A 244,890-nucleotide genomic window follows, 5' to 3' on the forward strand; every position below is an offset into this window, starting at 1 on the left:
TAACTAAAAATAAATCATTTTTAAGTCTATCTCTTTTAACATGTGTGCATTTTATCATGATACTCATTTTTTTTGTCCAATATATTATTTAAGTGGTTTCATACTACATTCAACCGTAGTGAATTTCAATAAAAGCAGGAGAGCTCATCCAGCATAGACAGTTGAGAAGACTTTAATGAATTTGACTATTTTCTTATTACAGGAAACAATCGTATTGTATCTTAAGAGAAATATTTTAACAGCTCCTAAAGTCGGGCAGAAAAGGGAATCAAGTTTGGACCCGTCCAAGTACCTACAATAATACGATAGAAGCATTCACCACCACCATCTCACACTACCTCAGTCTGTACTTCTAATAGCAAAGCCTTCTCACTAGAAGTATTAGCACTGGACTCTCAAATTGCCAGGTGTGAAAATCACTTACTTTTTTTTTTAAAGTGTTAATTATTTTAGGCTGGTCAAGGTTAAAATGGCCTCATATTATTTCTAATTTCAGCTCTAAGCTCAGAGATGTGTTTGCATCTGATCAACGAAAATGAGAATTTGTTTTGCTTATATCCAACAGAATAAAATGATAAATTAGCAATAAGTTTGTCCTTTTCCAAAAAGAAATATGTTCTAAATTTATATATTATAAACTATATAATAAATCATATCCACATAATACACATTTCATATTTACATTATGCACCATTTAATGGAAGAAAAACTTCATGAGGGTTTATTCAAATGACGTATAATACACCAAGAATGTCAATTTATATGTATGAATTCTGTATAAAGTGTAAGCGGTCACCTTAGCAGAAACATAACAAGTCCCTATAATTCAAAAATTAATTCTAAAGACACCTTATAACGTGATGAAATTCATACAACTTAGTCATATTCATTCATATAATTTACTTTTCTCTTCTCTAATACAAAGTCATCTGGTAGTCTTCATTTAACTTCATGCTAAAACGTTCCAAGTTTAGAATCTTTACCAATAAAATAAACAGGCAAGAAATAATAGTTTTTTTAAATTTCAGGTTAGAGGGAAAACACTTATCACACAGTAATAAAACCCAAGCAAATGGCGAGCTGGTGACTATATGAATGCCTATCATTAAGATATTATTCAAATTCCTCCATGGCACTTAAACTGTAGTTTAAAACCCAATAAACAAGAAACCATAAGAACAGGACCAAACTCTACTACGAAATGAGGCATTGTAATAAACTAAATATTTAGGGCTGAATAGACTTTAAGACAATGAACAGAGTAGCACACACTTCATCTAAATGACACCATTTAAACAGTGCTATAATATAATGTTACTTAAGACTAACCAGTGTGGTGCATCATGTGATTCCAAGCATTCTGAAAAAAAGTAGTAACAAGTAACAACATCCCCACCAGCTTGGAGCCTACAGAATCAATTACTTTGGCCATATCTTTCCAAATGATTTAGTAATGCCTTTTAACATTACAAACATAAATCTATCACAGTACTGGAATTCTGATGCATTTTGGTGCTTCTAGGGCTGCCTAAAAATGAGAAGGCATCCACGCGAAATTCATTATACAGTTATTAAACAATAGCACAAAATCTCAGTGCCTAAAAATGTGAAATAATTCTCTACCATTTAGCTGTCTGCCTTACACTATATTCTAGATTTTTACTTCCAGGATTTTTATTGCACTTTGGGAAATCAGAGGTAAAACATGGTTTTAAAAAAACAGTATGTCAAATCATTACACTGTACACCTTAAATTTATACAGTGCTATATGTCAATTATATCTCAATAAAACTGGAAGGAAAAAACTGTGACTGTGCTTAAATTCAAATAAAAATAGCATTTTTACAACCATACTGAAATTTAATCCTTTTACACAGGTTAACAAAATATATCACAGAAAAAACCTAAACAAAAACAAAACTTTTGCAAGTGGAGCAATGCAAATTTATTTCAGGAACTCAAATTATAAAAGGTCACCTCTGAGTCAATTCACCACACTAAAGGAACAAAGTTGTTAAAATACAGATATGCTCCACTGAGCCATTTATCCACTCTATAGTATAAAACTTGAAATAAATCCTAAAGCCAAGGTTTAAAATCATTTTAAGAATCAAGATCCTAAGTGTTTTGCTATCTCTGTAAGAGGTGCTCTTCCTTCCCAAAACACAGTTTAATTGAAAAGTTGACTATATTTAAGGTTTTTGTCCTCACCAGCTCTTCAGTTCAAAATACTATTATCAATGTGAATATGGTCTGTATCTTGTCTGATCTGAGCAATGTGATCCAGAAAGTGGGGTTGGGGAAGGTGGACCCTGTGCTGGTGAAGGAGGTGAAAGTCCTTTCGACAGAGGTCACATACCAGGATTTGTTCCATCCCGTTGTATAAACGGAGGGCTCAGAATTTCTTGTTCTTCGGTGAACTGGGATAAAGAGTTAGGATTATGACGGTCAGAAGGGAATTCACTTACAGGTGGACCACCATTATGAGACAGAGGAGATTCCGGCAGAGAAGGATTTATATAGGGTGGCACCAGGGCAATAATACATCCAGGGGAAGAAGGTACTGGTGATGGATCAGAAGTCATGGGTGGAGGTGGCACTTGACTACAAACCAACTGAGGAGTACCTGAATCCTGGAGAGAATATGACATTGGATGGCTTACTGGTGGTGGAGTAGATGGGGGTAGTGCATGTGCCTCTGGAGGCATAATATAAGGGGGCAATACCACTGGCTGACTTTGATATTCAAGATGCTGGTGAGCCGGTGCTGGGGCAGGAGGTGATAGTTCTTTGGCACCAGAATTTGAGTCACCCTGAATAGGGGTGATTACTAAATTGCTGTTTTCCCTTGTTGAAATACTAACGACTTCCTGATGGAGCAAAGGAGGTGGGGTGGCGACAATTCTGCTGGAAGAGCATAAAGATCCTTGCGTGGCTGGTTACTGCGCTTGTGTGATACACACTGCACAGGAGATGGTGACATAATGCTGCGCAACTCTGGTGGAATATGGCTCATATGGTCCTGGTCTAGCAGCATTTCAGGGATTTCAGTTGTTGGTGAAGCAATACGAGGGTGAACTTTTTTTTTTTTTTTTTTTTGTGGTACGCGGGCCTCTCACTGCCGCGGCCTCTCCCGCCGCGGAGCACAGGCGCCAGACGCGCAGGCTCAGCAGCCATGGCTCACAGGCCCAGCCGCCCCGCAGCACGCGGGATCCTCCCGGACCGGGGCACGAACCCGCGCCCCCTGAATCGGCAGGCGGACTCTCAACCACTGCGCCACCAGGGAAGCCCGAGGGTGAACTTTTTTAAGCGGAGCACAGTTAACAAGTTATTTAGCTCTCTTATGGTGGTAGTTGATACGAGCTTCTAACTCTCTTTGAGACAAATAAGTTTTCCTGCACGCTTGGCCAGCGCTACACATGAAGACAGAACCTCGTGTATGCTCCACAATTCGCAGCACAGGAATACTACAGCCTGGTCATATCTTACCTCCTTTTCTTTCATATAAATTAGCACAGTCATAGCAAAAAAGCATACTTGCACGGAATTATACGCCCATAGATTTTAAAAGGCAAATCACAAATTTGTCACAGAAATGAACTGGTAAATCAAACTTTTCACCTATGATGTTTATCTTAAAGTCCTCCCAAACGCATTTAGGAAATGTTTTCTTTCTTCCCAATAGCTCACCCCCTTTACAGTCATACCGCCCTCCTCCATTACATTCAAATTCTTTTCCACCAGCAGGCGACCCACTCATAGTCCTTGGAATATGAGACACAGATTGCTTTTACTCACCTGCTTAGAAATGAGCTTTAAAGGAATTCGTCTTCGAACCTCAAGGCCACCGGATGATCCAGAGCTCTGAGCGCGTGGTGGCCCACAGTCAGCGTCAGCAGGATTCGTGTTTGGCTATTCGGCTAGGAAGGAACCCGGGCGCGGAAATCAGAGTCCGCATGCGCGGTACGAGCTTGCCCGAGCTTGCCCGAGCTTGCCCGAGATTCCCCGAGCCCAGGAGGCGAGAGTTAGGTCAGATTAGATCAGATCCCAACCCCGTCTCTGTAGCTTTGACTTCCGAGGGGTTTCTTCTCCTTTTCCCTACCCGACCTCACTACTCGGGTGAGGGAGTCAGACATAGTTTGGACAAGGGGGAAAGAGCTTCACTGTTGAGGTTGCTAAGGCTGCTCTTTATGTGCCATGAAAGTGACCTTTAACTGTGGAAAAAGAGACTGATGGGAATGGGGAAGGGGAGCGCAGCAGCCGCCAAAAGAATACGTTCCCAGCTTATTAGAGCGCTGCCTTCTGGGGCAGCTTTATTTTTATCCCACTGCATTTTTGTAACCTGCCTTAAATTGCTCAGGTGCGTGTGTGTGTGTGTACATATATGTATGTAGTCAGGCATACACACACCTCTAAGATTTCGTCATGATATAATGAATGTAAAATCAACTTTGGAGGAAGGGAGCACTGTATGTATCTTATCAAGGAAAAATCATGTAAAAAGTAGTGAACATGGTAATCTGACAGTGCTAGACATTTGCTGTTCATGCTTAGAGAATGATTTTGGGTATTTAAGCCAAATTTCCCCAGGTCTCACCTTCCCGCAAGTAGAAACTGGACCAGAAAAATAGCAACAAACGGTATTTACTTGGCTCCACCCCACCCATAATTGTGGCTCCTCTGCACCTGACGGCGGGGGGCGGTCTCTCCCGAATGTGTACACATTCACCCTTTTGGCTATGTTGACCGTCAAGTCTCCCCAGAAAACACTAAACAAGAAACACTGATCAAAGTTTTTTAGACTTACTGCAACATAGGAGAATACTACCTTAACAGAGTCTAAATAGTGTCTCAGAAGAGGGATGGCAGGATATTAGGGGCTGGGCTGGGTGATTTTAGGGCAGGTCTTGCAAGGAGAATTACGCAGATTGTATAACATGACACCTAAAGACTGGCAGGCACAGGGAATTGAGAATATTGACATGAGTATTAATGGGAAATATGTTATTCTTGTTAAGTAAACTCTTTTTTTAACATCTTTATTGGAGTATAATTGCTTTACAATGGTGTGTTAGTTTCTGCTTTATAAGAAAGTGAATCTGTTATACATATACATATGTTCCCATATCTCTTCCCTCTTGCATCTCCCTCCCTCCCACCCTCCCTATCCCACCCCTCTAGGTAGTCACAAAGCACCGAGCTGCTCTCCCTGTGCTATGCAGCTGCTTCCCACTAGCTATCTATTTTACGTTTGGTAGTGTATATATGTCCATGCCACTCTCTCACTTTGTCCCAGCTTACCCTTCCCCCTCCCCATATCCTCAAGTCCATGCTCTAGTAGGTCTGTGTCTTTATTCCCATCTTACCCCTAGGTTCTTCATGACCTTTTTTTTTTCCCTTAGATTCCATATATATGCGTTAGCATACGGTATTTGTTTTTCTCTTTCTGACTTACTTCACTCTGTATGACAGACTCTAGGTCCATCCACAGCCATAAAAAGAAACGAAAGTAAACTCTTTTGGTTGGCTCACAATGTTATCTTTCAGGAAAAAGTACTTCCTGCAACAAGTAGGTAAGTTTGCTTATTCCCAGAAGTTTTTAACATAACAGAAAACTATCCCCAGTTCAATTATCGTTTTACATGGTGACAGGGAACTATGTTGGTTTCCTTTTCCCTGGCTTGTTGGGGTGTTGCTTCTTGGCTACACCAATGGTGAAAATACAACAATGCCCAGATACCCACCAAAGGTACCAGTGCTCACTAATGCCCAAAGTTAGTGCTGCGCCAGCAAGGAAACAAGGAAACATTGAAGGTGCTGTGTAGTCTAAGAAGATAAATGGACTTCCTTGCCCTCTTTTCTTTCACTCTATTACATGGGCTACAAAGCACTTCAGATTAACACTTGCCAATGTGTTAAAGAGATTTTCCTGAAATTGCTGTTAGTTTTTACTTGCTCTTAATTATTACTCCCCTAGTAAGGACAGAGGCAGTGCTAGCTCATGGTAGCTAGTTTAAATTTGAATATACAATGCCACTCGCCTCTGACACTCTCCCCTAGTTCTGGAAATGTTTCAGTATTCCAGCAATGCTGTCTTCTCTTAGGATTCATTCACTCCCAGGAGGCAACTTCATTCCTCATGCAAATAAATTTCTTATGGGCCCATCTCCTGGAGTCTCCTAACCTGCCTAAACTCTAAAGACAACACGCTTTATTCTCTCAAACTAAGCCTCCCATTACATGTTGATTTAAATTTTAGGTAATTTGAAATTTTGTTGGCTTTTAAAAAAAGCAGTACATTTTAATAAGTCAAAGTGGTTCTTATTTACTAAGCCATGGATGTTCTGCCCCTATTGTAAGCAATAAACCAAAATTCTAAGTAAAACCTAAAATTTAGAGCATGAAGGCATATGCAAATGTTCCTGTTTTACAATTACAATGACTTGTTTGCAGGCTCTTTAAGAAGGTTGTGTGTCGGGGTGTGGGTTAGTGGTATGCATATAATTCAAAAACAATAAATATAAAGGGGTAAAAGTCTGTCAAATAAAATATCCAAATCTTATTTTCCCTTCTTCCCTGGAACTAGTGTTCTTCTGTCTAAACTGTGACATTCTCATATGACAGAATGCTGTCCTTACACATAACCCTGGGTGAAAAAAAGCCAGCTCTCTTTCCTAGTTGGCTAAATTTACTTTTGTTGCTCATTAGGTCAACTTCAAAGTGATGAACGAAAGCAGCTCCTGGGTGGAGGTTGTCTAGAAGTTAACAGGACTCAAAAGCTGAGCTTAGAATTTATTTCTAAAATAATCTGAAGTTGACCTAATGAGCAACAACCCTCAGAAGTGGGTTCCGACAGCTCTGCTTGGAGTATTTGCTTGTTTATAGCTGAGAAGCCTGACCTGAATGCCCTTAATAAATATTTTTTGGTGAAATTGTTGATAAGATAAAGGGTATTGACCCTCCATTTATCCACATCAGATATGAGAAGCTAACTTTGCCACACTAGAAAAGCTGCCTTTACAAATTGATCCTTATTTAGTGCCCTTAAACAAAAAGTTAAATGGGCTTCCATTCAGCCACCTCCTTCAGGGCAGAGAGACTCTGTCCTTCAATCTCACTGCTCTTAAAAGTTGCTAGACTTAAATTCGATTGACAAAACAGAGATTCAGTGTCTGTCTGCCTGTAACAATGATTGGATATAAAAAGGTTTGAGTTTGGAGATTTAAGAGAAATTGGACCTTTTGAAATTGCTTGGATTCATGGAGTCTTGTTAGAATTCGGCTACCTCAAAAAAATCTAAATGAGGGTGACAATGAAGAATTATGGACTGCACAATGAAGAAGTATCAACGTGCACAATTAATGCTAGGAAACAGGTTGAGACATCTCCGCTTAAGCCACATGCCATCTGGCCCAGAAGCAGTCATTCTACCAGAATGACACCAAAGGTCAGCAGGGGCTCCTGGATTTCCTTTCTCCTTTAAGGGAATCTGATCTGTCATTCCTTTGGCTCCTGTGGGCTTTAAATTCACATAATCAACATATCACTGCCAGAGACTTAGTAAGAGCTGAGGCAGTTTAAAGGTGAGTGGAGAATGATCATGTTCCCAAGCCAGATGCCTTCAGTTCTGCAAAGAAATAAAAAGTCCATCTCAGGTTCCAAAAAGTAAGGCAAACTGCCCTGTGTGAAAAAGACTTCAGCTCTTTTCCCATGTGTGCCGGTAGCTATATTTTACATCCTGGGAGGGCCAGCCATTTGCAAAAGTTTAGAGCAGTGTTTCTCAAAATGTGGTCCACAGACCCCTAGGGATTCCCAAGGCCCTTTCTGAGGGTCCTGGAGGTCAAAACTATTTCCATAATAATACTAAGATGTTATTTGCTTTTCCACTGTTTGACATTTGTCATGATGATGCAAAAGCAATGGGGGATAAAACTGCTGGCTTCTTAGCACGAAACAAGGCAGTGGTATCAAACTATCCTAGTAGTCACTGTATTTTTTACTGCCACACAGTAAAGAGAAAATGCTAGTTTCACTTAAGAATGTATGTGATGAAGCTCTAAAAAATATTAACTTTATTAAATCTCAACCCTTGAGTACACATCTTTTTCACATTTTGTGTGACAAAATGGAAAGAAAGTACACCGAAGTACTTTGGGGGCATACCAAAGTACAGTGGCTATCTCAAGGAAAAGATTTATGTCATCATCTGAGTTGGAAGGTAAACTATCGGCTTTTTTGTGTGGAACATTATTTTCATGTGAAAGAACAAGTGACAAACTATGACTATTCAAACTTGGGTATGTGGCGGACATTTTCTCAAAACTGAACAGACTTAGCCTGTCAATTCAAGAAAAACAACTGACAGTATTTGTTGCCAATTATAAAATTCAAGCTTTTGAATGAAAATTAGAATTTTGAAAATCTTGTATCTGCCACGATCCTGGCAGCTTCCCAGTACTAAAGACTTATCTGATGAGATCAGTGGTAATTAATAATGAATGTAATTTTTTGAAACTGTATAATGAAATGTGTCAACACTTGGAAGTTCTGCATAACTCAGTGAACCAATATTTTCCAAATGACCAATGGTTGGTGTTACAAAATCATACATAATTAAAAGACCCATTTAAAATCAAGACAGGAGTAGATGTTAGTGTAACAGAGTATGAAAACTTCATGGCTGTTTCAGATTCCATATTGCAACTAACCTTTAAGAAACTACCATTTGTAGGGACTTCCCTGGTGGCACAGTAGTTAAGAATCCTCCTGCCAATGCAGGGGACACGGGTTCGAGCCCTGGTCCGGGAAGATCCCATATGCCGCAGAGCAACTACTACTGAGAGCCACAACTACTGTGTCTGCGCTCTAGAGCCTGCAAGCTACAACTACTGAAGCCCGCACACCTAGAGCCTGTGTTCCACAACAAGAGAAGCCACCGCAATGAGAAGCCCGCACACCACAATGAAGAGTAGCCCCCGCTCGCCACAACTAGAGAAAGCCCGCGCACAGCAACGAAGACCCAGTGCAACCAAGATAAATAAATAAATTTATAAAAAGAAAAGAAACTACCATTTGTTGAGTTTGGTTTCATTTCAAAGAATATTCACAATTATCTGAAAGGCTATTCTAATACTCCTCCCTTTTCCAACAATACATCTGTATGAACCTAGATTTTCTTCTTTAATTTCACCAAAACCAAATATCACAAAAATTGAACTCAGAAGCAGATGTAAGAATACAGCTGCCTTCTATTAAACTAGACATTAAAGAGATTTGTAAAAATTTAAAACAATGCCACTCTTCTCAGTGACTTTTTTTTCTTTTGGAAAATATATTTTTCATAAGAATGTATAATTTATATTAGTGTGTAATGGCTTATTATTATTTTTAAATAAAATAATAAATATTTTAAGTTTCTCGATATTCCACATAAACAAAGGCTCTTTGAGGTCCTCAATAATATTTAAGAGGGGAAGGGAGTCCTGAGAGTAAAATGTTTAAGAACTGCTTCTCTAGGTGATCTTTAATGCTCTTTCACCTTTCCTCTGAGAGACACTGCCTTCCCCACATTCACTCCCCCAAACTCAGTCCCATCCAAATCAAATTGCCCAGAAGGTCCCAGAACTTCCTCACCTTCAAAATTAACTGACGGTGACAAGGAGAAGGGAAAGAATGATCAGGATCACTTAAACTCCAAGCATTGTGCCATGCACCTAATATATGGTATCTCGTCTAATCCTCACAACAGCCCTGTGAGATAATAATGATGACGTAACCAAATAATGGGGCAGCAGGGCACAGGGGACCCGATCTTACTGTTAGGGTCAGCAAAACCACATTTTCACTAAGAATCATCTATAGACCAAATAAATAAAAACATCTTACAAATACCACACTACTTATTTTCAAATACATGTGGGTGTTACTATACCCAAAATTCCATTGTAAAGCATCACCAAATGCACAAAAGCTTTGATCATTGTTTTTTTAAAAATTTCAATGAATCAGGACATCAATGTGGGAGATAAAAAATTTTTTGACAATGAAAAGGGAACAAAGTGATCCTCACCTTTGAAAAATACTGAGAATCACTGCATTGTAGCACTATAACTACACTGAATCCACAGCAAAATCCCAACCTTCAGGACAATGCTAAGCTGTTTAGAGTGATATCCTTACCACTAAAAGCCCACTTTTGCCATCAAAGTACTTAAAACTCTAGACAGGGAAGTCAATACACACATATGAAAGGCCAGCTAACAGCCTGGTACCATACAGGGTTGGATGAGGGAAATGGACACGAAGTGCTATAAGAATTCTGGGGACGTAGAGAACTTCTGGCCAAGATGATCTTGGATGAACTAAGACTAGATCTGCATCCTTAAAGATAGAATTTAAATGGGCATAGAAGACAGTGACTAGGGAACCACATGGACAAAGACAGATGTGGAAAGCAGATGTGTTCAAGGGCAATACGCTTGACTCAATCGAGGGCTCACATACGGAAGAGATGGGAGATACAGTTGGGAAAGGGCGTTTAGGACCAAATGTTGAAGGGTCTGGATGGAATACTGAGGAGTATAAACTTATCCCTCGAGGCAATTCAAAATCATCAAATAAAGATATAAAAGAAAGGGAACAGAGCATAGTGTAGGTTGGCAAACTGGGACAGGAGTCAGACAGTCCTATGAGGAAGCAATTCACAGTTCAGGACTGAGGTTGTTCAGGTCTGAGTGGGAAATAGAGACCAAAAGAAACAAGTATGTGGGAGACGCCGAAAGGCCAGAGTTTGGCGACTAACTTAATGGGACTAACTGGCAATGGAGAGGAGGCAAAGGGAAATGACTCCAAGTTTTCAAGCCCAAAAGACTATCGCATGATCCAATTAGGAAGGAACCATTTGGCATGGACCACATCTGCTTCGTCAACATCCTCGTAAGTTTGGCCCTGGTCCACCAGAGGGTCTGAGGCCTATGTTTAGTGACATGGAGGAATTTTGTCTTGGTCTGAAAAGGTAATCAGAACAGTATCCTGAACTCACTACTGATCAATTCTTCAATCGTTTGGGAGATATCCTCCCCTCCCCACCCCATGACAGTTAAGACTTGAATTTTAAGGCTGCAGCTACCCACTCACTACCCCAGCCCACGTCCAGGCTGCTCCCCTCACTGAGCAATCCTGCTGGATTTTCCCTGGGTTTTTGGATCAGCAATACCTTTGGACTTGGCTTTGTTTTTTGAGGATGCTACCTCGGATTGGGGGCCTTGATTTTGTACTGACATCTGGGTTTTCTGATCCATGACTCAATTGTACTCCACAGCTGCGGGTAAGAGGCACCTGCCTTGACTTTCTCTGTTGCTCCCCCGGACTCTGTTTAACTCTACCTTTTCCCCATCGATTGGAGAGCAAGGTCAACTGGGCTTTTTGCATAGCAGGAGGTCCAGTTCTGAAAAGTGCTTGGCAATAGTGAAAAGGAAAGGGATCGAAGAAATAACAAGAAGGAGAAAGACAAGAAAAAGCTAAAGATGAACATTTTCAGTCTGGAGAAGGGGAAGGAGGTTGGCCTGATGATGAGCTAATTGTCTTCAGGTACAGAAAGGGCTCTCTCTGTTGGAGAAAGGAAGCCTGGCTGTCCTCCCATCCAGCCAAGGGCAGACCAAGGGCTTAGTTACAGCGCAGGGGATTTACAGAAGATAAAAACATTTCTTGGACAAATACAGAAATGGGTTTCAGAGGGGTTTGTGTAATTACCTTTGCAGGAGATGGCTAAGAATAGCATAGCTCCTCTGGCAGCCGGAAGGTGAAGAGGTGTTATGTGGACAAGCAGAAGGTGAACTTGGGGCTTTTCTTGCCACCCCTTCCATAACTCTCCCTCTTCCTTTACTGCAGGAATAGAAATTTCTGCACTCTGTCAGGCACCCTTGGAAGAGCTCTGAACCTTCCTCCAGAGGAAAAGCACTTGGCCAATTCCTGATATTTTTAGAATAAAATCAGCAAGCAAAGCTGTTGTCCCAGTGGTCACCAGAGCACTGTAGTGGTGATGATTCCAAAAGCCATACAGGCAATTTCTGACGAAATGATATCAAAGGCAGACTAAAAATTGTTTCTTTAACTGAAGGGTTGCATGACTGGTTTTTAATTAGAATGGATTAATACAGTGTTCCCGTTTATAAAAACCAAAATTGAAAGGAAGGAATTGCAATGAGGTAATTAAAGTAAGGAAAATAGCCTCCAGATCCTCTCCCACCCAAATATTATGCTTAAAAAGACAGAGAAAATTAAATAAAACTTTGTTATTCTTTATATACCTAGATAATCTCTGTATCTAATATCTCAAGGGTATTACATAGTTGTATAAGTTCCTAGTGTGTATATATGTTTGTGTGTATATATACATGTGTACGTTTATTCATATGTGTATACATATTTTTGTACCTATATAATCATATAAACACATGCACAAATTGTTTTTTGTTTACAATAGTATATGACAATATATATAGGTACCGCTTCTTTTCTATTTCCAGAAGGGCATTAACACAGGGCTTCTCAGATAAATTACCATTTCCCTTTCGACTGGCTTATTTGGCAAAATCAAGAAGTTTGTGTGCTAGTGCACAAGATGACCTACCTGATCCTCCACTGAAAAAATACGACATGTTTCATTGAGCCTTCATTCTAAGAAGCAATGGTAAGTAGCTGGTAAGCTTTCTCTTCCTTGTCACGGCAACATCCTTTGACCTATGTAACTGTAGGAAGGTGTTAAAGGGGGAAAAAAAGACAGGAAGAAGGCTGTATGTGTTTCACCATTTACTGAATGAAAGGTTTTACCTTTTTATGTATGTAGCACCACGCCTACATATCAACTCCAAACCCATCAATTTACCAAGTCCCGTCAGAACAATTCTGTCTCAAGAGCTCTCATATCTATCCCTACGTCTCCATCCCATGCCACCAGCATGTCATATCTCCCTTCGATTACTGCAGTGGCCTCGTAACTGGTCCCCCAGGCTTCAGTCTTATCCCTCTCCGAGTGTTCTCCACACCATCACCAGCTTACTCTTCATTAACCAGAAATCTATTTGTGTCAATGGTTTGATTTAAATTGTTCAGTGGCTCCCAGACGCCTACAGGATCAAGTCCAGACTCAGCAGCATAGTCCTTCAAGGCCTTTCTCCATCTGGCCTCTGCCAAACTATCTTGCCTAACACCAACCCCTCCTCAGCCACTCTTCAAGCTCCAGCTCTAATAAGCCATTTCCAGCCCCTCCCAACAGGTTTTTTCCCCTTCATCTTGTTTTCCAGAAGCCTGGCCTTTCTGCCTGGAACTCTCTGCTCTCTGTTAGCTCCCCTGGCTGTCTCCAATGGATGCTACAAAACTCAGGTCCAGCTTCATCTCTTCCAAGAGACCCCCACACCCAGTCTTGTCTCTTATGTATATTCCCATGACAACTGCAGGATTGCCCAAGAGTACCAGCAAAGCAAGAACTCAAAAAACAAGCAGAGAAAAGATTTTGGAAAGAATCTGATATTCATTATTTCCCTCAAAAAGCATCAAAGTAGTTATGGGGAAAAAAATCAGAACTTACATGGACTTCCTTGTATTTATTTTACTGTTATTTAAAACACTTTATAGTGAAATATACATATATAAAAGTGTACAAATGGTTAACGTAAATAGCTTCCAGATCAAGAAACCTAATATTACCAGTAGCTCAAGAGCCCCCTTGTGGGACCTTCCAGTCACTAACACTGAAAGGGCAACCATTCCCCTGACTTCTAATAGCACAGATTAGTTTTACATATTTTTGTTTCATATAAATAGAATCATAAAATTCAGCTTCTTTCATTCAATATCATGCTTGTGATAAACATATGTATGTAGCTGTAGTTTCACTGTTATTGTAGACTAATATTCAAGTATTTACTCTACTCTACTGTTGATGGGCATCTCAGTAGTTTCCAGTTTTGAACTACTACAAATACTGGTGCTTCTATGAACATCTTCTACAATGTCTTCTGATTAACATATGTGTGAATTTCTGTTGGGTAAACATTAGGTTGAACAATATGAAATTGCCAATATTCAACCATTTTCGACCTACTAAGATGGCAACTTATTACTACCTAGAAGTGGAATTGCTGGGTCATCGGTTACACGCATATTTACCTTTAGAAGATTCTGGCCTAATAGTTTTCTACAGTGGCCATACCGATTTATAATCTCATCAGCATTATATGAGAGTTCTGTTTGTCTAAATCCATTTTTATTTTAGCCATTCTGCAGGGAGGGGTATACAAATGAGTCACATTATGGTTTCAATGATTAGTGAAGTTTAAGCACTTTTTCATATATTTGTTGGCAATTCAGATATCCTCTTCTGTGAACAAGTGCAAGTCATCTGACCAATTTCCTATTGAGTTGTCTGCCTTATTAATTTATTATTATTTAGATTTCACAGCTGAGGACATTGTAATTCTTTCATTGCTTAGCTCTAGAAATGTTTTTATCCAGTCCTATGCCCAAAGAACCCTGCATTCAACTCTGTTCTATGATATACTACACTGCTGAAACTGTTATTTACATATCTACTTTTCCTTATGAATTGTTAAGTAATTTTTAAATCACTAAATAATTAGCAGTTAGAGCTCTTATTCATCATTGTATTCCAAGCCCTAGAATAATATCTAGCAAGTGGTTCAATAAATATTTGTTCAGTTAACTGATATGCATTTAACATAGTATTCTTCCTAAATTTGTATTAACTATCTTTATACTCCTTTGTCTAAAGCTTATTCCAACAAGGCAAACCATGTAAAGTAGAGCACTCTGCCCTTTCTCCACTACTTGACAAAAGAACACTATTGCTGTATGCCTGAAACACAACACTGTAAATCAACTATACTCCAATAAAAAATTTTTTAAATAAAATTTTTTAAAAGTTTCTAGCATTGAAAAAAAGAATACTAGTTGCAAAAGTACAAAACAATGATCAGAGCATAGAAATAGAACTTTTCTGTTTCAATTAATGACTAAAAATAATAAGCAATAAAAATCTCATATAATTGAAAAGAAAAAAACAAGATCTTAATAGCTTAAAGGGCAAAAGGCATTGATGTGCAAGTAATTTACATCAAGAGAAGTAAAAACCAAAAAGCTAATTACTAAAATTAAACAACCAGTCACACTTTTATATATTTAATAGATGTAAAGTATTAGTAAAGTTGAAATTAATAACATGTAGAACTTATCAGGTTTTACTAAATGTGGCACCTTCTTATACTGTTCTTCATTATGCTTGTTATTACAGTTTTTGGCTTACACATCTACTTCCTCCAGTATACCATAACTTTCTTATGGACAGGACCCTTTCCTGCTCCAGTTCCGTTGTAAAATGAAGTATGTACCCTCATATATACAACCGTGCTAAAAAGCAATTATGTCAGTATATTTCAAAAGCTTAAACATGCCCCCTTTGGTCAAGTAAATTCACTCTCAAGTATTTATTCTAAAGGAAACAATCAAGAGGAAAGAAAAAAACTCTACACATTAAGACACTTATCTCTGTATTGTTTACAATAGTTACAAATGAAATCAATAATAAACTTCTAACAATAAAGAAATGATTGAATAAAATGTCACAGAAACGCTAAAGAATATTATGCTGCCATTAAAATGGAAGATTATTAAATACCATGGATGCATGCCAATACTATTAAATGAAAAAATATCATGCAAAATCATATAATGCTCTAAGATTATACCATATAATCATGCATGGATCCAGGGAGCAACATAGAAAACGACAAATGAAAAAGAAATACTTGGAAAGTTTAAGGTTCCGGACCATAAAAGAGTTTCTTTTTTAAATGTCGTTACTGTGCATTCGTTCATTACCTCCCCAGCTACTCTCCTAGACACAGTCACTATGATCTCTCACCTGGATGAGTGCCACAGCCTCTGACTGGTCTTCCTACTTCTTCCCTTGTTCACCCACAGTCTACTCTCAACACAGCCAGAATCGTCCTGGAAATCAGGAGGCAGATCTTGTCACTTTTCCGCTCAAAAGTCTCCAATGTCTTCCCATCTCACAGAGTGAAAACAAGAATTCTTACAATGGTCTACATGACCGTCAACTATCGGAATGCCACTTTGCATTCTCACATGACCTTGTCCCGCACTCTTCCTTGCCTCACTAGCCTCCTTGCTCTTCCTCAACATCCTAGGGACACTCCTACCTGAATACTGGAAAGTTTTATTTTATGCAGAAGCCAATCCTAGGTTTTTTTCCGTTATTTTAATAAAACAAGCACGCGTAAGCATTTGGTATTTCCCATTTCTCCTAAAGCCATATAACTTAGTCTTTGGACAATTCAGTTGGAAGGAACGTATCTCTGTCTACCTTCCAGAGTTGCCTGTGAATGCGTCTAGGAGAATGCTAGGGTGGATTTGTCATGAATGCTCCAGAAGAAATTTTTACTTATCAACAGGGGCCAAGAAAGATGAGGAGGGGAGGGAAAAGAACACTGGTAACTGTGGTTAGATCTAGGGAGGTGTAAGCTAGGTGAGGGGACGGACTCTAAAGTAAAGGGCCCTAACTTCAACAGGCTTATACGAAAGACACGCAAAACTATTTCAGGCAAAGCTGTAAAGTCTCTGAGACTGAGAAGAGAGGAAAAAGCTTAGTAAATTGGAGAAACAAAAAGAAGACCTGTGTAACTAGGAAAAAATGCAACGGAGACACGGCAATGGAAAAGTGGAGAGCCAGGTTATGCAGGGCCTTTAGGTCAGGGTAAGTTGTTGGGATTTATTGTAACTGCAATGGAAAGATCACTGAAGGGTTTTAAAACATTGGAATGACAATTCTGTTATTATGATATTGCTTGTGAACTCTGGGGTTAAAGTCACCAAAGTCCTGGATTAATCAAAATCCAGTATGACAGCTAGCATTCTGCCTCATGTATTGTAGGCAGATCTTAAATGACAGTCGATTTTTCTTCTTATTCTATAGCAAATATTACTTCGTACATATCACCAGCATACCTAGGTGAGGGAGTACCTTCGTTATTACTCGTGTTTGTAGTTTTAACATGCTGAATGCTTTAAGATGGTTTTTATTCAATGCTTACAATAAAATTGAGGCACTCAGCTTTCAGTTCCTAAAGAACCATTTATGCTTTAAAAGGCTTTTGATTGATTTCCTCCCAACAAGCTATGTGCACTAACTCAAACTCAATCTGCGCCGGAGCCTGTTGTGTGTGTGCAGATGAGAGTTGAAATGTGAATCTCCAAGGACTGTGCTTGGCCCTTGTTGATAAGTAAAAATTTCCTCTGGAGCTTTCGTAACAAATCCAACCTAGCATTCTCCTAGACACATTCCCAGGCAACTCTGGAAGGTGGACAGAGATACATTCCTTTCACCTCAAACGAATTCTCCAAAGACTAAGTTATATGGCTTTAGGAGAAATGGAAAATACCAAATGCTCATGCATGCTTGTTTTATTAAAATAACTAAGAAAAAATAGGATTGGCTTCTGCATAAAATGAAGCCTCCAAATATTCAGCAGTTTAAAGGAAGCTTTAGACTCTTTAGTTACAGATATTGGTGGGTGAAGGCAATAATTCAGTAGAACTGTATCTATAGCAGCATTTCTTTTAAAAATAATAATTTTTTGGTACATTTTCCCTTTAGAAAACAAAACATAGACTTCCAGTTACTCAGATATGGATCTACTTTCCCTCTCACAAAAAGGATACTAAAAATATTAAAAAGGCCACATGGGCAAAAATAATAGACCCCCTACTAGAAGCAAGCTGAAGTGCCCTGCAGACTACCAGAAGGCCTCAGGCCTTGGAAGCTGTAGGTAACAGTGAATGTCAGTAGGCATGATGGGGTTACGAACAAGGTGATTGCTTTAAAGTCTTTAACTTTCACAGGCTCTCAACTACCCACAAGCAGAGTCACAAAGGTTTTCTCTGGAGAAAGTGACCTGGAGACAATCTGGTTTCAGAAGACCTGAACACAGAGGGCACAGGCAATCACAGGGCTGAACACAGGTAAACTGAGGGGGAGTCTACCAACTAAACTGAGACACCCCAGCCCAGAAATCTAGGACTTGGGGTCCCCACAGCTATATGTTTGCCTAAGGGAGCACATGGATAAAAATGGATTCAAATCTGGCCCTGTTGCTTGCTAGCTAAATAATCATGGGCAAGTTGTTCATCTCTCCAAGCCTTTGTTCCCTTACCTATAAGTGGGGATAACTATAGATGTCTGAGTTATCCTAATGACTAAATTAGATAATATACATAAAACATCTAGTGGATGTCGGGCAGATGGTTCATGCTTACTAAATGGTAGCCAGCATTATCAGTGAAGAGCAGCTTCTGGAGAGCTTTCTGAAGGACTCAAGATGGAACTATCATCAGGTACAAACACCTGTAAACTGACTCCTTCACTTCTTTTCTAACAGATGACTACAGAACACAGCCTGAAATCTTCAATAATTCACAGGTCAAAAGCAGGTTTGGAACGTTGGTCCAACTGCCCAGTAGAGCATTAGAGAATGGGCTTTGAAATCAGACAAAAATGACTTTATTCCTGGCTCCTCCAATTACAAATGTGGTCTTGGCGAGTCACACAAGTATTCCACAGCTGTGAAGTGGAAACAGTAACAAGTATCTGCAAGGTTGTTGTGAGGACTTGCTATAAGGCATGCAAGACCCTAGTGGAGTGCCTACGACATGGTAGGTGTCAAGAAATGTTTGCTGTTTTCATCGTGATCATTTTTTAGGCAAAAAAACAATCATTTATAAATGCCTGGACAATCTTGGAATAAATTTTCTCTGGGTTATTTTCTTCATTCATCAAATGTCACTGGGGTTGGAGAGTCATGTGACCGTTACCAGTATACAGATTCCACTGACTTCTATTCTAACTCAGTTTGGAAATAGATAGAGTTCAGTTCTAAATGGTAAACTGTACTGCTCTTTTCGCTTAGGACATATGCAGACATTTCAGCCTAACTGGCAGCATAAGTGATACCTAATATTTTAGGTAGCTTTTACATTGGGCATTTTAACTTAATCACTTAGTGCTTCTTCCTCTGTAAAGTGGCATCTCAAGCCAGCATTAATTCTAACAGTACTTTTGTGGCTTGTACATGGACACTCATCTTTGTTTCTTGGACTCTGAGCCTCGATTTTTCTTTTAAGTGGAGAAAGCATAAAACATGAATATAAAGAATAGCATTTCTCATCTCTAATCAATGGAGAAGTAAAAATAATTTTCTTTTTTTTTTTAAAGGTCTTTTTTTTTTCTTTTGGCTGCCCCACATGGCTTGTGGGACGGACTTTAGTTCCCCGACCAGGGATTGAAATCAGGCCCTCAGCAGTGAGAGCGCAGAGTCCTAACCACTGGACTGCCAGGGAATTCCCATAATTTTCATATAAATCCTCTAAAAATCCTAGAAGACATAGCACATGTTATTTCATAAAAAATATTTTATTGGGCTTCCCTGGTGGTGCAGTCGTTGAGAGTCTGCCTGCCAATGCAGGGGACGCGGGTTCGTGCCCCGGTCCGGGAAGATCCCACATGCCGCGGAGTGGCTGGGCCCGTGAGCCATGGCCGCTGAGGCTGCGTGTCCAGAGCCTGTGCTCCGCAACGGGAGAGGTCACAACAGTGAGGGGCCCGCGTACCGCAAAAAAAAAAAAAAAAAATTATTTCCCCTCTCAATGGGATATATTTTAAAAGCTTAGAACGTATTGTAAATCCATGGCATAGCCACATAATCTTATATTCAGTTACCTTCCTAATTGAGACAAGCAACAAAACAAAATATACATTCAAATGAAACATGCAGCTAAACCATTTATAAATAATTAAAGTTATAGATGAGGTTTTCTTTCACTGATCACAAATTATGGTAATGCTTTTGTGGTGCTCATTTCCGGGCTCACTTTGGTGTGTTTATTAAAGCACAGTATTGTCAGATCACAGGGAATATCTCATTTTCATATTTCCAATTCTAAAGGGGATTAAATTATCCAATTAAACTGTTAATTAAAAAGACTCCTACAGAATAAACTCCAGGTTACCAGTGGCATTTAAAATTTTCATTGTGCTGTGCTCAAAAGCAATTTCCTAAATTCAGAAGAGCCCCAAGTTACTGGCCGGTATTTTACTTTAGAAGGTGTGGCTGGTATCGCTAGGTAATAGCCAAACCCATTTCCTCTTCTTTCTGGGCACACAGCTAGACTATATATCCCAGCCTCCTCTGCAGTTAGGTTTGGCCATATGACTGAGCTCTAGCCAATGGAATATGAGCAGAAGTGACGTAGATAACTCCTTGGACTAGACCAAACCTTCCACTCAATATCTTCCATAACCTCTTCCCCTCCACCAGCTTCTTGTAGGTAAGCATGTATTCAATAGCATTGAAAATGGCAGAATCACAATATGGAAGGAACCTTGGTCCCTAAATCACCAACTGTAGGAGAGAAGCTCACTGATCATTAATACCCATTTTGTATGTAATGAAAACAATAAATTAACTTAAATTAGGTTAAACCATTGAGATGATCTGTTTCAACATCTAGTGCGATCTTAATTAACAAAGAAAGCAACTGAACTTGAGGGACATGCAAAAACCTTAAACCTAATTGGAAACATCAGACTCCTTCAAATATTGATCAGGTCCACTAAGATATATATCTAAAAACTGAGGCACACTGAATACCTCATAAAGTCTATCAAACAGACCATAGCAAGAGAGGTTCTAGACTTCTTGCCTCCATTACCCCAAAGCCTCTCCTTCCTGTCCACGCCTCAGAGATCACTCATAAACTCTGTCATTTCTATACATCCTTCCTTCTGCCACTACCCTACAGACAAAAATTCTTATTTCAAGGATCAGCTCAGAAACTGGAGTAGACGCTCTAAGAGGGGCACTAACAGGCCATACTCAAACACTTACTACCTACCAGCTCCACAGTCTGTCTGATGTCTATCACCTGTACATGGACACCATGGCACACCTGCTACAAACGAGTACTTTTCCACATCTCAGAACATATCAGTGTCAGAAAGATGTTTAAAATAATCAACAGGGGACTCTACTTGCACTGCCAAACTAATCCCAAAATGCCCCCCAGAGAACTTAGTATGAATTCTATGATATGCCTCTGGATTTGTCTAGACCCAGGCAAAGCAGTCAGGCTTTCACTGTCCTGCACCACTCACTCGTTGTCCAAAGGTGGCCAGGAAATATAAACTCCAGGCACTTCCAGTTCTCTGGAAGTACACGGGGCACAGAGGCTCCAGTAGTATGAGGGCAGCCATCCTAGAGATCTACAGCCAATGAGGAAGAAAAGCACACAGAAGGTGAGGTTAGGTGCCTGGTAAAAGGGCTGGGATCTGGGCAGAGAGAACTCCGACAGCATCCACCGGAGGAGAATTGAATAATTCCTTCTCTGTGCACCAAACCACAACCTGATGTCCTTGCATTTCATCACACTTGTCATGAAATAGGGTGACTGTAGCAGTTTACGTATCTGTTTCCCATGTTAGACCAGACTGCATGTGGTCTGCCTAAATACAGCTAGTTCAGTGATTTAAATATAATGGTGCTCAGTTACTGTGTACTGAATAAGTGACCATAAATCGACTTGATTGTTAAAGAAAGGTGATAGCACATAGAGATTCTTTGGTTCGACAGTAACTGTAATGTTCATTGTTACTTTTGCAAGACCAGCCGTACCATGGTTGATAATTTCCTCAGAAACCTCTCTTTTCCTCAATAGGAATATTATTGCACAAGCAATAAACCACATCTCTTATATTCTGGAAGAAAATACAATGACCACCTCGCAAATCTCTCATTGTCTACAGAGAAAGTTACTGCATTCAAATCCCACTTTCCTAAACCAAGAAACCTAGCCCTCTACAGTGCTTTGTGTACTTCTTAGGCAAATATTGTCTAAAACGGAACAGAGTATGTTAATCAATGTAACAGGTTTCAATATTATTTTTAAAAAGAGAGGAAACAATATCTTCAACTTTTTATTGTCCTTAAAATGATTGCTCACATTGTTTCACAAGTAGGGGAAGAAAATACAATGACCATTTAGATAAGAAATGCATAATCCAAGAACACCTTTCTTCAAACCAGTGGGGCACTGCCACTGGCAATGAGAATGTTGTTGCTTGAAATAATCATATATTCTTCCATAATTTAATATGCAACTGAGACATTATGTTAAAAATATCAAGGAAGAAGCCTATCAAATGCTAAGTGATTACAGAAATACTGATGGAATAAATGTATTCAGAAATAGGGTAATCTACGGGATGAAGGTTAACGCAAAGGTCAGCAGCCCAAAGAACAAAGGCTCTGCCTTTCCTGACTCTGGGATACTTGAGAAGCAATTTCAAACCTCTCCACTGCTCTGGCACAAGCACAACCAGTGTGGCAAGCCATAGTTCCTAGTTGCTTCTTACTGATGCTCCAAGGCTAAATTAGATAAAATTTATGTGCTGTGCTTTAAGCTCCACTGAGGAAAGGCACTGAATAAACTTAAGGATAATTTACGAATCCTGAGCTTGCAGTAATCACTTCCAAGTCCATCTCATAAAAGGAAAAAAAAAATGGAAATAGGAGGCCAATGCTATGTGGTTGGTAAAAAGCTCAGGAAACTTTGCGCAATGATGATAAGCCCAAACAAGATCATTTTATATACATAAGACCCTTGACTAATCCAGGAGACTTTCCCCAAAAAAACTAATTCCTTCCATTGCCCAGACGATAGTTCACTGGCAGAGCATCTGGTATATGAATCAGAGAAGTTTGGTCTGGCAGTCCTAGTCTGAGATCCAATATCTAATTTCCTTTTAATTTAGCATAATTATTTTTGTAAAACTTTATGGCCCTACTCCAGTGGATGTGCTTGGCAAGGACTGCCAAAATCCTGTGTTCTCTTCAGAGTCACATTCTTAGGCCAGCTTCTCCCTACTTTTTCTCTCTCCCTTCCAGTTGCATTTTACCTTCCTCCCTCTACCACTTAATCAGTGTCTGATTCTTTTATGCTAATCTGTATTGAAGAGAAGGGACAATAAGAATGTACTCTGAAAATTTAAACATGAGCATGTATTTGGAAATTCAATCTACTAGAATATTGTTCCAGTTAGTAGTGATGATTTGGGCTTCTGTGAGTTTGTTGTAATAACAGCCATCCTATCTACAGCTTTCAGTATAGTTGAGTTACATCAGGTAAAGTTAGTCAGGACAAAGTAGCCACATCATTCAGAAACTGTGAGGGCCCCAACTGTTCACCAACCAGTTTTCCTAAACCATTAAGTGACTGAACGAGTCCCATTTCCAAACTCATAATTCTATGCTTTTATCAAACACTTTCTCTGACCTGCAGGAATGTGTTTATTTGGAATTTAAAAAGAGAAATCTAGAAGGAAAATGCTATTCATGTAAGCCTTAAAAATCTCAGCTGATTTTAAATGTCCAGATACAGGAAAAAAACAAGGAGAATCTTCTAAGTCTAAACCAAATCAGAATGATTCCTCTGGAGAAAAGACACAGTAACTGCTTGTTTTCAAAATACAAAGTAAGGTCACATTAAGCCATGGTTAAGGAGGAAAAGGTAGCCGCTCTTCAGGAGTCTGTCTATTCAGAGAGCGGGAAGTCAAGGGGAAAATCACTCTCCTCTGACTAACGCAGTGGAATTGTTTTCCTCATGATGGTGCCCCTGCATTTTTCTCCCTTCTTAAGTTCCCATGGTTACAAAAGGACATGGCACACACTTTTATATATATATATATATTTTTTTAAATGACAAATCCCAGGGATGTAAAGTGGCTTCCTCTGGTTAGCCTGAATTTGTCATTTTGCTTCCGAGATTTTCCTATTGGCCTACTTAACCTAGAACCACATGTACAAGGAATAATGTGAAGGGGGGATGGCTATTTTAAGAAACCGAAAATGCCAGGTAACCACTTTAAGGCCATTACAATTTTATCCTACACACACGCTGAACACACACTTGAAAAGTGTGAGAGCTTGAAAAGACAGAGCTCTGAGGATCAAAAACGTAATACTGCTCTTTCTTACAGACTCTTTAGAAGAAGACTTGAAGAGTAAAAATTATGTTTCTTTAGACTATGAAGGGAATTTTCAATTCAATCAACAGATTCTAAAATGTCTTTAATCAAGAAATTTTTCAAAAAGGTTCTTTAAAAGAGAGGTAACTTTAACTGAGCCACTGTGCGCCCTCCTCAGTGTGGGGTTTGTCTCTTTGCACTAAAGGAGAAGGAAAGCCATACATTCCTAAAGGGGAATCAGAAAATCATTTTCTCGATGCCTACTCATTTCAGAAACAGGAGAATGCACATATATGAGGATAACAAGACAATCAGGAACTGGACTGAAGAGAAGTATCCAGCAGATGACATAATCTCCAAGGTTTGGGCAGACTAGATCAAATTTTGGAGATGTCATTTCTTAGTGTCCCCACTGTTGCGTGACTAGGTGTTTTGGCTTCTTCTGGGACTTACAGATACAACCTTGTCTTTCTATTTGACGAACTCAAACCTTTACCAAGCAGCCTTTCTGCCAGCTTTGCTCATGCTGACTTGAACAGGGCAATAAGCTACACCAGATACAAGCTGTGAGGCACGTTTTCATGCCAACAGACTCCAAAGCTGAAGGCAAGAACTTCATCAAATATTGTAAAATGAGAATTCAACATATTTCTAATCTAACTACCTTAGAGTTAATCAACGCTATGTAATGACGATGTGTGAAATCTCACAGTGCGCTCCACAGTGCAGAAAGACCTCCCAGGTATCCTCGCACATGTCCACATCACTGAGGGTTGCAAGTGTAATAGGCTGAATTTTCTTCTGGATACGTTCTACTTAGGGCCCCTGCAAAGCTGTAGATTAAAATGATATGGACCACTTAGCTGTGGCTTACACACTAAAATGGACAACAGCAACAATTCAGCAGACAGCATTTTAACAAAAGCAGCCTAGGGACTTATTTTTGTTGGTTTGGTTTTCTATAGAAACATACTTGATTCGATTTTTTGCATTCCATTTTTTTAAGCCTTACAACTCTGAATAGATACTGTTTCGATCTAAGCAATACCCAAGTAATGAAGATGCATCAAAAATAAACAACCTCAGGGGAACACAGGCCTAAAGCAGTAGGTGATGAGCACTGCACAACTCTCTCAGGATGGCATAAACCAACAGTCCAGCTACCAGAGTCGGCAGGAGTCCGTGCCTCTGTTCATCGTGGAATTGGATGGACAGTTAAAAGCCTTCTGGAATTCTTCAAAGTTGCTAACTGCACCATTGACCCTGAAAAAGATATGTCAAAGTCCATGTCATTTAATTCTTACAAATCAACAGGTTCTGGATAAAACTGTATCATTATATTGCTTGATATGATGTTGCATTCATTTAATCTGTTTACAGGGAGATAACTGAAGCCCAAAATGGTTAAGTAAATTTCCAAAGAAATTAACAGAGCCGAGACTAGAACCAGACAAATGCTATTAATCTTCCAAATATCTTCAAATTTCTATAAACTGTAGGATCTACAATTCCTATAAATTGTATATAGGGTCGTACATTCCTATAAATTCACAAATTCCTACAAACTAGAAGATTTACCAATACTTAGCTTTTCTAACTATTTTTTAATTTAGCTTTTTAAGGAAGATATAACTGATAGAGAGTATACGCATTTAAAATGTAAAGCTCATTTAGTTCACATGAATACACCCATGTTACTACCACCCAGATCAAGACATGGGATATTTCCAGCACCTAGAAGGCTCCCTTGTGTGCCCTAACAGTAGCACCTCCAAGCATAACTACTAGTCTGACCATAGATTAGTTCTGCCTGTTTTTTTTTTTTTTTTTTTTTTTTAATTTATTTTTATTTTTTGGCTGTGTTGGGTCTTCGTTTCTGTGCAAGGGATTTCTGTAGTTGCGGTGAGCGGGGGCCACTCTTCATCGCGGTGCGCAGGCCTCTCACTGTCGCGGCCTCCCTTGTTGCGGAGCACAGGCTCCAGACGCGCAGGCTCAGTAGTTGTGGCTCACGGGCCCAGTTGCTCCGTGGCATGTGGGATCTTCCCAGACCAGGGCTCGAACCCGTGTCCCCTGCATTGGCAGGCGGATTCTCAACCACTGCGCCACCAGGGAAGCCCAGTTCTGCCTGTTTTTTAACTTCACATGAGTGGACCACATAGTATGCACTCTTTTGCCTCTGACTTCTTTCATTCAGTATTATGTCTGTCAAGATTCATCCATGTTGTTGCTATCTTTAAATTACCTTTTTTTAAAAAAAACATTTTATTTATTTGGCTGCTCAGGGTCTTAGTTACAGCACACGGGATCTTCACTGTTGCGTGCAGGATCTTTAGTTGTGGCATGCGGGATCTTTAGTTGTCGCACGCGAACTCTTAGCTGCAGCATGTGGGATCTAGTTCCCTGACCAGGGATCAAACCCGGGCCCCCTGCATTGGGAGCACAGAGTCTTAGCCACTGGACCACCGGGGAAGTCCCTAAATTATCTTTAAAGAACTCTTTCAATCTACAAAAACACTTTTTATAAACTCCTATTATGTTTGAAGGCTCATATTTACCTAGAATTTGGTTTATGCAACCGTAAACTAATGAACGGTGTCTAGCTGTTATTGATGAGTAATGCTTTACTGGAGCTAGCTCCAAAATCTGGTGTTCTTGCAAGTTCCCTGACTGCAGTAAAGACTGCGGATTCCTACTCAGCACTTTGATTCTAACTGCCTTTTGGAAGTGGTATTTCCATTGTGTGATTTCTGCTGCACTCAAAATCTACAGTTACCGCAGAGATCACTAACAAGCCAGGAAAAAACCTCCCCCCTCATCTATTTCTTACTCGACTGCATGTTCAAAAGGCTGACTAGAGACAGCATTCTCGGCCACTGACTGTTTCTTCCCTAATGACTTTGTTCCCTATGGGCATTTGAATGAATATAATGGCCTGTATCCCCGAATCCCCATAACCTCTTGTGTTTTAGCTGGGATGTATGGGGAGGGATGCAGGTTTCATAGTATGATTCACCCTGGGAAAGTGTTAAGGATAGAATTTAGCTGACAGTCAGTAAGTATACTCTGCAAATTATCAGCTAAAATCCAACATTACAGGCAACTAGTTAGTAAAAGGAAATTAGTTTTCAAAAACTTATCTGTTGAGTAATTAATCCACTGTGTGGTTTCATCTGCACCATTTGTCAGTGGAATCAAATTTTAGTCCATTAGAGACTGTCAGCATTCTTGACAGTTTAGCCCAGCGGGGGAGAATTTCTAACACAATGATTAGATTTTTATGCTATTGGGTAATTTATAGTCAATTTCTGAAGCATTTCTAAGGCAAGGCTTTGGGAATAAGACTTTAAAACAGGAGAAATTTTAGATGACTTTCCTGCAATATGCTAATGGATTCGTTTAAACATTAAATATAAAGATATGCAGATGTAATATGTTCTAAGTAAAGAACAAATAAATACAAATTATTACGGTTTCTTGCATTTACTATTATAACTCTGTCCCCTACTATAGAAAATTTCCCTCAAACTATGCTAGAAACCTAGCATGGGTTAAGTAATATTAATCTTAATTTTATTTTTACTTAATATTTTATACATTCTGACAATTAAATAAGATTGTAATTCATAATTCTTTTCCCTTCATATATAAGCAATTGTTTCAAAATATGACTCAAACTAAAAGCCAAAATATAGAGCTTTTGCCTCCAGATATGAATTACAATAGCTAAATATCACTATATATCCTCCTTGGTGTTCAGAGCTATTCAGAAAGTGGGCACTTATTCATGTCTGTTGGTTGGCTGTATGAAAGAACAAGAGGCATTAACTAGGATATTCTACAACACAAATTAAACCAGAGCTCTAGGTGTTTTAAGCCACAGTGCATAAGATCTCATCCTTATCTAAGAAAAGAGACTTTTGGCCCATGTTTCTAAAAGGTAGGCAGTTGGATACATCAAACATGCCAGTTTACCGAGCACCTGTGGTGTGCTCAGGGCACCCATGGATTGCTGCCTTTCAAAAATTGGAAGATAATAAATGGGAATTAATACTAAAGCTATGATTTGGATTCTAAATTACCTTTGGAGTCTTGTACAATCTCATAGATCTCTTGATACTAGAGGTGTGTACAAAAGCCTACTACTGAAATTTAGGTGAGAGAATGCTAACTAAACCAGCTTCCTACTAATTAAAGAAAAGATGCTTAGTTTCTGTTTGGCCAGATTTTTTGGGGGGGGCCGGGAAATGGAGCTATCACTGTTCACAATGCAGGCTTTGGTCAGATCACCTATTTTAGACCCCTGGGATGGCCGGGTAGGGGAGGAGATGGAGATGCGCAGTTAAAACCTAGTGTCACAAGGGCTTCCCTGGTGGTGCAGTGGTTGAGAGTCCGCCTGCCGATGCAGGGGACACGGGTTCGTGCCCCGGTCCAGGAAGATCCCACATGCCGCGGAGCGGCTGGGCCTGTGAGCCAAGGCCACTGAGCCTGTGCATCCAGAGCCTGTGCTCCGCAATGGGAGAGGCCACAACAATGAGAGGCCCATGTACCGCAAAAAAAAAAAAAAAACTAGTGTCACCCATGTGCCTATTTACCTAAACTGAGGGGGGCTGTGAGCACCAACTTGGATTTGTTCTCGGGCAGCTTCTGGTCTGTAGGAATTGCACCTCACCTAGAAGAGAAAACATCCCGATAATTATGTTTCAATTACACATTTTCTACTGCCTTAACTGCTCCAAATTATACTGAAGAGTAATTTTAGACTCAACGGATGACAAGCAGTTTTAGTAGATCAGATAACACCTTCATCAGTAGTAACATCTATTATTCCAATTCCCAGAGTAGAAAGTTTTATCATTGTGAATACTTCCAGAATTTGAGTAAATTAAGAGAGGTTTCCAAACAAATGCTTTAAATCAAGAGAACAGCATATGTGTCCAGGAATCAACCAATGTGTTCATTCAGCTAACATGCTTGGAATAGCCCTTATCAAATTTAACCACATTCGTTTGAATCAATAAAGTGAATCAATCATCCATTATTGAATATGGTCATGAGAAGTAGGTATTTTGCACCCTGGGTGCTTTGTTTGCTTCATCCTAGTTCAGGCCTTGGATAGAAGGACACTGCTCCATCTCCTTTGAAGTTAGGCATGGCTATATGACTTGCTCTGACCAATGAAATGTGAGCAGAAGTGATATATGTCACTTCCTGGCAGAAGCTTTAAAAATCTGGCAGAAGTTTTAAGAGTATTAAGAACAATTTAAGATGCTACAATTAAGGGCCAGTGCACATTTCCTCGTATTTCTTCCCTACTCCTATGGTGACCACGGAAGCACATGTGGAGATAAAGACTCCAAAACCCAGGTCCTTGGGTAGTAACTATGAGCAGAGCCCCAGTGCTGACCCATGCTGGACATGGAACATGGACAAGAAAAAAACCTTTCCTTGCACTGTCTGTTCATGTACCCTCACCTACTTAATCCTGATTTGAACTGTGTCTTGAAATATGATATAGCTTGACGTATGAATAGGACTAGGAAACATGAATATGATGGGGGGAATTCCAGGTGGAGGAGAAAATGGAAACAAAGACATATCTGAGAGAAGAAAAAGCAAGACAGTCAGCTTGGCTGGACTGTGTGGTGCATAGTGGGCAGCAATGGGAGACCAGGGGAGGGTGAGGATAGGGCCAGATTTCTGAAGTCCTGAGCAAGAGGCTACAGTGTTTAGACTATATTTAAACATTGGTTTTGAGCACAAAGGTGATAAAAAATATATATTTTTAAAAGATTTATCTGGCAGGGGTATTTTAAAAGATTTATCTGGCAGTAGTTTGAAGATTATTTATGGGCCCCAGGAAGGTTCCCAATGAATGTCTACTAAATAAGTAGCAATGAGAAGAGAGAGAAGAAGGATAAGAAGAATATCTGAGGAAAAACTGATGGGTCACAGAAACTACAGGGATACAGGAAGCAGCAAAGGTGATACAATGCTATTGCTTTATTGCTTTTGATGAAGATAAACCAACCGTCACTGTGGTTCTGAATTTGACTTTGAAGATGTTTTTGTAATGGGAGTACTTAACTTCCTCAGAAGCTAGCTAAGGTGAAGTTGTTTCTCACAATTTTACCTCACTTTTTCGTATGTTATTTCCTCTTACATTCTTACATTATTATGTAGTATTGTCTTTGCTTCATATATCATTTATGAGATTTCTAAAAACACATTTTTGTTCTTACTGTTTTCCTAGTATCTTCCCAGGAGAGAAAATAATTTTACTCCTTATAAGCAGACTTATTTCAATGTATAGAAGGTTGAAAATCTCCTCAATCCGCTAGTAGGAAAAGCTCCAAGATAAATTTCTCATTAGTAATATAAAATATCTTGTCATTTTTTTCTTAATCTCTTTAAAGTAAGTCATATATAGTTTGAAATTTTATTTGGAGACATTTCAAAACTATGACTGTAACGTTGATATCAGTTAATTTACTTCATCTACTAAGATGGACCTTAAGTTAGAAAGTAAGAACCTAAATAAGAACTGACAGACCTTGTACTTTGTCCTCTAGAGTAGAGGACAGCAAACATTTTCTGTAAAGGACAGATAATAAATATTTTAGGCTTTGCAGATCGTAAGTCTCTGTTTTAACTACTCAACTCTGCCACTGTAGCACAAAAACAGCCATAGACAATGTGTAAAGTATAGAGCATGGCTGTTTTCCAATAAAACATTATTTACAAAAATAGACAGCAGGCAACATATGGCTCACGGGTTCTAGTTTGCGAATCCCTGCTCTAGAAAGTTCTAACTATATCTGTGTTCTTATTTTAGATATCTGGCCCAGTACTGACCCAAAAGAAAGTCTCCTTAATTGAACTGTGTTAATCTCAGTGTTTTCAAGCAATTTAGCTAAAAATGTCAAGTGTCTTCAATATATCCAGCCTCTTTGCTGGATGCTATGGAGATAAATAAGAAGTGTATGAAGATGTACGAGCTATGAAGATAAAAGTAAAAGTCTTTTACATTTTGATAACAATTAAGTATTCAACTGCATGGTAATGAAGATAAATGCAAAGGAGTTGGAGATTTCTTTTTAACGAGAACTGGAGTCCTTGGGGAAGTTTGTGGAAGATGCGGAGGAGGTGGAACTTGACATGGATCCTGAAGGTAAAGATGGAACTGAATAATCTGAGGGGGAGGAGTACAAAGGGGGTCGTCACTTTGTAGAAGGAAAATCAAAAGCAAAACCACAGACACAATAATGAACAGAACATTGTGCGGTGGAAGTGAGGACACCTGCCGGCTAAGTGTGAGTCTGGTGGAGCTATGGGAATTTAGAGTTGGTTGGGTAGAGTTGGATAAGACTGAGGAGAACTTTGAAAGGTGTTCGGTCTCAATGTGGTGGGCACTTGGGAGCCACTGCAGTTCTTTCGGCAGGTCAGTAATGAAATAAAATGCTATTTCAGTGGCATGTAAGACAGACAGTGGTAGAAAGACGCCGAGGTCAGGAAAACATGCCATAAGGCTGTTGGGATAATCCAGAGTAGACGAGATCGAGGCTGACAGTCTATAGATGACGAAATAGGGTAATGGGGAGAAAGGGAGGCTGAATCTGAAGAGCAGTTAAAAGGATGAAACATCAGTTTTTGGGACACATGTCATAAAAATGAGGACAGGTAAATCAAATAAGACCTAAGAATCCAGGTTTCTTAACCAGGAAGACCCAAAGACTGAGGGTGAGGGTGTGTTGATAGAAGTGAGAAAACTAAAAAGGAAAGTCACTTTGTTGTTGACTCCACTTTTGCTGATGTCAGGTTGATAAATGATCATTTATTTAGTGTTGTCATGTCAGCTTTAAGAAATAAAGACCCCAGACAGATGAGAATTCTTTAGCCAGAGTCAACCGAAGAAGACGTGGAAATGAATGAGCTTACTGAGGAGTGAACGAAAAGAGGAACAGAAAGCTGTACTGATGAAAACTTTTGCCCAGTTTTGAGCATACAGATACAGATTTGCCCACTGTGAGGCCATGCATCAGAACCGTCATCAACCCACCCCAGACTTGTTTGAAAATGAGGCTACATATTGTGACATAAACCAGTGCAATAACCGAATAACAAAGAACTGGCACTTGGCTCACTGGCCAGATACTCGAACTCAGAATTGTACCTTATTTAGGGCACATCTTTCAATTTCTGCTCAGAGAGCCCATTAAACTCACAAAAGGGTGACATGACTCTCCTTGCCTTTGTTGTTGTTGTTTTCAGCTCTAGTTGTCTTCACATGTTCATTTGGCAGTTGGGAACATAGCCTTGAGGGTCCCCCACAGGTTGAGAGTGGTGGGGTATAGTCAGCAAATGAGGTGAAGGAGGAGAAATGCAGGAAACCACAGGGCCAAGAAAGCCAAAGAACAAGTCACTAGAAATGGTTACAAATAGTATCAAATACATTAAGAAGTCAGGATATACTAAAAATCAAGTGAGTTACCACAAGGCTGGTAACCCACTTGATGAAAAATACCAATAAACCTTGATTCAGTCAGTTAATTAATTATGTCCCATAGAACATAAAGGTGATATTTGTCCAGAAGATAAGCAGCAAGATAAGACTGCAGCTGAAATCAAAGTTATGCCATTAAACTTTGGTGCCAAACCTTTGATCTAGGGAGCAAACCAAAGCCCCGCAGCTCATCTTTGATGCCCCTTCCTTGGTCTTACTCACTTGAGCATAACTCAGGAAGAAAAGCTGGCTGTTGGTGAATTCAATGCCGGGTAGGAGAGGCTCCTCAACCCCCTGCCTCTTGTCATTTATCCATTTCCTGTAAGCCTGGGGAGAGAAGTAGAAGAGATGATCTGCTGCAATAATGGCTTTTCTCTTTTCTCAGCCAGTGCAGAGATATTAAATATATCCTCCACCATGTGCAAAATGTAGCCTATCAAGTTTTCCTTTAAGAAAACAAACACCTGGAAATGCAAGTCAACGTTGTATTGCTTAACAGTGAAGCAGGTTCACCTGCAAAAAGACCTTTCACTCAATAGATATCAAAGCAGCTGGGCCAAAGTGGGCACATGTTAAATAATGCCCCCTTCCCCCAAAAAGCTTTTCTTTGTATTCCTACCAGGGAACAAACAAATCTAACACAATGGCAAGCCATATGGAAATAAATTTGGGGGCCAATCTATGGGCAATTTTTTTAAATTTTGCCAGGTAAGAGGGAAAACTATAATCTTCAATCATCATCATTTTATAAAATAAAGTATATTTTAACTAGAATAGAGGAAAGATATAACCTCAGAATAACAGCTTGGTCTTTACACTGAATGCATTTAGCTTTATGAATGTCTTTCTACATCACCCTCTTATCTTGCTGCTTATGTGTCTTGTTTAACCATGGACCAGTGGATGATGAAAACATTATTATGGACTCTTACCTGGCCCACTATATGAGAACCCCTAGCCTCTGACCGTAATTTAGAAGTTTGGTATTTTAAGAGAAAATTATAAGGAGGGCTACAGAGACTGTACTCAAGAAAACGTCTATGAACCTAGCCCTGAGATTTCTGTAGCATGTTTTAATATTACACTGAATGTACCTTCTGAAAACTATCCTTTAAATACATGATTCTTAATAACAAATATTACTTTTAGGGTGACTTTACTCCCCAAAAAGGAAAAAGAAAGAAATGCAGCCCTATTCATATAATAGAATGTAATAGAGTCAATGGGGAAATATAATTCAATTTACAGAAATTCACAGAATTTACAGAACTCTAACTCCTCAAGAAAATGTCTGTGGTGTAAATTGAGGTGCACCCGTATGGTATTTTATAGTTTAATTTTTAAAATCACAGCAAATGTTGCAGTGCGTACCCTAAAAGCTTGTCGCAGACCTCCATTATCGGCAATATTTTCTCCCAGGGTCCTCTTCCCCTTTACCTAACAAAATGAAAAAAAGAGTGTTTGACAGCCAACTGTCATTCAGCAAGAGGCATAAATATGATAGCAAGAGAAAGTGCCATATTTTAAAGAGAAAATTGCATTCAATAAATCAGAGGTAGCCACAACACATTGTGAGATGGCACGCTGACCCCGGCAAGGCGCTCCTGAACGTAACTTCTGTTCTTTCTCGCCCACCTCCCTATTCTCACCAATTTAGCCAGCTCCAATAAAATGTTAACATATGCTGAGTGACTCTGGTTACGTGGGGAAAAAATAGCAACATACAGATTACTTTCTCTGATTAACTCACCTAATTTGAGTATTCTTTTCAGTGTGCTTTATGTTTCCAAATATCTACCATCCACACAGGAGCAAGGCTTTAAGACCAACAATTACCATTTTACCTTCAGCAAATTCCATGAAAAATTAAAAAGAGGATAGTTCTCATGGGGAACAAAAATCCAATAGAAGTAGTGCAGACCACAAGGCCAAGGTTTGCAATATGTATGACAACCGGCCAAGCACAGTGAAGAAATTCTACCAAACATTTGAAGATTGTTTCTAAAACCCTTAAATAGGCTAGGACAAAAAAATATTCTAAACCAAGATGGCCCACAAGCCAAAATCCAACCTCCTGCGTGTTTTTCTACAGGCTGCAAGGTGAGCCTGGATTTAACATTTTTCAACAATTGGGGAGCAAATAGAAAGAAGGATAATATCTTGTTGCATGTGAAAATTATACAAAGTTCAAATTTCAGTGTCCATAATTCAAGTTTTATTGGAACACAGGCACATTCATTCAAATACGTATTGTCTGTGGCTGTTTCCTTCCTACAGTGGCAGAGTTGAGTAGGTGCAACAGAGACCTTACAACTCACAAAGCCTAAATTATTTATTACCTGGCCGTTTACAGAAAAAGTTTGCCAATCCCTGCATCAGAGACAAAATAATGCCCTATAATAATAAAGATGTCTATGTCATAAAAAAATTACTGTGAAAATATTACTTTATGTGGCAAAAGTGACATTTAAAATATGATTAAGGATCCTGAGCTGGAGACATTAGCCTACATTATCCAGTTGAGTTCAATGTAATTACAAGGGTCTGTACAAATAGAGGAAAAGGAAGTTAGGAGAGTGAGTGTGTCCGAGGGATGCAACGTGAGGAGACTTGACCAGTCACTGCTGGCCTTGAAGAAGAAAGGGGCCAGGAGTCAAAGAATGTGGGCAGCCTCTAAAAGCTAGAAAAGGCAAGGAAAGAGATTCTCTCCTACAGCAGCTAGAAAGGAAAGCAGCCCTGGTGACACCTTGACGTTAGCTCACTGAGACCTCAGTCAGAAATACAGAACTGTAAAATAATAAATTTGTGTTGTTTCAAGTCACTAAGTTTGTGGTGATTTGTTATAGCAGCAACAGGAAACTAATACACATTGTTCTAAACTTTCAAGCCACAGATGCTACCAACTCTTTATTAAGCTAGCCCAATCCCCCAGGTATCAAACAATACCAATGAATAAAAACTAATCTTCAGAAAACATTAATCTCTGTAATCACCCAGGATCCTCCTAGCTTCAGTCCCCAAAAGTTAACACTCCTGCTTTACATACCTTCTTTCTTTTATTACACTCCTACGAGGTAAGTGCTATTATCACCATCCTTGCTTAACAAATGAGGAATCTAAAGCTGAGAGTGTGTTGCAGATGTCATTGGTGCTACACCAAATCCCCTTTTCTACCAGGACTGTGAACCCAGTCCTGTAACTGCTAGTGGCTCAGGAAGATTAAGCTTAGCTTAGGGGAATCCCCTCACCTTGAGCTTGCTGGGAGGTGATATCCCCACCTCTCAGTAACTGACTGATGTACAGTTAGAATAGCCCAGCCCCTTATCCTAGGCTGAACAATTCCTGTGATGCAATTCATGCTCCAGAATCCTCTATGGGATCAAACTGAGGCTAAACTTCTGAAACCAACAGGTCTTCCTTGCCACCTTACAGGTTTCTCCTGAAACTACTTCTGCAACGAACCTTTTTATCTAAGAAACCCCTATCTTGGGCTCTGCTTCTAATGGACCTGACCTAAGAGTGATTAACTGAACTGCCCATATTTCACAAGGATTCGAACCCAAGCAGTCTCTGTCCAGAGCCTTTGCTCCATAATGTTACCTTCTCAAGTCTTAACTCCTCTTGACTCTAGTGCTTCTGTTTATAAACACTCATGCTCAAATTTAATCTCCTTCCTTGTTCCCCTAAGCTTTTCTTTTAGAGGTTTGAGGACTAGCTTCACCCCTCAGGCCGCTCCCACTCTGGACCGCCTCAGTAGACCATATGGCCCTAGATTTTTTTTTCAGTATTTTTTCTTTTTCATCATTTTTTTTTTTTTTCGGTACACAGGCCTCTCACTGCCGTGGCCTCTCCCACCACGGAGCACAGGCTCCGGACGCGCAGGCCCAGCAGCCATGGCCCACGGGCCCAGCCGCTCCGCAGCACGCGGGATCCCCCCAGACCGGGGCACAAACCCGTGCCCCCTGCATCGGCAGGCGGACCCCCAACCACTGCGCCACCAGGGAAGCCCTCATCAGTATTTTTTTTAAAGTTGAGAATTATGTTTTTGTTTTTTTAATTTATTTTATCTTTGGCTGCGTTGGGTCTTTGTAGCTGCATGCAGGCTTTTCTCTGGTTGCAGCGAGCGGGGGCTACTCTTCGTTGTGGTGCACGGGCTTCTCATTGTGGTGGCTTCTCTTGTTGCAGAGCACGGGCTCTAGGCGCGCGGGCTTCAGTAGTTGTGGCACACAGGCTCAGTAGTTGTGGCTCGTGGGCTCTAGAGCGCAGGCTCGGTAGTTGTGGCACACGGGCTTAGTTGCTCCGCGGCATGTGGGATCTTCCTGGACCAGGGCTGGAATCCGTGTCCCCTGCATTGGCAGGCAGATTCTTAACCACTGTGCCACCAGGGAAGCCCCATGGCCCTAGGTTTGCCTCTCAGGACTCAACAGCTGCTAACAGCCCGTTTCTCTGATGCTCCATTGGAGCTCCCCCCAGTCCAACGCAAATAATGGTTCAGGTACAGAGGATTGGCCTCCACAAATGGAGCCAGAAAAATAAAGCATGGCCCTTTATATCCACAAAGGAAGCCACCCCCTCTCCTTGGGGAATGAGACTGAAGCTGTTTTCTGACGGTTGAATGGATTTATGCTGAGACAGGCATGCCCTTTCTATCGTCCTTGTTGCAAAGGTACACATTTGTCAGAATTCAGTTTCAGTATCTGACACTTTGGCCAAAATGGATGTTGTAGAATAGTCTCCGCCCAATACATCACCCAGGTTTAAAATGAACTTCAAATAAGAGAACACGAGCATGATATGGGGGGAGCCGTAGTGATGTTGGAGTCATACCAATCTAAGCTCTAATGTAGATTCTACCATGGGTTTTAATCACTCTGAGCCTCAGTTTCCTCATATGTAAAACAGGCTAGTAATATGCACACCTCTCAGAACCAGTATGAGGATTAAATATGTTTCAATTAAGTGTAAAGTCTAACTCCCATGCCTGCATATAATAATCACCAGGAAATATGCATTCCCCTTCCTCCAAGAAAACTGCTCTTCTATTGTTTTTTGGTTTTTTAGCCCCTATTGTATTGTTCTCTCCTGGGATGGCATACCTATGAGTATGTCACAAAGTATTAGGAATATTAACTACAATTTATTGAGCACTTATTGCATAGCAGGCATCATGCCGGTGCTTTACATTATCTCAGTCATTTAATTCTTAAGACAAACTAACGAGTTCAAAAATAGCTGCCCATTTCACAGATGAAGACTCTGAGACACAGGAATGTTAAATAACTCGCCCAAGTTCAAAAAAAACTTACAACCTGCAACTGGTTGAACCAAAATTTGGAGCTGTGTCTGACTCTAGAATCCCTCCCCTATGCTTTTTTCTTTTTTAGAGGTACTTTGCTAGTTTCTGTAATCAAACCCATGCAGATAAGACCTTACAAACTTAATACAGTGTGTTACCCCTGTCCAAATGGAAAAATTATGTTTAATGTTTCTAGACCAATATGGCTGTTAATTTCTATACAATGCCAACCCAACACGGTACAACTGGGATAATTTCTCCAAAGTTGACAGCACAGATAAAGTTTCCAAATATTCAAATTATATATATGTGTGTATATACAGAGAGAGGTATAGATAGATAGATAGATTTATATAAAAGACCAATAGTAGTATATTATGCATCAGTAGCAGCAACAGCTTATCCAGGTTCTACGGTCATCTGAACAAAATTATAGAGACATCTAGCACATGCTATTAAAAACAAAAAGGCAAAAAACAAACCCCCAGAAAACAGCAATGTTCTGTTACTGTTGTGGTACCTGGCACCATTTTTTTTATTAGCTTCTCAATCATCATCTGGGAAGAACCCTATGCTTTTCTTGAAGCAACATATATTCTAGATGGATTTTCACAATGTGATAACCCCTGAATTGAAAACAGATACACAGAAGCGCCCCTTTTAGGTCTTCCCATGACACAGTTGTAGATATTTTTAAAATATATGGGCAGAGAAATGGCTTTCCAGGACACTGATAAAGGAGCTAGAGATACTATTCAAGGATACAGAGTCTGGTTTCTCTTCCTGGATAAGGGATGGTCTCCCTGGTGCTGTATACACTTTCAGAACCAGGAGAACCGGCTCAGTGTTCACAAACGTTCCCTTTAAAAGTGCACAGACTGTTATCTAAATTCTTCTGGAATGGTGAAATAAACCCCAGTATAATAGACTTGAGGCATAGTGAGGTTTCAGGTGCTTTCCCAGCCCAAGTTGTCAGGATGGAGCACGTGCCTGACTAACAGACCAAGAGACTCTGGGGAAACTACGTGTAAATACACTGACCTACTCCAGTTCTGTGTGGTCCCCTGCTTCTCTTAGGTGTTGTGCCCTTGACTAGATGAATTAGGAGGACACAGTTTGCATGTGCGTTTTAGAGGAAGATCTTCATGCAGAACCATACCTATCAACAATTCTTCATTATTGGTCGCACTGTCAAACACAGTGAGAGAAATCTGTGTCTTGTAACTATGAAAGCAGGGACAGAAAATACAATGGAAAACTACAAGAAAAAACGAATAGTGGGGGAAGGGAATGAAAGATAACCTGATCAAACCAGCAAAATAAGAAAAGAAAAAAGAAGTAAAAACAATGTACAGGAGATAAACTATAAAATCGTATTTCAAAACCGAAAACAAATACCAAACAGATGCGAAGGCATACCACGTTCTTGAACAAGAAGACTATGACAAAAATGTCATTCCATACATTTAATGCGATTTAACTTAGAATCTCAATGGGATTCTCTTGGGGAGTGGGTGGAGAATGGGCAAAATGATCTTGGAGTGTATACAGAAGTATATTTGCCTGAGAATGGCCAAGTATATAAAAGAAGAACAGTGAGGCAGCGCTTGCATTGGCAGATACCAGAAAAATCCATAGAGCCATAGTAATAACACATTGGTATAGAAATCAACAAATAGATCAGTGGAATAGAATATAGAATCCAGAAATTTATCTCAGTATATATGAGATTCTAATATTTGACAAACATTCAATTAAGAAAAAAACGTCTTTTAGTCACTGATGCTGGATCAATTGACTATCCTCTTGGAAGAAGATAAAAGTGAACTCTCGTATTGAACTCCACAGCGAAATAAGTTTCACACGCTTCAATATTTAAATGTAAAATAACAAAACAGTAAAAACCTTCCCAGAAAAGCTAGGAGACTACACATATGATATAGAATGGAAATGCAGAAACAATTTTTTAAGAGAGATAGGTATCTTTGACTATATGGAAATATTTAAATTTCGTTTGTCAAAAGATACCATATACAAAGTACAATGGATGAGAAATATATTGAGGAGAAAATAGTATAATATGAATGACAAATAAAAATTTTAACATCTATAATATTTTGTAAGGTCTCATAAACTGACAAGTAAATAACTCAATACATAAATGCTCCTCCATCCATCACTGGTGGGAATATGAAATATTATAACTTCTTAATAACATTAGGAATCTATCCTCTACAGAAAAAAAGAATATATACCTAATAAGAGTATTTAGTGCAGCAGCATTTATTGTGGAGAAATAACTGGAGACACAGTGTAACCCTCAACAAGACATTAGTCATCTGTGTTAGAGTACATTCACACCGTGGACTTTCAGGCAGCCACTGAAAACAGTGAAGTAAAAGCACGTGCGTGCACACACACGTGCGTGTGTATGTATGTGTGTAACTCTACATGAGCATGGGAAAAAGTATATCAGGGTTATTGAGATGGATTACAGGTGGAGAAGATAAAAGTGATGAGAGGGAAAGGGGAAGGAGGTAGAGGTGAAGACAAAAAAGGAAAGGAACAACATTCCATACAGAAAAGCATGTATAAAATTACATTCGTGCCTTTATAGGAATGTATATATATATAATAGAAAATCAGCATTTTAAAAGTCATTTCTTTTGTTCAAAATTCTTTATCTAAGAACTCTTAACCAATTCAGAGTCATTAATTCAAATGAGTGACGTTTTATCTCAGTGAATTAAACCTAAGCAGTAGTTTGGGAGGAAATCTTTTTAATGGTATACAGTGTAGATTTGTGAGAATTTTATTGTTTATCTTTGCTACAGCTTTTCTGTACTAATCTGAATCTAGGAGAACAGACTAATGTTTAGGCCTGTGATTTTGAAACTTTAGCTTATATCAGAATCACCTGAGGGCTTATGAAAAGACAGACTGCCAGACCCCACGCTCCCACCCACCCCCCGCTCCCCACTCCCCACCCCCGAGATTCTCAGTCAGTAGGTCTGGATTAAGACTAAAGAATTTACATCCCTGACAAGTTCCCCAGGGAGGCTGATGCTGTTGGCCTGGGAACCGCACTTTGAGAACCGATGGTCTAAAGCAAGCTAGTGTCTTCGTGAGGAAGAAGGACTCACAAGATGCCCCCTTCGCCACAGCTGTACTCACGTGTAAGCCAGCTTTCTTCCAATAATAGTTGCTATACTGGCTAATCATGCACTTTGTTTTTTCCTTAAACTTTTCTTCTGAGTCAACAGACCACCAAGGGTCCAGGTTTCCATTTTTATCATATTTTCTACCTGGCAAAAAGCAAAGTTAAAAGATACTCGTATTATTTATGGAAACAAATTCATTTCTTCATCTTCCCTTTCCCTCACTTCAACAAGCCTTGAAAAGACAGTTCCAGCAGCAGGGAGCACTCCTGGAAGCAGTTCCTGCCTTCTCTCCAGTGTCACAGGTTAATTGTAAAAAGCAAGGAAAGGAGAAAGAGGTCTGAGGAAGTTCTTTCCTTCTAAGCAACAAAGAACACTTTAAGATTTATCAACTTATGGCATGTACCATTCTTGACCAATCTTAGATTCTTTGTTTTCACCTGCTCTGACCCAAAATATTCTCTAAATTATGAAATGAAATGGCTTTCAGAAAGCCCATGGAAGGAGTCAAAGCGCCACTACCAGTGAAATTCCAAACAAACAAACCATAGGAACAGCCTCGGTGAGTCACTCACACCCTGCGACCACAGCCCCTGACTCAGCTCTAAAGGATCGTGTTTCCTCCAAGTTGCCAGGAGCCAAGAGACACATAAAACCTCTGTTATGAATCATTCCACAGCCATCAGTGTAGATGGAAGGCCCATCTGTCCTGCTTTGACAAGGAAGGTTGCTGTAAAGAGAGAACTTGGAACAAGAATGGAAATCTCCAAAACATAACAGAAAAAAAGATTAGTTATACATGCTTTTTTTGCTACAGGCTCACTCTTCATTTTCTCTACATCCCTCAAAAAAAAGTCTGGGTGTATCTGGACTATCTTCTACACTCAAGGTTACTATTGGTTTAAATTTAATTATGCAGAGAACTCTTCACTGGGCTTACAAGAAAGTCCCCTAAGCAAAGGTGTTAACTGAAACAATCCGAAGCTCTTCAGCAAGGCTGGATGCCACTACCACCAACCCCTGGTAGAGCACAGTGTCACTGTCCCCTACCCACTAACCAAGCGATCATTAAATAGTTACTGTGCAATGCACTGTTCTAAGTATTGGTTACAGAGTGAAATGCCATCTTTAGATTCCGTCCTTTGAGAGAGAATCCAAAAGGCTTCCAGAAGATTCTGAGGGAGAACTATACTTAAGTTTCCCAGGAAGAAAGGCCCAGAACCAAGAGACCACTACTGTCTTTTGTTTCTTAGCTAAGACTCTCCTCTCAGATAACCCAAACATGCAATTCAGAAAGTGTAGCTCTGGGGATTCAGATGACTACAAGGCAGCTACGTTTTAACAGGGAGGGGAGGCCAGGGGGCAAAAAACTTAGGTGATTAAGGAAAGGCTGGTGGGAGTACAAGAAGAATTATCCAGAAGCAGAGGAACCAAAAGGGTCTCTGGCCCTGGGGTAGGCATCCAGGAAAGGATGTTAGAGACATCACAGACATGGAAGAAAGAGGTCCCTCTATACAGTGTTGCCTTGGGCCAGGCAGTTCTTGAGTCTGCCCTGTAAACTGTGTGGATGTGGATGTGATCGCAATTTGCTGCTAATTCCTAAGTTTCGGAGATTTCATGTGGCTTTCCAATAAAACTCCAAAGTTAAAGGAGAAAGGAGTTCTGATTAAAAATGATGACTCCCAAAGGGCAATCATTTCTTTAGTTTATGCCATATTCTGCTCTTTCCTTTTGCTTAAATGTCATCAGGATACATAGCATACTCTATATTATTCATTATTAGGAAAGCATAGCCTTTCTAAAAAAATTCTGAATATATGACAGCATAGAGAAAAACAGAGATTAAGCATTGCATAATCCTTGAAATAGTATAAAGGAACTAGTCAGCCAAGCTCCAGAGTCCTAACTCGCTGAGGCCTAACTTGGCAGCACGTATAATCATCTTCAGAGCAGAGCTCACACCTCCAGGGAGAGCATCTCAAAATGGTGAATAAAGAAATAAAAGGAAGAGAAGCTACAAAATAATTCCTGTAACTACTGTGGCAGCTACAGCAACCCAGATCTAAATGCAAAGCTAATTTCCTTGAAATTACAAGGTCTTTTTTTTTTCATTCTACCCCATCTCCAATGGGAACAATTATTTTTTTATTGCAAGCTATCACAGCAAGACATGGGGGAAAGTTTTCAATCAGCAATCATACTGCTTTGGATAATCTTCAATCTATGATGATACCACTATGCAAAGATAATAGCAACAATTAACATCCATATGGTCAACATGACCATAAAAGCATCAGCTTATACACTGAACCAGTACTTACCATTATTATCAAATCCATGTGTAAATTCATGTCCAACAATTACTCCTATAGCGCCATAACTCAGAGATCTACAGCATAAATGTATAATTGGGAGAAAATTATAAGCATGAACGTCAGAGCATAATCCTTCAATATTTTCTCAACAAAAAGCCAAGATAATCTGTTTACTAACCACACTCACAAAATTGTAAAAAAAAAAAAAAGTAAACACATCCTTCTCATTGAAATAGACAAAGAAAATATAATTTCTAACATTGTCATTATGAACATTTATGGGCCTTAGTTCCTACCCTGTGAAATTAGGGATGTGAAAGAGATGTTTTTTAAAGTCCCTTCCAGCCCTAAGGCTTCTATGGTTCTATATCTGCTCTAGCTGTAGTTTATATGTATAAACACCCAAAGCAGCAGCAGGGTTTGAAAAGATCCTGTCAGTAAACATACCGCTTATTTTTTATCTGAGAACCTGTTGAAAAATCACTATGGACTTAGAAGTTAAATTGTTTTCCAAACGGAGTCATGAAACAGGAAAAGAGCAGAGATTAAAAGGGATCACGCTGCTTTCAAAGGTAGTCATGTTCCTCTGCTTCTGTGACAGACAAATTCACAGCTGAACAGCAAAGACTGTGAAGCCTGAACCAGATCTGGAAAAGGCGTGATATTATTTCTCTTCACCCCTAAAGAACCACGTGGTAGGTCACCTACAAAGGTGACCGCCGACAATGCCACCCACCCTGAACGCATGTGCTCCTCCTCCCGCCAAGAGGAAATCTATTTCCTCCCCCCTTGAATCTGGATGAGCCTCGGGACCTGCTGTGGCCAACAGAATGCAGTGGAAGGGGCCGCGTGTGACTTCTGGGCTGAGGCCTTATAACTTCCATTTTTGTGCCTCCTTGGAAGTCTGCTGCAGTGTAAAGAAGTTGGGGTAATGAGCTGGAGAAAAAGAAGCCAAGCGAAGCAAGTGAGAGATGCCAAACGTCGAGAGACCTCTAAAGAAAGAGAGAGGCCCAGCCAGGCCCCAGCCATTAGAGCCAGCCCAGCTGAGGCACCAGACACGTGAGCAAAATCATCTTAGATCCTATGGCCCCCATCGAGCTGTCTGTCCCAGCCAGTACTGCACAGAGCAGAAACAAGCTGTCTCGGCTGACTCCCGCCCAAATTGCAGAATCATGAGCGAACAGTGGTGGCGCTTTGTTATGGAGCAATAGGTAACTGAAAGAGAACATATAAATCATATATCAGGAAATCAATAGGGGGGCTTCCCTCTATGTGTGTCTGGGATCTTCTCTCTCAACTAAAAGTCCCCTGAAGGCCAAACCCTTATCTACTTGATTGCTGCTAAATTCTCTGTACCTAGTACACAGTAAGTAATAATGATTTAACTAATTGATTAATTAACTTTACCATTTCTTGCAAGTGACAGATCAATGTGTAACTTATTTTAGTCATTTAACGTGTGCATGAGGATTACAGACAACTTAAAATCCTTGTTATAAGGATTCTTCCTAAGATTTGTAATTATACTAAAAATATTTCACAGTTGGTTCCTGATGCAACATCAAAGTCACCCAGCAAATAGATAGGACCTATAAGTGGAAGGAACAAAAATTTTTGAAGCAACATGTTATTACAGGACATAATGATCCTTAACATGTTAATTGTTTGTCTCAACTATACCCAAGGAAGTGTTCTAAGATTTAATTTTTCCCTTTGGTGGCAGTTCCTTCCTTTGTTATTTCTCTCCTGCAAGGTAATTTGCATTTGAAAAAATGCTGTCCTACTATTTTTCCATCATTGCAAACCTTCATTAAAGAAGTAAGAGTAGGGCTTCCCTGGTGGTGCAGTGGTTGGGAGTCTGCCTGCCGATGCAGGGGACACGGGTTCGTGCCCTGGTCCAGGAGGGTCCCACATCCCACGTGCCACGGAGCGGCTGGGCCCGTGAGCCATGGCCGCTGGGCCTGCGCGTGCAGAGCCTTGCTCCGCAGGGGGAGAGGCCACAGCGGTGAGAGGCCCCCGTACCGCAAAATAAATAAATAAATAAAAGAGTAAAATTATGCAGTTCAATCATAGATCTATCAGAGCAGTGTGGGGCAAACTTGTAATTTTACATAGTGCTAATTTTTGCAGCAGTAGCTATCACTATGCAGCCTGCAACATTTCATTTTTTCCAGGACTCTCAGCTGAGAATAGTACTCAGTCCTCTACAAGCCTCGGTCAATGCTGTTGACTGGACGAATTTAAGGGATGAACAATGGAAGCTTATAGCAACTGCTCTGCAATAAATGTCCCTTAAGAGGGACTGCTCCAACGAGCTTCCTATTTGCAAAGGGTAATAGAGAATTCAGAAAATGATTGAATCATTGCAAGTTCCAATTCTCAGTTACATAATCACAATCTTTTGGGCAAGAGCCAAAGAAAAAGTAATTTTAGATGACTAAGCCTGACAATGATAATGTTTCATAATACTAAATTCACATCTTCCGTTTTATCAATGGACGTTATTTAAATTAGCATTTGATAAAAATAAATAAATAAACTTGTATGCCTTTTAAAATGTGACTTGCTGGCCAGAAAAAAGAAGACTCCTGCAGAGAAAATCTAGCCTTCCAAAAATAAAATGCAGAAGATGACAATTTTTCCACCTACTCAGTTTCTCTTTTGTTCTTACTACCCGATGGGTTCAACATAAGCACAGGATTTGCTGTCAACAACAAAACCACCGTACTGCTGTCTGGAGCAACCATGAGCTCGTGCTGTCATCAAGTAGAGGCTACTCTATGCCTGAAGTGGAAATTCATAAAAATCTCAGAGTTACAAGCAGCTTTAAGGTCACTTAGTTCAATTCCTTAGCAAAGGTCTACAAAAACCCATTCAAATGGTCCTAAGACTTCTCCCCTTAGGCATGTCCAATGACCAGGAGCTCAACCCCTTCTGAGGTGGATCACTGCCTCTTCGACTAGTTCCGAACAAAACAGTGCTCCTAATGTTGATCTGGAATCTCTCTTCTACCTATTGGTCTAGTGTAGTGGTCTAAGGTATTCTAAACACCCCTCTGGCCTCCCCAAATTTAGTAAATGATTCTGCTACCTTAACTTTCCTTAAAAAATGTGAAAACAGTTATGAGGTTACCCCTCAAGTGTTCTCTTCTCAAGTTCTTTCAACTCTTTTCTCTTCAGTCATGAATTCTTGACCAGCAGTTCCCAAAACACAGGAAAAAGGGGAGTTTAGGGACTTCTGGCAGGACTTCTTGGGAATTTCTATGCTGCTAAGTACTGCCATTCTCCAAAACAAAGGGAAGGGGAGGACAACTCACCTCTATTACTACTTCATGGAACACACACTTTGGGATATTTTGTCTTATGCCGTTTACAATCTTGATTCTTTCCTCTGGAAATAATTCAGCTTGTTTATGTCACCACAATTAGACCCAACACTCACCGGAGGGCTAAGCTGACCAGTGTGAGCAGAAAGAATAGCCACTCCTTGGTTCTGGAGGAAATCCATCTAGAACAGATGCATGTATGGGAACCCATCTCACTGGACTGTGATCTCCATCTCTCCAGCACCTCCACATTTCCAATGTTGAGTGCCCAAACGATGCTTAATAATTATTCATTGAATGGGCATGTTAATAGAGGATGAATGGCTTCAATGCAAACACAGAACACTTAGGAAAAAAATAAAAATCTCGGGAAGAGGGGAAGATGGCCGAAGAGTAAGACACGGAGATCACCTTCCTCCCCACAGATACACCAGAAATACATCTACACGTGGAACAACTCCTACAGAACACCTACTGAACGCTGGCAGAAGACCTCAGACCTCCCAAAAGGCAAGAAAGTCCCACGTACCTGGGTAGGGCAAAAGAAAAAAGACAAAACAGAGACAAAAGGATAGCGACAGGACCTGCACCAGCGGGAGAGAGCTGTGAAGGAGGAAAGGTTTCCACACACTAGTCTTCGCGGGCGGAGACTGCGGGGGGCAGAGGGGGTAAGATTCGGAGCCACGGAGGAGAGCACAGCAACAGGGGTGCGGAGGGCAAAGCGGAGAGATTCCCGCACAGAGGATCAGTGCCGACCGACACTCACCAGCCCGAGAGGCTTGTCTGCTCCCCCACCGGGGCAGGTGGGGCTGGGAGCTGAGGCTCGGGCTTCGGTCGGAGCACAGGGAGAGGACTGGGGTTGGCGGCGTGAACACAGCCTGCAAGGGGTTAGTGCACCACGGCTAGCCGGGAGGGAGTCCGGGGAAAAGTCTGGACCTGCCAAAGAGGCAAGAGACTTTTTCTTCTCTCTTTGTTTCCTGGTGCGCGAGGAGAGGGGATTCAGAGCGCCGCTTAAAGGAGCTCCAGAGATGGGCGCGAGCCGCGGCTAAAAGCGTGGACCCCAGAGACGGGCATGAGACGCTAAGGCTGCTGCTGCCGCCACCAAGAAGCCTGTGTGCGACCACAGGTCACTATCCACACCCCCCTTCTGGGGAGCCTGTGCAGCCCGCCACTGCCAGGGTCCCGGGATCCAGGGACAACTTCCCCAGGAGAACGCACGGCGCGCCTCAGGCTGGTGCAACGTCACGCCGGCCTCTGCCGCCACAGGCCCGCCCCACACTCCGTGCCCCTCCCTCCCCCCGGCCTGAGTGAGCCAGAGCCCCCGAATCACCGGCTCCTTTAACCCCATCCTGTCTGCCTGTCTGAGCGAAGAACAGACGCCCTCCTGCGACCTACACACAGAGGCGGGGCCAAATCCAAAGCTGAGCCCCTGGGAGCTGTTAGAACAAAGAAGAGAAAGGGAAATCTCTCCCAGCAGCCTCAGAAGCAGCGGATTAAAGCTCCACAATCAACTTGATGTACCTTGCATCTGTGGAATACGTGAATAGACAACGAATCATCCCAAATTAAGGAGGTGGACTTGGAGAGCAAGACTTATGATTTTTTTCCCCTTTTCCTCTTTTTGTGAGTGTGTATGTATACGCTTCTGTGTGAGATTTTGTCTGTATAGCTTTGCTTCCACCATTTGTCCAAGGGTTCTATCCGTCCTTTTTATAAAAAATTTTTTTTTCTTGAAGTTGTCTGCTCAGGGATCGCGCGTCACTGGGCAGCTGCGGCCTCGCCCGCTCCTCCCGAGCTGCGAAGCAGTCGTAGAGTTTTTTGAAGTTCCATATTCCTGGATGTTCGCATGTTACGCTCAAGGCTTCACAGCCACGAGGAGGCAGTTCTAATGAAGCCCTCTGTGCCTGCAGAGTAGACCATCCCTTGGGGCTTCCAACTTGACGGAACCAGGAGCATCTCTCCTATCCGGAGTTCCTCCCAGGTATCCTTAGGAGATAGTCCTACTGCCTCCTGGAATGAATGGGCTTTGTTTTGACGTGGGCCTCATACTAAGGTGAGAAACCTGGAAGTGAGCCGGAAGAGGCGAAGCTGCAGATCGCCAGCAAACAGATTGTGCAGAATGCCATCCTGCGGGCTGTGCAGCAGGTCTCCCGGGAGAGTCGGCAGAGGGAAGCCGGGGCTGGCGACACCCCTCGGGGCAGCTTCCGGCCAGGCGCAGGGGAATTAACCAAGAAGCATGAAAAGAAGTAACACGGTGGATGGGGCTCTTGTCACACGCTTGGTTTCCAGCCTTTTTTTTAGCATAGGATGCGTTGCCAAAAATGTTGCCAGTAAAGCGGACCGAAGTGTCAGCGACACCTAGCAGTAGGATGAATTCACACTAGGCCTTGGCCGAGAAGCACTGTTCTGCAAAAGTGCATTAGATGCTTCTGTTTATATTGATGCAGTGCCTCTGAAACGTAGTCGGGCCAAACATGACACTGTCATTGCAAACGTAGTTTTGCAGCACAATTCATTTCTAAAGTTCTTTTTTTTTTTTTTAAAATGATTCCCTATGTTTATTTACTTTGGCCTTGTATGCATTCTGTCTGTGACCTTAACCAGCAGTTCTTTCTGCTGAAACACCGAGAGCTGTACTGTGATCTTTATAATATTTAAACAAGATGTGCTGGAAAGGTAAAGGAATGGTGTTACAGTCCTCCTCAGATATGGAATTGAAGGCTTTACTAAAGTGGGTTCAGGTCCAAGATCATATTAAGAAAAATCTTCCAACAAAGAAAAGCCCAGGACCAGATGGCTTCACAGGCGAATTCTATCAAACATTTAGAGAAGAGCTAACACCTATCCTTCTCAAACTCTTCCAAAATATAGCAGAGGGAGGACCATTCCCTAACTCCTTCTACGAGGCCACCATCACCTTGATACCAAAACCAGACAAGGATGTCACAAAGAAAGAAAACTACAGGCCAATATCACTGATGAACATAGATGCAAAAATCCTCAACAAAATACTAGCAAACAGAATCCAACAGCACATTAAAAGGATCATACACCATGATCAAGTGGGGTTTATTCCAGGAATGCAAGGATTCTTCAATATACGCAAATCTATCAATGTGATAAACCATATTAACAAATTGAAGGAGAAAAACCATATGATCATCTCAATAGATGCAGAGAAAGCTTTTGACAAAATTCAACACCCATTTATGATAAAAACCCTGCAGAAAGTAGGCATAGAGGGAACTTTCCTCAACATAATAAAGGCCATATATGACAAGCCCACAGCAAACATCATCCTCAATGGTGAAAAACTGAAAGCATTTCCACTAAGATCAGGAACAAGACAAGGTTGCCCACTCTCACCACTATTATTCAACATTGTTTTGGAAGTTTTAGCCACAGCAATCAGAGAAGAAAAGGAAATAAAAGGAATCCAAATTGGAAAAGAAGAAGTAAAGCTGTCACTGTTTGCAGATGACATGATCCTATACATAGAGAACCCTAAAGATGCTACCAGAAAACTACTAGAGCTAATCAATGAATTTGGTAAAGTGGCAGGATACAAAATTAATGCACAGAAATCTCTGGCATTCCTATATACTAATGATGAAAAATCTGAAAGTGAAATCAAGAAAACACTCCCATTTACCATTGCAACAAAAAGAATAAAATATCTAGGAATAAACCTACCTAAGGAGACAAAAGACCTGTATGCAGAAAATTATAAGACACTGATGAAAGAAATTAAAGATGATATAAATAGATGGAGAGATATACCATGTTCTTGGATTGGAAGAATCAACATTGTGAAAATGACTCTACTACCCAAAGCAATCTACAGATTCAATGCAATCCCTATCAAACTACCACTGGCATTTTTCACAGAACTAGAACAAAAACTTTCACAATTTGTATGGAAACACAAAAGACCCCGAATAGCCAAAGCAATCTTGAGAACGAAAGAAGGAACTGGAGGAATCAGGCTCCCTGACTTCAGACTATACTACAAAGCTACAGTCATCAAGACGGTATGGTACTGGCACAAAAACAGAAAGATAGATCAATGGAACAGGATAGAAAGCCCAGAGATAAACCCATGCACATATGGACACCTTATCTTTGATAAAGGTGGCAGTAATGTACAATGGAGAAAGGACAGCCTCTTCAATAAGTGGTGCTGGGAAAACTGGACAGGTACATGTAAAAGTATGAGATTAGATCACTCCCTAACACCATATACAAAAATAAGCTCAAAATGGATTAAAGACCTAAATGTAAGGCCAGAAACTATCAAACTCTTAGAGGAAAACATAGGCAGAACACTCTATGACATAAATCAAAGCAAGATCCTTTCTGATCCACCTCCTAGAGTAATGGAAATAAAAACAAAAATAAACAAATGGGACCTAATGAAACTTCAAAGCTTTTGCACAGCAAAGGAAACCGTAAACAAGACCAAAAGACAACCCTCAGAATGGGAGAAAATATTTGCAAATGAAGCAACCGACAAAGGATTAATCTCCAAAATTTACAAGCAGCTCATGCAGCTCAATAACAAGAAAACAAACAACCCAATCCAAAAATGGGCAGAAGACCTAAATAGACATTTCTCCAAAGAAGATATACAGACTGCCAACAAACACATGAAAGAATGCTCAACATCATTAATCATTAGAGAAATGCAAATCAAAACTACAATGAGATATCATCTCACACCAGTCAGAATGGCCATCATCAAAAAATCTAGAAACAATAAATGCTGGAGAGGGTGTGGAGAAAAGGGAACACTCTTGCACTGCTGGTGGGAATGTGAATTGGTTCAGCCACTATGGAGAACAGTATGGAGGTTCCTTAAAAAACTACAAATAGAACTACCATATGACCCAGCAATCCCACTACTGGGCATATACCCTGAGAAAACCAAAATTCAAAAAGAGTCATGTACCAAAATGTTCATTGCAGCTCTATTTACAATAGCCCGGAGATGGAAACAACCTAAGTGCCCGTCATCGGATGAATGGATAAAGAAGATGTGGCACATATATACAATGGAATATTACTCAGCCATAAAAAGAAACGAAATTGAGCTATTTGTAATGAGGTGGATAGACCTAGAGTCTGTCATACAGAGTGAAGTAAGTCAGAAAGAAAAACACAAATACCGTATGCTAACACATATATATGGAATTTAAGAAGAAAAAACTAATGTCATGAAGAACCCAGGGGTAAGACAGGAATAAAGACACAGACCTACTGGAGAAAGGACTTAAGATATGGGGAGGGGGAAGGGTGAGCTGTGACAGGGCGAAAGAGAGTCATGGGCATATACACACTAACAAACGCAGTAAGGTAGATAGCTAGTGGGAAGCAGCCGCATGGCACAGGGATATCGGCTCGGTGCTTTGTGACCGCCTGGAGGGGTGGGATAGGGAGGGTGGGAGGGAGGGAGATGCAAGAGGGAAGAGATATGGGAACATATGTATATGTATGACTGATTCACTTTGTTATAAAGCAGAAACTAACACACCATTGTAAAGCAATTATACCCCAATAAAGATGTTAAAAAATAAAAAAATTAAAAAAAAATAAAAAAAATAAAATAAAAAAAAAAAAAAAAAAAAAAAAAAAATTTTTTTCTTAATAATTACTTTATATTTTAATAACTTTAGTTTATTTTACTTTATCTTCATTCTTTCCTTCCTTCCTTCCCTCCTTTAGACAACGAATCATCCCAAATTGAGGAGGTGGACTTTGAGAGCAAGATTTATGATTTTTTTTGTTTCTTTTAATTTTTTTTAATAATTATTTTTTAACTTTAATAACTTTACTGTATTTTATCTTACTTTATTTTACTTTATCTTCTTTCTTTTTTTCCACTTTCACCAAGGGACAGATCAGCCAAAATGAAAATAAATAAGGAAACACAAGCTTTAAAAGATACATTAAACAAGATGGACTTAATTGATATTTATAGGACATTCCATCGAAAAAGAACAGAATACACATTCTTCTTAAGTGCTCATGGAACATTATCCAGGATAGATCATATCTTGCATCACAAATCAAGCCTTGGTAAATTTCAGAAAATTGAAATCATATCAAGTATCTTTTCCGACCACAATGCTGTAGACTAGGTATCAATTACAGGAAAAAATCTGTTTAAAATACAAACATATGGAGGCTAAACAATACACTACTTAATAACCAAGAAATCACTGAAGAAATCAAAGAGGGAATCAAAAAATACCTAGGAACAAATGACAATGAAAACACAACAACCCAAAACCTATGGGATGCAGCAAAAGCAGTTCTAAGAGGGAAGTTTATAGCAATACAATCCTACCTTAAGAAACAGGAAACATCTCGAATAAAGAGCCTAACCTTACACCTAAAGCAATTAGAGAAAGAAGAACAAATATACCCCAAAGTTAGCAGAAGGAAAGAAATCATAAAAATCAGATCAGAAATAAATGAAAAAGAAATGAAGGAAATGATAGCAAAGATCAATAAAACTAAAAGATGGTTCTTTGAGAAGATAAACAAAATTGATAAACCATTAGCCAGACGCATCAAGAAAAAAAGGGAGAAGACTCAAATCAACAGAATTAGAAATGAAAAAGCAGAAGTAACAACTGACACTGCAGAAATACAAAAGATCATGAGAGATTACTACAAGCAACTCTATGCCAATAAAATGGACAACCTGGAAGAAATGGACAAATTCTTAGAAATGCACAACCTGCCAAGACTGAGTCAGGAAGAAATAGAAAATATGAACAGACCAATCACAAGCACTGAAACTGAAACTGTGATTAAAATCTTCCAACAAACGGAAGCCCAGGACCAGATGGCTTCACAGGCGAATTCTATCAAACATTTAGAGAAGAGCTAACACCTGTCCTTCTCAAACTCTTCCAAAATATAGCAGAGGGAGGAACACTCCCAAACTCATTCTACGAGGCCACCATCACTCTGATACCAAAACCAGACAAGGATGTCACAAAGAAAGAAAACTACAGGCCAATATCACTGATGAACATAGATGCAAAAATCCTCCACAAAATACTAGCAAACAGAATCCAACAGCACATTAAAAGGATCATGCACCATAATCAAGTGGGGTTTATTCCAGGAATGCAAGGATTCTTCAATATATGCAAATCAATCAATGTGATACACCATATTAACAAACTGAAGGAGAAAAACCATATGATCAGCTCAATAGATGCAGAGAAAGCTTTCGACAAAATTCAACACCCATTTATGATAAAAAGCCTCCCGAAAGTAGGCATAGAGGGAACTTTCCTCAACATAATAAAGGCCATATATGAGAAACCCACAGCCAACATTATCCTCAATGGTGAAAAACTGAAAGCATTTCCACTAAGATCATGAACAAGACAAGGTTGCCCACTCTCACCACTCTTATTCAACATAGTTTTGGAAGTTTTAGCCACAGTAATCAGAGAAGAAAAGGAAATAAAAGGAATCCAAATCGGAAAAGAAGAAATAAAGCTGTCACTGTTTGCAGATGACATGATACTATACATAGAGAATCCTAAAGATGCTACCAGAAAAGTACAAGAGCTAGTCAATGAATTTGGAAAAGTATGAGGATACAAAATTGATGCACAGAAATCTCTGGCATTCCTATACACTAATGATGAAAAATCTGAAAGTGAAATCAAGAAAACACTCCCATTCACCATTGCAACAAAAAGAATAAAACATCTAGGAATAAACCTACCTAAGGAGACAAAAGACCTGTATGCAGAAAATTATAAGACACTGATGAAAGAAATTAAAGATGACACAAATAGATGGAGAGATATACCATGTTCTTGGAATGGAAGAATCAACATTGTGAAAATGACTGTACTATCCAAAGCAATCTACAGATTCAGTGCAATCCCTATCAAACTACCACTGGCATTTTTCACAGAACTAGAACAAAAAATTTCACAGTTTGTATGGAAACACAAAAGACCCTGAATAGCCAAAGCAATCTTGAGAACGAAAAACGGAGCTGGAGGAATCAGGCTCCCTGACTTCAGACTATACAACAAAGCTACAGTATTCAAGACAGTATGGTACTGGCACAAAAACAGAAAGATAGATCAATGGAACAGGAAAGAAAGCCCAGAGATAAACCCACGCACATATGGTCACCTTATCTTTGATAAAGAAGGCAGGAATGTACAGTGGAGAAAGGACAGCCTCTTCAATAAGTGGTGCTGGGAAAACTGGACAGGTACATGTAAAAGTATGAGATTAGATCACTCCCTAACACCATACACGAAAATAAGCTCAAAATGGATTAAAGACCTAAATGTAAGGCCAGAAACTATCAAACTCTTAGAGGAAAACATAGGCAGAACACTCTATGACATAAATCACAGCAAGATCCTTTTTGACCCACCTCCTAGAGAATTGGAAATAAAAACAAACAAATGGGACCTAATGAAACTTCGAAGCTTTTGCACAGCAAACGAAACCATAAACAAGACCAAAAGACAATCCTCAGAATGGGCGAAAATATTTGCAAATGAAGCAACTGACAAAGGATTAATCTCCAAAATTTACAAGCAGCTCATGCAGCTCGATATCAAAAAAACCAACAACCCAATCCAAAAATGGGCAGAAGACCTAAATAGACATTTCTCCAAAGAAGATATACAGACTGCCAACAAACACATGAAAGGATGCTCAACATCATTAATCATTAGAGAAATGCAAATCAAAACTACAATGAGATATCATCTCATACCAGTCAGAATGGCCATCATCAAAAATTCTAGAAACAATAAATGCTGGACAGGGCGTGGAGAAAAGGGAACGCTCTTGCACTGCTGGTGGGAATGTGAATTGGTACAGCCACTATGGAGAACAGTATGGAGGTTCCTTAAAAAACTACAAATAGAACTACCATACAACCCAGCAATCCCACTACTGGGCATATACCCTGAGAAAACCATAATGCAAAAAGAGTCATGTACCAAAATGTTCATTGCAGCTCTATTTACAATAGCCCGGAGATGGAAACAACCTAAGTGTCCATCATCAGATGAATGGATAAAGAAGATGTGGCACAAATATACAATGGAATATTACTCAGCCATAAAAAGAAACAAAACTGAGCTATTTGTAATGAGGTGGATGGACCTAGAGTCTGTCATACAGAGTGAAGTCAGACAGAAAGAGAAAGACAAATACAGTATACTAACACATATATATGGAATTTATGAAAAAAAATGTCATGAAGAACCTAGGGGTAAGACAGGAATAAAGACACAGACCTACTAGAGAGTGGACTTGAGGATATGGGGAGGGGGAAGGTTAAGCTGTGACGGAGCGAGAGAGTGGCATGGACATATATACACTACCAAATGTAAAACAGATAGCTGGTGGGAAGCGGCCGCATAGCACGGGGGGAACAGCTCCGTACTTTGTGACCGCCTGGAGGGGTGGGATGGGGAGGGTGGGAGGGAGGGGGATGCAGGAGGGAGGAGATATGGGAACGTGTGTGTGTGTGTGTGTGTGTGTGTGTGTGGCTGATTCACTTTGTTGTGGGGCAGAAACTGACACACCATTGTGTGGCAATTATACTCCAATAAAGATGTAAAAAAAATAAAATAAAATAAAAAATGAAAATAAAAATCTCTCTCCCACTCAGCATAAGGTTGAACACTAACATTTCATAAGTCTCTATCATTTTGACTTTTATATCAGAAAATTATCTCGTGGACCCAGTAAACAAATACATTGACCAATAAATTCAAAACCCAACCAGACTATGTCCAAGTGTTCAGGTATATAACCACAGAAGATCAGTTAAATTGCTAATGATAAGCAGGATCAAAGACTTCTAGGACTTTTTTAGTTTGAAGCAAGCTTAGCAAATATTTAGCCTAAACCCTTAATTTTATGGAAATATATATAAATTTCTAATCTTAACAACGGAAAAAATGGATTCCAAATACCTGAACACTGATGAAAACTATGCAGCTGAGACCTGGGATGATATTAATGGATTTGGTCAATACACACGGATAATTTTCATTTATGCTAATGATAGCGCTTCCCTATAGCAGGCTTTGTCGATGCCTGCTGCTGTCCCTGGGCACTCACCATTTTGAAGCACACCAATCTGACAGCTTCCAACTGCCAGCACCTGAAACTAGTCACCCGAGGGCTTTCTCTGGCCACCAGAGCCCTCCAGGCCTATACTGGGCAATGCCAGGGAGTTAATACACCTGCTGGCAGTCCTCAATTAATGATGGAAAGTGAGTTGGATGACAAATACCCCAGCTCCTTTGCTCCTGAGATGGAATCATGCTGAAGCATATTCTACAGTTCCCCAGCAAAACTGAGCCCCAGTTGTCCACAGTAATAACTGGCTTAAAAAAAAAAAAGTGGAGGAGAAAGCAGAAGAGGAGAGTCAGAAGGAGATGTGACTCAAGCAATGAAATTGAAACTGTAATTAAAAATCTTCCAACAAACAAAAGTTCAGGGCCAGAGGGCTTCACAGGTGAACTCTATCAAACATTTAGAGAAGAGCTAACACTCATCCTTCTCAAACTCTCCAAAAAATTGCAAAGGAAGGAACACTCCCAAACTCACTCTATGAGGCCACCATCACCCTGATACCAAAACCAGACAAAGATACTACAAAAAAAGAAAATTACAGACCAATATCACTGATGAATATAGATGCAAAAATCCTCAACAGAATACTAGCAAACAGAATCCAACAACACATTAAAAGGATCATACACCATGATCAAGTGGGATTTATCGCAGGGATGAAAGCATTCTTCAATACACACAAATCAGTGTGATACACCATATTAACAAATTGAAAAATAAAAACCATGTGATCATCTCAATAGATGCAGAAAAAGCTTTTGACGAAATTCAACACCCATTTATGATAAAAAAAAAAAAACTCTCCAGAAAGTGGGCATAGAGTGAACCTACCTCAACATAATAAAGTCCATATATGTCAAACCCACAGCAAACATCATTCTCAATGGTGAAAAACTGAAAGCATTTCCTCTAAGATCAGTAACAAGACAAGGATGTCCACTCTCGCCACTATTATTCAACATAGTTTTGGAAGTCCTCGCCACGGCAATCAGAGAAGAAAAAGGAATAAAAGGAATACAAATTGGAAAAGAAGTAAAACTGTCACTGTTTGCAAATGACATGATACTATACATAGAGAATCCTAAAGATGCCACCAGAAAACTACTAGAGCTAATCAATGAATTTGGAAAAGTTGCAGGATACAAAATTAATGCACAGAAATCTCTTGCATTCCTATACATTAATGATGAAAAGCCTAAAAGAGAAATTAAGGAAACACTCCCATTTACCATCGCAACAAAAAGAATAAAATACCTAGGAATAAACCTACCTAGGGAGACAAAAAACCTGTATGCAGAAAACTATAAGACACTGATGAAAGAAATTAAAGATGATACCAACAGATGGAGAGATATACCATGTTCTTGGATTGGGAGAATCAATATTGTGAAAATGACTATACTACCCAAAGCAATCTACAGATTCAATGCAATCCCCATCAAACTACCATTGGCATTTTTCACAGAACTAGAACAAAGAATTTCACAATTTGTATGGGAACACAAAAGACCCCGAATAGCCAAAGCAATCTTGAAATCTGGAGAAAGAAAAACCGAGCTGGAGGAATCAGGCTCCCTGACTTCAGACTATACTACAGAGCTACAGTAATGAAGACAGCATGATACTGGCACAGAAACAGAAATATAGATCAATGGAACAGGATAGAAAGCCCAGAGATAAACCCACACACCTATGGTCACCTAATCTATGACAAAGGAGGCAAGGATATATAATGGAGAAAAGACAGTCTCTTCAATAAGTGGTGCTGGGAAGACTGGACAGCTACATGTAAAAGAATGAAATTAGAACACTCCCTAACACCATACACAAAAATAAACTCAAAATGGGTTAAAGACCTAAATGTAAAATTGGACACTATAAAACTCTTAGAGGAAAACATAGGAAGAACACTCTTTGACATAAATCACAAAGATCTTTTTTGATCCACCTCCTAGAGTAATGGAAATAAAAACAAAAATCAACAAATGGGACCTAATGAAACTTAAAAGCTTTTGCAAAGCAAAGGAAACCATAAACAAGACCAAAAGACAACCCTCAGAATGGGAGAAAATATTTGCAAACAACCCAATCCAAAAATGGGCAGCAGACCTAAATAGACACTTCTCCAAAGAAGACGTACAGATGGCCAAGAAGCACATGAAAAGCTGCTCAACATCACTAATTATTAGAGAAATGCAAATCAAAACTACAATGAGGTATCACCTCACACCAGTTAGAATGGGCATCATCAGAAAATCTACAAACAACAACTGCTGGAGAGGGCGTGGAGAAAATGGAACCCTCTTGCACTGCTGGTGGGAATGTAAATTGATACAGCCACTACGGAGAACAGTATGGAGGTTCCTTAAAAAACTAAAAATAGAATTACCATATGACCCAGCAATCCCACTACTGGGCATATACCCGAGAAAACCATAATTCAAAAAGACACATGTACCCCAATGTTCAGTGCAGCACTATTTACAATAGCCATGTCATGGAAGCAACCTAAATGCCCGTCGACAGATGAACAGATAAAGAAGATGTGGTACATATATACAATGGAATATTACTCAGCCATAAAAAGGAACGAAATTCGGTCATTTGTAGAGACATGGATGGATCTAGAGACTGTCATACAGAGTGAAGTTAGTCAGAAAAGAGAAAAACAAATATCGTATATTAACGCATATATGTGGAACCTAGAAAAATGGTACAGATGAACCGGTTTGCAGGGCAGAAATAGAGACACAGATGTAGAGAAGAAACGTATGGACACCAAGGGGGGAAAGTGGCCAGGGGGCAGTGGTGGTGTGATGAACTGGGAGATTGGGATTGACATATATACACTAATATATATAAAATGGATAACTAATAAGAACCTGCTGTATAAAAAAATAAATAAAATAAAATTCAAAAAAAAAAAAAGGAGGAGATGTGACTATGGATGAATGGTCAAAGAAATGCAACTTTGCTCGTTTGGAAGATGGAGGAATCACACTTGGACCAGCCAAACCAGACTCTTTGCTATTTGAAAAGCAATTTTCTTTCCTTTTCTCACGTTGTTTCCTCCCTCTGGAATTGTATTGGACCCATCAACTCAAATCCTAAGAATCCTTCAAGGTCCGCATTTTTCTAGTATGAGTCAATGTATAAGTGAACAAATGCATAAAAAATGAAAGCTACCTGTGTATAGGTTGGCTTTCCTACCTCGTCATACACCCTGGCAACAAGAATCAGAAAACAAATACCTAACATGGCAAGAGTGGGGCCGACCCATGCCAGGTTCTATGCCTTCTTTTTGCTCAACAACCACTAGCTTTGTTCCTTTGACTTTATATTCTATGCTCTGCCAAAACATCATATTCTTTGTTACTTGTCAGTAAGTGGTTTCTTTATTAGTTTACTTACCGAGGATATTCTGTTCCCCAAAAGAAAGGTTTCTGGAGCTCTCCTGCTGGAAATCCTGGGAGAAAGACAAACAAAATTGTAAGGGACATAGGGATTGATTTAATGATGAGTACCTGGTTCTAGCTTTGGCACTGAAGTTCCAAAGGCCCATCTTAAAGGTACTCCTCATGGAGCTGGGATCCCTCTAAGAGATCCAACTATCTCTAAGATGACATTAATTCAACTGAGTTTGAAATCAGTGCATTCCATCAGTTTCAAGGAAACTATTTCGCACGGATACACTATTGGCAGTGTCCAGGTTGCCGTGAACTGGGTTCCTTCATAAACAGCGCATGCAAGAGGCTTCCAGCTGTCTTGTGGCTTCCCCTGATACAGAAAGGGCCAGCTTCATGGGCACACAACCAATGCAGTCACACGGGGCCCCCGTGCAGAAGGACCCTGCAATGAAATTAATGCTCTGCTGTCACTGTATGAAATGCTTAATAAATTTATGTTTGAATGTGATTTTGGAAGTGGAGACCAAGGGGACAAGAAAGCATGCATGTGAGCAAAGCAGCCACGCAAAATATTCCTGTCCACGGTTCCTTTTATGCTCCATTTGCATGCAGCATCCAAGATGCTCCCTGGGAGCGCAGAACTCCAGTAGACCCACAGAATGTGTGAATTCAGCAAGACTCAAAACGAGTACAAGGTAAGCATATTACATCTAGGACTGAGTATGTGGGAGCTCTGACAGCCCTCTTCGGGCTCTTTCTGTTGGAAGCAGAATTTTCTTTGATCACCAAAGGGCAGCAGTGGCATTCTAAGAAACATGAATGGCCAAGGAAGTCTGTCATACTCTTTCTTACTCCTGTATCAGTCAACCACATATACCGAAATGATGACGTAGAAGGAAAGGGAAAGACAGGACAACCCATAGTTTCTTTTCCTTTCAGTCCTTTCTTACTCATCAGTAAGCCAAAGGTAGAGAGTGTTGGTAGAATGTACATGTATATAAGAAATGAAGTAAAACCAACTGAGTTAGTTTTATGCAGTGTTTCCACTGTTCTGGCAAGAAGAAAATACATACTCATGTACAAGCTAGAAAATATAAACTACAATTTCGTCAATTTTACATCTAAGTTAAAAGTTCTTTTATCTGGGGAGTTCCCTGGTGGCACAGTGGATAAGACTCCATGCTCCCAATGCAGGGGGTCTGGATTCGATCCCTGGTCAGGGAACTAGATCCCACATGCATGCTGCAACTAAGAGTTCGCATGCCTCAACTAAGGAGGCTGCATGCCACAACTAAGGAGCCCACATGCTGCAACTAAGGAGCTGGCGAGCCACAACTAAGGAGCCCTCGAGCCGCAACTAAGGAGCCCACCTACCACAACTAAGACCCAGAGCAACCAAATAAATAAATATTGTTTAAAGAAAAGTTCTTATATCTGTATTTGTTTTGGCATTGCACAATATAAAGATGAATGGTAAAATTACGCTGATGATTTAAATTTTTAATTTTTCTTACAACTTACAATGGTATTAAATAGCAAATTAAAAATACTGTGACAAGTCTAGAGAAAGAAAGGCTGTAGAAGACAGGACAAAGCTATATATTTTAGCCCCTTTACAGCACTTTTTCCTGCTTTCTGAAAAAGAGGTCCCCATATTTTCATTTTGTACTAAGCCCCACAAATTATGTAGCTGGCCCTGGGTGCAGATGAGTGGGAGAAATGCCTTGTTTTGCTGTGCCATTGCAAGTCACCACTAAATTTTGTTCCCTGGGGTTGATCCTAGGAGCTGCACTTACAAGCCATCACAACTGGGAATGCAAAGAATAGTAACAAAGAAAATGACAGAGAGAGAGAGATACCTTCTGCAACATCCTTGCCTGCTCCAGAGCCACTGCTCAAAGCTGCTGGAGACTAAAAGCTCTTTTATAAGAGTTCAAATGTTTTATCTTCCCTCTCTCCTTCTCAACAATCTGTCTACCTCTCCTCCAAGACAGGACACTACGAGAAGTGAGGGTAGGAAAGCACATTCTTAATTTAGAAGTGAAATATTAATTCTATGTAATTCATATACATATATTATTTATATTTTTTTAATAATATCATAGTTTGAGATTTCAGCGTGCAAAAACCTAATTGTAAAACAGAGCTGGATCCAGCTAGTAGTCCTCTCTCTTCCTGCTGCTTTCACATAAAGGAAAATGCATCTGACTCTGGAGGGGCAATGTCATATTAATCTTCATAATTTCCACATTTTCTTAAATATCTTTGGCATCTTTATATCAATATTCCATCATCTTTTTGGTGATTACTTTTAGTAAGTCATTCTGACTTGGATATATATATGCAAATATATATTACATATATATGCAAATCACAGTTTTTATATGAAAATTCTGTCTCACATAATATATCATCAAAAAGCAATGATATTTCCCAATAAGAACAATGATCATAGACCAATGTGACTTAATTATTAAATCATTATGGCTTTCCTGCTTGGTAAGGTGCCCAGTTGGAAGCATTTATGTTCATTGCCAACCCCTTTACAGGAAAACATCTGACACCTGCACGAGCCTCCTTTCTGCCGCTGTTGCTGTTAGAGGCCCCAGACTCGCAGACCGCAGCCATCACACTCCCCTGATCAGCTGTATCTTCGCAGCTTGTCAGGGCCATGGAACCCAACACTGATCAACAGAAGAATCTGATGCCCTTAGGACCATTTTGCTGAAGTGAATGGATTAACTGTTTAAGCTGCATTTTTGGAGATGTCAACTGGCAAGAGTGATAGATCAAATCCCAACAGGGCCAACTCAGTATCTTATCTCATAAAGCGAATGAGCTCTATTTAGCAAAGGTAGAAGTGAAAAATAATTAAATAAATGGAAAGGGAATTCTTTTTCTTTTCCTCTCCCTTTTTAATAGGCTTTTCTTATCTTTTCTTGCATATCCATTTTATCTCCTCTTCTTCCCATTTCAGCACTGCCTCACCACCTATTTCACACTTTTCAAGCTCCTTTTTCTATCAGTATATTTATGGGAGACATTCCTCACAATGTAAGTGTGTGTGTGTATATATGTACGCATACACATGAACATGAGAGATAGGAGAGAGGGAAGGAGAGGGAGGAAAGAGAAATTTAACTATCGGACTGGCAAAAATTCATAAATTTAATAATACTGACCAGGGTGTAGGAAGCATGTTGGTGGGAATATAAATTCTTGCAAGCATTTTGGAAAGCAATTTAGTCATCTCTCAATGCTTTAAATGCCATTTAAAAAAATGAGTAACTGCAGGCTGATAAGGAAAAGGCTCTAACAGATATTATTAAGCAAAAAAATATTAAGTGTAAATACAGCATTCTGTCACGTATGAGTCCTTTTATGTGTACTACATGTGTAAATGTATGCATAGGTATATAGAGTCAGGTCTGCTATAACGCTTGTATTGAAAAGGTAAATTTGTTCCAACATGATTGAAGTAGCAGGGAAAAGACTGGAACGTAACTCCAATTTCACATTTTCTTATGCACAATTTTGTCCATGAGAAATGCTAGATGAAAGCAGAAAACTGCACCCAAATGAACTGAGCTGCTTAAGAGTACACGAAATGCACACATCCCAACATGGACCAGCTACCTCTGTCCCCCATGTGTTAGAAGCCCTACCCATCCACATCTGGTGTTAAAACTTTTCAGATAAACCTCCTTCCACCACTACACAGTAACTCACAAGCTGCAGGCCCTCCAATGCCAACTTCCCCAAGCAAACGTCAGGTCTTTTTTTTAAGGGAAAGCACCATATTTACTGTAGAGTTTATGTATTTACCCATTTAACACGTGTAAAACCGTGCTATAGTTTTTATTAGGCTCCTAGTTTTTGTTTTCACGTGTCACTGATAGTTTTTGATTGCTGTGCCCCAGCCCCATTTGTCCCATAAGCCTTGTGGCTTTTATTGCACAGTTTTGCATAGTGCAGTGATGTTTAGGACCACATGTCGCATTACAGCAGAACTGACTACGTATATACACATCTATGTGTATATGTACACATATATATTCCCACCAGCGGTTCTCAAATTTTGTCATGCATCAGAATCACCTGGAGGACTTACTGAAACACAGATTGCTGGGCCTCACCCTCAGAGCTTCTGAGTCAGTAGGTCCAGAGAGGTGGCTAGGAATTTGCATCACTAACAAGTTCCCCTGTGATGTGATGCTGATGGTTTGGGAACCACACTTCAAGAACCACGGCCCAGTCACTGGCTGTCATGCACTGTGGTGCTATGGCTAAATATGTTTATTGCTGCATTGCTGTAACTGAGGAAAGTGTGCAACAACCTAGATGTTCAACAGGAGGGGAATGAGTTAATGATGGTATAACCATATTATGGACTGCTGTGCAGCAAATGAAAAGAAAGAGGCAGGTCTCCATATTGTAGCGTGGGAAACTCTCGAACAAATGCTGTTAGAATAAAGCAAGGCATAGATATAGATATATAAATGCCATTTATATATTTAAGATAACTATCCTATCAGTTTGAGTATATGTATGAAAATTCACAGAAAAGGTCTGTAAAATACATACCAAAGTGGTCATAGTGGTTACTTACCTCTTGGAGCTAAATGGGATTTGGGGTGGTGGGTGGTTAAAGGGGCTTTGGACATAAATGTAATGTTTTAAATATTGATTAATCAAAGGTAATCAACTTGTATAATTAAAATGAACTCTTTTAGGGACTTCCCTAGTGGTCCAGTGGTTAAGAATCCGCCTTCCAATGCAGGGGACGCGGGTCTGATCCCTGGTCGGGAAACTAACATCCCACATGCCGCAGGACAACTAAGCCTGCGCGCCACAACTACCGAGCCCGTGCGCTCTGGAGGCCGTGAGCCACAAGTAGAGAGAAGCCCGTGCGCCGCAACAAAGAAAGATCCCGCATGCCGCAACGAAGACCCAACACAGTCAAAAATAAATAAATAAATACATAAATATTTAAGAAAATAAAATGAACTCTTTTAGAGATAACAGGTGTGTGTATTACAGAAATTTCTTCTGAAGGTTATTCCAAACAGTTTATAGTTAACTAAGCTTACATAGTAGTTTTTTGCTCATACATTTGTCAATACCAGCAAATTCCTATTTCAAGCAAAAATACAGACTGTGGTTAAATAATTCCAAACACTAACATTCTGACAAAAGAAAATATTGGTATCTATATGTTGTAACAACCTCACTCTTTGGTAGCAAAAAATTCTCTTTCTCAAATCTGTGTGTAGGAAAATCACAAGGCCTGCTTTAGGCTTTCTACTTGGGTCAGCCTTTTGTTTCTACTGGCATTTCTCATAACTCTATCAATGAATACTGACTAACCTAGTTGGAATCTTAGCAAAATGGTGACCATAGAGTGCTTTTGTTTAGGACACGACTGCCAAACAACTGATCACATTCAGTGGGTCAGGTTCAACTAGTCGGTCTTTAAAGTCATAAAGTTATATCCTAACTGCAGCTGTATCTTTCCAGGAAAAGTTAAATGCCTCAGTGTGTCTGGGTTTCAGTGTCCATTTTACTAGTGTAAAATCACATTAATTAGGTTTTTTAGTAGAGGCGAATATAGAGGAAAAAAACAGAATTAGCCCATTGTCCCACAGCTCAGACCTAAGAAAACAAACATATAGCCTCAGGTATAGAGAGTTCAAACTGTATGGAGAGATGGGGAAAAAATTAATAATTTCCCTTTTTTCCCACCCCTCTCCCCCCCAGCCCAGAACTTCCCACTACTATGTACAAAACTAGCTTCAGATATTTACTCAAATGTCACCTCCTTCTCATTAAGGCCTTCCCTAGTGCTTTTTAAAGGAGGAAAGTATTATTCTACCCCCCTTTCTTGCTTTATAGCTCATCATAGTACCACCATCTATGATACTCTAAATTTTACTTATCCTTTATAAAGTATTGTCTGTCTTTCCCCAACTGGAATGCAAGCTCCATAACAAAAGGACTTTTATTTTTACCATTCTCTCACTGCAATATCTCCAAAACAATGCCTGGCACGTGGTAATCACTCAATAAATATTTGTTGAGTGAATGGAATCTGCACTTTGTGAAACTCTAAACGGTGACTGGGGTTAAACATTACCTATAACTATGAGTGCGTGTTAGCCAAAGTCTAAAACATTACACGACACTATTAGTACTACCAATGTGCTACTCCTTGAAGTTTCCATATTCAATACCAGAATGGGGCTATGTTCCATTATTCAAGTTCTGGTTTTCCTTTACCTTCTAGATTAGGTACTCTGTTGGTTCCATTCCCTTACAATCATGGCCGAGCTAGTGCGGTTTTGAAGTTTGCACATTTTTTTCAATAAACTCTTAATCAGAATGCAAATATTAACAAGATGAAAAGCTCTGTCTAGCTTCATGCAAATTCCATCACCCTATGTCCTCTTAGCCCTCCGTAACACCAAGGAATAAAAGTAGGATATTTTCCCTTTTATGGTTTTATGGCATATGCTACAAAGAGAAAATCACACAAAATACTGATTTAGATCAGAGTCCTTTGGTCCTAACAATACTGAATGAAGATAATCTCTTTTCCCTACACTCTTTGTATGCTTTCACATAACTGCCACATTAATTTTAAGTTCCATATCCGTAAGTGTGTGGTTCAAGAAAGTTATCATGTGGCAAGTATTCTGAAAGCATTTTCTTCCAACGTTTTGTTACTTGTAAGTTTTGGGTTTTGTTTTTTATATATTGACACTTACAAATGGTGATTTGTAAGTGTCAACTGTAGTTGACAACTTTAAGACAACTGTAGTCAGACTGGAAACATGTTGTTTCCGTGTTTGGTCAGATTTAACAAGATGGGAGACCTCCAACTTTCAATACCAGTCTTCAAAACCCAGAGCACCTGCTTCTTCCCTTTCTCTCCATCAAACTTTTGAAAATTTACTAATACCCTCCATATCCAAGGGTGGAATTCAATCCTCAGTTGGTTGAACCTTCGGATGAAACCTTTAGATATGGAGGGCCAACTGTATGGTGCAAGGCAACTCAAATTCCATCTAAATTTGGGAGCAGTTCACTCAAATTCAGTCTCTCTTTTGACTCCTTTGAAGGAAGTAGCATTATTTGAATTTGTTCAGTTAGGATCTCTCCAGCGGCCTCAGGGGCAGAAGTGGCACAGCCAGGGGCCAATGACAAAGTAAAGTCAGTCCAAAAGAAGTTGACAGCGGGGAGGTTCTAAAGGAGAATCCAATGGGCTTGAGAATGTGTAGGCCAATGTGCACACTCAACTGTTTAATTAAATCTGTTTCCATATTTGCTGTAGGTGCTTTCCCCAGAGAGGTACTTCGGTTTTCCATTGAGTGTGTATCACTATGGGTGTTTGTCATACTTTTATTGAGGGGCTGACTGTATCAATACATTGTATTATATTATTAGTCTTGTCAAATAACAGAATGTTTGGTCTTTTGCATGGATTTATTGGTGTATTAATGTGACTTTATTCTAGTACATGTCATGACAGTTATTTTCAAAAGCATTAAGTATATGCTTATATTACTGAACTAATCCATGTATCAATCTACATTCCAAGGCTTACTGCTGATGTACCATCTTAGCAACATTATTATACTTCCTGGTGAGATTCACCTGTAGTTAATTCTGCTGACTTGTTTATTTTATTTGTCCTGCCCAATAGCTCCAAGTTCTATAGTTCACTAAGTGAACATAGTTTATGACTCTAATTTTAGAGATGTTAATATATTTAAATACCATCATAAAAACTACTGGGAGAAGTTTGGTTTGGTTATGATGATGCAACTTCCATAAATAACCAGTGACCACTAACATTTACTGAGCACCTATGATGTTCCAAGCCACTCAGGTAAGTTTTGAACATACAAATGTCCTCAAAGAACCTACAATCCAGTGAGGGGGAAAGGACGTAACTAGAAAAAAAATTCCATTTTGCAAAATCTAAACAGGAAGATGAACTGATACCAAAGCTCTCTAAAAGTGTATTTTTAATTGAAATGTCTTTTAAAGTCAGTAAAGAAATACTGGATACACGGGAGTAGACGCATAGGCGTGTTTTGGAAAAGGGGTTATCTGTACACGTGTGTATGCTAATGGGTAAAAAATTTGTAAGATCAGTAGGGACCAGAGCTTTCAACAGGCCCCCAGTTATTTCGGTGCATCTCCTAGTTGAGACCCACTGGCTTCAATCAGAATAAGGATTCTCAACCCCAACTGTACATTAGAATCCCTCGGGGAGGTTTTTAAAAATATACCCATGTCCAAGCCCCTGCCCCAGACCTATCAAGCCACAGTGTCTGGGGTGGAGCCCTGAGCAGCAGTATGTTTTCAAAGTTCCCCAGATGATTCTAATATGCAAACAAGTTCAGAAACCTTGGTTTAGGAAAAATAACTGATGTATATAAATTAGCCCTCCTGTCTCATTCTCCTCTCTTCACTGCTCCTCAACACTGTGCTCATAACATATGACTAGATATTTTTATTATAATTTTGCAGACTATTCTTTCAAAACTGAAATTTTACACGGCTTATAAATTATGATTGTACAAAAGGACAAAAACAGTTTTAATTGCAACTGCTTTGGAAAATCCAGGATGAATGCTCACTCTAAGAGAGAATGAGTGTTACATCTTATTCAGGATTAGTTCTTATAATCAGATAAGCCAGATACCATTCTTCTAGAATCTAGGGGGCCATCAGTAGGGACATGGAAATTGCTGCAGTTACAAAGCACTTTTGGTTATGTTTTTTGCTGTAAAGGGATTTCATTGTCATCTCACTGCTAAGATTTATAGTGGCTTTTTTTTCAATTTGGCATCTTGCAGTAATTTGGTGAATGCCAACCCTCCCCTTTCCAGAAAATATCAAGTTCTAACAGCTGTGACTCATGTCAAGGGATCCAGCAAGATGCCCTAGCCATCTGCCGGCTTCCTGCAGGTAACCTCCTGCCACCAGATCTATCAGCCTAGAACTGACGAGCTGAAAGCAGCTTCTAAAATCTGCCCTCCGTCTTGAAATCTACTCTTCGGGCTCTTCTATTCTTTTCCTGCCAGAATTACCTCCAGGCTGCAACATAGAGAACCCCTTCTTCTTTACCAGCATAACCAACCATCCCTGTCTGCCCAGGCCTGAAGGGGCTCCTGGGATGTGGAGCTTTCAGTGCTAAAGTTGGGACAGTCCCAGGCAAACCAGGACAAGTTAGCCTCCTTACCTTTACCCAACCAAGTTTGACCTCTTTTGCATTTGAACTGCAATTTTATAGCTCAGCAGTTCTCGAATTTCAGCATCTAGTGGAGGTTTGATGGTTAAAATCTTCTTAAAACATAAATTGCTGGGCGCACCCCCAGAGTTTCTGATTTGGTAGGTCACGGATGGGACCAGGTAAAGCCCATTTATCACAGGTGATGCTGATCCAGGGGCCACACTTTGAGAACCACTATGCAGCTCAGTATCTCTTACTCTACTCACGTACCAACAAGTCCTTTCATGCACACAATTGCTGTCCTAGGTATTCAAAACTGACACTAGAGGAAGTGATGTTCAGTCCAGGCCTGGGAAAACAGCAGATGCTCAACAAATGCCTGTGTGGGGTCACTGAGCCATATCTGGGGGTGAGATAATGGTCTCAAGAATGAAAATGTGACTAACATTTTCCCCTTATCAATTAGACCAAAAAAAAAAAAGAAAAAGAAAAAAACTGAGTCTCTATTCATCTCCTCCAACAGTATCTTTACGATGCCTAACAGTATCTTTTACGATGGTAAAAGAAACCCATCTCATCTATTGTTAGTGAAAATATAAATTGGTACCACTTTTCTCAAGAGAAGTAGGATAATATATATTTTTAAATCCCTTAAATTGAGCATACCATTTGACTCAGCAATTCCTCCACATCTAGGAATCTACCCTAAAGAAGAGTCTCAGATTTGCACAAAGACTTAGCCGCAAAACTCATCACAGAGTTTTGGGTTTTTTTTTTAACAATAGTGGAACAGCCTTAACGTCTTTCGGTAGGAAATTAAAGAAAGTAAGGTGCTTTTATATGGTGGAATACTCTGCATGGTAACTTAGAAGAATATGTGACAAATGAAAAAAATACTTGTTACAACTTTCAGTGGGAAAAAACAGTTTAACTGGACGAGTCCATAGTTAATTTCAATTTTTAAGTATGTAGATAAACGTAAGTTTGAGAGAGATTCAACAAAATTATTAACTGTAGCTATTTTTAAATTATGATTAACTTTAAAAATATTTTTAGCTTATCTAAAATTTTCTAGATTTTCCACAGTAAATGTGAACTACTTTTGTATTAAGGGTCAAAGACAATTGATTTTTTTCAAGGGAGGACAAGTGAGACTGTGACCTTCAAGACCAATTAGTGAGACTGTTCCCCGACTCCCTGGCCATGGCTCCTTTCCAGCTTCCTGATGCTCTGCTCACTTGGGCTCACAGCCAGGTCGCTCCCAGTGTGTGTCCCACTCACCCCCCACCTCTTGAATCAAACTGACCCTGAAAGCCATTCTGTGCTTTCTGCTACCAGCCCTGCAGCGAACCTGCCCAGTCCTCTGCCTGGAAACAGCGTGCGTCCTGCCCCACGAGAGTGTTTTCACAAGTGCACAGCAGGTGGTAAATGCGTCCCTCCAGGCATCGGTCCTGGGACTCAACAGTTACAGGAATGCCATGAGACTGCAGGGCTTCCCACTGAAAGGCAGCTTGTCCCTCGGTGGCACTACCCAGAATGTCATTCTCAGCCGCCTCCTTGGTCGGGCCTTAGAGACATGGGGCTGTATTAGGGCGTCCAGAGTCCTTGACTAGACCAGGACAAGAACATCTGAAAATAGTTGTAGCAGGTGTCCCACAACCTTGCCAAGTGCATCATGTGGCAATTCTGCAAACTATTTGAACTTTGCTCATGACTTAACTTCAACTCACTTAACAAATTTTTTTTAAATTTCAGAGTAAATTTTGTGAAGGACAACGTTTTGGGAGAGTAGCTCAAAATATTCTTGTTAAGGTAGCTTATGAAATCTCTCAAATAACGTCCCCACCCCATCGGAATCCAAGGATGGAAGGAGATCACGGGCATAGCCAAAGGGCTTGCAGAGAACAGCACTCTTAGAGACGGCAATAATCAACTGCTGCTTGATGCGACAGCCCTTTAAGACATGAAATCAGCATGACCTGGAGACCGCCTGACCTTCTGATCCTCATCCCCTGGCTGTCCCCACATCCCATAATATCTTGTTTCCATACCAAACAAACAATCCCCCACTACACGGGTGAGGGCAGAATATAATGATTACTCTAACATACAATTATACCATGCTTTCAACTTTTTCACAGTGTGTTCACATGTATCATTTCATGTAATTCTCACATTTCTTATCTGGCACTGAACAGTGTAGGCTGAAGACCTAGAGCACATAATCAGAGAAGCTGGGTTATACTCCCATCTCCGCAACTTACTAGTTGTGTGCTCTTTTGCACGTTACTTGGCCTCCCTGAGCTTCAGTTTCCTCTTCTGTAAAATGACCCATAGTATCAAGCTTATAGATAGACCTACTGAAGATTAGAGACAACATATGCTAAAGTATCCAGCACAATGCTTGGCACATTAATGGTTCTCAGTGAAGAATGGCTGCACAGCGCAATTATGCTCTCCATTTTATGGGAGTCCTTCAAAGCATCAGTGGAAAAGTTGGGAAACTACCTGTATTATCACTACACAATTATTTGAGAACAATCTTTTGGGATTTAACTTACCCATTCCCTATTTCCCCTCACCGCTGCCACTGCCTAGGTTTAGACCCTCCCCATCCTTCTCTTGAACCACCTGCCAAACTCCTAGCTGGCATAGGGGGTCTCAATCTTTCCCGTCTCCAAGCCATGATCTTTAAGACTAAGACCAAGGAACCAAAAATTAAGTTTCCTGCCTCTCAAAGAAAACTATACCAGTTCCCTATGGCCTGTTCCTCAGTATGGCTTACAAGGTCCTCATCTACTTCTGCTACATTTCACCTCGCGTCATGCCTTCTGCCCCATCCCCCGTCTACCACATGCAGTCTGTGCCCCAGCAACTGTGAGCATCTCACCACCCGTTCCTGCTCCATGCTCCGCGTGTGTTGCCCTTGCACCAGCCAGTACTTCTGCATGTCCCAACCTACCTACTTTGCCTACAGAATTTTTCTCCTTTCAAAGCCCACTCAAATGCCATTTTCACCGTGAAGCCAACCTTCACTCCCCTAGATAGTTAACACACTGCTCCGCGGCTCCCAGGATGCACTGCACAGCCTTCTGTTGCACACTCACCATGATGTCTTATAAATGACTGGTAACAAGTCTGTCTCTCCCTGCTTCTCAAAAGCAAGGAATCCTAACAGCTAAGATTTATTGACTACCTACTACAAACCAGTTTCTCTTCCAAGCATTTTGTATATATTATCACCTTGAATCTTCACGACAACCCTATAGGATAGTCACTACTATTATCTCCATTTTATAGATAATTAAACTGAGGCTTAAAGAAGTTAAGTAACGTGCCCAAGGTTGCAAGTTATCAGTGGCCAAGCCAGGGTTCAAAATCAAAGCCCACACTCTTAACCACTACACCATACTGTATTAAAAACCTAGCACTGAACTCAGTACCTGGAAAGTTGTAATGTCTGTATTACTTATCTCTTGCTATATAACAAAGGATCCCAAAACATAGTGGCTCAAAACAATAAACATTTACTATCTCACAGTTTCTCTGGGTCAAGAATTCGGAAGCAGCTTATTTGTGTGGTCTGTCTCAGGGTCTCTCAAGCGGTTGCTGTCAAGATGTCAGCGTGGGCTGCAATCACCTGAAGGCTTGGCTGGACTGGAGGATACGCCTCCAAGATGGCATGCGCACACAGTGCTGGTCATGGGCAGGAGGCCTCAGGTCCTTCACATGTGGCCCTCTCCACCAGCTCCCTGAGGGCCCTCATGACATGGTTGCTGGCTTCCCCCAGAGTGATCAATCCAAGACAGCAAGGCAGAAGCCAGATGTCTTTTATGACCCAGCCTCAGAAGTCACACCCTGTCATTTCCACAGTATCCTATTACTTACAGAGGTCAGCCTTATCCAGTGTTGGAGAGACTACACAGGGGTGTGAACACACGGGAAGCGAGAATCACTGGGGGCTCTATAAATATTAAGTGAATAAGGCGAAAAAATTACTAAGAATTGCTCTGTCAGGATCTCTTCTAGATAATGAGAAGTCTGGATTAGGTGGCCACTTAAGTTTCCTTCCTTGTAGCTCCAAAACTATGGGAGATTATTTTCCAATTCTACTCAAATAGATTGTCAAGTGCATTCAGGGATTTAATTTCATTAAAGTCCAGTAGAGGCCACAGGTGAGTATTTGCTAACTTGGCTTCTACTTTATGGTTTTAGGCAGAGTCAGCAAAGTATGAGAAGTTCTACCAGTCTGAAACACAGTTATTTCCCTAACAGCAAAACAAATCTATGCTTGATTTCAGGATTAATTTTATAGTTAGATGCCAGCGTTAGCCCAGCCTCTGCACAAAGGCTTATCTTCCTTAGCAGAGTATCTGTGATTAAACTGAGGCAACTAAATCCCTTGTGTATAAGAGCAAAGATAATAAAAAATCATTGGTTTTAGCCCTTAGGCCTTGCTTGTTTTCAAGCCAAGGTTTTGTTTGCTTAAAATAATTCCTTGATATGATTTGAGACCTACGAAGATAAAAAACTAATATTGTTATAAGGCACTATGCAGATACACATTGATACTGAATACGTGAAATGAATTTTATTCTAAAGACCAGTCTATATTAGCGGAAATGAAAACCAAATGTAAGCGGCTCTCCCCTCAGGCTCACCCTCCTGCCTCCCGTAAGACCACCTGATTAGATCCAAAGTACTTTGGAAGCTGGGTCAGAAACACGCTATGAGGGTCCCTAGATCCCATCCTCTCACAGTGCTCTACATCACAGATTGGCAAACTACAGCCATGTAAACAGTTTCACGGGAGCACAGCCGCACTCATTTGTTTATGAATTGTCTATGGCTGCAATGGCAAAGGTGAGAATTTGCAACAGAGACCATATGGCTTGCAAAGCCAAAAATATTTACTATCTGGCCCTTTATAGAGAACATTTGCCGATCCCTCGTCCACACCTCTGGCAGCTTGGCCTGAGGTGAACTGTCATAAGCCCAAATGTCTATGCATGCTACACGCTATTCTAAAAATCTTTAAGGGAGAATGGGGGTATTACTGTTTATGTTGAGGTGTTACATACATACAGTAAAGGAACAAATTTTAATGGTAGAACACAGTGAGTGTTTTACACAAGTATCACCTGTGCAACCACCTCCCAGATCAAGGTAATGTTTCCTATGCCCCCTCTCAGTCAATACCCCCCAAAACAAAGGTAGCCATTATTTTAACTTTTATCACTTAGATCACAGATTTGTTTGCCTGTTCCTGAACTTCATACGAATGGAACCACGCAGTGTTTCACTCACCATTAAGTCAGCGGCATTCTTACACACTGCAGCATGGAGCACTTCGTTCTTTTCCCGTGCTGTGCAATATTCAATTGTATGAATACAGCACAATTTATTTACCTACTCTTCTGTTGATGGAAATTAGGTTCTTTCCAGACTTTTGCTGCTATGAACATTGTGTACATGTCTCCTGGTGGGCATCAGGATCCATCCATCTTATCAAGAGTGGAATTTCTGGGTGATAGGAGACATCAACAAACTGCCAAATACTTTTCCAAATGAGTCGTAATTGTTTAATGTACAAAAATATTGTTTTAATGTATAAAACCTTCTGAGAACAAAAGTTCAAAATACGCCCCTCCCACAATCTTCATATACACGCTGTGTATCCTGTGACAGACTGGCTATCCCAGGCATTAGTGGCGGGCGTGCCAGTTTTTGATATACAAAACGCTGACCTTGACAATATGCTGGCACTTTTCAAATTGATCTTGTTAAATCCTACCAAAAACTCTGTGGACTGGGTAACCTCAACATGTGACAGATGAGGACAAGAGGGGTCAGGAAGGAGAAACACCTTGACCAAGGTCATACAACTAAATCAGTGGCACTCAAGGTCTCCCATCGAGCTTATGTCTTCCTACTAAAAGCAGGAAGACCTGGGACTTCCCTGGAGGTCCAGCAGTTACGACTCCGCGCTTCCACTGCAAGGGGCACGGGTTCGATCCCTGGTCGGGGAACTAAGATCCTGCATGCCACGCAGCATGGCCAAATAAAATAAAATAAACGCAGGAGGACCAGCTTTGCATTTATCACAGGGTTAGGGAAGCACAAGCTTAGGCACCAATAACCTCAGCTCCTTGTTTTCCTGTTTAACCACCTTATCAGGTCAAATATAATTAAATTCTGCAACAGCTCCTGAGTATAACTCCCCGTACAGCAGACTTAAATCATCATTATTTCACACTACACTCTGTGTCTGAAGACATTGCTACCCAGCTTGACAAGGGTAGAAAAATAAGAAGCTATAACCACCCTGCAAAAATCTAACATTGAAAGATCACCACAAATCATAGGGTTTCACATATAGGCATGGATTTGCCAAAACAAACAAATAAACAAACAAAAACCCTACAGGTTTTTCTATTTTCTACTCAAGTCTCTACTGCATGCAGAAGCTGACTTAAATGGCATAAATCAGAAAATGATAATGTGAACTGAATGAAATTCTCATAAATCACGTTACTAAGTATAGTTACATCTTAGATGTGAAACCCAATTAAACAGATGGCCACATGCTGTCAGAATCAGCCCCTAATCAATAAAGATGTTCATTTTAGAAAATCACCTCCATTTTTCACTTCTTCAGTGAAGCAAAAAGGTGGTACTTGGGGGCTGGGGGGAGTCCCAGGAAACCCAGTGGGGAAATGTATAAGGAACTCCACCTGTCTTAATTTATAGTCCGGAAAATCAGAAAGGAGGGAGAAAAAAATGTCACCCACAGGATTCCTTGTCATCTTGCCTGGGAATGCAATTTACAATGAGAGCAAGCACTGGTCATTAGGAAAACAGAAACAGCTTGAATCTCTTAATTAAAATACTGCTTCAAATTGTTCATTCCAAACCCCCTCTGCTCATGAGCTTTAGAGAAACCACTGGGTTACCCTGAAATGGCTGCTCCCTCAGTAAACCTCTGATAAGATCAGCTCTCCCCAGAAAGAAACAGGCTGAGCAGGGGTGAATCCTGGAGGCAGGATTTAAACACCCCAAGAGCAGTGAGTATTCACTGACATTGGATAGCCAGTGTGGAAGCACTGCTGAGAAGTCTACCTCAGTGCCTTGTTTAGCATAAGAACTGATCTATTACATTCACCAGATTGATGAAAATTTTGTCTACCAATGCCAAGAAGTGATGAAAATGAGAGCTGGTGAAAACACTTCTGTACTTTGGAACACTCACTCTGGAAAACATTTGGTGTCATCTGGTAAAGTTGAATATTTGCATACTCCACAAGCCAGTAATTCTACTCCTAGTATATGCCCCGAACACTGGTTTCAGGGGACATGTATGAGAATATTCAGAGCAACGTAGTTCATAATAGCAAAAACTGGGGGAAAGGGGAACGCTTAGGTCTGTAGAACAGATAAGTAATCTGGGGTACAGTCACACATGGAATGTTACAGAGCAGTGAAAATGAAAAACCTACTGCCACATGCTACCTGGATGAATCTTAAAAACATGTTGAATGAAAGCACAATTGCTTAAGATTGCATGCAATATAATACCATTTTTATTATGCTAAAAATAAGTAAAAATAAACAGTATATTGCTTAGGGATACATATGGTTTAAAATTTATTTTTCAAAATACAAGAAAATAATAAACACAAAAATCAGAATAGTGGTTACGTAACTGGTGAGGAGGAGGAAACTGAGGAGGAGCGCAGACAGAGGCACTGACATCAGGAACGTTCCAGTTCTTGGACAGGTGGTGGGTTCATAAACGTATATTTATTTTCTCATATGTTTTCTTATATACTTTGTAACTTTATGTGTTCTAGCATGTTATATATATAATCTTTTGCATGTACAAAGTAAACCATTTTCTTTGAAAATAGATAATTTAAATAATTTTCTATCACCCAGTAAGTTATTCCAATTGATATCGGTATAATTCGTGTTATATAAATATAACCTATATTATTATAAATAGTATTTATAAGTAATATCTAAAATATCATAATTTCCCATTAACGCAGATTACTTTTCAACTTAGAGCTATAGAAAAGCATCATGTTGTATATTTTAAATATATAAAATTTTTATTTGTCAATTATACCTCAATAAAGCTGGGGGGGTGGAGAAAGCAATGGTATTTTTATGATAATAATGCACTGCCAGCTAACTGTTTTCCTGTTCACTACTCTCCCAGACCAGTCCAGCAGAGGCTGCCGTTCTCCAAGGTGGCCACACGAGGGCGACTCTAAGAAGGTGTGCCTGCTGGGAGTGGGCTGTCCCCTCTGGCCAGGGAGTCCTGTCAGGATGAGGGCCAGCACAGAGGACCTACCACAAGTGGGTAGACAGGAAGCCTCACTGAGAAGGTGTCATTCAAGCAAAGATTTGAAGGAAGTGGGAGCGCGAACCACTTGGATCACTTGGAGAAGTTTTCCAAGGCAAAGAGAACCCCGAGTACAAATGCCTGTAAGGAAGAGTGTCTCCTGCTCTAGGAACAGGAAGGAGGTGAGCATGGCTGGAACAGAGGGGAGATAAAGGCAGCATCATAAGAGGCCTCGGGGCCATTTCAAGTAATTTGGCTTTTATTCTGTGTGAGATGGGACGCTGATAACGGGTTCTGAGCAAAGGAGGGACATGAGATGACTGAAGGACATCTTAAAATGGCTGTGATATTATATTTAGAATAGACCAAAGGGGGATAAGTTCAGAAGCAGGGAGGCAAGCGAGGAGGCTATTACAGGGGTTCGGGGGGAGACGGTGAGGGCACAATCAAGGGGAGCAACTCCTTATAAATTCCATCTCCCGCGCTCAACAAACAGCTTAGAGACATGCTTAACACCATGAGATTAGAGGTGCTCACCACACGAGGGAGTGAAGGGGGGCACCGGAAGACGTGCAGCAGCAGCCCCCCTCCCACAGCAGGTCACTGGCAGCCTGCACTCGGGCTCTGTCATTCTCGTCAACGTCTTCAGGCTTTTACATGTGGATGTACCTCTAGACAATATATAGAACTGTTCTGCATGCTTTTGAACTCTATTTATATGATATCATACTCCACATATTTTTCCAAGTTTTTTTTTTCACACACACAACCTATTATTTGTGAACTTCATCCACGTTAATACATGTCGCTCTGGTCACTCATTGTTCGCCACTGTCTGGCATGCCCTTGTGTGAACATGACACATTTTGATTCATTCTCCTTTGGAGGGCCACATAGGTTATTCCCCTTTTGCTGCTATTATAAACAACACTGCTGTAACCATTCTCACATGGGCCTCCACATGTGCGACTTCTCTAGGGCACTGCTTCCCCAACTATGTTAGACTCACCTGGAGGGCTTAATAAAACAGTTTTCTGAGCCCCACGTCCAGGGTTTGTGAACAACAGGTCTAAGGTGAGGCCCAAGATTTTGCATTTCTAACAAGTTCCCCTGGGACTCTATTGCTAATAATCATGGGACCACACTTTGAGTAACAGCATTAGTGCACATGTCAAGAGCTCAAGTGACATTCACAGACACGCGTGCCCATAGTTGGCTTTTCTAGGTGTTGCCCAATTGTGCAGCAAAGTGGGTGGACCGATGTACATTTCCACCAGCAGTATGTGCCCCTGTCGCCAACATTTGGTGCTGTTAGATTTTTAATTTGTGCCAATCTGACCTTTAATAATTTTTAACTTATCATCTTAGTTATAATTATGTACCTAATACATGTAAATAAAAGAAACTCAAGACTTTACATCCTAGGATTAATTAGAGCACTTCAAAGCTTTTCTAACAGCCTCTAAATTCTCCCCAGCTACCTGATCGTTTTTCCCATCAATCCTAGTAATAAATAAAACAAAAATCAGTAAGACCACTATGAAAGAAAAGTGGAAGCTTGTTCCTTTTCATGGCCAACATCACTGCAGTTTTATTTACTGTAGCTGTTTTCTTTTTAACTTAATGGTTATATAAAGCTTTTTTAAAAAAACTTATAAGGTAATGAGGAAAATTGGACATATGGGTAGGGAAACAAACTCCCTTCACCAACATACCTGGTCACTGCTGGGAGGAAATAAAGAGTGCCCTACTCTTAAGTCACAGTCATGGAAAAGTTCCATCCATTTTGTAGCACATTAACAAGGAGACAAGGAACCAGTACTCACGGATCTGGTTGGTGGATGCGCTGTAGAAGGCATTGACAGTCGTTGGATTTGTAAACCACCTGTAGACAGAGAAACAACCACCACCAAGTGATCATCATTATCCAGGCAGGAGGGCAGTGAAACACATACAATGTGGCGGGATTTATTAGCAAATAACCAGGGAACAATGGGGAAGCTCGACACGCAGGGAAATTATCACCTCAGTTTAGGGTTATTGCTCTGCTCAATGAACAATCTCATCCTAAACTGAACATGCCTGGTTATTCACTGTTACTAACGTAATGTAAAAAAGCACCAGGGCTTCTGAAACAGCTTTAATGAAAAATTCTAGAATCTAAAGGGATCTCCCCACAGATGGAAACACAGCACAAAGCTGATGTTTGCCAGGCCCTGTTCAATGGGTCCATGGGACAGCTGAGTTTTCCATGCTGCATCACCTCTGACCTGTCCATTAAAGGTTTGAGATTGGTGACAACATAGAAGTCCATGTAAAGAGAGATAATAAAGCACAACCATGGTACCTAGAGGGTCTGCCTGCTCCAGTAGAAAGTTTACTGATTTAAGCACCAAAAGATCTAATGGCTCATCCTGCCTCTATCACTAACTAGCCGGGTTGTGGTGGAAAAGTGGCCTATCTTCAGTTTCAGCTATAAAACTAAGCTATGGCATTAAGATATCTTGGGAGTACCTTCCAGCTATGAAGAGTCTACACTGCATTTTAAATGCACAGGAAGTGACTTAGATCAGACTCAGCAAATTTCTTCTGTAAACAGATGGTAAACATTTAGTCATTTCATGGACCAAGAGGAAAAATCAAGGACATTATATAGGTACTTCCATAGTGAGAGAAACTTTTCTATAAAATTTTATTGATGAAAGTCAAAATATAATAATCTAGTACAGGGCTTCCCTGGTGGCGCAGTGCTTAAGAATCCGCCTGACGATGCAGGGGACACGGGTTCAAGCCCTGGTCCAGGAAGATCCCGCATGCCATGGAGCAAGTAAGCCCGTGCACCACAACTACTGAGCCCGCGCGCCTAGAGCCCGTGCTCCGCAACAAGAGAAGCCACCGCAATGAGAAGCCCCAATACCACAACGAAGAGTAGCCCCTGCTTGCCACAACTAGAGAAAGCCTGCTCGCAGCAATGAAGACCCAACACAGCCAAAAATAAATAAATAAAATAAAGTTCCCTTTAAAAAAAAAAATCGAGTACAATTTTTGGTAATTCAGGCCTAGTAATGAGAAGAATGAAATTCCTTAGGGGCAGGAGAACGTTATGCTTTGAGGTTCAAAGTTAGTGCTTCCTACCATCAAATCAACCACAGACATTTATCTCTAAAGATCACTCTTAGCTCATGGGCTGTACAAAACCAGGCAGCAGGCAAGATTTAGCCCTCAAGCCACAGTTTGCTGACCCCTGACTTAGATGTCTGTGAGTTTCAGGCACTGCTGTTTATGATTAAAACCAAGCATTTGTCTTAAGCTAAACTGCTCAAAATAAACTTCTGTAAATCCTTTTCAGAACAATCATTTTACCAATTTATGTCTAATAGAATAATTGTGTCAGACTGATAATTTATGTCAGACTAACATGAAACTGGTAGGAAATCCAAGTGTGGATTCTAGTTGGTCCACCCATACCTTCTCCCCTTATAAAGAAGCCCATGACTGTCATCCTATTATTATCACTAGTAGTAGTAGCAGCAGCAGCTACCATTCACGGAGCACTTACCACGTCCTACGCACTTTCTAGTCATAGGTTTTCCCCATAGAAACTACAGGAATTATTAGCCTATCTCACAGGAGAGGACAATGAGACTTACAAGCATTATATGCTCGCACAAGGTCTAGTCTGTCTGACTTCAAACCAGTTCTCTTAAGCATTATATTATACTGGAGACATCACTGGAAATCAAAACAGAGTGCCTCCTCTTGTCAAAGCTGAAACCTGTACTCACTTCCATAAAATGTATATTCTTTTCCGTCAAATTTAGGATGAGTATTTCAATAAATCCTAATGTTTGACACACATTTACTGGCTGGCTTATTTTTCTGAGGAGAAAAGTACAGGGAAAGCACTTTTATTGCCCTAATGTCACTACCTGTAGTAGGTAATATTATGGCCCCCCCAAAAAAATGTCCATGACCTAATCCCTGGATCCTGTGAATATGTTACATTACATGGCAAAAAGGACTTTGCAGATGTAATTAAGGTCAAGAAGCTTAAAATAGAGCAATTATCCTAGATTATCCCAGGTTAGCCCAATCTAATCACATGAGTCCTTAAAAGTGGGGATCCTTCTCTGGCTGGAATCCTAGAGATGCAACAGGGGAGAAAGTCAGAAGAGATGCTGCAGAACGGGAAGTCAGAGAGATTCCAGGGGTGAGAAGGATTTGACATGCTGTGGCTGGCTGTGACATGCAGCTGCCACGTGCAAGGAGTGGGGAGAGAGTCCTCTAGGAGCTAAGAGTGGCTCCCAGCTGACAGCTAGCAAAGAAGTAGGAACCTCAGTTCTACGATGAGAATCGAAGAGGATTCTTCCCAGAGGCTCCTGCTAAGAGCCCAGCCAGCTGTCACCTTGACTTCAGCCTTCTGAAGACTGCAGCTGAGAGCCCAGCCAAGCCATCCCACATTTCTGACCTACAGAACGGTGAGGGAATACATTCGTGTTGCTCTGAGCTGCCGATAAGGCTGTGGTGATTCATTACAGCAGCAACAGAAAACTAACACGCAAAGAACCCAGCATTTGTTATGTCTGCTCTCTGGGTCAAGAGGGGAGAATCCAGGTGCCTCTCAACATGGCTTCTAAATGACATTGGACTGAACCATAGTATGTACCAAAGATGATGTGTATTCCTAGAGCTCATCTCTTCTCTTCCCATCCCTCCCAACTCCCCTCCCTTTAGCAAAGAATAAACTTTCAAAACATTAGGCTAACAGCCATATGTAGGAACAATGCTTCTAACTTCTGACGGACAAAGGCAGACAAAACAAAGAAATCAAACAACCAGAGGGAGCCTGATGGGGCCTCTGAAGTTTCAGCGAGAATTCCTAAAACATCTTATACAAGATGCATGATCTCACCTTTCCTGACTTCTCAGAGCTCCTGCTGGCTCTAGGACATGTTTGGAGCCCTGATTATGCCCAGAGCTGATATTAAGTAGCTGCACTAACAGAGCCTACCAGTTGTGGATGCTATTATTTCTTCTAATTGGACAGTTCCCACACCAAGCCAGCCGTTAAATATCTTGTACATCTCCCTGATTATATCTGAGTTTATTATATATTTAGTTTTACTATTCTCTAACCTAAGCCTACCTGTGCTGGTTTTAATACGTGTTTGTAATTTTTTTTACACTCCTCCCATTAAGAAGTGGACTCTAAATTCCTCTCCCCTTGATTATGGGCTAGTCTTGGTGACTCACTTCTAAAGCATAAAATGCAGTGGAAATGACACCACGTGACTTCCAATGCTAGGCAATTAAAGGCAATACAAGTTCCCCCTGGTAAACTCATATTTACCCTCCCTCCTTCTTTTTCAGGAAACTTGCTCTTCAAAGTTTCTGGCTCAATCAGCATGCCACAAAGAAGCCCAGTACACATGGAGAGGCCTAGTGGGCCTTCCAGGCAGCAGCCAGCACCAACCACTAGACTAGGAGAGGAGGCCTCCCATGTGACTCCAGTCCCAGCCACGATCTGACTGAAACTACATGCAACGCCATGAGCAACAACCACCCAGCTGCGCCTAGTGACCACCAGAACAGCGAGAGAAAAATGAATAATTACTGTTGCTTTAATCCTCTAACTTTGGGGGTGGTTCATTATTACACAGCTCATTACAGCAAGAGATAACTGAAACACTGAAAAGCTGGCTGTCCACAGATTAAGTCCTACCCAACGGGTTGAATTTTCCCAGAAAAATGTTTTATTTGCCCAACACAATGGCTTTTAAAAGTACCGAACTGGAATTCCTTTAAATGAGGCATGCAATCACTAGAACTGGAATTCCTTTAAATAAGGCATGCAATCACTAGTTCTCTATGGTCTCCACCACTCCCTATCATTTACACTTGTCTAGGTCAACATCTGTTACCTGATTGGGCTGTGAAGGCATATGAGTTTGCACAACTTACCTCCCAACAAGATTTTAAGTTCCTTATGGGCTAAGACTATTGTCCAAGTGGTATATGCTGAGCAAAAATTCATTAAATTGGGCTTCCCTGGCAGCGCAGTGGTTGAGAGTCTGCCTGCCGATGCAGGGGACACAGGTTCGTGCCCCGGTACGGGAATCTCCCACATGCCGAGGAGCGGCTGGGCCCGTGAGCCGTGGCCGCTGAGCCTGCGCGCCCGGAGCCTGTGTTCCGCAACGGGAGAGGCCACAACAATGAGAGGCCGGCGTACCGCAAAAAAAAAAAAAAATTCATTAAATCTATTTAAATGAATGTATTGCTATGTATACATCTACTTAGATAAACAAAGAGTGTCATTCAAGTGCTTTAAATTCTTTTTATTATGTCTTTAGGGTGTTCCTGCAGTCTGTGTTTGGGAAAGGATTTAGTAGATAAGGTAGGAAGAGGTCTCATATAAATTTCAAAAACATATGGAGATGAAATTATACTGGACAATGGATACATAAAAAGAGTGTGATGATGAAATGCAATAATCTAAAGCAAAAGACACTGATACCCTGATTTCTTTGGACCATATAAAATAGATATACATCAGGCTAAAGTTTTACATTTTACCTATTAACTCTTAAAGATAGTCTAGGGAATATGGAATGGAAAAACCGTAGAGTATTTATTGCTTTATTTCACACATCCTGTAGATTGTATCCATCCCATTCCATGCTGTAGATAATTCTGGGCAGGACCATAATTTGTATAGACATTTGATGTATTTTTACATATTTTTCAGAAGATAGAGAAAAAAATCCAGGCATGTTTGGTCACAGTAGAATGAGAGTGAGTTAATAGGGAGGCTGGCTTAAAATCATTTCTGTCAAAGAAAGAGGATCCTGAGGGAAAGAAATTACTTTTGACTCAAGCTGAGCAGTGAAGTAAATCCTCTATTTTTAAGCAAGCTGATGAAGTGACAATTCTGAGAACCAACCCCTAAATATGTACCTTCAGGGATGACTACCCAATTAATTTCATTCTTGCTGACATTTCCCATCGTGTTAGAAACTTCTTAATGCACATTAGTGCAGCTAAAATGGATTCCATGAGAATGAAACATAAAGGGTGTTTATCTCCTATACCCACAAAGAAGCAAAATGTTATTTCAGGGCTTTATGGAAATATAACCAGGATGTGCTGTTCAAAGTGAACTAGTGTAGTGGAGCTACTCCAGAATCATCCTCATTCGATTAACTCATGAATTTTCAGACCTAAAAGATGTCAATTAAAGTCGATGGGTATCATAAAGCTAAAATTCCCCACAGTGCCTGAAAAAGGACCCACCTGAAATTTCTTCTAAAAAAATGACTATCACATCACTTTACCATGCAAAAAGAATCTTAAATTTCCTAACATTGCTTTCCCTGATATAGACATATGGTCTGAGGAATTACTAGCATTGCACTGATTTTCATTCCAGGAGAACTCTTCCAGAAATATTAACCAATTTAATGTCCTTGTGAAAGAGGTATTTGTTTTCATTGACAGAGAAAAAAAAAGACACAAGTCACACAGTTTGCTTAAGCCCACAGTCAGCCAGCACTTTTCCAAGGCATAAATATTAGAAATAGTCAAGGTCATTAGAATCTTACAGCCCATCAGTATTTTAGGATGATGTTAAAAATGACACATTTAGGAGCTTTTCAATTAGCAACCCAGGCCTTGCTACACACCCAAATGAATAATGACATTCTGAAATTAAAGAATTAACTTGGCAGCGTCTCCAAAATAGAAGAATCCCTGAGAAGACCCTGAAAGTTCACAAAAATACTGGTGCGAAGTTTGAATTTTTCACAAGTTGCAAAGAGAAGAGTTTGAACTTATCTGAAGTAGACCTGAAAGGGCAGGATGATTTACATACTACATGTAGATGCTCACTGAGATACTGGAAATTATCTGAAGTCATGAGATTTGAGAAGCTGGTTTTAGAACCCTAAATCTAAAATTTCTATTGAGTAATTTAGGCTTGGAATGAAACAGGCAAGATGGACTGAGAGATACTGTGACGAGAGGAGAACATCAAGGACAATGGGGCAGGTGGCTTCACATCAGCTCTCTGTCATTGCCAAAGAAGTTCTAAAGCCTTCTGCTTTCTTCCTTTGGGCTTTGGAGGGGAGTCACGGATAGGCCAGGGGAATGGCTCAGCTTTAGGCCTACTCCTTAAGGTCAAACACTTTTAACTTACTCCGTAGGCGCATATTGTAAGAAGATTTGAAGGGCAGAGGGCAGGATGGCTAGATGGGACCCATGGCTAAGAGGGAGAGGCGGTAATCACAGCTTAAGCCAAGGGAGGGTAAAGGGCCTAGAGTTTTTCTAGAGGCCAGAACAGAGGAGGGAGTTGGAAGAGGGAGTAACGAGAGACCCATAGGGCATAAAAAGAGCCAGCCAAAGATCTGGAGACCAGAATATCAGACAAGGTGAAAACGTGGGCCATGGAAAAAAAAAAAAGGGCCATGGAAGTCAGGCTTCCAGCTCTGACACTATGAAAAGGTCAACAAATCCTTTCCATAAAAGCCAAGTATACCTTTCCCCTGGCTGGCAGCTTGGAGGCCGCAGGAGGCCTGGAGTTACTGTAAAAGACGGGAACCAGCGGGAGTTCGTCAGAGCTCTGGCAGCCTTCCTCAGAAAGTCCGGGAGCTGCAAGTTCCTGAATGGGTGACGCTGTCAAGCTGGCCAAGCACAAAGAGCTCGCTCCCTATGATGAGAACTGGTTCTACACACGAGCTGCCTGCACAGCACCTGTACCTCCAGGGCAGCGCTGGGGTTGGTTCCATGACCAAGATCTATGCGGGGCGTCAGAGAAATGGTGTCATGCCCAGCCACTTCATCAGAGGCTCCAAGAGCGTGGCCCGTCGGGTCCTCCAAGCCCTGGAGGGGCAGAGAATGGTGGAAAAGGACCAAGATGGGGGCCACAAACTAACACCTCAGGGACAGAGAGATCTGGACAGAATCACTGGACAGGTGGCAGCTGCCAACAAGAAGCATTAGAACAAAAGATGTTGGGTTAATAAATTGCCTCATTTGAAAAAAAAAAGTATAAAAATGGACAAAACTGTCAACAAACAACCATTTTAGGGCCCTGGGAATTGATCAAAGGCAAACAACACATTGAAAAATGTTTAATTTTGAAAAACTGCTACAACTTAAGAGGAAGTAGAACAGGAGTCTGTGGCCTTCTTGCCTGGGACTACTAGCCTCCCTCCCAGCTCAATCAGCAAGAACTTATTTTGTTAGGATAGGGCTGGCTGGAAAACCAGCAGCTTTGCTGCCGCAGCGAGTGGAGGTAAAAACTTGCAACTATGCCAGCCGGAAGTGATAAACCCGGTAGAAAACAAACGAGGACAACCCACAGCTTTGTGAGCCTGCAGTTACAGCTCCCATTGGGGAAAGTGACAGATCAGCCAGCAATTTAAAAGGGAGACAGTGGAACTGAAAGAGTCATAGAAGGATGAGATCAGCTCTCCACACATCCCTGGCTGACTGGGAAACTAGGCATGTGTACAGGGGAGACTCAAGAGAGCCCAGGAGAAAGTAAACTCCAACGGTGACTGGGAAGGGCTGGTGACTTTGATTGCACACCCAAGCCCCACGCAGATCAACTGGCAGAGGGCAGAAGCCCTACAGGTTCAAAGTGTCTGAGCACAAGCTCTGCCCTGATCCCTGGCTGAGGACTAAGCTATGCAGACTCAGGGACAACCTCCATGAAGTGAGGCTAAAAAATAAAAATGAGGATTTAAAAAATGAGTAGACATCTATGGCCACATACTGTAGCAGAGACAGATTCTACTGTGTTAGTCCAGGAAAGTTACTTTTTAAAAAGCCTCAGAAAAATAAATCAGAATCCACAGTTGCTACAATACATTATCCTAAATGTCATTTTCAACAATGACAAAAAATGATGCTGGAAGAAAAAGTGTAAAGAAAAGCGATCAATAAAAACTGACTCTGACTGAGCCCATATGTTGGATTTAACACACAAAGACTTGAAAGCAGCAACTGTAAATTAGTTCAAAGAATTAAAATAAACTGTATTCAAACAATTAATGGAAAATATGAGGACAATGACAACAAAGAGTCGTAACAAAGAAATAGAAACTATTTTAAAAAAAACAAATGGAACTTCAGGAGTTGAAAAGTGCAATAATCAAAATGAAAACTGTATTGATGAGTCGCCAGCAAATTTGAGAATACAGAAGAAAGAACTGGTGAATTTGAAGACGGATCAATAGAAATAATCCAATCCGGAGAAAAGAGAGAAAACAACCTTGGAGAATTGGGTCATATCAGAACAGAGTAATACCAGCAGGCAGAACAGAAAGTAATCTAAACCTGAGTTGAAGAATTTCTCAGTTGTAAGCCTCTTGTTCATTTTGTAAAATGGGGATAATAAATAGTACCTACACCTCACAGAATTGACTAGAGGATAAAATGAATTAAAATATGTAAGTCACTTCCTGGAACATTATAAACACATAATAATTTTTAGTTGCTATCATCATCATCATTCACACTTTGCTAGGGAAGAAAATCATGACTGGCCCTGACCCCAATAGTTCCTAGTGAAACTTCCCTACCTGTAGGAAAAGTTCCTACCGCTTGCTGAGAAGAGGGATATAAATCATAACTGCTACTGAAGGAAAATAATAGAGCTATCAGTTCTTTGACACGCATTACCTAACAAAGATCCTATAGTTACTTCATAATCATAGGCATACCTCAGAGATTGTAGGTTCAGTTCCTGACCACCATAATAAAGCAAATATCACAAATTTTTTGGCTTCCCAGGCATACAAAAGTTATGTTTATACTATATGGTAGTCTGTTAAGTGTGCAATGGCATTATATCTAAAAAACTGTATATACCTTAATTTTAAAATACTTTATCTCTAAAAAATTCTAACCATCATCTGACAACACAGTGTTGTCACAAACCTTCAATTTGTAAAAAACGCACTGTCTGCAAAGTTCAATACAGCCAAGTGCAATAAAATGAGGTATGCCTGTATACAATTACTTCTACATTTGTAAACATACTTTACTTTTTAAATATTTGGTTTTTAAGATATTCAAAAGTTTCTGCCTGAGTGTGAAATTCTAGAGAAATTTGCTTATATATATATTCATAACAAGATCTAGAAATGATTTGAACATTTGCATCTGAGTAAGCCTTCTTTTTATATGTGTTGATGCTAGGAGTAGGGCAGTCATAATTAGACTGAACAACTGATTCATACAATATCAGAAATAAGAGTGCCAAAACGTAACACAAATTTTGCCAAACAAAAATAACTGGCAAGCCAGCTACTCTGACTTGAGGGGAATTACAAAGTTTGATCTAAAGAAACTCTACTTCCCACCAACATATTTATCTATTTCACTTTTTTTTTCTTTCTTTCTTTCTTTTTTTTATTTTTCTTACTCACTCTGTTTTTGGAACAGCTTTTCTCAGCCAGAAGAAATCAGTCTGTGCTAAATACTTGCGGGTTTGCAGGACGTTGCCGAAGTAGTCAGATTCTGAAAACTTGACCTGAATAAAACAAACCACGACCATCACTGTTCTAAGTGCAGATAAAAGATGGCTCTGAAAAAAAAGACTTCAGCGCACAAATGAGCGCGCAGCGGAGACGCTGCACTCCTCACATCATCTCTCAGCCATCACCGGTTAACCCAGTCTTCACAAAGCCATGAAATTTAATCTCGCCATGAAATTTAATCTCAGTGATTTTCTTTTAAAATAAAAAGCTCAAAAATCAATACGGTCGTTTCTGGATGACAGTAAAAAACGAGCAGCTGCAGTAATTTACAATGCATTTCATTTGCTTTATAACTGAAAAATCTACTTTAGCCTTTACAGAACATATTATCTTAGGTTTGAAATTTCTTCGCCCACATGAGTCCTTGATCTTTTCTAAAAATGTGTACTTTATTTATTTGTCACATAGGTTCTTCTAATAACATTCAGTTTATTCAGCTGAAACCTCGTTTAGTTCACAGATGATGATTTAGTCAAATGTTAAAATCTAATTTACTGTAATCAGTATTTGTTCATGAAGGAAAAAAAATGAAAGTGATTCAGACTTACTTTCTACCCTAAGCACAATGGAGTCACTAGAATAGTTTGATTATTAATTGAAATTTTCTATCAACGCTCAAAAAATGCTCTGGTCACTGAAGATTCATGAAATTACAGAGGCAAATCATAGATTATAGCTCGCATGGAAAAAAAGGAAGTTGATGGCTCACAACAATGTTGTCTATCAAAATAGGGAGAAATACATAATTGATTCTTGAGTTCCTTTTCTTTTTTTTGGAAGGAGAATGGCAGACAGTTTTAATTCTATAGGCACTCTATCTACAAAAGTAGCAATACTTAACCTAAACATTGTAAATAATATCCATGTAACAGTAAAAGCAGTGGTTTGTAGTGATCCCTAATGCTTTGGTTTTAAAATATATTACTGTGGCAAATAAAATTGAAAAAATACACATTTGAATGAGCAAATAACCGAGAGTAATCATTCTTATTAGCTGTAATATTTTTGTAAATTTAAGCCATGATACTCTTTTAAAAGCAAAAATTAAAATATGGCAAATGAAGGTATATGAGACCCACAGGCATCACACTACAGATATGAATGAATATACACAACTTGACAGTTACAGACTTGACAGCAGCCTATGTGTTGGCCAGTGTCTCGCTCAGGTTTATCTCTTCCCTAACATATCATGGGTACTCATTTTGTCTGCAGAGTAACTTTTGTTAATGACTCATCTTAGCAATCTTTCCAGGGGACCGGGCCAAAATATAAAGAGAAGAATAAAATAACTAATGGCACAGAGAGAAAGGCAGGAATGAAAGTATCAATTCCTGGCATCTTCGGTGTTCTCCTTGGCCAACAAGTTACAGAGATGAGACTTCAAACTGTCCCTCCCTCACTCCTCTTAGGGGAGGTGGCTGATGAATAAATCGTGGTATAATCACATAATGGAAAACCACACAGAAGTCTAAATAAATGGTCTGTATGTGTGAACATGAAAGAATCTCAAAAGCAATGCTGAGTAAATAAGACAAGTTGTAAGTATTAGAGAATTTAAAATTTTAAAACTTATAAAACAATATTATATGCTGTTTATGGGCACATACCTATGTAGCAGAAGCATAAAGAAATGCATGGCAATGAGAAACACTGAATTCAAGAGAGCGTATCTAGGGAAGGAGACAGGCAGGGAAGAAGGACATTAGGTCAAGGAGGACTACACAAAGAATTTCCAATGTATCTGCTTTATTCATTTAAAATGTGTGTGTACATGTATACAGCTAATATGGCAATATGTTTAATACTTGTTAAAGCTAGAGGTGTTCAAAATACGATTTTACATACTTTTCTGATGTTTGAGATGCTCCATAATAAAAAGAAATCTTACAATCGATTGTATTTTAGGTAGATGTTTATACTCAGCCTCAGAAGAAAGAGAGTAAGCTCCTTGTTTTAAGAAGCCACCCTAACTAGCAATTCTAATGTGTTCCCGGATCACACAGTTTAAAGATGTGTCCAGTGTTCAACCTTTTTTCAGCTTTTGCTCCGAAGACAGCTCTGCCAGAACTTTCAGAATATGATTGTAACTGACAGAAAATTCAGATACGTTCTTGGGTTCAGAGCGTGCTCCAGAAAATGCTCCCAAAGGAATTTCCTTCAAAAATATTAACTTTTTTTAGACGCAGACGTAGAGAATGGACTTCAGGACACGGGGAGGGGTAAGTGTAAGCTGGGATGAAGTGAGAGAGTGGCATGGACATATATACACTACCAAATGTAAAATAGATAGCTAGTGGGAAGCAGCTGCATAGCACAGGGAGATTAGCTCGGCGCTTTGTGTCCACCTAGAGGGGTGGGATAGGGAGGGTGGGAGGGAGACGCAAGAGGGAGGGGATATGGGGATATCTGTATACCTATAGCTGATTCACTTCGTTATACAGCAGAAACTAACACACTATTGTAAAGCAATTATACTCCAATAAAGATGTTGAAAAATATATTAACTTTTTTGTACTATCAATGGGGTCAGTTGTTACTTCTAGAAGAGTCTGCTAATAGTGGTACTTTCCTGTTCCATTCGAAAACAAAAACTTGACATTCAGGTTGTTCTACAGACATTAAATGGAAAACCACCCAAAAATTTCCTAAAGAAGAAGAGTTCCAAGTCTAAAAATACTTTACATAAATATGGTCCTACCATAGCCATGAAAATGGTCATGGGGAGCAAAACTCAGAGGCAAGAGATTACAAATTTGCCAACATCTTACCTATGTTTAGAAGGATAAATTTTAAATTGTTTTAATTATTAAACTGAGCATATTTTCTATTTCTTAGCCTGGTTCAGTTAATCTATTTCATTTATTTAATGGACATCACAGGTAACAGGGGACAATTTTTACTTTTTCCTGTAAGACAGGTTAAGTGTTTGGGAGTAAGAAAGGGCCAGACGCTGTTATTCCCATATGACAGATGGGAAACAGCGATGGAGAGATTATGGAACCTGGCCAAGTCACACAGTCCAAATCATTAGGCTCCTGCTTCAGTGTTATGTTCATTGGTCCTAATAAGAAAACTGGTGATTCAACAAAGAGAGTACAGGGAAGGAGGAGGAGAAGGTAAGAATTACGAGTGGGAGGAGAAGTAGTGATTAAATAAATCAGGGTACAGTTTACTTAATATCAGACAGCTGTTAAAATAACGGTAATGAAGGCTACGGAAGACAAGGACAAAACAATATGTTAGCTGTAAAGGTCAGTATACAAAATTATATATAAGCATCAATTACAGCTATACAAAAATAGATAAAATAATACACTAAAACAGAAGTACATACTATTATGTTCAAGTACCAACATTCAGGGACTTTTTCATTCCTTTTCTCTATTTTTCAAATTTTCCACCATGTGATAATACTTCGATAATTTCAAATATTTCAATAGGGCCTTGAGTGAGAAAAAACTATGAAACCTAGCAACCATCGGGGAAGTTCTGCTTGTTGTAGAGACAGCAACAAGAATGAATGTGCATGAATATTTTAGAACCACTTGTAATCTTCAAAAAAAAAATGTTTAAACTGTGAAAGCGACAATAATTGGCTCAGAAGTCTCTTGTCCTTTCAGTTACTGGTGAAAATCTAGGTCAAGTGGATAATGACTTTCAATCAATTCCACCTCCTGACTTTTCAATTGAGTGACCTTTGGGGAATTAATTGGGGCTCCCGTGTCATTTAGCTGTCCAGATCATAAAATTTAGGGGAATCTGACGTTCTCTTTGTGGAAATCCTATCCTAGATGCCTAGCACAAACACAACAGACTAAATGGAAGAATAAAGCTATTACCCTCCCCAAAGGTGAGGAACACATAATAAGGGCAGAACAAGGAAATGTGTTCAGCTTCTCTGTAGAACCAGTAAATACAACTTGATAAGATACTACATAAGCCAATAGGAAGTATAGAGTCTAGAACACTTTTTAAGCTAAATCCATTTAAACATACTCAGTGATATATCCAAATACCTCTAAGAAAGATTTTATTTTAGGCACCCAAAGAACTCTGAATACTTAATGTAATCCAGATTTTAGAATTATGCTTTCCCTTATTTAAATAGCAAAGTCGGACTTCCCTGGTGGCACGGTGGTTGGGAGTCTGCCTGCCAGTGCGGGGGGCGGGGGGGTTCCGGGCCTGGTCCAGGAGGATCTCACGTGCGGAGATCCTCACGCGCGGAGATCCTCACGCGCGGAGGGGCTGAGCCCATGCGCCACAACTACTGAGCCTGCGCTCTAGAGCCCGTGAGCCACAGCTACTGAAGGCCGCTCGCCTGGAGCTCGTGCTCCTTAACAAGTGATGCTGCCACGGCGAGAGGCCCACGCACCTCTATGAACAGCCGCTGGCTACAACTGGAGGGGGGTCCTCGCGCAGCAGCGAAGACCCAACGCAGCCGAAAATTTTTTAAAAAAGTATTTAAATAAAATAAACATATAAATAGCAAAGTAATACACAAGATTGCTGTGTTTAGATGGCTTTGCCGTACGTAGTATGTAGTATACATATATACACACCTACATACGGGGTGGTGTTCAAAATGTTTAACAACCTAAGTACACAGAACACTGTGGAAGATACAGTTCCCACAGGCATTCACATAAGGGTGACTCTGAGGGAGCACCAACTAGCACACCAACCAGGAACCAGATGAAACCAGATGCCCTGCTGCCACCACCGGGGGTAAGGGGAGGTCTTGGTCTGCTGCGGCCAGTGGAACACAAAGATGGGACTTCGTGTCCCATCTCCGTGTGCGGGAGTTACGGAGGACTGGCTAGAAGGCCAGTGGGCACCAGTGCACCTCCCTCCAGTGCCCACTCTTGCTCTCCATGGTCATGGGGGGTCAGAGATCACTTGAGAGAGCTGGTGGCAATGCTTCATTTTGTTTTTTTACCAAGTAGTACAGAATTATTTCAATATTTTAACAACTAGTTTTTCTGGAGCATTCCACCTAAATATCACCTCACTCTTGCATAGTGGCAGCAGCACTCTCTGTCATTTATGCACACAAAAAACATATACACACATAAACACACAAGTGTTCCACTAGCAAGAGCAGACCAAGACCCGCCCCAAAGAATATTATGGGGGTTCACATATTATATACATATCTCCATGCGCATATTTATGTTGATGTATGTATCACTCACCAGAAACATGGATCTTTTCTGAAAAATTACCCACATCCAGTTCTCCTAAGTAAATGGAGGCCAGCTGTGATTCTGACTTTAGCTCCTACTGCAATTTTCCATTGGTTTTCACAATGAGTGACGTGCCTAATAGGGTCAAGTATTTACCTACTGTCTCTCAGATACATGCCCACCCTTTCACTCCGTTCTATAATATAATGCTAGGCTGTGAATCTGAAAACCATGTTTCCCAGGCTCCACTGCAGTCGGCTTCCTGCCAATAGGAGGCACTGGCGGAAATCCGCAGGTGGAGGGGGGGAAAGGATGCTGTGTTTTTCCTCTTTCATTCCCTCTCTCTCCTCTTTCTTCTTCCGACTATGACTCTGGAAGAATCTTCAGCCCCTCTTCCACAGGCCCAGCTCTGCTCTGGAGTGGCAGTTCCTCATCTGCTCTCGAAAGCAATGGTACCACCACCTCCTCCCTTTTGTGTCCCTAGACACAGGGGTGGTAACTGCTTCCTAAAAAAGTTATTAATCTCTGGTTTACCTCGCCTTCCTGATTTTTGCCTTCCAACCTATTTCCTGTATTATATCTCCTCTCTTTGAAATACCTGATGCAGTGTGGTTTTCCTGGCTGATACAGAAATCTTCCCAAAATTGGTATCAACTCACTCTTGCATCTGTCTCCATCAAAGAACAGTGAAGGTACACCTTATAAGGTTTGTCTGAACATGGACTGATGCCTATCTTTTTAGGCTAGCTAACAGGCTTTCCTGCATGCTACTGGGGGCTCACATAAAGGGCACATCCTTTTTCCTGTTCTTTTCAAAGACTACAGAAAGACTGTTGTTCAGCAATATTTTACTGGGTATCTCACTTTACCCTGTCATCCTCAAAAGAGAAAAAAAAATTGTTTTCTAATTCTTTATATCTGCCTCTAAGTTCTTTTCCATTTTCTCCTATCTCCATAAGAGCCCAACTTGAGTTTTCAGCCTTTCCCTTGACCTTCATCTAATCCATTCTCCAATCTCTATCCTCTTTCCTTTTGTGTGTGTACCTGATGAATCACACCTTCACTTGCATCAAATAAAGTAAGCTGTTTTTCATTTGTAACAGCCTGTCATGCTCAGAGTTTGTATTACCAGAAATTTCTCATAAGCCCAACAGTAGTCCTTATCTACATATTCCTCAAGACTGAAAACACAGTCCCATTGTGTATCAGCAGTACTTTAGTCCTTTTGCTATTAACCTCGGTGACACTATTACTATCACATCAAGCATCCTTTACCTATTTTCCGGTTGGGTTTTATTTGTTTTCTCTATCAGTTTCTGATCATGAATGTATTTTTACTTCATGTATTTGGATTTTTTTCACTGTCTTTTTTAAACTGTTAGAAACTCTTGGGTGTAATTGTGTCTGCTTTGGCAATGAGTTGGGTGAAAGCCGTTTCTTCACAAAAGTACTTAAAAATTTTGGTATATAGTGGCTTCAGTTCAGGCCCTGGAGACATGAGGAAATACACCTAACACTGCATCCTGTTTGGCGTCTGGTTTCTTTTCACAAAAGATACTACATTTATTGAATCATTAAATTTGGGGCATTCACTTTAAACAGCAGCAGACTGCCAACAAAACTTGATCAACTAAACACCATGAGTGAGCCCTGAATGCTATCTTATTTGATTAAGGCCTGAGACTGTTCCATCTGTATAGCCTCTTAAATCAATTTCAGGCACATGGATACTGTATGTGTTAATTCGTAATGACCTTTCCAAACCAAAATAATTTACTATCATAAGTGAAAAATTGAAGAAGCCATAACTAACACTTAACAGTGTGCTTACTCTGTGCCAGGGTCAGTTCTACATACTTTAAATATGTTAACTTATCTGATCCTCATAGCAGCCCTATAAGGGAGGGATTATTACTATCTCCATTTTGATATGAAGAAACTGAGGCACAGAGAGGTGGCATAACCTACCCTAGGTTGCACAGCTAGGAAATGGCAGAATGGGGATTTAATTCCAGACACTTTGATTCCAGGGTCCATGTTCATAACCACTACACCAAACTGCCTCTCAAATTCTCACCCGCATTCTTCAAGTATCTGCCAATCACATGTAATTATCCAGGTTCTACCGTTGAGGTACTTTGTGCCCTGGTGATGCCCTTCTTAGCAGCAATAGTTCTCATACTGAGAAACAAAGTTATAGCTATCATTTATGGGGAGATGACTTATGTGCCACACATTATGCTAGGTGCTTTTACAGTTATATAATCTCATTTAATCTTCTCAAAAATACTAAGACTTGGTTATTATTATCTCCAGTATCCAGATAATCAAAGTGATGCTAACTGAGGTTAAATAACCTGCAGAAGATCAAACAACTAGCAAGTGGAAGAGACAGAATCACTTCTTCGTCACTTAACAGTATGACCTCCCTTCTCTTCCTCACCCCATCCCAACCAGCTCTGGGAAAGCAGTTCCCAGCCACTCTTCAACTCACTCCTCTGTTCCTCCAGCAGAGCTGCCTGACAAGAACCCTGCAAAACCCCTTCTCTGATTACAAGTAGAGCTTCCTGGGCCCAGATTTCAGTCCTGGCTCTGACGCTTGGCATGGCACTGAGGAAATCACCCAACTTCTTTGAGTCTCTATGTCCTTTTCCGCAGATGGGGATAAACACCATCTATTTCACAGGATCAGTGTGGGGCTTAAAAGATAATGTACATGAATGTGACAAATGTGTCAGTATCTTTAATTATCATGCTAATAGTGAGATTTTTCAGGATCAAAACAATGTATAATGGGCTGTGTGAGCTTTGGGATACTGTGAAGCACAATTATTTTCCTCCACAGTAACTGGATCAATACTTTGGAAGGCTATATCTTGGAGCCCAACTGAGAAACTTTCTAATTAATGCTTTCGCTCACTTTTGAATAATCTTATAAAATTCCAATGTTCATCTATAAAGCTAGGATTGCTTACAGATATGCAACTTATTAAATCACAGTTTCAGGAAAGAGCTATACCTCAGAACCACTGTTATTTAAATGAATTCCAAAAAAACTACTTTTTCAAGAAAATCTAGTGAATGATAAAAACAGGGGTTTTTGTGAGGAAGAAAAGTTCTTTACCAGAACTATCTGTAGGAAGGAAAATAACAGTGGTTATGATTAGAAAGGCCTGTAATGAATGCGTCTACTGGAAAATATATGTCCCAAAATACTGGAATAAAAAAGAATGACTATTCCTCCATCAGTAACTTACTGCAAATATACAATCCAACTCACAATAAATTATAGAGTCATATGTATATGCACTTAGTTTGTCAAAACACTCATAAAGTTTAATGAAGTTAACTTCCAACAGGCAAGATTTAATATGAATGAAGCACATAGAGACTGTTTAACAACAAACATCATACATTCACCATTAGAACATGCTCGCTAATTGTAAAATACTCAATTTGCTTAATTCTTTCCTTTATGATCAGTGTAGACCAAATCCAAGTCCATTTGCTTTATGGTACCCACTCAGCTACACATTCTTTCTGACACTTCCTTTATTTTGAATCTGCTCTAAATCTTGTGATATGCCTGGCATAATGAGGCTGATATCTAGCCAAGGAATGAATCAAAAGTTGGTGCTTTTTGGCACCACCAGATTTAACTGCCTGGACTTGGGTTAGCTGAAAGGCCGAGGCCAGTAAAACTTGCCCGAAAAAAAATACAGTAAATTTAGCACTTACTGCCTTGAGGTCTTCATTAACATGAGTATCATTCATTATAAATTCAGGATAGCCAACTTTTGCCAAAACAGCTCTTGCCTATAAAAAGGAAAAAGAAAAATGATGTCAGAGTTTCAGCACTTAAGTCATTAATAATCAAAGGACAGAGGAATGCAGCCTTCATCTGAAAACTCTGTTTACTGAATATCTACTATATGTAACCGACTGTGAAGGGCAAAAAAGAAAAAAATAATCTAAGTTAGTCCCTGCCCTCAGCATACTAAAAGCACAGTGAATGTAGCAAATAAGTATATAATACAAGATAAATAAAGGTTCAGATATAGACAATATTGCCTATAAATAATTTTATTTATAGACAATATTGTTATCAAAGTCCATAGCAGAGATTATTTCCTCATGGGGAAAATGCTTAATGGAGAAGGTGACCAAACTGAGTCTTAGAGAATGGATGGGATTTCAAAATGCAGAGCTGAGAAGAAGGACAGACATTCCAGGAGAGCAAACAGCAGGGGCAAAGTCAGGGAGACGAAAAACAAAGAGCACGTCAGAGAGATGGTGAGTAGTTTCCCGTAGCTAGAGAAGAAAGCACAAGGGGTGGACACAGAAAACAATGCAAGAAAGCCAGCTTTGGCTACATCACAGGGATTCCTGAATGCCATGCGAAGAGTCTATATTTTGTTTTACAAACAAGAGAGAACTAAATATTTTTAGCAGAAATAAAATGAGATGAGTCACCCTCCAGCAAAATTATCTGTGCAACTCCGTGAATGATGGCCAGGATGCCGGAAAAATTGGAGGTAGGGAGTCCAGACTAATTTAAGATGCATCACAACCATCCTTTTGATAGACATACTACTTACTCCCTGTTTTACAGTTTATAGGGAATGGATAAAGGAAAAATAGGCACGTACAAGGAGCCTCCACAGCAGGGACTGGCAAACTATGGCCTATGAGCCAAATCTACTCTCTGCCCCGGCTCGCCAGCCCAAATCTGCTTCTATCAATAAAGTTTCATTGGAAAACAGCCACGCCCACTCATTTACATGTAATCTATGGCTGCTTTTGCACTACAACGGCAGAGTTAAATAGTTGGGACAGAAACCCTTCGGCTCACAAAACCTCAAATATTTACTCTCTAGCACTTTAAAGAAAAAGTTTGCCAACCCTTGCTCTCAAGAAACTTTGTCTCTCTCCTCTCCCCAGATACAGGGTTTCACAAAAACAAAAGAACAGCTTACTCAAAGAGTAAGTACAGTGTCAGGCCTCTGCCCAGATCCCCTGGGATCCCTTTTATCACCTCAGCATATCCCTCCCCAGCATCTAAGTTCTTTTTCCTTTCTAATGGCCAGCACCTGAGACTGAAGGCCTGCCCTAGGGCTACTAGGACACCTTGCCTGCACTCAAAACAGTTTCCTCCTGGGAGTTTATCTGCCGTGGGCCCGCTTCTCCGCTGCCATCCCAGCAGCCCTCAGCCAATGACTGCCTGTAGCAGGAATACGCAAGTCCAGCTCCTTTGCTTCAATTCAGGACACAGTGTGAGGTATAATTTGCCCTCTGGAGTTCCCCACAGGGTCAGGCTATCTGAGACTTCCCCTGAAATGGCACCCTGGTCCATCTCTCACCCTTCCCAGCCTGGCTTCCCTCATTCCCTTGCTGGTTTCTCCTGGGAGCACTTGCTGAATAAATCATAAAACACCTGCACACGAATCCTCATCTCCAGCTCCGCCTCCAGAAGTCCCAACATAAGACACCAGGCAACCCCAAACACATCGGTTTTATTCCAGCAAAGCAAAAACCAGTGACCTTTGTATACTGCTCTTAGCAATGAGTTTTTTCCTTCAGTCCTTTTCAATTTTCCTCACTCAAGAAATAAATAGAATAAGATAGTATGTTTTCCTTATCTGCCTTGAGATAATTCAGATATTAAGTATCAGCAGAAACTTGAAACTCAAGACTCAGAGAGGATTTTACAAGTGCCGCATGACACAGTCATAATGTTTTTTTTGTTTGTTTGTTTGTTTGTTTGTTTGCGGTACGCGGGCCTCTCACTGTTGTGGCCTCTCCCGTTGCGGAGCACAGGCTCCGGACGCGCAGGCTCAGCGGCCATGGCTCACGGGCCCAGCCACTCCGCGGCATGTGGGATCCTCCCGGACCGGGGCACGAACCCGTGTACCCTGCATCAGCAGGCGGACTCTCAACCACTGCGCCACCAGGGAAGCCCCATAATGGGTTTTGCTGTTCCAGAGCCTCAAATATAGCACAGATCAAATTTTGCCTTTAAAACCCTGTGAGTTACACTGAAAGTCTGATATGACCCCGAGAGCGGATAACCAGTGGTTACAACTCGCCCCCAACACCAAACAATACATCATATGTCTACAGGTTACCTCGTTCCAGATTGTTCTATTACTTCCCTCGTATTTAATTCCTCACTATACTTAGCTTGCCACAAGTCATATACATAATAACTATAACAAAGAGCTCCAGACAGTCTCAAAAAAAAGAAAGAAATACACAAGCTGAGTCATCCACAATTGTTTTCTGAACACTGGTCTTTCCGGAGCATGCTGGTGAATCATGGATTGTTTTTCAAACCTCACGCTCTGGGACCCCCACTGCACTACAGAGCTGCACAGAGTATATTACCTTCTGCAGTGTATATGCAGGTCACTGAATCCTTTTTTATTATTTATTTAGCAATACCACGACTTGAAGAGAGCCAGAATGGTGATACAAAGAATCTCTATTCATCTAAGAACACAAAGATAAATAATACTAGTAGCAACACTGCCAACATCTGAAAAGAATACTCTTCTTCCCCCAAAATGTGCTGTGTTGTTATGCCTCTATTCAAGCCCAAATGCTCCTTCTGCCAGACAGTCTGTTGTCACTTCCACATCATCCCACCCCACCCCGTTCTACATTCTTCCCTGAGAAGCCTCAGAACTACATCTCCCAAAACCCCATGGGACCTGACTGCAGGTTAGACTCTGTGAATGAGAAGCACTCATAGGAGACTGGAAAAGTAGAGGAGGAGACACTATTTATTCACTCGCTGCTGGTAGCTATGGGCAGGCACATGAGCATCCGCAGACAGCAGATAAAGAGCTTTGCCAGCAGCTTCCAAGCATTCTCCTGAGAAGAGACCTTTCGTGTGCGGGCAGCAGAGACCATTGGTAGGCTCTGCCCTCCACTCCCCAGCCCTCCTGATGATTGCATAAGCCTCCAAATCCCCATATTAAACATCTTTCTGCTTGACACACTTAGAATGGCACCCATTTTCCTGAATAAACTCTGATATACCCTTTAAAGCAAATAATGATCACATCACTTTTTAATATATTCAGAATGGAAGAAATGAAGCACCAAAAGCTTGATGGCTTGTGAAGGGAAAAGCATTAGTGAAGCAGGCCTGAAATCAATTACTCCATGGGTTATAAGGACAAGAAGGAAAGGCAAGTTCCACTGCAAACACTGAGAGAACAGTGGGATAAATAAAAAGCAGACTGCATGTTATATCCCGCAAGAAATACTTCCCAGTCTGCTTATGGCTGATCAAAAACTCCAGAGTTTTCCATAACCAGTGCATGCATTTCTATCCCTTATTCACACAGACCTCCAGAAAGGGCTGCACATGACAACTGGACCTTCTTCCTCAATAAAGGAGGCTCAAATGATCTTCACTACCTGTGTGACCCTGAGCAAAGTACTTAACTTTTCTGAAGCAAATACTGCCTATTATATATCCAATATCCACATTCCTTTCCCTTGCTTACTATCAGACCCCAGTTCTTCTCAGGATGACAATGGACCCAACGAAAAACAGCTGCATCACCCAACTTCCTTTGCAGTTACAGTTGGCTACGGGATGAGATTTTGGCCAATGACATATAACCAAAAGTCCTTGTTGCACTCCCAGGAATATGTTTTAAAAGACGAGGCTGTTTTCAGCTGGCATGTGTCCTCTGCCTGCAGTCCACGGTTTCTCAACCTTAGCAATATTGACATTTGGGGCCAGGTAATTCTTACTGTGGGAGCTGTCCTGTAGACTGTAGGATGTTTAGAAGCATCTTTGGTTTCTACATACTAGATGCCACTAGCAACACCACCTCACAACTCGTGACAACCAAAAATGTCTTCAGACATTGCCAAATGTCCCCTAGGGGCAAAATTGCCTGCTGGGTAAGAACCACTGCTTTAGTCTTTCCTCTTCCTCCTTCCTGCAGTACTGATGCAATGGCAGAGATAGGGCAGCCATCTTGTAACCACAGGGTAACAAACAAGAGGAAGAAATTGACATGCTAAAAAGGGTGGAATGAAGAGCTGGGTGCCATCTGGAGCCCACCATATCAGGCATGAACTGCCTCCCTTCCCCCTCTACGACATGAGGAAAATAAACCCCTATTTGTCTGAGGCATTATATATAATGTTTTCTACTAGCTGTAGCTGAATGTAATCCTAACATGATCTTTTCATCAGATACAGCCTGAGGGGGAAAAAATAGTACCTATACTTCATTGGTTTGTCTGCAAGGATTCACAAAGACATTGCACACAAAGCACTTTTTTATGCCTTGGTCCAGAGTACATGATGAATAAATGTTGGCTGTAGATTATACAGAGAAAGTAGAAATATGACTTCTTCCAAGGATCTGGAGTAACACTGTTCTGTACCTATTTGGAGGGTCTTTTAGGGGAACCCAGGCCAGATTACATCCTTAACCAAATACCTGAACTCCCCTGGGGAATAATGTCACTCTTTTTAGTCACAGGTCAAGTAGTGAGAGAGGAAAGCTGTTGAAGCAACCCTGTGATCAATGGGGAGACAGATGTGCCCATGAGATACTTGGAGCATGGAGGAAGATTTCCTGAGCAAAGCCAGACTCTAAGTATGAGCCAGGAGAATCCAGGCTATTCAAATCCCCCCGAAAGTCTGAGGACTCTTCTGAGGGCCACTATTTGCACACCTCAGAAAATGGACACAAGAAACACTATGAAAGCTGATCTTAGCCAAGATCAGAGCAAAGGTTGCCTTTAGCATTCACCATCTTGGTTTCTGTTTTCCCTTCCTTTCTCTTGCCTGTATCCATTCCTCCCAGTACCTAGCAGGCCCTGTGTGTTCATACCACTTGCTCTCTGATCATACCCAAAACTGGCCTTTCCTTGGCAATACACTGTGCCCCAAAGTCATCTCCCCCTTCGCTCCTCATCCATCAAAACTGTTATTCCCTCACGGCAGCTAATCTATTAGCTGTCATTGGGGCCTCAAACTAATTTATAAGATGTGAGTGACTAATAGCAATCTAATGTATTAACTCAGGAGAAATATCTGTATTTAAAAGAGTAGTTCATTAACCAAACGGATAAATCAAATTATAAGGGAGGTTTCTGTAGCTGTCAGAACCTTCTTTCTGATACTACTCAAATCAAGCTAATGGCCTATTCCACTTAATCCCCATTGTGTTCCCCACATGGAATACAGTGCCGGGCATATAGCAAGTGATCAATGCTCAATAAATATTGATTCATGTAATGAGTAATTTAGTTGATAAACCCATTCTGATCAATGTCAAGAATAGTATGAGAAAATATAAAAGGTTATAGTCTAACACATGACCAAGAACATCATTCAATGCTGCTCCCGTCAAGGCACATTTCCATATAAACTGATCTTACCAAAAGAGATAAAATGAGGGAAAAAAGAGAGAGACTTTCTGAGAACCTAGGGAACTTTCTGGAAAATGGAGCAATGTTTAAAATCCATTGGGACTGGGGCTTCCCCGGTGGTCCAGTGGTTAAGAATCCACGTTCCAATGCAGGGGACACGGGTTCGATCCCTGGTCAGGGAACTAAGATCCCACATGCTACAAGGCAACTAAGCCTGACAGCCGCACCTACCGAGCCTGTGCACTACAACCAGAGAGCCGACGGGCCTCAACTACAGAGGCAAAGCACTCTGGAGCCCGCAGGCCACAACTAGAGAGAAGCCCACGCACCGCAACAAAAAGATCCCACATGCCACAACTAAGATTCGACCCAGCCAAAAATAATAAATAAATAAATAATAAATAAATAAAATTTGTTTAAAAAATCCATTGGGACTGACTTTTTCTTTTCTTTGCTGTGTTAGGTCTTCACTGCTGCGCACGGGCTTTCTCGAGTTGCGGCAAGCGGGGGCTACTCTTCGTTGCGGTGTGCGGGCTTCTCATTGCGGTGGCTTCTCTTGCCATAGAGCACAGGCTCTAGGCGCCCGGGCTTCAGTAGTTGCAGCACACGGGCTCAGTAGTTGTGGCACGTGGGCCCTAGAGTGCATGGTTTTCAGCAGTTGTGGCGCACAAGTTCAGTAGTCGTGGCTCACGGGCTCTAGAGTGCAGGCTCAGTAGTTGTGACACACAGGCTTCGTTGCTCCACAGCACGTGGGATCTTCCCAGACCAGGTAGCAAACCCATGTCCCCTGCATTGGCAGGCAGATCCTTAACCACTGCACTGCCAGGGAAGTCCTGGGACTGACTCTTGACAGCAACCAAAACTGTATTTTTTAATATAAGCTATTTCAATCAAACAACAAATACTTATTGAGAATGCTGTTGAGGCTCAGGACTCTCCTCAGTGCTAAAGAAATATAAAAATATATAAGACGATCCATGGCCTCACTGTATTTATATTAAAAGACTGAAGAAAAACATTCTATGACAACTTGCCATAATCGCTACTACAAAGTATGAGCAGTATCTTAATTATCTGAACCTCTCTGTTCCTCAGTTTCCTCATCTGTAAAATGTGGATAAAATTACTTCTAATACCAATGCAGTGAAATAGAGAGTTGAAAGAAGTATTTGGATAACAAAGGAATTGGGAAAGGATAACTTGGATTACCTAGATCAGGGGTTAATAACCTTTTTCTGTAAAGGGCCAGATGGTAAATATTTTCAGCTTTGCAGGCCATATGGCCTCTGTCACAACTATTCAACTCTGCATTGTACCTGGGAGAGCAGCCATGGACACCACGTAAATGAATGGCTGTGGCTGTATGCCAATAAAACTTTATTTACAGACACTACTGAGATTTGAATCTCATATCACTTTTATGTAACATGATATATTCCTCTTCTTTTGACTTTTCAAAACAATTTTAAGAGGTAAAATCCTTGCTTAGCTTGGGGGCCATACAAAAACAGGCAGCATGCTAAATATGGCTCAAGAGCCACAGTTTCCTGGGCTGACACATAATTCACTGAGGGTAGGTCGTTCATTGAGTTGCCTCAATTAATGGCACAGGGTCTAGTACACAGTAAGTGCTCAACAGTGCTTGCTAAAGTGATCCACGCTGAACAGGGTGGGGTGTCTGCGTGTGTGTGCATGGCTTAGCTATTAAGTTTTATATTTGTTTTTATTTTGCTCTTTGCTATTACTAACATATACATGCAACAAATCTTAGTCACTTGGGGGTTTATTCCTTGCCCTAAAGTCTTAGGGCCAGAACTTTAAAAATCACAATTAATTTCTGTGGAGACAACAGACAGTTCATGAAGTAAAGATTATTTCTTTGAGAGAGAGAGAAAAACTATCACAAATGAACTAGAAAAACAAGGAACACTGAAAACTTAAAACACAACATGATTTAAACTCTCAAGTCACCCCTCCTTCCCAGAATTTTCCACAACGTACACTACAACTTGACAGCGCTCATGGGAAGAAAAGAACCAAACAGAATTCTGCTTTATTTGGCTGTGAGCACTGAAACAACATGGAATTTTTACACAGATGACCAAACTGATTTAAAGATTGGTTAGCTTGACTGCTTTATCCTAAATTTTCAAAGCCGCTTAATATTAAGCTGATCGGCAGAAATCAAGACAGAAAGCTCATTTGTTTTAATCCCCACTGACCTGGCTATTTAGGAGAGTCAGGAAAATTCTCAAATGTCTTGCATGTACTACATCAAAGGCATCACTTTAAACACTTAATTAAACAGCTTTGTGTTCCCTCTACATAGTTAAGTCACTTAGCATATTTTTTCTCTTTTATTAATTTAACTAACTTAAGAAAAAAAATGGAACAATTGATGATCAACTGCCCTTTTACAAACAATTTATAGCACAACTTTCTTAACGCTTGCAACAGCTGTGAAAGCGTCAGTCAGGTTTCACCACGCCAAGGTCTCGTTTTCTCTCATGAGTTCTACAATAACTATTAAACATCAATCAAAATTCTGAGCTTTAAGCGTCGGAAGTTCAGGAGACTGTACATGAATTACACTATCCTTCAAAACAGTAGCAATTTCCATAATGCCAAACAAATGATTGACTAGTGTAGATGTCCTGGCTGAAGATATTATCCTAAGCAGAGCTAATGGTATTAATGAAAATTAGGCTGGAGAACAGGCTTTAATATCCTTTGGGGCTTTCTGAATTCCACAAATAATAACAATGCAGTTATCTGACAAATCAAATTTCACCTTCTTGACAAGAATGGCAATGATTTATCATGAGTCTTCAAAAACTTTAATTCTGCAAATTGCTTTCGGGTGTAGTTCACAGGCTCGTGCATCATGCTGCGGGGAGAACGCCCCCCATGAATCACAGAGCTTTTTAAGTGCAAGTCATAGTTCTGATTTTGCAAAAGGTGGAAGACAGGAATGCTCACATTTCAAGTCTTCCACCCTTAACCCTGCCTGAATAATGTCCCAGTGTAGCAGACAATCCCCATTTCTCTCCGATATGGACAACATTCTAAGAAGGTATGTTCCAAATTATAAAGCAGCTCCATCCATCCATCGTCTCCCTTGAAAATACCTACGCCAGGACTTCCCTGGTGGTGCAGTGGTTGGGAATCTGCCTGCCAATGCAGGGGACACAGGTTCGAGCCCTGGTCCGGGAGGATCCCACATGCCGCGGAGCAACTAAGCCTGTAAGTTACAACTACTGAGCCTGAACTCTAGAGCCCGCGAGCCACAGCTACTGAAGCCCGCATGCCTAGAGCCCGTGCTCCGCAACAAGAGAAGCCACCACAATGAGAAGCCCACGCACCGCAATGAAGAGTAGCCCCTGCTCGCCACAACTAGAGAAAGCCCACGCGCAGCAACGAAGACCCAATGCAGTCAAAAAATTAATTAATTAATTAAAAAAAATAAAATACCTACTCCATCTATCTTGAAGGTGGGCAGTTTTTCCAGTCCAAAAAAGGAAAGTACTCTGGTACAAGTAAATCATAATTTAGCCACACCGGCACTAAACAGTTTCCTGGTATCACTGTGATAGTCCTCTCACTTGGGTGAGCCCTGTACCCAACAGTTTTTTAAAAAAAGAACATTTGGGTTTTCTTTGAACATAGACGGAGCAGGGAGTAACAACAGACTTAAGAACCCAAAACCATCCTATGATTAATCCATAAAACACCACGTCTCCCTGATGGTAGGGGCAACATTACCTTAAAAATAGTGGCAACTCTCACGTATCCCCTTTGAAGCTGAACAGGAGAGTGTCAATGTCTTTTTATTACCTTCAATTACATGAGGTAAACTGCTCACAGAGTTTTCGCAAATAGAACAGCTGCTAGACCTGATTAAATGAATATCCTAAGCTTCCAATTAACCAAATCCATTTGTCCAGACATAGCCAAGATGATAAAAACCCAAGAGCCAGAACAATCCTATATTATAGTTAGGCTTTCAGATGAGCCAAAGTAAGTGGTATTTTTCTCTGCCCCACACGCAGGGCTCTACGTCATGGGTCAGCAAACAAAAGCCAACAGGCCAAAACAAGCCTACCACATATTTTTGTAAAAAACACTGTGTTTTGGGACATGGTGAAGGGGTCCAAAATATGTCACTGCAGCATAAGAATTATTTTGAGCTGAAGGCATTTGAGAATCAACAGATACAGGAAGAGGCCTTCTCTGCACTCCCCTTATCTGCCTAAAAGCAGGCCTTCCAAAAGAATTCCACTGTCATAAATCCCTGTTAAGGGAGGCTTCTCATACCAGGGGGAAAGAGTGACTCTTACCACCAGAGATGAGAAGTCAGCGCCAGGATGAGAAATTGCATACACAGACCTTACTAAATCAAACCTTACCTTCCATTAGTTTCCCCCACGTATTTCTCAGTCATATCCCACCATTTATTGTTCCTTGAAATCTGTGTTTAAAATAACCTACAAGGATATACTGCACAGCACAAGGAATATAGCTAATATTTTATAATAACTATAAATGGAGTATACTCTTTAAAATTTGTGAACCACTATGTTGTACACCTGAAAGTTATATAATACTGTGAATCAACTGTACCTCAATAAAAAAATAATAAAGTGTTTTTTAAAAAAACATGTCATATGAGGCCCAAATTCTCACTGCTTCTTTGAGCTACATTTTCTGTGAGCTCCCACCTACCTAATGGAATAAACTTTATCTTTTCTCCTGCTAATCCACCTTCTGTCAGTTTAATTTGCAGACCCCCAAACACTGAACCTCAAAGGGTAGTAGAAGTTTTTCCTCTCCAACAATAGCCATGTTCATTTGTTTATGGATTGTCCATGGCCACTTTCACGCTACAGCTGCAGAGTTGAGTAGTTGCAAGAGAGACCATAGGGCCCCCAAAGCCTAAAATATTTACTATCTGTTTACTATCTGGCTCTTTGCAGAAAAATTATGCCAACACCTCTTCTACATAAGAAGGTCCCAAATTTTTCAAAACTAATAGTAAAGATAGCAAGGGAAAAATAGGGACAAAGGTTAATCTTTTTGGACAGGTTCATCAGATATAAACATGTGATTAAACTTATAATAATGCTTCATGTTTTGTTGAGGTAAATACCTGAATTTTAAAACAGAGCGAGCATACAAATATTAACCAGAAATGGGAATACCATGGAAAAATCAATGCACTTTTTGAGGAAAAGAAAAAATATATACAAATTACTAAAAACCATTTTCAAATGTCAAGATTCAAATGGTTTAGAAATGCACATTGAGCACCTAGTCCCTAACACCTAACATGTTCTCAGATAAACTTTATCAGCCACTTAATCCTCCTCCCAATTGTTAAATTACTTACTTAAACAGGAGGCAAGCTGGAGATTAACTTCAATAACACATCCTGTTCTCTCATCAACAGTCCACCTGAACCGGAATTGTCCTCATTTATTCCATTGAGGTTTACCTCTGACGTGAACGATTCTTTACCAGCCTGAAAAAACTTCAAACTACCTCCCTCATAACACAGGGGAAAGATCAAATAAGATATCTGCTGAATTATTAAATTAGGTAAATGTAAACTGTCACACAGTTTTCCTAAAAGAAGGATGCCATGGGGCCAATGCCCATATATAATGCTTGTTCCTTTGACACTGGACTCTTCTAGTTCAGGGATTCTCAAACCTCTATCCTTGAACCAACAGCATCAGCATCACTTGGGAGCTCGTTAAAATGCAGATCTGTGGATCCATCTTGGACCTACTAGGTCAAATGTGTCCGGGTTGCAACCTAGGAATCTGCATTGCAACAAACCTTACCTTAAGGCAGAGTTTCTCAACCTTGGTCCTACTGACATTTAGGCCAAATTATTCTCATTTGTGGGGGTCTGTCCTGTGCACTGTGGGATGTTTAGCAGCATCCTTGACCTCTACCCACTACATGCCAGTCAACTCTCCCCCGTTCCCAGCTGTGACCAAAAATGTCTCCAGACCTTGCCAAATGTCCCCTGGGGGTACAATATCACCCTGGGTTAAGAACCACTGCTGCAGGGGATTCTCATGCATGCTCAGGTGTGAGACACAATCTGACCTAGACTGTGGTACTTGTCAAGGCATCATTGTATCCATATTACCCATTCCTAAGAAGGGGGCTCATCCAGTCCTTCAGTATTCCTCAGGCATTTCATTAATGGTCACCACTATTATGCCATTAGGAGTATTTTATGGAGAAAACACTATGATCTTCTCTCCCATCAATTTTTTAATGTGCCTCAGGCAACTGCAGTTCAACCTAATTTCTGGTCAATGCCACCTAAATCCCAGGATGATAGAGGCAAAGAATTAACAACTGGAAAGAAAGTGCTTTTCAACTATAAGTCATGATAGAAATATACCCCAAGATCTCAGAGATATTTACATTAAAAGTTCTAATAACTTTTCTCTGAGTAGCTCGGTAAAATATATTTTTAAGTACTTTGAGGCATCTAAAAAGCCACGTTAATACAATTACAGTTCACTGAAAAATTAGCAATTTCAAAGTGCAATCCACTTTGAAAGCTAAAATCAGTCATAGCAGGGTAATATTCTATTTAATTATAAAGATTAATTCAACCTTCATTTATTTGTGCATGTGTTTGGTCTTTTCATTTTTCACACAACACCCGAGATTCAAATACCATCTGGTAGAATTGCCAAACAAGTTTCAGTAGCATCTATTAGAGTTGCAGATTTCATCTCAAAGTGTAATTGATAAAAGAACAAGGGGAGAGGGGGAAAAACGGAGGTAGAAGCAGTAGAGACTCAATTTAATTTCCAAAATATATAGGCAGCTCATGCAGCTCAATATCAAAAAAACAAACAACCCAATCCAAAAATGGGCAGAAGACCTAAGTAGGCATTTCTCCAAAGAAGATATACAGATTGCCAACAAACACATGAAAGAATGCTCAACATCACTAATCATTAGAGAAATGCAAATCAATACTACAATGAGGGGCTTCCCTGGTGGCGCAGTAGTTGAGAGTCCGCCTGCCGATGCAGGGGACACGGGTTCATGCCCCGGTCCGGGAAGATCCCACATGCCACGGAGCGGCTGGGCCCGTGAGCCAAGCGCTGAGCCTGCGCATCCAGAGCCTGTGCTCTGCAACGGGAGAGGCCACAACAGTGAGAGGCCCGCGTACCGCAAAAAATAAACAACAACAACAAAACTACAATGAGGTATCACCCCACACCAGTCAGAATGGTCATCCTCAAAAAATCTACAAACAATAAATTCTGGACAGGGTGTGGAGAAAAGGGAACCCTCTTGCACTGTTGCTGGGAATGTAAATTGATACAGCCACTATGGAGAATAGTATGGAGGTTCCTTAAAAAACTAAAAATAGAACTACCATACGACCCAGCAATCCCACTACTGGGCATATACCCTGAGAAAACCATAATTCAAAAAGAGTCATGTACCACAATGTTCACTGCAGCTCTATTTACAATAGCCAGGACATGGAAGCAACCTAAGTGTCCGACATCAACACATGAATGGATAAAGAAGATGTGGCACATTTATACAATGGAATATTACTCAGCCATAAAAAGAAACAAAATTATTTGTAGTGAGGTAGATGGACCTAGAGACTGTCATACAGAGTGAAGTAAGTCAGAAAGAGAAAAACAAATGCCGTATACTAACACATATATATGGAATCTAAAAAAAAAAAAAAGGTTCTGAAGAACCTAGGGGCAGGACAGGAATAAAGATGCAGACGTAGAGAAGGGACTTGAGGACACGGGGAAGTGGAAGGGGAAGCTAGGACGAAGTGAGAGAGTGGCATGGACATATATACACTACCAAATCTAAAATAGCTAGCTAGTGGGAAGCAGCCGCATAGCACAGGGAGATCAGCTCGGTGCTGTGTGACCACCTAGAGGGGTGGGGTAGGGGGGGTGGAAGGGAGATGCAAGAGGGAGGAGATATGGGGATATATGTATATGTATAGCCGATTCACTTTGTTATACAGCAGAAACTAACACACCATTGTAAAGCAATTACACTCCAATAAAGACTTAAAACAAATAAAATGAAAAAAAAAAAAACACAAATGAGGTTTTCCACCAATCTGATGGAACTGTATTCCTCTCTCTACTTTGTTCCCTACCATGCCACCTGCACAAACAGTCCTAAATAACAAGTCCTGTCATCCCCAGTTACAGTATTTTCCGAAACAGCCAGGTGAAGATTTAAGCAGTGTTGTGTATAATAGTGTGAACTCTGATTATGAACTATGTCCACCATGTTTTTCAAAGGTATATTACATCTTCCTTAAAATGTGGCTTTAGTCACGTGGTGATTAAGTTGACCACTTTCTTCATCACAATATCTGTTCAATATTCAATCTTTCACTGAATGATTACTAACTGCCAAACAAGCACCACAGACTTGAAAATATCTTCTTAAAGTTCTTTGAGTTGTAACATACACAAAGTACACAAATAATAAGTGTACAAATCAAAGATTTGTTTTTAAACACACATACACACAAACCTGTGCTAGCAACTCTGAGACAAGATTTAAAATATTTCTAGTACACAGAAGGCTCCCTTGGGTGCCTTTCCAGTTAATAAGCTGTCCACCCTCAAGATAACCAGTATTCTGACCTCTATCTCCATAGCTTAGTTTTGCCTGCTCTTGAACTTCAAAAAAAAGTGTGTACTCTTGTGTGTCTGGCTTCTTTCATCTCAACATTACATCTGAGAAATTCATCTGTGTTTTGTGTGTAGCAAGAGTTGAGATACATAGTTTAATACACTGCACTCCTGTCCTCAAGGAGTTCACGGTCAGACACGTGGAGAATGGGAGGCAAAAACAAGACGTAGACAAGAAATGTGAGGACACCAAGGGGGAAAGCGGGGGGAGGGGGAATGAACTAGGAGACGGGGATTGACATATATACGCTAATATGTATAAAATAGATAACTAATAAAAACCTGCTGTATAAAAAAGAGGAGATCTCAGTGCTAAACACAATCAGCAACAATAGAAATAACATTTTTAATAATAACAAATGTAATGTTGTTTGTTGAACTTTAACTATGGATCAGGTACTGGGCTAAGTGCTTCACTTCCTCATCAGATCCAAATTTATTTTACCTCAACGCTATCAGGTGAGTACAGATTATCCCCATTTCACAGCTGATGGATCTGAGCCTCAGAAAGGGGAAATAACTCTCCCCAAGTCCTACAGGCAATAAGGGCCAAAACCAGCTTTTTAACCCAGATTAATTTAGCCCTAATCTGACTTCAAAACGCCCATGTTTTTCCAACATACACCATCTTTTGAGAGATGAAAAGTAATATCCTATTATATAAATTATAAATCCAAATGAACTGATTAATGTGTAAAGACCACCTCTGCATCAGTAACCATGTTCAACATGCTAAGAAAAATAATATTTTTAGCTGTAAGAATACTTTTAAGAAGTTCTCCATCCTTCCCTAAAAATCATTCCATCGAGCTTTTAGTTCCGGACACCAGTGGGACTAAACTTTGAGAGCCCATAGCAGACCAAGGCTTAGCCAAGAGAGGAGATCAAAATGGAAAAGGAGAGACAAGAAAGTATTTCTATTCTGGAAATATGAGAACATCTATTTTTCAGACCAGTCAAGGTAATGAAGTAAATGAGACCTCACCGATAGGAGGAAAGTTCCAGGGAATGGGGCTCCATGAAGAGACGGTTAGCAACCTCATAGAGAAGATCCACTGGCAACTATCCTGAGAAATGTGTCTAGCCTGAGCACCCCTGGCCCAAGGATTTCTGGCCCGCATCCACCCACTTTGAAAGAGGAATAAGGTCTCTCCCTCAGGGATCTTAGCACAGTCATAAAGACAAATGAGAGCCAGTTTGAATCAATTAAGCTTAATCAGACTGGTTTTGAGGTTGCAAATGCAGGAACATACCAAAAGCAGCAGACCAGGAACCTTGTACCTTACCCCAGAAGCCCATGAGATGGAATATGGGCCTTATGAATGATGAGTTTTTGGTTCCAACTTTGGGTTCCCCAAAATTCTGGCAACTTGGTCGTGCATTATCTGCTTGTAAGCATATATCATCAGTAACATGTAACTTTCTGCTACCATAACAGCCATACATATGGTATGGCATATGCCAACGTTCATGGGTCCAGGTACCTTGCTGCTCTCTACCTCTCTGCCAGAGTACCAGCCTCCACCCGTTCAGACTAAACTCCAGAGGGTGAGTGGTGAGAGACAAATAAAGGAAATGCAGCCCAAAGCCACCTTCTGCCCTCACAGTTCAGACCTGGTTATTTATTCCGGGATGCCCATGGGCTACATTTTGGAACAAATCTTAGCTTTTTTTTTTTTTTTTTTTTTTTGCTCTACTTCTGAAAAGGCAATCTAGGGAAGGAAATCAGAAAGGCCACCTATACTCAAGACAAAGCAATGAGCCATAGCCCAGGGACAACGTGGGCTGTTGGTAAACAGCAGCCTAAATGTCATCATCAATTATTCATCGTTCAACAAAGCCAATGAGTAACCTCTATATAAAACCACTTAATTCTTACTCAAACTTCAGCCCAACAAGAGAGGAAAGCAGCAAGGTGCTGGTCAAAAACTTGAGACTAGTAAAGTGCTAGACCATGTTGGCAAGCCATGGCCTGCAAGCCAAATTCCAGCTGCTGCCTGATTTTGTAAATAAAGTTTTACTGACACACAGTCATGCACATCTGTTCACATAATGTCTATGGCTGCATACATGGGACAAGAGTAGGTCTGAATAGCTGTGGCAGAGACCACATGGCCTGCAAAGCCCAAAATACTTACTATCTTGTCCTTTGAGTGAGAAATTTGCCAACTCCTGCTCTACACTCTCACTACTCAATGTGCGGTCCATGGTCCAGGTGCATCCATCTCACCTGGGGGCTTGCTAGAAATGCAGAATCTCAGGCTCTACTTCAAACTTAATAAGAATCTGCATTTTCACAAGGTCCCTGGGAGAGTGGTGTTCACATTCAAGTCTGAGCAGCAGTGCTCTAATAGGGCTCTGCTTCTCAAACGTGGCTGCTTACTGGAATTGCCTGAGGAGTTTTATTTCATTTTGTTTTGTTTTGTTTTGAACACTGATAGCCTGAGTCTGAGGTAACTCCAGTCTGAAAAGTTTGCAAGAGCTTCCAGCTCCTCCTCACATAGCTCTCATTCTCACTAGATGTTGACAGAAGACACTCAAACAAGCATCTAACAATTAGGGAGCGTTTGGGGAGTGGGAAGAGAAGAGCAGAAGGAAAGGATTTGCTCCTCTTCTACTCTGTCAAGTTTTCTCAAGTTGCTCTCTCCGACAAGCTCCTTTTTTGTGAATAATTGTTAATGGAAATCAGAAATTACTTAGGACAATTCATGGGGCCTCTTTAGAACACGACTTTATACAGATCTATACAAATCACTTTGCCAAACCTTAACTTTCATTTTCAAAAGCCTGGAAGAACAAGCCAAATTATTCCATACACGTGTAAATTCATTTTATAGCCTAATATGAGAATTAAACAAAGGCTCTCTTCTGCAGCCCTAAAGGACACAACCTCAGTGCTGTCCTTGACTCTGCTCCACTTTGGGACAGGTCCATTCAGCTCATTAGTTTAATGCTTACAAACCCCTGCAAGGAGGCTCTTGTTAGCCTGCACAGTGACTTCAGCACTGGCAACACCAGAATATACCAAAGGCAGCAGATTTGTCCCCTTTACCTTAGGTCAGCAAGCATAGCTCTTTCCAATGCCGAGAGTCTTTGGCTATAAAGTACAGGAAATCAGAACCTCATGTACATCAATGAAGTTAAAACACTCCCTCACACCTTATATAAAAATAAACTCAAAATGGTTTAAAGACCTAAATACAAGACATGACACCATAAAACTCGTAGAAGAGAACATAGGCAAAACATTCTCTAATATAAATCACGCAAGTGTTTTCCTAGGTCAGTCTCCCAAGGCAAAAGAAATAAAAGCAAAAATACACAGTTGGGACCTAATCAAACTTAAAAGCTTTTGCACAGGAAACTATCAACAAAAGGACAATCTATGAATGGGGGAAAATATCTGCAAACAATGCAACTGACATGGGGCTAATATCCAAAATATACAAACAATTCATACAACTCAATATCAAAAAAAACAAGTACCCCAACGTTCATAGCAGCACTATTTACAATAGCCAAGACATGGAAGCAACCTAAATGTCCATCAACAGATGAATGTATAAAGAAGATGTGGTACATATATACAATGGAATATTACTCAGCCATAAAAAATGAAATAATGCCATTTGCAGCAACATGGATAAACTTAGAGATTATCATACAAAGTGAAGTCAGTCAGAGAAAGACAAATACCATATGATATTACTTATATGTGGCATCTAAAAAAATGATACAAATGAACTTACTTACAAAACAGAAATAAACTCATAGACAGCAAAAAAAAAACTTACGGTTATAAAGGGGGAAGGGGAAGGGGGATAAATTAGGAGTTTGGGGTTAACAGATACACACTATTATATATAAAATACATAAACAACAAGGATCTACTGTGTAGCACAGGGAACTATATTCAACATCTTGTAATAACCTATAATGGAAAAGAACCTGAAAAGGAATATATATATATATATATATGTATATATATACTGTATACTATATATATATCTGAATCACTTTGCTGTATACCAGAAACATAACACTGTAAATCAACTATACTTCAATTAAAAAAACCCACAATGATATATGTATATGTATAGCTGATACATTTTGCTGTACAGTAGAAACTAACACAACATTGTAAAGCAACTATACTCTAATAAAAATTAAAATAAATTTAAAAAACAAAATAAATTTACTTACACAATTAAAAAAATGAGATATTACTACACACTATCCGAATGGCTGAAATAAAAAACAGTGATAATACCAAATACTGGTGAGGATGCAGAAAAAGTGCTTCATCAGACATTGCTGGTGGGAATGTAAAATGGCACAGCCACACGGGTAAGCAGTTTGGTAGTTTTTTTATAAAACAAAACATGCAAGTACCATCCGACCCAGCAATTACACTCTTGGGCATTTATTCTAAAGAAATGAAATTTTATATTCATACAAAAACCTCTACGTACATGAATGTTCTAACAGCTTTACTTATAACAGTCCCAAACTGGAAACTGCTCAGATGTCCTTCAACAGCTGAATGGTTTAAACAAACTGGCATGCATCCACTTCATGGGATACCACTCAACAATAAAAAGGAACAAATTACTAATACACGCCACAACCTGGGGATGGATCTCCTGAAAACTCTACCAAGAAAAAAAAGCTAATCCCAAAAGGATAAAGACAGTGTGATTCCTTTATGTAATATTTTGAAATAATAAACTTCAGAAATGGAGAACAGCTTAGTGATTCAGGGGTGGGGATGGGAGGTGGGTATAAAAGGGTAGCATAAGGTGCTGGAACTGTTTAGTGTCTTGACTATGGTGGTGGGTACATAAACCTACACGTGATAAAACTGTAAAATGTACACAGAGTAAAACTGGGGAAATGTGAAGATCTGTGGATTATATTAATGTCAATTTCCCAGTTAGGACTTACATGGTAGTTTTTCAAAATGTTACCATTGGAGGAAACTGGGTAAAATGTACATGGGATCTGTGTTATTTCTTACAACTGCTTGTGAATCTAAAATTATCTCAATAAAAAATTCAGATAAAAAAAGATGTGGTATACATATACAATGGAACATTACTCAGCCATAAAAAAGAATGAAACATTGCCATGTGCAGCAATATAGATGGACCTAGAGAATATCATACTAAGTGAAGTAAGACAGAGAAGGACAAATATATGATATCACTTACATGTGGAATCTAAAAATTAATACAAATGAATTTATTTACAAAACAGAAATAGACTCACAGCCATAGAAAACAAACTTATGGTTACCAAAAGGCAAAGGGGAAGGGGGAGGGATAAATTAGGAGTATGAGATTAACAGATACACACTACTATATATAAAATAGATAAACAACAAGTATTTACTGCATAGCACAGGGAATGATAATCAGTATCTTATAAAAACCTATAATGGAAAAGAATCTGGAAAGAAAAAAAATATGTATAACTGAATCACTCTGCTGTACACCTGAAACTAACACAATATTGTAAATCGGCTACACTTCAATTTTTTAAAAAAGTACAGGGAGTCAGTGTCAGGGGTGTCTATACTGAAAATTAAGTTTATTTACTAAGGCACTCAAATGTATGTAAAACTGGGAAAAAAATGATATGCCTACTAGGATGGGGTTGGGCCCCTTTTGACTTAGTCCAGTTCTGGGCCCTAACATGTAGTAGGTATTTCTTATACCTGTGCAGGAAGATCTCACAGACTGAGGCTGAGTCCTTTCCCCATCACAGTTCAACAATAATTAGGTTTACTCAAATAGTTCTCTAAGTCAATATATATACTGGTTTTGAGCTAAGAAAAAAAATAAGTCAATAATATAAAACAACTTAACCAATCTAACAGGAAAATGGGGAAAATTTAATGATACTCGGTGGTCAGGTGTTAAGGAGGGGGTAAAAATAGTTCAAAATTCTCAATTGTAAATAATGAAAAACTGAACACAGGTGAGAGAGGCAAAGGATACACACTGTAGGTAGGTAGTTTCCAAAGATGGCTGCCAGCAATGCCTTCCCTCCCTGTGCGCTCACACGCTTCTTCACATCAAGAGATGTTGTCTTGGGGCTTCCCTGGTGGCGCAGCGGTTGGGAGTCCGCCTGCCGATGCAGGGGACACGGGTTCGTGCCCCGGTCCGGGAAGATCCCACATGCCGTGGAGTGGCTGGGCCCGTGAGCCATGGCCGCTGAGCCTGCACGTCCAGAGCGTATGCTCCACAACGGGAGAGGCCACAACAGTGAGAGGCCCGCGTACCGCAAAAAAAAAAAAAAAAGAGAGATGGAGTCTTTCTCTTGTCCTCAAATATGGACTGGCCTTGTCCCTGGCTTTGACCAAAAGAATGTAACACATGAAACATTCTGGGGCTTCTAAGCCCAGACCTTAAGAAGGCTGGCGGCTTCTGCTGCCTCCCTCTTGGAGCCCTCAGCTCCCCTGTAAGAGTACCACATTACTCTTCTGGAGAAAGAAGCCACGTAAGGAACACTGAGGTGTCAGACACAAGCAAAGAAGCCACCTCAGATGTTCAGCCATAGCTGCCATCTGACTGCAAATGCCTGAGACACTCCAGACGAGACCAGCAGAAGAGTCACCCATCTGAGCCCCAACCAACCCAGAGAATCATGAGAAATAATAAAATACTTGCTGCTTTAAGGCAGCAGGTTTTGGGGTGGTTTGTTACACAGCAATAGATAACACAAATACAGACCACTGCAGTAGTTGAGTCATTCTCCCCGCACGAAGAAAATTAAAACCTGCTCTCCTCCCTCTGGCAATTGACAGATCCAGAACCAAAACAACACAAAACCCCAAAATCCTCTATGAGGAATCAATCCTTCCATAAAATCCGTTTTTTTTTTTTTTTAAGGAATTTTGTTCATTTGAAATGCCAAGAATGATACTATTTAAAATCAAAATTAGGGAATTCCCTGGCGGTCCAGTGGTTAGGACTCCGTGCTTTCACTGCAGAGGGCTGAGTTTCAATCCCTGGTCGGGGAACTAAGATCCTGCAAACTGTGTGGCACAGCCAAAAAAAAAAAAAAAAAAAATTTAAATAATAAATTAGTAAATTAAAATGTTTTAAAAAATCAAAATGAAATTTATTTTGCAAAGCTGTCAGCACCTCTATCAGAATACTTCGGTCGTGCCATTTCTTCCTAGCACTGCTTCCTCCAACTTTTCCAATTACCTTTACCTCTTTCCCAGCTTCTTTCACTCTTTCTTCTCTTGGTATCAGGTTGTTTCTCCAGCTCATAAGTGAGATTCTGTCAGAACTGGATTTGCTATCACGCCCTCAAGCCTGTCTTTACCCAGCTATGCTAGGGTCTAGGAAATGACAACTCAGAACACCAGGTTAAATACAATTTCTCTCTCTTCACCCATTTTCCACTATCTGCCTGTCCGGCCTTTGGGTTATTAATGGAACTGACATTCCCATATAACTGACTGAGCAGGCCCAGCAGCCAGATAAGAAGGGAGCCGCTGACAGCAGCAGACACAACCTCAGAGAGAGCAGATAAGCAGACACGTCGTGGCTATTAGTTTCATCTTGGGCCAAAGAGAAGAAGCATCACAAAATATACACAGAGAACTCAAACATCCCTAATGGACTCTTTTCCCATGAAATTAAAAATCAACATATCAAAACTGATCCTTCTTATCAAACCAAACTAAACATGTATTTGTAAGTGAATTCCTAACATACTCAATTTGGATTTGGACCAAAAAAGAATAAAGACAGGCATTAAACCTCTCCCCCCAATCCCATGAATAAAAGTAATAAATAGTCTCCATAATGTTTCAAAAGCAGCTCTCTCCCCTGGGCCTCTGGAATTTCACTCTGAGGCTAACATAGCATTTTCCAATTTCTTTCAAAGTCCTACAACCAACAAATCCCACAAGCCAAAATAATACTTAATATGCACTTAAACATTCAACACTTACACAGTACCACATTTAAACTATTACTGCTTGTTGATGTTGTTAAATTTTTTGAATATTTACTATTGCAAGTTTCATCTGTTAACATAGTTCCATTGTTCCACATTGTTCAAATTAGTCCTACTTCTTGATACTAGCATTAATTTTTTTAATGTATGGCATGGTCATACACTAGTTATATACTTCTTTATATTCTTGAGAATACAACACTGCAAAAATTTTCAAAAACCATAGAATATATTACATGTATGTCCACTGACATGAGCTAGTGCCCCTTACAAATGACAATTCACATAAACCTCTCACTCAAACTTCTGCAAATTTGCTTATTACTAAAACTCTGTATTTCAAGTTGGTAATGAGTCTCTCTCCTCTCCCCCTCCCACAACAACAACAACAACAAAAATCAATATATTGCTCATTGGGAGAAGAACTAATTAAGGCAATGATTTATAAACTGTTCAAAAGAGTCTGTGATTAAATTGAAGTCAAACATTAAAGAGGATAACTTGTTGTGCCAGGGAGCAAAGATACTGTCAGAAACAACTACAGTCATGTCAAAATTCCCTAACAGAAGAGCCTCAGGTTGGCCAATATGGGACAATTTGAGCTAAAAAATAATGATGATTGTAATGAATCTAAACAAATCAAATACATAAAATTCCCTGAGTTTATCATGATATTTAAAAGCCAAACTGCTTTGGTACCTTTGGAAGCACTAGGGCACCAACTCATTGTGAAAATCAATAAATAAAAGGACATTTATGCTGCCTTTCAGCAGTTTATATCAGTATAAGCTGTATGTCAGCGTAATCAAGTGGTTTATGAGAGAAGATCCTTTTTTATAGAAATATTCCAGCTAATATATGCAGAAAGAATGATAGAACTAGAAAATCACCCGTTGCAATCCCTAATGAACACATGTATCTATGCAATATATTATCAATGACCGCTTAAACGATTAAAACAGTAGTTTTCAACCCTGGCTGCATATTTCTATCTCCTGGGGAACTTTAAATACTGATGCCTGGGTCTCACCCCCAGAAAGTCTGATGTCATTGGTCTGGGGTGTGGCCTGAGCATTTGGATGTTTTAAGCTCCCTGGGGGTGATATGAAGGCACAGTCAAGAAAGAGGACCACGGCCTATGGTGAAAGGTTGATGGGTAAGTTAAAAAGGAAGGATCAATCTGAGAATACCTGAACCCACTAATCAACATTTTCAGTGGAAGTGGGACAACACAGCACCATGTGCCTCTTGGAGGGCTGCACAGGAAGCACACAGCACTGCCCATGACGTCTTTATGCCAAAAGAAAATTGAACCTGAATCTAATCAAACCTCTAGGCTGAACTACCAATATACGGAAAATGTGAGGGACAGAAGAACATGTTAAAAGACAACAATAGTATATCATCAGCCAACTCAGCAGTGCTGAAAACTCTACCAGACAAATGGCAGAATTTCTTCAACAAATAAATTTCATGGATAAAAGGGGAGGGGCACTCTTAAAACTTTTAAAGCCTTAAAAGACAGACCCATTAACTGCAATATGTACACCTTGTTTGGATACCAACTTGAACCAACTGTTTAAAAAAAATAAACAAACATTTCTGAGATAATTACAGAAAGCAGACAGAATACAGGTATTGCTGCTAATATTGATGGGTAAGTTACGGGTACTGTGGTTAGTTGTTTTTTTTTTTTTTATCCTTAACTGTTGAAGATACATAATGAAATGTTTATAGTAAAATGATATCTGACGGGACTTCCCTGGTGGTGCAGTGGTTAAGAATCCACCTGCCAATGCGGGGGACACGGGTTCGAGCCCTGGTCTGGGAAGATCCTACATGCCGCGGAGCAACGAAGCCCGTGCGCCACAACTACTGAGCCCGCGAGCCACAACTACTGAGCCTGCACACCTAGAGCCCGTGCTCCACAAAAGAGAAGCCACCACAAGAAGAAGCCTGCGCACCGCAACGAACAGTAGCCCCCGCTCGCTGCAACTATAGAAAGCCCACGTGCAGCAACGAAAACCCAATGCAGCCCAAAATAAACAAAATAAAATAAATTTATTAAAAAAATGATATCTGACATGAGCTTGAGAATTCTCAAGCATAAAAACAGGTGGGGTGGGGAAAAGATGAAATCAAAACAGCAAAGATTGCTCACTGGTGAGGCTGGGTAATAAGAACTTGTGGGTTTGTTACGTACACTTTTGTGTACATTTAAAATTTTCCATAACAACATGTTTTAAAATATTGAACAGAGTGGCCATCATCAAAAAATCTACAAACAATAAATGCTGGAGAGGGTGTGGAGAAAAGGGAACCCTCTTGCACTGTTGGTGGGAATGTACATTGATACAGCCGCTATGGAGAACAGTATGGAGGTTCCTTAAAAAACTGAAAATAGAACTATCATATGACCCAGCAATCCCACTACTGGGCATATACCCTGAGAAAACCATAATTCAAAAAGAGTCATGTACCACAATGTTCACGGCAGCTCTATTTACAATAGCCCGGAGATGGAAACAACCTAAGTGTCCATCATCGGATGAATGGATAAAGAAGATGTGGCACATATATACAATGGAATATTTATTACTCAGCCATAAAAAGAAATGAAATTGAGTTATTTGTAGTGAGGTGGATGGGCGTAGAGTCTCTCATACAGAGTGAAGTAAGACAGAGAGAGAAAAACAAATGCCGTATGCTAACACATATATATGGAATCTAAAAATAAAAAATGGTCATGAAGAACCTAGGGACAGGATGGGAATAAAGACACAGACTTACTAGAGAATGGACTTGAGGACACGGGGAGGGGGAAGGGTAAGCTGGGACAAAGTGAGAGAGTGGCATGGACATATATACACTACCAAATGTAAAATAGCTAGCTAGTGGGAAGCAGCCGCATAGCACAGGGAGATCAGCTCAGTGCTGTGTGACCACCTAGAGGGGTGGGGTAGGGAGGGTGGGAGGGAGGGAGACACAAAAGGGAAGAGATATGGGGATATATGTATATGTATAGCTGATTCACTTTGTTATAAAGCAGAAACTAACACACCATTGTAAAGCAATTATACTCCAACAAAGACGTTAAAAAAAACTGAACAGAGTGAACGTTAACAAAAGTCCATTTTGTACCTCCACCCCAAAGAAACTAATGTAATTGGCATCAGCTTTTCTCTCCCAATTTTAGGAGACTTTCATGCAGCATTACGTCATTTGGTGAGGATAAATAAGAGGAAACTTGGGGAAAATGAACATGTCATCTTACTAATACTGAGCATTTGCTCTTTGCTAGTCACTGGACATACATTACTTGTTTAAATCCTCCCACTCTGTGAAAACAGTAGTATATTTGTACTCATTTCATGGGTAAGGAAACTGAGGCCCCCCAAAATGTGCATCTTGCCTATGTGCTTGGTGGAGCCGTGATTCTTACTAAGGTCTGCCCAGTGGCCAAAGAAGGGAAGCCATGTTGGATTCTGAGCACACAAGAGTGAACCAGAGACCACAGCTCTTCCCTTACAGGGGTCAGTTCAATGCAGTAATCTGTATTTTGGGCGAACAGTTTTTTAGTTATAAATAAACACTATGATGCCATTTCAAAAGTTCAGAGAAGACAGGAAAGACCTCACTATCAGAAATTCTAAAATGGTTTGTTTTTCTCTTTCCAAGACTACAAGTGGGGAAATGGACTAAAAAGGATGAGAGGATGTATGTTACAACATGGATGAATCTAGAAGACGTCATGCCAAGTGAAAGAAGCCAGACACAAAAGGTCACACAGTCTATGATTGCATTTATATGAAATAGCCAGAATGGGTGAATTCTTGGACAGAAGGCAGATTGGTGGTTGCCTGAAGCTGGGGGAAGACAAATGAGGAGTGACTGCTTACTGGGTATGAAGTTTCCTTGTAGGATGATGACAATGCTCTGGAACTAGACAAAGGGGGTGTTTGCACAACACTGTAAAAGTAGTCAGTGCCACTGAATTGTACATTTTAAAATGCTTCATTTTATGTTATGTGAATTCTACCTCAATATAAAATGGAAAAAAGGAGGAGAAGCTAGGGGAGGAAAGAACTATGAAACAGAAATGGTAAAGATTTGAAAGCTTTTTGGAAGAAAGACTCAACAGGATTCGAGTGCTTCCAGTTGGCTGGAAAGTAAAATTGAGATTTCTGGTTTGGGAGTCTGAATAGCTGGCTATAACCTATGGAATAATGTAATCTCCACTGAGGATAACACAGGACCTTAGAAAGAATGGGAACCCAATGAATGTTCAATTCCCTCAAGTTCCCACTTTTTAAATAGAACAATAAATTAGAAAATCAAGGAATACTCTAAATATAGTGTAACTGTATCATATCAAGGCACTGCTAAATGTCTCATGATCTCCTTGCAGGCAAAATGGATAAATCGGATGACAGTTCCATGAAGTTGTTCAAAGTAGAATAACTGGACTAAAAATCCACTGGTTAGTGAATTGCTAGGCATCTAACAAAAGACCTGTCACAGGGCAGGTTCTCCATGAATGTCCTCAATAGATAACTCTGGAAGGAATCTCCAAAGGATGAGCCAATAGGGAGATTCCAGTTCTACTGTGTGAGCGTGCTCATTAATAACCCAGAAAAATAATTAAACCAAAAAGTGGATTTATCTGGGACTTCCCTGGAAGTCCAGTGATTAGGACTCGATGCTTTCACTGCCATGGCCCCAGGTTCATTCCGTGGTTGGGGAACTAAGATCCTGCAAGCTGTGCAGCATGGACAAAAAAAAAAGTGGACTTATCAAATTATGAATGATATAAAGGTGGAGATACTGAATGACAGACTTGAGATTTTTAAAGGTCTTTTGAGATGCCATTCTATGGAATTAGTCCTAAATTTTGGAGGAAAGCAGTATGCACAAGATGTTTATCATAGTAATATCAATAATAGCACAACCTAAATACCCAACTATGGAGAAATGATTAAGTAATCTCCTGTATAACCACTGGAAGACTACGCAATAACAGTGAAAATTCTTTTATAAAGACTATGTAATAGGGACTTCCCTTGTGGCACAGTGGTTAAGAATCTGCCTGCCAATGCAGGGGACACGGGTTTGAGCCCTGGTCCGGGAAGATCCCACATGCCGCGGAGCAACTAAGCCTGTGAGCCACAACTACTGAGCCTGAGCTCTAGAGCCCGCAAGCCACAACTACTGAGCCCGCATGCCTAGAGCTGGTGCTCCACAACGAGAAGCCACCACAATGAGAAGCCTGCACACCACAATGAAGAGTAGCCCCCGCTCACCACAACTAGAGAAAGCCCGCGCACAGCAACAAAGATCTAATGCAGCCAAAAGTAAACAAATAAATAAATTTATTTTAAAAAAAAGATTATGTAGTAAGAGGAGAAATGTTTAAAATATAAAAGAGAAAAAAGAAGGAATCAAATTTATATATACAGGATTATTCAAGCCTACGTATAGGGAAAAAAACAAAGTAATACATCAAAATGTTACCAGTGGTTATGTTTGGGTGATGGGACTAGTATTGATTTTTTTTCTTTCTACTTTTATACTCTACCTTGGAGATTTTCTTTAATGAGCATAGATTTTTGTAGCAAAACTAATAAACACACAGGAGACCCAGAAACATATACTTTTTTAAAATCAGAGCCATGACCAAAGCTAAATGGATTTTTAATAAGAATTAATGTGAAGTTCTGGGATGAGGGTTTAAACGAAACGCCAAGTTTACGACTGGAGCAACAGGGCTTACTGACAGTTCCTGTGGGATTAAAAAAAAGACCTAGAAATTAACTGACTGTAAATTCGTTATGAGCCAACAGTGACATGGCTGAGGAGAAAAGATAGCCATAATATAAACTTCGGATTTCTAAAATAATTTGTATGCAAAACAAAGGCAGTAATAATATTCCCATTGTGCTGTGTGAGTTGAACTATATCTAGAATACTGTGTTCAGCTTTGAACTTGAGCTTTAAAAAAAGATGTTGAAAACCTGGAGAGCAGCCAGCAGGATGAGGCATCAGAACCACAGCAGGAAAGCAGTGATTCCCACACTTTGGCGGCATGAGAATCACTCAGAGGGCTTATTAAAATGCAGATTCTTGGGTCTCCTCCCAGAGTTTCTAATTCTATAGATCTGGGATGGGGCCAAGAAGCTGCACTTTTAGCTAGTTCCTAGGTGATGCCGATGCTGCTGGTCTGAGGATCACACTTAGAGACCCACTGGCACTGTGGATAAAAGCACAGACTCTGAAACCACACTGCTAGGGATTAAGTCCCAGCCCTTCCACCTACTGACTGTGTGCCCTTGAGCAAGCCTACTTGCCCTCTCTGTGCTACAGTTTTCTCATCTGTAAAATGAAACGATTTGACCAACCTCACACAGATATCATGGCATTGATGTAGTTAATATTTGTAAAGCATTTAGAACATCTAGCCTGGCATATAATGCTTGTTAATTTAATGAGGAACATTAGAGACGTTTTGTCTGAAATAGAAAAACATTTAAACATCTTCAAATACTGGAAGGACTTTTATGTGCAAGATATATTCTGCATAGTTCCTGGGGACAGACATGGAGTCAACGGGTGGAAGTGACCAAGAAGGAGCCTTTGGATCTGTAACAAGAAGGGCTTTTTATCAGCTGGAGCAACACTGGTGGGTGGCCTGGTTGGGTTCGGAGTGTCCCAGTACTCACTCAGGGCACTCCCCCGTGAGAGATGGTGAACAGGGATTCCTGTAAGGAATTCCTGTAAGGGGTGAGGGAAGTAGTCACTTAATAAACATCAGCTAGTTCAAGCAATACAACCTTGGTGTAAGGGAGCTTTCACCTCTAATAACCCGGAGCTCTCAAAGTGTTGGCCTCAGACCAAGAGCATCGCCAAGAACTTGTCAGATATGTAAATTCCCAGGCCCCAACTCAGAGCTACGGACTCAGAAACTCTGGGGGGTGAGGCCTGGCAATCTATGTTTTAACAAGCCCTCCAGATGGTGCCAATGCACCTCGAGTATGAGAACCAATGACCTACAACACTGCCCAAAACAACATTTCCTTGAGGCTCTATCTAGAACACCGAAACTTGATTAAAGTAACCTCACTCCAACAAGGTATCAGGTATAATATGCCTCTGATAACTATGTGCAGCAAACTGCTACTTACACCAAATATTTGCTTTGGTATTTAAAAGGTATATCACAAAGACAACACTGAAGTTGTTTAAAACAAGAAAATCCAAACTCCACAGAGAAAAGCAAGGTACCCCCCCTCCCATCACCCTCTCAGGAGGGGCTGCCCTGCAGGGGTGGGGCGGGGATGATATATAAGGAGGACCGTGTTCTGACAAAAAGCATCAAAGCACCTAAAGGCTAAGGGGGACCTCAGAGACTGTGGTCTTACGTCATCTACCTTCCTAGCCCAGAGGAAAACACAATGACCCAGACACACAGAACCTCACTTAGCATCTCTCACCAGTCAGTGCGGACAAAGTCTCCCCTCCTGCACAGGACAAGAGTTTGGAAGAAACAGTTGAACACACTTGGAGAGCCTTTCTCACGCTCCAGGCGCTCTTCTAAATACTTGAAGTATATAACTCCTCATAACAAATCTCTGAGGTAGGTACTAATCTCATCATTTTACAGATGTGAAAACTGAGGGTCAGAAAGGTTAAGTAATTTCCAAAGGATCATACAGCTAATAAGTGGTAGACATTGACTCTGAGTCTAGGCAGTCTTTCTCCAGAGTCTGTAAGCTTCTGTAACTGTACTTCCTGTTGGGGTCAGTGAGGGAGAGGAGATACAAGTGTGAAGGCCACTACCTTGGCCTGTCTGTGCATGTGAGAGAGACGGAGAGACACAGAGCCAGAGAGTGCTGGCAAGCTCAAGATGGCGGGAAGTGTAAGCAAGAGATGCAGAGGGAGTGGGGGGGGAGCCTGAAAGATGGTTCACATGTTATTTTGTCAGTCCCTGTGTGTTCCTAGGTGAGCGCTGGCGTGGATGCAGGAACTGGGGTGACTGCATTCTTAAGCACCTACACAAACAGCCTTGAATCTGTCACAGGCAAGGGCAGGACACAGTTTGACACAAGCCCTTCCCTTTCTTTTCTTCTACAAAGCAATTTAAAAGGAATACATGAGACGAAGCAGAAGTGAAGGTACCAAGGGAAAGTGACAGCTGGATGCAAAGTTGTTGGGATTAATAAGTAAGGAAGAGCCAGCAGAAGCCATGCTCACAGGCTGCAGGGACAAGGGCTGTGACAAGGAAGAGCGACGTGGCAGAGTGGGCCCCGCAAGCCAGGTGCCCTCACACAGGGTGCTTGGGCTCCTCTAGAACCCCAGGACCAGTCCGTGTCTCCATCACATTAAGACTTCTCCTCATCTTCTCAGAACCCGTGTCACTGCTGTGCTCTCCTAGCAGTGTGGAAACCCCTGCAGAAACGGGACTGCAACTGATCACCCCTGAACACGCAGCTCCTAGTCCAGTACCTGGCACGCTGTTGCTTCTGGAAAAGTCTGTGGAATTGAATTTGCTGAAGCGCTGCTAGCATCCAGATGCAGTGAAATGCGTTGTCACCTTAAGGAGAGGAAGGACGGGAAAAGTCACACCCCAGAGGCTGTGTCCTAGTTGGGGAGCCCCCAGGTACAGATCCGAGACAAGGACTGGAGTGCAAGCACTTCATCTGGGACGTGAAAGAGACACCAAACACTGGTAGGGGACTGGGGAGGTGAGCAGAGAAAGACAGGCAGTCATCAAAGGGGATCTTATGGAGCCAGCTGTCAGTGTGAGCAACTAGCGCTTACCCCACTGGGGAAACTCCGGGAGCCTGGACAGAACACACTCGAGGGAGGAGGGAGCTAGGGCAACTCCCATCAATCACTGGGTTGTGCTCACTTCCCGGACCTTTGGGCCCTCTGGGCGAGTGGCCTAGCACGCGCCAGCGGGAAGAGAAAGCTGTTGGGGAAAATGCGGGTGCTGGCAGCTGAAGTCAGACAGGTGTGTAGTGAAATGGTGATGGCAAGGGCAGTCAGTGCCCCCTCAAGCGCACCGGGTCAGGGTGGTCCTGAAAATCTGCATCTCTAATGAGTCCCCAGGGAGGCGGCTGCTGCTGGTGGTCTAGAAGCACAGCCCGAGAACCACTGGGCTCAGATGTGGGCAGGACACCAACATGGTTGGTCCATGCTGGATACCTGGGGCAAATCCAACACCTAGGGCTGGGCAGAGCTTAAAGATAAAGGAAACCAGAATTACACCCCAAAATATGCCTCTTTGACATAAAAATTATTTTGAGCTGAAGACAACTGAGAAGCAGTGGATACAAGGAAAGCTCCTGCTCTCTCCCAATTTGCCTAAAAGGACATAAATTTTCAAAGCTGTCCCTCCTCCCCTCTCTATGAGGGAGGACAAAAGTGAATCACTGAGACAACTTTAGACCTTATAGGTCTGGAGACGGCAGCAGAGGAATCTACATAACAACTAACTAGCCTGTATCTACCACCAGTTTCCCATATATTTACATTCCCACCATCTGCCACTTTTGGAAGTCTAAAACTACTTTCCCTTTTTCTTCTTCTTTCTCTACAAATTTATTGCCATTTGGTTTAGATGACATATAAGCCGGAGTTCTAAGCCACTTCTCTGAGTTACTCATTTCTCTGAGTTTCTCTCACATGTGTATGAGATATACCTGTTAGTGAACTTGTTTGCTTTTCTCTTGTTAATCTATCTTTTGTTACATGGACCCAAGTTAAGAACTTAGAAGGATGGAAGGAAAGGTTATTTTCCCTGCCCAACAGAGACAAAGCCGAAGAGGTGAGCTAAATTTCTGCTTGGCCCTCTGTAGGAAAACTCTTCCCACCTCACCCAAAGCATGTGCCTGGAGTCACATACTCAGGTGGATGGGACCATGAGACAGCCTTCTTGGGAACCCTCTGTACCTGCTATGGCTAAGGTTAAGGCCACTCACAGCATCCTGAGGATGCTGCCTTCCTAGGAGTTCCATCAGGGTCTTCTTCTCTAGGGGTGGCCTGGCAAACAAAGGTCACAGGGGCAAAGAGCACAAACAAATATTTTAGAAAGAATCCAGCTTTTGGCTACAGAATCGAATCCAGCTGGGCACCAGCCGAGTTCCTCCTGATCTGACACAGAGCTCATCAGCACAAGCCTGGTGCCCACCACCAGGGCAGCCAAAGGCAGTGCTGCATTCCTTCCTGCCAGGCCTCACAATCATTACGTAGTGTAGTGACCTTGAGACCCTCCTACTCTGTTCTGGAAAAGGCAAACCTTCTAGAAGATACCCCCCAAAATAGTTTGTATCACCTTACACTCATTCAACAGCTACAACAGCCAGGAAAAATTAACAGGCCTCCTGTCCTTTGCTGCTTGTTTATAATAAGAGCATATGCTTGCAGGGAACATAGAATCCTAAACAAAAATTGGTGCTTATTTGACCAGACTAAATTTCCAGTTCGAAACCTACACTGTTGGTTTCACAACACAAAACTACTCATGACCTCCTGAGAAATGAGAGGGAAAAGGCAGGGAGATAGAGATAACACATCTACCCTTCATTCACGGAAGCAGAGGCATCCTTGTTTATCTTTTATAGTAATCACCCTTAGCAAAGAGAACGACAAGGCCACATGCCCACGCTTCCATTCTGAGACTGGAGTAACCACCACAAAAGCCAGGGTGTTAGGCCTCAGCCCACTGCAGGCATCTGGACCCTCCCTGTTCAGGAGGCAGGTCACTAGGGGATGCTGAGGTCAATACCCTTCAGGAGGCACTGTAATTAGCTGCAGACCAGAGCCTGACTGTGAGAGAAAGGAAAGCTTCTTCCTCTCACAAATTGCAACATTCTTCCAGCTTTCCCAATGGGTTGCCAAGTGACTCAGCGCTGGCCCACTGTGGGCACTATTACTGATGAGAAATCTTCCGCCTGGGTGATATACTGGATACAACACATGCCCTAAGAACAGTGCCAAGTCATACCAGAAGAGCAGGCGAATTATTCACCTCCACTTCAAATGCAGGCAAATCCTGTCTTAATGCAGGGGCTACTCAGTATCAGAAAGACAAAGCCCTAAGATAGTCAGAGATTTCCATCTAAGATTCAAGAAATTATTAGGTAGAGCCTCTCCTTTCATGTTGACTATTAAAAGGCAATCAAATCAAGGACAGCCTAGAAAAAGGGCAAGAAAAAAATAATTTTTCGAAAACAACCCCATAGCAGAAAGCTGCATAAGAGCCTTCAGCTCTCTAGCCGTCTTTGTGAGTGCTATGAGCTCCACCCAGAGGTCATTTCCAGATCTCCATGTTCATTTAATTTGGAAAAAGAAAACCCACATCTTCTGGGGTCCAGAGCCCGACTTGCTTTGGAGAACTGCCGGAAATTCATAGACAACATTCCCTCTTTCTCACCTTTCATTAAAGGAACTGCTCTAAACGAAGCCACTGACAAAGGATTAATCTCCAAAATATACGAGTTGCTCATGCAGCTCAATATCAAAAAAACAAACAATCCAATCCAAAACTGGGCAGAAGACCTAAACAGACATTTCTCCAAAGAGGATATACAGATTGCCAACAAACACATGAAAGGATGCTCAACATCACTAATCATCAGAGAAATGCAAATCAAACCTACATTGGGTGGGCTTCCCTGGTGGCGCAGTGGTTAAGAATCCGCCTCCCAATGCAGGGGACACGGGTTTGAGTCCCGGTCCAGGAAGATCCCACATGCCGCGGAACAACTACGCCCGTGCGCCACAACTATTGAACCTGAGCCCTAGAGCCCACGTGCCACAACTACTGAAGCCCACGTGCCTAGAGCCCGTGCTCTGGAACGAGAGAAGCCACCGCAATGAGAGGCCCGTGCACCGCAATGAAGAGTAGCCCCCGCTCGTCGCAACCAGAGAAAGCCCGCGCACAGCAACAAAGACCCAACACAGCCAAAAATAAATTAATTAATTTTAAAAAAGAAAAAAAAGCTACAATGATGTATCACCTCACACCAGTCAGAATGGCCATCACCAAAAAATCTACAAACAACAAATGCTGGAGAGGGTGTGGAGAAAAGGGAACCCTCCTACACTGTTGGTGGGAATGTAAATTGATACAGCCACTATGGAGAACAGTATGGAGGTTCCTTAGAAAACTAAAAATAGAACTACCATACGACCCAGCAATCCCACTACTGGGCATATACTCTGAGAAAACCATAATTCAAAAAGAGTCATGTACCACAATGTTCATGGCAGTTCTATTTACAATAGCCAGGACATGGAAGCAACCTAAGTGTCCATCAACAGATGAATGGATAAAGAAGATGTGGCATATACAATGGAATATTACTCAGCCATAAAAAGCAACGAAATTGAGTTATTTGTAGTGAGGTGGATGGACCTAGAGTCTGTCATACAGAGTGAAGTAAGTCAGAAAGAGAAAAACAAATACCGTATGCTAACACATATATATGGAATCTTAAAAAAAAATGGTTCTGAAGAACGTAGAGGCAGGACAGGAATAAAGATGGAGACATAGAGAATGGACTTGAGGACATGGGGAGGGGGAAGGGTAAGCTGGGACGAAGTGAGAGAGTGGCATGGACATATATGCACTACCAAACGTCAAACAGATAGCTAGTGGGAAGCAGCCGCACAGCACAGGGAGATCAGCTCGGTGCTCTGTGATCACCTAGAGGGGTGGGATAGGGAGGGTGGGAGGGAGACGCAAGAGGGAGGGGATATGGGGATATCTGTATACATATAGCTCATTCACTTTGCTATACAGCAGAAACTAACACAACAATGTAAAGCAATTATACTCCAATAAAGATGTTAAAGAATATTAAATTTAAAAAAAACAAAGGAACTGCTCTGAAGTTTGAAATTCAAGATATACTCAGGGAACCTGGTGACTTCCAGCAGGACAACTACCTTTGATATTTGCACCTGTCGAGGAACTAGTTTGAGTTCCTGGCAGGTTGAACTCAGCTCAAAGACAGTGGAGCGTTCAAAGAGTACTTTTAGAAGAAAAAGTGAGGGCTCTCCTTGAAAAAAAATATAAGACTCGAGAGTAACTCAGGGAGCAAAGAAGAATGTGTCTAATATTAGAAGGACTGGGAATAATCCTCCTTCAGGAAGGACCCATGGCTACTTGCCTAGAAGGCCCAACTGAAAAGCAACCACTCCCTTATGCAACCCAGAAGATCCCCCTAAGGCAATCACCAGCCATACTTTTCAAAAAACTGACTAGGGTCCTCAGAGCATTCCCCTGGTATCCATCCATTCATAACATGCACACTACTCACCACTCCACCCCACCCTCCACGCCGGTGGCCCTCAGTCCACAAGGGGTCAGGCTAGGATCAAGAGTCCCCAGTTTGCTGGGCTCTCAACTGCCCAGTGCAAGACTTGCTCTGTTCCAGATATCATAAGCTAGCCCAGCAAATAAATGAAGCGTTCAAACAACAACAACTGTATGTTGGTGCACCAAGTTTCATCTACCATCTATCATCACAGCCCGCATGCTCCTGCCTTCAACAGCTTGTGCCTTACATGACTTAAGACAGCTCTGACAGGTTCTCAAAGGGGAAAAAAAATCAAACTTACCCTGTCTTCCTCCAACACCACGCCCCCACCCCCAACACTGCCACCCAAGTTCTTTCCTCACTATGAAACACTGAACAGTCTTTCCGTGTCTATTGACAAAAATATCTATGGCCATATTTATCCACCTCGGGAGTATTAAAGCTCTACAAAATATCTGTGCTAAACCTCTGCACATTCTCCATTAAACAAGGCTAAGCATTCCCAGAATGTTGACCTCTTTTCTTCTTTAATAGACTTTTTTAGAGCAGTTTTAGGGTCACAGCAAAATTGAGCAGAAAGTACAGAGTTCCTATATAATCCCGGCCCCCACGCATGCACAACCTCCCCCATTATCAACATCTCCCACCAGAGTGGGACATTTGTTACAATCTATGAACCTGCATTGACACACCATTATCACCCAGAGTCCATAGTTTACATTATGGTTCACTCTCCGTGCTGCACATCCTATAGGTTTGGACAAATGTATAATGATATGTATCCACCATTATGGTATCATACAGAGTATTTTCCCTGCTCTGAAAACCCTCTCCCTCTTTGTTCCTTGACCATAATGCAAAAAATGTTGTGCTCAGCATGACTCAGTATGACTCTAAGCAGAGGACTCGAAGCCTGCCTAAGGATAAGCACCACCAAGGAGACTTGTTAAAATCACAGATGTTCAGACTGCACCCTCAATCCACTAAATCAGACCTTGCTAGGGAGGAGCCCAGAAAGCTAGACACAGTCCAGGCACCCCAGGTGATTGCTATCATCAGTAAGTTTCAAAAATGCCTCTCTAAAGAAGAAATGCTCCTAAGTTCAGTCTCCCACCTGAAGAGCAGCATCCATTAAGAATGTAGAAGGCCACAGCAATCAGAGAAGGAAAAGAAATAAAAGGAATCCAAATCGGAAAAGAAGAAGTAAAACTGTCACTGTTTGCAGATGACATGATACTATACATAGAGAATCCTAAAGATGCTACCAGAAAACTACTAGGGCTAATCAATGAATTTGGTAAAGTAGCAGGATATAAAATTAATGCACATAAATCTCCTGCATTCCTATACACTAATGATGAAAAATCTGAAAGAGAAATTAAAGAAACACTCCCATTTACCATTGCAACAAAAAGAATAAAATGCCTAGGAATAAACCTTCCTAGGGAGACAAAAGACCTGTATGCAGAAAACTATAAGACACTGATGAAAGAAATTAAAGAGGATACAAACAGATGGAGAGATATACCATGTTCTTGGATTGGAAGAATCAACATTGTGAAAATGATTATACTACCCAAAGCAATCTACAGATTCAATGCAATCTCTATCAAAGTACCAACGGCATTTTTCACAGAACTAGAACAAAAAATTTCACAATTTGTATTGAAACACAAAAGACCCTGAATGGCCAAAGCAATCTCGAGAAAGAAAAAGGGAGCTGGAAGAATCAGGCTCCCTGACTTCAGACTATACTACAAAGCTACAGTAATCTTGACAGTAAGGTACTGGCACAATAACAGAAATACAGATCAATGGAACAGGATAGAAAGCCCCGAAATAACGCCACACACATATGGTCACCTTATCTTTGATAAAGGAGGCAAGAATATACAATGCAGAAAACACAGCCTCTTCAATAAGCGGTTCTGGGAAAACTGGACAGCTACATGTGAAAGAATGAAATTAGAACACTCCCTAATACCATACACAAAAATAAACTCAAAATGCGTTAAAGACCTAAATGTAAGGCCAGACACTATCAAACTCTTAGAAGAAAACATAGGAAGAACACTCTTTGACATAAATCACAAAGATCTTTTTTGATCCACCTCCTAGAGTAATGGAAATAAAAACAAAAATCAACAAATGGGACCTAATGAAACTTAAAAGCTTTTGCAAAGCAAAGGAAATGATAAACAAGACCAAAAGAAAACCCTCAGAATGGGAGAAAATATTTGCAAATGAAGCAACTGACAAAAGGTTAATCTCCAAAATATACAGGCAGCTCATGCAGCTCAATATCAAAAAAAACAAACAACCCAATCCAAAAATGGGCAGAAGAACTAAACAGACATTTCTCCAAAGAAGATATACAGATTGCCAATAAGCATATGAAAGGATGCTCAACATCACTAATCGTTAGAGAAATGCAAATCAAAACTACAATGAGGTATCACCTCACACCAGTCAGAATGGCCAACATCAAAAAATCTACAAACAATAAATGCTGGAGAGGGTGTGGAGAAAAGGGAACGCTCTCTTGCACCGTTGGTGGGAATATAAATTGATACAGCCGCTATGGAGAACAGAATGGAGGTTCCTTAAAAAACTAAAAATAGAACTACCATACGACCCAGCAATCCCACTACTGGGCATATACCCTGAGAAAACAATAATTCAAAAAGACTCATGTACCACAATGTTCATTGCAGCTCTATTTACAATAGCCAGGACATGCAAGCAACCTAAGTGTCCATAGACAGACAAATGGAGAAAGAAGATGTGGCACATATATACAATGGAATATTACTCAGCCATAAAAAGAAACAAAATTGAGTTATTTGTAGTCAGGTGGATGGATCTAGAGACTGTCATACAGAGTGAAGTAAGTCAGAAAGAGAAAAACAAATACCATATACTAACACATATATATGGAATCTAAAAAAAAAAAAAGGTTCTGAAGAACCTAGGGGCAGGACTGGAATAAAGACGCAGACGTAGAGAATGGACTTGACACGAGGAGGGGGAAGGGTAAGCTGGGACGAAGTGAGAGAGTGGCATGGACATATATACACTACCAAATGTAAAACAGAGAGCTAGTGGGAAGCAGCCACATAGCACAAGGAGATCAGCTCGGTGCTTTGTGACCACCTAGAGGGGTGGGATAGGGAGGGTGGGAGGGAGACGCAAGAGGGAGGAGATATGGGGATATATGTTTATGTATAGCTGATTCACTTTGTTATACAGCTGAAACTAACACACCACTGTAAAGCAATTATACGCCAATAAAGATGTTAAAAGAAAAAAAAAAAGAATGTAGCAGGCGTTTCCCACCCATGCAAGCTCCAGCTCCATGAGAATACCTAGAACTCAAGATGGGTCCCATTCTTTACTTCTAAACAGCAAGGCTGCTAATACTTTTCTCACTTATCCCCTTATGTTGTTGCCAGAAAGGTTTACAAGGCCTAGCAAGTGTCCGCTTCTATTAGGAAATGTTTTTGTATTCCTACGCAATGGTCTACTATTGGTCTACACTTTATAAACATGCTATTTGGATCATTTGCACAAAATGATGAGTTAGGAAGTAGGTCTGCTTGGTTACAGTAGAGGATTTGCCTGAGGACATTAGCACACATCGTGCACGGAGCAGGACACACAGCTAATATCGGTTTTTCTTCTTTGTGCCTTGAGGGCTCTTCTGCCAGCTGCTCCCCCTGGCTCCCCACTGCTCTGCATTCTGCCATAGCCACTGATGGTTTAATGGCAAAATTCGCTGGGCAGCAAGCCATGTGGCTCTTACAGACGGCAATTAGGAGAGAAGGAAAGGCTGAATTACAAGGTGTTTGAAAACGCAGTTTGAAAAAGTCAGATCTTATTTTCTCTTACCTCCTGGTAATAAAATCTCTGTATTCATCCCAAAACAGACAGCTAACTCTGGGGTCATTTGGAGTCAACAGCTCAGTCAATATAAAAATCCACTACACAGTCAATGGGGAGCATGAAAATCCATTAAAACCAGAAGTCATATTTTTTTCAGCAAAAGGAATCCTTACCTTTTCTTTGGCTTTCCTTTTCGTCCCTGCATCCATCCACTCATTTTCTTTCTCCAGCATGTCAATAAAGGCCCATCGAACACCCTCAATCAATTCCTCCATCTATAAGGAAATACCCAAAGAAGCAGGTCAAAACCAAGAAGCTTCAGACAAGCTTTTCTGGGCCACAATAAATAGTCCAATGCTAAACACAGTGTCAAAGAGGCTCCTTTAAGCTTGACTCCATGCTCTGGCAGCATTTCTTTGCCCAGGAAAATGCCTTTTCCCCCCATTACTAGAAGAAAACTAACCATTCCTTTCCTTGAGAACAATGTGATGGCCCACTTGTAAAAGGATTACATGAGGAAAGGAATTCGCCATAGGTTATGACTAATAACTTACATGTAGCTACTGTATTAGTGCACCCATATCAAGGTTGCAACTAATTTCAATAGGTTAATAAGGGCTTGAGAGAAAAAAGCAAAGGCATGTGCTGTGTACTTCAGAAAGACATTGCAGAAGAAAGTGAGTGAACAGTTGAAAGAGATACTGTTAACAGAGAAACAGGCAGGGAGAGCCAGCACCCTAGACACTTCTCAATATGAATCACTTATGTCAAGACCCCAGTTCTCTCCAAATTAATGCCAGTGGTTAAACCAAATGCGTGGCTGTTCTCTGTCATCTTCGTACTCTCCTCTCTCCTCTCTGACAGCTCAGAAAAGTCGTATGCTATTTCAAGTCTAAAATGGTTAGGTCTCAAGGGGGCTGCTACAGAAACACGGTCTTCTGAAAGCCCTGTTTCAAAGTGTTCCAAGAGTGAGACCACACCTACAGTGATGATGTGTTTGCCCTGGCTTTTCTTCCAGCATCTGTGGGTCAGCAGAGAGGACTGGGGGAGAGAGATGCTAACACTTAACTTCAGCAGCCCGCATGGAGCAGTCTGGGGAGGTCCTGCTTGTCTATGGGTGAAAACCAATCGAAATTCCATTCTCCTATACAGATGCTTCATTTTTCCTAATAGGACACTCAAGAAAGCATATAATACTAGGTTTGGCACCAGAATGAAAATTTTCATTTGAAATTATGGAGGTGTAAATCCATTTTTAGCGTTAATTCTAAAAGAAAGAAATTTAGATGTTTCCTTGGTTCTATAATGAATTGTCAGCACAAAGCTCAAAATAGTTCTTTTCTGTTTAATAAGTTTTCAGCTATGTTTTCAGTTCAATAACAGTTGTAAGGGAATAAGAGCTGGAAATCAGTGGGCTGGGTTCCATTGTATGTAAATAAGAACAAACAGCAGATGGAGGCGGGGGTACTTCACAGCTATTTCTTCCCAACTTAGTAAAAACATTAAGAGAAAAGAAACCTCAACTTGAGATTGGGGCGTGATAAAGACATGAAATGACAGAAGAGCAAAGGTCCCAGTTCACTGGTTCTCAACCTTGTCCGTACACTGGGGTCTCTGGTTGGGGGGTGGCGGGAGGAGCTTTAAACAATGCTGATGTCATTGTTGCAGAGTGAGGCCTGAGCACTGGGAGGTTGCAAAGCCCCTCCAGGTGATTCCAATGTGCAGCCAGGATGACGACTCACTGGTGTAGGGAAGCCACTTATTTTACAGATAAGGAAATTAGGAGTCAAGAGAGTCCATGACCAGGACTTTCCTGGCGATCCAGTGGCTAAGACTCTGCACTCCCAATGCAGGGGGCCTGGGTTCGACCCCTGGTCAGGGAACTAGATCCCACATGCCGCATCTAAGACTTCGCATGCAGCAACTAAGAGTTTGCATGCCGCAACTAAAGATTCCTCATGCTGCAACTAAAAGATCCCAAATGCCGCAACTAAAGATCCTGCATACCGCAACGAAGATCCCACATGCCACAACGAAGATCCCACATGCCACAACTAAGACCTGGCGCAGCCAAATAAATAAATAAATATTTTTGAAAAGACAGAGAGAGAGAAAGAGAGTCCATGATCTCTTCCAGCTCTTACAGCTGGGAAGGGTCAGAGCCAGGACCTGACCTCAGAGGTAAATGACAGTTGTGAGGTCAGAATGTCCAGGAGCAACAGAGGTGTCCCTCAGAAATCAGAGGAAAATGTCAGGAAAGTAGAAGAAAACAGAGAGAGATGCAGCAGTGACCATTTCAAACAGAAAACCCACAGGAGGGTGCTAAAACAACAAGGAAATCTTCAGGGCCTAGATCATTTGCCTCTGCAGTCACCAGCACCCCTAAGTCTTTATGACATCACTGTAGGGGAGCAAAATTTGCCACCCTAAAATATGTCTCTTTGGCATATCAATTGTTTTAAGCTGGTCATTTTCTGAGGAACAGCAGACATAGGAAGGGATCTGAAAACGAAATAGCAGTTGCCCTTTTGTAAGAAATATCTCCATTTGTAAGGGAAATTTCCATTTGAAGGGTGTCTCCCTCTCTGTACCTGGAAGAGGAGGATGACTAAATCTCCAGAAACTTCTATCAATGGAGAAGTCATCGACTTAAATCTTCATCACAATCACCGTCCTTTACCGCACTTTTCCTAGTATTGCCCCATAACTGACATCTTCTTTTGTCTTTAGCTGAAGATGGTATATAAGGTGAGGACTTTGGCCGTTTTGGCAAGCTGCTTAGTTTTTCCTGGTCTCTCCCATGCATATATGCTACTTAACTTTGTTTGATTTTCTGCTGTCACTCTCTATCACATCAATTTAATTCTTATATCAGCCAGAAGAATTTAGAAGGGGAGAGGAATACTTCTTCCTCTCCAACATCATCACGCAGCAACACACAACACACATCAGCCAGCCTGTCACCTTCACTTAAAAAGAGAAACAGTAACTTCCCAAACTAGGGAGGGGCAACAGGGATGGAAAGAAATGGGTGCATTAATTTGCCAGAGATTCAGCGACTGAATCAATGGAACCAGGTGATTAATTTTGTGGGGAGGTGAGGAAAGGGTGGGAACAGTCAGATTAATTCCCAGGCTTCAGGCACAGGCAACCAGATGGATACTGCCACCATTATCTTTTTTTTTTGCATTTTTAAAAATTGAGTTATAATTGACATATATTAGTTTCAGGTATACAACATAATGATTTGATATTTGTATATATTATGAAATGATCACAATAATAAGTCTAGTTAACACCCATCACCACGTTACCAAACACAAGTTCATATGCCCAACGCACAGTGAGGCCAAACAATCTGAAACATCGGAGTCTAGAGCAGAGAAAGGTTTATTGCAGGGCCAAGCAAGGAGAACGAGTGGTTCATGCTCAAACACCCTGAACTCCCCAGCAGTTTTCAGGGAGAAGTATTTATAGGCAAAATTTGGGGTGATGGCTGCAGGGTGTGTAACTTTCTTCTGATTGGTTGGTGGTGAGGTAACAGGGCGGTGCTCCAGGAATCCTATGCTCAGCCTGGAGTTACCATCCTCCCCCTGGGTGGGGGCCTTAGTTCTTGCAGAAGAACTCAGAGATATACGGCTATGTGTATCCCTTGAGGAGGAACCAGGACTCTGCTGCACTGTTGTCTCCTTATTCCTCCTCCTTTGTTTCTGCATTCCCTCCCTTCCCTGCTTAGCAACTGTTTGAAGCTGCCCTTGGGAACTCAGAGAAGGTCAAGGAGGCTGAAGCCTTTTTCCTGCGAATAAGAAACGCGGGACAGGGAAAAGATTTGTACCAGGGAGGGCCCCGCAGAGTCTTGCTCCGTTTCAACCAAACATAGAGTATTTTTTTTTCCCTTGAGATGAGAACTTTTAAGATCTACTCTCTTAGCAACTTTCAAATATACAATACAGTATTACAAATTATAGTCACCATTTTCTAAGACATAGAATGTTGGAAGACAAAGACAGGTGAAGACAAAGGCCAGACCTCACTGGGAAGTGGAGATATCAAGTCTGCACAACACAGTCGAGGAGTCTGTCTATGAAAGAGAGAAAGCAAAGACAGGGTACAAGTGGATATAGGGTTAAGAGAGGGTTCTGAGTTTGGGTTGTGTGCATTTGTTTGTTGCTGCTGCTGTTGTGGTAGTTGCCCATGTGAGAGGTTTACCTGTGTTTATGTACTGACGGACATTCAACAAGAAGGAAACGAAAAACCTGATTAAAAAATGAGCCAAAGACCTTGACAGACATCTCACTAAAGAAGACATACAGATGGCAAACAAACATAAGAAAAGATGTTTCACATCACATGTCATGAGGGAAATGCAAACTAAAACAATGAGATAGCACTACACACCTATTAGAATTGCCCAAATCCACAACACTGACAATACCAAGCACTGGAGAGGCTGTGGAGCAACAGGAACTCTCACTCACCGCTGGTGGGAATGCAAAATCGGAGAGCCATTTTGGAAGACAGTTTGGTAGCTTTTTTACAAAACTAAACATACTTTCACCATACAATCCAGCAATCACATTCCCTGGTATTTACCCAAAGGAGATAGAAACTTATGTCCACCCAAAAGTCTGCACCCAGATGTTTATAGCGACTTTATTTATACTTACCAAATCTTGGAAGCAACTATGGTGTCCTTCAGTAGGTGACCGGCTAAACAAGCTGTGATACATCCAGACAATGGAATATTACTCAGTGCTAAAAAGAAATGAGCTAGCAAGCCATGAGGAGACATGGAGAAACCTTAAGTGCATATTACTAACTGAAAGAAACCAATCTGAAAAGGCTACATGCTGTATGATTCCAATGATACCACATCCAGAAAAGGCAAAACTATGGAGGCAATAAAAAGATCGGCGGTTGTGGGGTGGGGGTGGGGAGAGATAAGCAGGCAGAGCACAGAGAATTTTCAGGGCAGCGAAAATACTCTGTATGAGATTATAATGATACATTCATGTCATCATACACTTGTTCAAATGCACAGAATGTACAAGAGTGAACTCTAAGGTAAACTATATACCTTGGGTGATAATGATGTGTCAATGTAGGTTCACCTTCAGTTTAAAAAAAAAAAAGTGAGTGATGTTAATGAGAGAAACTATGCATGTGTCAGGGGCAGGAGTGTTAGGTAGCTAGTCAGACATGAGAGGGTCCTGCCCCATCCTGGACGGTTTGCCTTTCCCTCCCCTACCTGGACACTGGTGGTTGCAGCATGCCCAGAGATCCTCCCTCTCGTGGTCAAGGACCACTGCTAGGTTTCCAGCCGTACCAGGACCAAGCAAGACAAAACCGCCAGCACAGGTTGACGCAGGCGCACCAAGACCTACAAGGTGACTCGAGGTAACCCAGGGTTCATTACGCCTCACTTGTAATAACTTAGCATTGCGGCTTTTGCTTCCCCGCCCCACCCCATGGGTTCTGCTTGGGTGCTTATGGGTAAGTGCCTGCATACTAGCAGGAAAGTTATATAACCTAAAGCTGTCAATCAACTTGACAATCAAATGACATAGGACACACCCAACCCTGTCCCATTGCAGGGCTGCTCTGGTTTCCAGGTAGCCCACTCTCATCCTTTCTTGGGAGTGTACTTTCGCTCTGCTTAATAAAACTCTTGCTACTTAAAACTGCTCTATGCCTCCTGACTGAATTCTTTCCCTTGAGAAGGGCAAGAACCGAGGAAATCGCCATTCCACGAAATCTCTATACCCTCCTCTCAATTTTGTTGTTGAAGAAGAGACTATGCCATCTCAAAACACGTCTCTTTGGCTTAAGGATTATCTCAAACTGATTATTTTTAAGAAAGAGCACACAAAATAAGTGCTAAAAACCAAGAGGTTACCCTCTTGGAAGAAACATTTGCATTTATAAGAGAAACCTCTGCGTCTCCCTCTCTGTATCAGGAAGAGCAAGTTGACTAAATCTCTAGAAACTTTTATCGATGGAGAAGGCAAGGCATGAACTTAAGTCTGCATAACAAGCAGACCTTTGTTTACTGTGCTTTTCTCAATAACCTCCCTCAACTGTCCCCCCAGCCCTCACCCCACTCTCCAACATCTTCTTCTGTCTTCAGCTGGAGATGGTATTTAAGGCGATGGTTTGGGCCATTTTGGAAGGTTACTCAGTTTCCCTGGCTTGCTCTCATGTATGCAGGAGATATACATGTTATTAAACTTCTGTTTTTCTCCTGCTACTCTGTCCTTTTATGATAGGGAGGTCTCAGCCAAGAACCTAGAAGGATAGAGGAAAGATTTTTTTTCTTCCCCATGCTATAAACTTAAAACTGCTGTAAAAAAAAAAAATTAAGTCCTTTTTAAAGGACTTACTGTGTGTAGGTTATATGCAAATACTACACCATTTTATATAAGGCAATCGAGCATCCGCAGATTGTGGTTATCTGCAGGGAGTCCTGGAACCAATCGCCCACAGATACTGAGAGATGACTGTAATCATTTTCCTCTTTTCTTTCCCTGTGAGCCTCAGCTGGTCTCTGCCCTAGTCCTCTGAGACCACCACTCCCCTCCCAGGTCTCATCACAGGTTCTCAATTCTTTCTTTTTGACCACTCTACAGATTTAATATATAACAGTTTTTGTGAAATGGTGCTGAACTACCCCAGCAGACTTTAAGAACAAGGGAAATCTCTGAAGGTGATTAATGTCATTGGTTGGCATGTCAATGCAAATAAGAGAAATAATGATTTTAGTATGCTGGAACTAGGAAGATAAATCACTGAACACTTCTGATTTTTATCTTTAGACTACTCTACAGCATCACATAATAACAATGCCTTCAGTCAAGTCATGTTCCCTGAGGCAGCAAAAGCCTGACGTGATTTTTAAATAAGAAGACAGAAATATTATTTCTTCACCAAACCTTGACCTAATGCCCCAACCAGCCAGCATATAACATTAATAGAAATCACTTAAAGTAGAAGTCATAAGGTGAAGTTATCCATAGAAAATATTTATTTAGAGTTAAAAATCAAAATATGACATACAAAAATTAACTCAAATATTGTTATGGTAAAATCTGCCACATTCAGAGTAAGAGCCCTCCATGTAAAGCAGCATTTTGTTAAGCATCTACTTATCTCAGATTTTATGGACCCACACTGAGAAAATACAGTTTATTTGGTCAGTATATGGACAGTTTTTAGTTCTTTCCCTCAACCAATGCTATTTAAAAGTGGGTTCCCCTTTTCATTCTTTGCACTCCAGGGTTTTGCCCACAGCATTCTACATCAGACACTGGTGAGTCACATACACATATGCATACACCTGGTACCCTTCAGGAAAGGTTTTTTTTAATGAGATTCTCCTATCTTAGTGCATTAAAATTGTCTCACCTGCTCTTCTTTTGACCTCTCCTTATCCTCCCTCCCCTCACATGGACATAGGAACTTTGTGTTCTATATATATGGGTCAAGATGGTTCTATTAATGCATTTAAAGGGACATATGCTAATACCGCTTTGAGAAGACGTGAAACCAAGCAGGACCCTGCATGGCCTTCCTGGTGACAGACCCCCCCCTCCGTGTCCCCCACTTCTTGTTTGGAAAAAAAGCTTTAGTCTCGCCGGCCTTCCCCTGAGTTCCAAAGAGCAAATTTAAGTAGTTAATAATTAGAGAAGTGACAGAACGCAGAAACAAAGTCAAAGCAATCAAGCAAAAAGTTACGATAGCTTACACAATACTTCAGCCATAAAACAGAGTCAAAGGACTCCTAGTTCCTCCTCAAGGGATACAGATAACAATCTGACACATATCTTTGAGTTGGTTTACAGAAACCAGAGCCCCACCAGATGGAAACTGCTGACCATAAGCATGCAGACCTCAGATTGGTTGGAACCAGAAGACTGATGCTTAAGATTCTCAAAACATCACCCTGTTACCTCACCAACAACCAATCAGAAGAATGTCCACAAGCTGATCACACACCTTGCAACCCTCACCCCTAATGTTGCATTTAAAAACCCTTGCCCAACCCTACTGTGAACTGCGTACGTGAGGGATCTAGGTTACGCGCTCCTTGTGAGAATCTAATGCCTGATGATCTGAAGTGGGGCTGAGGCAGTGATGCTAGTGCTGGGGAGTGGCTGCAAATACAGATTATCATTAGCAGAGAGGTTTGACTGCACAGAGACCATAATAAATCAACTGCTTGCAGACTCGTATCAAAACCCTACCAGTGAGTGGCAAGTGACAGTTAAGCTGCATCTTACGGAGGAGACTGGACAGAAGCAACACACTTCGGGTGTCACTGTCTCCCATCACTCCCAGATGGGACCATCTAGTTGCAGGAAAACAAGCTCAGGGCTCCCACTGATTCTGCATTAGGGTGAGTTGTGTAACTAATTCATTATATATGACAATGTAATAATAACATAAATAAAGTGCACAATAAATGTAAAAATTAAATAAATAAATAAGTTAGTAAGTAAGTAAAATAAAAACGCTTGCCCAAAAGCCATCAAGGAGTATGGGTCTTTTGAGCTTTAGCTGCCCATTCTCCCTGCAAATAAATGCTGTACTTCCCTTCACCACAACCCAGTGTCTGTAGATTGACTTTACCACACATCGAGTTTGGCTCGATAACAAAAGGGGTCAGTTCACCCCACTGTCAGTTGTAGTTTCCTTCAAAGCTTTGTCTCTGGTGACAAAGAAATCCTACATGGCCAACTCAGATCGTACCTCATACCAATGAATCCCAAACACTTAAACCCACACTTTCAGTCCCTTCTCTGAGTTCCTATTAGGCTTATATTCAGAACAATATAGGTGTGTATTTAATTGCCATTTATATTTATTTGATCTCCCCAAGAAATCCATAAGCTTCGAAGACAGGAATCATGATTTAGATCAAATGAGATCATGGATATGTAAGGCAACTAAGAAGTGTTGAAGGGGAGCAGAATTTGCCACCCCAAAACATACCTCTTTGGCATGAGGATTATTTTAGATTTTAGGTTGATTATTTTTAAGGAACAGCAGATTAGAAAAAGCTCAGAAAACAGAGAAGTTACTCTTTTGTAAGAGACATTTACATTTACAGGAGAAACCTCCATTTGAGAGGGTGTCTCCCTCTCTGTACCAGGAAGATGTCATGACTAAATCTCTAGAAACTCTTAGCAGTGGAGAAGTCAAAACTTACATCTGTATAACAACGTTACCCTTGTTTACCGTGCTTTGCCTGGTAACCTCCCATAACTGGCTTCCCTCCCCCAATAACAACATCTTTTGACTTTAGCTGGAGATGGTATTTAGGGTGATGACTTGGGCCATTTTGGCGAGTTACTCAGTTTTCCTGGGTCTCTCTCATGTATACAGGAGGTATACATGTTATTAAACCTCTCTCTTTCTCCTGTTAATCTGTCTTTTCATTACAGAGGGATCTTAGCCAAGAACCTAGGAGGTAAAAGGGAAAAATAATTTTTCTTCCCCTATGGTGTTCTGCAAATTTAAAGTTGTTAGTTTTATGATTTCATATCTCACCACTGTTAGTTTTATGATTTCACATCTTACATGATATGATTTTTCACACGGTATGATTTCATACGATACATGTAGCAGATGTTCAATAAATAGAAGTTGATTTATGTTTTTCAAAACCTCCAGGGGGTATCTAGCAAAGAAATGAAATTTAATCAAATATCTTTTATACATGCTAATGTATAACAGTCATTCCAGCAGTTATTCCAAATATAAACTTCAGTGGAACTCAAATGACTCAGTAAGTTAGCCCAGTCCATTCTGAGGTTGATGATGCCAACGTGGTACAGAACAGATGGCTAAGAATGGTTTAAAAATATTAATATATGTATATACATATATATTATATATGATAGAAATAGCTATAGGCTGATAAGAGTTCTTGAAGAAGAAAAACAATCTTCAAGGTGATTATATGCATTAATCTTAAAGTAATTTTAATGAAATTCTTAAATAAAAGCATAATGTTGAATAAAAGCATAATGTTTTCCTCTCTAATATATTCAGAAATTATACGTAATATCTTAATAAAACATAAGATTAAAACGTCTCCAGTCTCCTCACTGGTCTAGAGCAAGACATGGTTCCTTAAATTATAACCACGTGACGAGTGAATGTGAAAAACAAAAATTATTATCAATAATTCATGCGGTTAACCTGGAAGAAATAGGCTGCAATTTAAGGGAAGTTCCTAAAACTTTTCTTTCTGGCAACTGTCACTTCACTAGAAACACAGACATTAAATAAATCAATGCACTAATAAATGTTAACTATCCACTGACTCATTATTTATACTGTATTTATGAGAACAACTTTGAATTGGCTCCTGATAAAAATATAATAATGGCATTGAAATAAGAAGTAAAGAAGAGACCCATGTTAAGGTGGGAGAAGTGGTAAAGCCAGAAAAACTAAGGATAGTTAGGAAACCCTTAGTTTCTGGCAGCCAAGCAAGCTGGTATGATAAAACAAATCGTACCAGTTTGTCAGGATTAACAAACTTGCGTAGCTATTTAAAATGTTGGCGAAAGAAAAAAATGTCAAGCTATTTGGGCCCCAGACATGCTATAAAGCATGTCAGTCTGGTGGGGCAGTTTACCATGTCCTCTTATCAAAAAGCATAAGGCTGGGGTGGAGGTAATAAGAGTAAAATCCTATTTACTGGATATGAACAGAGAGACTGTGCTCTGATTTTCTAACTCATCTTTTTCTGTTTCCCACTTTCCTACTCTTCGAGGGAACGGATCAGAAACCAGAATAATATTTAGAAGTCAACCAGTCTCATAATGGTCTAGCTTTTGGCTGTGGGTAAACTCCCTCCAGCAAGGAATTCTCCCTGGTCACATCCAAAACTCGGCTCTGTTGGAGGGCCTAAGTGCTTTCTTTCAGCCAATGAATTTCCAGGACAGGGTCTCCGCAGCCCACAGGCCTGATCAGATCTGCTTGACAAGACTGTGGCCGATAATAAGTGGCAAAGGCAACAGTGTCCAATGTTATCCAAAGATAGAGACCACAAACAAGAAAGGCGGCACAAATGTGTCACCATCGTGGCAGCACACTCAAGGACAAGGGCAAGAGTAGTGTCCACACTTATTTCAAAAGAATTCCCAATGACCTTTCTGAATTACTTGTTTTGCTGGATGTCATTTTACCAAAGGTTGCTTAAAAACAGCTGTCAGGATTGGGGTCTTATGACATTTGCTGTAATAAGATTTAGCCCGTAGAGAGTTGTGAAACCTGGATCTGTTATAGAAATTATATTTGGCTCCTTGAGTAGTTGCATGAGACTCTCTTATGAGCCAGATTTAAGCATTAAACGATAGGGCTGGTTCTGGAATGTGGCTAGGGCACCAGCCATAAAAGCATCTTTATCCCAACTGAAAGCTACTACACTGGGCATATATGCAGGACTAGGAACAGCAATCCCCCAGGTGCCTGCCTCACACTCACTCTTTTGAAGAGAAATTAGAAAGAAGAGATCTCAATGCAGGAGAGTTGCCACAGTTCTTTGATAGATAGTATGCATTCTCTCTTCATGATTAATCTTAGGCATGGCACACAGTAGTAACAGTAGCTGACATTCACTGGGCACTCACTATGCACCAGGCATGTGCTAAGCCTTCTACGTGGATTATCTCACTCAGTCCTCGTCACAAAACAGCGAAGTAGGTACTGTTTGTATCCCTATCTATGATTCACTGCAACGATGGCTTTTAACTCTATACCCCCATTCCTGTATCCATGCTCTTTGCTGTGGGACCTTTCACTAAAAAGGCAGCGTCTATTTCCCTGCTCTGTCATTCTGGACTGGCCTTGTGGCTTGCTTTGGTGAACAGAATGCAGACATGACACTATGCCAGTCCTGAGCCTGGGCCTCAGGAAGCCTCACGTGTCTCCGCCTGCTCACTTGCACCTCTGCCATCGCTATGAGAACGTGCCCAGGCTAGAGGCTGAAGGAAGTACAATACTCGGAGTAGAGCCAAGTCATCCTGGCCACCTCTGCTGAAGCCAGCCTAGACCAGCCAACCCCCAGACATTAGACAAACCACGCGAAAATAAGCAGAGCTGCCCAGGGGAACCACCAACCCACTCCAGGTGCATCAACATCAACTGCTAATTGGTGAAGGCCACTGAAGTTTTGTGGCTGAGTGTTACACAGCATTACTATAGCAGCAAAACCTTGTGTACCATTCATAAACAGGAAGATAGAGAAACAAAGAGGTTAATTTGCCCCAAATGATAAGAACACAACTGGGCTATGAGATGCTAATGCAAGTTTTCAGAAAATCAGATGTAATTTCTTAATAAGGTCAATATTTTATAACTGTATTTTAAAAGCCCTTTAAAACTCACATCAGTTTGTTTTGCCTTAATTCAGACGGATCTTCTGCAAAGACCCAGAGAAACTGATTGATATAATAGCTGACACCATTGCCTAGGCAAACGGAAACAGGGACACTTGATAGCCAGATAGAATATCCTTTACTTTGCATGACTTGTGTTGAAGGGAGCTTTATCTTTATCAGTACAATGGCTATACTGAGAGCAACTCTTGTAACAGCATCTGTAAGGAACCAAGAACCCCTCGGTATAAAGGCATTGCTATGATGCATGACACTGACTTTCAAGTGACTTCTGCCACTAACGTTAGAGTTACATCTCATTTATTCAACCACTGAGAAAAACGGTGAGCAAGGGAATTGGAGAACTTGAATATTAATGGAAGTACATCAATTCAATTATCTTGGCTAACTAATGAGGTGAACTCCTAGTGCATGGAGGTTGCAAGTTCAAACTCCACCACTGCAATTGGACCCATGTGGGTACTTAAGTCTTCGGCACCAGCTGCAGCAGTATGGGATGGGAGGAGAAACCCGTTCTTGGGATAAGAATTACTACCAGAATTGCTCATCCAGAGCACTCAGAAAACTGGACGATACTCTAGGTGATCCATGGCATTACTTGGGGACATGAACGATGTCCTTACCATAAAGAGAAAAAGGAATCAGCTACTAGAGTACAGGAGAAATCAGTGAGTTGTTTTACACAGTAAATAAAGCTTTAATTCTTCACTTAACAAAATCTCAATCTAAAGTATAATAAAAGATTCGTTCCTCTTTAACTAAATTAACCTTCTGCGTACAGAATGTTTTCATGTATAATAAGAGACCAGTGACTTTATCTTTGATTTGAGTGTTGACAAAAACTCTCTCGTTGACCAACCTTTAGCCAGGTTCATCTAAGCCCTGTGCCAGGCCCGCACAGCCCAGTTTTACCAAGAATCCCGGTAAGTCAGTTTAGAGAGAACCCCCTCCACACTTGATATCTGAGCACCCTCCATATCTGTCAGATTCCTCATCCCCCACCCTTGATATCTGTGCACCCTGGCCTGCCTTCAGAAAAAGTCCCCTGACCTTTGAACGTTTCCTCTTAGTCATTTTCCATCCACTGCCTCCTTCACCCTGCTCCTTGGCCAACCCCCAGCTGTCTCTGCCATGTTGACAGTTGAGCCCGATCTCTCTCACCTACTTGGAAAGTCTTGACATCCTTTGCAATACTCCTGAATAAAGTCTTCCTTATCATTTTAACAAGTATCAGAATATTTTTTTCTTTAATAGGGTTCACCCTACAACAAAAACAGATAATTTGAGAGAACAGCAATAAAATGCCTATTGGCAGAGCTGAGATATATGAATAAAGATAAGTAATTTGGGGAGAGTATCTATAATGAAATAAAATTATGTGGTTTAATAACTTAGCTCAGACAAAATGTTCAAATGGGAACTCCAATTTCCTTGAATTTTCTAGAAACTACAATTCAAAGCATAAAACGGAAAGATCCTTTTCTCCTTTGCATCAACACGATAGAAAATTTTTCTTTGACGTGTATGTTTACATTTCTGCCTTAGTAACCCAAAACAATGGTGAACATTTTAAAGACTGTTTTGATGAAGAAACCTTACAGAGCCTTAGGTCATCATTCCAAACATCAGGGATCACTCCTCAGAATGATATATGTAGGAAATACTGGAAACTGAGCTCAGTGTGTGGACTGAGCCAAAGATGAACCTCAAATGCTGCTCTTAGATGAAATCTCTGATAATCAGCTTGTTTCTTACTGTTTCCCTGTTTCTTCTGAAAATTCTATGAACACAAAAAAATGCAATGTCACCTGGTTAGACTCAAACTGATTAAGCTTTCACTCTATTTGTCTTTAAAATATTAGAATGCTACTAGAAGCAAAACCTATTCCAACTGTTCCCTACCTCTAAAATGCTAAGAAATAGGAAATATGTGCCTTTTATTTGTATAAGATCTTAATACATGAATAAGTAACTTCCTGATAAGGGTGAATCAATTATAGGACAAGCCACTAAGAAGTCTCTTCATTATGACTGGTCTCCTCATGCCAGTCATAAAAATGGTGAAGATTCAAGTGTTTTTCAGAGAGAAGCAAGGGAACAGAACACTGACTTAAAGCTAGAGTGTTTGGACTTGAACCCCACCTAAAGCATGTTCAGGCCGTGTGACCTCGGGGAATTTACTTAAACTCTTGGAGCCTCAGTGCCCTCATCTGGAAACATGAGAGCAATAATAGCAATTACAGGGCCACCGCGAGGACTAAATGAGTTAACGCATCGAAAGCTCTTACAGAATGCGTACCAGACATCCAACTAAATATCAGTAAAAGTTAGCTACCTTATTATCATCATCAGATTTTTAAAACATTATATAGCCATCGTTGGGATCTTCGTGTGCCTACCGTGGACACTGATATCTATCTGGGGCATTTACTCATACGTTACAGATATAAATTATCATTAATAATTTAAAAATGGAAGAGAAAAACAAGTACCAACTTTAGACATCCCTCCCCACGTACACACATACCCCTAAATCTCTCTCCTGTCATTTAGGTCATGAGCCTACAGATCAGGGTTTGTCACAGTAGGATGAGAGCCATCATCTCTATTTACAGTGACAATACACCATGGATTCTCTGAGAGAGTTCTACTTTCATACCCTTCATATAACTTTCCACAAAAGCAACCTGTTAAATGATTAGCTAATATGCTGTATTTTTAAACTATGCATGATCTTCTAAATAAGATTGCAAAACTTAAAAAGTTCTCTGACAGACACGGTCATGACTTTGGGTCTGAAAACTGGAGAGAAAATGTTAGTGTAAAAGCCACAAAATGGTATCCCAGGGACATATTCAGTTTGGCCTCCAAAGTATTGGCCAAGATTTAAAATGTAGGATATTTCACATACAAGTCCGTATTTCTGACTTCTCTCAAAAAACAAAAAACAGAAACCGAGCAACCCTCGGCAGGCATCCGGCATGAAAAGAGCCTGAGCTGAATCCTGAATATCACATCCATTCCTATTCGTCACTACTGGGTCCCAGACACCGAGGCCCAGGGTCAGCTGTCACTCATCACTGCACCTGCCCTGGCTTTTGCTGACACCCAGCCAGCTTTACTCCTGTACGTTATTTAATGTTCCTCACTGGCTGTGAGGGTATTTGAGCTCGGAACCCCTGACTTTCGCCTTGACTCAGTCCTTTGCACCTTTCAGGCACTGAACATCCTTGACTTGCAGACTCCACACCAGCTGGTCCCTGAGCCAATGAGAACCAAGCCTCCAAGGTGCTTACCTCAGAGTACAGTCTAGAATTTGTTTCCTCCTCTAAGCTGGTATCCCAGAGAATCTGAAACATCCTCACCAAGTACTAGCTTGACTCCAACTCCCACCCCTGTTCCCAGGCCATGAATCTCGTGTGGGGTTGCTTGAGTCCTTCCCCTCTCAACATTAGAGCACTCTGAGAAACCCAGTTGGTCAGACACCAACAACTCCATCTTCTCAGGGACCTTCCTGGCTACTAGCACCCACTCACCCAGGGACTGAGCCCTGCCATGCTGAACTCCAGGCAGGGCTTGAACTCTTCAGTTCTTTAGACAGGCACTGTCCAATAGCCACACATGGCAACTGAACACTTGAAATGGGGTTAGTCCGAACTGAGATGTGCTATAAAAATATGCATGGGGTTTCAAAGACTGAGTGTTAAATAAGGCATACAAACTATTGCATTAATAATTTTACATTAATTACTTGTTGAAATGACAATATTTTGGATATATTTGGTTAAGCAAAATATATTATTAGAATTAATTTCACCTGTTTCCTTTTACTTTTTAAATAAGGCTAGTAGAAAATGTAAAATTACATACATGGCTCATACCGAGTTCTACTGGATAGTGCTACTTTAGGTAACAAAGACAACCACCGTCCAAAGAGTTCTGCAACTCCCTACTCTCACTCCACTGGCCTGTCCCTCTGATTCAAGTAAAGTCTGCAGCCAGTCCCACATGGATTAAGGCCCTGGCTCACTATCTGATAGGCACGAGATTGTTCCATGTGGCCTCTTTAGGTGGCTTTCTGTGGAAGGATTCTCCTTTTTCTACATGCTATTCTTCCCGTTTCTAATTAAATTTGTAAAACTCCCATTGTTATGTGTGAGTGAATAAATATGACTGTACATGAATGTGGCTGTGTGCACGTGCAGACTCGCATGTGGGAAGTCACAAGGAAATAGTAATGTAAAATTGTGTGTTTTCCCCAATGAAAAAGGAAGAGAGGTATTTTGGGGGAGTGAGGGAGGATGCCTTCACCGCTACGAAGGAAACCCCAAAGTGAACTGCTCCTCCCACCCTCTCTATAACAAAGGGTGCCAACCAGAGGCAGTTGGGCCAACTTGCCATTAAGAGGCTGCAGAGGGCTTCCCTGGTGGCTCAGTGGTTAACAATCCACCTGCCAATGCAGGGGACATGGGTCTGAGCCCTGGTTTGGGAAGATCCCACATGCCGTGCAGCAATGAAGCCCGTGTGCCACAACTACTGAGCCTGCACTCTAGAGCCCACGAGCCACAACTACTGAGCCTGCGAGCCACAACTACTGAGCCCGCGTGCTACAACTACTGAAGCCCGCACACCTAGAGCCCGTGCTCCACAACAAGAGAAGCCACCCCAAGGAGAAGCCCACACATTGCATCGAAGAGTAGCGCCCGCTCGCTGCAACTAGAGAAAGCCTGCACACAGCAACGAAGACCCGACGCAGCCCCCCAAAATAAATTTATTAAAAAAAAAGAGGCTGTAAAAACAGAAATACTGAGGAGAAGCACAAAGTCTCTTAGAGGAACCCAGGTATCAGTTTTCAAAGGAAAACTAAATAGCTCAGAGGAAAAAAACAACAACAAAAAAAGCAGAACTAAAAAGCAGCCTGAAGGCCCTCACACCCGGGGTTTGGCACAGTCCACTTAAAGCAATTTGAATCGGGGAAATTTTCTATGATCTGAAAATTGAAGCGATTACTTGCACTAATGCAACAGGCTTTAGCAAACGATGTACTGCTGCCCTGAGTCAAATGCCTGCCCTGCTCACATGAATTGCCAGAGCTGTTTTTTGGTGGTAACTGCAAACACATGAATGATGCAAAGGCCTTGCTACTCCAAGTGTGGTCCCTAGACCAGCAGTGTCAGCACTGCTTGGGAGCTTGTTATGCAAATTCTTGGGTCCTACCCCAGACCCAGTTAAAATGCAGTGAGATTTTGCATTTTAACCACCAGATCGTTCAGTGATTCCTGTACACATTAAAGTTTGAGAAATATCTGAAGTTTAACCTTCTGACTGTATTCATTTGCTTAACAACTGTTTTTGAAAATAAAACAATGGCACCCACCCCTCTGAGTTAGTGTCTCTGGAATTTGTGCCATTGGGGATATTTTTGTTTTTCTCTTTGGATTGTAGCTAATAATAAAGAATGTTTTTCAAGTAAATCAGTGGTTCCAGGTGGTTCTTGGATGAGAGCCTTGTAACACGGCTATAAAAAGCCACATATTACTCTTATAAGTTTCCAACTTAAGTATTCCCTGAGGCAAATAGCTTCTGCTTAAGGGAGGCAAATAATTTTATGTAAAATAAATGAGTATCTGTGTAACTATCACACTACCTTCACGTCCCACGTACATCAAAATAAGGGGGGAAGTGCCAAAATCAACTTTACTTGTCACATCCTGACACATGAAAAAGGGACTTTCACACCAAAACTGAGACAAACAAATTAATCCACATACCTTTCGTATTACTTAAAATTCTTCTACTGCCAAAAAAAAAATCCTGCTATATAAAAACACCTCCATTACCCCTTAATTGTTTTTATATCCTTCCCAGGGCTTACAATGTTACCACTGTGATTATCTGATAAATTCTCAATCCATTTACTCCGACCAAGGAGTGAAAGAAAACACAATGGGAATACTCAGTATTTTGAAATAAGACATTAATTCTTCAGTGGAATTATTTACAAGAAGAGTACTTACAGGTTCAAATATAAAGTCTCGAACTTGGCATAAAATTCTCCAAAGTATCAAAAGACAGAAAAAAATCCAAGTAAATGTGCTTAGATGTATGGCATTCCGAAGCAAACCTCAGCACATAATACATAGTTGTAATACATATCAACACATAATACCAACCAGTGGAATTATCATGGCTTAACAGACTTTTTTATTTCTTTGCCTTTAAATTCAATGTTTAATGACCACCTGCACCCAAGGTGCTTACATATTCATATCTGACTGACTACGATGGATTGTTATTAGCGAAGGGAAGCAAAATATACCATCCCCAAATATGCCCCTTTGGCATATTGATTATTTGGGGCTGATTATTTTTGAGAGGCTGCAGACATAGGAATTGTCCTGAAAACAGTAGAAATCACCCTTTTGTGAGAGAAATGAATGTTTATAAGGGTAAACTCCATTGTAAGGGTGTCTCCCTCTCTGTACCAAGAGGAGGAGCATGACTAAATCTCTAGAAACTCTTAGCAATGGAGACGGCAAGGACTTAAGTCTGCATCACAGCCATGCCCTTATTTACTGCATTTTGTCTGGTGCCCACAACTGGCTTCTCCCAGTGCTCAACATCTTCTTTCGTCTTTAGCTGGACTTGGAATTTAAGGTGGTAGCTTGGGCCATTTCTGGGAGTTACTCAGTTTTCCTGAGTAGAAGAGGTACACATGTTATTAAACTTATTTGGTTTTCTCCTATTAATCTTTTATTACAGGAGGGTCTCAGCCAGGAACCTAGAATAGTAGAGAAAAAAATTCTTTTTCCTCCCCTACATTAGTTAATCATACCTAGATATTGTGCTTCATGCCATTTGTAAAATATAATTCTTCACAAAGAAAATGTACATCAGAAAAAAAAAACCTAGCTAAATTGAAATTTCTATTTTAAAATAGACCCTCTCCTCCAGTGTAGCTGAAACACATGGAGAAGAACACAGCCAAAATGAGGAGACTTTTTAAAATTCATGACCTCCAACTTCACCTAGAGCAGCCATACTACATTTCCTCAGTTTACTCAGTCTCCCACTCCCCTGGACAACCATTTCACTCCTCCTCTCTCCTCCAACCTTCAGCCCCAACCTCTGTCCTAAACTCAAGACTCATACCCTACTACCTCCATGACATCTCCACCTGGAAGTCTGATAACATCTCAAATTCAACATGGCCGAAACTGAACTCCTGATCCTGCCTTCCAAACCTGATCCTCCCCACAGTATTCCTCTTCTCAGTTAATAGCACCTCCGTATTTCCATTTAATCAGACTCAGAGCTCTTACTCTCAGATCCCTCAACAGATCTGTCAGCAAACTGCGCTGGTTCTATCTTTCAGAATGTATTCAGAATGCAACCCCTTCTCACAGCTTCCACAGCTACCACCTGGTCCAAGCCACCATCATCTCTGGCCTGGTCCCTCTGATAGTCTCCTAATTGGCCTCCCTGCTTCCATTCTTGACCTGATACAATCTCTTCTCAACACAGCAGCCAGGGCGATCCTCTCAACATAAGTCACATCAGGCCTCTGCTAAAAAGCCTGCATTAGCTCCCCACTTGACTCAGAGTAAAAGCCAACATTCTTACAATGTTCTACAAGGATTATAAAATGCCACACCATCCCTGTTATTGCTCTGACCTCAGTGCCTACTTCTCTCACCCTCATTCACCCTGCTCCAGCCACGTGGACCTCCCTGCTCTTCCCTGACCACTCCAGGCACATCCCTGCCTCAGGGATTTTGCACTAACTGTTCCATCTGCTAAGAACACTCTTCCCCCAGATAGATGCCATATCTAATTCTCTCACCTCCTTCAAATCTTTGCCAAATGTCATCTTCACAATGAGGCTTTCCTTGATCATCCTATTTAATCCTACAATCCACCCCCACATATTCATACCTTCCAGCAATCCCGATTTGTCGTCTTTACCCTGATCTCATTCTTCTGTCTTCCAGAGTCTTTATCATCTTCTAATACACTTGTTAATGTATGCACTGTATTGATTTTTTTGTCTACCCTCACCAATAGAATGTCATCTCAATGAGGCCAGGGATCTTTGTTCTCTGTTGTATCCCAAGTGCCTAGAACAGTGTCTAGTATATAACAGATGTTCAACAAATATTTGTTGAGTAAATGAATGAAATTAAACCTCAGCTTTTATTAGTGGATTTATCTGGTTGGTCCATTAACACCACTACGACAATTACAAATAGCCACAGATCGTGGGTACATGGAAGTTGATTACAATGCTCTTTCTATATATATTTAGAAATTTACAAAATAAAAGGATTTCTTTTTAAGCTTATGAAAAAAATTGACAGTGTTTTCTGTGAAATAAATGTCACATCTCTAGTTTTTAGAAGACAGCATAAGGAAAGGGGGGAAAAAATCCCTGCATTTTGTTTGCTTCTAAGCCACTTAATAGTTGTTAAATATGAGAGGGTGTGGAGAAAAGGGAACCCTCCTACACTGTTGGTGGGAATGTAAATTAGTGCAGCCACTATGGAGAACAGTATGGAGGTTCCTTAAAAAACTAAAAATAGAACTACCATATGACCCAGCAATCCCACTCCTGGGCATATATCCAGAGAAAACTCTAATTCAAAAAGATACATGCAACCCAATGTTCATAATAGCACTATTTACAACAGTCGAGACATGGAAGCAACCCTAGTGTCCATCAACGGATGAATGAATAAAGAAGATGTGGTGTACACACACACACACACACACACACACATATATACACATGATGGAATACTACTCAGACATAAAAAAGAATGAAATAATGCCATTTGCAGCAACATGGATGGACCTAGAGATTATCATACTAAGTGAACTAAGTCAGACAGAGAAAGACAAATACCATATGATATCACTTATATGTGGAATCCAAAAAAAATTATACAAATCAACTTATTTACAAAACAGAAATAGACTCACAGACATAGAAAACAAACTTATGTTTACCAAAGGGAAAAGGGGAGAGGGATAAATTAGGAGTTTAGGGATAAATTAGGGATAAATTAGAGGGATAAATTGGGAGTGTGTATATATTAGATACACACGAATATATATATAAAATAGATAAACAACAAGGTCCTACTGTATAGCACAGGGAATTATACTCAATATCTCGTAATAACCTATGATGGAAAAGAATCTGAAAAAGAATAGATATATATGTATGCATAACTGAATCACTCTGCTGTATACCCAAAACTAATACACTGTAAATCAACTATACTTCAATAAAAAAATTGTTTTCAACCCAATCAAAAAATGGGCAGAAGACCTAAATCGACATTTCTCCACAGATGGCCGATAGGCACATGAAAAGATGCTCAACATCACTAATTATTACATTATACTATATATATTATATATATAACTATTATACACATAACTGTATCACTTTGCTGTACACCAGAAACTAACACAACATTGTAAATCAACTATACTTCAATTTTTTTTTTTTTTTTTTGCGGTACACGGGCCTCTCACTGTTGTGGCCTCTCCCGTTGCGGAGCACAGGCTCCGGACGCGCAGGCTCAGCGGCCATGGCTCACGGGCCCAGCCGCTCCGCGGCATGTGGGACCTTCCCGGACCGGGGCACGAACCCGCGTCCCCTGCATCGGCAGGCGGACTCTCAACCACTGCGCCACCAGGGAAGCCCAACTATACTTCAATTTTTAAAAAAGTTGCTTATTTTGAAGAACAAAAAATAAATAAATAAAATTGGCAAAAAAAGAAGTTGTTAAATATATTACAAATCACTTCATCACTGGGTCTCCAGCTTCCTCATCTGTAAAACAAAGAAATCTGACTAGAAATCTCTACCTTTTGTAATTACAATAGTTCAAACATCCAATCCTAAAATTATTTAGGTCCTCTTTTTTCCTAAGCATTGACCTAACACATTTAATCTCTACAGGAGAAATTCTGACTCTTAAAGGCATGATTTCATGCTGTTTTCTCATTTCTAAATTTTCTTAATTTTCATGATAACATTCTACATTTGAGTTTGAGTTTTCAATTAATATGGTACTGCAGGAATTCCTCTTCGAAGCAAAGCTGTTCTCTAGATTCGTCACTGGAAGAGCTAGAAGGCTGATATTGGCCTGCTGACCATATCCATGTCAGATCTGGTTAACCGCCCTTGTTTTTATCAGCTGGGGAGCAGCGCTTACCACCTCCTTCTTGTCTTCCTGGAAGTGTACATCCACAAACATTTTTCCAACAACATAAGGGAGCGTACTTTCAATAAAGTTGACACACTTGTCCCACTGAGGCAACAAAGTTGTGGTACCCTGGATTACCTGTGGGAGATAATTGATCCAGATTGAGCTTCACTTGGATAAAACCAACGACTGAAAAAAAGTTCAAACAACCTGAAGGAAACTGTCTACAAAACACTGCAGGCCCCAACGCAAATACATGTGTCAGATAGTACACCAAAGGTAAAATCGGATGAAGAAAAATATTCTGCTTGTCCCATTATATTTAAAACTAAGTGAAAATATTTTAAGAGTGGATAATAATGTATTCCTCCTTTCCTTCCAATTCTCCCCATTAAACAAAGGATTTGGACAATAGCATAGCTTTTCTGCAGTTAACAGGGATGAGAGGGGATGCTGTCCAAGTATCCAGATGGTAGTTAACATCTACTGAGAACTAAAGTTCTACCAAGAAAGGTCTAACATCAGTAGGTGATCAAAGCTCCTGCCCAGTGAGGGTTTCCTTGCTCTGGGAAGTACATTCACAAGACAGACCAGGAAAATATGCCCACCATGAACAACCCAGGAAGCATATTTACATTGTGCCATAACAGAACACACTGGTGACCAAGTAAAAAATAGATGTAAATGTTTTTCTCATCTGTCCCAATTAAACCATTTCAAGAAAACACTTACAAACAAGTAAGGAAGCTCCAAAGCAGGACTTGGAGGGCTCAAAGGTTTACTCTTGGGGGATGAAAGCAAAGAAATAAATATCGTTTAAATTGCCCTTGCAGGTTGGGAGTCTGGAGCACTCAAAATGCAAAGTGAAGGCAGACAGCAAGGGACGGAGGCTCTGAGAATGGTGGCTGGAGGCATCCCTTGAACGATGTTAGATCCAGGTTGTTGGTTCAGAGCAAATGGGATTAACAATGAAGTTCATCTATTCTTCCTCTACTTTCTGATAACACAACCACTCTCAGAGGTAAGGAATGAATGAATCTATTTTTAAAACTTCTAGAGAAAGAGATCCTACAATCTTCTTTGGCAATTCAGTATTACATTTAGCACTTTATGCTCAAGAAACATCCCTTCATATCTAACCTCAAATTTTCACAAACTACTTCTTACACCTCTCTATTCTCTTCACAGTGGGGGTAGAAAGCAGCTGGGTACCATCTTTTATGTGATCCATGGGAGTTAAAAATACACAGAGATACATATATATAATCTACCTTTTTTGTAACTTAACCCTTTGATATGACCTCAACATATATAGTTGTTTTATGATGTTCTCTATAAAGCTCAATGCTCTAGTGACTTTAAGGGCCAAAATGTATCCAAAATAATTGTGCTACTACTCAAGAGTAATGACCCACTAAGAACTCTACTTATCACTTTCTCTAGTAACTAAAATGTCTGTTAAATGAAATTATAGCTTACAAAATTAGCCATTACTTAACTCCAAATTGAGATAAAATTAACTTAAAACATTTTTTAAAGTCACAAAATTCTTAAAATGTTAAAACAAAAAAAAGCCACAAAATCCTTAAGCCCTGTATTAGTAAGAGAATTACTCAGACAAAAGCCTCTGAAACAAAGAGTAACACCTATGTAAGTTAAGAGGAGAACAAGAGTGGGAGAGGAGCAAAGATCACAGAGCTGGGTGAGGAGGGGGAGAAGAAAAGTGTTTCAGGCAGTTGAGCCACTTCTCAGAGGAGACTAAACTTAGGCCTCTTTGGCCTAGTAGAATTCGGGTAAATTAAAAGACTGAAGATCAAGGTAGAGTTAAAGACAAAACTCTACCCCTAAATTAAAGATGAAACTTTACCATCTAATACTTATATCATGCATATTTTGAATATTCAGAATACTGAAAATGAAAGACAGTTACAAATATATCACTAAGAAATATTAAAATTATAATTACAATGACCCACTTAAAAACACTGGGGGAAAGGGGAATAAACTGATAAGAAGGGGAGAACGAAAACAACATGATGGTCCCAAGTATTGCCCTCAATATATAGCCTCATCAAAGAAGAGCTTGAGTGTACCTTACTGTATGTAAGGTTTACCTCAATAAAAAGAAATAAAGCCAAAAAAAATAGAGTTTGAGATGCAAAACTCCCTCTGTTTAAACAATTGAATTGTTTCATCCAATCCCTGAAGATGATTTTTATTGGATTGGTTAATATACAGACTGTTCCAGCAAGTGAAGTTATCCAGTGATGTAACATTGCAATCTTCTTAAAACGTACCCGTGAGAATTCCAGCCACCTATACTGAAAGCGCCTGCTTAGGTTTGGAATTCTGGAATAAACCATCCTCCACACCAAATAGTTGGCAACAGTCCTGTTAACAGAAAGAGAAGCACATTTGTTGTGTTGAATTTGATATGTGATGCTCTGCAGAACACCCTGGGAAAATCTGTTGGCAAAGCTCCATGGAGGGACCTCTTGCTCATACAAAACTGCAGAACTTTCACTTGAGAAATGACATAAGATGATACAGTGTCAATAAGCTCAACCAAAATTGGCTTGCTTTTCACCACCTAATACAGATAGATGATATGAAAATTCCAGCCCCAGGCCTCAGCGTGAACATTTTGCTTTCCCACTCTGGACATGGAGTCCACTGTTACCCAGCCTTTCATGTCTAGAAATTGTCAAGAACTTCCAATTATTAAGTGACTTGATAAAATGAAGATGAATTCTTACCTTTTGGAAACAAAATGCAATATATCGGCTAATACCAATTATCTAGATATGCACCCTGGTTGCAAACCTACTAGATGTGGGAGTTTGGGCAACTCACTTAAGCTTGCTGATTTTATCTTTGCCATACAATGAGAATGATCCCTACCTTATAGGGCTACTGTGAAGTTAAAATAAGTAACAAAATGTTTGACAGAGTAAATTCTAGTTTCCATTGCTGTTCACTTCCAAACATATGAACAACCCCATACACTCATGTAATGTCCATAATACATATTTTTTAAAATCCGTTACATTTTCTTAAGTGTTGCTGTTTTTCTATAAGCAAAACATGCCCTGACCTTAGAAGGATGTGTGATCTGAGTTAATTTCTAACTCAATAGTGATGATGAATTTTTAATGACCCATCCCCTCCCAGCTGTGCCGTTACCATGGTGACCAATAACACACATTCCTGAGATGGCTCTCGGTCAGCCAGCCATGTGAGAGCAGTGTGACATGATGAAGGCAACTGGCCCGTCAAGAACAACCCACACTCTCATTTGCATGGCATCCTAACCCAGTGGACATGCACTCTTAGCAATTAAATTTATTTCAGCATACACACCCAAATATATGTATAGTCATTTTAATTTATATAGAGATATACTAATGGACTAACATATCAGGAATGTTTTTCACAAATATAGAAATAGACATTTTGAAAGATAAAATGAAATAAAGATATTTTCCAAAGTCCTTAGTTAATCCGTCAAACACTTTTAGTTAATTCTTCAAGACACATTATCCATACAGGATTAGGTTAATACAATGACAGTCAATGTAAATCAACATCTCATATGGTTGTCTTGACTATTTCAAAATATTTTGACCATATCCTTCCCAGATCTGGTTAGCACAGCATTGTTTTTTACCTTGTCAGCTGGCCAACCAAGATGGCGTAACTAGAGTGGGAGAAGGGCCACTTCTGCCATTTTTTTCCCATTTGCTTTGTGCTTATACTATTAGTAATAGCTTCAATTCCTGTTTCTCTACAAGAATTTTTTAAATCACTTGTCCATTTTGTGAGGATTAAACCAATAATAAAATTCATAAATCTACAGGTATATGTAAATGACCTGAGATTATTTTTAATATATGGAATAAAGACTAACCAGTGAAGGTAACACTGTCTTGCCTCATATGTGCCATGCAGATCAAATGAAGGGTCCATGGCCATCTATATAGCAAAACTCAATATAGCCTAGTTATTTTTTCAATGGAAAGAATAAAGATATATAGAAGTTCTAAAATTTTCTTCTCAGACCCAGTGGATCTTGTTGAGGTGTGCACACTTCCCCTCGGAGACCACCACTCTCATTAGCAAAATCTAGCCCTTGTCCATGCTCTTTTGAGGCACTATAATAAACATGTAGTTTTAGGTCATTCCTTTGGACGTTTTGAGTTCATATCCCTAATCCTGAGCAAGACAAGAAGTGCTCACTGAGCACCTACTGTTGTCCAAGTATCGTCCCAGATGCCATGAGGAATGTAAAGAAATAGGAACTCATCACCTACATTCAAGAGAACTTAAGAGTGTAGGTGGGGGACAGGGAACTTCAGATTTCAGCTTGTTCACGAAAAATGGGTTTTTTAATTGAATGGGATACACGGTAAGTACATAAGGAACCCTTCTTTCATTCACTCATTCAGCACATCCTGAGCACCCGATATGTACTAATAGTTCTAGGTGCTGGGGAGATGGACAGCTGAGAAGGCTGTACCCCTGATCTCCTGGGTCTTTTAGCCAAGCAGGGAACCAGGCAAGCACAGAAATAATGATCTGTCAGACCCCAGCACCCAAAAGTGCATGCCAGACACTGGGCTGGGGAGAGTGCACACCTCAACCTGAGGGATGCGAGTAGGCCTCGGGAGAGGGACAGGGCTTGGGCTATGAAGGCTTCAGGGTGTGAAGCAGGAACATGAACTCTGGACAGGCTGAATAATGCAGGAATAGCTTCTGTGTTGGAGGGGATGCTGAGCAGGGCCATCACTCACAGAGCTATAGGCAGAAAGGCCAGCTACAGCAGGGAACACACAGGCTGCAATTAGGGTCCGAAATCTAGATTGTTAAAGGGGCAGAGCCCAACCCTAACACAAGGTCTGTATGTTCTTCAACCTTAAAATACTGCTTTTGTGGTATGAGAGCTGTGCTGGCTCCATAGGTAGAGATTCAAAGGAGGTCCATGGCCAGCAGATATGCTTACGTGAATTCAAAAGCTATTCCCTCAAGGGGTCTGTGATGAGCCAGATCAATTGGGGAAGTTGTTAGGATGTGGCCTAATGCTGGCGGTAAAAGAGGCAGCATGATGCAAGTATGTTGGGGTTTTAGATTTTTCGGCGTTTCCTGCTCCCTCAAAATCACACCGCTTAAGGCATCCCATATTATCTATAACTCCCACAGCATTGCTATAGGAGAGATGTTATTGTACGCATTTTACATAAAAGGAAGCTTGACGCCTAGAACCATTAAGTAATGCCTCATGATCCCATAATCAGTCGGTCTCCAACTCAGTAGAATCACCTGGGGAGTTTTAAAAGTCCAGATGCCCAGGCCACACCAGACCAATTATAAATCAGTATCTCTAGGGTGAGACCCACCATAACTATTGTTTTTAAATCCCCCCCAGCTAAGTCCAATGTGCAACCAAGTTGGAGAATGGGTGTAATAAGCAGTGGAGGCTAGACCAGACCAAGGTGTATCTGACTCTTAAAGCCTCTGCGCTTTTCCCCATGCCACACAGTGAGGGATTAACACCTCTAGTTCCACAAAGATTTCCTGGCCAGTCACAGAGACCCCAAAACACTCCAACAACCACACTTCAAAGAAATCTGTGGGTATGAAGAAAGAACAGTGTGTGAGGCCTTCATAGGCAAGGCATGACCGAGACAATAGCACACAAAGACCTCTGAGAGCTAGAAGACGGAGCTGGGGAAGCTCGCACAGTGAGGCAATGGCGCTGATGAGCTGCTCCAGCGTGCTATAAATACACTGACAGAATGCTGGGGAGCACAGCCTTGGAGTGCTAATATTACCACGCCAGGAACAGATCTGACCATAATGACTAAATTACTGACACTTAATGCTCAGATGCATCAAAAAACAAAACAAAAATAAGACTCAGCAACAGTCCTTGAAAAATAACACATAATACCTTTTTTTTCAAAAAGCATTTTTAGCAGTATGGTAATTTCCCCAAATGGCAATAAATAAAGTAGAGGAAAGCAAAGCATCTCAGGAGAGAATCCACCACTAAGAGAGCAGCATGAAATCATTTCCCAAAGCCTCTGACTAGGAAGATTTTTTTTTAACATTTTCCTGCCCCTTGTTTGCAATTAGTGACAGCTTACATTTGTATTGCATTTAAGAGATCATAAAGACCTTTTTTGATCCTCATGACGATGCTATGGGGTGGTTATTATTATTGTTCCAATTTTCAGATAAATAAAACAAAGGTCAGAGGTCAAAGGACTTCTAAGTATGGGTCAATTCCAGGACTAACATTTGGGTCTTCAGATTCCACAGCTTGCATTTGCTCCTGAGTCAAACCACCTGAGGTAAGCCAAACAGGTACCTCTTGAAGGTTCTCAAAGCCAAAGAGACCTTCCTAAATCCTAGAGGCAGCCCAGAGGTATGCAGCTTCACCATCACCTGAGAACTTGTTAGAAAATTCCTGGACCTCCCCCAAGATCTACTGAATCAGAAACTGTTGCCTCTTTTTTTTTTTTTGGGGGGATGCACTGCACAGCATGTGGGATCTTAGTTCCCCGACCAGGGATCGAACCCATGCCCGCTGCAGTGGACGTGTGGAGTTTTAACCACTGGACCGCCAGGGAAGTCCAGAAACTGTTGCCTCGAAGGCAACATCCAAGTTAATGCTAGTCCCATCACCCAATATGCTCAACATCCCCCTTTTCTACTCTTCCCTACCTGGAAAATTCCTCCTTATCCTTTGGGGTTCTGCTCCTATGTCACCTCCTGCACAGTGGGCATTGGGCCATCTGGTTAACTTTTAGAAATTTTTAGGAAGTATCTTCTATGTGAAAAGTACCATGCTAGGCCTTGAAGTTACAAAAGCAATTACAGGAGTGCCCACCATCAGATGCTCACTGAGTCATGGAGGTGAGGGAGAGGAGCAAACCAGAAAATTAGGTAAGTTCTTTGATATTTTGCTCCTAGGCACGAAGCTAGACTATATTTCCCAGCTTCTCTTGCAGTTAAATGGGTCATGTGGCTGAGTTCTGGTCAATGGACTATGGCTTGAAGTGACGCATTCCACTTCTAGGCCTTCCCACAAAACCTCTTGTGCAATCCTCCACTCTCTTTCCCCATCCACTGGCTGAATGGAGAGGATTCCAAAAAGCCAGAGGAAGGCAGAACCACAAGATGGAAGGAGCCTGGGTTCCCAAGTCCCTACTTGGAGGAAAGCTGCCTTACAGGGACACCCATGTTGGACATTCCAGGAGCACAGAGCACATTTTCATTGTACAAGCCAGTAAGAGTTTAGAGGTGCTTATTACAGTGATTGGTATGTCCTGACTAATATAGTAACTAGGGAACCCAAGGGCACGTTTCCTTGACCACTCTTGTGCCACAACACAAGTGAGGATCAAAGATGATTAGCAGTCCAGAAACCTTACTGTGCCATGCAAATAAAGTGTTATCAAAATTCTCAAGAAGCATATAGTGTTTTGAAATCTCATAAACAAACACAGAATACAAGTTGTTTTTGAGGAACTGGTTGCTGAAGAGTAAACTATGTGACAGAGATTTGTTTTTTGTCTATTTAAAACTGAAGTTTCATAATATCTGCAGGTCATTTATGTTATGTACATAATGTCTGCAGTTCATTTTTCTATCTATATTTTCTTACACTATAGTTCACTATGTTTACATCTGTCTAAGTTATCATTTTGTCAAGAACCAGATTAATGTCTTCCTCCAATCATGGTCTTTCTTGGGCCCTTTGTCATGACAGGCCCTGCAATTCTAAAGTGTAATCACCACCAAAGAGATTATCTAATACAGTAAACCAAGGCCCAATCTATCCCCTGGTTGTAAATTATGCTTTTGTGGAAGTAAAATTAATACAATTTCCAAAAGTACCTACTAATTTACAACTGAAGATAACAGACACTAGAAGAAACCAACTCACTAGGTGCTGAAGGATGCACATACAGCATGGCAAACTCCATCTTTCAACAGAAATTACCTCCACCATTGAAAATGTGCTGAGTAACTCAACGGCATAGGAGTACAAAATCATTTGGGTCATATCTTATAGTATTACGGAGCTAGGAAGTACATATGAAAAAGTTTTCTAAAGCAGTGAGTCTCCCAAAAAACTAATCGTAAGATTCCTGGGATGCTTGTTAAAATACAGACTTCTGGGCCTCACCCCAGATCTACTGCATCAGCCTCTAAGGAGGAGGGCCCTTGGAATCTGTATTTTTACCAAGGGCCCAAGGTGATGCTGCTGGCATTACTGGTCCACAGACCACACTTGGAATAGCAAGGCTCTACCTTACAAAGAATCTGAAGTGAATTTATTATTTCTACTCTCCCTTTTCTGCATGTTTACTTTTTTGTATGCCTTCTTCAATGAACACATATTGTTTTTATCATAAGGAAACAGCATCTTAAAATGAACAGCTCTTCAAAAGTGTCTAAGTGTTTTCGTAGGTGGGGATGGATGCTAAATTTTATTCCTAGGACTTTTGCAGGTGCCTTTTTTCCAACACAACTCCTGGTAACATAGCCTTGTCTAAGTCCAAATAAGAAAGTATGATTTTTAATTATGGCCCGGCAATTAGCCTATTAAGCTGTCTTTGTCAACTATTTGACCTTCTTGCGCTTCATTTTCTGTAGTCAAATGTGAATGGCTTCATGAGGATGTAAAATTCTCTTTCCTGATCTAAAATATGACACAAGTGAACCCATCTATGAAACAGACTTACGACTGGTGGTTGCCAAGGGGAAGGAGGTTGGGAGAGGGCTGGAGGGGGAGGTTGGGGTCAGCAGATGTGAGCTTTTATATATGGAATGCATAAACAACAAGGGCCTACCGTACAGCACGGAGAACTATATTCAATATCCTGTGATAAACCATAATGGGAAAGAATATTAAAAATGTATATATATATATATATGTATAACTGAACCACTTTGCTGTACAGTAGTAATTAACACAACATTGTAAATCAACTATACTTCAATAAAAAAAATTCTCTTTCCTGGACATTTTTAGCATTTCCTTGTTTTGTAGTGCTAAAGGAACAAAGCAACAAATTCTAAAACATTCTTTAAGAAAAACCTGACAGTTCCTGAAGTTGTTTCATCAGTCCAATTTTTCTACAGTTCTCAGAGTGATCTTACGCCTTTTCAATACTGGTACTTTGGTTTATTGCCACAGAGTGACTTATTGACTTAAAAGAAACCAGAAAAAAACAGCAAAAGACCGAGAATGAACTGGGGAAAAACAAAGATGTTCATATAGAAAGCTCAGAAAATAACATCATTATATGACTAGTTCCCAAAACTAATAAACAATTTAGGCTTTCAGAGAGAAAATATGGAGAAAGACCAGAAATAAGGGGCAAAAACACTGCGTATTTGTTGTCATCATAGCAAATAAATTACACCAGATGATGGTTTCGGCCCATTTGTCACAAAGGGCACCATGACTTTCCCTAAGACTCTTTTGATGTAACTTTCTTTAAAAACAGTTTTCAAAGGACATGAGAGGGAAGACCTTATAATTTAAAAGGAAAAATAAAAGTCACAGTAAAATGCACAAAAAAGCTCTTACTTCTTCCTCTCAGAGCCTAATATCCTAAACAAATCCTTAAAGTACTGAGGGACACGGACCACCACATTCTCTGAGGGGCCGATGTCTTTCAGTTCGGGGTAGAGTCTGACATCAATGACCTTCTTGATGAAGCCCAGCCAGTCAAACTGAGGAGAGAGAGAAAAACAACATAGTGAGAGAACCCCTGGGGGGCAAGAATCAAGGAGAAAGGCAAATAGAGTCAGTTGAATGTAATCCATTGCTTGTGACTTCAGACCAAATAATTAAACATTCAACTGCTCAAATCTAGAAAATAAATTCCTGATCACTGCCACCCAGACCAGACCTACTGCCTGAATGGTAAATGGAATGTGTGCTCTGTACCGTCTGCATATGCACCACACGTGCGCGCGCACACGCCCCCAGTAATGCGCACACTCGCTCCCCTGGCCTCTCCAGCACTCTCCCTGCCTCCTCCACTCTCCCCCTCCCTCTCTTCCTTCCGCTCCCTTCTCTCCTAGGCTCTCCCTCCTTCCTTCTTGCACTCTCCCTCCCTCCTGCGCTAGCCCTCACCTCCCTTCTCCCTGCACTCTCCCCCACTCCCTACTCATTCACTCTCCTGTCCACACAGAGAGAGATGCCCCATTACATTTCTGCTCTTCCCTCTGGCATAGCCTTTCTTACACAGAGGGAAACAAGCAGCAACAAAAAGTAACATGTGTCCCCTCTTCACAGCATCACTATCTTGGCGTTCTTACCTGGCTACCCCAAAAGTCACCCCCAGTCTTCCCTTCTTTTCCTCCCTTGCCTGCCTCCACTATTGAAAAGGAAAACCAGTCACTCACTTGCCCAGCCTAGCCTGTAGGTGGGGATGGCCATGTGCCCCAATCCTACTTGATAAGAAATAAAGGGAAGACACCTGGAAAGGCTTTGGTTTTTCCTGGTAGAAGAGTTACACATGGCCCATACTGGTGCTTCCACCTTCTTCCTGCTCTGAAGGCAGATGTGACATATGCAGCTGTGGCAGCCACCTTACAACCTTGAGTCATCAAACATGAAGTCAAAAAGCCAACACACTAAGAAGAGTGGAGCGGAAAGAAAGAACTTGGATCTTTGATAACATTGTGCAACAGCTAAACCAACACCAACAGCCGCCTATGTCTAGACTTCTGTCATGTAAGAAAACGGGCTTGAAGTTTTTAAGCCACTCTTGGAAAAGTTTTCTATTCCCTATGGCAGAAAGCATCATGATGCACAGACAAGGGATATTTTATGTGATGACTGACAAAGATGATGATGAGCAAGAAGACCAATGGCAGGTTTCACGAGGCAAAATTTTACACACAGGTGAAACAGAATCGCTTGTCAAATGACCAGTTAAGATACAATTTCCTGGATCATTTTCACCAACCTGGGGAATCATAGCACTCAGTTGGGAAATGTTCATTTTGTTGTACATGGCCTCACTGGTTCGGTTTTCATGTGGAATCATTATCTATTGGAAAGAGACTTTGGTTATTTTTTTCAAATGAACCATTTCTTACTGCATGACTACTTTCTACATGTGCCAAAACATCTGCATAGTATCATAAACTTTTTCAAGATTTTGGTGTGGTGCCGAACCTGGGAGAGAAGAAAAAAAGATATCACTTCAGGCAAGATTAAGAAAATAAAAAGAAACTTTGCTGTCCTGCTCAGTGTGAAACACTGTCCTTGGTACAAAAATAACTACTCGAATCCCTCCCATCCCTATAACGCGGATGGACAAAACCTGTTACTGGCTCGGGCTTGACAGCCAAACTAAGGTTGAGCAATTGAGACAAACATCCCACCTTCACCTGTGGTGTCCAGGTAATGACCTCCATAGTGCATGGACTACAGGCCACCCCTTCATCCCTAGGGGAACATTCTCACTGAAGAGCACTAGACTATCTGGACACCACTGCCACCTGTGACCATTCTGTCAACAGCTCATTCCCTCACTTCCCCTCTTCCCTCTGGTTTCTCTGGCCTTGAGATTCCCCTGGCCCCAGTGCTAGGGGTAGGGGTTCAGTTATCACCCAGACATATTGCCAAGTCTGCATCTACAGCCCTGACTCTTCACACTCCTTCATTCCCAATACTTATGTTCTTGGCCATTTTGGCAACACCAAATCTAAGCTTCTAGCTTCTGCCATGTTTAGTCTGAGAAGAGCAACAACAATCATCTTCCTCAAGGGCCATCTTAATCACTCCCGTGGACAGGCAGTAGCTCCCCATGCCCCTGAGCACATCATGATTTTGCCTTAAGACCATCCATCATCTGATTCCCTTGCATTAAACTTGCCACCTTCCAACTCACACAGGACTCTCCTACCCTTGCACCCGTATCCATCAACACCACCCTCATGGTCTGAACCGTAATTCAACACTTTGCCTATGATTCGTTTTCTTTTTCAAGTCTTTCCAATTAAACTCCACTTGGGGGCTTCCCTAGTGGCGCACTGGTTAAGAATGCCAATGCAGGGGACACGGGTTCGAGCCCTGGTCCGGGAAGATCCCACATGCCACGGAGCAACTAAGCCTGTGTGCCACAACTACTGAGCCAGCGCTCTAGAGCCCACGAGCCACAACTACTGAGCCTGCACTCTAGAGCCCGTGAGCCACAACTACTGAGCCCACGAGCCACAACTACTGAAGCCCACATGTTGCATCCTCTGCAACAAGAGAAGCCACTGCAATGAGAAGCCCACGCACAACGAAGAGTAGTCCCCGCTCGCCTCAACTAGAGAAAGCCTGCGTGCAGCAATGAAGACCCAACACCGCCAAAAATAAATAAATAAATATTTTTTTTTTAAAAAAAAAAGCAAAAAAAACTCCACTTGGCTCTAATCCCAAGGGCCACGCCATCAACAAGACCTCCCCTTATGCACACATCCCTAGCTGGGAATGGCTGAATGCACACTTCCATGGCTGTGTTTACAAGAACTTTTTTTTTTGGCGGGGGGGCTTGACTACGTTGTCCTGTCTCCCCAGCTTTAGAAGTTTCCCTAGGATGACATGCCCCACTAATTTTTGAAGGTCCCTAGTGACCTGAGATGTAAGAGACATATGTAAGCATTGCCAGCTGGCCAAAAACCCACACACCATGGATTTGTCAAGACAAAATCACAGAAGGCTGAGTGGCAGACATCTACCCCTCTTTTCTAAATGCTTCGGTGTCCTCAGCTTCTCTCTCCTCACACTCCACAGGAGAGACTTCCTATAACTCACAAGCACTCTCCTGGCTCTATTGATTAATAAATCATTGCCTCAGAGAATGTTCACACTCCTCCTCCCTCTACTCAGTCTTGCAGGTCCAGGCTGCAGCCCTTTGACTTCAGAGCTGTTTTCAGCTCTCTGCCAGCTACTCTCCCACCCCATGGATTTGTCACTTCATTTAACCTCTTGATAATTCCCAGTCTTGCCTCAGCCCAGCTGTTTTTAGTTCCCTTTTTGGTCCAGATCGCTGGCTCAAGGCAAGGCCTTTCCCGCTGTATCAGAGCTTCGGTCCAAATTAGATTGCTGGGTCTCCTATTTGCCTGGGAAGGGAATCCAGATGGCCTCTAGACTGGTTCAGAGGCACAGTCTTTGACTCCAGAACATCTGCAGCAGTCTTTGCGCTCTTCAAAGGTGACATGCAGGGATGAACTTTTTGCTCTGCAACTAGGGGTCTACAGAAAGATACACAAGTACACCACGGCAGCCAAGAGGCCAATTCCTCCTGACCCTATCAGCCTACTCCTCACTTCAACACCCCACCGCACCTCGCCAAACACAAAACCAAGCAACACTTGGACTCCCATGCACTTCAGGATTTTTACCAACTTCTGTTATAGAAGACTACCAACCTATATGCAACCACTTCTTAACAAAAGTATCATTTTTTTCACTACAGTGTATCTCCACAAGCAAATTTCACCATATTTGTTCCCTCCGGTCCTGGGAATGTATAGAGATTTTATTCTTTGTTCTTCTAGAAAAGTTATTCTTTGAACAAAGCTAACCATTTAGGATTTCTGATTATTCTCCCTCAAGTTTGTTCTTGTACCTTTTTGCCTCCACCATGAGCCTGGAAAAATTTAAAAGGTGACTTACACAGAACACAGCATATGACACAATGACATTCATTAGAGTGGGGCAAGAAAAGAATGAAAACCAGGGGTAGGTACAAAGTAGCACTACAAAGGAAGCTAATAAATGCTTACCAGCCTGCCCTATACACTTTCTACATCAAATTATGTGTCCAGTATGGGTGGATAGACTTCCCAAAGCCCCTATCTTAGATCAGATTGACTTCTGAGTAGGAATGGTGTAAAGAGTAGACTAGACTAAAAATAACGTTCCACTCAAGCCAAATCAATAACGATTTATCAAATATATATTCTTCAGTTGAGGCCAAACAGGAGTTCCTCTAGGAAAACATAGAGCCTCTCCCTGCTGCTATTCTTTGGCCACAGCTGAGCAGCATGTGGACACTGAATGGGCTTCAAGCAGAGAGGTAGAAGGAATGAAGAGCTCTTCTTTCTGTCACGGTTTTTCTTCCTGTTACTTCCCAAAGGGGGATGCTATAGGTTCTACCTTGAACCCAAAGAACAATGCCACAGAATGATTTTTTAAAATATATTTTCATTCAAGATATATTGCCTTTAAAATAAAGAGAAGAAAAAAAAACAGATTTTAGATTAAGATTTACCTCAGCTATCTTAATTTCCAACCTAAGCACCGACTTCATGTCATGCTCTGCTCGGGAGCTATTAGCTCCCAAAAGCACGGCAGTATCCACCATGAACTTGTAAAGGGCGTCCCGATACTGTAAGAGATAAAGAAGCAAGTGACCATGACATCAGCCTATTAGGAAGTATGTTTCAGGGACACGGAAGAGCAGAAACAGCAAGTGGAAATAAATGCCCTTCATTTTTACTCTGTACTCGAAGTATGGTACAGGCATCATGCAATACCAACCACCCACCTTCCACCTTGGGACAAAGAAGAATGATGGCTACTTGGGTACTGTTTCCATGAGACAGAAATGTCTGGCCACCAAGGATCAAGAGAATTAGTTTGCTGGCAACTAGCGATATTATGGATACATGAAACATCTACAAATGAGCCCAGAACAGAAAGTTAAAGGTCAGACTCCTCTTTTCAGGCAAGTGACACTTTAATAAAATAATGGGAAAGAACTGTCGCTAAAAGCAGGAGGCATGATCCATGAAGACTAATGGGAACTGTGATTTATTCTCTTCCAGCTCAATTTACCCACCTCCACACTAAAAACAAAAGACCAGTGATCGAAGCCCTATGTCTTTTCAGTTTTGTATGGTTTTTACAGAGTTCTCCTCACTAGCCCAGGGAAGAAAGAAGGGAAAGAAGAGAAGAATGATGAAAAGAAACCTAGCAAATATAGAATTTCCTCCCTGCATGTTCATAAACCCATTTTCAGGCTATTCACATACTATTGGAGAGGGGGACCTTACTTTGTGGGAACTAAGGAATTTTGTTGGGGGGTCACCTCTCCTTCCAGATATATTTGTGAGAACTCAATACACTGGGTATTAAACTGTTTCACAGTTATGCTATGGGAATAAGATTTCCTAATGTAACCTTGATTTTGCATAGCAAATGATGTTTATGATCTCGAGACCTGCATGGTGCTTAGCATATAGCAGGCCCTTAATAATTATTTGTTGAATCAGTAAGCAAGATTCACAAATAGTCTTAGAAATGTTTTGCAAATCTCAGTTCAATTCCAAAAATATTTATTCAATCAATACATATGCACGATATCTTGCTAGGCCTTCTGTGCACATGGGAGGTACAGATGAAAAATTAAATAATACTTGAGTCTGGTTCTCAGTGTGACCCTGTGAGGGAGATAAACACATCATTACTAACTGTAATACTAGCAAGACCAAAATGAGGTCCTTAATAAAGCTGCTAAGTGCTTAGAAACTCAAGAACTGGAAAATTCCAGCCTCAAGAAACCGGGGACATAGCAGTTAAAGGAGACTGGTTCAGAAGCGCTGAGGAGTCCTCCTGTGAGGTGTGCAAGCTGCTTTGTTGGGGGAAGAATAAAAATAGGTGAGACAGGGCTTCCCTGGTGGCGCAGTGGTTGAGAGTCCGCCTGCCGATGCAGGGGACACGGGTTTGTGCCCCGGTCTGGGAAGATCCCACATGCCACGGAGCGGCTGGGCCCGTGAGCCATGGCCACTGAGCCTGCGCTTCCGGAGCCTGTGCTCCGCAACGGGAGAGGCCACAACAGTGAGAGGCCCGCATACCAAAAAAAAAAAAAAAAAAAAAAATAGGTGAGACAGCAAAGGTGGTTTGGGACCAGGTCATGAAGAGGCCTTGAACTCCCTCCCTCTACAGAATTTAGAGTCTAGCTTGTGAGCAAAAGCACTCTGGGAGCTGTACTTTGAGAAGAGAACTTGTCAAGTGGTGGTGCTAAGGAGGCAATGGAATGAGGGGAGGAGGGAACAGCTAAAAGGAGACTTAACAGGGGTCTGCCCTAGGGCAGTAAGGACAGAAAGGAGGGACTAGGTGGAAGAGATACTTTGAAGGCAGAGTCTACAGGACTGACTGGTTACAGGACAGGGATAAGATTTCAAGCATGGCTGCTTGTAGGGTGGTGACCCCAGCAGAAACAGAGGTTCCCCAGATTGGCAAAAGTTCATTCTGTCCACTTTCAAGAAGGAAAACTCGCCAACCTTCTTCCATGAGTGTCCTCAGCCAGAAAGGTGCCTAGGATCTCGGCTAGCTTCCTGCCCTCCAGAGCCTCCTAGATATAGGCTTTCCTATCAGCAAAGGAGCAGGCACTTCCACTGTGAGCCAGCACTTCCCTGTCGAAGTTCCTGCATTCTCAGGCTAGGCCAGAAACCCGAGCACTCCCTGGTCAAGGTTCCCCTGGGTCTGAGGCTCCTCTGGAAGCTCAACAGAGGTTCCAAAATGAATTGAAAGTGTTAGGAATGAACCAGCTCTAATCCAACCTCCAGGAAACTCCTAGGTCTCCAAGCCAACCCAAGAAGTCGGACCAGATTTATCCCATCTGGTTCTCATTAACCTTAAATTAACCTGGGGCACCAGTTAAAAAAAGATTCCTGGGCCTCACTTCAAGTCTACTAAATCGGACTTTCCATTGCTGAGGCCCAAGAATGGACATTTACTAGAAGCTTCCCAGGTGGTTCTTAGCAGTACAATTTGGGAACCACTGGTCGACTGGGTGTCCACGCCCATGCTGCTGCAATATACTGTGAGCTCTCTGCACTTCTGAGGAATGGCTGCAAGCTCATTCTTTGGTTACTCAATTTGGGTTTGCTGTCTTCCCAGCTTGATCATGAGGGCACTGAGCACAGGGACTCATACAGCCTTCATTTTCAGACTTCCAGAAAACAGAGAGTGTCATTTATCTGCCGAAATGAAAGGCCTTTGCTTCCTACATTGGGAATATGGTCATCAAACACCCACACTGCTCAATTCTAGTAAAGAGTTGGGAATGTGAGAACAATTTATGAACCCAAAAATGCCTGACAAGATACAGAGTTGAATGAGTAAAACTTACAGACTTGGCTTCTGTGCTATTATCAAGGTAGTCTTCCCTCACGGCTAGGGAGAGCGCTGCTTGGTCCAGCTGTTGAAACAAAAAACAAAGCATTTGCTTGCACTGTAAATTCTTAGGTACCATGTTATTAACAAGAGTCATGAGATCTGCATACCAGCCATATTTAGAGCATGTGTTACCGTTACAAAAACAAATCAATGCAATCAGAGCTACATGCAAGTAGGCACTTCAGCAATGACTGTTATACAGTATCAGAGACCTGCCCCTCCTCCCCTGATTCATGGTTTCTAATCCTTTTGAGTTTCTAACCATACTGAATAGCATCAAAGCTATAATATTTGAGTTGGAAAAGGTCTTAGAGATTATCTGACTTTCCCCCTTATTTGGTGGGTGGAGAAACGAAATCCAAAGAAGTCATGTGACTTCCCCAAGGTAACACAGTTGGGCAGAGCTCAGAGGAGAATCATTGTCTTCCATCACCAGATCCACTATTCTTCTCACTGCAGTATTTTGCAAAATGCCAATCTACATCAAGCTGATTAACCAGACTGTGCACCTCCCTCTCCCTAAAATACTGTATTGCACCATTTTGGGGGGGAAAGGAATCAATAATAATTTTGTTTTGAGAAATCTTTGCAAACTTTAGAACCCTCTCTGGAAAGTTTAAGATAGGTAATAAAAATACAAACAATAATCAGACAACTATATATCTAGAATTATTATTATAGAAAAGTATAGCATAATTTCTTGAATTAAAACTTGCAGCACTGGGACTTTGCTGGTGGTCCAGTGGTAAAGAATTCGCCTTCCAATGCAGGGGACGTGGGTTCGATCCCTGGTCAGGGGACTAAGATCCCACATGCTGCGGGGCAGCTAAGCCCATGCACCACAACTACTGAGCTCGCACGCCTCAACGAGAGAGCCCGCGTGCTGCAACTACAGAGCCCAAGTGCCCTGGAGCCTGAGCGCCACAACTAGAGAGAGAAAACCCGCATGCCACAACAAGAGAAGCCCTCACCACAACAAAAGATCCCGCATGCCGCAACAAAAGATCCCGCATGCCGCAACAAAGATCCTGCATGCCACAACTAAGACCTGATACAGCCAAAAAATTAAAGAAAATAAATATTTTTAAAAATTAAAAAAAACTTTCAGCACCTTAAAGGCGATCAAAGGGAAGAATACAGTCTTTTCAGAAAATGAGCTACAACAATCAGACATCCATCTGCCAAAAAAAATGAATCTCAACCCACACCTCACAACTTGTACAAAAATTAATTCAAAATGGATCATAGACCTCCATGTAAAAACTAACACTATAAAACTTCTAGGAGAAAACAGGGGAAAATCTTTGACCTGGGGTTAGACAAAGAGTTCTTAGACACCAAAAGCAGATCCATAAAAGAAAAAATAAATTGGACTTCATCATCATTAAATATTTTTGCTCTGTGAAAGACATTGTTAAGAGAATGAAAAAGACAAGCTACAGACAGGGAGAAACATTTGAAAATCACATATATGACAAAGGACTTGTATCCAGCATATATAAAGAGTCCTCACAACTCAATAAGAAAACAAACAACCCAATTTAAAACTGGACAAAAGATCTGAACAAACACTTCACCAAAAAAAACATTCAAACGGAAAATAAATTAATGAAAAGATGCTGAACATCACTAGTCATTAGCAAAATGTAAACTAAACCCACAATGGAACACCACTATACATGTACTAGGATGGCAAAAAAAACAAAAACAAAAAAAACTTATAATGCCAAGTGCTGGTGAGGATGTAGAAAAACTAGATCATTCACACACTGTTGTTGGGAATGCAACATGCCAGAGCCACTTTGGAAATTGGTTTGACGGTTTCTCGTAAAATTGAACATACACCTACATGTGACCGAGCAATCTCACTTCCTAGCTATTTACCCAAGAGAAATGAAACTTACGCTCATGCAAAAACCTGCATGTAACTTTATTCATTATTGCCCCAAACTAGAAACAACCCAAATGTTCTTCAACTGGCAAATGGATAAACTGTGATACACAATGGACTACTACTCACTCATAAAAAGGAATGAACTACTGATACATGCAACAGCATGGGCAAATTTTAATCACATTCCAAAAGAGGCAAAACTGTAGGGATGGAGAACAGGGTTTGGGGATGGGGAGAGTGGATGACTACAAAGGGGCAACATGAGGTAAATTTTGAGGGAGCGATGGGACTATTCTCTTTCCTATGGTGGTGATTACATGACTCCATGCATTTGTAAAAACTTACAGACTTGTGCTTCACAAAAAGTGAATTTTAAAAAAAGTGAATTTAACTGTATATAAATTTTTAAATAAAAAATGTTTACGTCCCAGAGCCTTCTCTAAATCTACGGTTGTTCTTTCTGTTTTCTTGAGTATCAGCAACTGCCCAAAAACTGAATAAAACTGAATGCAACAGCAGATTTTCTACCTTAAATCTTATTCACACATTTAAAAAGTTAAGTAAGTTGGGGGAAAAAGATGTTTTCATAACATCCATCTTGCCTGGGTGTATTGCTAAAAACCTCAAATTACTGTGTTCAATCTTCTTCGCTAATTGGCCCTAAACAACCAAATCACAAGCCAGCCTGGCTTCATCCTATTCCAATTCCCAATATACCACCATTTCTTCCAAAAATTAAGTAAGCCAGGAACATGAAACATAATATTATGATTAAGATGATTTGGGTTTCAACTAGATTTAGACCACTTGGAGAATTTTTTGAGCTTCAGTCTCAAAGGAAAGGAAACTGTGTAGACAATATCAAGAAAGCCAAAGCTTCCCTCTGATGAAATGAAGTTAAATCCACTTATTGTAAAAGTTTAGATGATTCAAGTGAAGTTACCAGACCTGTTTTAAACTTTCAGATTGCTACAGTTTCTAGGGAACATCTTAAATACAGCAAACAGATTGAATAAGGTCAGTCAACTAAATCTCATTAGAACCAGATAAACTCTTGAGGCAAAAGACTTTCTCAAGAGGCCAATATTAGGACACTATGTTGTCTGAGGTTTTTCAATCCTTGCATTTATAACTGATCTTAATATTGCAAGTAGAAAGTATAATATATATTTAGGAACTCTAACACATTGAACAGAAATACGAATTTTTTCTCTGACTGCAATACACCACAGGTTAGGAAACAAAACAGTAATACAAAAAGAAACATCTCACACAGTATGATGCAGGAAAAGGACAAAAAAGTTAGAAACAACTTCATTTCCAAGACAGTCTCTCCTTATCATCCTTACGGATTTTGCTAAGAGTCACACAAATGCAGGCACTGGGTGACGATCACTTCAAGTCACTGTTCTGGTAACATATACTGAGACAACCCTGGCATTCCGAACACTCTTTCAGGACCACGTATATTCAAAAGTCTTTTATTGTCCTTTAAATCCTCATTCTTGGTATCTCCTTACACAAAAAAAACGAAACACATGTAGTGAGATATGATGGGAGGCATTAATCTGTCATTTCCTGTATTTGTGTATTTCCTTTCTCCCATTTAAGTCTGTGGCAAATCCTGTGCCATCTTGCCACAGGGGAACTTTACAGAGGACCACTGTGTGGGTTTGAGCAACCCCTGCTTGCCAAACTGCATTTCTTGGCATGGGAATACATGTGCCCATTGGAAAGGCACCCAAAGGCACCGCCTGCTCACCTAGCAGTGTGCCTACAGAGCTGTGCCTTCCCAAAGGAGTCATTTTTCTTATCCCCATGGGTTTGTGGGATTACAAAACCCAAGAACATTGAGGAAAATAGAATGTGATGGAAAAGGAAGTCTAAATACACTGAGGGAGAAGGGTTTGGGGGTAAGAGAGAGTTCTCCCAGAGCAAAAACAGGATCTAGGCAGCCAAAGAAGTCAAAGTTTCTCACGAGCAGAAGGACTCATCAATGCCCCTAGAAATGGCAGGATTTGAGAGGGAGTTGGGAGGCCCAAGGCCCCAGCAGCGGAGAGGAACACTTGAAGTGGCTACATGGGCTGGGATGGCAGGTTTCTTTTCAGAAACACATAACAGATGATCAGAGGGTCTCCCAATACCCTAGGAGAAGGCTGAGAAATGGAGTAGCCGGGAAGTGGGAAAGGGCCTAGACTGGTTCAGTTTCCAACTAAAAGGTGGGGGTGGGACCTCAGAGTCAGACATGAGACTGACTGACTAAAGAAAATGGCTATTTCTCGCACATCTGAACTTGAGATCTGAGACACGTTTGGCACAGAAATTGAAGACAAACATTCCCCAAATGGTTCTGACCAGTTGCCTAGTCATGCTTTAAGAGAAAGGTACCTTTTGTCACGTGCTACTGTGTACCAGCATCTATCCTGTAAAATGTCACCAAATTCACCCTATTTAAATCTCACAGCAACAGTGAAAAGTAAATTCTAATTCACCCTTCATTCCACATGGGGACAATGAAACTGGGAGAAGTGAAACAATCTGCACACACATTCAGTGAGTAAGTCACAAAGCCAAACCACAAACCTCAATCTCTTTAACACCAAAGCATACTCTTTTCTCCACTATGGCAGTGGTTTTCAAACTATGTTCCACAAAACTTAAAAGGTACTTCAGGGGCTTCAAATATTCAGTTAGATTTTTTATAGTTTTAACTATTTCTAACAAAAGCAACACCCACAAATTCTACAACATTGGCAGCCACAGATACGCTAGTTTTTGTTATCAGGTTCACTGGGTTTTATGCAGATCTCAGAAGAGAGCTTTTCCTACCAATATCTAGACACATGCCTGAACTTCTAGCAGCTCTGTCATGATTAGAAAGACTATAGCTCTATTTTGTTAATTCAGGTGTGTGAATATCCACTCATATAAAATGGTACAAACAGGGACATAACTGAAGCAAATGCACACTGCACTCAAATGCCAGGCCATGCTCAAACACATCAGTTTGGAGGAAGCTGCCATCTTGGCAGAAGAGACCGGTAGTAAGCACATGAGTGCCTCCTTACATTTGGAAAGTGTTCTGTTATTGACAGTTCAGTGTTTCTAGGATCAGTTTAATTGAATATTAAGTGTGCAAGGCAAGCTGTTAAAAATTGATTGCCGTGATCCTCTATTCCCCGTGTTTCCTGTAAGCTGGTGTTAAAACTACGGGCTTGATTAGATCCAAGTTCATTTTTTTTTCCTTTTCTTTTTTTTTTTTAAGATGTTGGGGGTAGGAGTTTATTAATTATTTATTTTTGCTGTGTTGGGTCTTCGTTTCTGTGCAAGGGCTTTCTCTAGTTGTGACAAAGCAGGGGCCCCTCTTCATCGTGGTGCGCGGACTCTCTTGCTGCGGAGCACAGGCTCCAGACGCGCAGGCTCAGTAGTTGTGGTTCACGGGCCTAGTTGCTCCGCGGCATGTGGGGTCCTCCCAGACCAGGGCTCGAACCCGTGTCCCCTGCATTAGCAGGCAGACTCTCAACCACTGCGCCACCAGGGAAGCCCAAGTGCTTATTTACAACTATGTACATACACACAGATGGTTGTTTTTGGTTGTTTTTTTTTGTGTGTGGTACGCGGGCCTCTCACTGTTGTGGCCTCTCCCGTTGCAGAGCACAGGCTCCGGACGTGCAGGCTCAGTGGCCATGGCTCACGGGCCCTTTTTCCTTTTCTTTTGGCATCATTGATAGCATATGCTTCCCACTGCATGGTATCAGGAGGCACACAAAATCTGGTTTTCCAACTGTTAGCAATGCTACCATTAATATCTGGGTTCATTTGATGTCAGTCTGGTCTCTCTATCCTGAATTTCTCCATCAACCATTCATCTAATAGCTTTAGCAGCTATTGGTGATAGTTACCTTAATTCTTTTTTTCATTAGGGATTTTAAAAAATGCTAACTTTTAAATTCTATTATTTCTCCTGTACTTTTAAAGCTGTGATTCTCCTATAAACAAGAATTTTCTCTCATTAGCTATTAGGTTACCCTGAAATCAGTCAAATCTAGTATGCTATAAATTAAAATAGATGTGTCAACCCAATGCACTTGTGATTCTTATTTGGAACCTGAATCAAAGACCAACTGTTTAATTTTTTTAAAGGACATACTTGAGACAATCAGGAAAACTGAAAATTCGCCAGGTATTAGATGTTAACTATGGAATTACAATTACTTTTTTGGTTGTTGTAATAGTCCTTTCCATTAGATAAACACTGATGCATTTATCAGTGCAATGATATTATACCTTGGATTCTACGCAATGTTCCAGGCTGCTCTCCAAAAGGAGGTGTATCAGATGAAACAAGATCAGCCAAAAGTTGCTGGCTGTCGAAGGTGGGTTGATGAGTACACGGGAGTTTGTAGTACTATTCTTTTTACTTTTATTTGTATTATTTTCCATAGTAAAATGTTTAAATGAATTCAGTTCTTATACTAGATCCAGAAATTGGTGAAAACTGAAGTGGTTACCATTTGCAATTAATTAACCTGTGTGGAAATTAAGATCTATCATGCAATAGAGTACATAAACTGAAGTTTGAAAGACAGTCTCCAACTTACTTCAAAACACCATTTAAGGTGTTTGGAAGGGATACCATAATAGTTCTGAAATTAAGAATGAGAGTTTTAAAACCTGGTTTGTTTGTTTTTTTTAAGTGAGTAATCTATCAACATGGGACAGAGGTCAACTGGACCATCACCATGGTTGTAGAGCATTGAAGAGCATGTCTTAACCTGAGAGCATTAGAATATGTCTGCGTCATGTTGTTGTTCCATCACCCAGCACAGATATACAGCTGTCTCTGTAACTAAGAATTTCCTCTTGAGGAGATGGGAATTCTTTCAGTGACTAAAGATATTTTTATTGAGACTGCCATTGTCTAAAGTAGAGAGGGACAAACTACAGCCTGCAGTCCAGCCCACCATACAGCCACACCCATTTATGTACATATTCTCTACAGCTGCGTTACCAGGTATAACAGCAGAGTTGAGTAGTTGAGACAGAGATAATATTGCCCGCACAGCATAAAATATTTCCTATCTGGTCCTTTACAGAAAAAAATTTGCCAGCCCCTTGGTATAAATCAAAAAATAAACTCCAGGGTATAGATTTTTAAAAGTTGACTTATATCAGGAGAGGATAATACACTCTAAAGGATTTATATTTCTATGATTTAAATATCAATATATCATTAATATTTTCTGGTTTAACAAAGAACAGAATTGGGGGAAAAGATCAGCGGTTCAACAAAATTTTCATTACTAAAGTAACCACAGAAGCAAAAAAAAAAAAAAAAAAAGAATCAAAAGACAAAACAATTTAAAAAGTGCTATTTGCATTCTTGCCAAGTTCTTTGACTGATCAATCTTCCACTGTTGGCAGTTTTCTGACAGTCTCCTGATTTTACCAATGTAATACTCCACCTCAGGGTATGTCCTCATGGCCCATTCCTTTATGGAAGAGATGTTTACTCTCCCAACAGAAAATGCAACCAAGCACTTAGAACAAGTTTTGCCTTATCTTTTGAAAGGAAGGACAAGAGATTCAAGACAACTTGACAATGAAATTTTAGGCATGTACACAAGATGTTAGTGAAGGAAAACAGTGAACCATAGCACATGTTCACTCCTTGGTCAGGGGAATGAGGGGAGAGGAAGAGCAGAGTTCAGAAAGTCTTTGCTCATCTCTCCACCAGAATTAAGGGGCCCTACACATGCTCAGGGTAGATATTCGAGAGCCAGATCACAGATCACTTGAAACTCACTCACCAGCTTCTTGCAAGGCTGACAAAAACAGTGTGTTAATGATTTACGATCTGCAAATCTGGGGGGGGGGGGGGAGGTGGAAGGTGGGTAGGGAATAGTCTAGATCCTAACGTTTAACAGAATTTGTAACCTTATCATTTCACTAAGGTGGTATGAGTCTCTTTCCTTGAGAAGGCAACCCAAAAAGGCTAACCTTGGACTAAACAAGCATGATGAAGGAGTCCTCACTATACCTTCAAGATGTGTTCGTTGGACACCTTGTCATCAGAGGACACATACAAACGAATGAACACAGAATTGCTGTATTGGCCACGAAACGTCGCAAGTGTCTGAAGAAGGCTGAACTTTCTCTCTGACCAAACCCCTTCAGGACCGATATTAGATTCAAGCACAGGCCAGCGGAAAGGTGAGTGCCGCAGGATATGTAACAATGGCTTGGCATCTGCTTTTTCGATCGCTTCTGAAAGGGAGCAAATATGAAGAGAGTTAGAAATGCAAACTGGATCACCGAACTAGAAAGCAAGTGTATCTTCTCAAGAGAAAATTCCAGTAAGGTCCCAACCTAACTTTTTCGGGAGAGGTGCAGTGGACTGAGCATAATCACAGAAACAGAACTACCTATGATTCATACTTCAGTGTGACTGTTTAAACCTGATGTTCTTGCCAGGAGAGCTGACTAGGGAACCTGCCCAATATTCCCAACAGTAAAAGATGGGCTCACTATACTGACCCAAGCCAAGGAGCAATGTTAAGCTGAGAACACTCTGCAAAACTAAGGAACAACCCTAACTAAAGGAAACTGCTCAATAAAACTAATCACTCCCCAACAAAAATGAATTACTGCTTCAGACTCTTTCATCATCTTTTAGCGCCCTCTTCTAGCTCACCAAATAATACCTCAAAACCTAAACAAGTTAACACACTTCTCAGAGGCACTGGCTTCTTCCTGCAATAGCCTTGAGAAAGTGTACCAGGTAAAATGTCAGGTGTCTTTTTTTTTTTTAATTTTATTTATTTATTTATTTTTGGTTGTGTTGGGTCTTCGTTCCTGTGCGTGGGCTTTCTCTAGTTGCGGCGAGTGGGGGCCACTCTTCATCGCGATGCAGGGGCCTCTCACTGTCGCGGCCTCTCTTGTTGAGGAGCACAGGCTGCAGACACGCAGGCTCAGTAGTTGTGGCTCACGGGCCTAGCTGCTCCGCGGCGTGTGGGATCTTCCCAGACCAGGGCTCGTACCCGTGTCCCCTGCATCAGCAGGCAGATTCTCAACCACTGTGCCACCAGGGAAGCCCTCAGGTGACTATTTTAACTCCAATCAGACCCAAGATGCTGAGAAGGGCCTAAAGTGCTCAACAAAGATGGCTGTTAGGCTGATGGAGAAGCAGAAGGAGCCTGGCCCAGCTGGGAATCTGGATTACTCTAGGCCCCAGGAGGTTCCAAAGGACATAGGTCTGGTTTGAGAAGGAGTGTTACTATGTCCTTCTCAAACCAGACCTAGCCTCCAGATTCTGGTTTCTGTACCACATGCAATATGGTTTGCCCTTCTGACCCTACCCAAGTTTCCCATGGAGTAACTGATACCTGAAGAATCCAAGCCAACCACTGAAATAGAATTTTCTTAGTTTCTCCATCAAGCTAGCAACAAAACATTAAGACGGAGGTCAATCAAGAAAATATGGTACTGGCACAAAAAGAGAAATATAGATCAATGGAAGAGGATAGAAAGCCCAGAGATAAACCCACACACCTATAGTCAACTAATCTATGACAAAGGAGGCGAGGATATACAATGGAGAAAAGAGAGTCTCTTCAATAAGTGGTGCTGGGAAAACTGGAGAGCTACATGTAAAAGAATGAAATTAGAACACTCCCTAACACCATACACAAAAATAAACTCAAAATGGATTTCAGACCTAAATGTAAGACCGGACACTATAAAACTCTTAGAGGAAAACATAGGAAGAACACTCTTTGACATAAATCACAGCATGATCTTTTTTTTTTTTTGCAGTACACGGTCCTCTCACCGTTGTGGCCTCTCCCGTTGTGGAGCACAGGCTCCAGACGCACAGGCCCAGCAGACTATCATACAGAGTGAAGTAGTTATCTATTTTATACATATATATGTCAATCCCAATCTCCCAATTCATCCCACCATCCCATATTATACTAATATGTATAAAATAGATAACTAATAAGAACCTGCTGTATTAAAAATAAAATAAAATTCCAAAAAAAAAAAAAGACAGGAGTAGCCAGGGACTTCTCTGGTGGTGCAGTGGTTAAGAATCTGCCTGCCAGGCTTCCCTGGTGGCGCAGTGGTTGAGAGTCCACCTGCCGATGCAGGGGACACAGGTTCGTGCCCCGGTCCAGGAAGATCCCACATGCCGCGGAGCAGCTAGGCCCGTGAGCCATGGCCGCTGAGCCTGCGCGTCTGGAGCCTGTGCTCTGCAAAGTGAGAGGCCCGTGTACTGCAAAAAAAAAAAGAATCTGCCTGCCAATGCAGGGGACACGGGTTCCAGCCCTGGTCCGGGAAGATCCCACATGCCGGAGAGCAACTAAGTCCATGCGCCACAACTACTGAGCCTGTGCTCTAGAGCCCACGAGCCACAACTGCTGAAGCCTGTGTGCCTAGAGCCCGTGCTCCGCAACAAGCGAAGCCACCGCAATGAGAAGCCCATGCACGGCAACGAAGAGTAGCCCCCGCTCACCGCAACTAGAGAAAGCCGGCGCAGCAACGAAGACCCAACGCAGCCAAAATTTAATTAATTAATTTTTTTTTTAAAGGCAGGGGTAGTCAAAATCCAGTCTTGGAAAATAGCTCCTTTCTCTAAGCAACACCTTTAAATATTAGTAGAATTCTTAGTAGCTCTCTTTTTCCTTAAACAATATCTTTAAGCATTAATAGAACTCTGAAAAATAAGGGTGGTAAATTATTTTATTTATTTTCTTTATTACTCACTCTCATTCATGCAAGATGAATAAAGGATTTTGGCTTTCTGTATGGCTTCGATGTCCCGCCTTCTACTGATTGATTTCTCCAAAAGTGCTAGGAAGGTTAAAAAAGGATTCATTAGTATCCAGCCACAGGTGATGCTGAGTTGGAGGTCATTTGATAATCAGTCCCAGCCTCCAGAAAATTAAATGTAGAGACAGACAACCCTGGAAAAGATATGTCTATAAAAGATAGCAGAACCGATTCCAAGTTGCTTGAGGTTCAAATAACAAATATTTTTAACATTCTCTTCTCCAAGGTTCTCCTAATTCAAAGAAACCAAAAGTTCAATTTCCAACTGAGACTGGACCTTCTGCCAGGGTTAATGTTTTCTGCCACCTACACACAAAAAAACCCAGAATTCATTTTTTCAAGAACCAAAAATAAGTGAATTCTATTCCTCGTTTCTGCACTGAGTAATATTCTCAACGGAGGCAATTTCATCAGGGTCGGGTTTCTTAAGATTTCTTCACAGTCCAGCCGCTCAGGGAGGTCATCTGTAAGAAATTTCCCATTAGGAGTTTTATTCAATATTGCATAAACATGCCGTGGACTCAGAAGACATTGTTTAGACAGGAAATGGAGAAGCAAGAATGTAAAGCCTACCCAAATTGCCTGAAAACTTGCCCATTTACACATTCAAAGTCCTGGCCATTTAAAATGAGGCCATGTATATAAAATGGCTGCCAGCATGGACACAAGCCCACCTGGAAAATGATTTTCTGTTTATAAAATCACTGATGCTATTGTTTGAAGGTAGAAAACGACAGCTGTCACTATTTCATTAAATAAGGAACTAGGAAAGCCAAGACTCAATAAAAACTACCCTCCCCACAAAATAACACCTTGGATGTACCTGAGAATATCAATTTACCAACATGAAGCCAAGACAAAGAATTCCCACACAGCACCATGGCACTGCCTACAACGAGCTATGTCAAACTGCAGCTGTCAAGGAATTTGGTATTTATTTCTGAAACAACCTAGCAGCCTCCAAATGATGGTACAACAGATGCTCCTGTAGTACTTTGAATAGCTTCAAGATACAATGTACAGTGCTAATCAAATTAGTAAATAACTACATATTCCCTAAAGCGGAATCTACTTCTAAACTACAAGTTCCACATTTCAAAAAAAAGGAACCCAGAGCTTCTGTCCAGTTTTCTATAAGCATCTGTACATCAAACAAGTACATATAACTAAGATAAACTAAATAAGTTGAGCTCGATGTGGACATTTTCAATTATTTCAACTTGTTTCTTTCTTGTGCATTACCACAGCAATAAAAGTGGGATAACTAGCCCCAAGGATAAAAGATGATTTCTTTTTTTAATAAACAGAATCTCTAAAATCATACCCACATATATTTCTATTCAAATCAGATAATGTGCCTTTCCACCATATTGCTTCCACAGTCATTGGACTGCTGGGGAGACACATTTGAAAGTAAGTAATCCAAATTTCATTTGGGGATGCACTGTTATTGTGATGCTATAAACACTCCACAGGCTGCAAACATGAACACCCTGGGGAACAAAAATAAGCTATGGAACAAAAGAACTCAAAATATTAAATATGTACCTGAGTGTGTACTCAAGGCGCTCTATGTATCACGAGAAGGGGAAAAGAGGACATGTATATGCTAAGTAGGGCAATCTCCAAACCCTAACGGTGCACAAATATCAATAATTCTTATGTGTCAAAATTCTGGCTTCTGTACCAGAATTTGACTTTTGAAACAAATTCAGCTAACACAGGTTCCTTATCATACCCTTTCCCTTCTCCTCTCCTTCTCTTCAAACCCAAGCAGGCAGGAGAACGTTGATATGCAGACAATGTTGTGACAATCAGTTGGCTGCATCCATTTTATGTATCTCTGTATTTCAACTAGTGGTAAGAAGTATAAAATCTAACCTGGAGAGTCATTAATGAGCAGAAAACAAAGCCTATCAAAGGCAATTACTCAGGTTATTACACTGTCCCTAAAGCACTGAGAAGGGCTCATGGGTCACCCATATTAGTGTATTCCCATGATAATCTGCATTGTTTCTTGGAAGATTTCTCAGTCTCCTCTCACCCCCATCCAGGTGTTCCTAACCATGTTACAACAGAGAAGGAAAACTCCAGTTCATAACCTATAGTACAACAAACCTCAGACTTTAAAATCAGTTTCAAAGTGCCTATGATCATCAAAATTTGATATATGTGTGTGTGTGCATACAGGGTAATTATTTCTTCTTCTCACTATGCTCAGATAAAATTGGTTTTGCCCCCCAAAAAGGCAAAATAATAGACAGGGTCAAGGGGGTGAGCTTTCAATCACAAAGACGTGGGTTCCAGTTGCAGCTTGCTGCTACTTTCTAGCTGGAACTTAAGCAAGTTACTTACTCTCCCTAAGCCCCAGTTTCTTCATTTGTAAATCTGGACAAATAATAGCACCTACCTTCCAGGGTTGTGGTGAGGATCAAATATTTTAATGCACAGAAAGTCCCTATCTCAGTGCCGCAATACGTGGTAAGTGATCGATCAATGGTGGCTTAAACAGGCTTCCAGGCTGAGTTAGCTCTACATGAAATTGTAAAGTAATCAAGCTTGTTTCTAGTGCTTTCTCCATAAATGTTTTTTCCTCCTCCCTTCTCAGGATATTGGTAGCCAAAAGGCCTTCTGCTAACCCAAGACATTGGCACTCCTTGTGCAGGACTCTTGCACAAACTGGACCTGCCCTAACAACCAAACAAAAGCCCATGCTCTCAACATTTCCTCTGTTTCCATAGTAGAGGCAACGCTCCAACAAGAGATAACGTCTGAAAATACTTTGCCACATTCCTCATCCTAGATAACAAGGCCTTTTCTTTATGTACACTTTCTCAATGAAATTATAACATACCTACAGAAAAGTGCACCAATTATAAGTTGAAGGATTTTCACAGAGTAAACACACCCACATAACCAACATTATGACCAGAACCCCTGGAGCCCCTTGTGCTCCCTTCCAGTCACTATCTCCAATCAAGACAACCAGCATCCTCTTTTGTGAAGTGCTTACTCAACTCTATTTCCCACATTTCTATTGGTAATCTTTTTTCTTATTAATTTATAGAAGCTCTTTATATATTCTACACACAAATCCTTTGTTGAATATTTGTATTGCAAAATCTTCTTCCATTCCCCAGACTTCATTTCCTTAATGGTATCATGTAATGAACTGAAATTATTTTAATGTAGTCTAATGTGATCACTTTTTCCATCTTTGGTAAGCATATTTTGTGTGCTATTTAAGAAACCTTTGCCTACCCTGAGGTCATGAAGATAGTGCCTAATGTTCTCCTCTAGAATCTTTACTGTTTCACATTTGGGTCTACGGTCCACATAGATATTGGGTTTTGCCCATGCCTTTGTAACACAGGCTTGGCCTCACAGGGGACGAATCATGTGAGAATTTTAATAAAGAAGGTATTTTTGGTCATTGGGCCTCAAATATTATCACAAAAAATTACTTTTAGTGCATAAAATAGGCATTAACAATGGCTATTCTCCATTAGATTAAGTGCTCTCTGGGTCAGGGACTGAGTCACATTCACCTTTGAACACCCAGGGCTTAGCGCTTAGCATGGTTGGTATTCAATGTTTGCCGAGTTGAATTTCTGTCAAGGAAAGTCTGAGAGAGTTTTTCGCCCAAATGAAAAGGAAATGTGAGAAACTGGACTTATTTTGTTATTTCTTTTTATAATCAGCAATGTCCTAATTATACTAACATCCATTATCTCCTTTTCTCACATTGCAGTCCGCATATCATACAATGAGATCCAAGATTTCATCTGTTTTTGTGAATACCGGTTTTTAAGCTACGTAAGTCTCGTTTCACCAGTGGTCTCAGGTTGACCTTCCACTTCCCTGCTCTTCTATGGCGGGGGTGGGGGGGGTACTTACTGGCATTCAACCTCCTTTAACCGCAGAAGCCAGACAGGACTATCAACTCTACTCCGTCCACATTCTCCTGCTCAGACAGGGCCTTTATTGAGAGCTCTGGAATAAGAAGAGGGAATTCCAAACAAAGAAAAACGATACTCCTAAGGACTTGGCAGTCCCCTGGTAAGTCAAGAGCTCACGACAGTCACATACAGCTCAGGCCAGTCATCTGGAGACTTTGCAATATTTAGGACTTTGCCAACTAATACTGTTTTCAAAAACTCCACACGCACAAAGTTTTAGGCCTGTGAGCAAACACCTACCAAGAACCTCGGTGTTAAGGTGACGCCATTTAAACAAGATGGTCCCAGAGCATAAGGATTATTTCAAAACACGCTCCTCTGTGTTCTTTCTCCGGACCCTGTAATCCTTTTATGTGCCTGTTCTAAAGGGGATCCTCTGGCTACTTGCTAAGAGCTCGCTGGAGCTGTGTGCCTGATTTGCTTAATATTTAGAAACAGCAACTGCATTCTAAAGCCTTCAGTCAAATGTCATCAAGGTGAATTCTCAATTTCATGTAGATTATGCCAGCATTTCCTTTAGAAATCAGTGGGAGTGTCCTCTTAATTCTAGAGAGAGAGAGAGAGAGAGAGAGAGAGAGAGAGAGAGAGAGAGAGAGAGAGAGAGAGAGAGAGAGAGAGGGAGAGAGAGAGAGAGAGAGAGCGGGAGAGAGAACATGAGAAATCAAACTTTGGAAAACCAAATCTACATTTTAAGGGAAGGTGTGCCCTTCCACACCTACATAAGAAACAGAATGTTCTCTAGACACATATTTTTTTAAACCTATCATATGATGGCCTGGTTTCTCCTTTGGTGGTACTTAAAAACCACCTTTGGCTGGTCCATGGTTGAATGTCGCCTCTAATCTTACTATTTTTAGTCTCTGTTGATTTTCCAGGCTACAGACTTCAATCTGGTTTCCAGCCTCCTCAGTTTATTTACCGTACTGAAAAATTTCATTTTTCTAACTTACACTTCATGGGTATTAAGTTCTAATGCAGTTAGATGTGGAGACTCTAAATCAGCTTGCAAAGCTCATTGTTATTCTCATTAAAAAATAAAATTCAAGTTAACTAAGTCATGGTCTGTGGATCCCATAACCCTCATGTTTTCACACGAATTGTGTGACACTCGACTTTGCAGTTCCTCAGCCCCATAGCCGGTCAAGCATGGGATTAACTGAGTCTGTCTGACACACTGAAAAGACAATAAGAGCTGATATTTCCCATTCTTCTGGAAAACTGCCACCCAAACATAGGTAGAGAAGCTGTCAGAATGCTTTTCTCTGTTCATTTTTTATGATCATCTCATAAATGATAATTGTTGGTTGGCATTAGCTTAAGAAAAAGGGGCAGAGATTATTTTAGGGGCATGAAAAACCTCGAACTCATCTATCTAAATCATGGGTTACCAAATAACATAAAAATATTCCCCTTTTAACACAAAAGACCTCTTTGTCCATAATGAAATCAATTTTATACAACTGCCAGACACTACAAAAGTCTCACAGAAGCTAACTCTTTTATTATGTGCACTTATAAGTGAATTTTTAAGGATTACACTTACCAGGGTCACACTTCAAAATAATTTAAACATCACTCTTTGAAAGCATAGCATTACAATGAATCTGCCAATATAATATTTTAACTCATAAAAATAGCTTTCCTATTTAGATAATTTGAATCTTAGCAGATAATTCAATGTAAGGCCTGTGCTGAACTTAGAGTCATTAAAATTCATCTTCAGTTTTTTTTTCCTACAGTACAAATCTTAATTACATTTTTCCTGCCTATTTCTACCATCTTAACATTACAAGAAAAGGCCATGTATGGTTACATACCCCCCGCAGTGGTCCTTCCTGAGCAGTCCTGAGACATCCAAGGACCCTGGTGACAGCGTTCACTTATTAAGCACCTGTTCTGTGCCAGGTATATTGTACATGACCTCAATTAATCCCCCACCAACCCTAAGCAGCATGTATCATTAACCCTAGTCTACAGGCAAGAACTGTCATAATTTGTCCAAGGAAACTCAGCTAGTAAAAGTTAGAGCTTGGATTTGGACCCAGGTCCCTGACTCCTGCTCATCTGACCGTCAGGTACCCAGTAAAATTCTGCAAGTCACTTTCCTAAGTAAGAACAAGGCCCCCAGGTAGCTAAACCAGAGGCAGTCCTCATGGACTTTCTTGACAGAGCTCTCCACCATAACTGGAAGAAACACCTTCTCCGGTTATATCAAGACTTGTTTTTGTAGTGGTGGAGTGACCCTGTGCTGAGCCATCTACCCCCTTTGCCCTGTAACCATATTTGTGACCAGTGACACACACTCCTGATGCTCCTAGTCATAGGTAGGAGGCCTGGTGAGGTTAGATCAAAACAAAATTAGCTGGGCCCGAAAGCTTCACTTCACATTATGTCCTAGTCTAAACCAGTGGTTTCCAAACTTGAGCATGCATCAGTATCATCAGAGGGGCTTCTTTTCGCTTTTGTTTTAATTGAGGTATAGTTGATTTACAATGTTCTGTTAGTTTCTGGTGTACAGCAAAGTGATTCAGTTATTCACATATATATTCTCTTTCATATTCTTTTCCATTATGGCTTATTACAGGATATTGAATATAGTTCCCTGTGCTATACATTTGGACCTAGTTGTTTATCTATTTTATATATGGTAGTTTGTTTCTACTAATCCTAAACTAATTTATCCCTGCCCCCCCACCCCTTTCCCCTTTGGTAACCATACGTTTGTTTTCTAGGTCTGTGAGTCTGTTTCTGTTTCATAAATAAGTTCATTTGTGTCATATTTTAGATTTCACATATAAGTGATATTATATGGTATTTCTCTTTATCTTTCTGACTTACTTCACTTGGTATAACCTCTAGGTCCATCCATGTTGCTGCAAATGGCATTATTTCATTCTTTTTTATGGCTGAGTAGTATTCCATTGTGTATACATACCACATCTTCTTTATTCATTCATCTGTCAATGGACATTTAAGTTGTTTCCATGTCTTGGCTATTGTAAATAGTGCTAAGAACTTTGGGTGCATGTACCTTTTTCAAATTAGACTTTTCTCCAGATATATGCCCAGGAGTGGGACTGCTGGATCATATGGCAACTCTATTTTAGTTTTTGAAGGAGTCTCCACACTGTTTTCCATAGTGCCTGCACCAATTTACATTCCCATCAACAGTGTAGGAGGGTTCCCTTTCCTCCACAACAACTCCAGCATTTGTTATTTGTAGGCTTTTTGATGATGGCCATTCTGACTGGTGTGAGGTGGTACCTCATTATAGTTTTGACTTGCATTTCTCTAATAATTAGTGATGTTGAGCATCTTTTCATGTGCCTGTTGGCCATGTGTATGTCTTCTTTGGAGAAATGTCTATTTAGGTTTTCTGCCCATTTTTTTGATTGGATTTTTTTTTGTTATTGAGTTGTATGAGCTGTTTGTATATTTTGGAAATTAAGCCCTTGTCGGTCACATCATTTGCAAATATTTTCTCCCAGTAGGTTGTCTTTTTGTTTTGTTTACGGTTTCCTTTGCTGTGCAAAAGCTTATAAGTTTGATTAGGTTCCATTTGTTTACTTTTGTTTTTACTTCTATTGTCTTGGGAGACTGACCTAAGAAACATTGGTACGTTTATGTCAGAGAATATTCTGCCTATATTCTCTTCTAGGAGTTCTGTGGTGTCATGCCTTATATTTAAGTCTTTAAGCCATTTTGAATTTACTTTTGTGTATGGTGAGAGGGTGTGTTCTAACTTCACCTTTCCAGCTTTCCCAACACCACTTGCTGAAGAGACTGTCTTTTCTCCATTGTATATTCTTGCCTCCTTTGTCGAAGACTGACTGTAGATGTATGGGTTTATTTCTGGGCTCTCTATTCTGTTCCATTGATCCATATGTCTGTTTTTGTGCCAATACCACGCTGTTTTAATTACTGTAGCTTTGTAGTATTGTTTGAAGTCTGGAAGGGTTATGCCTCTAGTTTTGTTCTTTTTCCTCAGGATTGCTTTGGCAAATCTGGGTCTTTTATGGTTCCATATACATTTTAGGATTATTTGTTCTAGTTCTGTGAAAAACGTCATGGGTAATTTGATAGGGATATTAAATGTGTAGATTGCTTTGAGTAGTGTGGCCATTTTAATAATATTAATTATTCCAACCCAAGAGCATGGGATAGCTTTCCATTTTTTTGAACCATCTTTAATTTCCTTTATCAATGTTTTATAGTCCTCAGCATAAGTATTTCACCTCCTTGATCAGGTTTATTCCTAAGTATTTTTTATGTGATTTTAAAAGGGATTTTTTTTTAACTTTCCCTTTCTGATATTTCAATGTTAGTGTAAAGAAATGTAACAGAAATGTAACAAATGTCAATCTTGTATCCTTCTACAAGATTGCTGAATTCATTTATCAGTTCTAGTAGTTTTTGTGTGGACTCTTTAGGGTTTTCTATATATAATATCATGTCATCTACATATGTTGACAATTTCACCTCTTCTCTTCCAATGTGGATACCTTTTATTCCTTTTTCTTCTCTGATTGCTGTGGCTAGGACTTCCAATACTATGTTGAATAGAAGTGGTAAGAGTGGGCATTCTTGTCTCGTTCCAGATTTTAGCAAGAAGGCTTTCAGCTTTTCACCATTGACTATTATGTTGGCTGTGGGTTTGTCAGAGGGGCTTGTTAAAACACAGAGTGGGGCTTCCCTGGTGGCGCAGCGGTTGAGAGCCCGCCTGCTGATGCAGGGGACACGGGTTCGTGCCCCGGTCCGGGAGGATCCCACGTGCCGCGGGGCAGCTGGGCCCGTGAGCCATGGCCGCTGAGCCTGCGCGTCCGGAGCCTGTGCTCCGCAACGGGAGAGGCCACAACAGTGAGAGGCCGCATACCACAAAAAAAAAAAAAAAAAAAAAAAAACACAGAGTGTTGGGTCCTTCTGCCAGAGTGTCTGATTCAATAGCTCTGGGGTGGGGGCCAGAAGTTTGCATTTCAAACAAATTCCCAGGTAATGCTGATACTGCAGGTGGAGAAAAGTACTTTGAGAACCACTACTTTCAACCAACAGCACTCACCAGCCCTCCTTCCCCCAAAGCTTTACTAAGGTATAGTTGACAGTTATCAGCAGTCCTTCTTGATGCCTGTGACCCCAGGACATCACCAGCCCAGATTTCCTCCTCTCCCATTCCCCACCTGACCCAATGTCAGATCAGAAGCTTTACCCTTTCTTTGCTGGTTTCCTCACTCTGTAGCTCCATTTTAATTCAACATCAACATTTTTCAAGGAGAACGTTACTTTGTTTTGTCCTGGAAACACTCTCCTTGCACTGGCCCATTTAGGCCTTAGTCCTCAGTTCTGAAAAACCCGGCTTTGAAAAGTTCCTTTCTTAAAGATGAAATGCAATATGTGTTTGAGGTGAGAGTCGATTCACTGGTTTAAGGAAAAAAAAATAATCAGCACTATGCCAGAAAGACTTCCAAATGAAAAAAACAACACAGGATAGCTATTTTCAACTCCTGCTTATACCACACCCTACAGAGAGGAAGAGTGGGATAAATATTGCATCCCTGAAATCCTAAAAAATCTGAGCTCCAGACTTCACGATTCCTCTCTCATCTATGACAGCGGCATCAAAACACTGTAAACATAGGTTTAAAAAGCCACTTCCCCAACTAACCCCTGTTTTCACTCCCACCTTCCATGAGGAGGTGAGAGCAGCAGAGGTTCTATTCTTGGCTATTCAAACCACAGTGTGTGGTCAAGGGCATCTGCCCCTCTAAAACTGGGTTTATGACAGTGAGGGGTTCAGAGCTGTGCTCTCTTTTCTTTCTCTGTCCAGAATCCTCTCCTGCAAAAAAAAAAAAAAAAAAAAAAAAGGAAGCAATAGTATCCTTGGCACAAGCAGAGGACCCAAAAGGGCAAGAGGGCTGGTGGGACAGAAGTTAACTTCCGCACCCACTGGCTGTGGCTGAAGCTCCCCTAGCTGATTCTTCCAGGTGTCTGGGAGCGTTTCAAAAAAAAGGGGGGGCTACAGAGAAGACACAATGACCCTTCACGCTGAAAGGAGAAGAAAGGAGAGAAAAGGATACCCAATAATGCTTGAGGTTTTCTGTAACAAAGAAGACAAACTCTACCTTCATCTGGATCCCAAGCTAGAAAACAGAATAGCATGCTGGGGCCTTCAGAACTTATCTCCGTACATCAACTTCCTCCTCCAAGCCATGCAGCCAGCACGCTCTGGCAAAATGCATCGCTCATCGGCACCCCCTGACATGACATTTACAAATGGCTTCCCGCTGCCCGAGGACAGAAGCTAAAATCTTTAAACAGCCTACAAGGCCTATGTGCTCTGGTCCCTCCTCTCTCTTCAGTTTTGTCTTGTGTCCCCATTCCCTTCCAACTCTGAGCTCCAATCACGCTGGGCTTCTTGGGTTTCCTCAAAGGCACCAGCTGGACAGAGCCTCTGCTCATGCAGCTCTTTCCGCCTGGGTTAAATTTGGAGACATTTGAAATGCTAGACCCATAATCTGTGGGGGACAAATTATATGGCTGGATTGGTTTGGGCAACTCACATAATTTTCCTGACCTTCGCTTCCTCAGATGTAGGGCAAAGACAGAAATAAACAATGATGGCAACATCACAGAATTAGAATGAGGAACCATAGAGAAAACAAATGATTTGCTAAAGGAATAAAATTAGTAACAAGAAACGCTTGGGCCTTGGGGAAGTGAATTTATGAATTCAGAATAGACAGCAGGTAGGAGAAGCAGTTCAATTTGGAACTCAATCTAAAAGGTCACTACAGGAAGTCTGGTTAGTGACACAGGCAAACTTGTGAGTGTACTAGCACATATTTGTGAGTGTGTGTTTCTCTCTCATAAATATAAGCTCCCATACCTATCTTAACTGTTGTTGAAAATAAAATTCCCCTCTCATTTTATAAATTAAAAGGTCCATGCATGTTTTAAAAAGTATCTCTCACTGTGCAAATATCAACACTGATGAGGCTTTCCAAACAAACATATCTTGTTTGTGACAAGTTATTATCCAACCAGCCTATAATTAATTTTCCCGTTATGGGTAGTGCCTTTTTACATGGAATGTTCTCTTGACACTTTAAAGCAAATAGTCCGTCATTACTAATTCATTAAGTATTCACACAGATGCTATTAATCACAATGAAGTAATGTGGTATTAATGGGTAGGTTATTAATCTGCAATTACATGCAGATTTCCTAATAAATTCAAGTTGCCCAAGTTTTTTGAGGAGAAAGGCAAGGGAAAACCAAATGAACAAATCTTTCAGAAAACAAATTAAGGGGAAGAAATACCTCTCCCTGTACCATAAGAGAGAACATATAAAATTTCTGTTTTCTTTTCATCTTAAGAAATCTTCGTTCGTACCCAATACAATGACATTTGCATTATACAGGTTTTCAACAAAATAATAATATAAATGAAGGAAAAACAAACCACCCATGCACCCTGGAGAGGAGCTGAATTTCTTTAATGGCATACCATGTTCTTAGATGTAGCAAAGCCTGGCTGCTCAACATGTGGTCCCTGGAACAGCAGTGTGGGCATCACCTAAGAACTTGCCAGAAATGCAGACTCTCATGTCCCTTCTCAGACCTACTGAAACAGAATCTGCATTTTAACAAGATTCCCAGGTGATCCATGTACACATTCAAGGTTGAGAAGAAGGGTATCAAAGTACAGTTTTGTACTTTGTACTCCAGCTGCAAAGTGGAGTAGAAGGAAGTGGGGGAATTTGGCTTACACACCATTGTACATGAAAGCCTAGGTGTGCTGAGGAGGGAACAGCAGGCAAATCTCATTGAAATTGTTCAGAAGTACATAAACAAGGTGGATGTGACAAGCAGCTGGGGAATCTGGATTATTAGGAATACAATTTACATACCATGTTTCATGAAATCTAAGAAGCACTTTTTTTTTTTCATCTTAACATCTCTGAAATTGGAATTCATCTTAAAGCTGTCAGCCAGGTACAGTCACAATGTAGATGCCATCGCCTACCCATGTGTGACCTTGATCTAGCAGTTCTTATTGTCAGCACTTCAAATGAGCTGGTTGCCGGGCTAGGAAATTATCGCTTAACTCATCTTCAGAAAGATTTCACTACAGTTTGGCTATGAAATGAAAACTTACTGTATATCCAAAAAGGCAGTCTTGGAGGAAAATCCCTGAGATGACTGGGAACACATTTTAAAGAAATGCTGAATCACTGCTGTTATTGATGGAAAGAGGAGAGTGTTTTGTGAGAAAACAGAAGTACTGATGGTTTGAAATCAAAAATACTGTGAGGAAGTTTTAGGAATACCTTAACCCATCTCTTCTGCTTGCGTTTTCCTTTTTAATTAATGCAAAAGACTAACGTGATAAAAATTAATGTCTAAGTGTAAAAAACTTTCAATGAACATAAAATAAAAATCCCAAGTGCTAAGAAACCACTGTGTAATAGCTTAGTCTTAGTTAGCATACATGAAATAGTGGTGCACCTTGCAGTTGACAGTCTTTTTGATTCATTGAAATATGGTATTAATTTAGTTGAGGCTATGAAAGACAGCAGTGTTTGTGTGTTCTCCTGCTTAATTTTAAGTCAAATAAATATAACCAACAAAACTGCAATAGCATCACCACCAAAGAAGACCCAGTATTTTTCCTCCTGGGAAATAATAAATGTGTCAAGAATATTCAAGCTGTGTTTCAATTTAAATAAAAGAAGGCGAGAGAAAAATTATTCCAAATGACTGCAAAAGCATTTTAAGGACAACTGAACCTCCGGTGAGATGAGACATTTTAGTTCCTGAATGCTGGGTCTCACATCCAGGTCTCAGGGGCAAGAATACAAGTCTGGCTGAGCGGGGAGGCAGGCGTGAGACCTCTGGCAAGGGCAGCTTCGTGGGCGTCCTGCCACAGCGTGGGCTATGCAGCCTTCAGACCTCAGCCGGAGCCACAACTGCCTTTCCTCACCCAGCACTTCCCACACAGTCCCCACTAGACACGTTTCATTCTGGCAACGACCTGCAGCTTTCAAACCCCAACTTCCTCTTCTCCACAGCTCAGAGATTCCAGACTGACACGAACACCTTTGACCTCAATTAAAATAACTGAATTTTAATGTCTTAATTTACTCGCACTGGTGTGTATCCAGAGCAGTGTGTAGTCAAGGGGGAAAAAAGAAATCTCTTTCCTTACATTATTCCAGGACTTGGTCAAAATGTTGGGAAATATAAATTGCGAGAAATTAATAAATTAGGGCATTGCCCAACAGTCTTTAATGTGCGCTAGCAAAGCATACTGCCAGAGTGGTTATTTTCAATGGTTCTCGTTTCAGAAAACTCACAGAACCTTCTCCAGTAGACAGTGGCTACAGTTCTCTACTTGGTTAGTTAGACTGGACATCACACTTGAGTAGGTTCTCAAACTTGGCCGCAGGTTAGAACCACCTGCAGGGGAAGGGTGGTTAAAAAACCAGAAGCCAGCCTGTACCACCCCAGACCAATTACATCAAAACCTCTGAGGATGGGACCCAGGCATCTGTGTCTTTCAAGCTCCCCTGTGATTTCAGTGTGCACCTGGGGTTGAGGAGCACTGGTCTAGAACTGCCCTGTCCAATTCAGAAACGGCTAGTCGCAAGGGGCTGTTGAGCACCTGAAATATAACTGGTCCACAAAAGACACATGTTGCAAGTGTAAGATGCGTAGTGGATTTCAAGGACTTAGTAGGCAAGAAAAAAACGTAAAATGTCTCACAAATAAGTTTTTTTATATTGATTCCATGAAATGACAATATTTTGGATATGCTGGGTTAGATAAAATACATAATTTCACCTGTTTCCTTTTTACTTTAATGTAGCTATTAGAAAATGTAAAATTACACGTGAGTTGCATCTGTGACTCATTACATTTCTTTTGGACATCACTGCTTTGGAAGATGCCTTTATAGGTCACTAGCTGTGTGAATATGAATGAATTGCTTAACCTCTCCAAGCCGCAATTTTCACAACTGTACAATGGGATAATACCACCTTCCTGGTTTTCAGGGGTTTTACCAGGTCAAAATAATCTGAATTCTAATCCTAGCTCCATCGCCTATTAGCTGTGTGATATTGGGCTGGTTATTGATTGTACTGCTCGGCTACTTCTATTTCCTCATTCCCAAAATGTAGATAAACCTTCCATCTTACAGGCTTGTTGGGAGTTCAGTTTAGAGAGTTCAACAAATGGTAACAAGGGTATTATTAAATAAGGTCACCTTTATTAAGTGCCTAGAATGTTAGGGCCTGCTCTGTGTGATCTACTCTTACGAATTTGGGGAGGGGGCGATCTGTTAAAGGCTCACTTCACAGTAAGTAGAAGAAATACCCCCATTATTAGTAAATCAGGGGAGAAATGGGGATTTTTCCACATTGGAAAGATGCTCAACCCATCCACACCTTCAAGTTGCAGTTGAAAAGTTCTCAGAATTGAGGATGAGAGCACAGCTGAAATCATCTCATCAGGCAGTTTGGAAATGCGAGAATGAAATTTTCAACTCCGTTTGGCCATGCATTTGTGTGCAACCAACTTTTAAATTTTTCTGGTGCCTGAGTTTTGCCACTGACCAATTAGGAGTATAGTAAAGGTAAGTGATTGTCCCATTTCTCTAAGACACAGGTTTCAAGGCCCAGGAAATCTGAATCATCTGCTTCTGCTGTGAAATCTGGATGACCCTTGGAAGTTCCTGCAAAAATCCCATATTCTCAGCTCCGTTATTATCCCGGCTTCTGGCAACCAAAAGCAGGAACACGTGGGAACTTGTAGGAGCTTCAGGAATCGTTACCACCAAAGCTCACGTGGGTACGCCTCCGAACTGTTACCACCAAAGTCAGCTAGGATTTTTCTTCCCTTCCCAGTCATCCTCTTTCAGGAAGTGGCTTTTCAAAAATATGCAACTCTTTTGAACAACTACAAAGTAAAATACATTACACACACCAACCATGCAAAATAGGGCCTGGGTGTGGGCAGGTTGAGAAGTGTCACTGTAGGTATATATATATGTCTTTCTCAGGATGCAAATATCCTGTGTCATTAGTCATGCCAAAAACCTTATATTTAGTCAAAAGATCCCAAATTTAGTTGACAATCTTCTAAAGTAAAATGTTTCTATCTTCCTACAACATTCAAGCTAACTAGCAGGAAACTTTTCATAATGTATTGCAATATTTATACTACAAACAAGCCCCCTCATCTGTTTTTCCACTCCTTTTCTTCAGTCTAGTCCCATGCATAGCATTTCCAGGCTGTCACTCCACCTTTCAGAAACCTCAGCTTCCTTGCCCCAAGTCAAAACTCTCACAAATGGATTCTGACATCCTTCATCCGCCATCTCACTCCTGTCATCTCTCACCAACAGCGCTGCTCATTCCTTCCTTCCAACAGACCCAAGTTATACTGATTCGGTCTTCTCCTTGGAACCTCACTCCAGCACCTCCAGATTTACAGCCCCCCTCCACCCGCTGCCATTTCAAGTTCAAACAAGAGTCCCTGTCTTCAAGATCAGACAACGAGCGAGCTCTTTCATACACCACATAATATGTACTTATGAATGAAGACACTACTTTGTATATTACTACTTTCAATCATTTGCACTGTTTATAAATATTTTTAACTACACTATGACAAAGGCTGTATCATCTCTAGTTGGGCACTGACCTTTAACTCCCTGCTTTCATAATAGGTATGTGGTAATAGACAGTAATTTCGTCGATAACTGTATTTGTTCTGTGGCGTAGGTAATCCCGTAAAGCTTGCACTTAACCAGTTCAAAGCTTGGCACTGGCACAAATCTCCAAACACCTATCTCCAGTTTCATCTAATATCATTATAAACACCTATTAACTGTTGGTAATGTGCTCATTACCCAGGGATTCTAGACAGTGGACTGCTCAAATATTTGGGTATGAGTGGACCAGTGGGTCCATGTAATAGCTGTCTCCACTCAAAACACCTGAATTAGGATGCACTGAAAGGCTGAAGTGAAATAAAACTATACCTCTTGAGGCGTGCCCCAGCAACCTTTACATAGGCAGGGGTTCTTAATCTTTTTTGTGCCATACATCCCCTGGGCAGGCTCTTAAAACCTATGGGCTATTCTCAAAATATTATCTATAAGAACATAAGATAAGAAACATAGGTTTACAATGGAAACCGGTTATTTCAAAGCACAGTTAACAAAACAGTTGTTTTACTGTTTGACATCATGATATATGCACTACTTCATTAACTCATTAAATAAGATCTAGCGTCGAGTCTAGCCACTACTATGATTTTGAAGTGGTGATGTATGTACATAATATTTCAAGATACCTGCAACATCTGTATTAAGATTTTTAAAAAATGATGATTCCCATTGGTAACAAAGTCACAGCTAATAATACCAGAGTTTGTAGCCTACAGGCATAATTAAAGAAAATGCTAAAGTTCCATCAAAGGTTAGTGAAAATAAAGATGCATTTTTTTTCCTATTCAAGTCCCTGAATTCTATCGACAGCTCTCTTGAGGGGACGTGGGTCTAAGTTAAAGATCCCCTAGGGATGAGGAAAAGAAAAGAGAGAAGGAAAATTGGTATAAACAACAAGAACAACAACAAAAAATAATGGTATCTAAAGAAGATCTAGAGCAGCCTAAGATGACACTTCTTACTTTCACCAATTCCCCTTTCCTCTTCTCTCTTTCCCTACAGGAGAGATTTAAAACTCACATACACCAATGAGTATTTTGTCTGACAAGTTAGATTAGCAAGACCTTCCAGGGTTTCAGGTCATGACCAAGATCCGGCAATAAAAGTTTGGAATACACAAATATCCTAACCTATTGTTTTCACCCCTAGGTTTGCTTCTTTCAGGACCAGCTGCCTCGTTTACAGGAATGATGAGACTTTTGGGAAAAACTAGATCACAATATTTTACTTTAATAATACTGTTAAATTTTCTTATCTATTAAAGTTCTACTTTTTATTTGATTAGGAAACTAGCATTTCTTAAGCATCTACTATGGGCCAAGTGCTTTTAAAATGTTCATTTAATCCTCATGAAATTAGCAGTAATAACAGATGCCACTTATCAAACCCTGTTAGAAGACTTTCGCTGCATCTCACTGAATTAATCCAACAGTATTGCCAGATGAGAAACTGAGACTCAGAAGGAAGTGGTTTGCCTATGGTCATATAGCCAATAAGTGGCAGAGTCCCAGTTTCTTTTCAGAGCCCAAACTTGGCCGCCATTCTGTGAGTTCTTATTTTCCTTGTTGTAACTTACACAAGATCACACCGCCAGGGAGTCTTGGAGACCCAAGAAGGGCTCTAGCCTGCTGCACTGTCCACTCCCCTGTCCTGCCTTCCTGAAACCTAGAACACAAATGAAGAACTGACAATACCCTTCCTCTCCTGTCAGGGGCAAGCTCTGGTTGCAACTCACGGCTCTTCTGGGACAGCATGCAGGGCCCCAGGCTCAGAAGGGGGGAGAAAGAGAAGACAAAGCTACCCCACCCCAGCCAGCCACATACAGAGGGCACGATCTTTTTCTTCAAAAAGTATTTTCTGAGCAATAACTATATGCCAGGCACTATGCTGGGTGCTGCTGGGTTACAGTGAAGCCCAAAATGGACAAGACTGTGGCTCTCAGGAAATTTACCACAGGGGGAAGGGGGAAGGGAGGGGAGCAAGCATAATAAGAAAAACAAGTAAGCAAGTATACAAATGAGATAATTTCAGATGGTTATAAGTACCACAGAGGACACTAATAGGGTAACAGGATAGAGGGGGACTGGAGATGGGAGTAGAGAACTATTTTTAATAAAGGCGTTCTCAGGCTTCCCTGGTAGCGCAGCAGTTAATAATCCACCTCCCAATGCAGGGGACACGGGTTCGAGCCCTGGTCCAGGAAGATCCCACATGCTGCTGAGCAACTGAGCCCGTGTGCCACAACTACTGAGCCTGCGCTCTAGAGCCCGCAAGCCACAACTACTGAAGCCACCCCAACGAGAAGCCCGCGCGCCACAATGAAGAGTAGCCCCCGCTCACCGCAACTAGAGAAAGCCCGCGCGCAGCAACGAAGACCCAACACAGCCAAAAATAAATAAAAATAAATAAATTTCTTTAAAAATTATTAAATAAAGGTGTTCTCTGATCTTTCTGTATCAGTGAAATAAATTTGAATTTATTCACAGATAGCTCACCTTTCTAATGGCCTATTCAGGCCTCTAGAGCAGCATTGTCTGACAGAAATATTATCTGAGCCAAATACATAATTGTTAATTTCCTTGTAGCTATATTTGAATAACTAAAATAAAACAGGTGAGATTATGTTTAATAATATATTTTATTTAACCTAATGTACCTTAAAAATATCATCATTTCCATAGGTAATTAATGAAATAAATCATCAATTTACTAGTGAGATATTTTACATGTTTTCTAAATGAAGTCTCTGAAATTTGGTGTGTCTTTTACACTTACAGCACATCTCAATTCCAGCTAGCCATATTTCAAGTGCTCGAAAGCCACATGTGGCTAGTGGCTACGGTATTGAACAGTGTAGCTCTAGAGTCTTTTATTTATTTATTTATTTTGGCTGCACCTCGTGGCTTGTGGGATCTTAGTTCCCAGACCAGGGATCGAACCCAGTGCCAAGTCCTAACCACTGGACTGCCAGGGAATTCCCTCTAGAGTCTTGATTACAGTACCTATTGAAATATTTTGTGATGTGCAGATTTTTAATTTCCACATGGTAGTCTTGGGAGCCTCATTAACTTCTGCATCCTCCTATGCTTAACACAATACCTCTTGCTGGATGTGAATGAGGAAGTCTAAATTCTTATTGCTATTGGCAACAATCTTATGACCAAGCAGACTTAGAAAGCATGAGACAGTGGATGTCAGAGTAGAGACAAAGAAAGAAATGTGATCCTTAATGGGATGGTTCAGTTGCTAGATCAACCCTTACCTGAAGTCCACATGATTACTAGATATTTTGGTTACACGAGCCAACAAATCTTCTTTATTGTTTAGGCCAGTCTGAGTTGATGTTTCTGTTACTTGTGACTAAAAGCAATTGGTGCCAGGAAAAAAGTAAAAGCTCAGAAAATAGTCCTGTGTTCACGGACTAATACAATCAAAATGCTGTGTATTTCAATCTATTTGAAGCGAGCACATTTCCCCCAAATTAAAGAGCATATAACTCAGAATGAATGTAATGAAAAGATCTGGTTCTTATCAAGCGTACCCAACTTATGTCTAGTATTAACCACTACAGAAGTTTTAAAAGCTACATTAAAGCCACAGGGGGAAAGATCGGATCATAAAATAAAAAGATTGGAACAGGGAGGAGTCAAAAAGTAAGACAAGGACATGCACTGGGGGTAGAAATGGATACACAAGAAGAAAACCTAAAATGTTGCATGTCAGAACTACCAGAACACAAGCTTTTACACATGGTGGCCGTTCTCATGGCCTCTTTACTTCCTTAAGCTATTTAGAAAGAGGTCTTGTCCTAAAGCTAAATGCACATTTTTCACAGAGCCTTCAGGAAGAAATTCATTTCTGTATTTGAAGTGAGTGTCTCCTAACAGGAAATGACTAAACTTTTTAAAATTGGACTTCTTTCCCCTTCCTCACATTTCACGCACCCACACTCCCATCCTACCCATGCTCAAATGGGGTACTGCAATTAGGAAAAATGGGAACAACAACAACAAAATTTCATTTCACATTCTAGAAGCCTGCGATAACAGGCCCAAATCTTTACCCAGCACCCCTCTGTGCACACAGGACCGATAACGGCGCATGTACAAACTGGCAATTTGCTGCTTCCTGTACGGCCACGTGGTCAGAAAAACAGGAGTCTGCTCTGAGTGGGCGCACTCAGTCCATATAGCAGATTCAGTGAGACTTACAGGGGCTGAGTTTTCACCAGGAATAAAAAGCACACCACGGTGGCTGGCTGCTCCTTAGCACTTCCTCACCACATCCCTGTTTTGTTTTTTCTAGTCTGACATCATTTGTTTCAAAGAGCTTAATGATGTCAAGGCTCAATCTGGTACATCATTATACCATGTTCACTGTATGAGGAAAATGACACAATTCACTATGTCTTCAACGATCTGAACTTTCTAATTATCAAATGACTTTACAGGAGCCGAACTGAAGTTTTCAGCTTTTTAATATCTGTAAAAGACGATTTGACTAGGATCACTAATAGAGAAAACAAGATTACAGGGGGGTTATTTAATTATGAGAATCATTTAAATCTCAGCCAGCAGGTATTTACAAATAAATAACCAATCTATGAATCACGATCATCTTTCTCTGCCCATTAATGCATAGACCCTACTTCATCTTATTGTTCTGCTGGTGCTGTCTGTGCTTAAACATAATAATATACTGCATTTCTTTATAAACTATTGGCAAAGATCGCTATTCCATAATAGAGATGAGCTGGCCCTACCCTGAGTCATCTGTCTTCTGTTTGACACAAGTGTTCTATCTCACTCATTGCCTCATGTTTCATAAATGCTCATTTGCAAAATTTTCATCTGTTCATTCATAAGCAGTGCATGCTGTGTCATCCTCATGGCCACTTGAAAACAAATTTGGGAGGTTTTGTAGGAGGGAGATTTTAAGACATTCAAACACATGACTACATTCAGCCTTTTTTAAAAAAAAACAAATTCTAATTCTTGGAGAGAACAAGAAATAATTTTATTTGCCAAGTAGAAATCTGAGTCTTATATGCCATTTAAAGAAAACATTCATGAAGCCAGGTTGCTGACTTCAACAGAGGGCAATTTTTCATCAGCCAGGTCTGTCAAATCCATTTTATTTCACAAATTGGACAGCCGTTTCTGTGTGTTCTCTATCAGCCATAGGAAAATGGTATTCTTTTGATTGGTCATATTGCGTTTTATTTTTGGATGTTCTCTCTTTTTTATCAAGGGTGAGGAAAAATATCTAGACTGTATTCAATATTTTTGAAAGCACATGATATTTACAGAGGATAAGACCAGAATAAAATGTAAAGCATTTGACAGACACTACTTCGTGAGCCTTAGAACTATCTTTGAGACAAAATGGAGGAGCAAAGGACAGATATTAATTGAGGGCCTGCTACGTGCCAGGAACTAGACTGGGTAATTTATATAGGTCATGTCCTTTAGTCCTCACAAATCCTATGAAATGGGTATTCTCATCTCCATTTGAAAGGTAAAAAAGCTGAGCTAGGTAAGCTAAGTAATTGACCAAAAGTGACACAGAGGAGAAACGAAAGGGAACCAGGATTCAAATCCAACTCTGTGGCATCAAAACTCAGGCTCTGAGTGGCTTACAGTGAGGAAAAAATTTGGAAACCACCTAAATGGCAACACATGAATTGATGAAACAAACTGTAGTATATCCACACAAAGCAGTCACGGCAGATGATGGTACAGATCTATTTTTATTGACCTGAAAACATGTTAACGTGTCAAGTAAAAATGACAGATTATAAAAATAGAATACATGATCCCTTGTGAGATATATATATAATTTTATATGTATATTTGCATTTAAAAAGTTATCACCAGGTATTGGGATCTGAAGTATGTTTCTCCTCGTTAGTCATTTATAGCTGATCTACAATGAGCTTGCATCACCTGGATGGTTAGACAGATAAGTAGACAGACTGAGAGAAACACAGATACATAGATAGATATAGAATAAAGACATACAGATAGAATTTAAAGACTAGTGTTTAATCCTTGGACTCACTTTTCCTCCCTTCCATCTTTCACTCTTCCCAGTCCCCCACCTCTATTTCCTGGGATCACTTCCCAAAACAAACAACTTGCATGCTAAATAAATAAATAAATGTCTGGTGTTTAAAAAATAACATTGTTAGCACCTCTGATATTTGAAAAGCTCTATTTATACACTTTAAGAATACCTAATTATCTGCAACATACTTGCAGAGTTCAGAAAGATATGTATCTATAAATCTGTGTATCAGTATCATCTACACATTTACGTATTTCTAATCTATACATTTATAGACAGAGAGAATGAAAGAATAGTATGATAAAGCCAATACAGCACAGCAAAACAATAACCACCAGGAAATCTGGGTAAAGGGTATATGGGAGTTTTTTGTGCTATTCCTTCAACTTTTAAGTCTGAATTACCTCAAAATTTAAAAGTTTAAAGAAAACATATTTTATATTTCAAGCACATACATCTGGAACAAGATGATACTAATTTAAAAAGAGACCCTACTCCACCATTTGCTCTCCTTCTTGGCACTTGTAGCAAGAGCCCTATGACTAATTTTTTAATTCATCCTTTACAGTGCTTGTCACAAAATAACTTGAGATTTATTTGTCTGTGTCTTTCCCAGAGCGTAGAAATATATGGGGAGCCTCCCATTTTGTTTCACAAGGCCAGCACAATCTTGATAACAGAATTTAACAAACCTAGCACACAAAAATCCATGGACCAATATGAATCATAAATACAGACACAAATATAACAAAATACTAGCTTACTCAATTCTTAAGCAATGTCTTAAAATAATAAACCATTCATAAGCAGGATTTATTTCAAGATTATAAGGTTAATTTAGCACGAGAAAATCTAGAGAAGTTAAAAGAGTTACTCCATGTGAGTCTCTTGATAAACAGTGAAGAGATTTTTCCTGAGCAATACCTTTTTGCAAACTAGGAATAACAGAACACAATAAAAAAGGTTAGAAAAAAAGAAAAAATATATTGGGGGGAATGCTAGAGGCATTACCACCCAAGTTAGGAATAAGAAAATTATACCAGGCTTCTCTGGTGGCACAGTGGTTAAGAGTCTGCCTGCCAATGCAGGGGACCTGGGTTCGAGCCCTGGTCCGGGAAGATCCCACATGCTGCGGAGCAGCTAAGCCTGTGTGCCACAACTACCGAGCCTGCGCTCTAGAGCCCGCGAGCCACAACTACTGAGCCCACGTGCCACAGCTACTGAAGCCTGTGCGCCTAGAGCCCATGCTCTGCAACAAGTCACTGAAATGAGAAGCCCGTGCACCGAAACAAAGAGTAGCCCCTGCACTCACTGCAACTAGAGAAAGCCTGCACACAGCAATGAAGACCCAATGCAGCCAAAAATAAATAAATAAAATAAATTTATTTTTTTAAAAAAAGAAAATTATACCCATTATCACTGCTATAATTCAACATTATTCTGAGAACCTAGTCAATATAGCAAAAGGAAAGGGAGAGACAAAAATTACAATTATTTCTTAATTTTATGATTACCTATCAAAAAATCCCCCAAACCCACCAAATAGCTATCAATTAATAAAATAGTTCTACCTAGATCCAATATAGATATATCAAAGCTTTACAACAGGCATCAGGAGTTGGCAAACTTTTTCCATTAAGGTCAGAGAGTAAATATTTTAGGTTTTGCAGGTTATATGGGCTTTATGGGTCATATGGTCTCTATATGCAAGTACTCAACTCTGCCTTTGTGGTGCAAAAGCAGCCATTGATAATGCATAAATGAATGGATGTGGCTGTCTTTCAAAAAAACTTTATTTACGAAAACAGGCAGTGGGCTGGATTTGGCCCACGGGCCAGTTTGCTGACCCCTACTTTATACCACACAAAAAAAATGGGTGATTACGAAAAGTAACCATTTAAAACAGCAAGAAAATATATGAATACCTAAAAATAACTTTCTAAAGGGTGATTCTGATGTATGCAACAAAAATGAAACGGTGAATACTCTTTCAACACAACAATTTCATATCTGGGAATTTATCCTAAGGATACATTTAGATAAGGCCATAAAGATGTGTAAACTTAGGTATTATTATAGTGTTATTTATAATAAGGAAAGATATCTACTGACATAATCCATGTCTATGAGGAATACATTATGTGTTACAGCAGGTGACAGAGCAGCATGCGTAATATCAGCTATCTTTTATTTTTTTAAATATATGGCTGTGCATATGAGATTATGCATACGTACCCACACATGGAGAAAAACACCTGGAAAGCTATATATACCCAATTGCTTTATTAGCAGTTATTTCTAGGGGTGGATTTATGTGTGACTTTCTTTTTACTCTTTGCATGTTATTTGTGCTCCTTTTTACTTTCACGACTGAGCCTGGAAATAAATTTTTTTCATTTTTCAAAGTAGAAAAAAAAAACTTGTGCTGCTCTGAACAATTTACTCTTACTTCTATGAATTTTAGCCCATATACCATGTCCTCCTCAAACAAAGCCCACCGATACTGATTTTAGTTTTTACAATAAGACATTCCCAGAAATTCTTTAAATTATTATAACTGCTTCATGCCCTGAAGACAGAAATCTTTGGGCTATACCTAATATAAAAGGATCATCTATCTGGAAATATTGACTTTTTTTTATCCTTCAGTGATATTTCTCCAATTGTGTGTGTGTACATGTGCACACATGCACACATCTCTCTGTCTAGGAAGAAAAGAAGCCAGAGAAGGGAAACAGGAAACAGGCAAGAATGGTAGGTAAAGGACCGACACGAGTTAATATCCTGCAGGAAAATAAGTCTCAGTAAATTCATTCTTCAAGGTCCTATTTACAGTTCCACAGAACAGGAATCTCACCTGTTGGGTTATGGAAAAACTCTGACATTCTTGCAAATTCTCATTTATAACTTATGAAGATTAAGTTTCAGCCTTCTAGTAGAAAATGTAAGTCCATATGATTTATATCTAGTTGTGAAATTTAAGCACATTTTTCCTTACAGTGACAATAGGTATCTAATTATTTTGCCAATGGTTTCAGATGTTGTAACATACATATAAGTTGATACATATTTAATTTTCATTAAAATTAATGAACTTAATTCTTAAAATCTTGAGGAAAAGGATATGGAGAAGATAGAAAAATGATGATTCTCAAAAATTTTCAGAAATTCTTTCAGGTGTGTTACTGAATGCAAGTTATATGGCATAACTCAGTTATAAGAAAGCGAAAAAAATATATACTATTTTTGCCTTCTCAAAACACTCACCTTACCTGGCCTTGAAATCTCTGTACTTGCGTTCTGAAGTGGTTTTCTCCAACAACTCAGCATAAAAATTAGACCAATCGTGAGCAGAAGATGCTCTAGCAAAAGATATTTCCAACTTTTGAAGAGTATGTGTGCATGCACGCATATATGAGTATGTGTGTGTGAGCTTGTCATTGCTTGAGAGGCCATGGGGAAAGGACAGTCTCCCCAGAGCCAACTTAGAAGTTAACAGGAACAACATGACAAACACAAGGTCATCCAGAGTTCCCAAAAGTGATGCCAAAAGACAATGAAGTGTTAAGTACATTTTGTAAACCATGAAAATCCAGGACACAGTGAGCAAGTGATGAAGTTTGCTCTGAACATAACAGATGAATAAGTATACCAATATAACATGATTTTCATTAAGTATTCCTTTGCTCCCAACCTCAATCAAAGGCTATTTATCCTTCAGCAGCAGAACTTACTATTATCAAATGTGAATATAATGAACTACACTAGGCTTGCACTGAGATCTGAAAGATTAAAATTCCACAACTTTCCTTTCAATCTTCCACTTTAAAAAATCCTGGAAGTGAATTTAGTATAGTTAAAGAGTGAGCAGTCATGCCGCAAATCCAAAGCTATGTTTTTCTTGTCAAATACTGCTCTCTGTAAAGCACATCACCAAACCCCAGTAGAAACTTACCCTTCAACTTGAGGTCGACATTACGTCTCAGCCAAGGATAAATCCCATAGCTTGGCATATCTTCAGGAATTGGATTACTGTTTATCCAGCCATCACAAGCAAACCGGAAGAAATTATCACAGGGGTCCACAGACAGATTTACTTTACTCAAGATGGAAGCAGCTATTTAAAAAGAAAATCATAGGATTAATGACAAGCACTGAACATTGTGTACTGCTCTCTTCCAAATTAAACAATGATTTCATATCAACCAGTTCCCAAGCCTTGGCTTTTACACTTCCCCTCAAATGAAGCCCTGAATCAACTTCGCTATATTAAACTATTACATCCAGAGCGAGTGGATAAAAGTTTTAGTCATATTATAGTTACTGGCTTTTGCAGGAGCACCCCTAACATCTGTGGGACCTGGGATAGGAATGGAGTATAAATGGAGTATAAGGTAAATTGTTTGCCAGGACGCGCGTGACATTTCCTTCCATTCCTTTCATCCTTCTGCAAGGTGACTTTGCCACTCTTGCCACCAGGATCTATTTCCCCTGCCATGAATCTGGGCTGGCCTTGTGACTTGCTTTGACCAACAGAAAGTGGCAGAGTAACTTTTCATGAGTTTCAAAACTAGGCCTTAAGAGGCCTTTCACCTTCCACGTTAAACCCCTTTGGAGCCCTGAGACTGCCCTTTGAAGAATCTCCTGGAGGAGGTAAGGCCACGCGAAGAAGAACCAAGCCACCGCCAACCGCCAGATGTGTGACTGAAACTATCATGGACCTTCCAGGCCAGGCGACCCTCCAACTGAATGCAGCTGTATGAATGAGCCTAGGCAGTCTCAGCAGAGGAACCCCACCAAACCCAAGGCATCATAAGAAATATTAAATCACTCTTGTTTCAGGCCTTTAAGGTTTGGGGTGGTCTATTCCACAACAAAGGCTAACTGAAACAGAAGCCCACATGTAATACCTAAATGTTGACAATATCTATTTACAATACACCTTTATAAAGACCTGGAGAGCCAGGTATGGATCCTTGAGCCCCTTGACATTCAGGGCAGCTCTCAGAGGACTGAAGCCCTGGAAGAGATCCAAACAGGCCCTAAAAGGAGGCTTGGGGCCATCTTGCAGGGAATTCTGGGTTGAGGAGGGGAGAGGCATGGCCAGAGCAGAGCAAAGTGTAACATTCTAAATGAGGGGCCCAGGGCAGGGGGCCCTCTTGCCCAGGTCTAGGGGCAGAACTGGGTATTTGTATGAGTTAACAGAAAGACGCGATAGACTGATCTGCCATCTTTTCCTCTTTCTTAAGGCCACACCCGATTATATATGGAAGATAGTCAATCGGTAGGAAGTTCGTTCATACTTAAATATGTATCCATGAGCTTTAAAAAAACGTCTTTCGTTACAAAATGAGAAGGTCGCAAAATTCCTAATATTGAACTCCAACTCCCTTCCAACTGCTGGCTACCACTCTAGCATAAAGATATGCACCAAATGATTTTTTTTTTTTTAAAGGCGGCCAATATTTTAATGACCTGGGAAAGACGACAGCCTGGGTGACTTTCATAATTAATTACTGCCAGAATACATTTATGTTTGAAGTAATGAAAACTCAATGAGTTTTCAGCTAAACTTGAATGACTTGCCAAAAAAATATAATCTGCATAAATTTAGATGCGCATATTACAGTTTGGTCATGTGTGTGGTTCCTCCAGGTTTAAAAGTAAGGCCACACATTTCTCTAGCCTACACTTTTTTTTTAATTCATTTTATTGAAGTACAGTTGATTTACAATATTGCATTAATTTCTGCTGTACAGTAAAGTGATTCAATTCTAGCCTACACTTTCTATGAAAATTTCAAACAGCTTTTTGTCTTTGATGAAGTTAATAATATACAAACAACTTAATCTCTATAGAACTTCAAAATCCCCATCACGCTCAATCCTTCCACATCCAAAAAGAAAAAAATTGGTTTAGAATCTAAGGTTGATAAATTTTAAATTTACTTAATATTTTCATCTTTCAGAATTAATTAGGTTGCCTCCAATTACAATTTTACTTACTGTTACTATTTTATCATTAATATTTAATATGCAAATTTGCTAGGACACATAAAATCTTCATTTTAGTTTATATTTGTGGCTATCCTGGTTGTGCAGCCACAGAATGAATCTGCTATGGAACACCTCAGGAACACGGATCATACAAGTTTCAGTCCCACACAATATTCAGAGTCACATAGAGGAACCCTCACACACATTTTTATTCACATAAGCACGTTGTTTTCTGGCCACCTTCCCAAGCCTCCCCCTGCCCCCAACCCTCAAATGTATCCCATCTCCTCAGTATTCTTGCAGGAACCTAAACTGCAAGATCAGCTCTGACCTCAGCCCTGGTATAAAGTGGGGGAATACATCACTCACACTGAATTTGGAACTGAGCCCACTACGTGGAAAAACTCCAGCTTCAGCCTCTCAATTCAGCACTCACAATGCACAGCTGGGCACAGGGCTGCACTTTCTGCAAGGGAACTGTGACTTCAAATTGCAAGCGACCACAGCTGTCAAGACACCAAAACTCCTCTCCCCCTACTCAGCTCCATGGAGAAAAACCACAGAGTCTTGTTTTAATAAAAGAAATATGATAATGAAGGAAATCTGTAAAAGGCCAAGCTATGTATTCCCTCAAGTCATTGCATATAAGGTAAATTGTTATTCAATCTCCAGCTAGTGTTTATCTAGTAGAAGTGAAGACACCACTCCTTATACCACCCTGACTTTTTAAGTTTAATCAGGGTTGGGGGGGAGGGGGTAACAATAAAATCACTAATATTGAGCATTTCCTCTGTGCCAGGAACTATGCTAAGCCCTTTTCAGGCAGTATAGCCTCATCACAGACTCTGGAGCCAGACCACCTGGTTTTGAATGCCAACAACCCCATGCAATAACTATGTAACCTTAGGCAGGTTACTTAGCCTCTCTGTATCTTAGTTTCCTCATCTGTATAAAATGGGATAATAATAGCACCACATAGGATTTTCATGAGAATTAAATGAGAAAATATGTGTAAAGTGCTTAGAACAGTGTCAGGCACATAGCCAAATAAATACAGCTGCCAGATAAAATACACAATGCCTAGTGAAATTTGCATTTCAGATAAATGACTACTCTTATAGCGTAAGTACTACCAAATATTGCACGGGACATACTCGTAGCAAAAACAAAATTGTCGTATATCTGCAATTCAAATTTAACTGAGCATCCTGAATGAATGCATGTAGCTAAATCTGGCAACCATACATACAAATCTGCTATTACAATTCCACAAACACTTACTCGAAACTCTTGAGGCCAGATGTTTCAGAGCTCATAGATTCTAGAAAACTAATGCAACGCCTAAACCACAGATTATATAATACCTCCAGCAATGTCTGGAGCAGCACTCCTGCAGCAAGCACATTAATAATTCTATAGGGAATAAATGCATATTCTCTTAAGTGGGATGAACAAAGTCTAAAACAGCCTCACATGAGTTAAGATCCAGTTTTGCCGTCACAGGAACTGAGCTCGGATCCAGTCTTGCCAACTGAGCATTACAACGCTCTCTAGGTACAGGGTAAAGGATATGGCACTGTGGACCTGGATTACTAGTACTACCACCAACATTATTTTCTTCTAGTTTCACAACCAGTATGACAAATAAAAGTTCTTATTCCCATTTTACAGATGGTGAAACTGAGCTTAGGATAGTTTATGTATTTAGCCCATATCACATGGCCTGTACTTGGCCAGATAGATCATGCCTCACACTCATCAACCTCTCTGGCCTTATCCACTATCATTAGCACGCCCTTTCCTTGTTTCCTCGTTTCTTTGTATTCTTCCTCCACCTCTTATTCTGAAAGAGGGATTAGGATAGATGGAAGTAGAAGAGAAAAGCAAAGTCAAGAAGAGAAGCCATCTCGGAAAAGACTGGCACCTTCTCGCAAAAAGTCCAGAACGTCGCTCTCCCAAACTTCATCCTGCCAGCACACAGCGGCGCCCACACAGCGCACAGCGGCACCCACGCAGCACGCACGCGGCGCCCACGCAGCACGCACGCGGCGCCCACGCACCGCCCACTGGGGCCCACGCAGCACGCACGCGGCCCCCACGCACCGCACAGCGGCGCCCACACAGCACGCACGCGGCGCCCACGCACCTAACAGCGGCGCCCACGCAGCACGCACGCGGCGCCCACGTAGCACGCACGCGGCGCCCACGCAAACAGCAGCGCCCGCGCAGCACGCACGCAGTGCCCACGCAGCACGCACGCGGCGCCCACGCACCGCACAGCGGCGCCCACGCAGCACGCACGCGGCGCCCACGCACCAAACAGCGGGGCCCACGCAGCACGCACGCGGCGCCCACGCACCGCACAGCGGCGCCCACGCAGCACGCACGCGGCGCCCACGCACCTAACAGCGGCGCCCACGTAGCACGCACGCGGCGCCCACGCACCGCACAGCGGCGCCCACGCAGCACGCACGCAGCGCCCACGCAGCACGCACGGGGCGCCCACGCACCACACAGCGGCGCCCACGTTACAGTGAAGAGGACTGTAGCCCTGGTGAGCCTTTTGCTCCAGAAACAGCGGAAGTATCTTTTTAAATATTAGAAAGCCAGTCGCCAAGGTGAAAACTAAAAAGAGGGCAGCAAGGGAAAACACTAGCTGGCAGGAGACGACATAATCAATGTCATTCTTCAAGCTTTACTTTTGCATTATTATGATTCGTAATAAAGAGACAAAACTCATGAAATAAGTGGCCCTCCGTACGAAAAGTTGACTTAGGGTTTCAATTTGAGTTTGAGTTCAAAATTTTTAATTTTACATATCTGCAAAAACTGTTCCACAGACGAAGCACAAGGTGATGACGTGATGTCTAAAACCTGTCCTCTGATAGTCCCACCTGGTGCCCCACCTGACTCCAGGTCACCCTTGCTCCACTGGAGAAATCCCTAGGTCAGCTGCTCCGCTGGGAGCAGGAAAGGACCTGGGAATTCCCACATCTTTCTCATCCGTTCTGGGACGAGATCAAAAAGCTGAAACAGTTGTCTAGTCCCTAGACTCTAGTAGGTCTAATGTTATGAAAAAAGAGCAAGACAGGACCAGGGTCCAAGAGAGTTTCCTGGCATGGCCTCTGGCACACAGGCACAGATGGAGAGGAGCCACACATGAACTTGAAGCCCAGCCCTGCTGCTAACTCAGGATGTGACCCAGAGCAAGTTATTTAGCACCTAGAAGCCTACATTTCCTCATGTGCAATTGGGCCGGGTGATAGCACCAACTTCATGGGGTTCTTATGAAGATTTTTATGAGATGGCACTTGTAAGTCACTTAACATACTGCCCGGTTTAAAACATATATATAGATAGATAGATAGATCACTTAAGAATGGGACAAGGGACTTCCCTGGTGGCACAGTGGTTGAGATTCTGCACTCCCAATGCAGGGGGCCCAGGTTCGATCCCTGGTCAGGGAACTAGATCCCACATGCATGCTGCAACTAAGGAGCCCACGTGCTGCAACTAAAGACCCAGCACAGCCCAGTAAATAAATATTTTTTTAAAAAAGAACTCTAAGAGAATAGACTGGTGGTTGCCAATGGGTAGGAGGGTGGGAGAGGGTAGGAATGCAAGTTTGGGATTAGCAGGTGCAAACTGGTACATATGGAATGGATGGACAACAAGGTCCTACTGTATAGCACAGAGAACTATATTCAATATTCTGTGATAAACCATAATACAAAAGAATAGGAAAAATAATGTATATATGTATAACTGAGTCACTTTGCTGTACAGCAGTAATTAACACAATATTGTAATTCAACTATACTTCAGTAAAAAAATAAATTTGGAAAAAAGAACTCTAATAACACAACTGTCTAACCTAGTACCTTTGTATAAGGCCTCAGATTTTAAAAGCCCTTTCACCTAAGTCTTTTCCATCTCAATAAATGCCACCACCCAACCACCGCCAAAAATCTAAGTATCACTTTGATTCTCTGAATTTTCTTGCAGCCCACATCCAATCCTTTAGCAAGCTCTTTATCTCCTAAACCCTCTTGTCTCCCTTCCCATGTCTTGAATTCAAGACAGCATCACTTCTCACCTGGCTTGCCGAAATAACCACCTGCCTTAGCGACCTTCTTCCATTCTTGCCCTCTACAGTCTCTCCTCTGCCCCAAAAGGCTCCCCAGAGTCGAGCTCTCCACACAGAGATCTTTCTGAAGGCTAATAAGATCTTGTGTCTCTCTGAAATCCCTCCAGAGGCTTCTGAGCACACTTAGGAAAACCTCAAACTTGCTGGCACCTGGGTTCCCCACTGACCCTGATCACCTGCATCCTGCCCCTTACCCAGAGGCTCTTCCCATTCCTCAAGTCCCCCAAGCTCTTTCCTCTACGGGACCTTTGCCCCAGCTGTTCCCCCCACCTGGAAAGCCCTTTCCTCCATCTTCACACAGCACTCCCTTCTCATTATTCAAAGGGCCCCTTCAATGTCATTTCCTCAGACTTTGCAATCTAGCCATCCTGTCACTTGCCACCACATTATTCTATTTTTTTAAATTTTCTGCATAACATGTACCACCAGCTGATATTTTTCTTGTCCATTAATTGCCTTGGGTGTTTGTTGTCTTTCTTCCCTTACCTGGTCATTCGGCCTCACTGCTATATTCCTAGAACCTAACTCAGTGCCTGGAGTGCAATAAATATTTGGTGCAATAATTCATTAATCTCTTCTCTTAAGGCCAAGAGGAAAGTGAAAGGACCATGTGCTTAACTTATCCCATCACTTTCCCCTTGGAAAACGCACACCAGTGTCCCTGGCCACTTAAAAATGGGAGTGGGGCTGGGATCCAGGTCCTGCAACTCTAGGCCCTAACACTGGTTTATGGAGGGCAAAACTGATAGATGTTGCAAAACTGAGGCAACTTTAACCGCTCGTCTTCACTTTGCGGTACCCACTGATACACAGCCTGTCACCTCAAGAAAAATTTGACTTGTAACGTGAAATAGAAGGACCCAAAGAGATTCCAGGTGACAGTGGAAGTATCGGTTTACAGAGGGTCCCTGCTTAGACGCAGACAGGCCAGACCCACTGACCAGAAGATACAGAAAGACTACTTGAGATAAATGGGAATCTGTATCCAGCTAAGGGGATATGAAGGTCAAGGTCTCCAGGTCTTAAGAGAGGCCATTCAGCCTTCCACACCCCTTCCTGATTTCCTTTATAATGATTTGGAATACTGCACAGCTGTTTCATTGCAAGGAAAAAGAAAACAGGAAACCTACATTCCACAACTTCACACCAAGTCTTGAAAGAAAACTTAAAATTTCATCAGAATTGCAATTCATACCTGGTAAACCTCAAGCAAACAAAATACTAAAAATACCGCCTGTTTTCTCTTCCACTCACCAAGGTACCATAATCATAACTTGACACAGGATGGAAAACTGACTTACCAGCTTCGATGCATTCTGGCTTCAGGCAGTACTCCGGCTTAGCTTGGAGGCTTAAGAAACCTTGACTCACTGAGAAAACAGACCAAAATAAAGAAATGACTGGCTTGCAGCAGACCACCACCAAGTAACCCACCGTCAGGCACGTATGCGAGACATTTGCTGTCAGTTCATCCTTCCCTGTGTTCACACCGAATTCAAAACTCCACCTGGCTCAGTGTCACAGAACCAGACTCTGGTCACTAGCTAAGTAACCTTGGTGAGACTCTTGGCTGCTCTCAAACTTGGTTCTCTTGAACATAAGACAAGTGGGCACAAGCAGACCAGTGCTTCTTAGAATGGGGGCCCCAGGGCAAGGGCAGCACAGCAACATCACCTGGGAGCTAATTAGAAATGCAAATGACCAAGCCACACCCAGACCTTCAGACTCAGAAACTCTTTGGGCAGGGCCCAGCCATCTGCGGTTTAACAAGGCCTCCAGGTGATTCTGATGCAGGCTCAAGTTTGAGAACCACTGGGTTAAATGATCTCTAAAGTCTCTTCTATCTCTGATTATCTGTGGTTTAAGTCTCATAATTTCACTTTTTGTTTACACCTACATTCTCATTTTAGTGATGGGAAAATTGAAACTTATAGACTGTGTCATTTGGACCAAATCCAGAGTGGAAGGAAAAAGCTAGCATAGGTGGCATTTAAAGTTCTGCGTCTTATCTAAACCACCCATACAGACACGGCCCATCAAAGGGGGAAGAGTAAAAATATATCCTATATAACTCAGTCATCTATCAACAGAGTCATTATCTGCCTGCCCTGTACCCCACACACCCTCCTCCCATCAGGCCCAGCCAGACAGATGCATCTACCAGACAGATGCAGCTTGGTGGACCAAGCTTCCAACTACTTCCACCAAAACAAAACCAAACAAAAACCCTGTAAGACAGAAGTAGCTTTTCACCAATGGCTTAATTTCCCCCATCTGCCTGGTAACTTCATCTAAATGGATTTCTGCAGAAGTATAGAATGGTGCCCTATTTGTAAACTTCAGGTAGCACCTGGGCATTAGCAGATGTGAGTTTAGACTTTGAAAATATTTGTGGTAGCCAAGGAAATTGTGGAGAATTCATTATTGCTGTACTCTGTGAGCAGAAATAAGGAATCATTTGGAAATGTGACACTCATCCTCCAGACAGTCTTTTTACCTGTGTTACATTAGAGATTCAAGAAAGCTGTCTATGGAGCAAACATCTCAGGCCTATTTTTTTGTTGTTTTTTGTTTGTTTGTTTTTTTGCGGTACGCGGGCCTCTCACCGCTGTGGCCTCTCCCATTGCGGAGCACAGGCTCCGGACGCGCAGCCTCAGTGGCCATGGCTCACGGGCCCAGCCGCTCCGTGGCATGTGGGATCTTCCCGGACCGGGGCACGAACCCGCGTCCCCTGCATCGAGCAGGCGGACTCCCAACCACTGCGCCACCAGGGAAGCCCTCTCAGGCCTATTTTTAAGAAAAGAAGTATCTTGTCGTAAAGTTATATTTTTGATTTCTTTAGAAAGCAAAAAAAATGTAAAAAAAATATATGTGGAACATAAAGATTAGTATGGAATATTTCAGTATGCCTTGGTGGTAGAACCATGGAGTAAATTTTCCCTTCAGTCTACTTCTATATGGTTACCAAATGTTCTTTAAGGAGCATGTGTCTTCTTTTTCAGTGGAAAAACAAACTTTATTGTAAATAATAATATTTTATGATTGTGGACAATACCTTCTTGATACTAGCCTTGTTTTATTTTAGAAAAAAGATAATAAAATAGTTAAAGACATTCCTTTCAAGATACAAACTTCCAGTTATAAAATAAATAGGTCATGGGGATGTAACATACAGCCTGGTGACTATGGTTAGTAATACTCCGTTGTATATTTCGAAGTTGATAAGAGAGTAGATCTTAAAAGTTCTCATCACAAGAAAAAAATACGTAACTGTGAGGTGATAGATGTTAACTAGACTTATCATGGTGATCATTTCTGAATATATACAAGTATTGAATCATTATGTTGTACACCTGAAACCAATATAATAATGTTATATGTAAATTATATCTCATTTTTTAAAGTTTTAAGGAGTTATTTCTTTCAGGGAAAATAATTATTGACCGAAAACCTCTAAGGAAGCAAAACTAAAATCAAATATCTTTACCTGATGATGAGTAAAAGAAAAGTTTAAGTTAAATTAATTAGGACACAGACAAACCCAGTCTCTGAAGGAAGAGCATCATTTCCATGGGGGGGGTTATCTTAAGACCCTGTAAATTAAGAGGGGTCAACAAGCCCAGACAATGTGAAGGTTTAAGTGAATAAAACAGAGACAACAAAAAATTATTTCTAATACAAAAAATGAAAATGTTACTTTTTGCTGGTTAGGGGCTTTTTAAAAAACTTAAAGAGCGCTTTGGTTTCTCATTTTAGATTAGTCTATAAGCAGCAGAAATGACTTCAGAATGCAGTGACATCATCCACATGAGCATGAGAATGACCATAAAGTGGGGGTCAGCAAACTATGTCCTGTGGGCCAAGTCCAGTCCACTGCCTCTTTCTGAATGGTCTGTGAGCTAAGAATGTTTTTTACATTTTTTAATGGTTGGAAAAAATCATAAGAAGAATATTTCGTGGCATGTGAAAATGATCCGAAATTTAAATTTCAATGTCCAGAAATCAAGTTGTACTGGAATACAGCCATGCCCATTTGTGTACATATTGTTTATGGTTGCTTTCGTGCTACAACATAGTCGGGTAGCCACAACAGAGACAGCACATGGCCCAGAAAGCTGAAAAAATTGTACATATCAAATTTATATAATGTTATAAACCAATGTTACCTGAATAAAAAATAAATCTAAAAGAAAAAAATGAAATACAATCAAATAAACTGGGTATAGGCATATAAGGCCTTAAACCCTAGGGCTCTAAGTTTGCTGAAACCACCCCAAGGCCAGTGGCTATCACTCTTACTGTATAAAGACTAAGGTTTTAAAAAAGAGATTACCCCAGAGCCTAAAATACAAATAAGAGGGAAGGAGGAAGGCCAGAAATTGCAGACATGTGACTGAACTTGTATAGGCAGAAAAATATACCACAAAGTTTACCCGGAAGTGCCTTGAAGAGAAGACGACCTTAACCAAAATACTGTCATAAAGAGCACTGTCTGGCAGGTCCCAGGAGATTTTCAGACAAGGACTTTGCTAGGTGCAGGGTGGGGGTGGGTGGCAGAGCCTGTGGAACTAGGCAGTGAAAAGGGGAGGAGGGAAGGAAGGGAGTCAGAAATAGTGCAGAGACATTTGATAAAAATATCATTTATGTTTTCACTTGAGAGTGTGCATTTATTTAAAAGCAAATGTCTCTGAATGTATTCATCCGAAAGGACATGGTCACCTGAAGCAATACTTCTCAAACTTTAATTTGCAAATGAATCACCTGGGGATCTTGTGAAAATGCAGATTCTGAATCAGTAGGTCTGGGGTGGAGTTCAGGCTCCCAAGGGATGCTATAACGCTGCTGGTCCACAGACCGCACTGAGTAGTGAAGGCTGAGGGAGGCCACACCCTTACTCTCTAACACCATTACAGCTTCTCTAAAGATTCTAAGTGAGAGAGAGCCGTGTTATTGGGCACATTGGAAAGTTATTTTTTCTATCTTAGGCAGGCCTCCTTACCCATAATAGCATCGCCTGGCTTGATGAATTTTACTGTGTTCTAAAAACTTCAGAGCTGATCCCAAAGAATCATCTTCTCTCAAGGAACAAAGATTTGGAATTCCCCAGTGGCCTAGTGGTTAGGACTCCACACTTTCACAGCAGAGGGCCTGGGTTCGATCCTTGGTCAGGGAACTAAGATCAGTGTGCCCCCCCCCCCCAAAAAAAAAAAAAGATTTGCTGCCATCAAGAACATTCTGATAATATGCTACAGCCTCAGAATGTAATCATGAGAGGAATTTCAAAAAAGCTTCAAGCAGCAGTAACGGCATTAAAAAGAGCACGTATTTTTACCTAAACAATAATCATTTGGATTTTCAAGTTTGGGAATGTTTGCAGAACACAAATAGTCTCACTTTGTAGTCACTTCCCACATAGTACATACTCCCTTGACATGCCCGTATCATTTTTCCTCCAGTTTTGAATTTCAGGATAGGACACTTGCCTAAACCGCAAGCGCCGAGAAATCTCACACCAGTTTTCGAGAGCCTCAATTTCAGTCGCAGGAGTAGGAGGTTCAGCTGTACCAGAAAGCAATAAACCCATCTAATTTCCTAAATCTTCAGCCACAGAAAACATGGAAAGATGGTTTGCTCGTTTTAGCAGAGTTTTCAACCACACAACCCTAACTCTTTTAAAGTTTAATTACTGGTTTTCCCCTGCCAAGATAAACATGGCCTCCTGCATCCTGCATATGCCAAGGTATGTTCCCAGGCTTGCTACATTTCAAACTGCACCTAGACTCTCCTAAATATAGGGCTTGGTCCTACATAACTTTCAGGCTAATGAAATACTGTTTCATACTTGAGCCGTATGAAACAAATACAAAGGCAAAGAGTCAAAGATTCAAAATGCCTAAAATTTTAGAACATTCCTCTCCCCTTTCTATTTTGTTCTGTCTCATAAGAATATGCTTTTAACATCACCCTCTGGGTACATCATTCTCACCAAAAGTCATTAAAATCAATGAATCACAATACCTTCCAAATCTTAGGAGGAAAACCTCTATTTCCTTCATATTAGTTTTTAAATCTAAGAGAAAGGCAGAGTTAAATTTTTTATTCCACCAGAGTCACTGGGTTAGAAAGGAATTGAAGAATATCATTAACGGTGCATTTTTAAAGACTGATTTGCACTTTGTGAGTTAAATTTCATGATTCATTCAGGCAAACACCGACAAAAATCAAATGGAAAGAAATTCCAACATGGTTTGATCACAATGTAAAGTCTTTCCTCACAAAATAAATCAAAGTATCTGACTATGAATTCATAAACACTCATTTTGCTGAATGTAATGCATAAAAAATGTTTGCCCGATGCAACCAAATCCTCTAGCCACTCGAATCCACTTTATACCCACTTCACATTCTGGACTATGCATTTGGTACTTGGGAGTTTTTATTTATTTACCCTCCTAAAGAAAAATCTTCCTTTCATTTGCATATTTAATAGAAAGTAAGGATGCACCACCTACTAACACAAGCAAACAGCCCTCCACCTGCATCCTGACCAGGTTTGCCAGAATACAGCACAAGGAAGCCACTGCACTAGCCCAGTTCCACTTACCTAGAAAGAGGACCGTGCCCAGCACCAGGGTGCCACCAACGAACACGGCCAGGGCGATTCGAGTGCCTCTGTTGGTCGTCTTCCCACTCTCCACGCTGCTCCCTGTCTCTGCATCCATTGGGAGAGATGTAAGGGCCAGGCAAGAAGAAAGTCGCTTTTTGTGGCTTGGTGGCTGGTCTCAAGAGTCTGTTAGGCGTTGACATCCAAGGTTCTCATGCTCTTCTACTAATGGACAGGTTAAAAAAAAGCCCGTCAGGATATGTCCTCTCGCCACCCTTTCTCAAATACTTCTTCACAAATGAAATAAAAGAAACCCAAAAATATTGGTCGCCTTGGCTTTCCCCCTGACCAGACAAAACAAACAGTGGTTGCTTTATCTTGGTGCTCTCCCCCCAGCAAGAGGGTGCTGCCCCTCTCAACCGATCGTTTGGCAGGCTCTTCTCTCAGGCGTTCCGAGTGTATATGTTTTACTATGTTACTGAACAGATGTTTTAGCTATTTAAATGTATAGTCACTTGGGGAGGAAAAAACGATTGTCTTTATCAAAACTGGATTCTTGTCAAACTCCCCCAAACCATGATAAGTTAGGTGGCAAGGATTCTTCCGACCCACTTCAAGATCTCAAAGAATCACATACTTCTTTGGCAATAATCATTCTGCTTGCCTGAACTGTCTTCATCAAAGATATTCTTTCAGTGTGCGAGTCCCTTTTTAAAGGCTTCTAAGAGTTCCTGGGATATCCTGGAGCATTTTATTTTAGGAAGTTTGTGTATGACAGCATGTGCCAAAAATCAGAGTCGTAGCCCAGTGCAGTGCAAAGTAGTAATTAAGACACATACAGAGGCTGATGGTTTGGACTGGAACTTTTTTTAAGGAAGAAGGAAAAGCACTTCCTTTCCGTGGTGCTACGAATTGTACAAAAGGCGAGTAAGTGTTCGAATTAAGCTTATTAGCCAGCACAAAAGATATGGCAAAAGGGTTTTTCCCTGCATGTTTTAATGAAAAGTGCACCCGTGTATTGTGTCCTCCAGCCCCACCATTGGTTAGTACGTTTTCGTGTTTTTATCAAGCCCCGGTCTCGGCAGATTCCCCAGGATGAATTCAGAGGTGATCCGTCTCACTGGAAAGACTGGTTAATGACTGGGTCTTTGATTTCTTGAATTATATTGATACTAACAATTTAAATTATAAAAATCTGCTTTCTTCACGGGGCATCTGATATTTCAGTGTTATTAAAATGATATCGATTTTATGATCCAGTGATATAGATATCATTAATTCACAGCACAATTGCCACCTACCTGTTTTTGTTTTGCTGGAGGTCACAGGACAGTGGGAGTGGAGCTGGAGAATTCAGCTACATCTAGAAACCAGGAGAGCACTTTTCTCATGCAAAACTTCTGCCTTTGGCCGTGGGAGGCATCACACCAGGGCTCAGCAGACACCGAGGAGTCCAATGTAACACGGGCTCACGTTCACAGTCCTGTAACACACCCTACCTTACTTTCCGCTCATTTCATGTTGCCCCCAAACCAGAAAGAATAAGCCTTTGTCCACATTATGACATCATGGTATGTTCCAATAACACATCCTAGCAGGCCTTTGGCTTCTAGGATGGGATCCTCCCAAGAGTTTTTGGACTTGACTCCATACTACTTCTTAGACTGTGAGCTCCATGAGGTCAGGAATCACATCCATCAAGTTCAGTGCTGCAGGCCATCATCCACAGTTCATGGTCCACAACAGTGAAGGGAGAGATAGGAGCAATGAAATTACACAAGTTAGCCTCAGCCACTTACGCTTAAAAAGCAATTTCAGGAATCTCAGATGCTAGTGTCTGGGGGTCTTTCAGCCTCCTAATTCCTTCTAAATGCTCAGATGATAATGATACTTCACACGGGTAGAGCACTTTCATATCCCATTTTAACCTCACAGTAAACCTATATACTTGCTAGCAAAGGTATTTTTATCTCTGTTTTGCTCCTAAGAAAACTGAGGCCCAAGGACTGGCCTCAGGTGACACAGGAAAAGCAGGAAATGGAATAGCAAGGGGGATCACTGCCATACGCTGTGCACAGGGGAGAGGACATCCACATAAGCATGACACCAGGACCCACTTCTTCCCTCTTTCCTTCTTCAAATCTCCTCACACCTTTCCAGGTCCAGACTAACATGCAGTGGTGATCGTGGGTTGCTGGCTGGAAACCTTGGACTGGCAGTTTCCCCAGAGACGAGGGCAGTTGGGACTTACCCTGAAGCACACCTATCCATCACTTAACCTTGTGAATTTATTTTTGAACACTCAACTGCTAAGTGAAAAGCCTTTAAACCAAAAAATACTTCCATTAGTTGTAACAGGAAAATTAGGATGCATTCCATCCCAGACAAAGATATGCAAGTGCAGATAGAAAAATGTATTACTTGAACAATGAAAATAAGTCTATTTCAAAATGTCAAAAATACAGTATGTTCACCTAATGTAATGAAGGTTTGTTTTAACTCACCAAAGGACTGAGGAAGACTTGAGAGTGGGTAGGGATTGGTAGAAGAAAGGGTGCAGGTGAATCATTCACCATCAAGTGCATTCCTCATCCTGTGCCATTTTCTGCATTAATTTTTCAACCTTTTCAGAGATGACGATTATTTTGTGCTCAAACTGCACTTAAAGTTGCAACACAGAAAAAAGCCTTTAGAGCAAAATAAAGAAGTTCAAAGCACAGAGAATTAGAGTGCTCACAAGAGACAAAAGCAGGGATCTGCAAACTAGGGCACGTGGCCCACTGGTTGTTTTTGTAAATAAAGTTTTATTGGAACAAAGTCATGCCCATTTGTTAATGTATCATCTATGATTGCTTCCATGCTACAAAGTCAAAGTTGAGTAGTTTTATGACACAGATAGTATGTGAAGCTTAGAATATTTACTCTCTGGCCCTTTCCAGAAAAGTTTACCAATCCCTGGACTAATGAGCAACAAAAGATGCTGCCTCTTCAGACCACCCCCACGGCACACATACACAAAGCAAAATGGTCATCCACACTTGACCTGCTTCTCAAAATCGTTCCATTTGATATTCTCTAAATACAAGCTATTGCGTCAAGGAAATTGGTCGATGTGTCTTTGCCTGAAACTGTGCTACTGAAACTACAGCATATTACTTAGTGTGTTTTGAAGTGAAAAGTCATTGTTCTGGTACAAAAAGGGGTGGACATTGTCAAAAAACTTTTATAATTTCTCAATAGCTGTAAAAATGAGTTAAATTTAAAGTCACTATGCAGGTAAGTCTGTTAATAGTCTGGTCTGCATCCACCCGTTTCAATTAAGAAGCTCCAGGGCTATCAGGAGCCTTAACTGAAATCAATGAATGAATCAACAGAAGTTTCTTGAGCTTTTCTCAGGCGCATGGTCCTGTGCAAGGCCTGTGAGGGAAGATGAAGAAGCCATGCCAGAGATTCCAGACTGGGAAACGGGGCTTGGGCAGGAAAACATCCAAAAGCCTTGGCAACTTAGTTACAGAACACTAAAGGTCACTAAATGTCCAAAGAAATAGAAATCTCTGGGTGGTAGACTTGTTAGGAAGACTTCCAGAAGGAGGACCAGCAAGAATGGACAGCTTGAGGAATAAAAGGAACACTTCCAGATAGGCCAAACCCCACCCCAAGAGGGGACTTGCTTGGGCATGTACGTCTCTTCCCTGCAGGACTCGCAGGTGAGATTGTTTATCCATAGATAAGTGATTCCTGCAATCTCAGCCCAACTCCAGTGGCCGGGAGGACAACTGAAAACGAGTCTATGCTAAACATGAGTGCATCTGGTCATTACTTGGATGTTTGGGGTCTTCTGTTTCTGTCAGTAAAATCCCATGTGGGCCACAATTTCAGTGAGAAGGAAGGAAATGATTCAAATCCTGAAAAATGTACTCATCCATCCCCTGGAAGGAGGAGGGAGGGAGTGAAGGGAAAAGAGGGAGAGAGAAGCTAAATGCTGAAAACTCAGAGCTGGGAGCTGTGGCAGGGCTCTGTTATTCGTTGGCAGGTCCATCAGATTAGGGAAGGTTCAAGTCCCAGGCCTTGCACTAAAGGGACTCATTACTTACATTATATCTGATTTTTTTTTAATCTGATATTTTTAAACATCTTTCTTAGCTAGGTGTTCTGTGTCCTTTTGCAGATGAGGAAACTCAAGTTTGGAGCTAGTAAGTGATTTGCCCAAGGTCACATAGCAGGTATTTGTCTTAAGGCCTGAGGGGTTTCAAATTCCAACCTCTTTTCTCTGTGCCTTGTTTCTTGATAAATTTGTTTATCTATCTCAGGTAATTAGCAGAGGTAGGTATAGCATAACAAAAAGACACTTGAGCTGAGGAAAAGCAATGATAAATTATGCTTCCTCTAATTCTCTTGTTAAAAAGATTAATTATCACATTTTATTTCCTTAACAGGAACAGCAGCCATAACTTAACATGGGGGAAAAATTTTTTTTTGAACTGGGGAACAAAAATAGCAATACATAAAATATCTCCCGATTTCCTGCTGCTAGTAACTGAACATTAGGAAAGATATATAAACTTGAAAGGTATCTATCCATGAATTGTACTTGTTTACTTCTGAGCCTAAAGGGGACTTTTATTCCCTGATTTTCTCACCTCCTGGACCATACAGCTACTATTTCTTCAGTATGCCCTCGTTTTATGCATATTATCATCAGTCCTTATGGCAGTTCTATGATATAGGAAACTTTTCACGGGTTTTAAAGATAAGGACACTAGGGCTTCCCTGGTAGCGCAGTGGTTGAGAGTCCGCCTGCCGATGCAGGGGACACGGGTTCGTGCCCCGGTCCGGGAGGATCCCACATGCCGCGCAGCGGCTGGGCCCGTGAGCCATGGCCGCTGAGCCTGCGCGTCCGGAGCCTGCGTGTCCGGAGCCTCTGCTCCGCAACGGGAGAGGCCACAGCGGTGAGTGGCCCGCGTACCGCAAAAACAAAAGATAAGGACACTGAAGCGGGCAGAGGATAAGTAATATTCCCAGGGTCACCTGATGGGTAAATGACAGAGCCCAGCTGGAACTCAAACCTATCTGGCTCCCGTTTTGAGAGGTACCCGGGATTTTTTCTAAACACGTATGATAAGATGACGGACATGGAGACAGGCTTCAAAAGAAGAGTGTTATTCACAGTTTTCAAGAGGAAGTGGCATGCCATGTCACAGACGGCTGCAAGAGGAAGCACCAGGGTTGGTCAGATGGCAGAAGGGGTGAGGGGAAAGTCTGAGCAAAAGCCTTTATTGTGGTTTTCAAGGGAAGAAATGGGCGAGGCAGGGTAAGCAACTGAGCAGGTTTAGAACTGGAATAATTTCAGCAGGCTCTGGTCTATAGGACTGGGCTCTAGTTGTCCAGTACCCGGCCCTGGGGTGATTAGGGCAGGGGGACAGTGTCCTGGATACTGCACAAGCCTGATGAAAGGAGGCAGGTGGGGGCATGAACTTGGGATTGGTTGGTTTGCATTTCAGAGGCATGGTAGAAGGCAAGTCATTCACTATGTTTAGGAATTAGCTAACCCTTGGAGGGGCAGTCCCTCCCTGGGTCTGAAAGGAGTCACGATGTCAAAAAATCATAAAATATAGAAAATTAAAAAATGATCAACAGCTACAAAACCCATGAGATTTTTCCCAAAGCACTCTACTGCATAACACTTCTATTAAAATGTAATAACTATTCATCCAACTAGTGCTTACATACTACATCCTCAAATTGACCAGACCCACTCTGACCCCTCAGTTAGACTACTAACCTATGGAAGTTTGAACGTGTCTTTGATTAATTACAGCCAACTGCTCAAGCACGGCTTACTCAGATGTTTATGAAGGCAAGAGGCATATAGAGAAGCGATTCTCAAATGTGAATGCTCAGGCACCAGAATCTTCTAGAGGGCTGGTTAAAATGCAGACTGCTGGGCTCTGTCCCTAGGGTGTCTGATCCAGTAGGTCTAGGATGGTTGGAAATCGGCATTTCTAACAAGTTCCCGGGAGATGCTAATACCATTGGTCGGAGGACCACGTTTTGAGAACCACTGGCTTAGAGAAACCACTGAATCTCTTTACAATGTATCAATAGTAAGGTAAACTCAAGAACTAACAAAACTAAACATTAAACTTAGGTATTGAAACCAAGGATGACATTCAAAATATTTAACAACCAGTATGGCATGGCGCTGACCAGGGGGCTGGGGCCAGTCTCAGCAGCCCCTGCTGTGGCAGGCTGTTATGACTCTGTTAACAATTGTGAGGTGCAGCACAGCGTGCCGGAGGGTGATCCTGGTTCAACAAAAGACCACAAGAGGAAGTACACAGCACACCTCGAGGGGCCGCACTGGGGTGTGCGCCTCTCTTAGGGTCCTCGGGTAGAGTGCTTTGGGGTTCCTGAGTAAGGCCAGATTGATCAATTCAAACCAAAAAGAGCAGGGTTGTGGTGAGCTCCACAGGGGTCTTATCTAAGAAGCACACAAGGGGGCCGGCCCTGGGAGGCACGGAGACTGTTAATCACAAGGGCTGCTGGGGAAGTCATATCAGGAACTTCCCTTCAATGCAGGGGACACAGGTTCGAGCCCTGGTCCGGGAAGATCCCACATGCCACGGAGGAACTAAGCCCGTGCACCACAACTACTGAGCCCATGTGCCACAACTACTGAAGCCTGCACGCCTAGAGCCCGTGCTCTGCAACAAGAGAAGCCACCGCAATGAGAAGCCCACGCAACGCAATGAAGAGTAGCCCCCACTCGCCGCAACTAGAGAAAGCCCGTGCACAGCAACGAAGACCAACGCAGCCAAAAATAAATAAAAATAAAATAAATTTATAAAAAAAAAATCACCCAAGAAAAAAAGTGGACCAAAGACTTGAACAGACACTTCAAAAGGAGCTTATCCAAGGGACCAATAAACATATGAAAAGGGGCTCAACTTCATTAGTCATTAAGGAAATGCAAATGAAAACCACAACAATGTCCCTCTTTTCTGGTCTCTTCACCACAGACCCTCGCGGTTCTCCAATCCTAGTTGGTTGTGTTCCCATTGGTAGTAAGAACAGCCAGGTGAGAACATACACCTGTCTGCTTCCTCTCATCTCTGAGCTGCTTGAGGGCTGGGATCGTGGTCTGGACAGCTTTTCACCTCTGGAACCGGAGGGAGAAGGCATTTAACATTGTAGGTTGAATGCAACTGAAATCCCAATGATATGTATAACTGATTCACTTTGTTATACAGCAGAAAGTAACACACCATTGTAAAGCAATTATACTCCAATAAAGATGTAAAAAAAAAAAAACAATGTGAAGCAATTATACTCCAATAAAGATGTTAAAAAAAAAATCCCAATGAAATGGCAGAAGCTCGAGATTCAGAATGTGATTCTGCAGCCAGATGAAGAGAAAGGACTAGAGAGGAGAAAGAACAGAGTCTTTCTCTGAAGTTACTAGACGTAATCAAGGACAAAGAGGGAAATCATTTCTTCCAAGACACTGGCTGACGCGTCTTGTTCACATCTCCTCTGCCATAACTCACCGTCAGATTCCTTAATGTCAAGTGCTCTCTGGGTGCAGCGAGCCTGGTTTTTATCAAATGAAGACATATCCCTGTTCTTTAGAATCTTCTGCCAATAGAATTCTCAATGGAAAGGAAAAAAAAAAAAGATGGGTGCACATTAAACAGGGTATCTTCTACAAATGGAGGAAGGGAACTAAGGTAAGATTTTGACATTTCAACTGATTATTGTCAGTTCTGTAATGCATTTGAAAGTTTTTTACTCTAAAAAGAGCTCGTTTGACACAATATAATATTTGCCATTATTCTTCCAAACATAATGAGTACTCACTATCTGTATTTTTAAAAAATTATAATACAGTTCCTCAAGCTCATTTCTACATTGTGAGACAAGAGTACAAATGCAGGTCCATCCACATAGCATTTAAAGCTGGAAATCAGCTACAAACTGTTAAATCAAGTACATTCTGTCCTCCTAACTTGTAAATATACCTCTTACCCACCTGGAAAGCCACGATCCAATTCAAAATTCACAGACTCTGTGAAGTTCCATGCAAAAACATGTTGGCATCCCCTTTTCTCTGCTCATGCCCCCCCACCACCACCACCAGCAGCCCCCTGGGCGCAGGCAGAATCTTCCATCATCCATCAGGCTGTGGGATGATAAACTGAGGAGACCCCCACGGGCCCCGGAAATGGGCACTAAGCAGTTTGGACAGGACATTTCATGTCTCGGGGATACAAACTGTGTTCTAGAAGGGGACAGAGGCACAGCCCCTTGGCACTTCGGACCCATCCCTGGTGGTGAGGGGCACAGCTGGAGGAGAGCCAGAGTGAAGCCCTCTTGAAACCAGCACCCAGGACACGTCCCCTCTTGACCAGTTCTCAGGGCAAAAGTGTAGCCCTTATCACACAGCTTACAATTTAAACCCTTTCACATCCAACCTACCCAAATAGATTTAAACTACAAGAATTTTTTTTAAAGAAGAGAAATATAGACCTCAGGTATTGGGAATGATCTACCAACTGCAACTGAGGGCCTCGACAGTGAAAGCCAAAAGGAAAAGACCCCAGTTAGGCGTTCTTAAATAATTTATGCAAGTTTATTTGTTTAAGGAGACGATGTTTTCCAACGTGTCGAATTCCAGGAACATTTTATTGTGTCAGTATTGTATAAAATTCATCAGGTGCTACATGAATTTCAAAAATGTAATACATTATACCAAAAGGAAAGATAATTTGTCTTCCTAAGGAGGTGATAAATACGACATTACACAATAGACTGCCTCGTTGATATTATTAGCCATGAATTCCATTTGGAATTTACTGCTCATCTCAAAGGCTTAGCATTATTTAACTGTAATAACTCCCAGTCATAACCACTCAGACGATCGATTCTGTTTAATCACTGATGTTACTGTAATGGTGAAAAGGCTGCATTATTTTTGTTTGAAGCTAGCACACCAAGTCCCATGGTATGGTATAATTAAGAACAACTGTTTACTTTTTCTTAAATTCAACACCCCTCACCCCCACCTCAAAAGCTAGACATTAAAGTACTAAATATAATGATCTCGGTAAACCAAATTGCTATGTTCCTGGCAGCCCTTCCCTCCTGTTTCCCTTAAACATTTCTATCTGAAATGATGATGAATAAAAAAAGAAAAAAAAAAGAAACCTGGGAAATATACAGCTATCCCTTCACTGTATCATCCACCTAACCATCAGAGTTTCCGTTCCAGTGCTGAAAAGCACTCCCTCCCTCCTTCCTCTGTCCCGTTCTGGCCATTTTAGATTGTTACTTGCGTTGTTTCAAATGTCCACGGGGCACACAATGCAGGATCATGAAACACCAGCCCGTTATTTTATGTCTGTGAGTCAGTCTCCCCAAGTAGATTGGGGAACATTTTTGAGGGCCTTCAATCATCTCGGTTTGCTCGGTACCCCACCAGGGCCTGACCCATGGAAGTACCCATGTTACTGAATAAACAAATGATCACCTTGTTGCCCTCATGTACTACACAGTATGGAGTGTTATTCTGGCATAAAGAATATCACAATCAGTTCCCCACAGAAGTGAATTAACCCAGTGCATTACCACTATAGAGTTTCGAATCTAAAAATTAGAAAGTCTAGATATAAGAGGATCCTGGATGATTTTATTCAAATCCCACCAGGTAAGGAACGACATACAGAGAACTCCCAGAACTTAGTGGCAAAGACAAGACTGACGAGGCATGCCCCTGTGAAATCTTTTTTAAGATGCACTTTGTTTTAGCTACATTTTATAATCATCAGGAGACTAGCTTTGGCTATGCTTTGAGAAACTGTACAACACTGCATTTAATCCAAGGTTATTTTTCAGAGGCGAAATTGAAAAGACACCAGATCCTGGAAATGCTTAGGAGGGAATCATTCTGAAGGGCATTGCTATAAGTGGTCAACACAATATGGCAGCTGATGCCTTTCATCTCCTCTTTTAAATGTGTTTCAACACTGTGAGCGGCCTCCGATCACTTTTGGGAATAGACGGGTTATAAAGTATGAATAAAGACAGATAAGGACTTCCCTGGTGGTGCAGTGGTTAAGAATCCGCCTGCCATTGCAGGGGACATGGGTTCGAGCCCTGGTCCGGGAAGATCCCACATGCCGCGGAGCAACTAAGCCCGTGCACCACAACTACTGAGCCTGTGCTCTAGAGCCCGTGAGCCACAACTACTGAAGCCTGTGTGCTTAGAGGCTGTGCTCCACAACAAGAGAAGCCACCGCAGTGAGAAGCCCGCGCACTGCAATGAAGAGTAGCCCCCGCTCGCTGCAACTTGAGAAAGCCCGCGTGCAGGAACGAAGACCAAAGGCAGCCATAAATAAATAAAATTTAAAAAAAAAAAGACAGATAACCACGTGGATTTTGTTGCTTAGCTAAGCACAATTTTGTGATCATCACCAACCAAGTCATGTTTCTTTTTTAAAGTGGTGCATGGGGCCTGGCTTAACACATTTACTAGCATTTGAATTGTTCCCAAGATACAGCTTCTTTTTGGTAGATTTCATATGCTGAAGTGTTCTGTCCACCAACTTAATAATCTCAGGCATAACTACGACATTTGATCAAATGTTTTATTCAGAGCACCTTCGGTAATCTGTTATAATGCAATTATTTAGCCTATAACCGATCCCACGTAACTTAGCTGTTCATTTAAATGTTTAATGTTTAAAAATAAATTGTATAGTGGGCCATGGTAAAAAAGTTTCATCTAGACTGTGCTCAACATATTTTTCTTTTTGTAATATTCTAGAAAGAAATACAATCCATTGGCATTCTGTGGCCATCTGCATATCTTTTAAAAGTACATTTCTGGCATAGCCCCACCAACTATCACTTTCTCAGAAGTGTTGGACACAGAAACAGGCCCATGAATAAATGAGTAACTTAATGTAGGACAACAAATGCATTTCAAATCACTGGGGAATGAATGGACAATTTAATCAAGGGTATTGGGATAAGTAGTGATCACAATGGAAAAAAATATCCGCACAATTCATAGCATACCAAAACCACAAAACAAAAACAAAAAACCTTCCTCACATGCTACCAAAAAATGGGGTGGGGAATGCCAGCTAAATGAAAGACCTAATTATGAAAAGCAAAAGATTAAAATACTGGGAAAAAAAGAAATATATATATATATATATATATATGATAAAATCAGACTAGGTAGGGAAAGGTTTCTTAAAAAAACACAATAAACAGAAACCATAAAGGAAACAGACTGACAAATTTTGACCACATTCAAATAAAAAACTCATGTGCATCAGAAAATACCATTAAGAAATGAAAAGACCAAGCATAGCCAAAGCTAGTCTCCTGATGATTATAAAATGTAATTAAAACAAAGGGCATCTTAAAAAGATTTGACAAGGGAAGATTGGGAGTAGATACTTGTAACAATATAAGCAACACAGGATTATCATCCTGAAGATGTAAACACAATAGATCAATAAGAAAGTAAAAACCCAATAGCCAGTGGGCAGAAGATAGGCATTTTTCCAAAGAAGAATATTGGCTGGCCAATTAACTTGTAAAAATGTGCCCAACCCCACTCAAAATCAGGTGATGAAAATTTAAACCACAATAAGTTACCATTTCACACCTCCAGACTGGCAAAAACTTCAAGTCTAACAATGCCAAGTGTTGGCAACGGAGCAACTTCAATTCTCATGCCCTGATCATAAGTGTGTAAATTGTTACCCCAGTTTGGAAAGCAATTTGGCAACATCTAATAAAGTTGAAGCCTGGAGAAGCAAACGTGGGAACGTTCCATCACCTGATTTCTTTTAAAAGCAGCAGTAGCTTAACATAGCAGGCAGTTTGGTTGCATTAGTATAAACTCTGATTTTGAATTTACAAATGAAATTTTCAAAAATTTCATTTTTGAAAGCTGATACTTGCTGGTAATTAATAAAAACTAACATTTGAGCACTTAGTCTGTGCCAGGCACCACTCTAAGCATGGATTCTTTCATTTGATCCTCATAATGATCCAGAAGAAGGTTGCTATAGATTGAATATTTACGTGTCCCCCAAGTTCGTATGTCGGAATCCTAACCCCCAATGAGATGGTATTAGGAGGCGAGGCCCTTGGGAGGTGACTAGGTCACGAGGGTAAAGCCCTCATGAATAGGATTAGTGCCCTTATAAAAGAGACTCCAGGGCTTCCCTGGTGGTGCAGTGGTTGAGAGTCCGCCTGCCGATGCAAGGGACACGGGTTCGTGCCCCGGTCCGGGAAGATCCCACATGCCACGGAGTGGCTGGGCCCGTGAGCCATGGCCGCTGAGCCTGCGCGTCCAGAGCCCGTGCTCCGCAACGGGAGAGGCCACGGCAGTGAGAGGCCCGCGTACCGCAAAAAAAAAAAAAAAAAAAAAAAAAAAAAAAAAAGAGACTCCAGACAACTCCCTTGCCCCATCTGCCATGTGAGGGCACAGAACAAAGACAGCCGTCAATACGGAAGAGGGTCTTCACGAGATGCCAAATCTGCTAGCACAACATCTTGGATTTCCCACATTCTAGAAGTGTGAGAAATAAATTTCTGTTATTTATAAGCCACCCAGTCTATGGTATTATTATAGCAGCACAAACGGAATAAGACAAAGGAGCCATTATTATCCCTATTTTACAGATGCACAGAGGGCCAAGGCCCCAGAGCCAGGATGTGGGAGAGCCAGGATATGAATCCAGTGGTCTGGGCCCACTTTGACATCCTGCATCCCATGAGTAAATAGTATTTTCAGGAGTCGACATGGCTTGTCCTGAATGTGATGAGTAAATTGTAACATCACTAAGTATGTGTAAAGCACTACTGACTTTACGTCTGGAAAATTAGGATGATTTCTCAAGTCAGTCTTGATACTACTACAAAAGCAAGGAGTGGAGAGAAGGAAGAATGCTTGTAACTCTTGACTTCCATGTCCAAGAAGCAAATACAATTCAGTCTTCTGTTTCAGGCTTCCGGATTACCAGGAAAATATGTTCTCCAAATGGCACCCTTCCTAAGTTTCCAGAACAACGTTCCTTCCAGGAAGGCACAGACTTTGACATCTCATACCAGTGTAGGATGTCTGTGAAATTCACAGTATTATTTTATTTATGAGGTACCTGTTAGTGCTTTTGGTTATTTGCTTCAAAGGCTTTAGTATCTCTTTGCTAATAGGAGGTCTTCTCTTGACTGCTTCACTCAAAGTGCCATACAGGGCTATAAGATTCATCTCCACACATTTGTCAGGGTCAAGGTGGATAATCTGTGCTATCTCTCAATGAGACATTTTCTTCTTTCCTTAAACACCATGAATTCTGAACAGGAGACGTAAAGCACTCCTTGGGTTTTACATTAAATTCTGAAGTCAAATGTGGTAGATTAAATTATTGTTCTCAATTCCTCACTCTCCTGTCATCTATATCCTGGCCACAGCTTCTTGGTTGACAGAGCATACTTCCTTGCCTCTCAGCCTTGGGCTTGGCCATGCAATGTGCTTTGACCAATGGGACAGTGACAGACACGGCACAGAGAGAGGCTGAAAATATGCCTGCATCATGGTGCTTGCCCTCCTGCACTCCCATCTTTCACCAGAAGAACATGTCTCAGGTAGCCACTGGTCCAAGGAGGAGAGACATGTGGAGCAGACCTCGACCCAACTTAACAGCTGAGAGCAGAGCCCAACAGAGCCCAGCCTGGATCAGATGAACCCCAGCCAACCACAGATGGGTGAGAGAGAAATCAACACTTGCTGCTATAAGCTGTTGAAATCTCAAGTTTGCTTGTTATGCAGTATTACTGCAATAATAGCTGACTAGTACATAAACCCTCCTCCTTCTGCCATCTATTTTGAAGACCATCTGTATTACTTTCCCGGGGCTAATGTAACAAAGTACCACAAACTGGGTGACATAAACAACAGAAATGTATTGTCTCACAGTTCTAGAGGCCAGAAGTCAGAAATCAAGGTGTCTCATTGGTGCAGCCACTATAGAAAGTGGTATGGAGGTTCCTCAAAAAACTAAAAATAGAGCTGCCATATGATCCAGCATTCCCACTCCTGGGCATATATCCAGACAAAACTATAATTCGAAAAGATACACGCACCCCTATGTTCATAGCAGCACTATTTATAATAGCTAAGACATGGAAACAACCTAAATGTCCATCGACAGATGAATGGATAAAAAGATGTGGAATATATACATATGGAATACTACTCATCCATAAAAAATGCCATTTGCAGCAATGTAGATGGACCTAGAGATTATCATACTAAGTGAAGTAAGTCAGAAAGAGAAAAATACCATATGATATCACTTATATGTGGAATCTAAAATACGACACAAATCAACATATCTACAAAACAGAAACAGACTCACAGACATAAAGATCAGATTTGTGGTTGCCAAGGGGGAGGAGGATGGGGGAGGGAAGGAACGGGAATTTTGGGTTAGCAAATGCAAACTGTTATATATAGGATGGATAAACAACAAGGTCCTACTATATAGCAAAGACGATCTTTAGTACCCTATGGTAAACCATAATGGAAAGAATATTAAAAAAAAGAATATATTTATGTATAACTGAGTCACTGCTGTACAGCAGAAATTAGCACAACATTGTAAATCAACTATATTTCAATGAAATTTACAAAAATAGAAATCACGGTGTCGGAAATAACAAATGTTGGTGAGGATGCGGAGAAAAGGGAACCCTTGTACAGTGTTGGTGGGAATGTAAATTTGTGCAGCCACTGTGGAAAACAGTATACAGGTTCCTCAAAAAACTGAAAATAGAATTACCATATGACCCAGCAATTCCACTCCTGGGTATATATCCGAAAAAAATAAAAACACTAATTCAAAAAGATACATGTACCCCAATATTCATAGCAGCATTATTTACAATTGCCAAGATATGGAAGCAACCTGTGTCCATAAACAGATAAATCAAAAAGAAGATGTGGTGTATATATGTACACAATGGAATATTACTGAGCCATAAGAAGGAAATTTTGCCATTTGCAGCAACATGGATGGACTTGGGAGGGCTTTATGCTAAGTGAAATAAGTCAGAGAGACAAATACTGTATGATATCACTTACATCTGGAATCTAAAAAATAAAACAAACTAGTGGCTATAATAAAAAAGAAACAAACAACAAATGAATGTATATAACAAGACAGAAACTGAGTCATAGATATGGAGAACAAACTAGTGGTTACCAGTGGGGAGAGGGAAGAGGGAGGGGCAAGATGGGGGAGGGGAGTAAGAGGTACAAACTGTTAGGTATAAAATAAGATATAAGGATATATTGTACAACATGGTGAATATAGCCAATATAATAACTATAAATGGAGTACAACCTTTAAAAATTGTGAATCACTATATTGTACACCTGTAACATATAAGATTGTACAGCAACCATACTTCAATAAAAAAAGAAGAAAGAAAAGAAATCAAGGTGTTGGCAGCCCTCAGAAGGAATCGGTTCCATGCTTTTCTCCTTAGGCATTCCTTGGCTTGTAGAATGGTATTCTGCCTGTGTTTTCACATCATACGTGTTTCTTGGTCCAAATTTCCCCTTTTTATAAGGATACCAGTCATTGGATAAGGGGCCACCCTAATGACCTCATCTTAACTCGATCATCTTCAAAGACCCTATTTATTTCCAAATAAGGTCACATTCACAGGTACTGGAGGTTAGGACTTCAACATCTTTTGGGGGGACACAACTCTGCCCATAACACCATCCCAGATAACTTTCTGGTGGGGGAGAAATAAGACTGGAAGGGCCTGATGGCCTTTTGGTTAATGGAAAATCTAAGAGTTTATCTTTTTATAGAGCTGTAGAAGAGAAAAAGGGTACAGCTGACCCTTGAACAATACCTTTCAACTGCACGGGCCCACTTGTATGTAGAGTTTTTCAGTGGTAAATACAATACTACACCGGAGTTGGTTGTATCTGAGGATGCAGAAATGCAGATACTGAGGGCTGACTGTAAGTCATACTTGGATTTTCAACTGTGTGCGGGGTCAGCGCCCCTAGCCCCCGCTTTATCAAGGGTCAACTGTATTAGGTTTTGCTGTCTTCTTGTAAATGTTTGGTGCTTTATAAAGCACTTGCAGTAAATCACCTCCATCCATACTCATCCCTTACCTGAAACACGTGTGCTTTCCTTATAGCCTTCACCTTAGTTAGTCTACACTTACTCCTTCATGCTTCTATTTCCAGCAGCCCTCACAGCGCCCTGTTGCTTTTGAGCTGGTGTTTTCTGCTCATTTTTCTTTGCTGCTTAAGAGGGTGCCCACATGTTCTTTCCTCTACACATTGCCCTGAATATATCCCAAACATTGTGTTCTAGGACTCCCTCCACGGAGGCTGCGGCAAAAGTGGCCAATAAGTGCTCCTGAAAGCTGTTCTAGTACAACGTCAGGACTGAATCGTGTAACCTCTAATCCTTCCCCTTATTCTTCGTTGTATTTTGAATAAACTTGGAAAAGACCCAAGAACGAATTAAAATTTGTTCTGGTTTTACCCTCCACAGAAATAAACAAATTTACCTAAACCCATGAAATCAAAGCATAATCCAGGCTTCAGTAACTTGTATGTTTAGCTGAATAAAAAGTATAATCCCTCATCCTTGTGTTTAGAAACTTCTAGCTGTCAGGGCAATGTCTGCACACTGAACAGGGTCTCCACATCCTTTCAAACTGCAGGGAGAACTTGAAAATATCTGCACTGATCATTGCTTCAAAGTCTCCACTAATTGGCCTCCATCCACCACCAGTTTTGTAATTTTTCAAATGCTGAGGGTGTAGATGCCCTTTGGTGAGTACTGGGAGGTTAAACTTGAGCCCCAGATTAATGGTTTATCCAATTGCCTTTTTAACACTGTCCATGAGAACATTCCTAACCCTTGGAAGTCAAACAGGAACTCATTTTAGCAATTACCGTGGCAACATCTATTGCTTTGGAGGCCACCTGTAACAATGCTGGTATTTAAAATATTTTGATTCAGCAGTGATTCATGCAACAGCTTTCTGTGAGTTTTTCTGCAAGGCCACCCACCTGATTTTCCACTTACCGGTGCACCAGGTCAGTACCACTCAGAGTGTGGTCCACAGACCAGCAGCATCAGCTGATGACTGTGAGAAATGCAGGCTCCCAGGCCCTGCCCCAGACCTCCAGAACCAGACTGTGTTTTAAGGAGATCCTCGGGTATTCATTTGCAGTCAAGTTTGTGAAGTACTGCCCTCATTTTTCTATTCCTGTTTCTAAATAGCAGGGCAACTACAGTTCCAGTTGAAACTTTTTAAGTCCTCAATCAGTTTTCTTGTAAAACTAATTGAATAGGTTTTTTTTTTTTTTTTTTGGCCGTGCAGCTTGCGGGATCTTAGTTCCCTGACCAGGGATCAAACCCGTACCCCCTGTAATGGAAGCACGGAGTCCTAACCACAGGACCTCCAGGGATTTCCCTGAATAGCTTTTTAAAAAAAAAAAAAAAATTTATTTATTTATTTTTGGCCGCATTGGGTCTTTGTTGCTGCGCACGGGCTTTCTCTAGTTGCGTTGAGAGGGGGCCACTCTTCGCTGCGGTGCGCGGGCTTCTCAACACGGTGGCTTCTCTTGTGGAGCATGGGCTCTAGGCACGTGGGCTTCAGTAGTTGTGGCACTCAGGCCACAGTAGTTGTGGCTCACGGGCTCTAGAGCGCAGGCTCTGTAGTTGTGATGCACGGGTTTAGCTGCTCCACGGCACGTGGGAGCTTCCCGGACCAGGGCTCAAACCCGTGTCTCCTGCATTGGCAGGCGGATTCTTAACCACTGGGCCACCTGGGAAGTCCCTGAATAGCTTTTTAATGTGACCCTATTTTCAAAGTAAAAAGAAGAGTTCA

The 244,890-nt window shown here is 40.9% G+C and overlaps 2 protein-coding genes and 2 pseudogenes across 2 annotated transcripts; 2 read left to right on the forward strand and 2 right to left on the reverse strand.

Moving 5' to 3' along the window:
* Positions 1-2,238: 2,238 nt before the first annotated feature.
* CBLL2 (Cbl proto-oncogene like 2) lies at positions 2,239-21,341 on the reverse strand. Its single transcript, XM_067722758.1, is given in 7 exon segments — positions 2,239-2,897; positions 2,900-3,075; positions 3,295-3,533; positions 3,535-3,582; positions 3,585-3,790; positions 3,793-3,865; positions 21,243-21,341. Coding segments are annotated over 7 exon segments (1,500 nt in total).
* Positions 21,342-22,072: 731 nt separating this feature from the next.
* On the reverse strand, positions 22,073-227,053 carry PHEX (phosphate regulating endopeptidase X-linked). The gene is made up of 22 exons (XM_067722956.1): positions 226,936-227,053; positions 221,633-221,701; positions 214,144-214,305; positions 188,370-188,456; positions 185,644-185,870; positions 177,663-177,731; positions 174,798-174,914; positions 171,495-171,578; positions 170,105-170,250; positions 162,801-162,894; positions 160,513-160,641; positions 138,053-138,154; positions 98,313-98,390; positions 89,278-89,381; positions 79,675-79,733; positions 60,265-60,319; positions 43,386-43,453; positions 41,081-41,211; positions 33,982-34,047; positions 32,833-32,937; positions 28,703-28,779; positions 22,073-25,373 (listed from the first exon to the last, which is right to left on the reverse strand). The coding sequence occupies exons 1-22, from the start codon at positions 227,051-227,053 to the stop codon at positions 25,271-25,273; spliced, it is 2,250 nt and encodes a 749-aa protein (XP_067579057.1). The 3' UTR covers positions 22,073-25,270.
* Positions 48,757-49,241, forward strand: LOC137217517 (A-kinase anchor protein inhibitor 1 pseudogene; annotated as a pseudogene).
* Positions 86,337-86,897, forward strand: LOC137217281 (small ribosomal subunit protein eS19 pseudogene; annotated as a pseudogene).
* Positions 227,054-244,890: the final 17,837 nt, after the last annotated feature.

The sequence above is a fragment of the Pseudorca crassidens genome, chromosome X (genome assembly GCF_039906515.1).
Source record: "Pseudorca crassidens isolate mPseCra1 chromosome X, mPseCra1.hap1, whole genome shotgun sequence".
Classification (NCBI taxonomy): Eukaryota; Metazoa; Chordata; class Mammalia; order Artiodactyla; family Delphinidae; genus Pseudorca; species Pseudorca crassidens.

What these genes read in the sequence shown, in the direction of transcription:
- PHEX (XM_067722956.1), bottom strand. Translation starts at nt 227,053, where the DNA reads ATGGATGCAGAGACAGGGAGCAGCGTGGAGAGTGGGAAGACGACCAAC. An exon ending in CCAACGAACACATCTTGAAG is followed by an intron (nt 177,732 to 185,643) that starts GTATAGTGAGGA and finishes TTGTTTCAACAG; the next exon opens with CTGGACCAAGCAGCGCTCTC. An exon ending in AAAGCTGTTCCAAAAACAGA is followed by an intron (nt 79,734 to 89,277) that starts GTGAGTAAGAAA and finishes CTCTGTCTACAG; the next exon opens with GTGGTTTACAAATCCAACGA.